This window comes from Rousettus aegyptiacus, unplaced genomic scaffold, assembly GCF_014176215.1.
Source record: "Rousettus aegyptiacus isolate mRouAeg1 unplaced genomic scaffold, mRouAeg1.p scaffold_m13_p_8, whole genome shotgun sequence".
Taxonomy (NCBI): Eukaryota; Metazoa; Chordata; class Mammalia; order Chiroptera; family Pteropodidae; genus Rousettus; species Rousettus aegyptiacus.
The window spans coordinates 18,497,370-18,728,305 of NW_023416311.1; the positions used below are offsets into that span (position 1 = coordinate 18,497,370).

Here is a 230,936-nt window from a genome sequence, read left to right on the forward strand (position 1 = left end):
GCTGTGTATGAATGTCAAGACTGTGTGGAACTGTTTGTTGTGTTACAGTTAGAGCTCAGCCTTTGGATAAGGAACCTGCGGAGCGGTGCGACATCAGTGAGTGCTGCTTTCTGTAAGCTAGGAGTCCCAGTCCTGTCTCTCTGTTCAAGAACCCGTTAAGAGCTGATAGCACCAAGGTTTCTATAAGACTACGAGACAAACGACCTGTAAGACCAGGGGTCTAGAAATGCCTCCCCTGCAGCTGCTCCACCCAAAGCTCCCCCTCCCCATTTTGAGTAAGGAGAGACATGTAAAACCTCAAGGAATTACATGCCCCTTGCATAGACACTTCAAGTTTATAAGCTGTAATAAATCCAACTAGAGTGAGCTTGTGTGTGGAGTTATTAACCCCACATGCTCCGCCGGCCTAATAAATTCTCCTTCCTCTAAACAAAGTTGTCTGAGCGGCCCAATTCCTCCATCGGGTGTCGTTTCCTACAACAGGGCCAGCCTAGAGAAATGAAATTATCTGCCCAGTGCTGGGCAGGGGAGAGAAGGGAGAAAGAAAACAATGAAAACAAAGGCAGATGTGGAACTGGAGGGACTGGCTCCAGCTGGGCTATGGGAGACCTTCTCCGTCAGCTTCAAACTTGTGAACTTTATCTTGAGGGCAATGTAGAGCCATTACAAGTTTTCAGTAAACAGCAAGGAACATCACCTCTATGGTCTTCTTCCCCAAAACCCATCACCCAAATCTAGTCATGAGAAAAATACCAGACAAGTCAAATGTTAGGAATATATTACAAAATACCTAATCGGTACTCCTCAAAACTATCAAGGTCAGCAAAAACAAGTCTGAGAAACTGTCAGACCAGAGGAAACTAAAGAGGCATGACAACTAAATGTAATGGAGTATCCTAGAAGGGATTCTGAAACAGAAAAAGGACATAAAGGAAAAACTAGTAAAATCCAAATAAAGTGTGAGGTTTAGCTAATAGTAATATGCCATACATCCATACGACAATAAAAAAGAATGTTACAAGGAAGAATCTCAAATACATGCTAAGTGGAAGCTGACACATAAGACACAAAAGACCACATAATGTATGATTTGTATGAAATGTTCAGAATAGGCATATCTAGAGACAGGAAGTAAATAAGTGGTTGCAGAGATCGGAAGATGAAGGCATAATAAGGAGTGATGGGGAAGGAGTGGTAATGGGTGGGGCTGCTTTTAGGGTAGGCAAAAATATTCTAAAATTAGATTGTAGTGATAATTGCGCAACCCTGTGAAGATACTAAAAACCATTGAATTGTATATTTTAAATGGGTGGATGTCTCAATAAATTTGTTATAAATATATAAGTAACACTGTTGGTTCAATAGTTGTGACAAATGTGCCACTGAAAAATGTTAATAGGAGAAAATGAATGAACTTTCGGTGCTACTTTTGTCAATTTCTTATAAATCTACTACTGTAAAATAGAAAAGGCTTAAATAAAAATTTAAACATGCATATACAAAGTCTCATTTTTTTTTAAGCAAGGGAGTTAAGTGCTGATAGGTGCTTAAAAGAGGGACATGACCTCAGAGAGAACTTAGATATCCATGAGAAGAGGCATTCAGCTGGACAGGGTATTAGTTTCCTACTGGGGCTCTAACAAATGACCAAACTTCTAACATCAGAAATCCAAAACGGTTTTCACTGGGCTAAAATCCTGTCAGTGAGGCTGTATTTTTTTGTGGAGACTCTGGGAAGAATCCATTTTCTTGCCTCTTCCAGACCACTACGTTCTTTGGCACACAACTCATCCACCTTCAAAGCCAGAAATAGTATATCATTTTCACCTCCCTTTCTCACTTTGATCCTCCTGACTTCTTTCACTTCTTAGGACCCTTATGATTACATTGGGCCCACCTCAATTATCTAGATTAATTTCCCCATCTTGAAATTATTAATCACATCTGCAAAGTCTCTTTTGCCATATAAGGTCACATATTCACAGGTTCTGAGGTTGAGGATGTGGATTTCTTTGTGGGGGGCATCATTCTGCCCACACAGGGTATCATTGGGGAGCTTAACACAGGAAGAGGTTGTGAGGGTAAGAGGTCAGTTTGCAATGGGGAGAGCCTGAGGGACCTGTGGGACGACATCCAGGGGAGCCACCCCCTTCACTTCCACTTATTCACCAAACACTAAACACCTCCCGTGAGTTAGTCACTAAGGATACGAAGGTGAACACTATATTTCATCGGTCTTAAGACACCTGCTTTTCATTTCTAAAATCAGGACGCATCTTTTAATCAATGACATCTTACAAACATAATTGCCAGGGATTCCCTTCTTACTGACATAAAGCCATCTTACAACCAAAGGTATTTTGGAGTCAGTGAAAACCAGGCATGGCTTGGCACTTGAGTGGATCTAATTATTACAGAAGTTGGAGGCCTCACTAGAACATCAGGTAACCCCACCCCACTCCCACCCAAGTCTTTCCTAGTTCCAGGCCTGGTTCCTTCCACCCTGGAGCTCCCACGCATCCACAACTCTGGTGCTCAGCTCTCCTGTAACTAACAGAATCATCCAGAGCTCTGACCAGACACATGCTCAGCTCTACCACGGCAAAGTCCAGGAACCGGCCTCTCTCCCCAGGTATAACCTATCATGGGAGTCAGACCCAGTGGTTCTCCACCTGGCCACACACTGGAAAGACCTCAGAGCTTTTAAAAGACCAAACTGCCAGCCCACTACCTACACCAACTCATTCTGAATCTCTGAAGGATGATTTTACAGCTCCCTATGAGATTCCAATGGATAGCCAAGATGAAAAAGTGGAGGGAAAAATCTAAACTGGTCAAATGAGGAGAGGCTTTAAGCCATACTGATGGGCTGGTAGGGTGGTACTGCTAGGTCCAGACTGTACAATTATACTTGTCTGTCTCCCTTCTCACCTACACCCCTGACTGTGAACTCTTGAAAGGGGACCAGCCCAGTTATCTCAGTTTCCTCAAGGCACTAGTTCAGTGCCAGGCACACTGTGGGAGCCCAGGAAATGTAAAGCTCAGGGCTTCAAAGGCCAAGTAGGAAAGACCTAATACCAAGAAAGGTCGGGGAAGGGAGCCCATTGGGTCTGGGCAAGTCCTCTGATTCACTGTGTAACCTTTCAGTGAGGTGCTATCCCTCTCTGTGCCTATTCTATGGATGGTTTGCCCAGGTGGCCATGGAGTCCTTCAAGAGCCAACACCTAAGGAGTACTTCACCTAAGGAGCCTGAGACAATGAGAAACCAGTGAGTACCAGGCTCCCTGCTCAAAACCAACAGATGCCCCAGCCCATCAGGCCTAAAATCTCCTCTGCTAGGGCTCTACCCTGCACTGGTTGCAAGGAGAGCCTCTGAGGTCCTAAAGACCAAAGAAAGCAAAATGGAAACCCCAGAGGATACCAAAGAATGCCATATGAGTGAAAGGATTTTTAGATGGTGATCTGCATCCAAAAAGGGAGGCTAACAGCCACCTGACAGCCCTGGCTCTGCCCTTATGAACAGTAAACAGAAGATGGTTTGAGGGACCAGAAATTCTCAAACAGGAACTTCATGAGGAAACTCTATAGGACCAAGGCAAGTCCAAAGGGGCTGTGGTTTCTGGCTTCTGGCCATTAGCAAAGCCAAGGCCCTAACACACAACTAAAGGATTTATTGGGAAAGGAAAATTGACTGAAAAGTTGCCCCCAATATCCTCACTGCCTGAGGCAGCTGGAGCCTCCTTCACAGAGTCCAGGAAAGAAGGGGCCACCAAAGTGAGCCCTCAGTAGGCTCAGGTGTAGAGGTCAAAGTCAATACGTTTGGAGTTGTAGAACTGTCCACCAGGGGGATCCAGCTTCCGACAATAAACACCATCTGGGAAGTAGCCTTCATTCACCCAGGTCTGTAGGAAGAGAGAGCAGAACTGGAGGACTAATGGCATGGGGGGTAAGATGGGAGAGAAGCAGCAGAAAGGGGTTTACCTGCATCTGGGTGCTGGTGAAGGGCCCATACAGCTCAGCATCCCCAGTGTTCTCCCACTTATACTCCCACATCACATCCAGCAAACCATCTCCTGGTGAATCTGCATCTAAAGTAACAGGCAAAGCCACTGGACCTCAAGTGCCCTGCCCCTGCCCCTGCCTGCAACACCCCTCCTCTGCCCTTCAATCTCACCTCTCTGGGCAGGGGTTGGGGTCTCCAGCTCCCCCTCTGCCACTTCCTCAGCAAACATGTCCAGAGAAGGTGGGGGCTTGGGATCAGGGGGTCCCTGGGTCCGGCACCCCAACCCCTTCAGCCGCATGGCCAACCGTTCCCTTGTCTCCTGATATACACCAAGGTTGCCCCGGGCCACCATTTGGTCAGCCAATCCAGAGAGCCGGTCCAAGCGCTGGGGGGAACTAGGCCGCCCAGGGCCCTTGCTGCCATCTTTGCCTCCTCCTCTGGCCCCTAGGCGCCTCAGCGCCCCAGCCACCGTCTCTCTCGGCAACAGCAGCTCCAGGAGGCCCTCCAGGAGGGCTTGGGCACTCATTGGTGTCTGGCCCAGGCTGTCCTCCTCCTCTGAGTCTGATGGTGGGTGCTGATCAGGTGGCCGCTCCCTGATCTTAACCTATAATGTGAAAATAGGAAGGTTTATTTTCTACAAACTGCCAGAAGAGTCCAAGCACTTGCTGCCTCCAGGGCCCAACCATGCCAGCCCCTGAACCACACCCAGTCAATGTTGTCTAGCCAGCTGTCTCGTATCTGAGCCTCCCGGTTCAAGAAGTAGTTGCCATCAGCATCAAAGTGGCCTTCCTCCATCTCTTCCTGTAGGTTGAAGGGTGTGATCCGTACACCTCCCTCACTGGGGAGTGTGGCTGCTTCCTGACCTGCACCAAAAACACAGGCAAACCCTGCTAGGCATGCGAAAAAGAGACAGGGGCCTCCCTTGCCCACATTCCCAAAAGCTCCTGTTTATTCCCCCCAGAGAAGAGTCAATTCTTGGGTACAGCTTACCTTCTACATCCTCTGAGGCCAAGATGTCATATTTGCTAGACCCCTCGTCATCATCATCCTCCTCATCGCTGTCCAAAGAGTGCTTGCCTTTGAAGCGGCTCCCAGGACCTCCTGCCCCAGCCACAGGGTCCACCAGCTGTGAAGAGAAGCCAGCCAGTTGAGAGATGCAGGTTACTGGCTAGTCCTCAAAATGCTCTAGGATCTGGACTCAAACTGAAAATCCAAAAGCTAGCCCTTTGTATCCTTTCTTTGTCCCCCCAACCTTTTCCCTCTGCTGGCTCCTAGCTCCTTTTTTCTCTCTCTTCTTCCCAGAATGCAGGAATCTGGCCCCCTCACCTTCTTCTTGGGGACACTGATTTCATCTTCATCATCTTCATTTCCCAAGCCTTGGAAGGTCACTTTCCTCTTTGACATAACTGGACAGAGGGGCCTTCACCAAGCTGAGCTGAGGGAAAGGGTGCAGATTAAAAAAACTGGGCGAGGAGGATACTCACCGCGAGCGCGCCCCCAGTACAACAAATATTTCCCCTGGGACGTACTAGATCTAGTATGGGAGGAGAGGTAGGGCAGATTCAGGGGTTGAAAAAGGAGTTGGTAGCCAACAGGCCCCTGTGACCTGGTCTGGCATCCGAAAGACCTTGCTGGAGCAAGGTCTTAGAGGTGGACGCGGGGAGGAGCCCCCACGGACACCCACCCCCCTTGATAAAAGGAGATCGGTTCCCCCACGTGACCAGCCCCATTCCAGGTCCCAAAAGTCCTGGGCGCCAAGCAGGTCTTTGGGCTGATACCCACTCCTCCACCGCCAGTTCCCTCAGAGCCCGTGAGGCTCGGGCGGACACAGGACCTCGTGTCCTGGCCACCCTGCGCCGAAATCCCGATACCGCGAGGTAACCCCAGCTGTCACGGGCTATGAATACAAATAAGAGAGGCGGCAAAGCCACAAGTAGTCGAGCAGTCCCACCGGCAGGCGCTCACCTACAGGTCCAAGGCAGGCGGAAGAAAAAGCGATGCTTCCGCCAGGTCTACATCCGGGGCACCGGGCTGCCATCACCCGGAAGAGAACTGAGGAAGGCGCCATGAAGGCCGGAAGTTGCTTCACTCTAGTTAGCGGTCTAACTGGAAGGGCGGGCGGAAGTACGCGGTGAGCCGGGGAGACACCGCCCAGCCCCAGAAATGACGTAAGCTGTGTGCGGCGATAGGGACCAGAAGAGGGGACGTGTGAACGCCTAGACCGTCTTCGGACGAGAGGGATGGCGGGAAGTGGTTTTGATTCCCTCCCACTGCAGTAGAGGCTCTGGAGAGTGGAGCGCACTCTACTTAAAGGGCACCAAGGATCATGATGGAAGGCAAAATCCGAACAGGGCCAGTAGATTCTTACCCGATTCCTTTTCCAGGCTAGCGTACCTTTCCCCAGGGCTGGTCAAGGGCTCTGCAACCCTCCCACTCTGAGGATCCAGTCATCTGCCCTCAGTTAGTCCGAGGTGCAGCCTTTTTCTTTTTCCTGATGGCCAGCCCGGAGGCTCCTGACTATGCCAAGGGCACTTTCCAAACCCAGCTTCCTTTACGACCCAGAGGAAGTCGATTACATCCCCCACCCCATCCCCAGGTGAGTTCCCGGTTTCTGAGGCTGAAAGAGCCATCACAGAAGTGGCAGTGACACCTATGCCCAGCATCCAGTCCAGTAGCTCCTTGTGTTTTGACCTCTGGACTGGAAAAAGGCAGCAGAGCTGCTCACAAAGCTCATCAAACAGGGCCCCAGCCAAGTGTCCCCTGCCCAGGTTCTGTAATCTGGCCCAAGAGGTAGAGCTAGAGTGGAGAGGTGGGCAGAGTGGGTCCCAGTGGTGTGGGGACAAGACCTCTATCCCTTGAGGACACTCGGAGGCTGAATCCCATTAGGCAAAGGCTGTGGCCAGAGCCTAATGGAACTATAGGGCAGCATGGAGGTCCCCAGGGTCACAAGATAGACCACCCCTCCTCTCTCCTTGCTGGCAGTTTTCTCCCAGATTGGAGTACCATGAAACTGCACCAAAAGTCTGTGCTGTTTCTTCTGTGGGCACAGAACACAGGCTCCAGACCCAGAGGACATCTTGCTAAAGAAGGGGTCCAGAAATAACAGCTACCAGTACCACTGGTTCATCTTCTGGGGAAATGGGAAAACTTCTACCAAGAGCACCAGGTGGATGACACACCCCTGGGCCTCACCCTGTTGAACTGCCAGATGGAGCCATGCCTCAGAGCCACAGAACCCTCCTTTACCCTCTTGACCACTGGTGGAGGGAACAGAGAATGGGCAGGCTTACAAGCTGGCAGCAGAAAACCAGGAGGAGCTAGGAACCTGGATGTGGGTGCTACTTGTGCTGCTACTCTCCCTGGAGGTCCAGAACTGGGGCTGTGCCAGGAAGCTGGCCAAGAGCCCAGCTTCCCTACCTCCTCCCCACCCCACCCCCAGGACTTTTAGCCACCCTCAGTCTCCCGCCTCTGGCTTCCAGGAGTTGCATGGATGCTTTGGGAAGGAGACATGTAGAGGACTTCAGGAGGCTACTGACAATGGAAGCAGCAGATCCCAGGCAAACGTGAAGCAGGAGCTTAACAACTGTTTGTTAAGTGACTGCGAGATGTGCCAAAGGCCAAGAAGTACCTACCTGCCAAGACCTACAGGCTGCTTCAATAAATCTTGGCTCACTAGTTGTTCCCTCCCTCCCCAGTCCTTCTAACCCCTTTCATCAAATAACAAGGCAGGAGACAGGCCCAGCTACAACAGCGGGTTCTTTTCTGGTTCCTCAAAGGCCATGTTGGGTGGGGGCAGAGACAGGAGAGAATGTAAACATTGGGTTCCACCCCCTGGGGCTTAAGGGAAGACCCCCTCCCAGAGAGGGGCCAGAGGGTTGGAAGGGAATAAGATGAAAGGTGGGGACCCTGGTGAGACAAAGCAGAGGAAGGTAGATGAAGTGGGAGAAAGCAAGGAGGGTAGTGGTAGTGAGGAAGTGGGGGACATTTCCTGTTCCAGTGCATGTCCCATTAAATAAACTAGAGTGCAAGAACATTGTGGAAGAACCAAAGGACAGAAGATAGAGCAAACTCCTCTATCCTGGGCCAACCAGGTCCTCTGTACATACAATACAGAGATGTCCAGAAGTTGAACAAGGAGAGCCTTCACCCTCAGCCAGGAAGTGGAGGGGAAAGGCAGGAGTGAAAAAGGGAAAAAGGAACCCAGCTCCATTTCATGGATAAGGGGAGTAACTGGAGTGTAAGAATCTGAAAACTGCTGACTCTCATTGCCAAAAGACACCCCTGTGGTGACAAAAGGACAATCAGGACAGCACCTGGGAAGGGACCCCAGAGGGAACTGGACAGAAGTGACAGAGACCCCAGCAGGGCCTAACTGGAGGTGAGGGATTCCAGACTTGTTCAATGGCTATCCCAGGGAAATGCAGCCACCCCATGCACTCTGACTGTCCTGACTGTGTAGGAATCAGCAGCTGGCAAGCAGATGGGAAACCAAGCTACTTTCCTCAGAAAGAGGGATAGCCAGCTGAGGGGTCTGCTCTTGACTGAGGGAAAAAGAGGGGGCCATGCCATTCAGTCCCAGGGCAGAGGTCAGAAGTAAGCGTCCTGCCGGGCCTCAGATGCCGAGGACCTGTTCCCACCATCCTGGGGAGCTGAGGGCCCATCTGCCTTTCGACGCAGTGAAAGTTTCCTGCCTTGGGCCTTCTTCTCCTGCTTCTGTTGCTCCTTCTCCTGCTTCTGCCGCTCCTTCTCCTGCTTCTGCCGCTCCTTCTCCTGCTTCTGCTGTTCCTTCTCCTGCTCTTTTTCCCACTTCTGCCGCTCCTTCTCCTGCTTCTCCCTCTCTTTCTCCTGTTTCTGTCGCTCCTTTTCACGTCCCTTTTCCTGTTTCTGCCGTTCCTTCTCCTGCCTCCGGGTCTCCTTGCTGGGACCCAGTGGGGTGCTATTTCCAGTAGGTGAAGGAAGGGATGGATGCAGTCCCTCAGCGGTGACCACAGGCCCTGGGGCAGGCCCAACACTGGCCCTGCGAACAAGAGGGGGTGGAGAGGGAGCCCCTCCAGCTGCCCGGGAGCCTCGGGTCTTGAGGCCGGGGAGGCTGAGGAGGCTGGAGGAGGGACCCAGGGGTGGCTGCTGCCGCCGGCGCTCCTCATGGATGGCCCGGGAGCCATGCAGTCGTCGTGAGGGCCGATACTGTAGCTCCCCCCGGGTTTCCCGCCATTTCTTGAGCTGGGCTGTGTTCTCTCGCTCTATCAGTGCTTCTGTTACTGGGAGGTTAGTTACCTAGATAGAGAAATGAGTACCAGAATGCAGATGAAGGTGGGGATGGCCCAAAGCAGGTATGGAGTGTGCCAAGGCCAGGGCCTACCTCATGAACCAGGAAGTCCTCCTGCATGCACTGCTGGGGCAGGTTGCGCAGCTGCTCCATGGTTTCATACATGCCTTGGCAGGAGCGCAGCTTCTCCACTGAGCCCAGCGTGTGCCGCAGCAGCACCAGGGCCACCCGGAAGATGATCTTGACGCCTGCAGGGCCAGAGAGAAGACATCACAGGTGACCAGGCCTGCAATCTCAGCCTGTCCCCGTTAGGAGTGACTCACAGCCCTTATCCTTGTCTATTGCCAGTCATACAGATGAAGATACTGAGGCCCCGAAAGGGAGACAAGCTGCCATGCATTTCAGGTTCCTGGGAGGGAGAACAGACTCTGGGTTGGTGGCAGAGCCAAGACCAGGTCTCAGTTTCTCCAGCCCCCAAACCCAAGGAGCACCTTCTGTCAGAATGCTGCCCACTGGCAAGCACATGGAAACCCCAGCCCTTCATGGCCTGAAAGGCTATAGAAGTACCTTCACAGAAGAACATATCCCAGACGCGCAGCACTGAAGCCCAGGGCAGGGTACGGGCAAAGATGCACATGAACCACTCTGTCATGTAGAGCACAGGGTCAATGCGTTGCCGTCGCAGGTGCCGGTGTGCCAGTGGGGAGGCTCGGCGCAACAGTGCAAAAAAGATTTCTCCGTCCAGCTGAATGGCCTCCTAGAGGTGGAAAGAGCTATGAGAAAAGATCTACTGTGGCCCCCTTGGGGTAGAACTGGATCTAGCAGGAGATTCTCACCTCAGTGGGAGAGGTCTGGAGGAGAGGGGACAGAAGGGGAGAGGGTAGGACAAAGACCTCCCTGTAGCCTTGGGGAAAAGTCACAGCCCCAGACACTCACCAGCCCTGCACTGTAGTAACCAGGGAGGTACTTGTCGCAGATCTGCACCAGGCACCAAAAGGCTTGCTGAGAAGGACAAGAACAAGGAAGGAGGGATGGGACCTGAGAAACAGCGGAGAGCTCCCCCACCACCACTGTATGTATGCCAAGGCTCTCCCAGTCCCTCCCCAACCAGGACCAGAGCATGCTGACCTCAGCAGGCATGTGCATAAGCAGCACTGCGGCCACGGGGGCCTGGGCCTGGCAGTAGCCCTCATCGGGCCGGTAGATAGTGTAGGCCTTCAGGATTCGATACAGATCTTGTTGCCTGTGGGTATTGGGAAAGATGATGAGGGCAATCACAGGGGTTGGGAGCACACTGCTCCAAACTAAAATCTGTTCCCTGCCCACTAGCCCCAGCCCAGATACATATTAACCTCAGAGCTTTACCACCACACACCATTCCTAGTCCTGCCTATCAAACTTAAGCCAAAGACTAATACTGCAATCAAAGCATTCCAGGCTCCAGCCTTCTACCCTTGCCTGCAGAACCCACATGCCCCCTACCATTCCCCAGCACAGTCTGTGCTCGCTCTCCCTCCCTCGTCTGCCAGCATCCCATAAACCTTCAAGGTCATCTCTTAGGAAGCTTTCAATATCCAAAGCTTCATTCCTCCTCTAGCACTGTCTAAATGCTTCTGCCACCCCAGAGAAGCTCTCCCAGGGCAGGGCCTGCCTAATCTGTCTCGCTGGATTTCATCAGTCCCCCCCAGCACATCCAGTGGGCCCTGGTTCTTACTGAAGGCTTGGGAAGCCAGCTGTGACTCAGACCTTTTCTCTTATCTCTGCATCCAAAAGAATAAAATTTTGGCCCCAGACCTGCTCCTTTTCCTTGAAGGTGCCACATCCATTGCTGTGTCTGGGAATTCCTCCACTCAGCCCCACGTCAGAAAACAGAGAGCCTTCTTTTACTCCCCATGACTAATCTCCAAGTCTTATCAACACTACAACCTGAATTTCATTCATGTGTGTTCCTTCCTTCCACCTCCACAACCACTTCACAGCTCAGATCTTCATTTCTTACCCAGAAAAAAAATAACAATCTCCCAAATTCTCTCCCTGCATTAAGTCTTACACATACCCCTGACCACTGCTTATAATAATAGTGTTTTCCAAAATTCAGTCACTGAAGTGTGATCTTCACTTGTACTTTATCTGCATACCACTCCTACTAGTATTTACTTAATGTTTTTCTCCACTCTGCAATAGCATTCATGAAACGACAGGTTTGATGAAGTTATTTAAGCTAATATCTGCCTGCTTCTGTGCCCTGACTTCTCCCCTGCTGCTATGGGTAAACTGCCTGTGATCCTAGCCAAGCAGTTTTTCCACTGGGCACTGGATCCCATCCCCTCTTGCCTACACAGGCTATCACTCCAGCAACCTTCTCATCCCTCCTGCATCATCAATTTTTCTCTACTAGATCTATTCCTGTTGGCATACTGACATCTGTTACTTTCTTTAGATTAAAAAGTCTTTTGACTCCACTTTTCCCTCCAAATACCAGTTTCTTTCCTTACCTATTCAGCTATCTTCAATTTCTTTTCTCCCATTCTCACTGCTCCCTACAAAACCGCTCTTATCAAGGTCAGCAATGAACTCTACAGTGCCAAGTCCAAAGATCAATTTGCAGCTTGACTTTACTTGACCAATCAACAGCATTTTATACTGCTGATCCTGAAATCCTTTTATCACTTTGCTTCCAGGAAATACACCTTCCTGGTTTTCCTTCCACCTCTCCAGCCAGTCCTCTTTACTGGTTCTTCCTCATCTTCCTATTCTTGAAATGCTGGTGCTGCAGGGCTCGATCTGTGAGCTTCCTTTCATATCTATGCTTGCTGTCTTGATGACATCGAGTTCCATGGCTAAGATTTAGTCCCATCTAGAGGCTGACAGCTCTTAAATTTCCAATTTATTTCTAGTTTAAATCTCTCCCAAAATCCAGAATTGTACTTAGTATACATCAAACCCACCTAACATCCCCATCTGGATATCCAATAAGCATTTCAAACTACATATTCCAAAACTGAGTTCCTAATATATCTTCAAAACCTACTTTCCCCCAGTTTCCGCCACCCACATCAGTATATAGAACTCCATTAAGACCAAATTCTCAGGCCAAAAACCTTAAGAGTCATCCATAACTTCTCCCTCCCTCCCTCTCTCTTACACTCTTTCCACTTCTAATCCATTGGCAAATCCTTCTGGCTATACCTTCAAAATATATCCAGAATCTAACCACTTCTCCCCATAGTTCCAGATACCATCCTGGTCTATCTATCATCATCTCTCTCTTGGATTATGAAAATAGTTTTCTAACTGGTCTCTGCCTCTGCCCTTGTCTTCTTATATGCTGTTCTCAGCACAGCAGCCAGATTAATTCTTTTAAAACACAAGTCAGATCAGGTCACTTGTAACCCCCAAATCCATTCAGATTCTCTGTTCCTCTTTCTTGCTTTAAACTCCTCTTTAACACTGAGCACCATTTCACATACAACATAGTTTCCTTCTTTATCTTATCTACCCCCATGAAAATATAATAAGCCCCATGAGGGCAGGAGTTTTTGTCTCTTGTTCATTGCTGTCATCTGTGACTAGAACAGTGCCTGGCAGATAGCAGGTGCTCAATAAACATTTGCTAAAAGGATGAACTTATTGACAAAAAAAGTCCTTCAGAGAACCACCTAACATCATACATATTATTGGAGAGTGGTATATATACATCTTGAGGAAGCCTGGCACACAGAATAAAATCTAAGTGCCCTGGCACAGCATTTAAAGGCCCCTCAGTGATCTGGCCCTAAACTGTTTTTCCAGCCTCAGTTATACCCAATCCCATTGCCCGGATACAATTTACATAATCCCCAAGGCAGGAAACACCTGACCCCTGCTTTGTTCTCAACTATTCTTCAAAACCCAGCTCTTATGCAACCTCTTCAATGAGCCTTTGATGTGTGTCTCCTCTCTTCCCCCAACAGCAGTCCCCCAGCTACCTGAGTCAAGAGTCTCCATCCTAGGACACTTCCTTCAATATATCTTGACACTCAATCCATTAAGGACTAGTCTTCTAGAAGTCCTAGAGTGTATGAACTGCTTTCAATCCAGCCCTATATCTACCTGGAGTCTTCAACAAATGTTTGCTGACTGACCCACATGGTTAGGCCACCTTACCCATGTCCCCCTCGAGCAGCAAACATCTCATGGAAAGGGAACTGGCGGTGCAGGTCCTTCTCAATCACATCCAGCCATTTGGGGTCCCCAGGAGCCCGTTCTAGCTCCTGCAAAGGGACAACAACGATTACCTCAAGATCTGGGAGAGACTGATGACACCCTTCACACAGTGTCACAACCCCACACTCTGGACGTACCTCGAACTTGCCCGGGTTCTGATCCAGGAGTTCCCTGCTATTGGACAGGTACTGCCAGGCCTTGGCTCTGAGGGAGGAGGGGATCCCCTTCCGGCAGCGCAGCTTTACCTAAGGCAGAGTGGCAGGCAGGAAGCCAGATTCAGGAGCTGATCCCACAGTTCTCAAGCTCCCTGGGACACCCTTCTTACTTCCCATAGACTTGACTCCACTGACCTGGCCTAGCCTTCTACTTTTAAAGCTACCCCTTCCCTCAAGTACCACCTGCCCCCAATGTAGTCCAGAGACTATCATGCTCTTGGGCTTCCCCAGAGCACAGGGGCCCACCCCACCCCCATGCTCTGCCCTGCCCGCAACTCAGCCTTTTCAAACCTTCTGGAAACGCCGTGACAGCCACTTATCCCAGTTACTGAACATCTCCAGCCATTTGAGCTCCCGCTGCCGAGCCACATCCACAGGAATGGAGCTCTCTCTATAGGATGGGGGAGTGGAGCATGAAAGAGGTCAGTAGCAGTAGTATAAAACCTGGATTGCTGGGGGAACTGAAGCAAGCCACTTCCCCAGGCTTAAATGAGACTGGACATAAAAGCTTCTTGTGAGCTGCCAAACACCAAGACGTCTGGCCACTTGGCCATCCAAGGCCCTAGTTCACCAAACTGAAAAAACTTCTTCCCTTTGGAAGGAAATCTCTGTACCAAGATTGTGTTCTCATGTTGGGGAAGTGTGTTTAAATCCCACTCTAACGTATATAAGTTTAGGGAGAGAATACAGGATATTTAAAACTGCACTTTGCATTAGACCTGGATCCAAGTTCTAGCTTTACCACTTATTCACTGTGACCGTGGGCAAGTCATTTAATTCTTCTAAGCCTTGATTTCCTCACTTGTAAGATGGAGAAATAAACAATATCCACCTGAGAGATTACATGAGAACATAATGCAGGGGTTCAGGAAGTAATAGCAATTATTATCCACAAAATAAAATACAGAACAAATATATATTTCTCTGTCTCCTTATAAGCAATTGAGTCTCCTATGAGACTCTCGAGATCACTCGGACCATCTGCAATTCCTTCTACCTGCTCCTTCCTGAAACCGCTCCAGATTCCCAGGCAAATCAAGCTTTCCTTGCACTGCCTGCCTACTGTACTGTGAGAGCTTCACATTCAAGATCTCCCATCAGTCTTGAAACAATTACTTATAGAGGCCAGTACTAGAAGGTGAGTGTAATGGAAGAGTGAGCTTGGGTTCTCAGACAGACCTGCCCTTGTGTTTTCATTTATGTACCTTAGAACATAAGGGACATAAGGGTGCCTTAGCAAGGGATAACCTGAGTCTGCTCCTCATCTGTTTAAAAAGGGATGTCACTACCTACATCACAAAGTTATAAGAGGATTATTGAGAAACTGTATATAAAAGACTGTTAAATAGAAGGGTTCATTAAATATTAGTTTCTTCTGTCCTAGAAGTGCCTTAAACGGAGAAAGACTCTTTCATTAATGTCTATCATAAGTCAGTTCCAAGCTCTACTAAAGTCCAGAAAGAGTAAAATATCTTTCCTGCCCTCAATAAGGTCATGAGCTTAGTAGGGGAGATGATTACAGTACAGTGTGAAAAACGCAATAACAGAACTGCACAGAAGAGGCACCTAATTGGTGCAGGGGCAGTGGGTATCAGGGAAAGCTTCCTGGAAGAGTGAACATCTGAAGCAGGCCATGAAAGACAGAAGAATTTAACAGAAGGGGGAGAAAGGCATTCTTGGCCTGAGTATGAATCAGTTCAACAGGATCATGGTGGCACTAAGTGCATGGTGAGGAGTGGTGGGAGAGAAGACCAAAGAGGCTGCGAAGCCAGATAATAAAGAACCTATGTGCAGGCTAAAGCACTTGGACTTTGTCCTGTGGCCAGTGGGGAGCCGCTAAAAGTTTTTAAGATACATTTGGCCTAGTCAACTTCACCTCAGTAGATTCCTCCAGCATGGAAGATGGATTTTAAAGGGACAAAACTACAAAGCAGAGAAACAGCACCCAGCATGGTGCCTGGCACACAAGTGGGGCTCACTAAAATCCAATTCAATCTAAGTTCCTTAGGACAGCATGGTATTGACAAAAGAACCATTGGTCACACAGATCCAGATTATATGAATGGGCAATTCACTCAACTGCTCTAATCCTGTTTATTCATCTGTAAATTGGGTACAACACATTCCTCATGTGTAGGAAAGCACCAGGGTCAAACTTCAGTTGGCCTCCCCTCATAAGACCCTGAATGTTGATGCTCAGAGGTCCTCTGTTGGATTATAAAGGTTTTCTGTTGGATTTTTTGTTGGATTATAAACCCTGCCTAGAATATTCTCCCAAAGGGCTTCCCCCAAAACCAGGCAGGTCCCCCCAACCCCAACAGGCCCAGCCATGACTAAATCCTTCTCATTCTTCACCATTCGGATCAGCTTCAGCTAGATTACCACATTGGGCAAAAGACCCCTTCCCTAGGTGCTCACTAAGTCCTGTGATGATCCCTAGGCTAAACCTAACATATATCAAAACCAACTGTTTTTTTCTCCCTTTAGATGATAAGTATCTTGAAACTCTTTTATCCTTAATACCCGGCACAGAGCCTGCCACCTGGGTGCTAGGGTGACACTGAACTGATCAGTAGGTTAAAGGGGTACAGGAACAATGGGCAAGATCCAAAGAGAGAGAAGGAAGAAGTCAGAGGAGTTCACATCCCCCCCCACCTCAGGAGTGACTAAGGCCCCTGGAAGGAACTAGGAAAGAGTAAGCTGGGCTGGGGAGATGAAGAAATGGGGAAGAGGCCTCCTCCAACCCCTTTCCCTCAGTGAAAACACAAGACTGTCCTTTTCTGTTTTGAGGAGGGGCCCTGCCTTCATGGTCTCCCCTCCATCAATCACACTGCCCCCACCTCGCCCCATCAGACCTAGGGCTATGAGGTAGATAAGATGCCTGCATCACTCCCAGACTCCCTCCCCCTAAGGAACCAAAATCTCTAACAGAACCCTGTCCAGCCAACTCTCCAGAATATCTGGCCTATTGCAGGATTTTTTACATAAGGAGCTCAGACGACCTTAAATATCATCTCCTTCAACCTTTCACTTCACAGGAGAAGAAACTGAGGCATGGAAACAGGGAAGACATTAGCTCAATGGCACACAACACAACAAGAACAAAGCTTAAGCTCAAAACCAGAACTCCTGACACATAGTCTAAAGCTCTAACAAGCATGTGAGTGCCCAGAAACTTCAGGATGCTCTAGGCTTGGTAGGGGTTGCCAAGTATCCCACTCCCGCTAGTCACCCTTGAATCCTCAGAGAGGGCTGGGCTGCCAGAGTCTGGGCAAAGTCCATCTTTTACCCCTCCTCCAACCTCTGCTTCCCTGAAGCAGTCCCCTGGGTTGCCCACTGGATACTCACAGGCTGCCCGAATACTGGCTGCCCCCAAGGAAGCCATACTTGTCCGTCTTGCGCAGGGCCAGCCCATTTATCTCCGAGTCTGAGCCCATAGAGCTCACATCATCCGCCAAGGATTCCAAGGTCCCAGACATGAGGCTCACGGAGTCCAAGTAGCTCAGAGTGTCTGGGGCCTGCCCTCGAGGCCCAGAGATGCCAGGTCCCAGGCTTGATGTGGAGCCTAGGTCCTGAGAGTTTTCGGCAAGCTCTGGGGCCGGGGTCACTGTCACAACAGCTACCAGAGCCTCACATGTCCCTGGAGGGCCTGTGCCAGGCTCTGGGGGGTTCTCTGGAGCCTGCCCTGTTGATGCTGATGTTGCAGCTGCAGCTCCATGTCCACTTGTCACTTGTCCTGCTGTCACTGCTGCAACCCGTGCAGTCACTCCTGAGGTTCCCGGCTTGGGGGCAAGCGGGGGTTTGGCGGTCAGGGCCCCAGAAGCCGTTCTGGAAGGGGTCCTGGTGGGGGTCCCGCTGGGGGTACCTGGTCCAGGGGCGGGTGAGGTTCTAGCCTCCTCTGTCTTCCGAGAGTCTGTTCCTGGTGCCTGAGCCATAGACGTATCGTCTCCTACCACTGCCGCGGGTACCAAGGGCTCTGGGCCGGTGAAGACCTGAGCCCTCGGTGCTTCGGGTGAGGCCTCCAGAGTTAGCACCACTACCGTGCCGCCGGTGACTGTCGGAGCAAGGGCCGAAGACGGGGACGGGGCCGGAGCCGAAGCCTGGGTCGGCCCCTGTGCCCAAGCGGGCCGCGCCTCCCCAGGAGCCACCAGGGTGACCGGGGCCGAAGTGGCCGTGGTCACTGGCGGCCCCGGAGCCACCACCACGACGGGCCCGGCCCGGGAGCCGCGGGGCGGCGGCGAAGGGGCCGCGGGGCCGCCATGACGGCGCGGCGGGGCCACCACGGGCGCCGGGCCCGTCTCCATGGCCGCAGGACACCCCTCACATCCCCCCGCCGGGACGGCCGCAGAAGGCGCCGCCCCTCAGGCGGCTCCCCGCAGCCTGCTGAGGAAGGGGAGGTGAAGGGCGCGGCCCAGCGCGCGCCAGTGGTAGGAGCGGCGCGTGGGCAGCCGCCCGGCGCGCGGAAGCGGGCCTGGGAACCCGGGGCACTGGCCTCCGGGGTCTCAGCCGTGCCCTCTCGCCCCTGGCGCTTTCTCGCCACCCCCTCCCTCCCGCCTCAGGCGAGCGGCCGACCTCACGCCTGCGCACACGCACTGGTGCCGGCAAAGCAGCCAGCTTCTCGGCGTTTCACGCCTGCGCGCGGCGGTCCCATCGGATAGAAGAAACGGAGAAGGCGAACCAATGAGAGGGCAAGAGCAGGCGGGAGGAGGCGGGGTGAAGGAAGTAGCTAATAGAAAAGCAGGAAGCTGAACCTCCTGGCCAATAAACATAGCTAAAGAATGTTCGCCCGCGGAAGGAGGCGGGAGCTGTTCGAGGAAAGGTGGGCCTGGATAATAGGAACGGTAAAATGGGAGCCAATAACAACGGGAGTAGGCGGAGGTCAAATTGACAGACAATGACGTCTATTTGGGCAGTGACAGACAGAATCCGCAGTCAATAGGAAGAGCTGAGGAATTCTTTAGGTCTCCCAAGAAGGTCAGCAAGGAATGACAGCTGGGGAAGGGTGGGGCGGGAAGACTGGGCCAAATTTGCAATTAATTTGCCTAGTCAGCCAATGAGGGCATTCTTTCACTTTAGCAACAAGGAGAATATAGAAAGCTGTCTCAGCCAATAGCAGCATTCAAAGTGCAGGGGCGCTGCCAGGAGGCGGTGCCCGCCCAGGGACATCTGTGACAACCGGAGACAAGAGCAGGAGGGGGGTGACAGTTGGGGATAGCGCGGAGAACGGCCGGGGGCCGGGGGCATTGGTGCAGCCCTTAGCCAATAAGAGCGCCGCGTTGCCCTTCCTGAGTGTTTTCTGGGCCCTCATTCTCCATCCAGCTCCTGAATCCCCCCTCATCCCCCCGCCACACACAGACACGCACCCAGACACACAAACACACACAGAGACACACACACACACACACACACACACAGACACACACACACAAACACACACACACAGTGTTTCTAATTCTCAACCCGGCCCGCAACTAATCCCAACACTTCAAGCCCCGGTGACTATAACCAGAGACCCAAAAATCCTCTAAGTGACCCATCTCTCTAGAGTCACCATTTCCTGCAGGAATTCCAAGCTCCAAGTTCCTCTTTTCAGCCCCCACCATCTGAGCTCTTCCGCAGAATCCAGTCTTCAGTTCCTCAGACCTCATTCTCTGAGCGTGTCCCATTCAAGTGGGGACCTGAGGAATTCCCAATACCATGAACTCCCATATTTGTGTCCTTATTCTTTTAGGGATCCAAGACCTGTTCCACTGACTCCTGTTCCCTCATTGCCACACTTCTGTGCTCATTTTTTGCTAAGAAACCATATCCCAAACTTATGAGTATACCCAGCTATCCTAGACCACAAACACAAAGTCCTAACTTTACGTGCCCCTTCTCGTTCTAATCCCTATTTCCCCGAGCCCCAGGAGATTTCTATACAGAGTTCACCATCCTGAAGTTTCAGTCAGGCCTAATTCCAAACTTCTCAGTTCCTTCTTGGTTGCTGAGTTCTCTGAGGCTCCTCGGACCCAGATCCCATGAACTCCCTGTGTCTGAGATATATGCTTCCTGCCTCCTCCTTCTCCACTTTCCAGGTGACCCAAGCTTCCTGAGCACTTTCCCCATTCCTGTCTCCAGAGTTCTCCTCCCCTCCCAGAACCCAATAATAAGTGGGCTCCTCCCTAGGCCTGGACCCCCATGATAACCTTATAAAGTGAGGCAGCTGTCAAACCAGGCAAGGAGGGGCCAGGGCAGAAAGTCAAGAGCAGCTGCTAAGTTTAGGGTGGCTCCTTAACTCTTAGAGACAACAGGTGGCTGGGCCCCAGTGCCCAGAAAAGAAAATGTCTTAGAGGCATTGGCATGAGGTGGGAGGAAGGCAAGAGGAGGAGGCACTTTGCTCAGGACATTGGATCATAGAGGGAGCAGGAGGAGGAGATGGGTGTCATTGCCAACCTTGGGCCTCCTGGGATTTCCTCAGCCACTGTTGTCCCAGACCTCCACTTATAGAGGGGACTGGGGCACTCAGGCCTAGAGAGGCAGAAGAGGGTACCTCAGAGTCACACAGTCAGCCAAGCTGGTTCTTGCCCAGAAAGGATTAAGAAGCCATTGACCGTCCCAGTCAACCAAGAGGAGGTGACTAACTAGTCTCCCTCTTGGCGTCTCTGACGCTCTTCATCTGATTTCTAACTTTCACAGCAGTATCCAAAGAAATGGTATAGACTCACATTAGACCATGTCCTCCTGTTTCAAACCTTTCCAAGACTCCCAAGGGCTCAGTCCTCAGGCTGACTCCCTCTAGTTTCTTGTTTTCAGCCCCTTGCATCTTCTGCTCAAGCCCTTCACAATTCTGGCAACCTGAACATTTCTAATCTTTCATTTCTGCAGGCCTTTGCCCATCCATGCCCTCTGTTTAGCACACCTGCTCCTCCACTTTCACCTGACTCACTTCTGCTGAAGTCATTCTCATGCTCCTAGATAGGGCTACTGTGCCCTCTAATTCTATGTCATTTTCTGTATTTATCCTGTCTCCATGCTTAGACTGTAAGTTCTACCAAGGCGGGGCCTACATATTAATTACGATTATATTTCACTAAACTATTCCAAATAGTATTCGCATCCACAAGTTCTGTGGGATGGGAATTACATCCCCATTTTATAGAGAGGGAAATCTAGGCCCAGGATTTGAAGCACAAAGCCCGAAATCACAGAGCAGGCTCTCAGCCCCAGGCTATCAAATCTATTCATACCTAGGAATTCCATGCTCTGCGTCTTTCCTCATAAAACCCTCCCTCTCCTTGAGGAGGTGTAGAAGAGCTTCTTGAATCTTCAGGTTCCCCAGATAGCTCACTCCCACCTTTAAACTCTGTGACTACACCCACACATACACACACTTGATTGTGAACTCCAAATGGGAGGGGAGTTGTGTTTGCCAAAGTGTACCCATAAAGAATAGCACAATGCCTGACACACTATAGGTGCTTAATAAATTTACTGGGTTTAAATCTGAGCCCACCCCACTTAGGGATACAGGGGCACTGTGCCCTAGCTTGGGCCCTCTCTGACCTCTGGTACATTCCAGCCCCCTTTTGAGAAAAAGAATATCCCTTCCTGCCCAGGTCCTAGTGAGGCGTGCATCCCAAGACTCTCTCCCTTCTCCCTCCCTCCCTGGAATCCAGCTGCTGCTGGCCCTCTAAGAAAGGAGAGGCCCTGAGCCTGGCTATTTTGGTATCTGGGGTGGGTACCCACAGGGCTAAGGTTACCCTGGTATGTTAAGGGCTCCCCGGGGCAGGACTATATAACCCCAGAGGGATTGCTGCAGGCTGATTCTCTGCTCCTTTCCAGCCAGAGCCACTGCCTTGCCCCAGGAGACTGAAGACATGGTGAGTGAGAATCTCCCAGGCCCTGATCAGATCCCTCAAACCTCAGGGCAGCCTCACCATTTGAAAGGAGCTGGTTTCCGTTCATCAGAGGGAGAAAAATGAATCCTCTTTTTCTTGGTTTCACTCATGGGGAATATACAGAACCCAATCAAGGGTAATCTGCTCAGACACTCCACTCACAGGAGCCCAGTCTCTCTCAAAGGATGCTCCATACCTTCCTGCACCTCACCTTCCTAAAACTCTTTAGGACCTGCCAGGCAATAGGACCTTCCAGGCAAAAATTCCCACTCCCACTTTATAAATGAGAAAGCAGAGGTTCATACAGGATGAACGAGTGGATCAGAGTGATACAAGTCTAGGACTCAGCTCAGGGTTCTAAAAAGGGGAACTTGTCTTGCAGGATGGAAGGATGGGACTCAAGGGCTACAGATAGGATTTGGGGATGCAACTGAAGCAAGCCCTCTCAGCAAAGGGGACATAAGGAGGGGGGAGCCTAGAGCCAGAAGAGTTGCTTTAGAAGAATGGACTCAAAGAACTGTGAATCTAATCAATTGCCTCCAGGGAGTAGTAGGATTGGGTCCATGGACCTCTTTGCGCAACTCTCACCCCCTAGGCACCCAAGAAGGCCAAGAGAAGGGCAGCAGCAGAGGGCGGAAGCTCCAATGTCTTCTCAATGTTTGACCAGACTCAGATCCAGGAGTTCAAGGAGGTGAGTGAGGGAAGAAAGGACAGTGAAGGCTGGCCAAAGATATCCCTGCTTCCCCCCCCCCACCCCGCCCTTGAATGTGCACCTGTTTTAGGGCAAGGGGAGGGTTTAGAATTCCTTGACACCACCCCCCTCCCCTTCCCTTGGGGTATAAGAGGACAGCTGGCTGGGGACCAGAATCTGATCTGCCTGGAGTAAGGATGTGAAAGCCTGGCCATGGAGAACCTAACCCCTCCCTGCCCGTGCCCTCCTCAGGCCTTCACAGTAATCGACCAGAACCGCGATGGCATTATTGACAAGGAAGATCTGCGGGACACCTTCGCAGCCATGGGTGAGCCTCCCTCTTGAATTGAAAATATCCAAGGCTACAGAGTCCTAGGAATTCAGCAGCTTTGGGTTCCAGCCCTAATGGCTCTACCCTGGGCCTCAGTCTACCCAGATAAAAATGGGTGGGATGATCTGAATTTATTAGAAGCATCACCCCTGGTCCCAGGACCTCACTCCAGCCCATGCTTTCCCTACCTTGCTCCAGGACGCCTCAATGTGAAGAATGAGGAGTTAGATGCCATGATGAAGGAAGCCAGCGGTCCCATCAACTTCACTGTCTTCCTGACCATGTTTGGGGAGAAGCTCAAAGGTTAATGAAGTGTTCTGGGTCCAACCTCCCAGCTGCCCCTTCCCACACTATTCAGGACAGACCCTTCAGGGACCCTTCAGTTTTACGTGTCCTCTGACCCCCAGGTGCCGACCCTGAGGATGTAATCACTGGAGCCTTCAAAGTCTTAGACCCCGAAGGGAAGGGCACCATCAAGAAGCAATTGTAAGTGACCCCTTCCAACTGCTCACCCACAGAAAGTCTCCTTAAATTCCTACCAAGAGTTAGGCACTGCCAGGGATAAGAGAGAAATTAAGACTGTGGAAATGGGTGATAGGATCACATTTTCACAACACGCATGGGGGAAAGGGCAAAAGTGATGGGGAGGCCAGCGTGTTTGTGAGGTCAATGGAGGAATCTAGAGTGACTGAGAATGGTAACAAGAACGAGGTGGGAGGGAGTGAAAGGACTCAAGAAACCCAATCTCAATTCCCCGCATGTCACCTCTCTGCAGCTTGGAGGAGCTGCTTACCACACAGTGTGACCGCTTCTCCCAGGAAGAAGTGAGTGGGGGAGGGGCCTGGGAGAAATGGAGGGGTGGGGAGGTGATTGTAAAGAACCGGTAGGAGACGCAATCTTGCAATCTTGCAATCTTTCCCCAGATCAAGAACATGTGGGCGGCTTTCCCTCCCGATGTGGGCGGCAATGTAGACTACAAGAATATTTGCTACGTCATCACGCATGGTGACGCCAAGGACCAGGAGTAGGAGACCCTTTTTAGGCCTCCGCGGATCAACGCCTTCCTGTCAGTCCGACCTCCACCCGACTCCTAATAAAATTGAACTGGTCTTTGTTTCTTAGGGGCGGCGCCTTCAGTGTGTTTGAGGGATTCAGGTGGGAGGCTGAGCTGAAACACTGCCTGGCACAAAGCGAGTGCCCAACAAATTAAAGAATAGTGGCCTGAAGGCCTGGGTGGGGCCGCTCCACCCGCTACTCTTGCCGCTTCTTCCCGATCTTTACAAAGACTTAAAAAGGTGCCGTTATTTTACTGTTAAAATGAAGTACAACATACTAACTAGTGCAGAGGGAAAAACTTAACTTTTATTGAAGATATAGCTCGTGGAAAGAGGGGCCGCGATGGGATGGTCAGGAACTGGGCTGCAAGCTTGGGCTGGAAGATTGGGCTCAGGAAGTGGTGGAGGGTGGGGTGGAGTGGAACTAAAGGCGGGGCTACAATTCTGGGATTAGAAGAATCTATTCTCCCGAGAACCCAGGGCAAAGGGCCGGCTTTCTGGGCTGGGGCTCCGGGATTGGACAAGAGACAGACCGAAGGCGGAGCCGAGGTAAAGCAGAGCCCCGGCTGGGGCCTCAGAGAGCGTCCGACTGCTCTCCCTGAACCTGGCTCTGTTGCATCTGGGCCTGCATCTTCTCCAGCATCTCTTGCATGCGGCGCAGCTGTGCGGGGCAAGATTGCAGGTGGTGGGACCGGGCGACGCCAGAGAGGAACTGAAAAGAGGACTGCGGGCCTTGGGTGGGGGGAGAGAGAGGTGCTTGCTCACCTCTTCGTCTTTTTCGCGGATCAACTTCTCCGTGTCAGCCAGAGGCAGCATGGGCAGCGGGATCTCTGTGGCACTCTGGCGGGAAAGCTTGCTAGGGGGGGTTGGGGAAAAGGGACCGGAATCAAGGGCGGGACCCGTGGTGGTGTAGGTCACGACTGCGAGGCTGGGCCTGGGACGCAGTTGGGCTCTAGGGAGGCGGAGCCATATCCTTGAGGTTAGCGCGTTAAGCAGTAGGTGGGGAAAGATTAGGAGAGAGGTCTGGATGATGACGGCGGTTGGTGATGACCCGGCCTTGGAAGCATCTAGAAGTTAGCTCCAACTCTCACCTACGGCTGGCTCGATCACGCGCCCCAGGCCGAGCCAGGCTCTGTAGGCAGCGGGCCCGGTAGCCCTCGTAGAGCAGATCGTGTGTCACCTCCTTCAGGTCCTGCAGGTGTGTCTGCACTAGCATCCGTCGCAGGTTCAGGAAATCGCAGTGATGTGGATTCTCCACTGCAGAGTGTGGGGGGACAGGGGCCGCGGACCGGCATGCGTCAGGGAGCTTTCAGTCCAGCCCCATCTGCTAAGTTGGGTCGGCCTGCAATCCTGCAGCCGCTCTAGGGAAGGGTCCACGGTCCGCAGCTCAAGGACCCCTCTTTGGCTCCTAGGACCTCCGAGACCAGAGCTCGCCCCAACTTCACATTGTTGGATGCGATTGATTTGGAGGTGGGCTCCCTGCTGGCCTCAGAATACTTGCCCGGCCTTACTCACCCTCCACGGTACCCCAGGAGTAGCGGCGTCCCCTCACGGGTCGAGTCCCGCCGTCCCTCACTACTTCGCATGAACCGACAACTGCGAAAGGAATGCTTTCCTAGAGGGCAGGAGTTAGGGATCATCGCTGGCCCCTCGTGGGCAGAAACTTCTTTCTCGGCTCCATCTCCACATCCGCTTCCCCTGCTTCTCTGCCCCTTCCTCCTTTGCCTCTGCACCTTCATTTCTGCATCCTGCCTCTTGAAGTCTTCGTCCTCATCAGAGTCACAATCTGGGAACTGGTAGATATTGATCTCCTCCTCCTTCAGTTGGTCCCGGATCTTGGAGGAGACAGATGCAGAGATAGAGAGAATCTCAGAGGCTGTCAGCAACAGATATTTCATGGTCAGAAACAGTCAGATACAGATACTGGGTGGTCAGAGACAGAGAGAAAGACTTGAAAAACAGAAATGGTGAGAAATGGACCTACAGGATGACCAAAAACAAAATCCCAGAGGCAAGAGAGACATACATAGTTGAAAAACTGAAACAAAGACACCCTAACAGGGAAGTCAGAGGCCTGGAAAGATTGTAAGATGAGGCAGATACCAAAATACCAGGAGAAATACAAGCAGAACCAGCAGGAGAAGGCCCTGAAGACACTGGAGGGTGAGGGTCATCATGTCTCTGCCCCTGCCAACTGACAGTTCCCAGCCAGGCATCCAGCCCAGGGATTCCATTCTGAACCTCCAGAGACATGGCTCCTTCAGGCAACTTACTACTCACCTTCCTTAGAAAATTTCTCCCATAGTCTAGCCTTAAACATGTTCCAAAAAGTCCACCCCAAGATCAAAGAAGTTAAAGCTGAGTTCAGGTTTGCTCAACGCTTTTAGCTTCATGTGTGGCCAAAAATCATAAGTCGCCACACATACCTTCTGCTTGAGGGCCTGGGTTTCCTTAGGCATCAAGGCATCTGCTTTGCCAATGACTGGGATGATGTTGACCTTCTCGTGCACTGCCCGGAGGAAGGCCACATCTAGGGGCCGGAGCCTGCACCCAGGGATTGATCAGGGCTTGGTCTCAGGGCACAGAGACACCCCCCCCCCAATCCTTCCCCAAATGCCCCAACCCCGAAGGTGGCTCCACCAGACCCCCGGCCAAAGGGTGAGATGAAGTAGAGGCAGCAGTGGACACGGGAATCCTGGATGTTCTTCCGGTTCAGACCACTCTCATCCCTAAGATACTGTTCAAATTGCTCCTCAATGTAGCGCACCACAGGCAGCCAGCTGGGGTGTGGGGAGAAGGGAGAGAGCATGTGGTCAAAGATGTTAGAGATCAGGGGCTATGTGGCAGGGAAGCGGGGAAGGCTAGCCAGAACTGTGGGAGTGGCAAATAGTTTCTTTGGCTTCAAGCAAAGAAATTGGAGGATACTGGCAGAGGCAGAGATGAGATGTTGGGAAGCACAGGCACTTTGGGCCACATGGCCATAAGAAACAGGCCCCACATTTGGCTCAGCGTGTGTGGGAGGCCAGGGCAGACCAGCCCTGTAACTGACCCTTCAGTCTTCACAGGGTAGCTATATTAGGAGGAGCCTTAGCTCTTGTCCCCTCCCCCACTCACCAGTCTGAGCAATCCACTGAGTCCCCAAAGCCAGGTGTGTCCACCAGGGTCAGCTTCACCTTAATACCCCCCTCCTCGATCTCCACACCCCGGCGTTCGATGGTCAACGTTTGTGTCAAGCGAGCTATAGGGTCGGGGAGACATCAGAGAGCTACGTAGGGCTCTGAGGTAAGATTAATTTCCTTTCTCAGTATCACAGTTGCCCCCACCTATTTTTTAGGGGAGGAAACTGAATCTCAGAGAAGAGCAGTGAGTTGCCTGAGTCCCTCCAGAAAGTCATGGGAGACCCAGGTGGAAAGGAAGAGGGTAGCCTGGGGATATAGCAGGTGAGCAGAGCGCCTGGAGAGGATGGGGAGGATCTTACCACTGGCCTCTGGCAGTTGTCGATCTTCATAGAGGTTAGTGAGAAACAGGCTGTTGATGAGGGTGGATTTCCCCAGGCCTGATTCCCCTGCGGACAAAATAGGCCCAACTGGTCAGGTGAGAAGACAGCCAGGGTCTCTTGAGGACCCACCACCAGTCCCCTCTCCAAAAACCCCCAAGACCTGCCACCATGAGTGTGAAGTCAAACCCCTTCTTGACGGATTTGCGGTGTAGCTGGTTGGGGAGGGCTGCGAAACCCACATACTCCTTGTCCTGTTGGTGGGGGGTGGACAATATGAGGCTGCTGGAAGCGGCAGGCAGGGCCTTCAGTATAACTTGATCCAAGGGCTAGGAGAAGTCAGTCAAACTGGGTGGGCCTGGCTACCCTGGGGCTTAGGGACTGGGGACAGAGATGCCTGGATTCCTGGGCATAAGGACTCACCATGGCCCCGCTAGCTGTTGCTGCACCTGTTCTCTCTCCCCACTTCCTCTGGTAAGGCAGGAAGTTGAGTGCAGCAAACAAAGGGGCGGGCTGTGTAGGAAGCTGAGCTGTTCTAACTGGCCCAGGGAGGTGGGGGAAGCCAAGACCAGAAATACCTGGGGTCCTCACCTGGGTCCCTTTGCTTATCACTCCTACAGGAAGCTTCGTCCCTCTGTTTTTGGCACACCTTTCTCCCAAGCCCCACTGTAGCCCCATCACTGGTGGGAGGTGGGGTGTAGGCAGAGAGGAAGGAAACAGGTTGGTCTCTCCAGCAAGTGAGATGAAGGCTTTGACAGGGATTTTTATTTTTTTTTTAAATGATCCTAGGGCCCGAGTGAACTTAAAGCCCTAAGGGGCTTGGGGGTGGGAGAGGCCATCAATTTTCTTTGCCAGCTCATGCGATGGATTTTTTTTTTTTTTTTTAATGCAATGAATTCTTACGAAGATTCCAGTTCTCTGGACAACACCACCAAAGAAACCTTCCTTCGGAATTTTGGCCAAGACATTCCCCTTCTTCCCAGTGACCTCAGAATCAAATCAGAGTTGACCTGGCAGCCAAAGCCTTCCCTATCTGGCCTCATCACCCCATTACTCATTTTCCCTTAGTGAGTGCCACATCCTTGGCTCCACCCATATTGAGGTTTTCCTTCTTTACCAGGCGAACTCCACACCTTATCCTTCATGGATTTAATGCAAAGGGCTTTCCCCCCTCTATTAAAATCTTCCCCAACTACCTCAAGCAGAGTCATTTTCCCTCTTCTGGATTCCCTAGCACCTTTCACAGCCCCCCTCCAATGCCCACATTTGCTTACCTGGCTGTCTCATCTACTCCCAGCTGAGGTTTCTGAGGGCAGGGACCACATCTTCCTAATTTCTATATCCTCAGTATCTTTCACAAGGCCTTACACAAAGAAGGTGCCAATAAATAACATACATGAAAGAAAGTAAATGAAGTTAGTCAGGGCCGAAGGCTGGAAAACTGTAGAACATGTAAAAGTAAACTTGCTTGAAGTCAGAAAAAGCTTCCACCTACTATATGACCTTGGGCAAGTCATTTGGCCTCTCTGAACTCCATTTTCCGATTGAAAAAATGAAATCTATTTCCACTTTGTTATCAGTATCAGGACTCAGAGTAGTTTCAGATGACATGGCTTTGGAGTCAATCACTTATATATACAAACTGCCTTCAGCATTTACAAACTAAGTGGCCCCTCTGAGCCTTTAAAGCTCATCTCCTTACTATGACTTAAAGGGACTGCTTGATCTTGATCCTGCCTACTGCTCCAGCCCCATTTTCTTTCCCCACTTTTTGTGGTTTTGTTATTTCCCTTTTAGCTCATGTTATGGACTGAATTGTGGTCCCCCAAAATCCATGTGTTGAAGCCCTAACCCCCAATGTGACTATTTAGAATTTAAGGAGGTAATTAAGGTGCAATGGGGACATAAGGGTGGTGCACTGATCTGATAGTTCTGGGGTCATAAGAGACACCACCCATCTCTCTCTGCTCAGACAGAGAGGAAAGGCACATGAGGTCACAGAAGACAGCTGTCTGCAACCCAAGGAGAGAGGCCTCACCAAAAATCAATTCTGCTGGCACCTCAATCTTAGACTTTGTCTTCAGAATGATGAGAAAACAAATATTTGTTTTTTAAAACTCCTAGTCTGTGGTGTTCTGTTATGGCAGCCTGAGCAAACTAATACAGCCTTGTAGCTCACTCCTTTCCCTTCCTTGCTCTAATGTGCCTAATGTGTAATTTTTTGGTTTGTATACATTTTTTAAAATGTGTAGTGTACAGTACATGTTTATACAAATGGTTATACGTATGTGAATATATACATATGAATAAACGTTTCTGTTAACTTTTTCATTCAGCACTTTTTTACAGTGAAAAATTTTTGTATTTAGAATTAGCCAGCTGGACTCAGTTTAGGTGGTCCTGATTTTGTTAGCAACATCCAAAGCATCATAGTCAGGAGCCAGTTGAGCTGAACATATGCCTTCTCTACATCAGGCCTGATCAGGGTGTTGACTTTGGCCACATCAATGTCGTAGAGCTTCTCCACAGCCTGTGTGATCTGATGCTTGTTGGCCTTGACATCCATAATGAACACAAGTGTATGGTTGTCTTCTAGTTTCTTCATGGCTGACTCAGTAGTTAGGGGGAACTTGATGATGGCATAGTGGTCAAGCTTGGTGCTCCTGGGGGCGCTCTTCCAAGAATGTTTGGGTTGCCTTGGGAGCACAGTGTCTTGGGCCCTCAGACGATGGGTGATATGCGTGTCTTCTCTTTTTGTGGCTATGGATGCCTTTCAGCTCTGCCTTCTTTGCTTTGGCTTCGGCTTTGGGAGAGACAGGGGTTTTATTCTTCACTTTGAGTGCCATCTTAGAGAAAAGCCATTCAGCACTACTTTTTAAGGTCCATGTTGCCATGTGTATATCTTACCCTTACTTCAACCTAATTTATATGACTGTTTCCTTCATGTAACCTTGGGAAAAATCACCTCTGGTCCTTTCCTCATCTGTCAAATGGGATTGGAAACTCCTGCCACATTGAACTCACAGAAGTTGCGCAAGGTTCATATAATTATAGAGACATAGTGATTAAGAGCTGTGTCATCTTACTAGCTGTGTGACCTTAGGCATCTTACTTTACCCCTGTGACTTAGTTTCTTTATCTGTTAAATAGCACCATTAATAATTCTACCTCATAGAGTCATGATGAGGATGATATGGTCTAATACATGTAAAGCTCTTAGTACAGTGCCTCATAGATGAGCTTATACAGAATGCTAATTATTGCTATTACATGAGCTGAGGGGTATGACAGTGCCACCAGCTCAAATCTAGTGACCGTTCTTGTAAATTAGTTGTTGAGGACCCAAACATAGTGAATCAGTCAGGGTTGTGACCCTCTGGGGAGACAGAGACAGCCACAAGTGTGACAGCATTGGTGCTAAAAATGTAGTGTAAGAGGGGATAAACAGAGTCCTTTGAGAAGCCAAGGAAAGGAAAAATATCCCTCCCCACTCCACCACAATCCTTCCTCCTACACATCAGGCTGAGTAGCTGCACTATCTTAGTTAAAACTCTGAACTCCTCCCTCCCTCACTCTCCACAAAACATATTTCCAGGTCCTTCCTATCAATCAGAAAAATTTGTCCCCTTCTCTCTATATCCTCCACCCCCTTGCCCCTGCCCTGAGTTCAGACTCTGATCAGCTCTTCCCTGAGTTATTCAAAGCCTTTAAGAAAATATCATGTATAGTCATTTATTTATTGCACAATCAATATATATTCTCATAGAAAAATTAGAAAATGCAAATGGATTAAAATTTACATCTAATATCACTACCATGCTATAACCCCATTTTGATTTTTATCTTTCTAGATTTTCTATTCCCACACATATTAATAAATATGTATTTACAAAACTAGGATATTATAACTTTGGAGGCCTATTTTTGTCATATTATATGTTCTTTACTACATCTATGATAATACACATCTACATTAGTTTTATAGATGCTTAGTGTTTAGGTTAATTCCCATTCTTCATGGTGATGAACAGGGCTGAGATGTAATGAACAAACATGTTCGTGGTGCTATTGTGCACTTGTCCAACCATTTCCTTGGGCCTAATTTATACAAAGGAAATTACTGAGTCAAAAAAGTTACATATGTAAGGCGTTTGTGCATATTAACAAATTACTCTGCAGAAAAGGCTCTGGACTAGTCTTTGTGTTAAGTGTAGAGATGACATAAATTAATAACGACACAATATTCCATTTGCCATTTAATAATCATCTAGATTAGTTCCTTTTCATCTTGCCATGTCTTCATAGCCTCACCAGGGATTCCTGGAGGAGTTTCTGTATCTTTAGATCTGAGTTCAGGTTCAGACTTAATAACTCCAGGTTTTATCTTCTCAAAGTCAAAGCTAGTTCTGCAAGTTGAGTATGGTGTGTGGGCTGGCCAGCTTTTGGGAGAAGGTTCCTCCAAGATGGGCTGGCTCTTTGTAATTTGATATCCTCTTACCTGTTTCCTAGCACAGGTGTCTGGCACTTGTTGGACCTTCAGGAAATGGTTGTGGCAAATGAATAAACTTACCATTACTATCTTGAGCTGTCACTGCTTTCTTATCATGTAAATTCATGATATATTAAAACAGGACTATTTCTCTGTTTTCCGCTTTGAGGATAGGTCTTAATCATCTTTGAATCTGAAGTTTGTAGTACATAGTAGGCTTTCATTTAATGTATGGGCCACTGTTCATTTTGTTCTCTCTGTTTGGAGTTCTTCATTCAGCCCCTGTAGCCAGGCTCCAGAATTTGAAATCTGAAGTATCAGCTCAAAAATGCCACATCTTCCTTGGTGACTCCAGCCTAAAGAGTAATAGCTGATATTTTTGTGAAGTGTTTTACACATATTAATCCTCAACCATTCAAATTAGGTATTATCATTCCCATTTTATACTTCAGGAGACGAAATAACTTCCCCAAGGTCAAACGGTAGTAATTGACGAGGCCAGGAATCAAACTGCATGAATGACCTTAAAGATGTGTCCACAGCCACTAAACTCTACCGAAGGTATCTCTCTCTGCACTACATGCCTATCATATCTTGTTCATCAGGTCAGTATAGGATATGTCACATCATCTGCATATTTTTGTATTCTTCTGGGCTGAGAGCTCCCTGAGGAGTTTCTTTGTATTTCCAACCTAATGGTGTCTAGGTTGGCGATCCATAAGCATGTATTGATTTGTGGTCCTCCCTCTTTCTGTGTCTAACATCATGCATACTAGGCACACAGAATCAAGCAGACTTATTCCCACAGATTAGAACTGTTCCTATGAGTGCATATAACTCTCTCAATGCCCTTACAGTTCTGTATTTTTTATTATTTGTGTGCTTGCCCCTCCAAGTCCTTGGCAGTATTCCAAGGATTAATCTTACGTGAGTTTCATCTCTTTATCCCAAATTCTTGGATTAGCACTAGAACGCTAATAAATGTGACTATACAAACCTCGATTACCCCTCCCCATCATCAGATGGGCTGAAGACCCAGGCACTCCTCCTCCCTAAAGGCAAGCTTGCCCAAAGTACAGACACTGGGGATTATAGGGACCATGCCCTTGGCTGGAACACAGCTCCAGCCAGAGCCCCACCAAACTGGGAAACAGGATTTAACGTTTCAGCCTCTCCCTGGCCTTTGTAGGACTGTCTACCTGTCCCTAGTCTCTCTATGGCCTGTTTGTCTCTTTGTCTCTGTCTGTTTCATAGTCTTTGTTCCTCTGCCTCTGGACCTGTTTCTTTCCAGACTCCTGGCCTTTTCTTACAGCTCCTCTGACTATTCAATGCTTTATCTCTTACCTGTCTCTACAACTTTGTCTCTGGCGGCCAATCTTTTGCTCTTGTATTTTTGGTCTGCCGCTGTCTCTGAGTTTGCGTCTTCTCCAACTCAAGGCTTAGCTTACAACTTGGTGAGTCTCTGCCTCTGGGTCTCGGTTCCTCGCCCCAGATTTGATTCCATCTCCCCATCTTCCCCCAGACGTCCCTACAGACATCCACCTCTAGCCACTGTTCCTGCCTCTGTCTTTCCCCCGGAGCACCCGCCCAAGACCAGCCCCCACCCCCTCGGCCTCTCGGACCGGCCCCGCTTTGTTTCCTGCGTCTCGGCGCCCCGCCCCGCCGCGTCTGGGGTCTCTGCCGCTCTCTGCCGCCCTTTGTCTGGCTGGGTCTTTCCCCCCACCCCCTTCCCTGGGTCTGTCTTCGGATCTCTTTGTCTCTCCTGGCCCGGGTGTTTGGCGCTATCCGCCAACCCCACCGATCGGCGCCGGTGGCTGGACACAGCGACAATTAGAAGGGGTCTTCGACCCTCATCACCCAGCTCCGACCCAGGAGGCATACGGTTAATACCACCGAGTTCGGGCCACCGTCCTCGGCTTAGAGTAGCCCTCTCCGCGGCACGCGGCCGCTTGCTGGCCACCGAGCTCGGATCCACCCGGCGGCCCCAACAGGCGTGTAGCTCCTCCAAGGTCCTAGAGCGGCTCCGTGCGGCCCCGCTCTTCCGCTTCCCGTCCCCGCCCACGGCGGCGGCCCCCGGGACGCCTGGGGCCGAGCCCCCTCCCCGTTGAACGCGAAACCTGCACCCCAGAGCCTTCCGTGCCTCGGTCACCCGAGCCCTGCCTAGGAGCTCCGGAGAGCATCGGGGTGGCGGAGCTGGAGAAGGGGGAAGGTGAGGGGCGGCTGCGTGCCTGAAGGAACAGCAGGTGCAAGGGTGGCCTGTGGCGCCGGTGGGGTTCACCGCGAGCCGCGCCCCGCACCTCGGACCCAGACGCTGCACGGTGCCCGCGTCGGCCGGCTGTGTGACCGTGTGATTGTGTGTCTGTCCCCTTGCTCAGGGCGGCTTGCTGGCGATGGAGCGCGCGGTGGAGCCCTGGGGCCCTGACCTCCGTGGCCAGGAAGAAAGGGAGCACCTGAGAGGCGCCCGCACAGGTGAGGTCTGCGGCGATGCGCCGCCGTGGGCAGGTAATGGCTGGGTGGGGATCCCGATGCTGGGCTCTGCCTAGCCAAGACTCAGAGAAATTGGACTTGAACTGTGCTTCCAGGGAGAGAGGGGAAGAGGAGCAAAAACCAAGAGAGGGAGTCAGTGTTTCAGTGCACCTACTCTGTGCCAGGCCGGGAGGGTTATCATCTCTAGGACTCTCCTCCCCAACAGACATCACCAGCCTCACTGCCTGTGCCCTACTTTAGGCTTCATTCTGCCTCATTCGGCAATTGCAACAGCCTCCCCTCTGCCCTTTTCTCTCCAATAATGTACTCTGCAACCACATTGATCTAAGTTTAGATCTAATCAGGTCTCCCTTCTCTAAAACCTTCCCTACTGTCTACTAATTAAGAGCTTTAGCCTAGTGTTCAATCCAGGCCCCAGATAAAAACATCCCTTTCTGTTTTTATCCTCCATTGCTCTCCATGGTTTATTCTTCTCGCTATGAAAGCCTGTCCTTATCTCTCTCTCCCTCTCTCCCCAGCATTATTATTCTAAGCCCAGAAGTATAATTATTTGTACTTTACCTTATCTCTCCTACCGACCCCAAGTATCTTCAGATACAGGTGTGTATCTGAGGGCTCTCAAGTGACTGAACAAATTACAGAACGGGTTGATATAAAAAGATATAATAGAAGTAGCAAATGCTTGATTTCTCAAATAGAGACAATATAATGTAATGGTTATATTGGGGATCAGATCTGAGTTAGAAACTTGGCTTTGCTACTTTCTAACCTTTATAACCTGAGCAAGTGACTTAAATTATCTGAGTCTCCAAAAGGGGTTAGTAAGAGTATTACCTCAGGATTGTTTGCGAGGGTTCAGAAATGCTTAGTTCAGTGATTGGCACATATGAAGGGTATGGTGAAAGGAAGTAATTATTATTAATGAGAGGTACAGACAGTAATAAGTGCTTCAGAAGTTCAGAGGAGAGAGATCCTTGTGACTACAGATTGTCAAAGAAGCCTTTCTGGGGAGGTTGCAATGGAAGATGGGGGCTGAGTCGAAGAGCAGGTCTACAACTCCCTTTTCTATCCCCAGGTCTAGGGAGTGAGAATGTGGAGATGTCTCAGATGCATGAATTTGAACATATCCCACAGGACGATGACTTGGGGTTCAAGGAAGAGGAAGATTTGGTCCAAGGTCATGAAGTAGGAAACACCACTCTCAAACCTGAAGGCATCCATACCTGGGATGACTTGTGGGTCCAGAGAGAGGGACCAGGGAAATCTCAGGCTCAGGACAGAGGCCCCCGGCTCCTGGGAGAACCACGCTGGGGCCAAGCTAGTGATCGGGCCGCCGTGTGTGGTGAGTGTGGCAAGAGCTTTCGGCAGATGTCGGATCTGGTGAAACACCAGCGGACCCACACAGGGGAGAAACCCTACAAGTGTGGGGTCTGTGGCAAGGGTTTTGGGGATAGTTCTGCTCGTATCAAACACCAGCGAACTCATAGTGGTGAAAAGCCCTATAGAGCCCGACCACCAGCCCAGGGTCCCCCAAAGATTCCTCGGTCCAGGATCCCTGCTGGCGAGCGCCCTACTATCTGTGGTGAATGTGGCAAGAGCTTCCGGCAGAGTTCTGACCTGGTGAAACACCAGCGGACACACACGGGTGAGAAGCCCTACAAGTGTGGCATCTGTGGCAAGGGCTTTGGTGACAGTTCTGCCCGTATAAAGCACCAGCGGACACATCGTGGGGAGCAGGTCCCCCGGCCCGTGGTGCCCCGAAGGCAGCCATCTCGAGCAGCCACTGCAGCCACACAGGGACCCAAGGCCCAGGACAAGCCATATATCTGCACTGATTGTGGCAAAAGATTTGTGCTTAGCTGCAGCCTTTTGAGCCACCAGCGAAGTCACTTGGGGCCCAAACCTTTTGGCTGCGATGTGTGCGGAAAGGAATTTGCCCGGGGCTCAGACCTGGTAAAGCACCTACGAGTACACACAGGAGAGAAGCCCTACCTCTGCCCTGAGTGTGGCAAGGGTTTCGCTGACAGCTCTGCCAGGGTCAAGCATCTCCGCACCCACAGTGGCGAGAGACCTCACGCCTGCCCAGAATGTGACCGCACCTTCAGCCTCAGCTCCACCCTTCTCCGTCACCGCCTCACTCACATGGAGCCCCAGGACTTCAGCTTCCCAGGCTACCCCTTGGCTCCCTTGATCCCCAGCCCACCCCCCAGCTCAAGCCCACCCCCACCTCCTCTTGGCACCAGCCCCCCGCTGACGCCTCGAAGCCCTTCACACTCAGTTGATGGGCCTTTTGGCCTGCCTGGCTTGGAGCCAGAGCCAGGGGGCCCACAGGCTGGGGAGCCACCCCCCCCACTAGCTGGTGACAAGCCCCACAAGTGCCCTGAGTGTGGCAAGGGTTTCCGCCGAAGCTCGGACCTGGTCAAACACCATCGTGTGCACACGGGGGAGAAACCTTACCTCTGCCCTGAATGTGGCAAGGGTTTTGCTGATAGCTCAGCCCGAGTCAAGCACCTCCGCACCCACCGTGGTGAACGGGCACGGCCACAACCACCATCCACTCTCCTAAGGCCACATAACCCCCCCGGCCCAGCACCCATGGCTCCTCGACCCCGAGTCCGGGCCCAGCCTTCTGGGCCCGGCCAGCTCCACGTATGTGGCTTCTGTGGGAAGGAGTTCCCCCGGAGCTCAGATCTGATTAAACATAGGCGCACACACACTGGGGAGAAGCCATACAAGTGTGCAGAATGTGGCAAGGGTTTTGGCGACAGTTCTGCCCGTATCAAGCACCAGCGTGGGCACCTGGTCCTGAGGCCCTTCGGGACAGGTGATGGTATGGCAAGGCCGCTCAAGGAGGAACCACAAATAGGACTGGAATGATGGGGTCCAGGGAGGGTGGAGGGCTGGGAGACCAAAGGATGTTATCTGTTGCTTAAGCAGAGAAGAAGGGGCCTGGGAGTTGGTGGGAGGGAAAAGAGGGGAGGAAATGAGAGAAAGCAGTGAATAGAGATCGGAGACAATGACCTTGAAGCTCAGGAAACTGTCCCAACTGGGCTTAGTCAGGACCTTGCCAGTGTGGTCTCTACCCCCATCTTTTAGAATACTGCCTAGTACACAGAAGGCACTGAATAAATACTTGTTGAATTAATAAACTGGCCTTAGCCTGAGGACTCTTAAAGAACCCTAAATCCCTGCTGCCTCTTAACCTGTAAAGAACTGATCCTTCCCAACCTTGTCCCTGGGAGACCAGCACCCTGACCCAGGTTTTGACCTTATGAGCTGCAACAGACTTTTGGAGTTTAGGGTGACAGGGGCATCTTGATCATCTTTCTGATGAGAGTATTGCTCTATGGCAGGCAGTACTCAGCCTCAGGCCACTGGACACAGTCTTAGCCAGGAAGGACACTCTTGGATAGAGCTCAGACCTATGTTCCCTGGAGAACCCCAACCCACTCTGACACCTGGATGGACCAGAGAGCAGGGGCATTCCTCTGCTCTAGATGCCAAACCCAGGTCTTTCTGGTGGACATCAGAGAAAAAGTGGCTGGGAGAAGGGCAGGACTGTTGTGAGGAGAGGCCAGGGAGTGCCATGGCCAGATGGCCACATCACCATATGTCTCCTTGCCAATAAACTGCTACTTGTCTGAGGCTTGGACTCTGTGTGTGAGTGAGTGAGTGAGTGAGTGTGTGTGTGTGTGTGTGGTGAGGGGTGTAAAAGTTGTCAAAGGGTCACAACAAGCAAAAACCGCAAGTAGTGTGTAAACGTGTGTGGGTCCCTTGCCCTCTGAACCTGTCAGAGAAGTTGGCATAGTCGGCCCCTTTCTCGCCTGACATCTGGTTAAACAGCCAGGTCTGTCAACTGATGGCCCAGACCTGAGTTCTTGATGCACACAGGTGCCATCTACAGCACACCATCCAGTGTGACTTAAAAGGGGAAACTGTGCGATGCCACAGGATGGGGGAGTTCGGTGAGTGCTGTGGCTATGGTGACAGGGAGAAGTGTGGCTCTGGTACAGGTGCAGAAGGCCCAACACTGATGCTCTGCCTCCTGAGAAACCCCCTTCCCTAAGACCCTTTTTTATTTGTTGAGAAACAGGTCATTTGCACAGTGCAAGAGAGGGCAAAGGGTATACCTCTTTATAACCCCACCCCCAAAGGCTAGTGGAATCCCAATTTCTAGCTTTTTCCGAGGAGGATGCCGATAGGAAGGGGTAAGAGGAGCTAACCTGACTGGCCAGGGACAAGAAAATTAGGGTAGTTCACCCACTGAAGAAATTAAGTATAAAACCGATTTGCAACTTTGAGGGGTTGGGTGTCTCAGCTAACGTGTTCAGGGAAATGGTCTCTGAATAGATGCTATGGCAAGATGGAGGTAGTAACCATCTGCCGGGCCTGCCTAGAAATCAATGAAAGCTTGTTACAGTTCCTCCTGGTCCTCCCACCTCCTGCCAAGTTGTTAAATCCACTTGAAACAGTTTTGCTTTCAAGCCTGAGATTCTTTGGAGACTTTAGGCCTCAAGTGTACATGCACCCATCCGCTTTTGGAAGATCCTCTCTGCTGGTTTCCCTTGTCTCCCTCCTTACCAGATAGGCCTTGTGGTCTCTCTGTAGTGAACTTTGTAAGACTACATCTGACCATGTCAGTTCCCAATCAAAAACTCTGCAGTATCTCTGCATGTCTTTTCTGTAAAACAGAACTCCTTAGTTGGCATTCAAGGCCTTCCACTCGTGTGGTTTCAGTCCTGTGCTTTAAATGTTGTTTCCTTTACTCAAAATGCCCCCCTGCCACACACACACTCTTTAACCTCTTCAATCAAAAGCCTTCCTTGGTACTCCAGCCCGGGTTAGAATCCCCTTGATCTGAGCACTTAACATCAAGAGCTTCTCAAAGAAGATAATTAGTCACTGACCAGCATTACCTACTGTGTGCTGGTTACTGGGGATAGAAGGATGAATAAGAAAAAGTTTCTGCCTTCAGTTTCTATACAGAATATAGACATTGAACAAATAATTTCAACTGTGGTAAGGACAGGAAGCATACATGCAGGAGAATATCCTATATGATCCAAAGGCCTCTCCAAAGAAGTGGCAAAGGGTGACTCTAAATAAGCTAGGATAGGAAGAGATGCGGGCTCATATGGGAGGTCTAGGCAGAATGAAGAGTATGTACCAAGTCCTTGGGGATTCCAGATCCGAAGTTCTGGTGGGGCCAAAGGCAAATAGTGAAATGCAATGCAAAGAGTAAGATAAAGATTTCTCTAAATTCAACTTTCTACCTCCCATTCCTAAAAGAAGCTTGGCACACAATAGGTCCCACTAAATACTTTGTGAACAGTATCCTTGGACCATGATGTGCTCTTCACAAGAGTTTACAATCCTACAAACTTTGTTAATCTGGCACACTCCCACTCACGTTTATCTCCTCAGTGAGGCCTGTGCCCAACATCCACTCTTTTTAAGGGAGTTGTTCACTTACCCCACTATTCTGCTAGAACACCTTTCCCTATACATGTATTTTTAAATCACAATCTTTACTAGATATGAGATTCTAAAGAACAGGAACGAGCTCCAATTCTATGTAGGTACTTGTATATGTTTGTAGAGCAAATGGGTGGAGTCCTTGTCTACTTTTTGCAAGTATCTCTTCCAAAGTCCTCCTACAGGAGACGCCCCTCCCAGTATGACTTTTCTTTACTCCCAGCTGTCTCTTCACTGACTCTCTGAATCAGGGCAGATGGGCCTTGCCTTTTGAATTGGGGTTCCAGGCATAATCTAATCCCTTCTTACCTCTCCTCCATCTCCCATACTACATTTCCCCTCGCTAACTCACTTGGCTTCATTCACACAGCCTTCTTTCTGTTTCTTGAACATGATAAGCTTATTCCCACCTTGAGGCCTCTAGATCTGTATAGAATACTCTTCCTCTAGAGTTTCTAATGGCTAACATTTTCCCATCATTCAAGGCATTTCAAATATTATTTCCTCAGAAATGTCTTGCCTGCCCGCCCACATTAAAGCCCCCAAACCATACGACTCCCTATTGCATCATCTTGCCCCATTTCCTTCTTGCACCTATCATTATCTGAAATTCTCTTCTATATTTACTTGTTTAGATTTTTTACACCCTTAGAAGATGCGTAGTAGTCAAGATTTTTGTCTCTTTTTTTAACTACTACATCTCCAATACCTAAAATGAGACATTTAATAGGGCTCAAAAAATACTTGATAAGAGAATGAACGCAATCAAAGTGGCTTTGGGGATCTCAACTGTGAGCATCCAGGCATTTGCTCCCTTATCTCAGCTCTGGGGAACAGCAAAAATTTGACTAGATACAAACCCAACATCCAAATTATGTCCTGGGCTCTAAAGGCTGAGGCTCAGGTTTGAGTCCTGGCTCTATTAACAATTTCCTCATGGAACCTTATTTCTGAGAAATAATTTGGTGCAACAGAAAGAACATGAGCTTTGGAATCTACTTACCAGCTATGTGACTGAGCAAATTACTTAAGCTTGATAAGCTTTAGTTCTGTCGTTTGTCAAAGGGAGATAATTCTACTGATCCCCACAGAGCTGTTGTAAAGAGACAATGTAGGGGTTGTAAGCACTTACTGTTATTTCTCTTTTCTTTCATCATTTCTGATTCTTAGTTGCCTCATTAATAAACTAGGAACATTAGATATCTTTTTAGGTGGGAACATCCCAATTTTTAAGTGCTTAAAATTAAAATTTGTAAAGGATCTTTTTTTTTTTCCCTTTTCTGAAGCTATTTTTTAAATGTAAAAACACTGAGGGCCAAACAAGGTACTTCTGTGGATTTGGCCTGTAGGCTACCAATTTTCCACCTAGGCTACTGGTTGCCAGGGATGCTATGACAATGACCCTTACTGTAAAATTTACACAAATCACTTTACCTCCCTGAACTTCAATTAACTCATCCGTAAAATGGATCAACCTTTATGTAGCTCAAAAGAGATCAACTAACTTATAGACAACAGATGGTGGCTGATTACCATGGGGAAGACCAGGGTAGGGGAAAAGGGGGAAAGGGAGTCAAACACACCATGACCCTAGGAGACTAGACTTTGGGTGGTGAGCACACAATAAAGTACATAGATGTTATACTATAAAGTTGTACACCTGAAATTTATGTAATATTAACCAGTGTTACCCTAATAAATTTAATTTTAAAAGAGATCAGATGTGTAAAACGCTTAGCATAACGCTGGCACATAGTAGGCACACTACACAAGGCAGCGGTAGCTTGGAGGGCTGTTGATTTGGGAAATGTGTATTCAAGGAGCAAAATATCTCAGAGACCAAGAGACCTGAGAGGCGACGCCATGAAAGAAGTAAAAAAGACAGGAAAGAAGGAAAAAGAGGGAAGGGAAGAGGTGAGAAGGCAACAGGGTCCGCCTTCCAGGCGGGGCGCCAGCGAGAGGCCCAGGCCTGGGCGGGAGCGCACGCTTGGCCCTAGCAGAGACCTCCAAGCCCGCCACAGGAGACGAGCCTTGAAGGTAGGTCACAACCAGACCATGAAGACCTTAAAAGTCGAGGTAGGGCAGCCTGAGGTCCTGAGAGTTGGGGGACAGCAGAAGACGACCGCTTGGCGTTCTTCACCCTCCCGGGGTAGTTTGGGCCGGACGCCTGGGTCCTCTAGACACCTCCCCTTGGGGGCGGGGTTATCACATGTGTCCTGACCAATGAACGGGCGTTCCAGAGGCCCCGCCCCCCGGAGCCGCGGCCTCGCAGAGTGCCCGACCGCCCCGCTCCCCTGGCCTGGGGTTGCGCCAGCGCGGAATTTTGCGGCTGGTGAGTTCGCATCCCCAAGGGTCTCCGCCCGCATCCCACCTCCAGTCCGTGCCCTGGAACTCCGGGCCGCCGACCCAGGCGCCAGGGAGTGACTCAGCGCGGGGAGGGTAGCGACTCGCTGGAACTGGCGATTCGAACAGATCAGGGCCTTGAATGCCGGGATGAGTGGGGTGAACGAGTGTCTTCAGAGCTGGTCCTGGAGCAGTGTTGGGGCCTAGGGCCGAGCTGGCGTGGAGGGGAGCGGGTTAGACTCAGAGACCAGGGCAGGGCGAGAGAAGTCACGGCTGCGTTGCCTTGCCTGGGTCAGGGCCACGGTGGGGGGCGGGTCCTGAGCTTCTGACCCAGCTGCCCGCCCCAGGACACCAAGATGCCTGGCGAACAGCAGACAGAGGAGGAGGAGGAGGAGGAGATGCAAGAGGAGATGGTGCTGCTGGTGAAGAGTGAGGAGGATGAGGGTGAGAAGAAGTATGAGGTGGTGAAACTCAAGATCCCCATGGACAACAAGGAGGTACGTGTCTCACACCCTCGGGCCTGTTGCCCCTAACCTGGTGCAGGTCCAGGCTACCTCAGACAGAAGCCAAGGATCCTGCCCCTACTTTTTCCTGAATCTCAGACCTAGAATCACGAATTAGCCACCCATCTTTCTGCCCCACTGCCCAGGCTGCCATCAGATAAATGTCATGCCTACTGTGCCAGGCTTTGTGCTGGGAGCTAAAGAATAAATGGTATTCTTGGTTCCCCATGAAGCTTGATGTCTAGCAGGGTTACACTGCCAAGTAAGCATACAGCAACAGTCCTATGTGATGGGGGGCAGGGTGGAAGCCCAGAGCTAGGAACTTAATGCAGACTTAGGGGTGGGGGAGGGGTCAGATTGGGCAATCTCAACAGTAACAGCTGACTCTTGGTAGCATTTACTATTCTCCAGACACTGTTTTAAGCACCCAGTTTTATAAGGTAAGTAGTATTTTTTTTTTTCCATTGTATGGGTGAGGAAACAGGTCCAGGAAACTGGAGAGTTTGGTGACTGGCTCAAGGTCTCAAAGTTAGTAAAGGGATGGCTGTTCTGAGACCAGTGAGAGTGAGGGGTCATGTGGGTGACTACTCCATGCAGAAGGAATGGCTCAGAGGGAGTGAATGGGCACTGGGAGAAGTGAGGGCAGGTGGGTCAGTCATGCTGTAGCGTGGATAGAGTAGGGTGGTTGGCAGGCCAGGTCGGGCACTTGGGCTTTATCCTGAGGGTGATGAAGATTTAAAGAGAGGAGTTTTAAGAAGATCAAAATGAGTTAGATTTCCCCATTTGAGACCCTAACTGCCACCAAGCATAGTTCCACTTTCCAGAACCCTGGAGGTTCCCACCTCCAGCCAGTGCAGCCCTTAGTCCAGCTGACTCTACCAGGTTTCTGGGCCCAGGCTCTGATTTTTTCCTGCACAGGAGCCAGTTCTCAGGGAAAGAAAGTTCTGCTGCCCCCTAGTGGGTGTGGTGGGCCCTAGGGGGAGGGGGCTGGCTGCTTCGGCCTGTTCTTCCAGTTGAAATAACTAGTTCTGACTTTTTTAGGCCTCCTTGGTCCATCCTCCTAGCTTAGTCTGCCCTGTAGATCTGGCCTTGATCTCCCCCTTTGGCCTATAAGTTAAGAACTCAGACTCCAGAACTTAGGGTAGACTTCCACCTCCAACACATACCAGCTCTGTGACCTTGGGCAAGTTTCTGAACCTTTTTGTGCTTCAGTTTTCACATTTGTAAAAGGGAAAGCCTAACAGCACTTATTTCTTGGGGTTGTGAGGATTAAATGAGTTGATACATGTAAAGAGTTAGAACTTTATGGCATATAATAAACACTGTGTAAATATTTGCTGCTATTATTCATTCTTCTCCCTAAAGTTCAGGACATTGGTCTAGGTCATCCTTCTGGAGATTTTTAACTCTTTTTAATCAAAGGCCTTTCTGGGCTGAACCCTGGGGCTGAGAGTGAATGAGGAAACCAACATGGGAGCCTAAACAGGATTGAGGGCAAACAGCTCAAGGCAGTGGGGAAGGCTTCATGGAGAAGGCTTAGTGGGGATTTGGCAAATGGAGGAGGAAAAGAAACAGCAAAAGCGAAGGCTCAGAGGAGATGAGGCCAGAGAGTAGGTAGGGCCAGAGAGTTAAAGGTGCTGAAAGCCAGCATGGGAATTTGGACATACTGTGTGAGGTTATGTGGTGCCATCAGAAGCCTCAAATCAGAGGAGGGACATTGGATTTTCTGTTTAGAAGAGTCATTGGCTGTTGTGGAACAACCAGGTCATGTAAGGGTGCTAGCCTCCTCTAAGGTAGTGGCAGCAGTGGAGAAAAGACGGAAAGAAGGAGGATTTGAGAACCTTGATTGGATTGGCTGGAGCTAAGGATGGGAAGGGGAAGGAAGGGCATAGCTGGTCATAAAAGGTATGTAGGGCTAGATTCTAAATGGCATGTAGCTGCAAAAAGTATTGGATCAAATCTTAACTCTACCATTTACTCTGTTTGCCTTGGCTTTCTCATCTGTAAAATGAGATAATGAAAGTAAGATTCTTGAAAGACAGTCCGAGTATCATCTGGGTGACTAGATTTGAAGGAGGAGGGTAGAAATGAGGATTACACATATATGTCCCATAAACAGTACTGTGCTCACAAAATAGCTCATTAACTTGCTGTGTGGCCTGAGTCTCAGCTTCTATGAAATGGTGATCTCAACACCTTCCAGTGCTGATATTCTGCAGCTCATAGCTATCACCAGTCCAAAGGCCAGTCATTGTCTAGAACAAGCCTTAATTATACCACACTCAGAGACTGAAGCATTCTCTCACCATCTATCAAAATACAATCTCTTTAATGAATAGAAAGATTTTCTCAGAGGGCTCTATGCACATCCAATCCTATCTCTGTTGAAACCTTTGAGTGATTTTCATTTTTCCTCCGGATAAAATCTCAGGTCCTAAGCCTGGCATTCAAAGGTCTTCACCATCTGACCTCATGTCCTGGCTTCATCTCTAACTACCCAACACCCATCTCATGCCCCAGCTTCAAACACACCTGACCCTTACTCACCTCTAGGACTTTGCCCATGTGATCTTTCAGCCTCTAAAACCCCTTTCACCTTTCCCACCTGCTTTCTCCAGGTGTCGCTCTTCTCTCTTCTGGATCAAGTTTCTTAATTTTTAACATGCATACAGATCACCTGGGGATCTTGTTAAAGTGAACATTTTGTTTCAGTAGGTCTGGAGTGGGACTTGAGATGCTAACAAGTTTCCACTGATGCTGATGTGGCTGATTTGTGGACCACACTTCCTGTAGCAAGGAGCTAGAGGATAGGGATTATATTTTACCCTTTGTACCCAAAAGAGGATTCTGAGAAGAGTTCAGAGGAGGGAGACAAGCTGTGTAGGTGACCTCAAATTTGTGAGATGGAATTGCATCATGGCTAAGAGAACAGGTGTTTCAGACAATGACAGACTTTCAATTTAGATCTTGGTTCTACCATTGATAAGTTGTAAGGCCTTGAGTAGTCACTTTCTTTCTGAGTCTTATTTCCTTATTTATAAAATGGAGCTAATGATACTTAACCTACAGGATTGTGAGAATTTAAAATGAGGATGAAAAGCACTTAGCACAGTCCCTGGTACATAGCGAGTGCTCAATAAATATTAACTATTATTATAAATTAGAAAACTAATGGCTGAGGAGGAAACTGGGAAGTTTGCCCTGGTTAAAGAAAAAAGAAAAACACTTAAGCAGGAAGACAAAATCATTAACTTCAAATACTTGGATTATCACATTACTATTCTACATAGTACTTCTATAGTACCCTCTTGTTATAGTTCAAATACCATTCTAATTTTTAAATCTAATAGTCGTAGAATTTAAGACATGTAAGGGCCTTGGATGACTACCTAGTCTGGTATTTATCAAGCTTCAGGTACATTTATATCACTCACCTGCTGTGCATTTATTTAATGCTCTTCAGATAGATTCACATTGTTTTGTTAAATAAATCTACCTTCATCCAAATAATAATATTGATGAAATTGTGGGTTTCATGTGATCCATTGTTTTTCTAATATTTGTGAAAATAAATACATAATGATTGGGAGATAAAAGTGTGCCTATGTAACACTTGGAATCCTCTTGCATCTGTGATGTACATACCTTGAGTTCGGAAATTTTTTTATCTTACCTAGCCTACCTCACCTTCCTTGGTTCACTCAGGCCAGGGAAGGTAGTGACTTGCCTAGGGTCTTAATAAGCTAGACCTAGCCCCTCTTACCAAGATTTTTCCTGGGGCACCCAAAGCCCCTCCTGGAGCTGGAGTACCAAGAGTACTTATGTGAAGAATTTCTTTTTCATAAGTCAGTGAACCCAGCATAAGGAAATCTTCAAGTTGGTCAAAGTCATCTTAAAAAATAGCACCAAAGAAAAAAGGGCTAGAAAAATGTAGATATAATAAGAAAAGTTCTCTGCACAATGGCCAATATGTTGAAATAAACACAATAGATATCAAAAGCAAGGCAAGACAGGAAATTGTGAACTTGAATTCAGACTGTGCCAAACTGGCTATGAAGAGTTTCTTGATTTAAAGTATCAAGTTGTATTTTAACCTTAATCCCTCTTGGAGAGTGCCAGGGACTTGGAATCCAGCCTCTGTCACATCTTGGCTGTGCAAGTGCAGAAAAGCAGTGTAGCCTGTTGGTGAAGGATCCTGATTCTCACTGGCTATGTGAATTTAATCTCCCTGAGTCTTGATTTTCAGGGGGGTGACGGGAAGATTTAATACAATAATGTACAGAAAATAGCATTGTCAGAGCTTTACACTATAATATTGGCATCACTATTATCATTATATACACTGTTTAAACCAGTGTTCCCTTGGCTGGTCACTAATTTCCCAAACTGCCTTGTGTTCCAGTTTCTGAGTTGGTTACCAAAAAGTTACTGTCTTTTTACAAACCATCTCCAAGGCCTTGAAGTTGCCTTCCTTGCAATTTAAGAAAATAAAGGCCTTTCTGCTTACTAGCTGTCACTTACCCTTTCTTAACCTGTTTCCTTATCTATAAAATAAGAATGTGATAACTACTTTGTGGAGATGAATATGGGGAGAAGCTACCACTGTCTTGCTCTTAATATGTGCCAGGTATTTCATTTGATTATGAATTAATATACCTAATTGCTTGGCCCACAGTAGATACTCAACATCACTTTTGTTGGGATGAGCCTTCTCTTTTCTAAGAAGGGAGCAATGTGCCCTTAATATGCCTCTTCATTCTACCTTTAGTACAAAATGCTTATACAATGTTATTACTGTTAATACAAACTTTTCCCTTCACTCATTTCTTACAAAGCGTTTCTTTTATTTTTCTGATTTTATTTCTGGAAGCCTAGACCTCATGAAAACAGCTTATTTTCAGTTCAGGCCTCAGAATAGTATTTGGGTTTTACCCTTGTCATCTTCTTTAGTTTAGTAAATGATAGGTGCTTGATCTTAAAAGTTTATTAAAAAGCCTGGACTTGGTCCTGGTCTAGCTTCTAAGACACATTCCTCTTTTATCTGTTGATTCTCATTATGCTGTCCCAGGCTCTCTCTGCCCATTCCCTGGGTAATCTTACCCAGACTCAAGGCTTTAAAAACCATCTGTAGGCTGACAGCTTACCCATTAACATCTCTAGATTAGGCCTCTCTCCTGAGCCCTGAAAGTGTCAAGGAGGATTGGAGATGTGATCTGAAACAGATCTCACTCAACTTGCTCCTGCCACCATCTTCATCTTTGTAGATGGTAACACCTTTGCAGTTGCTAAACTCAGAATACTTGGAATAATTTTGACTCATTTCTTTACACGTTAAGTCTAACATTTATCAAATCTGTTATCTCAAATGGCAAAGTATATCCAGAAGCAGACCACTTTTCACCACCTTTACTTTCCACCTGTCACTTGGGTCTGATCTAATCTTCTCTTGCCAGAGGACTGCAGTACAGTAGCCTCCTCTTGGGGCTCCTGGTTTTGCCCTTTCCCTTCCAACTTAGCAACCTGATGGAGCCTTTTAAAATGAGTCTGATTTGGTCACTTATCTGCTCAAAACCATCTAACATCTCCTCTAATGGTTCCCATGCTTTTTATATTACAAAGCCCTAAGCTAAAAGATGTCCTTCAAGATCACCCCTTCATTTACTCTCCCCTCATGCATCCTGCCCTTGGCCCTTTTTCTTGCCATTCCTGGAATTCAACGGGTCTTGCTGTTTGTAGCCGGCTTTCTCATCTTTAGGTTTTTGCTCATGTAACATCAGTTAGGTTTCTTAACCTTATTTGTATTTGCAGCATCCCCTTGATCCCAGCACTCCTTATCCATTCTTCCTGAAAACTGAAATTTAAAAAATTTAATGCTAAATACCCAGTGCCTAGAGCAGAGTCTGGCACACTGTACGCCCTTAATAAATATTTATTGAATTAATAAAGAATAGAATGACACTGGGCATTGTGATATGTGCGTTAATGCAGTATCTCATTTAATGCGCACGGCCGGCCTATGAGGCAGGTATCCTTTTCCTGTTTTACACATGGGGAACTGAGAGGTTACAGCTTGAGGAGACCCAGGTCTCCGGCTCCCGGGCCTATGGGTCAGGGCTGACCTGTTCCCCCCTTTCCCCGCAGGTACCGAGCGAGCCGCCAGCGCCGCCTGCAGACCCGGCGCGCCCACACACGTGCCCGGACTGCGGACGCGCCTTTGCGCGCCGCTCCACGCTGGCCAAGCACGCGCGCACGCACACGGGTGAGAGGCCCTTTGCGTGCACCGAGTGCGGCCGGCGCTTCTCGCAGAAGTCGGCGCTGACCAAACACGGCCGCACGCACACCGGCGAGCGGCCCTACGAGTGCCCCGAGTGTGACAAGCGCTTCTCGGCTGCCTCAAACCTGCGGCAGCACCGGCGGCGCCACACTGGCGAGAAGCCGTACGCATGCGCGCACTGCGGCCGCCGATTCGCGCAGAGCTCCAACTACGCACAGCACCTGCGCGTGCACACGGGCGAGAAGCCGTACGCGTGCCCGGACTGCGGACGGGCCTTCGGCGGCAGTTCGTGCCTGGCGCGCCACCGACGCACGCACACGGGCGAGCGGCCGTACGCATGCGCCGACTGTGGCACGCGCTTCGCGCAGAGCTCGGCGCTGGCCAAGCACCGGCGCGTGCACACGGGCGAGAAACCGCACCGCTGCGCGGTATGCGGTCGGCGCTTCGGTCACCGCTCCAACCTGGCGGAGCATGCGCGCACGCACACGGGTGAGCGGCCCTACCCGTGCACCGAGTGTGGCCGGCGTTTCCGCCTAAGTTCACACTTCATCCGCCATCGTCGCGCGCACATGCGGCGCCGTCTCTATATTTGCGCTGGCTGTGGCCGGGACTTCAAGCTACCCTCTGGCGCCACGGCCACCACTGCCACCGAACGCTGCCCAGAGTGCGAGGGTAGCTGAGCTGCCGTTCTTGCTGTGGAGAGCTAGCATCCGCCTGGGGCGGGGCTCGCTATGGTACTGCATTAACCCGGACGACTCCTCCCCATCCCCGCCTCCCTTGTCTGGGATGGCAAGCCTGCTGCCCTGGACCCGGGAGACATGACAAAGCCCCTACCAGGGTCCCTGGATACCGTGCCCACTTTCCCCTCACTACAAACCCTCTGCTCGTGTTAGTGAATAAAATATTATATCCTCACCCCACCCATACCTGTGAATGAGGTGAGTGGGGAGAGGAGGAAAGTTGGGGTTTTCCACAGGCTTAGGTGACTTAAGTGAATTGTCGTGGAGACAGGTGGGGCTATAGGCTCAAAAGCGTTACTAGAACTGGGTTTGTGTGTGAGGTCATCCCACCTTCAGCCTTTGATTATGTCCTCATAACCACAGATCTGGAAGAGTCCATAAATATAGCACGTTTGTGATCAAACAGGCACTGCATTCTGCAGAGCTTTCTTGAGCAGCCACAAACGTCATGGAGCTGTGTAGTGAAGAGACAAGCAACCGTACAAACTATAGCACTATGTTGAAGGCTTTAAGTGGTTTATTACTGCTATTCATTTTCATCCTCGACAGCCCAAACTTAGGTGAATCTTATTCCCATTTCTGCAGATGAGTAAGTAGGCACTGACAACCACCAGTGAATTGGCAAAGCAAGGACAAGTAAGCAGTCCATTGTCATTGGAGCTATGACGGGGGGAGTTATTAGATCTTTCATGCAATCTTGGAGTTTTAGAGAGGTTCTTCTTGAGGTGATTAAGTTTAATCTGGTCTTCAAAGCTAAGAGAGATGGGGTTAGAGGAAGTACAGAGAGACCCTGAAATTGCATGTGACTTGATAGAGCTTGCAGACATCCCCTGGTGTGGAAAGTAGGGACAAAAATCAAGGAGGGTGGCAGGAGGTAAGATCACTAGGGACCTTAGAAGCCAGGAGAAAGGATATAAGGCAGTAAAGAAGCCTTGAGGGATAAGAAGGGAAGAATGGATCAGACATATTAAGGGGTTAGAATGGACCTGACGATGAGGGAAAGGAGAGATGGGGCTGACTTCATTTCTTCGATAACTAACTGCAGATAGTGTCACTGAGGTGGCACAGGTTGAGTAGTAAGTAGTACAGCTGAAGTTGCATGCAGTTTTTACACCCCAATCTGGACATGCTGAGTGTGAGATAAATGTGGAAGGGTCAGGGAGGTGATTGGAAGTAACAGCTTGGGATATCAGGTCTGGAGAGCATGACACCATGTCCAGAAGAAGGTACTCAAGAAGAACCTATGAAAGAACAGCCAGAGCTCAAGAAAACCAGAGGTGTCTTGTCTGGGAAATCTGAAGGAAAGTGTTTCAGAGGGATTGGTCAGCTCAATCAGATACTGCTCTGGTGTCCATTGTATTTGTAAGAGTTTGGGGAAAGTGGTGAGAACAGTTTCAGTGGAGCGGTTGGGGTGAAGCCAGCATTGAGTGGGTTAGGGTCTAAATGGGAGAATAAGGAAGCAGAGTAGATGGGTGTAGACAACATTTTTTGAGAGGGTTGGCTGTGAAAAGCATGAGGGAAGTAGCCAGAGCACATTTGTTGGTTTTGTCTATAGGGAGACTTGATTATGTTTTATGTGCTAGTGGGAGGGCTAATGGAAAGGAAGAGAGGTTGATTATATAGAAGGGAGAGGAGATAATTGATCAAGAGAGGGAATGAAATCAGACCAGTAAGATAAGGCTCCAGCTATCAGTGGTAGGGAGCAGTGTGGGTTTGGGAACAAAGCTGAAGCAGTTCCAATCTGGATTATTTTGCCTGAGAAGTAAGATCACTGGTTAAGAGGGAGTAAGGTCACTAAGAGGAATGAGGCCAGTAAAGGGCAATGCCTTATTTTATTGATGTGGAAACATGCTCAGAGAGGCAGCAAAAGTGATTTAAAGGTCTTTTTTACTGCGTTACCCCACCCTATGAGGGAGGCAGGCCACAGGTACCTCAGAAAAGGAAGTTATGTGCCTGAGGTCACACAATGGGGTAAGTCATATGCACCCAACAGTCTTTAGAGGGGTAATGAGAAACTGGCCTTGGGAGGGCAGCGGAGAAAACAAGGGGCCCAAGCCCAGTGAGTGGAAGCCCTGTTCTGCTCCACATTAGAGACCTGACTCCAGTTTGTGCTGGGGTCCTAAGGCTCAGTCCTGTCTTAACTGTTGACATTTCCTGCTTTGGGCATCTGAAAGTTTTGAGTTGAAGAGACAGGTTATAACTGCAAACTTACAAAGTACCTACTATGTGCCAGGCACTGTCCTAAGCACTGTACTTTGAAAATCTCACACTTTACAACCCTATCAGGTAGATACCATTATTTTCATTCTAGATGAGGAATCCAAAGTGAAGTCATTTGATGAACATCAGCTAGCTCTTAAGTATCAAAGACGGTGTTTAAATGCAGATAGCCTGGCTCCAAAATCTGGACTTAACACTATGTACAGCCTCTAATCTGTTAGAGGCCCTGAAGGGGAAAGAAACTTCCATGAGATCCAAAGGGAACCAAGTAGAAATGAGATCTCTACCCTGCAGGTGGGACGTACAATAGAGAAACAAGGGAGTTGGGCCCAGAGGTAACTCTGATGCTCTTCTCCAGCACCTGCTGAGACAGAGCCTCCCTGGCCACCCCAGGAAGAATCCAGAAGTTGCTAAATGAAACTTTTATTGAGAGAAAAATACCAAAAGGTTGTCTCCAAGGGTTCTTGAAACTCATACCTCAGGAAATGGGGTCCCCAGGCCAACGATCTGTTAGGAAAGGACTAAAATACGGTTCTGTGGCTAGGCCATCCTTTGATCCTCAGATGCCATGCTGAGTTAGAGGACCAAGCACCATATTTCTATGTTGAGGCTGGGCCTGTGGACTCACAGGCAAGGTCTGCAGTCCTTACAGCCTGGTCTTCAGAGGTGGCCTCATGGAGCAGGTCTGTATACTTGCGGGTAGAGCCACGAGACAGATGTGCTGGGTAGCGTCGCTGGTTGGTGTCCATCTTAGCGAGCACTGCTTGGGGCAGATCCACATGGCAGCGGGCTGCTAATGCAACCAGGTAGATGAGGACATCACTAAGCTCCTCCTGAAGAGCCGCCCGTTCCTTGGGGGGCCAGGCCTGGGGGCCAGGCTCCTCATCGGGCTTCCACTGACTGGGGGGGGGGCGGGGGGGGGGAAGAACACACAGATAGGCACACAAACACAGATGTTAGGATAAGCCCTTCACAGCACCCCAGATCTTGGAGCAATGAACTCCAACCACCTAGGAACATCCTCCAAGGACAACACAACCTATTTGGACCCTGAGGAGGATCAGGGTGGGGAAGAGACCCCTTCCTGAGCCAAACGGTGGCCAAGAGATCATTTCATTTGTCAAGAGCCAATTCTACTTCTCTCCAGCCTTAGCCACTGCCATCCCAGGCTAAATCTCAGACCTGGACCACTATGGAAGCCTGCTAACTCTTGCCCAGTACCATCTTTCAAAAGCTCAATTACGTTTTATCCCTCCCCTGCTAAAACTCCTCGGCTGTGTTTGGAATAAAATCTTAACTTTCAGCCATGCCCTCCAGGTCCTGCATGAGCTGACTCCTACCTCCTCCTAATGTCATTATCCACTGTTCTCCCTAATTCCCCATCTAAAAGTCACTCTGGCCTTTTCTGTCTTGCAAACAAGCCAAACTATCATGGGGCCTTTGCACTTACTGCTCCCTCTGCCTTGAATGTCTTCCCCCCCATTTCCCCCAGACCTTTTCCTCAGCTGCCTCCTTCCTATTCAGGTCTCAGCTCAGATTTCTCCTACTCAGAAAAGCCTTCTCCCTTTGTTATCTTCTTTCTCATCACCTTGTGTTATTTTCCTCATAGACTTTATCACAATTCCTGATCTTTTAAAATTAGTTTGCTTATTTATTATCAGTTTCCTTGCACTGTGAAGGTAGGAACCATGTCTATCTTATTGAAGGCCATACCTCTTGAGTCTAGAAGACCGAGCACACAGCTGATGCTCATAAATCTGTAATGAATAAATGGCTTGCCCCCACACACATCTCTTTGGCTCTCATTTCTCCATCCCCACAGTGACTTCCCTGGCTTAGGCTTCACTACCTTTTGCCTGATCTATACCACCCTCCTCACGGTCTCCCTGCTTTAATTCTTTTGGTGATTCCATCCACCCTGCACTATGCGATTTCTACCCCTCAGATCTGGTCGGGTCTTCTGTCCAAACTCTATCGCTTCCTAACTCCAATTTTATCTTTCTGGGTTAATATCCCACCCCTCTCCTCCACAACCATATCACTCATTCAGTAGATATCTACTGAATGTCTATTTGTGTGCCAGGCACTTGGAAATTACCAGAGAATAAAACAGATATAAACTCCTTGCTCTTCTTGGAGAAGCTTACACTGAAGGAATCTCAGGTTCTCCCTGAATTTAACCTGCTCTTTCCCATCTCACTACCTCTGCAGATGTAGTTCCTGCCTGGAATGCCATAGGCAGGTCTTCTATAAAATACCTTCTTTTCCACCCCGGAGGCAGAGGCAGAAGGAGGTTACTATTGCTTCTACTAAGACCTGGATCTGCCTTGCCGTTTTCACACCTTTCTCTACCATGAGACTGGGTGCCCCTAGAGGGCAGGGAAGGTGAGTCATCTCTGTATCCCCAGAACCAAGAACAGAGCATGGCTGTGAGGAAGGAAAATTGAATCCATGGCTATTTGATCAAATAAATCCTCCCTCCACTCCCCCACAGACCCTTCTAGGAAGCCTCTCATCTACTTACAAGAGCTCTGCCAGCTCCCCCACTTCCCCCACCAAGGCCAGGAGGAGGTTCCGAGGCTGGTGGAACTGGTCCCAGTCTCTTTCAGCAGCAAACTCAGCATGGAGGCAGCGGCTGAATAGGAGAAAGGGGTGGAAGCCCAGGGTTAGGGGATAGGGGAAGAAGCACAGGCAGATATCTCAGTGATATGTAAAGGGGGCATGGGTATCAGAGGGATTCTGCAACTAACTCCTTGGATGGCCTTAAACAAGTCTTGTCTTCTCTATGGGACTATAAAATAGGCATACCCCTACACAGACCCTAAACTCTTTGGAAATCTAACAATACCCTCTTTTCCATTACTCCATCTCCTGCTGCTGCTTCTGCAGTTTCCTCCACCTGGTAAAAATCCCTATCTCTGCATATCTAAATTCCATGATCTTACAGAGATCTTGCAGGTCCATGGGCACTTCCCCTAAGAAGCCTTCTTTCGTTTCCTGCAAGAAATAATGCCTCCCACCTCTCACTGCCTTTGCCTACGTCCTACCTCCCACTCCGGGAGGGCGGAGGTAGTAGCAGCATCTGACCTGGTACTTTCCCAGGGCTGGTTCTAATATTACTCATCGGGCATCTCCAATTTTCCCTGCCTCAGGTGTGTACTGCTAATCTCATTTTGCAGATGAAGTTGGAAGGCTCACCTGGGGTCAGCCAGAGGCTGGGACCCGAGCATAGCTGCTAGCCTTCTTTCTGACCACGTGAAGGTACCCTCTCCAACAAAGTGAGAAAAGGCGCGATTTCCCCAGTCCAGGTTGAGCAAGGATTGCTTACATGTCCTCAAGCGTGGGCTCCGGGCTGAAGCTGAAAGGGCCAACAGCATTAGTGCTCTCTCTCCCCGTGTTCTCAAGCTTCTCCCCTCCCTCCTCAGACATGTCGCCCACCACGCTGCAGTTCAGACTGCCCTGGAGAACCCTGCGCTCAGCTCGGAGCCCGCCTACAAAGCCCCTGGCCAATCACAGGTGAATTCGTTGCCTCACGGGGCGGAGCCTCAGGAAAACCAATGATTTATGCGGAGTTTGCTGGACTTAATTCATCTGAGCGAGCTTCAAGCGCGAGCTCTAAGGACTCTGCCCTCGAATTCTTCAGTCTTGGCTAAGCACCTTAAAGGTGTAGGAACCAGATTCGACCAGAGGAAGAGACAAAGGGCAGAGAGCGGGGATAGCGCAGGCGCGTCACTTCCCTTATGGGCGCCAGGTGGCGGCAAAGCGAAATGACCGGGCAGGGAAAGGAAGGGCGCTCCGTAGAGAACCCCAGTAAAAGAGGGTTTAAGCAAGAAAGGGGACTTTATTATGAGGATACAAGAATGTCTCCAGGATACAGGAATGAACTGGAACCAGGGTAGCTGTTTTAAGCATTTTCATATTTAATCCTTACAACAACTCATTTAATCCTCACAACAATCTTATGAGATGGGTAATATCATCATCATCATCATCACCATCATCTCCATTTCAGAGATGAGGAAACTGAGACATTGAGTAATGTCTCAGCTAGTGAAGTGGTAGCCAGGTTTCAAATCCGGGCAGTTTGGCCTCAGAATCTGTATTACTGTCCCCTACATTATATTACCTCAAATGGTGATAAGTACTATGAAAATAAATTTTAAATGTTACAGTATTTAAACATGAAAAATGGGGGCAACTTTAGAATGCATGGTCCAGGGAAGAGGTGGTAAGAATTGTTGGCTACCTAGACAACTGTCCTTTGCTTTCCTCTGTTTATGCAGAACAGTGACTTAATTATTCTGGGGCCACCTTCTCTAGCTGATTTTCATGTGGCCTCATTGCCCTTCCATTAAGGTTTATGGGTGAGTATGTGGCCTAGTTCTTGACAATGAGGAGTTAAAAGAAGTCTGTTGGAGACTTGGGAAAGGTTCTTAGTTGTTTGTTTTGTTTTGTTTTTAAGACACAGTATATATATAAAAAAAGACAGTGTGTCTTTGATGTTGGCATATGAGAATTGGATTGTGAAGAGAGCTAGCCCACAAACTGGAATTGGTAATAGCAAGATAGAAAGGACCTGGATTCTTGATGACATTATTGGGCCACGTATTTTTACAAGTTCCAAAAATGCCCTAATTTAGGATTCTGTTTATGTAAATTAATATATGTTGGTCAAGCCACTTTTATTGGGTTTCTGCTACTTATCTTTGAGAAAGTAACATTTAAGCTGAGCAAAAATCAAAGGGAACAGAGTTCTGGGTAGAGGAAATACCAATGCTTAAAACAAGAAAGGCTTACCATGTTCTAAAGACAAAAGAATTCTAGTGTGGCAGGAATGTAGTGACCAAGGGAGAGAGTGGTTAGATATGGTGTTGGAGAAGTAAACAGAGGCCAGTTCAGATCAATTAACCATGAATTTTATTTTATTTTTTATTTTATTTTGGATTTTAAGAACAATGGAAGCTCTTTAGAGAGTTTTAGGCAGGGGAGTCATATAATCATATTATGTATTTATGAGCCCTTTGGCTGCTGTGTTAAGAATGAATTGGAGGAAGGCCAAAGTAAGAAGCAAGGAGATAAGTTACTGCAGTTGTCCAGATAAGAGATAATTGTGGCTTGGGCCAAGCCGATGGTGGGTGAAGATGGAGAAAAGCAAACACATTGGGAACATTTTTTGGAGGTAGATCTATAGGTTTTGTTGGTTTTGAACTAGGGAGATGAGCGAAAGGGTAGAATCAAGTGTGGCTTACAGATATAAGTGTTGAGCAATTTGGTAGATTGATAATGAACCATGCTAGGACGAAGAAGATAAGGTGCAGGATTGAACACATGTGACTTCAGGAGTTTGGTTTAGGACAAAGCAAGTTGAAGATGCATGTCAAGTTGGCACATGGATTTATGAGCCTAAGCTTTAGAGGAGTTGGAGATTCAGATTTAGTAGTCTTAAAGTCATGGAATTGGAGAAGAATAACATACAAGAATATAAGTAGACATGACCATGATTTGGGGTACTCCAACATTTAGCAGTTCAGCAAAGGAGAAGAAGCAGGAAGAAAATTGGCAGGGTGTGCTGTCATGGAGGCTAAGAGATCAGAGTGGTCCAGAATGAGTCAACATCTGATTTTAATGCTGCAGAGCTACTGGGTAAGATAAGAGCACAGAATATGCTATTGGGTTAGGCAACATGGAAGTTGGATATGGGGAATGGGGAAAAAAAGGGTGGGTCCTGGGTAACTCTTGGGTTCAGAAACCCAAGTGAATGGATGGATAGTTTTGCCTTTTGCAGAAAAGAAGACACAGAAGACCGAAGAGTTGGGGTGAGAGGGAAGATAATGAATTTAGTTTGGGACACATGGAGTCTAATAGGGCCCTAGGACATCTAGATGATGTCCAGCAAGCAGGTGGACATACAGGCCTGAAATTCAGAGCATTCATTGAGCTGTCTTATGGATCTGGGAAGTGGAAGTTTCAGGAGTCAAGTACCTCCCCAGCACCTTCCTTGGTGTTTGCTAAGCTTTTCCAGACAAGAACCCAAACTTTTTTACTGACATATAAAACACATTTGGAGAGCAGTTTTTTCTGGAGGCCTCTGCATCTCAGATTTTTGAAGAGTTAGGGACCAGGACTTCTATAGCTCACAGGTCAGATGGTTGTTGGAGATTAACAGGAAGGAGGAGGCAGTCTCTCTGGGACTGCTTCTGTCCTCCTCCCAGGAGTTACCTGGATGGGCTCTAAGGCTCTTGTGAAGCATCCTACAGGGCCATCCAAGTTCTTTGCTCCACAGCATTATCTTCTGAAGACCAACCAAACCTAGCTCCAGCACAACACAGAGTTGGCGGGGGCAAGAGAGGCCCTCATGAGGGAAAGAAAACAGACCCGAGCATAAGACTGGCCCTATCATCTGGACTCCATAAACCAGGCTCTTTCTGAACCCTCACCCCCACATCCAGTCTGTTTTCTTCATTCTTCTCAGACACGTCTAGGCAACCTGACCTCCCTTTGGTCAGGGCCTCAGTGTGCTTGGTCTTACCTTTTGGTCCATATTGTGATTGGCTCTTTATAAGGCTATCCTCCTGCAGAGATTGGGTACCCTAATATTTTCAAATTAAAGGTGTTTCCCCAGTGCTGGCTAATAAATGTTTAATAGCAGGATGGACAGGCTGGGACAAGCAAACATGCTCATGCACATACATGCCATTTTACTACTCAAAAGAATTTGGCCACCTTCTCCACTGGACCCAAGCCATGCAGCTGCTCCCAGCAAGACTCTTTGGGAAACCCTAGAGTGGAAAAGCTGGCAGCAGCTGGAAAACAAAATAGCAGAGGCCCATAAGCTGTGTGTGTGTGGTGTTGGGGTGGGGGAACTGGGCCAGTCAGAGATCCCAGAGGTAACAGAATGTGATGGGAAACTAGGAGTCAAGTGATTAGGACCCCACCACCAATGCCCTTGGGAAGATTGTTTCTCTTCTTTGAACCTCAGTTTCCTATCTGTATAATGGTGGCCTTCAAGGACTCTACAGGTGTGTTCTGAGAGGACCAGGACAATATGTATTTTGTTCATAGTTGTATCTTCAATTTATTCACAGCGCTGTTCTTATTAGAGGTAGAGCATAGGTCTTGTTGGTTTTGAACTGGGGCATGGGATGAGGGTGTTGCTGTAAATAAAAATATTTGTTCTTATTAAATGTTTCAGGGGGAGTCATGACAGGCTTTTGGGAATCCCATTCAGGACGAAGAGTCCCCAACATTCTTAGAAGTCATTTCCCAACTTACTTATTCAGCCCTATTTCCCTACACACATGCTGAAATCCAGAGAGATATTTCCCATGCCCTTCCTTCCTTTGCTCTCACAGTTCCCTCCATCTGGAATGCCCATCCACATCCTCTGCATATCCAAATCCAAATTCCACCCATCCCGTAGAGCCCTGCTTCAAAGACATCTACTCTGGGAAGCTTTCCTAAACTTTCTCCAAAAGGAAATAACTTGGTTTTCTATAGCACTTCATTCACTCTAGCTCTCAGGGTACTTACCACTTTTCATCTTAATTTGGGGGTGACTGGTGTCCCTGTTCTAGATCTTTCCCTGGACTGTGTCTCTTGGAGAATAGAGGCAGTGTCAAGCTTTTGTTTCCCTGGGGCCTAGTACTTGAGTAATCAAATAAATACTAATTTATAGGATTGTGTCTTATGGGATCCCCTCCATGACTTCCCTACCATAGGTGGGTATGTATGGCTGCACCTATTTTACAGATGAGGAAACAAGGCCCAGAGACTTGTCTGAGATCTCCCAGGACAACATAGGCTGAAGCTCATCAGCACTCCTCAGTGCTCCTCAACAAGTGACAGAAGTCTTCCCACCCACTGAAGGGAGGCTGCTCATGTGTGATTGGCATGTGCTGAGGTCACCTTGTCACTGCCTTTCCTTCTGCCCTTCTGTCCTTTTGCTCCATCTTCTTCTTTCTTTTCCTCAAACTTCAACTTCTTCCCTTTTTTCTTTTCTTCCTTGGCTTCCATCACCTTCCTTACCTCTGTACCAGTGATTCTCTTCTAATTTCTACCCAAAGCCCTGTCACCTCCACTACTTGTTACCTCTATTTTGCTGCCCAGCCTGTCCCCAAATAAAAGTTGGATGCCTGGCTTGCTCTCAACCCCTAAACCTTTCTAGGTTAAGTAAGAGGGCCGAGGACAGGGAAGTATCCAATCATTTTCCTCCCCACCCCAAGCTAGAAAATGAGCCAAGTAGGAGGTTGTATAAATGGACAACCAGGACCAAAGCCCAAATTTCTTTAAAGCCTTGTCTAAAGAAGTTGGTGGTACCAGGTTTCACCCTAGGAGACAGCAAGAGCAAGGAAAGTGTGAAAATAGAGGGTGCTAGGGTCCCCAATGTATACTTCACTCACTCACTCACTCACCACTCAATATATTCTGCTATCTTGGAGCTTACATGCTAGCAGAGAGAGACAATTATAAAGTAAACCAATAAGTTGTTAAGACAATTACAGATTAGGATAAGAGCTATGAAGCCAGTAAATACAGAGAGTAGCTAGGTGTTGGCTGAGGTCAGAGAGCGCTTTTATTAGGAGGTTTAATTTGAGCTGAGCCAAGACTGAGAGTGAGTAAGCTAGGTAGAGAGCCTGAAGTAAGGTTCCAGATGGAGGGAACTTCAAGCACAAAGGATCTTGATTTGTTTGAAGCACCATGAAAAGACTAATGGGCTAGAGTTGAGTGAGAGGTGTAGGGAGTGCCATGAGATAAAGTTGGAGCTACGTAGAAGGAATTTTATGGAAAGCTATTTAAGAGCTTTGAGCAGAAGAACTGATTAACTTTTTTTGTTAGTGTTTTCATGATTAACTATGTAAAAATTTACTGCTGAATACTATATATGATTATATTTCACTTGTTATATAAGGTTTTATTTTTGGCTAGAGTTGGTAACCAACTGCCTCATTTTTTTTTTATTTGCCAGTTTTCTACATTGTTGTTATGTGCCATTGAGTCGGCTCCAACTCCTGGCAAGAATGAGCAATGCTCACAATGTCCTGTCCTCAATAGACCTGCTAAGCTCCTGTAGACCCATGCCTATGTCTTCTTTTATAGAGTCAATCCATCTCATATTTTGTCTTCCTCTTTTCCTGCTGTCTTCCATTTTTCCCAGCATTATTGTCTTTTCCAAAGAACCCTGCCTTCCTTCTCATGATCTGCCCAAAATAGACAGCTTTAGTTTTGTCATTTTTGCCTCCAGTGATGTTTCAGGCCTAATTTGCTCTAGGACTCACGTGTTTTTATATAATTAATTCTTTTTACATCTTCCATTAACCTTCCAGTATAATTTTTCACAAAATTAAATGCATCAATACCCTGTCAGTTCTATTTTCCTTTTCCTGGAAACGTACCAGTCTCCTGTTCCAGCATGGACTATTTCTCTCCAGGCATACTGTACTTTGATACCTCCTTTCACCTCTTTCCTGGGCTGGATTCTCCTGAATCCCATGTTTTTTTCTTTCTTGGTTTACTCCCTTGTTTTGCTGGAGCACATTTTTCAGTAGTTTCTTGAGAAAGTGTGCATGGGATGAAACCACTCCAATACCTCACATATCTAAAAGTATCTCTATTCTACATGTTTGAAAAACGTGGCTAGGTATAAAATTATACAGAATATATCATTAACCCTCAGAATTTTGAAGGTATTCTTTTATTGGCCTTTAGCTTCCAATTCTCTTTTGAGATGTCTGATACTATTCTTATCCCCAAACCTTTGTATGTGATCTTTCTTTCTCCCTGGATTTTAGGAGAGCATAGTGATTAGAAGCATAGACTTTGGAATCAGACTGCATAGAAGACTGCCTGTGTAACCTTGGACAAATTTCTTAATCTTTCTGCACCTCAGCTTCCTCATTTACAAAATAGGGTTGTTGGAAGTTTAAATGAGTTAATACATATAAAACACTTAGAACAGTGCCTGGCAAAGAGTATGCACTACATAAACATTTGCTATTATTATTAGGCTCTCTTTATCCCTGGCATGTTAAAATTTAATATAATTGGTGCCTTTTTTTTTTTTTCACTCATTATGCTGGAAATTCAAAAGGTATGTGACACACTTTAAGTTTTAGAAAACTTTCTATTATTGATAATTTTCTTTCTTCTATCTATTTTACCTCTTTCTGGAACCCTTAGATATTGAATGTCCTGGCTCACCTCTGATTTTCATACATTTTTTCTATCACCGTGCATTTTATTTTAGTTCTACTTTCTGATAAATTTCCTCAATTTTATCTTCTAAGTCTTCTACTGAATTTTTAAATTTTAGCTATATTTTTATATTGTAAGTACTTTGTTCTTATTATCTTTTTATAGATACTTTATCTTCTTTTATCTCCGCCTTTTTTTTTTTTCTTGTATTTTCCCTTTCCTGAGTTTTTCTGTTTGCTTTGACTTCCTTCAAACTGGAGGCTTGCCACAAGTATCTGGCAATCCTTGACTGCTCATATTCAAGAATGAAGCATTAAAAAGAATGTGCTTGAGTAAAGCTTTTCAACTGGGAGGCTTCCTGGTACAGGGATTTTTGACTGGAGGATCTTTAAATGTTTGTATTTATAGGTCTTTTTTCTGCGCTTGTTCATTTTCTCCAGGAGTAGTGGTGTAAGCTTCCTGGACAGTATTTTCAAAAGCTGAGGAAGTGGACTGGGGCTTCATTTTTCAGTCTATTCTTCTGTTTTGGGTCATGCCCCGTGTCCTCTGCTGTCTGGTGTCCCTGATTTTGCAATATCTATTTCACATTTTTCAGAAAATAAACCTCCCTCTACTTCAAGGCGAGGCGCAGTCCTCTGGCTGTTAATGGGGGAGTTCAAGAACTTCGAAGATCTAATTACCTTGTAAATAAAATTTCAACCAGTGTCTGTTTTTATCCTTGACCCCACCTTCTTTAGTACCTCTGGAGTATATCTCCTTGCTTCCTGTCATTATTCCCCAACTCTGAAGGCATTTACATTTTGGCTTCCTCTATTCTGCTCAGTCAGTTACCCCTCTTCCACCTACTTTTCATTTTCTAAGAATTACTGAAACCTCTTTTGCTATTTCTTCTCCCACCCTCTAGTCCTTGGTATTTCTGTTTTGAGTCCTTTGCTGTCAACTCGGGGGAAGCGCAAACCTAAATCTGGGTGTTAAATCCCCTAATCCAGGACCAGGGAAAACACTAGAAAACTCTCTACTTTGCCAGACTCTAAATGTATCAATTGATTCATTTTATAAGACTATAAAAGATTCAGAATTCCAAGGATCCAAACATCAGCCAGAATAATTTTCAACAAAGTCCTTTTTATTTATTTCGCTAGAAATTACTTTATTAAATCACCAGGAATTTTCAGCACAAAATTTAACATCTTAATGACCATCAAGGCCTGGACTCTGAGATTTGCTCTGCCTCTCCCAGTCCTTAAAGGGGTTTAGAGGGAGAGACATCATTAACAGAGACCAAGTCAGATGGTTGCCGTCCTCCTTTCCCAGTCATTGGACAAGCTGCTCAATTCTTGTCCAGAGCAGGAAAGAGACAGTATTTCAGAAAAATCTAGTAAAGAATTTGGCATTATATCATAAGATTTTTTTAAAACAATTTATATTTATCAACAGTATTGGTCCAAATTTATTTGCTTCTGATCTAAATTGTTTTGCAATTTACTTTTTTTGGTATGTATGTAATTTTAATACACAATCTCACTCCCTGTGCAAATTAATCAACCCAGTGCCAAGAAAAATCCCTCAAACCAGAATAGCTTCATTTGCCATTGGAAAAAGGAAAGAGATTTTTCTGCTCCTTTTTTATGCAAGAGTTGAACAACCACCCCCACGCACAAACACATTCCGGTCTTGGAATGTGCAGCTTATGATAGGCTGAATCGAATTACCTAGAAAGGGCAACTGTGGAACTACTATGCAGGCAGCTTTCTTTGGAAATTCCTTCTTAAAATCAACTCTTGAGAATCATTCATGATTGTGTACAAAGACTCTAAGGTCCAGACAACTTCTGCTATTCCATCTCACAAGCTAGATTCAGAGGAGGCACTAGAATTGTCTGGAGCAAGAGCAGTAGCAGTGGCCCCACGAGGTAGGACCTCAATAACTCGAGGCTTGTCAATGATCCGGGCAGTCCGGTTTCCCTTTTCCACAATGCCGACGATCCATGCTTGGTGACCTTCTCCATACTTGGAAGATTTGATTTCAGAACAAAAACGAGCTGCCTGTTCCCTTGGCAAACAAATCAGTAATCCCCCAGAAGTTTCTGCTGAGGTTCCTTGAAGGAGCCCAAACCGCCCACTGGCCTTGCTGATTGCAACCATCTTGGCAATGATTGGCAGATTATGAATGACGAAGGACACCTCATTTCTTTGTTGTTTTGCAAGGTTCTGTGAGTGTCCTAGAATGCCGAAGCCTGTGATATCTGTGGCTGCATGGGCATTAAATGTGTGCATTAACCCAGCAGCAGTTCTGTTTAGGGTAGCCATATTGAACATGGCTTCCTGATAGGCCAGCTCTACCTCTTCTCTGGAGACCACCATCTTTATTTTATTCCATCTTTCAGGATTATCTAGCCACTGGTGGGCATTAACAGCAACTTGGGTTCCTAAGGGTTTGGTTAACACGAGCACATCCCCAACAACTGCACTGTCAGGCATTATGAATTCATTTGGCTGACACACCACAGTAGCAACCCCACCCACGATAATCCAAGGGTTTACCACGGTTTGTCCACCAGTCACTGCAGTTCCTCCCTCCTCAGCAGCATCCCGGAAGCCTCTGATCATCATTGGGGTTATCTTTTCTCGTTCCTCTTCAGTCATATTCTGGCTGATGCCGAGTAACATCAACATGTTGTCACATTCAGTAATGCCCATGGCATAGAGGTCACTCAGCACGTTGGCACAAGCTATGCGCCCCATCATGTAGGGATCTTCCACCAAGGGGTAAAAGAAGTCCGTGGTCTGCACCAGCGACAGGCCTCCGTGTCTCAGGGGTATGACGCAGGAGTCCATCCCAATGCCCAGGGCTGGAAAGGTTGGGCTGGGTTCCGCCCTGACCGGCAGGCTGGCTTCCTGGGCCGCCTCTTCGTGGCCTCCGACCAGGCCCCGGCCCAGCGGGGGCCGCTCCTCCGGCCGCGTCAGTCCCTCCAGGAGTTTGAGCAGAGTCTCCTGGGGGACCTTGCAGCCTCAGCCCTTCATGCCGGAGAAGCCCGTCAGCCGCCAGCTCGGGCTGAAGCCCAACGCCTGGGGCTCGAAGGGCCGATAGCTCGAGAAGCCCCGACCCAGAGATAAGCTCGCCGGACTCGCGGAGCCTTCTGTCGCCGCCATCGCCTCCCCGCCGGCGCCCGTCGCCGCGGTTCCTGCCATCACGCCTGCCTGAAAGGAACGGGAAAAAAAGGCGAGGCTCCTTTTATTCTCTACTCCAGTTAATAACGAGTAACTGTCAGATATTACCGCAGAGATTCTCTCCGACCCAACCAGCGCCTCGGGACTCAAGGAACACCGCGCGTTCCTGGCCTTCCTGAGGGAGGAACCGACAGCCTCCTATATTTATACCCCAGATGATTGACAGTCATTTTATCCAATGACGGCTTTGCTACAGAGAGGCGGGCTTCCTTTGGTAAAAAAAACCTTACGTATTACGTACGAATCAACCACCAACTTGCAAAATTTGTCTCGGAAAGATTACAGAACTAGCGTTTGGTTCGCTCCCCTTACTGTAATTTAAGTTCTCTTGAGTGTGGCTGGCGGAACTCTGCTCTTCTAGAAGCAGTTTACCTAGTACAGCATTTTTAAACACGAGGGAACATCCGTCACCTGGCAAACCTCAAGCCGGCTAGAATTTGGCTCAAAGGTCACTTGACAGCGCGTATGATCAATCCAGGATAGGAAAATAGCCAATGGGGGGAAAAATCGGAAAGAATAATGAGAAATTAGATATTAAGTTCCTACCATTATGTAAGCAAACTGCAGCGTCAAAATAATAAAATGTCAAAATGCGCTTGAAAGAGTTTTAGCACTCAAGACACCTGCATGGCTCCCGATGTTGTTTCCACCAGTGTCTGTAAGAGTCACGTTCCCTTTCCCCGCATTACTTGACTCATCTGAACAACAAAGTAGTTTACCTAGATATGTTCTTTTCTGAAGTTTTTATTTAAGTAAATATATATGAAGTTTCTATTTAAGTAAATATATATGAGAATCTGTGATGTATCCATGAAGGGCAATTTGCCAATGTCCATTAAAATTACACCTACACATAATACCTTTGATCCAGCATTTCCAATTCTAGGACTTTATCCTACCAGAATGAGTGAGAAATGATGTTTTTTTATTGCTGTGCTGTTTGGAATATCAACATACTGAAATCAACGTAAATGTTTATCTGTTATGATTTAAATAAATTGTTATACATTTATATAACAAGCTACCAAGCAACCATTAAAAATAAGGAGAAAACACTGGTGTAATTATATTAATAATAGTTAAAGTTCTGATAGGCACAGTTCTAAATGCTTTACATATATTAACTAATTTAATTTCATAAAACCTTTTGAGTTAGGATTCTTTCCACACCTTACAAATAAGGAATATAAGGCACAAAGAGATTAAAAGACTTATTCAAGGTTAAAGCCAGCTTAGAGTGTAGCTGAATATACATCCAAACAATCTGCTCTAGAGAACATCAGGTTATATTGCCTATGATCTTTGTTAAGAGAAATAGCAAGCTTCGGAACAGTGTGTATGGAATGCTACTATTTGTTGTAAAAGGGGGAAGTATATGTGATAGCATATTTCTGGAAGGATGATCACCAGAAACTGATAATATTGATTGCCCTAGGGAGGGAATGATATGCTTAAGGGATGGAATATTTTTCCTTTTATTGTCCTTTTGTTCCTTTAACATTTGGAACTTTAAAAAGAACATTTTTAAATATAAGAATGTATTATTACATACTTTTAAAAACGTAACTTCCCATGGGACTATAAATTGGTGCAACCATTTTGGAAAAATGTTTGACCTTAACTGATAAAGTTGAACTTATGGAATCCCATGCATTTTATCCACAGATGGAACACTTCAGCAGTTCTACCAATAGGACATGCCCTAGAAGAAATCCTGAGCATGTACCCCAGGAGATACGTACAGAATGTAAGAGTTCTGGAGATGAATCACACAACAATAGGAATGTACTCAACATTAATGGTTAAGATGGTCAATTTTATGCTGTGTATTTTGCCACAAAAATATTTTAAAAATAGGAGATACCTATAGATCTTATAGTACCTCATTACATTTGGTTTTTATTAATGCACAACACAATATTAAGGCATGGAGTGAATGGAAAGGAACTAGAACATTAGAATTAGACTGAGTTGCAATCTTGGCCCACCTAATGACCTTGGGAGAATTGTTTCACTTCTACTAACCTCAGTTTCATTGCCTATAAAATAAGCCTTTCACCTGAAGATAATACATACCAGAGAGGAATATTATGAGAACTAAATTTTAAAATGTAAAGTACTTAACACAGTTCCTGGCTGATGGTAAATTTAAAATAAATGATAGAATCAAACAGTACTGTTAATGTGGATATAGGGACTAGAATTTAAATTAACAAAACATAACATCTTGGAAAGTTTTTTATAAAAACAAAGTTATTTATCTTCCCTTAAAAAAATAACTATAGGAGCAAAAAATTGAAAATAACCCAGTGTCTGTTTATAGGGGAATGCATAAATAAATGTGGTAAAATAAATGTACAAAATAGAATATTATTTTTCTGTGAAAATGAATTATAAGTATAGGCATCAATCTCAAAAACAAAATGTTGAGAGTAAGAAGTTACAGAATAACACATAAACTAAGATGCCATTTATATAAAGGTCAACACCAGGAAAAACAATAATATATTGTTAAGAGATACATAAATGATTTAAAAAAAAAACCTTTAAAAAGGTAAGCATAGGGATTACTTCTGGGGTAGGGCACATAGGGGATCTCTGGGCTGTGTCAAAATCTGTTCCTTGGGTGGGCGGTAGCTAATAGGTGTTCTTTAAACCATACATATGTATTTCCCCACACTCTTTTTGTAAGTAAGCTGTATTTCAACATTTTGAATGCTATATTTCAGAATCAAAGGCATTATAAAGCATCCCTTTATTTCAGAATCAAAAATACAAAAAGAAAAAGAGTGAAAAAGCAATAGCTATGGAAGCAAAAGACCTCTGGGTTTTGTCTGACCTCTGGATTTGCTATCAGTGAGTTATTTGGCCTTGAGGAAGTTACATAACCTCTCTACACCTTAGTTTCCACTTCTGCAAAATGAGGGTCATAATCTCTGTTTAGGATCTGGTGAAAGGATCATATGAAAACCTCAACTATGAAAGTTCTTCGCAAAATGTTCAGCATAATGTACACATGAAGGATCCTCATGTCACTAAAAGAAAAACAGAAACATTTTATTCCACCCGCAGTCACCTCGACTGGGTTAAAAAGGGACTAGATCAGATGCCCCTGGTCATATGTTCTCTTAGTTCTGTGGATTTTTCCTTCTTGGCATGTAGCACTATTTGTAATTCTTTATTCATGTGATTACACCATGACTATCTGCCTCCCCCACTAGTCTGTAAGCACCATAGGGCAGTGGCTGCTCTATTTGACCACCTTGCTTTCTCTAGCACTTTATATGGCAATAAAATTTGTCGAATGAACACATCATTTTATACAATACACTTTGCTGGTACATATGATGAGCCAGGCATGGTACTGAGCATTTCACATTTATTTAGCTCCTCATTTAATCCTCATAGCAGCCACAGGAGACTAGCATTATTATCTTCATTTTACAGATGAGGAAACTGAAGTCGTAGATAAGTCTTGCACAGGGTCACCATCTGGGAATCAACCCCCTCACCCTGGGGGCCCCTTTGATTATTCTAACAATCCCCACCATGCCCCTTAAGGAAGTAGGACTCTTTTGGGGGAAAGTTTTCACCCATATAGTTCCCTGTTCCTTCTATATAAAGGCAATGTTCACCTGTGCCAGTGCAAAGAAAGTCATAAATTTGCCTTGGCCAGTGACAAACTCACTGGATTTGGAAGTTCATTTGCTTTTCTACAGGAGATCCACATGGGTGTCTTGTGGGTGATTTTTGTGATTGTGTCATGAGCATTTGAAAGCAACCTTTTTATCTTTTTCTAAACTACACTTACCATTTGGGTTAAAGCATGTGGGTCAGAGATTGCCAAGGTAAAAACATGGAGCGGGTATTGGGAGAGCAGGCAAGGAAGACAGTTCTAAAGAATAAAAGGATCTGAGTGCCAACCCCTCATTCATTTTTCACATATAAAACAAAAGCATTGGGGCTAGGGCTAGTTATAGTTTTTTTCCCATTATGATGATAATTTAGAGTTATAACACTATAAGGTTCAGTACACATTCTTCAAATTAAAAAATTTATTCTTAATTATAGTTTAAATCCAATATTATATTCGTTTCAGGTGCACAACATAATGATTCAACATTTATATACCTTACAAAGTGATCACCACGGTAAGTCTAGTAACCATTGGTCATTGTACATAGTTATTATATTATTGACTCTATTCTCTATGCTATACATTACATCCCTGTAACTTACTTTATAATTGAAAATTTGTACTTCTTAATCTTCTTCCCCTTTTTTGCCCAATCTCTACCTGCCCCCTCTGGCAATCATCAATTTTTTCTCTGTATCTATGAGTTTGCTTCTGTTTCATTTTGTTTGATTTTGTTTTTTAGATTTCATATGTAAGTGAAATCATATGGTATTTGTCTTTATCAGACTTATTTCACTTAACATAATATTCTCTAGGTCCATCTATATTGTTGCAAATGGCAAGATTTCATTCTTTTTTTATGGCAGAGTAATAAAACAATTATGGATTATGGGTAGGTATGTACTTATTGCTATTTTAAAAATAATTTTCTGGGTTTTTTTTGTTTTTGTTTTTGTTTTTTTGTAGTTCTTCTCTGTTCCTCCTTGCTTTCTTTTCTTGTATGTTGATAACTTTCTTTAGTGATTTGTTTGGATTCCTTTTTTCTTTATTTTTTTGTGTATCTATTATAGGTTTTTGGTTTGGGGTTACCATAAGATTTGTATATAACAAGCTATTTAAGTTCATGGTCACAAGTTCAAATGCATTCCAAAATCACTACTTTTTTCACTCACCCCAATGTTGTTTTATACATATTTTACTTGATGTGTGTGTATCCCTTAATGTATTACTGCAGTTATACATGCTTTTATTACTTTTGTTTTTTAACCTTCATACTAGTTTTATTATTGGTTGATCCATTACATTTACTAAATGTTTGCCTTTATCAGTGAGATTGTTTTCTTTCCAATATTTTCTTATTTTTAGTTTTGGCCTTTTCTTTTCCAATTTAAAAAGTTCCTTTAACATTTATTTTATTGCCTGTTTAGTGGTGATGATCTCTTTTGGCTTTTGCTTGTCTGGGATACTGTTTTGTTTTTCAAGGAATATTTAATAAGGTAGGTGTATATGCTTTCCTAACATAAATTTTTATATCAACAAAGCTAAAGCAAAACGTCCTATTCATTGGTTGAAAACACCCTGCTTTATGTGTGTACATTGAGTACAATTTTTAAAATACTGTAATTATAACTTTAGACTTCAGAATTTGAATAAGTGCCAGTGTTCTCTCCTGTTTTCATATAGCAAAAGAAAATTCCTTTGAAAATAATTTGAAGCCTGGACAAAAGCTTAGGATAACTACATAGCATTTTCATGATTCAGATGATACAAGGGAAGCTTCACTTCAACCTTTTAGAGAAGACATTCCAGCTCACATGATCTCATTGACCAGGTGAATGTTGGTGGCAATCACAGTATAGGAGTGAAGTCTCTTCTTTACACAACAGTTATCCCATATGCCTATTTCTGCTGCTACCATTGGCTCACCTGTGTTCGAATCCACATCCACAAGGTGACCTGATTCTAAATGTTCTGCTTGAACTTTAACTAGTATTTCCTGAAGATCAAAACCAAAATTCTGAGCAAGAACCTTGGAAATAATGAGCAATGCACCAGCAAATATTTGAACTCCAGGTTGGGCCCTGCCCTTCACACTGAGCTTATATTTAATCAGGGTTTCTGTCATTGTCACTTCCACTGCATCAGCACCTGGCACTACACAGCCATCATCAATATCATTTTTAATAGCCCTCAAGCTATCTCTTTTTGCACCTTTGATTTGAGTTCTTTGACCAAAAAAGTGACAGAGTGAGGATTGTTACATTTCCCAAGAAAGGTAAACTTTTCTCCCAGTGTATACTCATAAACAAGTCCTGCATGTCCCAAACAGTCAAGATTTAGGTCACCAAAAGAATTTAGAGCTACCCTACCACAAGCAAAAGTCAGTCTTTCCATATTTCTCCTTTCATATTTCTGCACAGAGCTACTATGCCTTTTTTTTGGCAAGAGCATCTAAGGAAAACAGGTCAATTCCCTTTCGAGTAATAACAAAATTTTTCTTACCTGAGTCACTATACTTTCTTTTTCAGTTCTATTATTTTTTAACTCTATCTTCAATGAATTTTCTTTCAGCTTTTACTACTTTCTCACTTTTCTGCACTCTTATAAAAAAAATCCAGAATTCACTTTAGTTTTGTCATATTCTGATGACACATTGCACAAGAGGATGTGTGCATCTTCTGCTCTATTTTTCATATCAGGATGCTGTGCCATATGATCCAAAACAAGACCTCTAATTAAGCTTGTATCAGTTTCAGATTTCTGTTTCATCTCCATGATCTCAACCATGAAGAGGTCAATAGGTTCACCTGGTTTTTTAATGGAAAAAAATGGAGTTAACTACAGCTTCTGTTAAGACATCAGCAAGTTCAGCATGAACTTTAGTATGTAGAGATGTTCTGGCCACACCTATGAGTGTTTTCTCTATCCATCTTTTTGCTCACTTTGATTTGTCCCCAAAACTGATGTGCCTTTTTCCTTGCAGCTTCAAATCCTTCTGTTATTAATCTGGAATGAAGACTTTCAGAAATGTAGAGATCTGCCTATTTCAATAGCTCTCTAATGGTCCAGACTATCACCAGTTACATGATCCTGGCCTGTTGATACTTTGGCTGTTAAGGAGGCTGTTGAGTATTGAATTTACGTTTCATGAAGTAGCACATTGCCATCTTTAGTAAGCTTGATGTCTCCGGCACCAGAAACAAGCATTTTCATGGTACCCTTAGGCCCCAAGTGGGTCCTCAGTATGTCATGCAACCTGCAGGCCACTCTGATGTTGACCGCCAAGGCTGCCTGAGCTCAGGCCACCTCAGCCTTGGAGTTCGGAGTCTTCATAGCCATGATAGCTGACCTAGCAGAAGAGGAGGAAGCATGTCTGGGAAACTGTCTCTTCTTCACCTCAGAGTAATTCTTGGTTGTAGGTTTTCTTCTTTTATCATTTTGAATATATCATGCCATTACCTTCTGCAAAGTTTCTGCTGAAAAACCAGCTGATAGTCTTATATGTGACTAGCTGTTCTTCTCATGTTTCTTTTAAAATTCTCTCTTTAACTTTCAGAATTTTAATTATGATATGTCTTGGTGTAGGCCTCTTTGGATTCATCTTGTTTGGGACTCTGTGATTTTTAGACTTGGATGACTGTTGCCTTCACCAGGTCGGAGAAGTTTTCAGCCATTATTTCTTTAAATAGGTTTTCTGTCCCTTTTTCTCTCTCTTAGTTTGGGACCCCTGTGATTTGAATGTTGTCCCAGAGGTCCCTTAAACTATCCTCATTTTTTTCTGGATCCTTTTTTCTTTTTGCTATTCTGATTGGGCGATTTCCACAACCTTGCCTTCCAACTTGTTGATTCATTCTTCTGCATCAATTATCTTCTGTTGTTTTCCTCTAGTGTAATTTTTTTAATTTCAGTTATTGTATTCTTTAGTTATGATTGATTTTTTTTTATATTTTATATCTCTTTGTTGAAGTTTTCACTGAGTTAATGTATTCTTCTAATGAGTTCATTGAGCATCCTTATAACTTGTGTTTTAAATAGGTAGACTGGTTGTCATTTTATTTAGGTCTTTTTCTGGGGTTTTATCCTGGTCTTCATCTGGAACATATTTACATGTATCTTATTTTAGCTGTCTCTCTGTTTCAACCTCTCCAGGTCTTGAAAGAGTGGCCTTGTATAGGAGCTTCCCCTTTGTAGACTGCACATGCTGTGTGCTGGGTGTTTCTGGCAGGCCAGCTGAAGCCAGGTGTCTTTAACAGGTCTGCATGAGCGACAGGGAGACCTGAGGGCAAGGCACACTGGGGCCACATTGGCAGGTAGGTTGGAGCTGAGCAGGCAAGGACTGTGGGGAGTCCCTGGAGCAAGCTCTGTCAGGGTTGCCTTGGTGGGCTAGCCAAGACTATAGTTGGAGCCAACTCAGGATGCAGGTAGTCCCTGGGGTAAACCACACTGGGGCCTGGAGCTATAGTTGGAGCAGGTGCCACCATGGGCAGTCCCAGGAATGAGAGGAGCTGGTGTGGGCCTGAGGGCTCGTGTGTACTCTGATGGCCTTGGCTGGCTGATTAGAGTGCCTGGATTGTGCTCCTGCCTGTGTGATCAAGGGGGATAGGGAGGGCCACAAATGGCACTCTCTGGGGCCTTCAACATAGGAGAGAGTTTCTGCATTCTCCCTCCCATTTGGCAGATGCTCTAGGGTTAGTAAATGAATTTCCTCCCCATACATTCTAGGTACCCTTTAAACCATTGTGTTTTCTTTTGTTTTTTTGTTTGTTTGTTTGTTTTTCGTTTTTTGGTTTTTTGCTGTGCCCCAGGGCTGGTGAGTCTGTGAGCAGGCCCTTCAATGATTCCTCTCAACTGAACCAACTAAAGTATTTTCAGTGTATTGAAAACATACTGAGTGTTTATTTTACCACAATAAATAACATTTTTTAAATCTCATACCTGTTAGAATAGCTATAATCAACAGGACAAGTAATAACAAATGTTGGAGAGGATACAGAGAAAGAGGAATCCTCATACACTACTGGTGGGACTGTGAATTGGTGCAGCCTCTATGGAAAACAGTATGGAGTTTCCTCAAAAAACCAAGAATAGCTCTACCATATGATCCAGCAATCCCTCTACTGCGTATTTACTCCAAAGACTTGAAAACCCATATCCAAAAAGGTATTTGCAGCATTATTCATGGTGGCCAGGACATGGAAGCAACTGAAGTGTCCTATGATAGATGACTGGCTAAAGCAGCTTGTGGTACATATATACAATGGCATATTACTCAGCTATAAGAAGAGATGAAATACTGCCATTTGTGACAACATGGATGGACCTTGAGATAATCATGCTAAGCGAAATAAGCCAGACAGAAAAAGTTGAAAATCACATGATATCTCTTATATAGGGATATAAACCTAAAGGCAACAAATGAACAGGGCAAACAAACAGAGACTCATGGACATGGACTATGGACTAGTGGTTACCAGAGCAGGGGGAGGGGAGGTAAGCAGGGCAAAAGGGGTCAAATATGTGGTGACAGAAAGAAATCTAACTATGGGAGGTGAACACACAGTGTAAACATATATATGCTTTACTGTTAAAGTGTACAGCTGAAACTTACTGGATTTCATTAACCAACATCACCATAAAAAATAAATAAAATAAAATAGAATAAAATGTCGGTTCCAGGGGTATAGGAAGACCCTGAACTCACCTCTTGCCACGAACACATAAGAAACGGAGACGGAGACAGTACTGTGGTCTTGCTCTTATTTGCTGTGTAAAAGCTATTCAGTCGGCCTTCAGTTTTTCTTCAGTAGGTATTGCTCTGTATGTAGGTATAAATTTGGAGAAGGTGAGTTCAGGGTCTTCCTATACCTCCATTTTGGACAATATTTTAAAAAATGTTTTTTATTGTGGTAAAATACACACTCAGTATATTTCCAATATACTGAAAGTACTTCAGTAGGTTGACTTCTAATTAATTTTTTATTATTATAAAGTCATTCTGTTGTCATTGTAGAAAAATCACAAAATGCAGCTTAGTAAGAAGGAAGAAAGTTCCTTTTTACTAGAAGGAAGAAAGTTAAAATAACTTGAAATCCCTCCTCCCTGAGAGAAGTGTACCTTAGCTGAGTGTACTTCAGTTTTCTTCCTGCATGTGGAGGGCCACCACCTCACACAGAACTCCAGAGGGCGCCCTGTCACTCCCTCCCCACTGTATGGAGCAGCGTGCTGTGTATTACATACGCTTTTTTCAAAAATCAAAAATGAGATCACCACATGTATTTCTAGTAAGAAGTAAAATAATGGCTGAGAAACATCTGGTATGTAATAGGTGGCACAACAACCCTCATCTCAGGTTAATTCACAAATATTTATTGAAGACCTTCTTTGTGCCAGCCACTGCACTAGATACTGGAGCCATGGCAGTGATCAGAACAGACAAAAATCCCTGTCCTCATGGAGGTGACATACTAATGGAGAGATATAGCAATAGATAAGATCAATCATTGGGTTAGTTAGGGGCAGATACTAAGGAGAAAAAGTGAAGTCTGGAAAAGGAGGGTGTGAGGAGTGCGTGTGTGATTGTGGTCAGGTAAAGGCTGACTGAGAAGGTGATTTTGAAGTAAAAGCCTAAGTGAAGAGAGGAACGAGCATGCAGATATCTGGGAAACTGTGTTTCAGGCAGAGAGAATGGCAGTGCAAAAACCCTGAGGCAGGAGCGTGCCTGGGGTGTTCTAGGAACAAGAAGGCCAGGGTGATTGGTGCACAGTGAGAGGGCAGAGTTGTAGGAAATGAGGTCGGACAGATGTAGCACAGGATTAGAAGGTGGCATAAGACATAGGGCCTCACAGGTCATGGTAGGACTGGCATAATCTGACCTTGCTATAGCTTTTAATCTGCAACCCCCCACAGTCCAAAACCTTTCCTATCAGTCTGAGTCCCCATCACTGTGGCCCAACATCTAGGTCAGTGCCCCATCGCTGGTCCCTGACCTGGGCCTGATCCGGGCCAGACACAGCTCCAGATCCCAACCCCCACGTCCCCTGGGCTTGCCCCATGAGGCTTCAGAAATAGGCTCTGCCTCATTATACTTGAGAAATGACACCCATGGCCACAGCCTTCACACACTAAACCACCTTCCAACATCTCAAGTGGCGAGAAGCTTTAGCTTTGAATTTGGAGCAAATGTGAGAAGCTCTGTTGAATCACCTTTTGTCATAAGAATAAGAGAGAGAGAGGAGAGGAAGAGACTCAGAGTGATGGCAGAACTCAGGGAGGGGAGGATTTGGAGGTAAAGAGAGAATGAGAGGATGGCTTTGAATGTAGTGAGGGAGAAAGTATTGTGATGATCTGGAGGAAGAACATTCTAGGCAGAGAAAGATCCATGGCAAAGGCCCTGAGATGGAGCAAGATTGATGTGTTGGAGGAACTGAAAGAAGGCCAGTGCAGCTGGTGACAAGTGGATGAGGGGGAGAAGAGGAGGAGATGATGTGGGTGGCAATGAAGGGCCAGATATGTAGGGTCTGTGTGCACCTGTAAGGTCTTTGGATTTGGCTCTGGGTAAGATGAGTGCCATTAAAGGGTTTAGATCAGAGGAGTGACATGATCACTCTGGCTGTTAGATGAGGTTGAATGGGGTTGGGGCCTGGTTGCAGAGAGACAGTGAGGGGGCTCCTGCAAAAACCCAGAAGATGGTAGCTTGCACCAGGTGGTTTATTGGAGATGGTAAGAGGTAGTCAGATTCTGAAGTTTTTTAGTATGTGTACTGCCGAAGCGAGCACTCTGGATTTTTTTCAAGGTAAAGCCAACTGATTTCTTGATTGATTGGATGCAAGATCTGATGGGTCATATGAAAGATTTTTGGACTTTTTGTCCCAAAAGAAAGGGGAAGCCACAGGATCGGTTTTAAGCATGGGGATGACATGGTTGTATTTATGTTTTTTTTTTTTTTAATTTTTCGTTTTTGATGGCTCGGTATGGACCCAATGCTCCAGCACCATGCATTTTAAGGGCTAGTCAATTCAGCAAGGAAATTGTTACACACTCCTTGGTGATGTGTTTTTGTGTTTTTGAAAGACCATTCTGATTGCTAGGTGAGTAGACTGGAGGGGCAGGATGCAGCAGAGGACCAGTGAGGAATGATGGCAGCTGAGACTAGGGTGGAGTAGGGTGGAGGGGTGGACAGAAAACAGCACAGGTCTCCCTGCCACTGGGCCTTTGCATCAAATGCTCTCAATCACTTAAAAGCCCTTTATTCCCAACAAATACTATTATCTTCAAGACTCCAGGAAGTATCTCCTTTGTGAACCCATAACCCTGGAATTTACTCTGTTCTTGGATTTATCATGCTAGGTTTTCTCTGACATCTGTGACTGCCTCACATCTGGGACCATGCCTCATTGGGCTCCATAGCCCAAGGCCAGTATGCAATCTGGTGCAGAGAAAGTCTCAGAGAGCATTCGTTGAGTGAATAAATGGAAAGAATGTGAATGAGAGACAGATCAGTACTCTGATATTCAGAGTTCACCAAAGCACTGCAAATCCTTTATTATTATTGTTTTCTAATTATAAAATCAATGTGTGCTCTTTATGTAAAAAAAAAAAAACAAAACAAAAAACCTACAGATATATATCATAGCATGAAAGTTTCCCAAACCTCATTCTCTATATACTCTATCAATAATTCAAGACATCGTTAGACTCTAGAGGCAACTATGCAGAGTTCAATAAATATCCTCCAATTTGTTTTAATGTGTACACTAAAAAATGAAATGTTTAAGAGACAGAGATGTGGAGAGAAAGAGGCTGAGAAAGACAGACTTCCTGCCTAGCAGACAAATCAGATATAACACACATTGTTTTGTAATTTTTTTTCTACTTGCATTATGATGACAATCTCTCTATGTTAGTACTTGTAAATCTGCAGAATTTTGTTAAAGATTGAACAGCATTCTATAAAATGGATTTGTTTGATTAATATAACCAAGTTCCTATTATTGCTGGATATTTATTTTCTTCCCTTTTTAAATTCAAAGATTTCCTTGAACATTCTTGTTGCATTTATTTTGAGACATCAGATTTTAGGAGGGTAGTTGAAACAGGTGTTTCTCCTGAGGTGGTCAGAGGACTCGAGACTGTGTATTATGGGGACTATTAGCTATAACTAAGCGTGTTCAGCCTGGAAGGGAGAAGAGTAAGGAGTGACATGAGCCCTGTCTAAATTTCTGAAAGGGCTTCCAGGTGGGGAAGAAAACAGACTTATCCTGGGCATTTCCATAGGGCAGAACAAAGTCTATAGCATGAAAGTCACAAGAAGGCAAATTGACACGTAGCACAAGAAAGCATTTTCCTACAGACAGAGCTGCTGGAGACACAATGAATCTCTTTGAGAAGTCATGAGCACCCCATCTCTGGAAGTGTGTAAGCAGGACCTGGTTGAAGATTTAGTACAAGGTAATATATGAACTTGTGTGAGGTGGTAGAGGTCGAATTAGGTGATATTTAGGAGTCCCTTTCAAATCTAAAATTTGTTACTACACTTCTAGTTGAAGATATCATAAAGGATGACGTGGAGAAGTGGCATGATGCCTTAGAGGACTGGAAAGATTTTAACAAGTGGTGATGGGGAATGCACATTCTAGGCAAAGGAGATGGGTCAGCGAGAGATTGAGGAAGAAAAGTAGGAATGAAGCTACGGAAAGTTTGGGCCAAGTTATGGAGTAAGATTGAGCTCTACTCCATGTAACAAAGAACTTTTGGTGTTTCTGCCTAGCCCTACGATCTCTATTTGAGAACTACTTCCCCACCCAGGGGTTGAGGGTAAGGTGGCCAGATGCTGGTTTGTATTTATGATGTGACCTTTTTCTCTTGGCTGTAGCTGATTTGACTCCAGCTGGCCTAATCAGATTCTCCCTTCTAAAAGTGTAGAAATTCAGAGATCTTAGCCTCTGTGGTATTTTTAATAAGTATATGTAAAGTTGGGATGGATTTTCCACCAAAGGGCGACCACTTCACCCTTTGTTGAAGAAATGGGGAACGGTGACTTGCAGAGAGAGAAACAGCAGGGAGGTGTGGTGCCCTCTCTAGCCACCTGGAAGATCGGATTGTATTGTGTTCCTCTACGGACTTAGTGATATCCTTTAAATGAATTTATTCTTTTGGTTTAGCCAGCTCAGATGGGTTCCTATTGCCACAATATGAGATTTAGCCAAGGCCCTCTAAATTAATAGGGAGTCACACACAAGGGGTTGAAGGGTAACACCCACGGCAACTGAAGGAGTTCAGGAATAGTCAGCTATAGGAGTTGTGGCAGAAGGGGTTGAGAAGAGTCTGATAGGGGTGAGACCAGTGAGAAGGATTTCCTAATCATTAAGATGTTAGAGATAACTGCTGTTTCGTAAACACTTCACCTCATTATACAGTGTAAACACAGCATACAACAACAAGTCCTCCAGGTTCTGTTTGATTTGTTTTCTAGATGAACTCAAGCTACCTTGTCAGAAGATGGGAAATGTTTTCCTTTTACCCAGTGAGGTAGAGTGATGGCAGAGGATTCACTTTCTTTGGTATAAGAAGTGAAACAGAAAAGAAAAAGAAGAAGAAGGAAGAAGAAGAAGGAAGGAGAAGGAGAAGGAGAGGGAGAAGGAGAACAGACTGGGGTTACCGATTTCTCCATTGTATATGTTGCAGGCTAAACTTGGGTTCGGCCACTTCAGAAGTTCAAGAATAACTGGGTATGTCTGGAGAATTAAGGTGATACTAGAGAAGACCTTTACAAAATAGAGCAGAGGAACTTCCTGAAGGTGGAGAATGACTCGTAATAGAATAAACCTGACCCAGAAACAAAGTCTTAGTTGTCAAGGGGAGTAGTGATCCTTCATGGACATAGTGGCTGTTATTCAAGTTACATGTGTGGGTCAGCCACCTGAGAGAGATTGAGAAAAGGAGCATAAGTAAAAGCTGAAAGAGCTGCTTCACTAGTCCGTACACACTAGAGCCCAAGAAGTAGAGCCTGGGGACACCTCTACCACGATGTGACTCAGAGAAGAAAGAGAGATTCTTCTCAACTCTATCACAACCTACCTTCAGCTTTGATATTTCAAGGGCTTGAGGCTAATAGGCAAGAATTGCTATATCTAAGGTCTTGGCTATAAAACAATAGCCATGCTGTTAAGTCTGGAGCAGCTCACATAACAGGGAGTGAAGGACAGTGAAATAACACTGGGGGAAAAAAAAGAATGAAAGAAATACCTCTGCAGATTTTCTGAAATAGAGCAAGAATTTGAAAGAAGATGGAGATCTTGTACTAGCTAGTACAACATGGGAGTATTAAGATTAATATGATCCTATTTGAATTTACAGATTGGTGAGGCCTATGGAAGTCTGAACTATGCCCAGAAAAGGAACCAAGGCCCAGAGAGGTGAAGAGCTTCATTAACACAACATAGTAAGACAATACTGCTGGTTACTGAACTAAGAGCTCATTTGGCCATAAAAATCAACTGCGTGGTGAGAGGCTGGAAATGGAGCCACTGGAGTGAGATCATGCCATAAAACCAGTGCCCTGTGGACCACCTGCGAACCTCCAAGGGGTGCCATCCTTAGTAAATCCCTACCTGTGGTGTGTTCGGCTCAGCTCTCTCTCAGAAAATCCAGGCAGCGTTTCTAGAGCTTGAGAATACCCTGGCCCATCTAGCCATGAGCTCATAAGGGCCTTGGAACAGGGCTGTGGCTGTAAGCCCCACCCACTATGGGCCCTCTGGGCCTTAGTGGCCTCTTCTCCTCTGAGGCCCAGCCTCCTACTCTGGAGAGTTTTACCTTCTAACCTCCTGGCAGGTGTGAAGAAGGGGAAGGAGTGCTGTGGTGACCCAGATATGTGTCAGAATCATCCTGACCAAAGAGGCTGGTGCCACTGCAGGAGGAAGTGGTGGGTGGTAAGCCTGGGCCAAGAGATAGCAGCTGGTGGCAACCAGCAGCATCTGCATCAGCAAATCTTTGTGAATCTGAAGAGAGAACTTTTTCCCATGGATACAAAAGGGGTTTTAGGGAAAGTCAGCTCACAAGGTGATCTGATCATAAATCCCTAACTGGCAGGTCATGGTGGGTAGTCACACCTCAGGCCTATAACTTCTTTAGTGAAAGGTTTATTTTTGTCTTAAGCCAGCCCTGTCCATTGTTTCTGTGCATCTAGGTTAACACAGCTTTGAATTGCCCCCTTTCAGACCCCTCCTTCTAAAGTGAACCACCCTCAAGGGAGCAGATAATCTTAACTATCATGTAATGCAATCTGGGCCTTGCTTTCTCCCACCCTCAAGTAATCTCCTTACATTCTGTCCTTAATTTCAAATGCATAAAAGAAAGTGCAAAACTGTCATTCTCTGGGAAGTTTGAGATCTTGCTCCTTGGCATATGTCATCAGTTTGGCTCAAGTAAAGTCTTATACAAAAATCTCTACAGTTTTGGACATTTCTTACGTCAACACCTTGGTTTATCATGGGTTTGTAGGCAGTCAGGCCCGGTGAATTACTGTGGGGGCGAGGAAGCCCTAGCCAGCTTTTTTTTGTAGCCCTCTACAGCAGCCAGGGGCCCATTGGCCCCCAAGCACGCCCAGAAGCACCCTGCTGCCACACCCTTGCTTATTCGACGTTTTATTCATATAAGAGCCACCAGAGAGAGAGTTCAGTTTGGGAGTAAGTGTGGACTGGGACTAGAGAGGCCATTGGGAATGGAGGTAGCCCTCTAAGTTATCACTGTTCCTTATTTGTAGACCTCATGATTTCTTTTTCATGACATCTATTTCTCTACATGTCTGTACTATTCTCCTCTCCTCTCATTTGTAACTGGCCAGTCCTCTCTATATTCTCCAGTTTAATTTCCAGAAGAAACCAACTGGTTGTTTACCTGCTACTAGTTTATTATTTAATTTTATATATTAAGTAAATTCCGGCTCTGAGAATTCAGTCATCTTCTTTTAACTTCTTCAGCCTTTCCCTTTCAGAGATACAGTTTTTTGCTCCCAACAGCCTAGGCCTTAGAATACAAAAACACATCTTAACTACCCTCAGAGGCAAGGGCAGCCCCAAGCATTCATTCATTCCGTAAATATTTACTGACTAAATATTTACCTACTATGCTACAGACACTGTTTTAGGTACTAGGGATAAGGGAGTAAATAACAACAACAAATAATAATACTGCTCATTGGAGTTTACATTCTAGTGAAGATGGACGATAAACTGGATGAATAAATAAATTAGAAAGTAGATGCAGAAGTCTGTAAGTGCTAAAGAGCAAAGATCTAAGGTTGATGAGAGAATGAGTCATGAGGCTTTCTTGGGAAAGCCAAGCAAGAGAGCAGCAAGTGCAAGGGCCCTGAGGCAGAGGTGTGCTAGAATGATCAAAGAGTGTGGGTGGAAAGGAGTGAGCTAGATAGAGGAGGATGAGGTCAGAGAGATAATGAAATATCTGAAAGGTTAAGGCTTTATGGGGCACAGTGAGAACTTTGGTTTGTATTTTGGGTGAAATTGGGAGCCAGTGGAGGGTTTTGAGTAAGAAAGTAACACGATCTGACATTTTTAAAGGATCCCTCGGGCTGCTGTACGAAGAATAGACTGTAGTGGGGTAAAATTGGAAGCAGGTAGACTAGTTACGGAACTGCCACAAAATCCTGGCACAAGATATTGGTGTCTTGACCATGGAATGAACGGTGATAAAGATGAAAATTGGCTGGACACAAATTCCTATTTACAATCAGAGAAAATGATCTCTGACTGTTTTCAGATGAATCTATAGAAAAAGATGACATAATTAAAATAATTTTACCTTACAAAGGATGCTGAAGACTTGAGGCATCCAAGCCACTGGCATCTGGCTGAAGATGCACAGATTCTGTGTACCCCAGAACTTCACAGTCGAGGATTTCATTTGTCATTTGTCTGTGAGATGATATGTTTGAGTCCATTTTTATGATCTCGTATGGAATAATCCATAACAAGTAGAGGGAACAAGCCATCCTGAAGAGAGCTGGCATCTGTTGTGTTCAGTCTATCCATGGCTAACTTTGTCCCGGGCATTGATTTCATGTCCAGTTAGCCATCATGTCAGCAACAGGATCGGTTTCCTACTGTTAATTTGATGCAGCCAAAATGACATCATACAGAAAGCATCTGCCGAAGCTGTGTTCCTCAGAAGGGACTACCAGTATGACCAACACTTCAAGTTTCATACACTCCTCTGTAGATACTTGGTCTATATGAACACTGATGAAACATTTGGTCAATTAGAACATGAAGTATGGAGAGGCAGTGAGGCTCTTGAAAGCCATGCCAATGAGCTTGGCCTTGCTTTTGTATATACAGAAATGTATAAACCTTATTCTGTTTGGAGTTTGGTTGTGTGTCATTTTGGATTTTTTTACACTCGCACACATACATACACACATAACTTCAACTTCTATTTTTAACTTTTATATTTTGAGATGTAATTCACATACCATAAAATCACAAATTTTAAGTGTACAACTCAGTGGTTTTAAATATATTCACGAAGTTGCGCAACCACCACCACTATCTAACTCCAGAGTATTTCTTCACCTCCCAAAAAACCCCTACATGCATTAGCAGTCAATCCTCATTCCTACACCCGCCAATCCTAACAACCCCCAATCTACTTTCCGTTTCTATAGATTTGCCTTTTCTGGACATTTCACTTAAATGGAGTCATAAAATACATGACATTTGATGCCTGATCTCTTTAACTTAGCATAATGTTTTCAAGGTTTATCCATGTTTTAACATATACCAGTATTTCATTCCTTTTTTTTTTTTTTAGGATTACAAATGCTTTATTTAATAGACCAGCAGAAACCTATCAAAATTTAATGTTTATGATACATTAAGAACTTTGTCTTGTGGTTCAAGAAGAAAAAAATCAAAACCAACCAATTAATCTATGAATAAAGGGACTTTGTGAAATCAATTTAATGGAATATGTCAAGTTCCAAAGTCAAAAACCTTCTTTTACTCTAGTCACGCTTCATTCCTTTTTATCGCTAAATCATATTCCATTGAATGGATTTATCACATTTTGTTGATCCATTCACATAGATATTTCTGTTGTTTCCAGTTTTTGGCTAATATGAATAATGCTGCCCTGAGCATTTATGTATAAACTTTTCTATAATTATGTTTTCAATTCTTTTGGGTCTATACCTAGAAATTGGTGGGTCATATGGTAACTAACTTTTTTGAGAAACTGCCAAACTGTTTTCTACAGCAGCTGCATCATTTTACATCTCTATGGCAAAGGGGTTCGACTTCGCCACATTCTCACCTGCACTTGTTATTTTCTTTCTTTTTTCCTTTTTTATTCTAGCCGTCTTCATGAGCATGAAGTGGTATCTTATTTGGGCTTTGATTTCCATTTCTCTAATTACTAATGATGTTGAGAATCTTTCCATGTGCTTGGTGGCCATTAATATATCATCTTTGGAGAAATATCTACATAGTTAAAAAATTGGGTTGTCTTTTTATTGTTGAGTTACAAGAATTCTTTATATACTCTGGATACAAGTTCCATATGAGATATGTTACAGATATTTTCTCTCATTCAATGGGTATTATATTTTCTTTTTTAGAATCGAAATGAGTTTATAAATTCATTGTTCTATAACTTGCTCTTTTTCTTTAATGGCATATCATAGGCATCTTTCAATGTTAAGAGAAAGCTATCCTATCATGGTCGTGCTACAACTTTTTTTATCAGTTCTCTACTGAGCTTAAAAGAGTCTGAAGTTCATGTGCTGGTGAAGGACTAACACACAGCAGCTCTTGGGCGAGAGAGGAAGTCATCCAGTTACTCTGCTGTCTGCTCCAGGATGATGTGAAAATGCAAGCAGGCACAGGAAATCTCTAAACTGCTTATACTTCCTCTCAACCCTGCGGTTTTACAAACCCTACAGGCAAAACCTTCCTTCACCCCCACCCAGTGTCATCAGCCTGGTGCCTCTGTGAGAAAAGTCACAGTGCAAGAGCCCCAGGGGCATAATCATTTCCGTCTTTCACCCTGTCTAGGTTGCCAGCAAATCCCAAGGGTCTTCTGAGACTAAGCCTGGGTCAGGTCCTGCCAGCTGCTTGAAAGATGAACTCCTGCATCATCTTAATGAGGCTGCTGCTGTCTGGGCCTTTTCTCTTTGGTAGGCAAAGGAGGCGGGGAGGACAGGGGACACATGTCTGTGACCGGGGAAACAGCAAGGCTTAATGGAACAAGAGTAAAGGAGGAGCTGCTCTAAGGGTGGGACTGGTCTTAGGTAATGTGGGGCTCAGAAACCCCAGAGGGAGAAGGGAGCCAAGAAAAAAAGAGTCCAAAGTATAGGCAAGGTATGGAGGAAAAGACAGAAGGAAGGCAAAGATGGCAACAGTGAGATATGGAGGAGTAGGATCCTAAAAAAGGCAGATGGTTAATGGATACCTAGAGCTGGGCTGGGTCTGGTCCTACCCATGGTACTACTACTCTGTGCCATCTTAGGCAAGTCCTTTCCCCTTTTCTGGGCCTCGGTCTCTTCATCTGAACAAGTGGTGGGGCCTCATCTCGGACATCCTAGGATGCTGTGTAGGAAGTCTGATGCCTGGAAGGAGAGCAAGGCCAGAAAGGACAGTTTGGGGCTTGTAGATGATGCCTAGGCTGTCTGAGGTGGGGGAGTCTGAGATCTAATGGTTAGGAAAAAGACTGGTCCATGTGGGGTGGGGAGTGCGGGACCATTAGATGAGTAAGGAGGCAGCTTCGCAGGGATCAGGAGATCTTGAAACTCAGCCCATGGATAAAGCCTGAGGCTAATTATTTGAGTTCTCAGGGTGCCTGGGCCCCAGGCCCAGGGGAGAAGTGAGTATGTGGGAGATACACCCAGCCTTGGGGCAGCCCCATCTTTTCAAGGAGTCCCTCCCAGCTGCTCCTCTACCAAGGGCGTCCGCCTTCTCATCCTTCCTTCTTTGCTGAGAGGACAAACAGGAAGTTGTGTCCTTCCCAGGCCCTGGGGCTGCCAGAGCTCTGGGTAGTAGGGAGTCACTCTTCCATATTTCCCTGAGTCAAGGCCCTCAAGGGGATGTCCAGGGAGGCAGATTACAGCTTTGCCTCTGGTGTGGGCAGCTGGTCAGGAAGGAGCAGGGTCTTTGGGGGTCGGCTCACCCTGTGAGTGGTTGCCAATCAGCGCTCACAGCTCTGGGGGCGCGTGGGGCGTGCCTAGTGGGAAGCGGCTGACTTTTGCCTTTTGTCTCCCTCAGCCGCGGCCTCCGGCTACAACCTGGACGTGCGTCATGTGCAGAACTTGTCCATCCCACACGCGGGGAGGCATTTTGGGTACCGCGTCCTGCAGGTTGGAAATGGGTGAGCTGATGCCCCAGGTCCTCCCTGCCCCGCAGAGCCATGGACAAGGTGTCAGCACGCCAGCCCTGAGGCTGGCCAGTCAGTGAAACCCGTAGGTTGCGAGGAGTCCATGGTGGGGTTTCTCCGAAAAAGGAGCAAGGCCATCAGATAGTAGGATGAGAACTATCCACCCGTTAAAGTGCCACATAAGTGCCTAATAGAAAGGGAAACAATATCACAGCCCGGAAAACACTTGGCAGCACTTCCTAAGCTCCTGAGTCTTTCCCTGACTGGACAGTGAGCTCCTCCTTTAAGGCAGGAATTTTGTCTCTTTTCCCCTCCTCCCTCCTACATACTCCAGCCTAGCACATAATAACATAATAACCTTTTGAACTAATGACTGATTGAATGAACTTGTAACATTTTGGCATGTTATCTGGGCCTCAGTTTCTAGAATTCTGGCTTATTGGATTATTTATCTGGGACTCAATAGGGAAGAAACAGGTGGGGACCTGAAGGATAATGGCTGCATTGCTCTGAGATACCTGATGGGGATTGAAACACCCTTAATAGGTAGGAGTGGCTGGGTAAAGACCTGGGCAATTCCGACTCACAGGTGAGATTTCTCATCAGGGTTGTCGTGGGAGCTCCGGGTGAGGGGAGCAGCATGGGAAATCTCTACCAGTGCCAGCGAGGCACTGGACCCTGCCTGCCAGTGAGCCTGAGTGGTGAGTAACTGGTGAGGGAGCTGGGAAGAATACTGTCTCTGGGAAATCAAGGATAGCCCCCCACACCTAGATTGCCTAAAGTCCTTTAGACAAATCTTATGGTACCTACAGGTTCAAACTACACTTCTAAGTACTTGGGAATGACCTTGGCGACAGACCCTGCAAATGGAAGACTTTTGGTAAGAATTTTGCATAGCGTGAAGCTCAAAGCTAGGAAAGAGAATGAAAAGAAGAAAACAAATGGATTAAAGATCCTATAGAAGATTAAAGGCATCAGAGAGATTCAGATCCAATCATTGTTTATTATTGAGAACAAATGAGCCAGCTATTTTCAAGACCTTACTTACCTCAGTTGTTTCCCCAGATACTAAATATCTGTAACAACTGACATACAAGATTTTTGATGGTACACAAACTTAATGTTTTGATAGTTACTTATTTATTTAGTGGATTATTAGAAAAAATATACAAGAAGCACATCAAATGAATAATTTCATGTATCTCATTGTTTAGGATGAGGCTAAAGTTTTTTAAAAAGTAAATTTAAAGTAAATAAAATATTAAGTAAAAAATAGTGTGGACGATATAGCCACATGGCAGATATTGTGAGGTTGTACACAAATGCCTAAAGTTTAGGAGACACTGCTTTGTCTCTTTTAACCCTCAAGACACTCAGGTGAATTAAGGATCAGAATATACATTTTACACATGAGGAAACAGGACCAAAGGGGTTAAGAGACTTGGCCAAAGTCACATGGTTTTAAAGAGGTAGAGCCAGGATTTAAATCAAATTCTTATTTGATTCCAAGTCCATTGCTCTTTATAATTTATCCCAGTAGCAACCTTCTGATACGATTAGGTGAGAGATAGAAGACTGAGTGAAATATGATCCAGTATTTAATTATAGCTTGTTTCCTTAGCTAGTAATACATGCCAGGCATTGTGCTAGATTCTGATCAGAGAAAGGGTAGTGAGATACAAAAATGACTATGACATGAGCCCTAGCTTTCATGAAATTGCAGTCTAGCAGGAAAGATAGTCCTAAATGAAAGAAACACCATTGTGTATTCTGGGAATAGTGAGTAATTTGATTTGGCTTAAACACAGAATGTTTGATTGGGAATGGAAAGTGGTGGGCTTGGAAATGTAGGATAGTGCCCAACTATAAACAACATGAATGCCAAACTAAGGAGTTTAGATTTTATCCTCTAGGCAGTAAACATCCATTTGGATAGAGCATTGGCAGTAGGGATGGAGAGATTGGTATAAGAGACCTGGAGACAGAATTACCAGGGCTTGCTTGGTAACCAATTGGATGTAGGGAGTGAGGTCAGGAGATAACTCTGAAGGTTTTTTTTCTTGGCTGATGATGCCCAAAAGACACCCAGGAAGAGGAAGCTGCAACCCTTTTACACTTGTTTTATTCAGGTCTGTGACCCTGGGCTGTCTCGGACATGTGATCAGAATATCTATCTAAGTGGTCTGTGCTACCTCTTCCACCAGGATCTGAGGGGTCCTGTGCTGCAAAGGCGCCCTGGCTATCAGGGTAAGGAACTGGGGATTCAGTGGGCAAAAATACCTTCAAGTGGCTGCTCATACATGGGAACCAGCATGGGCAGGCCAACCATCAGAGACTTTACCAAGTCCCTTTGTGTCTGGCCTCTGCAGAATGTCTAAAGGGCAATGTAGACCTGGTGTTTTTGTTCGATGGTTCATTGAGCTTGCAGCAAAATGAATTTCAGAAAATTCTGGACTTCATGAAGGATGTGATGAAGAAACTCAGCAATTCTTCCTACCAGGTAAATATATTAGTTAAGATTCCTGGTTGTAGGCAATAGATGCCTGCCCAGAGTAGCTTGAGGCATAAAAGGACAAGTTAATCTAAGGTGTCTCTAGAACCTAAGGGTATGGCTGTAGCTGGAACTCTGGAAGGGGCAAGAACAAGGGAATAGAAAACTTTCGAGATTTTCTCTGGTTCTTATTTGTTTCTTTTTGGCTTTTGCTTCCCCTCTCTAGAATGGCTCCCTCACCTTCTTTGGATCATGTAGACCTGTGCAAACCTCCTAAGTTTATATGTCAAAGCTTCAGGAGGGTCTTTGTTTGTTTGTTTTTAATCTCCCTCTCAACCAATCCCTCCCACTATAAATTCCAGATTCTCAGAGAAGAAATTCTGACTGGTCTAGCCTCAGTCAAGTGACTGTCTTTGGTTCAGCCAACTGTGTCCTATTTATAAAGCAGGGTCATGCAGCAGAAGTATGGCTACTGGGAGCCAACCCTTTTGGGGATATAGGCAGACCCAGAGAGCAGGAGCTTAGCAGACAACACTACACAAGGGATCAGAGGCTTATTTAAATTTATTTCTGTGTTTGTTTATTTTCAAAAGAATGTTTTGATTATGGCCATGCCACCCTAAACAAGCCCGATCCCATCTGATCTCAGAAGCTAAGTAGGGTCGGGCCTGGTTAGTACTTGGATGGGAGACCACCTAGGAAAACCAGGTGCCTGTAGGTGAAAAAAAAAAAAAAATGAATGTTTCGAGGCCAGGATATGGAAGTGGGTTCCCAGGCCCTAGATAAAAAGTAGAGATTGGAGGAGACAAGTGAGAAAAGATATATAACATTTCATTTCTTCCTTCTTTTTCTAGTTTGCTGCTGTTCAGTTTTCCTCGACCTTCAAAACAGAATTTAATTTCTTGGATTATGTTAAACTGAAGAACCCCGATCTCCTGCTGGCCAAAGTAAAACACATGCGCGAGTTGACCAACACCTTTGGTGCCATCAACTATGTGGCGTGAGTTCCCTTTTGCAGGAGAAAGCCCATTCGTCAGTTGTTCTGTACGCATTGGCTTTTTCAAGTTGGTGTGTAGAACTCAACAGGTGGGTTCAGCAGGACAGGCTATTGTAAGAACTCAAGCAGAGCAATTTTAGTCCAGGTTCTGGATTGTGAGTAACAGAAATCCACTTTACACTAACTAAATCCCAAAGGAGAATTCTAGGGGGGCTGCAGGGATAATTCATGAGCCTCTGAGACAGGGAGCATTGCCAGGCCTCATGAGAAGCTAGAAGCAGGACTTGGAAAGTGGTGGTGAACTACGGCAGCCACAGTAAAGTCACTTCTTAAATTGAAATCAGCTTTGAAGTAAGTGTTCGAACGAAAATCTCAAATAGTCAAAATCATCCATGAAGAATTCCCTGAATTGTTCATAATATTCAATAAAATATATTCAAGTCCCACACTGAAAACAGCATATCTTGATTTCCTAAATTTACTATAGATATTTTTCCCCCAGACTCAGATCAGATTGCTGTGTTTAAATTGAGGCCTAAGTGAACATAGATTATTTTGAAGGACCATATTTCATATTTTTAAAAATATATGTCTTTGAACGTTAATTGGCCACAGAAACTGAAAACAGTTTGCAGAATAAAAAAATTAAATCTACCTCATGTTCCCCCTTGGGTATACACACTCAAGATAGGATCTCTACTGCACTTATTTTTCTCATTTTCATTTCTTTACCAAGCATGTATAGTTGAATTTGCATAAGTTAAACATGCATATGATTCATGCTCTCAAGGTTCTGCGTTTGTTTCCAGCTTTTTTCTTCTGGGCTCACTTGACTTGTCACGTCTACTTCATTCTTCTCTCTCTGAAGGGTGGGCACGTGGTCAAGCCATGTCCACTGGATAAAACAGGCAGCCTCAGTTCCTCAACCTGAATTCTAGCCTCTGGGAGAGAAAATGATTGGCCAAGCCTCAGTTAGCTGTCCATGGGTCCACCCAGTTATAGCCTTGACGGCATAGGGGCACATGGCACAAAAATGAATTCCGGAGTTCCATCTCCAAAAGAAGGGGGCAGTTCTTAGAGAAAAGGGTTACCACAGGATGGGAAGACATCCTAAAAAGTGTCAACTGTGGGAGCAAAAAGGAGCAGTCATGGGAATGTATTTCATAAATACTTCTTGACCATTTGGCTATGTGCCAGACAGTGTTCCAGGTCAAGAGTTGACAAATCTTTTCTGTAAAGAGCCAAATGGTAAATATTTTAGGTTTTTCTGGCCACACACAGTATCTGTTACATATTCTTCTTTATTTGTTTTTGTAACCCTTTAAAAACAAAAATCTAAACCATTTTTAGCTCATGGATCATACAGAAAAGATGTGGGCTAGGTGCCGAGATTATAGCAGTAAATAGAACAAAGGAAAATCTCTGCCTTCTTGGAGCTTAACATTCTAGTAGGGGAGAAACATGCAATAAACAGGATAAATAAGTAAATTCAACAATACAGTAGGAGATATAAGTTTGATAGAGAAAAATAAAGCTATATTCTACAGGAAGATCAGGGAAGGTTACATCTGAGCAAAGACTTATCGGAAGTGAGGAAGTGAGCCATGTGGAAACATGGGGCAGACCATTCCAGGCAGTGGAAATAGCAAAGGCCCTGAGATATGAATGTGCTTGGAATGTTCCAAGAATAGCCAGGGCACCAGTGAGGATGGAGAGAAGTGAGTGAGGGGAAAAGTAGTGGGAGATGAAGTCAATGGGATCAGGGAAGACTGGATGACTCGGAGGGCATAGTGAGGACTTTAGCTTTTCTTCTGAGTAAGATGAGAAGTCATTGGAGGTTTTGAGCAGAAGAGTGCTAATCTGATTTATGTTTTGAGCAGAGGAGTGCTAATCCAATTTATGTAAAAGGATCCCTCTGGCTACAGGGTTGAATTAGACTGTGGAGGGGCAGGGATGGAAACAGGTCAGTTAGGAGGCTATTGAAAAATCCAAATGAGAGATGACCGTGGTTCAAACCAGGTGGAAATTCACGAACAGGACTTATGATAGGCCATGTCCATGTGGATGGAGGTTGGGGAAATATTTTATCTCCAAGATAGAACAAGAGGTCTCGACAACATATGTTTTTGGCCCTGCCCAAAACCTCCAGTCTTTGGCAGCTTCCAGGTAGCTTTCCTACCCTCTTTCCTATCTCTCCTCCACCTCCCAGTGTAGCCTCTCCATGTGACTTTCAGCTTCTGCTCAAGTCCAGTCATGTCATAGTCAGGGGTTATAGATTGGCTGCTCTTGGATTAATTGTCCAGTCTGGTTAGCTGAGGAGTAAGGAGGGAAGGATCAAATAGTCAAATAGAGCTGTTGTCCCAGCAAAAGCCGTGGGCAACTTGTCTTTATTCCAAAGGAGACTGTGGACAGGATAGGAATTTGGAGTCTTAGCCTGTCTAGTATTCAGTCTTGTCTTCCTTTTTTTTTCTTTTTTTTTTTTTTTTAATTTCACATACGCTGAGCACCTACTCTGTCAGGAGCCAGAGCTACAGCAGCAAATCAAATGTGGTCCTTTCCTGGAAGAACTCATGGTTTGGGGAAAAATTGACACAGAAATAAGTTACTTCAAGTCCATAGGAGACTAGCTGTGGCAGAGTTCTCTAGGCAGCCTGGGGGTGGTAGGGGAGACATGCGTGACTTTCCCATTTTCTTTGGCCGTAGAACCCATTTTTTCCATTGAAATCTCACCTAGAGCATCAGCATATCTGATTAAAGGGTAATTGCCATGTGGTCGAAATGAAGGGTGGGAAGCCCAGAGTTTCCCCTCACATAATCTCCCCCTTCCCACCTATGGACTCTAGGACAACCTCCCAACTGCCCAGAATTCAGTTGAAGACCACTGGCCTAGGAGAGGTGTGGTAGCAAGGCAAAGTAGGAGGTTCAGAAGAGAACTTGGAGGGCTGGGAATAGCTGCCTGGTGAATAATCAGGAGAGCACTGACTTAATGAGAGGGGTGAGGAGTAGGGAAGACCTCATATGATTTTGGAGGAGTCTGTCACATTTCCCTTTCCTGGACACAGGAACAATGTATTCCAGCAAGACCTGGGGGCCCGGCCAGATGCCACCAAAGTGCTCATCATCATCACTGATGGGGAAGCCACCGACAAAGAAAACATTGACGCGGCCAAAGACATCGTCCGTTACATTATTGGGGTATGGGCCCCAGGCCCTAGGCCCCTGGCTTCTTTCTACATCTCATCTTCTCTCTCCTGTTCCTGAACCCACTCTCTATCCCCACTCCCCTTTGTCCTTGTAAAAATGGTAGGAAATTAGACAGTGATTCTGGGGATGTCAGAACTTCATTTTTTTCTCCCTCACAGATTGGAAAGCATTTCACAACCAATAAAAGTCAGGAGACGCTGCATGAATTTGCTTCAAAACCCGCAGAAGAGTTTGTAAAGATTCTGGATACATTTGAGAAACTTAAAGATCTATTCACTGAGCTGCAAAAGAAGATCTATGTTATTGAGGGTGAGCAGCAGACCCTGGAGGGAGGAGTGTTGGGATGTCGTATACAGAAACTCATCTGGGACATTAGTTAGGTTAGAGACATACTGCGTAATAGTAACAAGCAATTACTAAATATCTGACGCTGTGCTAAGATCTCTCCTGAAAAAAGACCTTGGGTAGAAATTTAGGAGAGAGTGATTTAGGAGCAACTTCTATTCCTTCTGAAATTCCATCTTCCTCTTGAAGCTTAGCTTGGTCCAGTGTGGGGCCCAGAACTCTATCTTGCTGGTGTCAGTGGTCCCTGTAGAATGACTGTAATTCTCTCCTCTCCTCACTCAGCTTCCTCATTTTTACTTGTCCTTGGCCTCAAATTACTTAAGATGGGTAAGCAGGCAGGGGCCAGTTATAAGAATCCACTGGTCCTCTTCCTTAGCCCAGAATAAGAGGTTTTGATTATGATTACCAGATGGAGGAGTAGCTATGGGAGGGTATTTCCACAGGAAGCCTTGTCTGCTGGGGAATACATGATTCTCACAGGGAAAGCCCCTTTGCTAGGACACAGCATTGGTGTTCAGTTCAGCACGTTGGTGGCATTTGGCCAGGCCCCCAGGTCTTGCCAGAATACCTCAGTCCTGTGTCCAGGAAGAGGGAATGTGGGAGTTCAAAAAACAGGGAGGTGTATATTGTGGAACCAGGTAGACCTGCTCAAGAATCCATGCTGCCTGTATTGTGTGACATCAGCCAGGTCATTTTCCCTCTCTGAGACTCATTGTTCTCTGTTAAAAGGGGATAATAATACTAATCTCACAGGGCTGTAAGGTTTAACTGCTTTGTTAGTTACCTAGGACTGATATAATCAAGTGCCAAAAACTGGGTGGCTTAAAGCCATAGAAATTTATTCTATCTTAGTTCTGGAGGCTAGAAGTGAGAAATCAAGAGGTCAACAAGGCCATGCTCTTTCTGATGGTTCTAGAAGAGAACCCTTCTTTGCCCCTTCTAGCTTATGGTGTTTGCTAGCAATCCTCGGTGTTTCTGGGCTTGTAGTACATCACTCCAGTCACGTGGCCGACTTTTCTCTGTGTGTCTTCACATCTCTCTACACATCTATCTCTGTGTCCAAATTTCCCATTTTATGAGGACATTAGCTATATTGGATTGGGGCCCACCCTAATGACCTCATTTGAACTTGATTACCTCTTAAAGACCCTATTTCCAAATAAGATCACATTCTGAAGTACTAGGGGTTAGGACTTCAACACATCTTTTTTAGGGAACACAGTTCAACCCTCAACAACTGCTTAGCAAAGTGTGTCATACCTTGTAGGCTCTCTCTAAGTCATAGCTTTTATTATTTAAACCCTTATCCTCTCTCCCAACCTGTCCTTAATCATCCTTCAGATCTTAGCTTAGATGTCACTTCCTCTGATATGTTCTCACTGATTCCCAAGTCTAGGTTAGGTGTTTCTTCCCATGTGCTGCTATAACTTCTGTATGTTCCCTGTCATAGCCACTGTGACATGCACTGTATTCTAGTTGTCTATTCAGTGTCTGTTTCCCACACCGAACTCTGAGGTCTATCATGTCAAGCATTGTTCTTGCTTTATCACCATTGTATTCCTGGCACAATGGTGAAAAAGCAGTGACTGAACCAATATTCATAATTACTGTTTCTTGAAAGCTTATATGTAACAAGTACTTTATCTGTATTGTTTAATTCATTCCTTTCAGCATCCTTGCAAGGCTGGTGGTATTATTTTCATTTTCATTCATTCTTGCAACAATTGTGTAGCAGGCTCTGAGAATTAGACTTTTAGGTATATTGCCAAAGTAGAGGTCATATTCAAGTTTGATAAAGACTATAAATAAATGAACAAACAGGATAATTAAAATTGTAATAATTGCTATAAAGAAAATGAATAAAGTGAAGAGACAGAATTAACTGAAGGAAGCTACTCTAGATAAACTTTTTCAAGGAAGATGTCTTTTTTCAGTTGAGGTAAAATTCACTGAGATGACTTTTGAGCTTAGATGTGAAAGATGAGGATCAAACAGCCATGTGAGGAATGTGAGCAAAAAGCATTCTGGTCAGAGAGACGACCAAGTGCAAAGGCCCAGAGATGGGGAAGGGCTTGGCACATTGGAAGAACAGAAAGAAAGATTAGTGATAGGAGCATGGTGAGTAAGGGAGAGGGAAGGTTGGAGAGATAGGCAGGGGCATTCAGGGTCCTCACAGGACTTTGAAATTTGGTCTAAACCGCAATGGGAAGTAATGAAGATTTCTTAAAAAATGGAAAGATGTGGTCTGATATATATTTTTAAAAAAAAGATTGCTCTGACCTGCTCCATGGATAATAAGGCACGGGAAGAGGAAGAGTAGAGTCAGAGACTAAATTAGTAAGTTACTATAGTAGCCAGGGAAGAGATGAAGCTGGCTTGCACCAGTGTGGTGGCTATACAGGCTGTTCAGATACATTTTGGAGGTAGAAGCATCATGATTTGGTGATGTGTTGGAGATGGAACTGGGGGAAAGGGAGGAATCAAGCTCTTTTCCTGGGTTTTTAGCATGATTCACTCAGTGAGTGGAGGTGCCATCCATTGAAGTGGGGAAGTCTGAGTAGGAACAGAAATCAAGAGCTGCATCTTAGATGTGCTAATTGGAGTTACCGGAGACCCAGTAACTGGGTTTGTGGAGTGTCGCTGAGACTCAGAGCATAAGCCACCTCCCAGTCTGTCTGACTCTAAAGTTCATGTTCTTTCTACCTTACACATGCTGTGCTTCTCTCTTAGTCCTTTCATGAATATCACTGTTTTTATTGCTCCTTGGGTCTTAGCCTGTTCTCCTCTACCTTGTCCTCCAGGCACAGACAAACAGGACCTGACATCCTTCAACATGGAGCTGTCCTCTAGTGGCATCAGCGCCGACCTCAGCAGAGTGAGTGGTGCGCCTGAGGCAGTGGGCCAAGGGATGGTGTAGGAATGCAGCTGACCCTGCTCATCTCCTTCCCTTGGCAGGACCATGGCATTGTGGGGGCAGTTGGAGCCAAGGACTGGGCTGGGGGCTTTCTAGATCTGAAGGCGGACCTGCAGGATGATATATTTGTTGGGAATGAACCACTGACAACAGAAGTGAGAGCAGGATATTTGGGTGAGTACTTATATTTTATGCTAGGTTTTTTTGGTTTTAGGGGCCAGAGCATCGTCACTCAAACCAACTTTCAAAAATATAAATGAAAGCAATTAAGCAACTAGCATAAACAAACTCAGAGCTTAAATATGATTGTAACATTCTTAACTTTTCTTTTAATAACCTGTATATTAATAGCCCATGTATTAATTATGTATGTATTTTCTGCATTTCATGAAGCCTTGATATCTTGAGGCCTTGCTAATCCTGGAGAGACTGCCCATCCTAGGGCCAACTCATTCCAACCGAAAGTAAATAACTTGCCTGTGAGTGGGCCTTGCATAGGCCAACCAGCCAATCCAGAGCCTGTATCCCCAATGGCCTTCTTAATCTAACTTTCACACACCAAGTCAATATTTCCCCTGACCTAAGCCACCCCAGGGCCAGATAATAGACAACTAAAGATCATCCCAGAGCCTGCCAACATTTTTTAAACTGTTCAATCCTAAGCTTGCTGAAGCTTGCCTACCCTGCCTTACTCAGTCCTTCTCTCAGAAATCACAATAAAGTCTCTGGGCCACTCTCCCCTCGCTCCTGCCTCCTTGCAGACCCTGATGCTTCCCCCTTGTGGCCCTGCATGGCTTGCCTGCCTCCTGCTTTAGGGAGTAATAAACTTCTTCCAATGGCAGTGACCTCTCTGCTGTCACTTAGTCATACCTCTAAATTAAATTCTGGGTACATTTTAAAACAACCCGCCTCATTAGTAGGAGGACTAGCTGCTTTTCATTGAGGCATCCTACTTTTGAATTGTCCAAGAACTCTGGGGTTGATTTAGTTTCCAGAGTTCTTCAGATTCCAAGCGCAGAGAAAGTGAGTGGTCAGTCCACAGTTGCTGCTGCAGTTCTGTAGGCTGCCTGTCCGCCTGAGTCGATGGCAGTCTCAGGCTGCGGAGGGGCCTTACTCTTATGCTCAGAGGTTATAGCTCTTTTAATTCATGTAGTCAGCCTGTTCCAAGGCAAAAACTAGCTCCGAGATCCCTGGAGTAGGACTGCTTCCAGGCTCTACCTTCTCATAGATTGAGAACCACCACCCTCCCCTTGCTTCATCCGGGACCTCTGTCTAGGGGCAGGCCACCCCTTTATTAAACTCTCAGAATACTCAGACCTTATGAAGTTCTTTCCTTGAGAAAATCGGTGCTATTTATCTTGGACCTACCCTTCTAAGGGAGGCTGACCTCAGCAATTTGTTTGTTTTTTTCTTTTTCAACATTTTTTACTGAGCAAGTATTATGTGCCAGGTACTGTTCTAAGTGTATGACATGTATTAACAAACCTTATTTCATTTTGTCCTCACAACAACACTGTAAATATTTTCATTCTCTATTTTTACAAATGAAGAAACTGAGCCCAGAGAAGTTCAAATAACTTGCCTAGTAGGTGGAGCCCAGGTAGTCTAGCCCCAAAGTCTATGCCAATAACCCCTATGTGCATGCTGCAGGACCTACACCACTGCCTTCAAGGTAGTTTTTTGTCCTTCAGCATCCTACAAAATACCTGGCAAGTTTGCTCACTAAAGGGGAAAAATAACTCCAAAGTTTTATCTCTAGTTAGGTACTCGCCACACACACACACACACACACACACACACACACACACACACACACGTAATCTTAAGTGCCTACTATGCTTCTATCCTTCAGATACTAGTTTAGATATCACTAGCATAGTGCTAAGTATTTTATATCCATAATCTTATTTACTGCTCAAAACCACCCTGTAAGGTTGACACTATCCCCATTTTTTCAGTCGAGAAAACTGAGGTTCAGAGGATTAAAGCAATTTACTCAAGATTACACAGCTAGGGAGCAGTAACACTAGGAGTAAAGCTTTATCTCTGATTTCAAAGGGCAAGTTCTTAATCCTTGTGCTTCAGTAATATACATGAATGAATAGGAGAGTGGTTCAGACTCTTCCTCCCATGTGCTATAGAGTCTCAGACATCTCTGCCTTTCTCACTCACTTTTGTTTGCTCTAAGCAGAGAATTGTCAGTCACCTTCTGAGTCACAGCCTTCCCATTGGGTGGCTCTTGGCTCTAGCCCAACCCCTGGTTGTCTCCTTTAGCATTTCCTCACCCATTTCATCAAAGCTGTAATAGAGAGGAGAGAACCTTGCCACAGGAGGTGTGAAGTGTGAAGATAGCCTGAAGCTATATCTTTAAGTGGGAAAATTTTTTTCAAGTCTCCTGCTTTATCTTTAGTATTTGTGCAGACTTTGCATTCTTCTTACTAATATATCCATTTTATTTTGTTATCTTTTAAAAAGTGTAGTCTCTTACCAACCCTCAGGAAGATGTACCATGTTTGCCCTGTGGAGCCTGGCTGCTTTTCCTTGGTGTGTGTTGTCCATGGTTTGAGAAATGCAGCCTTGGACCAGGATAGTAGGATTTGCACTGCTCGGAGCACATGACTGCTTTTCTCAGGAGACTTTCTGGCTGTTTCAATGCATCTTTGCTACCAACCCAGTTTCCCAGGGTCTCTGTCCCCAGTCTCCCCTGGGTTTGACCTTCTTCCAACAGTCATTGTGTTTCTAACTCTAAGCTCCCCACTCTTCCTCAGGTTACACAGTGACCTGGCTACCCTCCCTATGGTCCACATCAATGCTGGCAGTTGGAGCCCCCAGATACCAGCATGTGGGTCGGGTACTGTTGTTCCAAGAGTCAAAAGGCAAAGGACAGTGGAGCCAGATCCAGAAAATAGATGGGATCCAGGTAAGCATGGCCCAGGGGCGTCTGCAGGCTTGTATGACACTAGTTATACTCTCTGTTGCCTTCCAAACCCTCATCCACTTGCTGTGTGGCAGGCCCTGTGCCAAGCACTGTCACGTTTGCTCCTCAAAAAACCCTCCGAGGTAAGCTTTGTTATCTCCACTTGCCAGTTAAAGAAACTGAACCTCAAAAAGCCCAACTTGTCTTAGTTTGTACAGGCTCTAAGTGGGATCTAGGACTTGAACTTTCATTTGAGGAATTAGGTACGGTTGAGGGGCCCATGGTCTCTTCTCCAAACATCTTCCTCTCCCTGCAGATTGGCTCTTATTTTGGTGGTGAGCTATGTGGCATTGACATGGACCAAGATGGGGAGACAGAGCTGCTGCTGATTGGAGCCCCCCTATTCTATGGAGAGCAGAGAGGAGGCCGGGTGTTCATCTATCGGAAAAAAAAGGTGGGGACCAGGGCATAGAGCCAAGGGGGTGGGAGAAACTGCTCAAGTACGAGTTATTCTGCAAGCTTTCCCTGTCTGATCATGTGCTAGTCAGACCTTTGGAACCACAGAAAAACAACAGCTAATACTCACTGGCACAGTAGACTGTGTGAAAGGCCTTTTATGTATCTGAAACCTCATTTGATCCTCACAATCACTTCACAAGGTACTATGAGCTTTATCTTACAAATGGGAACACTGTGGCTCAGCAAGGCTAGGGAACTTTCCAAAGCTACAAGTTCACAGATAGCAAGAGGTGGAGCTGGGACTTGAATGCAGGTTAGTCTGATGGCAGCATTCTAATTCTGTGAAGGACCACGTCTGATATTTCATTAGTGTCCTTCACATATACGAATGCCTCACCCTGTGAAAACTTGCTGAGTGATTGAGGTGTGACTTTTCACCTTGCTCCTTACCAGCTGGGGTTTGAAGCAGAACTCCCAGAACTACAGGGAGATCCTGGCTACCCCCTTGGGCGATTTGGATCCGCCATCGCTGCCCTGGCAGACATCAATGGGGATAAGCTGATGGATGTGGCTGTGGGAGCCCCTCTAGAGGAACAGGGGGCTGTATACATCTTCAATGGGTGCCGTGACAGGCTGAGCCGCCGGCCAAGTCAGGTGAGGTACCCTACGTGCCAGTTAAAACCCATTCCCAGGTGCCTGGAAGCCTCTAAGCCCAGACCCCACTCCCCAGCCTGATCTTTCCCACCCTCCAGCCAGTTCTTTTCCTAGCTTAGCATGAATTTCTTTCCTGGTCTCAGCGGATAGAAGGAACCCAAGTGTTCCCAGGAATTCGATGGTTTGGACGCTCCATCCATGGGGTGAAGGACCTTGGAGGGGACAACCTAACAGATGTGGCTGTGGGGGCTGAGGGTCAGGTGATCGTGCTGAGGTAAGACAGGACTCTTAAGTCCCACCTGGTAATTTCAGCTCTCATCCTGTGAATCGTCACTGTGTACAGGCATTGAACAAAATTCTTACAAGCATTAGATCATTTGGTCTTTCCTCCAACTCAGAGAGATAGGTTCTCTTTTTATACAGCCTTCATGTCTTACCCCAGGTTAAACAGCTGCTATTCAGTGACAGACTGGGATATGAACTCAGGCCTATCTGACATTAAAAATTCCTAGAGAAGCAACCTAGTGACCTGGATTCAAGCTGAAGCTCTGCCATTTACTTCTCAGGTGGTCTTACCCCAGTCACTTAGCTTCTCAGGACTTCATTCTCCTTATCTTTGAAATGGTGATGGCGTCTCCTGTCTTACCATATCTTAGAGCTATTGACTCCTCCAGGTGAACAGGTATTTACTAAGTACCTACTATGTCTTAAATGCTGAACGAGGCATTGGGTACAGAGTATATGTGTGGGGAAACATATAACAAAAAATTAAACAAATAAAGATGTAATTACAAATTGTGATAAGTGCTACGAGGGAAATGAACAGGGTATTGTGCGAGAGAATACCAGAGAAGACCTACTATACATTGAGTGATCAAGACAGCCTTCTCTGAGGAGATGATATTTGAGCTAGGACTTGAAAGGTGAGAAAGAGCCAGGCTTGCAGAAATCTAGGGTAAGAGTTTTCTGTGTAGAAAACCCAAGATGCACTAAGGCCATAAGGCAGGCAAAAGTTTGATGTGGCTGGACCATGGTCAGTCAAAGGAGAGTGTGGTAGGAGATGACACTGGAAAGGCAGGCAGTATGACATGGATAGTACAAAGTTAAGATTTTATTGTGAATATCATATGGCATCAGAGAAGAGTTAAAGCATGGAAGTAGCTCAAGATGATCTCTCTTTTTAAAGCTCACTCTCTGTATAGAAAATGGGCCAGAAGCCTGCTAGAATGAACTAGGGAGGCTTAATGAATTATCATTAGTACTACTGTTGTGAGAAAACAGTGATGTTGACGTTTGCTTCAAAGAAGGAGAATCCTTCTGGACTCTGATAGATGGCACTCCAGGTCTGACTGGGAATTGCAGTTGAGACCAAGGGAGAGCGTGGGTTGTCTTCTGCCCTGCAGCTCCCGGCCTGTGGTGGATATCGTCACTCTGATGTCCTTCTCCCCAGCCGAGATCCCTGTGCATGAAGTAGAGTGCTCCTATTCAACCAGCAACAAGAAGAAGGAAGGAGTTAATGTCACAGTTTGTTTTCAGGTCAAGTCTGTCACCTCCCAGTTCCAAGGTTAGTGCTGTCTTCCTGCTCCCCGGTGCAGCTGCCTGTTCCAGTCCAGGCTTATGGCCCCTGGTTCCTCCACCATTCACCTCCTGCCTGTTCACCCTGCCTAGGGCTCCTGATTGCCAACCTCACTTACACTCTGCAGCTGGATGGCCATCGGACCAGAAGCCGGGGGTTATTTCCAGGAGAGAGACATGAACTCAGTGGGAACACACTTGTCACCTCAGACAAGTCCTGCACTAAGTTCTGGTTCCACTTTCCGGTAAGGAGCCCAGTGAGGCTGCTTCAGAAATTGAAAGGACGGATGAGCTGATCCAGTGAGAGCAAGCACTGGGTGCAAGGCTTAACTCTGGGTCACAGCTAAGTCACAAATCACTTTGTTCTCTCTATACTACTAGTCCTTAATCTATGTACATAGGCATTTTTCACATGATTATGATTTGAAGTACTTACCATTTTTTCCTACTCTTTTCGTACATCATATATTAATGCTGCTACCCAGCTTTCATAATTACTTGTAAGGGCTACAGAATATTCAGTCATAGAGGTGTGTCCTTTGCCAGGTGCACATGGTCTTTATTATTCACATCCATCCCAGAAAAAGATTTTTTTTTAAATATTGGTTTAAACAACTGCTAAAACACCCAAACTCAGTTTGCTATTACAGTCCTGAGGACACATTAAATTTCTGTGGTTTATTAAATATTTTGTAAGAGACTCAGTATATGATTAGTATATAAGATCTTGAAGTTGGTTTTATATTTTTTATTATGGGAAATTTCAGACATACAGAAGTAGAAAAATAGTTGAATGAACTTCCAAATAATTATCCCAATTTCAACAGTTATCAACTCAATTTATTTCATTTATACTTCAACTCAGTGCCCCTTTGACTCTTTGCACCATGCCTCATTACAGGGCTTGGAAATTTTAAACATAAATTTACCAGGGGGGTGTGGGGGGGATATTTACCAGGGAATAGGCACTGTGTTGTGATGAAAAGACTTTAGACTTGGGAGTTGGACAGATTTGCGTTCACTTCCTAGTTCTAGTCCTTAGAAAAACTGTCACCTTTTTAGACCTTATTTTCCTCCTCTTTAGTGTGGAGATAATAGTGCCTACCTCTTTGGGTCAGTAGAAACTTCAGGTGAGTGCAATTTGAGTTCTTACAAAATACCAGAGTCAGGCACTAGTAATAACATAAAGACTAAGACCCATCCCTGTTCTTAAGGGACTAGGATGTTCTAGAATAGTCTTGTCTTTTGCATACTTTGGTAATAGTTGCTTAGAGCAGTTTGACAAAGATTCAAGGGTTTCTGTCAGGACTCGGTGGGAAAATGTGCTGTGGTAGATTCGCACCATCTGCTATGGTATTGAGGCTGAGAAATGACACCTGTGCTGGGAAGCAACCCTGCTATGCAGTAAATATTTTTATGCTACTGGTAAGACAACTAACTACTAGAATCCCATCCTTTGTAAAACGTGGACAAGGTATGCATGTAACTGGAATGTGGTAAAGGTTAAACTCATGACATAGGGTGTGTTCTTGTCACCCTCAGGTATGCGTCCAGGACCTCATCTCTCCCATCAATGTCTCCTTAAATTTCTCTCTCTGGGAGGAAGAAGGGACACTGAGGAGCCAAAGTGCGGTAAGGAGAGATCAACTGGAGGAATTGGTGGGAAATAAGGGAGAGTAGAAATTCAATTTAGTAAGACTATATTATATAGGAGTCTTGTTTAAAGCAATAGAAACCAAATATGGCTTACTTAAGGAGGAAAAGAATTTATGGATAAATTTTGTAAGAGACTCAGTATATGATTAGTATATATTTAAGATAAATATATACTATAGTTTATATTTAAGATAAATTTGGGAAAAACAAGATTGGGAAGAGAGAGAACAGAGTGGAGGCTCTGTAGCTTCTCCGGGGAAAGGAGTGTGGGTGGACTCTTCAGGGCGCGTGGCCCCTTCAATGAGTCTGCTCCAAGTCCCTCCTGTGCATTAGCTTCAGTCCTCACCAGACTCCTACACTGCTCAATATGTAGATTCCAGGGAGAGAACTTCAGCAGACCTAGGACCATCTGTTATTTGTGGAAGGAAAGGGCACCATGATTAGCCTTCTCACCCAAGATTATTCAGTTGAGTGCAAAGCCAAATTGGGGTGCTTTGCATAAAAGGTGGAAAACAATATCTCCTCTGGTTTCTCAGATCACATACTGCCCACTCACTGCTGAAATCCTGATTTCCTCTTCTGAAATCCTTGACACTCAGTTGGTAGTTTGGCTTTTGGCTGAGGGCAGCAGGTCTGGTGGAAAGAACCTAGGCCTGGCACAAGCATGACCAAGTCCTGTTCCTCTTGGGGGCTGTTTCCCCATCTATAAGAGGCCTCTTCCAGAGCTGGAGCATGGCGACTGCTAAATGCACACTTTCTCATGGCTTTTGGCAGTATGCAGCAAGCGCACGCCCCAACGCATGCTCAGTCTCCTGAGGTTGGGAAAGACAATGGTGTGCTTACCCAAATGTAAAGCCCTGCCCACCAGATGCTCATCAGGTACTGAAGGAGAGTTGATTGAGCTCCTGCCTGTGCTAAGGCCTATTCTGGGCACTGGCTCTACTGGAGTAAATTAAACATGATCCCTACCCGTGAGGGGTTCACAGTCTGCTCTGGACATCAGACAAGTCAACAGACAGTTGCTGTCACAGGATACTGTGACACAGCTATGGGAAAGTCAGCAACATCTTTTGCCACGTAAATGGGAAGCAAGGAAAGCTTTCCCACAAGTGGTGACCCTGAAAGTCCCCAGGTGGGGAAGGGGAGGAGGGCATTTAGAAAGAAAATGCAGTGTGAGCACAGGCATAAAGATGCCCGAGGTGGTGGGGGGATGGGAGCATAAAGCAGAAGAGAGGGTGGAAGAAAAGCAGCCTCTTCCCTTTAAGAAAATTTCCAGAACATCCACATGATACTTTCACTTACATCTCATTGGTCATAACTTAGTCACGTGGTCACACCTAATTATAAGTGAGCCTGAGAAACATAGTCTTCTGCCCATGTGGCCATATGACCAGATTTAAAAATGGAGGCAATATTTTAAAGCCAGAAGATGAGGAAGGTGAGGAAGGATATATGGGGACAACCAGCAGTCTGCTATTAGAACTAAATTTTAAAAAGCCAAACTGTGTGATATAGGAACTCAAATAAAAAAGAGACCTGAAATCACAGTTGTCAAAAAAGGCTTCCTGAGGGAAGTGTCATTGGCTCTGGATGAGTAGACTGGATAGGTGGAGAGAGGAGAGGCGAAAGATACCGTGTGAGGAAAGGTATGGTGGTGAGTTCAAGGGAGATGGGAGGTGGGCTTGGCTTCTGGCATGACAGCTGTGCAAGGCAGAGGTCCAGTATGCCCATCTGGGGGCCGGCTGTGGTCCAGTGGGCGGTGGAAATCTGTTTGAATGCTGAGGATGGGTACGAGCGAGCAGTCAGCAGAGGCTGCCAGGAACCCTGCCCCTCAAGGAAAGGTCTAGAGGCTGCTTGGCAGTTGACCTGGAAGCAGAGGAGGCTAGAATCTCTCTAGAACATAATAGCTGATAACCCATAAAATACTTCCATGACCCATAAAATACTTCCATGATATTATGCACAGGATAAAGGCCCAACTCCCTAACATAGCTTACAAGGCCCAGGGGAATCTGGACCCTGCTTCTCTCTCCTGCCCTTTCTGACACACAGCACTCTAGCAAGTCGGAGTGTCCTCCTCCTTGCACAGACACAATCTCTCTTGCCTTGAGCCTTTGTGTAGACTGTTCTTTCTTCCTTCTTCTCCATTCTCTTTACCTTGCTCCCTCCTGCTCATCCTTTAGATTTCAGTTTAGATGCCATTCCTGATCCTAAAGTGTGAGATAAGATTTCCTTCTACATGCTCTAAAGATACCCTGTACTTGTCCCATCATAACCTTTCAAGATGCCACCAGATTGGGAGGGCAAGCACTGTGCCTATTTTGTTCTTGGTGCATACCCAGGGCCCAGCATGGGGCCTGGCCCAGAGCAGAAGCTCTGGAAATATTGAAAAAACTAGCCTTCATCTGATAAGAGATGGAGAGCTGTTCTAGTGGGAGATAGAGTTCACAGAGAAGCATAATAAGAGCTAGTCATGAGCGGGTGAGCCCAGAGGCTGTGTAGCAGGCATTCCTGCCAGGGGAGGAAATGGGCTAGGAGGAACTATGGGAGCTGCTTTGTCAAGGTCCAGATCTCCTGTCCAGGAAAGGGAATAGACATCCTGATCCTCAGCCTCCCTCAGAGAACTGCCACCAGAGGATTGCATAGATGGCCCTGGGCTGAGTCTGGAGGGCAGGGCCTGCCTTGGGAGGGCCTTGGCTCCTGGGAGGGGCAGACCACAGCTAGCCAAGCTGAGCCCTAAACCCTGAGCTCCTCCAGCCCTCCTCGGTGAGTTCTGCTGCCTCAACTAACCTCTCCTGTTTCCTGGCCCTTCCATTCCTCTGTGCTTAGCAAGGCAAGAACATTCAGCCCATCCTGACACCTTTACCACACTCCGAGACCAAGGAGGTAAGAGGGGAAGAGGGGCAGATGGGGAGGCCAGAGTCAGGCCTTCCTGGGTCTGGGGGCCTAAGCCTCCTAGTTCTTTCTTCTTGGCCTTTCAGATCCCTTTTGAGAAGAACTGTGGAGAGGACAAGAATTGTGAGGCAAACCTGGGGCTGTCCTTCTCCCCTGCAAGGTCTGTAAGACTCCCCACCCCCCGCCTCCTGTTCCATTCAGAAGACCCCCATCTACACTCACTAAATGTGTCATCTGGGCCTTAGTTTTCTTCTCTGAGAAATGAAAGTCTCTTGTGACACCCCTGTCAGGATTAAATAAGATTTAAAACTTAAAGCCTGTGTATTTTTTTTCCTGGCCTACCAGATCCCTCAGTTTTGAAAGTCTACACCTCTGATCCTGCTTCATTCACCTTGGCCCTCATCACTTTTCCCTGATCTTCCCCCTAGGTCCACAGTTCTGCATCTGACACCCTCTGCCAGCCTCTCCATGGAGCTGACACTGAATAACTTGGGAGAAGATGCTTACTGGGTTCAGCTCAGCCTGAGCTTACCCAGAGGACTCTCCTTCCGCAAAGTGGAGACACTAAAGGTGAGTGAGAAGGCAGGGCTGGCCCACATGCCGGGGCACTTGTCTCCCCTCTTAGAGCCTCAGGAAGCCAGGACCGCCTAAAGACGTGGGCAGCAGCTGGCATGCAGAGGTCTTAGGGCCACATCTGGGTTCGCTGCCTGATGGCCACCTTCAAGTCATATGACCTGAGATACAAGGTTCCCCCTTCGTGAGCCTCATAGTCCCCAACCAAAAAGTGAATCTGGGGATACCCATAGGGCTAGCAAGAGGGTCTCATGAGATGGAGAATATGACAGAGGCTCTTGGACCTGGTGACCAAGAAGACGTGCACAGGTTTAGTGAGATCGTGCTACCTCCCTCCTAAAAGTGACCAACATGTTTTTGAGAGATGGCATGGGTCGTTTTAAATACAACATTTATTTTTTAAATTATTATTACAATGGTAATACATGATCCCCATAGAAACTTAGAAATTACAGAGAAGTTTAAAGAAGATAATCAGCCATACTTCTACAACTCAGCAATTACTTTTAATATTTTGGTGTTTATCGTTCTGTTTATGTGTACAAATTACATGGCATATTTATTCTATATTTATTTTAACTAACTGGCATTTTGTTCTCGATATGTCTTTTTCCTCCGTGTTTTTAAAAATGTTTTCATTCTGGTAAAATATATGTAATATAAAATATACCATCTTAACCATACAGTTCAGTCACATTAAGTACATTCATGGTGTTGTGCAACCATCACCACTACCTATTTACAGAACTTTTTCATCATCTCAAACAGAAACTCTGTGCCCACTAAGCAATAGCTTCCTGTTCCCCACCCTCTGCTCATGATAACCTCTAATCTACTTTACATCTCTCTGCATTTGCCTATTCTAGATATTTCATGAGTGGAATCATATAATATATGTCCTTTTGTGTCAGTCTAACTTCACTTACCATAATTTTTTGAGGTTCATCCATGTGAGACCATGTATGAATTTCATTCCTTTTAAGGCTAAGTAATATTCCATTGTATAGATATACCACATTTTGTTTATCCATTCATCTGTCCATGGACACTGGAATTATTCTTAAATAACAACATTGAATGCTTCCTTAAGGGGCATCTAATAGAGTGGTTAAGAACCCGTGTCCAAGTTCCTGCTGGACCCCTGCCAGATTACCCAGTTGTGAGGGCTTAGGGAAGGCACTTGACTTCCCTGAGCCTCTATTTCCTTATCTAATCACCTTCCCAACCTGAGGCTAAAATCTGTCCCACACGTTATGGTAAAGATGAATGGTTTTACTCTACTGCCATGCTACCCTGAACAAGCCCGATCCTGTCTGATCTTGGAAGCTAAGCAGATGGGAGACCACCTAGGAAGACCAAGTGTTGTAGGTGTGTGTAAAAAATAAAAAATAAAGGATTGTAAGCTGACAAGTTTCTTGCCTTCTGTGAGGTCAACCAAGGGTTGCCTTGCTTAAAAAAATAAATAAAAATGAAGATGAATGGTTTTAAACTGCTTAGTCTAGGATCAAGCTCTTTTAAAAAATGGTTGCCGAATGTGTAGATGTAGCCACATTTTAATGATCTCACAATATCCTCTCCTGTGATTGTATCATAATGTACGGAACTATTGCTCTTTCTTTCAGTTTTTCACTATTGTAAGTATTGTCGTAGTGAATATCTTGGTCCTCAACCTCTGTTTGTGCCCCTGATTCTTTGACCCCACCTCTCTGAGAATGTGCCTGGAAAGGGACAGAACTGGAGGACGTGGGCCGTGAGGGTTGGTGGCCTCTGGGGATCCCTTAGCCATGCCCACTGAAAAACTCATTCTCTTCTCACCCTCAGCCCCACAGTCAGATACCTGTGAGCTGCGAGGAGCTTCCTGAAGAGGCCACGCTTCCAGCCAGGAACCTCTCTTGCAACGTGAGCTCTCCCATCTTTAAAGCAGGCAGCTCGGTGAGTATCTCAAGTCCCTAGGTACCAAGTAGCTAGGAGCTTTGAAGTCAGAAGGCAAGGGAGCTGGTGGCTCTAGCCAAGAGTGCGGATAATTGGCAGCAAAGGGCTTACCTACCCCGACCTCAGTGTGGACACAATTTATGTCATGTGTGAAGACTTGGGAATCAGACAAACCTGGAGATGGGTTATTCGTTTTATGACCTCACACATGACTTAATTCTTTGGAACCGCAAAATTCTCATCTGTATCATGGGGATAAAATGTCTATCCCAGTGCTTGAGATATAGTGAGCACTCAATAAGTGGTCACTGTTATTATGGCAGTTGAATATAGGGGCTGCGAGATGCTAAGGCTGCCCCCTGAGGCTCAGACCCCTTCCTTCTTCATTCCCCTCTTCTCCCCGCCCAGATTGTTATCCAGGTGATGTTTTATACGGTGATGAACAGCTCCTGGGGAGACTTTGTCAAGCTACACGCCAATGTGCGCTGGTGAGCAGGCCCCAGGGAGTCCCCCACCAACATTTTTGCCCTGCTCTCAGACTGCTCTGCAGTCCTGGCCAAGCCTTCTCTTAAAACTGCCCTCTTTCTTGCCCCAATGCAGTGACAATGAGAACGCAAGCCTCTTGGAGGACAACTCAGCTGCCACCAGCATTCCAGTCCTGTACCCCATCAACATCCTCACCGAGGGGTGAGTCCTGAGCAGTCATCCAACCCTCTCTTTTCACCTCAGCCACACAGGGACCGACCTTGCCTCCCAGGGCTCTCCTTGAAAGGCCCCTCCCTATCCTAGAGCCCACACCCCCACTATGGGGGTAATTAGAACTGACTCCAGCTACAACTCCAACAGCTTTCAACACTCAAAAGAGCAAAGGCCTTTGAGAATTGAGTTTAATTAACATTTAATCTGACTCAGATGGAAGAAAAAGCACATCGAATGCTGTCCTTATGTCAGACTCTGTGCCAGCTCACTGCACAGCTGATACTTTCCCTGGAGCTTTGAATGCCTCGTGAGGCAGCTGTGCCCCTCTCCATTTTACTAGTGACAAAACTGAGGCTCAGAGAAGGAAAGAACTGGCCTAGAAGTCATACAGCTGGGAATTACTGATGCCATGAACTGAACTCAGGTCTGTCTGGCTCAAAGACCTGACCAAACTCTTTACCATTTTCAGCTATGCTAGGTTTCCTCCCTCCTCAGGGCCAGCACTCTTAGTAGAGGTGAGAGAAAAGTTTTCACTATGGCCCTTGCCCACAGACAGTGTGTATTCAGGTAGGAGAGACCAAACTCATGCACACACAGAATGAGTGAGTCTCAGGATGCTGTGGCAAGAAGGACCTATAGGGACCACTGGTTGGATTTTCTCATTATACAATGATATTTTTTGAAAGTGATAAGAAATTAGAGCCAAGAAAGATGATGTTTGTTGGATGAGAGATGGAAGGGGTCATGGAAAAGCAGGGGCTTGAACTGGGCTCTGGAGGATGAGGATAGGGACCAGGAAGGAGGAAGGACATTGTCACCAGAGAAAACATCGGCGAAGGCATGGAGGCAGCAAACAGTCTGGCATATCTGGGACCAGAGAGTGGAAGGTTCAGGAGCTGTCAGGTCTGTTTGGTGATATGGGCAAGCAGACTGGGACCTGACCCTGTGGGCAGCTGGGAGCCTTTGATGGATTCTGCATAGGCAGGATCAAAATGTGATGTTAGGAAGGTCAAGGAAGAGATGGGGTGGGAGAAGGAGCCAGAGGCTGGTGCAGTCATCTAGGAGATGAGCAGTGGGACCCAGTGCAGTAGAGACCCTGGTGCAGTGGTGTGTAGCGGGCAGAACGTGGCTCCAAAGGCACAGCCATCTGCACTCCAGTCCTGGCCCTCTACTGCAGGACTTTGCCCAAGAGGCTGACCCCTTCTACAAGCCTTAGTTTCCAAAGGGAAACAGCAGGGCATTATGGGGATTACATGCGGCCATGGGAGTGCCGTCCATAGCACAGTGCTGGCCACTCAGGCTTCCCCTGACCCAACCCCCCTGTCCTCCTGGAGACTGGGTTGTGGTCTTCTACACCTTCCACCTCTGCTCTTCTCTCCCTCCACAGCCAGGAAAACTCCACCGCCTACATCAGTTTCACCTCCAAGGGTCCCAAGATCCACCATGTCAAGCACATCTACCAGGTATGAACCTCAGTGTGAAAAGGTCTTGATAGGTCACACGTTCATTCAGCCCCATCCTGGGGACCAAGGAAGCAGAGAACAATTAGATGCAGTCCTGTCTTCAGTGAGTCCAGCCGTCCACCTGTTAACTGATCCTTTTTGTCTAGTTTCACAGCCTCAGCTGGAATGTTTCCAGTGGCAGCATACTCACTAACTCCTTTCCAGCTGTGGATAAATTATCACAGACCTTGAGAACCAGAGCTGAGAGAGAACCTTGCTTTTATTCAAACATTTAATGAGCTGATGTTCTAGTTTAGGTACTTTGCTAGGTGCTGGGGCTGCACTATAAAACAGGGCCCCTGACCACTCATCAAACCCAAGTTCTGTGCCTGGTGCTCTATGTATGCAAAACCCTCTAATTCTCACAGCAACTCGTGAGAGCCATATCAGCTAGGCATCGTCATTCCTTTTTACAGATGAGAAATCTGTGGCACAGCAGGTCGAGTAACTTGCCCAGGTTTTACACAGCTAATAAGGGGACAGGTTCAAGCACTTATTTGAATACCAAAATCCATGTGTTTAACCTCAAACTTAGAGTCTGTCATTGCTCATGCAATATGCTCAGTGCTGTAATGGCAGTTTCCATTACCAGCAGTCAGAAGAGGGAGTCTAAGAAGAAGCCCACTGGGTCAAAGGCTTGAGGAGTCTAAGGCTTTCTTAGACCTAACCTCTGGGAGAGGAGTGGGCACTGGCCAAGTCAAGAGCATTTTCATATTACTGCGGGGGAAACTGAGGCCTCGAAAAGGAACCATCTCACCGAAGGCCACACTGGAGCCAGGACAGACTGGGAAAGAAACCCAGCAGTAAAGGGGCCTGAAGCAGTTCAGAACAGAGGCTGGAGCCAATTCTCTGTGAGACTGCCATGAAGGAGAGTGTGGCCTTTGGGAAGGTCAGATGCTTGTTTGAAATAGAATGTTTTGAATAGCCAATTAAGTTGGCTTCTAGTGCTATTCACTGGGATGGCTCTGGGTTCCCGGGGAGGTTGGCCAGGCCAGTCTTTTTACCTGGCAAGCATGGATCTAAACCCCAGCTCTGCCATTTGCATGCTTTGTGGCCTTGGGCCAAAGACTTACCTGTCCATGCCTCAGTTCCCCATAACAAAAGGAGTTTGGAATAAGAACTTCACAGGTGGCCGTGAAGTTCAGTGGGTTACCTCCTCCCTGTGGAGTGCTTGGGCAGTGCCTGGGGAAGTAGAGGTTGTGAGGTGGGTGAGGTGGGTGTCGTGCCGTGCCCTAGAAACCCCAGCTGCGTAGAAGGCCTCCTTTCATTCTTGCTTCACTCAGCCCAGAACCCTATTCAAACCCCTGAGCTTCCTCTCTCCCTCAGAAGAGTCATCAGGGCTAGATGCCTCCATCCTTCTCACACCCTCCAGCATCTTAAGCCAAGTGTTTGGTTCCCTACCACCTGGCCCTCCAAGCAGCTGCTTTTGCTAAAGCCCCTTATGTCTTCTCTGTTTTAACTAAACCCAACACAGTATAGGACATTGGTGATCCATTCCCTCTTTCTTGAAACTGTCCCATGAGTCAGGCCCTTTTTGCCACAAGGAGGTCAGCTCTAATAATTGAGGTTTATTGTAACCTAGACAGGCATAGAATCCAATGAGAGCTGGACAGCTGGGCCACAGGATCTCCTTTCTCATGGTCCCCTGATCCTCTGGCTGGTTAGGAACATAAGCTTCAGCCAGACCTGAATCTTTTTAAACATTGCCACTTAAAGCTGTATGGCCTTAAGCAGTTTACTTAACCTCTCTGAGCCTCAGTTTTTCAATCTATAAAATGTGGATAGTAAAACTTACTTTATAGGGTTGTTTTGAGGAGCAAATGAGAAAATATGTGTTAAGTGCTTAGCATAGTGCTTGACACCTCAGGTACTTTGTCAACATTGACTGTTTTAGCATTATTATTATTATTACTGTCATCCAAGGAAAGTGATGAAGCGTAGTGGTTCCAGTCTCTGGTTTCAGCCTAGGTTAAAATGCCAGCTCTGCTACTTGATAGCTTCAGACAAAGTAACTTCAGTGAGCCCCAGTTCTCTCATCTGTAAAATGGGGATGATAATGTCCACTAAGTAAGAATCCTGACAGAACTAAATGAGATGATGCGCTTAGTGAGAATTAGAAGAGGCCTAGCCCTCCACATGCTCAGTAAATGATGATTGTTATTACGCATGTGTTCTAACCCTCCATTTCCTGCTTCGTCATCGTTACCGTTCCCTTAGCAGTACGCAGCTCTGGGCTGGCACTACTGCTTGCTCTGTGTCAGTTTCCACAGTGTCAGTGACCCCTTTCCAGCTGACAACTCCAGATTGTGTTCCTCCTTCTCCAATGCAGCTTGTCACTCTTCTCCACTGAAATGTCTTCCTAGCATCTTTTATTTTGGTCTTTTAACACCTTTATTGAGAACTAATTCACATACCATACAATTTACCCACTTAAAGTATATGACTCAGTGAGTTTTTTAGTTTATTCACAAATTTGTACAACCATCATTATAACGTCATTGTAGAACATTTTCTTTGTTCCAAGAAAGAAACCCTGTACCCATTTACTATCACTCCTTCATCTTCCCTCCCCCAGGTCCTGTATAGACTTTCATCTCTCTTTATTGATTTACCTTTTCTGAACATTACACATGAATGAAATCATACAATATGTGGTGTTTTGTGATTGGCTTCTTTTAGCATAGTATTTTCAAGATTCATCCATGTTGTAGCATGTGTCAGTTTTTCATTCATTTTTACTGGCAAATAATATTCCGCTGTAAGGTAGGTCACATTTAATTTATGCATCAAGTCATGGACCTTTGGGTTGTTTCTACTTTGGGGCTATTATGGGTAATGCCGCTTAAACATTCCTGTACAAGTTTTCATGTGAACATATATTTTATTTCTCTTGGGTCTATAACTAGGACTATAACTACTCCTCTTGAAGCTTTGGCCTCGACATGTTCTAAACCAAATTTATTATCATTTCCTAAACTAGCATCTTCTCTGGCTTGCTTAGAATCCTTTAAAAGACCACTTTTTCCTCAAGCAAAACTTTCAAGTCTGGGCGAATTTCTCCTTCCAATATAGCTAGACCCACTGCCTCATGTTTTGTTGTTTGTATCCTCTTTTCTCTTTTGTCTCTGCTACTACTTGGACTCAGTTCCTCATCTTCGTGCAACTGGACCACTGGCATAGGCTCCAAGCTTGGGCTTCAACCCACCTTTCTCAGCTTCTTTCTATTCCATACCTGCTGTGGATGAGTCTCACTGGAGCCGCCCCATCCTCAGCTGCCTTCCGTGACTCTCCATTGCCTAGCTAATGGTTCCCTGACTTCTTGCCCTCAGGCCTTCTAGGTCCCACAGTCTGATACAGAGTCTCCGTTCCAGACTTATCTCCTCTCTCTCCTTCCGAGCACCCTACCATTTAGCCACAACACACTCACCTGGTGCTGTCCTAACTCCTGCCTTTTTTCTTTCTAGATGCCTTCCCCATCTTCATCTGTTAATTTCCTGTTTATCTTTCATAGTTAAATTCGTATTCTGCTTCTGACATTAGACCTTTTTAGTTTAACTGATATTTTTAAAGTGTCCACAAATGTTTACTGAATGAATAAATGATAGAACCTCTCGAACTGGATATATATTTCCATGCTTGACATCCATGAGACCTTCATTGGTGCTGCCCTTGTGTCACTTTTTTATATATGTCCGGGTCTTCCAACCCTAGCACAGGGTCTTTTGTATAAAAGTTACTCGGGAAATACTTATTAAATTAATTTAATGCACTTGCCACAATGAGTCTTTCCCAACCTGCATTTTGCAAATACTATTGTATCTATCTTTGTTAAATGTCATTCATTCTTTATTTATTCAAAAAACTTTCTTAAGGCCTGTTATTTGCTAGCTACTGTATCCAACAGGAGGGAATTGTAGGTGAAATAAATCCCAGCTCCTGGTCTCGTGAAGCCCATATTCTAGTGGAAATACAAACACATCAGCAGACACTTTGTCATCCTGCTGGAGGTGTAGACTGCTGTGGAAACACAGTACTGGGAAGCTGCCCTATCCTCGGGGAGTCAGCCGGACTTTAAGAATGATATATTTGAGTAGTACCTTGCAGGATGTATGAGGGCCTACCGCATGGAGAAAGCCAAGAAGTACATGTAACCCACACTGAATTGAGGACAGGGATGGGATGTGATCGATTACTACCCACTGCTTGACAATGAAGTGGGTCCTTGTGCCTCAGCCAGTGAGAATTGGACCTGGGGTAGCAGTTAGGGTGTCTGGCATCCAGGGCTCAGCAGCTCTTTTGTTCTCTATACCAGGTAAGGATTCAGCCGTCCGTCCATGACCACAATGTGCCCACCCTAGAGGCCTTGATTGGTGTACCACAGCCTCACAGTGAGGGGCTTATCACACAGAAGTGGAGTGTGCAGATGGTGAGTACTGCTCAGGGGAGGGAAGGAAGCTCAGGTCTGTGGAGTTGAGCTCATAAAGAGGTACAGAGGCATGGGAAGGGAGTGAGGATGGATGAATCCTATCACACTCAGTTATGTCTGAATCTTCCAAGGGCTAACTGAGATTTCAAGGTCATATCTGGAGGGTCGGGGTGAATGCCAGGTTCTGGCTTTAAAGGGCCAATGTCCTCTCTCAACTCTGGACTAACCAAAGATCCCACCTTATCATTCCTAGGAGCCTCCTGTTATCTGCCACAAAGAGAATCTGGAGAGGTCACCCAGTGTGACTGAGGTATGGACATGTGAGCTAAGAAACTTGGGCGGGGGCTGGGCAGAATGCAGGTAGGAAGACAACCTCTCTGACCCCCTGCTGTTCTTTATTCCTAGCAGCCTTGTTTGCCTGGAGCCCTATTCCACTGCCCAGTTGTCTTCAAGCAGGAGATCCTCATCCAAGTGACTGGAACTGTGGAGCTGGTGGGGGAGATCAAGGTAGCACCTGCTGGCATCAGACATAGAAGTGGTTGTGGGGCCCTTGAGGGGTGGGGGTGGGCTTCCCCACCATGTGGTCTTCCTGCATTTCCTGTTTTATCTTGATAAAAAATTTCCAATGTTTTACATTGGGGATTTTTACAATTGCAGATGAAAGAGAGCCACGATCTATTTGAAATTTGCAGAGCTGTTTTCATTGACCAGTGGATGGTTCTTATACATTCCTTATAGAACTTTTCTTCCATCAGTGGAGTGTAGCACATTAGAATGCTGCAGTATAGAACTGAGAAGATGTGGTAGACCTCACTAGAACCCATTCTCTTCTGTTTCTGCCCCTTGAGTTGAGGTAGGGCAGAGTCAGTGGATTCTTGGGCCTCGTGCTCCGTGGCTCTGACACCTTCCCCTCCCCTCCCACAGGCCTCCTCCATGTTCAGCCTCTGCAGCTCCCTCTCTGTCTCCTTCAACAGCAGCAAGCATTTCCACCTCTACGGCAGCAATTCCTCCTTGGCCCAGGTATCTCTCTACCTCCTCAGAAGACCCAGGAATAGAGGTCAGCAGAGAGATCTGAGGAACCACAGGGCAGAGCTGGAAAAGCCAGAGCTAGAAGCGGGCAGCCATGCGGGAGGAGGTGTGGGCTTAGCATAGTAAGAACTTCCCCAGAGGCAGAGCTTATGGAAGCTGTGAGCTTCTACTACCACCAACGGGCAAACAGACCACAAGGTCACCTGTCTGTGATGTGTCAGGTAAAGATCAAATTGATGGCAGCTCAGCAAAGGGGTACCCACCCCCTCAGGTAGACTGTGAAGGGAAGGCACTCTTAGTAGAAAGAGAGCAAGTGCAAGGCTCAGAGCTGAGAGAGTGGGCAAGGTAGTTTTAAGATCAGGAGACTCAGAGCAGGAGAAGGGAAGTTGCAGCTAAAAAGGTAAGCAGAAGCCAGATTCTAGAAGGCTTTCATGCTGAGCTGAGATTCCAGCATGTTCTCCTGGGACTAAGGGAAGCCATTTAAGGGCTTAAGGTGGGCCATGGTGCATGTTTGCCAGTTCACTCTGCCGGCTGCAGTGAGAGGTATACTGGAAAGGGCTTTAGGGCCAGAGCCTGGTGTTGTGACACAGTCTAGACTGGAAATGCAAAGACCTAGAGATCGAGGCCAGATTCACAAAAAATATTAGTGGAGGCCGGGGCTGGCAGTGGGGGGGCTTCTTCTCTGTATTTCTCTCCCCTCGTTCTCCCCAGGTCATCATGAAGGTCGACATTGTATATGAGAAGGAAATGCTCTATCTCTACGTGCTGAGCAGCATTGCGGGGCTGTTGTTGCTGCTGCTGATTTTCCTAGTGCTCTACAAGGTGGGGGCTTCTGGGAAGAATGGGCATGGCTCAAAGCTAGAAGGGGCTTCAGCCTACTCCTTCCTTCTACAGATAAGGCTGGCTACTGAGCCCCAAAGAGCAAACGAGATTTTTCCCCATCACTCCATCAGGCACTGGGAGGGCCAGGACTGGGTACCCAAGGGGAGGAAGGAGAAGGGCTCACCTACATATCGGGGGTCAGGCACTGGGATACAGAGGCACATACCACAAACATGGCCCCCGCATTTGTGGAGCTCACAGTCTAATGGGACAGACAGGAACACACATGATGAGGGCTCCACTAGGGGGGCCTGTGTCTTCTGGAGCCTGTAATGCAGGAGCCTGACTTAGGCTTGGGGAGTCTGGGAAGACCTCCCAAGCGAGGTGGCATTTGAGCTGAGATTTGAAGAATGAGTAGGAGTTAGCCAGATGAAGAGCACTGAAGGGAGAGTTTCTTCCCATTACCCCTCCAGAGGGTTGTCATTAACAACTTTTTGTTTCTGTTTCTCTGGAATATAGTTTTGTTGTTAACATATGTACATGTGTGAGCATGAGAGAGAGAAAGAGAAAAGTCAATGTATGTGTGTATATGTAGAAAATGTAAATGGGATTATACTGAATATGCTGCATGGGAACTTGTATTTTCCCCTGGATATTATATCTTGATGTCTTTCCATTTAACCACAATCAGGTCTACCACTTGCTTTGTAACGCAGGTGGTTTTCTGCTGTCTGGGCGCCCCGCCCCACCGTTTAACAATTTCTCCATTGATGAACATTTAGATTGTTTATAATTTACATCTGTTCCAAACAGTATGACAAAAGAAGTTCTTGTTACACACCTCTTTGTACCCTTGTCCAAATATTTTTTAGAATTAATTCCTAGACCTGGACATGGAATTGGTAAGCCAAAGAATATATATGTTTTGAACTTTCAACAGAGAGTGCATGACACATACTAAGCACTATATAAGTGTGGGCTCTTAGTATTACTAGATATTGTCAAATCACACACCTAAAATATTGGTACGTGACATTTTGATGAGCCTGAAGAATGAACTAGTAAGTGCACAGCTTTTTAACATTGCCAACAACCAACTGTGGCAGACACCCTCACCCCATCCCTAGAGTAAACACCACGTATCAGTGGCACTTGTGATTTATTAACATACAGAGTGCTTTCATGTTTTGATGGGGCCACCTGTGTTCCATGACTTTTTGCTCACTCAATTTTTGTCTTCCTACAGGTTGGCTTCTTCAAACGGGGTCTGAAGGAGAAGATGGAGGCTACTGTCGATGCCTCCAATGGAAGCCCTGGAGAAGACTCTGGGAAGCCAGCATCTGAGGAAGAGGCTGTGGATCCAGGCTGCCTGGATCCCCTCCACAAGGAGGATGCCCAGGATGGAGGTGGCACAATCTGAGGCCCAGACCTGAGGCAGAGGCCCAGGGACTGGACTCAGGATGTCTAGTGCATGTCTGCCTGTAGCTGCATGTCATTCTGTGCCCTCTGGCAAAGTTATTACCAATCCTTAGGCCTCCATTTTTCTGTCTTGAACATGGAGAGCACTCCTGTCTGCCTCCTTTGCAGGCTTATGGTGAGGATTCACCAAAGGATGGGCCACGAAGGCCACCGAGGTGAGGCCTTATAATCATCAGGTAGCCCTGGTTCCCCTCAGCCCCTCTTAGTTTACCCTCGTGGAAGAGAAAATCTGATCTAAATTTGGAGAAACTGTAGTCCTAGGACCTAGTGACACCCCTGGTCCTCAAACCTACCTGCCCTTAGAGGTCCACAAAGCCCTCAGACTCTCAGAACCTTGCCTCACACTCTCTCCTCCCTGGAGTCCAGCCAATTTTTCATTCTGCTTCCAGAGAGCAGATGTGATCTGTGTCACTACATTGTTGCTGCAAACCTCTTGCTCTTTGGATGAAGACCAAATTCCTTAATCTGCCTTTCAAAATCTGCAAAGTATCCTTAATATGCCAATGCAGAATTGGGCCCTTGTTGCCTTCCCGGCCTCCTACAGAGATGACATCCCACAACCTTTCCTAAGCCCCAGTTACACCAGCATTTCTCACTTACCAAGCTCCTTACTGTCTCAGACTGCTCTCTCTGCCTGCAGCATTCCTCCTTCCTCCTTTTCCTAGCTAACTCTCATCAGTCCTCAGATCTCCACTTATACATTACTTCCTCACAGCAGCCCCCTGAACCCGACTCATCTGGGTTTTCATATTATGCGTGCTCACACTAGCCTGCAATTGCCCATCATGGCACAGATCTTACTTGTTAACTGTTAAATGATTTACTTAATTTTCATCTCTCAAATAAACAGTGAACTCCAAGGGTAGAGACTGTACTTCAGGATCCCTGATGATATCACAGAGCCAGACACATAGTTGGTGCCTGACATAATTTCATTCGATTAGTGAGGGAGCTTGTGGGAAGATAGAGAAAAAAGTTTGGATGGGTCCATGGTATCCCCATTCTTAAAGGCTCAACCTTCCCTAAGTGCCTGCCCTCTCCCTCCAAAGCCCCAACCAGAACGTCATCATCCCCAACTGTGGCCCCCACTGTGAGACTCTGAGCTCAAGGGCAGGGACCATATCCATTCACCTGGCTCCTAGTGCCAAGCACACTGCCTAATATATTTACCCAATAAATGTGAAATTCTGTCCAATTTTGTGAAGTTTCTATGCTGGTGCAACATTGTAGCCTGACTCAATTAAATGAACATTTTCTTAACCATTTTACTAAGTGGGACCCAAATAGTAGTTCTTATTTATCTTTCTTTCTTTCTTTATTATTATTATTTATTTCCATCATGACCCTCAGAAACTGACTGGCACTTGATATTGTGGATTAGTTCAAAAGAGAAACAGGGAGGGAGACACAGAAAATGAGAAAAGGTTAGGGAAGCATTGACAATTCATTTAGATGTGAGAATTGACCTTCCCTTGCTCCCCCCGCCCCACCCTTTTTAAACCCTGTCACCTCCTCCTTTGGAAGGGATAAAGGGAAAATATTAACTCATTCTAAGGCCAGCTCCAGGTCCAGCATTGGGAAGTAAGAAGCAACATTTGGTCCCCAAGCAGTGACCTTTGATGGCTCCCTTCTACCTATAGAGGAGTAAGTGAGCATTCCCAAGCCTGGTGCACAACCCAGGAAAATCTCTTAAAGCCTGCTGGCCTTTCCAGCATTACTGACACCCTTCTGGTCCAGTCCCCAAAGAATATTGAGGCTGACTCCTAAGCAAGACCTCAGGAAGGAAGAAGCGAGGCCCATTTTTCCATAGGGGGAAAATGTTTTAACTGTCAGTAATATCACAGAACTACTAAAAGTATATGAAATTATCTGTAGGTCTCATGAAGCATAAGTCAGGCTGTACTCATTTATGAAGTGTTTCTTGAGTGCTTTGTCTCATGCTCTGTTCTATGCTCTGAGGACATGGTGAGGAACATGACAGACAAGTTCCTACATTACAGTGGGAAAACAGTAAAAAAAAAAAGTAGAAATGTGATTCTAAATAGCAATAGGGCTATAAAGAAAATGAAGCAGGATAAGGGGTTAGAGGGTAATGGAGAGAGGGTCCTTTTAGATAGGTGGTCAGAAAAGTCTCTCTAAGGAGGTGATATTCTGTGACGTGGCGAGGGGGAGTGGATATTTTCATCCAGGTTGAAAACTAAAAGCAAAGAAGATCTGGGAGGCTCATTTAAAAAACAGACCTGCCATCATCGTCCCCAAGAATCTGTATCCCAACTCGCTCAACGGCTCTTGTTCTTGAATAGCTATGTGTCCTTTCCCACCTCTGCGCCTTTGCACATGTTCCCCTTGCCGGCATGTGCAGTTCCACCTCTTTTCTATCCATGAAAACCTTACTGCTTCAGAGCACTTCGAAGCTTCTCCCAGTCCCACAATTTCTGGACAAAGCGACCTGTTCTGTCACTCCTTTGTTTATACCACATACACTGACTGTGTGGACTCCTGTCTCAGGACTAGGAGGTTCTGGAAGGCAGGACTGAGGTCTTACATATGTTATCAACACTGACCCCTCACTAGGGCTGGCACAAAGAATACATTCAAATGAGACCCTCAAATGTTTTGGCCTCAATGTTTTGGGGCCTCTTTATACTCTTAAAAATCATTGAGGATCCCCAAAGAGCCTTCGTTTATATGGGTTATATCTACTGGTGTTTATCCAATTGGAAATTAAAATAGAGAAAAATGTAAAACATAAGAACACCTAAGTCTATATTACATGCAAGCCATCAGAGCGATGACATCTGCCATGACATGTCATGCAGCCTCTAGGAAACACAGCACTTATGTGAGAAGGACAGTAAAAAAGTGAATAACATCTTAGTATTGTTAGGAAAATCGTCAAAATCCAGTCAACCCTAGCTTTGAATCCAGGCTCAGTTGTTAATTACTTATTCTCTCTGGGACTCATTTCTTCATTTGTAAAATGGAACTAACTGTGTATACCTCAGAGCTGTTGTGAGCATTAAATGAGATAATACTTGCAAACTGTTGAGCACTTGCTATAGCACATCAGTGCTTGGTAACAGCAGTGGATAGAAGTGGTTTTTCAGATGTGCAGAATGGTGTGGTAAAGGCAGAGTGCTGGACCATAAGTCAAGACACCAAGTATTGGAGTCCTAGCTCTTCCACTAGCTCTACCGCCCAGATCTTGGGGGAATACTCGTGCCCTTTCTGGGTTTGGTCTGCCCCACCTGGTATCTGGAAGTACTTTAGGGGTTATTGTGGAAGGGAATGGTGGGAGCTGAGCAGCTGAGTCCCCACCCTCATTTGATCAGCTTGTACATATAAGGTTCTGTGTGTACAGGCTACTTTATCAATTGAGTGCCACAGGCACTGTGCCCAGTGCCTCCCAGCTCTCAGAGGCCTATGAACTTGTTTGGGAACTGAAAAAAATCAACTCAAAAATATGAAAATTAAATTGTGTAATTGAAATATTGAAATAACGTCTACAAATGCAATATGTAAGGTAGTCAAATGCAGTTCTATTCAATGTATGTAGTTAAATATATGAACTATATTAAATGTGGGAATTGGAGTATTTTAATATTTGAAATTTTGTGTGGTAGAATATGACAATATAAAAAAATGCATAACGTTTACAAAGGTCTTTAAAAGGCCAAGATTTTACTTGAAAAATAATGTTCTACTTCCAAAAATAATTAAAACCTAGGCTACCACTAAACAGAACCAAACTGTATTGAACTGTATGCTCTCCAAGGCCTCTTCTAGTGCTTGCAGATTATGAGAAGCTAGATTGAAACGTGCTTAGAAAAGTAATTTACTCTTGACAAGATATAAGGTTCTCATGATGGGCGTGGGGCTTAGGGTGATGTCAGGATCCTGAGACCCAAGAAACTTCGTAAATCAATGACTCCCCACCTGCCTTGTGGCCAAGCTTCTGGGGGCAGGTGGAGTCAGGAAGACATAATCTGAATGTCTTTCTTGCCTCTTAGCTACGAGTGACTATGAGCAGGTTACTTAGCTCTATGAGCTCCATTTTCCTTTTCTGTGAAATAGAATAAACCTTCACAGAGCACTGTCAGGCCCTTAGCAGGAGTTTATCTCAAGACATGCCCAGCAGGGTGATTCCCTAAGGTGTGGTCTGTCCTCAGCTAAGCTCACGACACCCCAGAATCCCTGAGACTCACTAATACCACCAACCCCCCACCCTTTCCTGAGCCAAGTGTTGCAAGAGCTGAGGCTCAGATAGGAAAGGAAAATAGGGTAAAGTTAAAGCTAGGGTGGTCCCACCAATAGGTACAGGGGTCTTAAAAAGGGGCAGAACTGTGGCTAATCAGACCTACCCTGATGAAAGTGTCCTAAGGCTAAATTGAATCCTCATATTGGGCCCAGTACATGATCCCCTATGGGTGGGGTTGGAACTTATGGAGTCAGGGTCTGCACAGAATGGTAGCTAGAGGTTCCAGCTTGTGGGGCAGGGGAAATGGCACAGCTGTGTGCTGGAAGCCAAGGAGAGATGGAACACATGCTCCATGCCTGGATATGAGAATCAGGGTGTTTTCTGGGGCAAGGGCACACCCTCTGTTTGGGAAGAGGGATATCCACAAAGTCGAGGGCTTTCTCAAACCCACAATGGGTCCCCTCTGACTCTGTGCAACATGCAAAGAGCATAGGATATAAACTCCAGCAGATATGGGAAAGTCATGACTCCTGAGCTTCAGATTATAAGATTTCAGTCAAATACTGAATATTAAAGCACTTCCCAGACACAGCCCTATGGCTTCACTGACTGTTTGTAGTTATGACCTAGTGTCTTGCACTGCCCAGGGTATTACTGTCCATGCACACATTTTAAGGACAAATCTCTTTTACCACATAAAGGTTTTTATTGAACTCAAATTCAGGGGCTCCAAAGCCTGAGAAGACAAGGGAGACTAGGGTTTGCACTCCAAGGCCTAGGCCCCACTCTGGGTTTTACTCCCCACCCCACCTGCCCTCACCCCTTCCTGACTGAACAAGGGTCTCAGTAGCTACCAATCTAGGCTACCCTACTCTAATTTAGGAACCCAACCCTTCCCTCCCCCCACCCCCACCTAGCACCCACCAAGGGGCATGCTTCTGCTGAGGCCAGCTTTCTGTTGACCTCTTTCTGGATTCTCCCAGAGCCTCCTGCTGCCTGTTTGGCCTCCCTCCAATCCCTCTTCATTACCCATTTCCCATAAGTCTCCAGGGCATGTAACTTCCTCCACCCTGGCCCCCTCTTTTCCTATAACCCTCCAACTCTTCCTTTCTCCTCCAGCTTTTCCACTATTCTAAAGATTTCTCTAGCTCCCTATCCCCTCCTCTTCTGCCCACCCCTGCCCTGCCCCCAACAACACCCCAGGTCAGCGCCTGCCGGCAGCGTGGGTCCGCTGGTGGCGGATGAGGTCAGAACTCTGTGAGAAGGCCTTGCCACAGTCATCGCACTTGTAGGGTCTCTCCCCGCTGTGAACCCGATGATGCTGCAGCAGCGTTGAAGAGCGGCAGAAGCCCTTGCCACACACAGCACACCTGTAGGGCCGCTCGCCCGTGTGCGAGCGCTGGTGCTGAATCAGAGTGGAGGATCGGTTGAAGGTCTTGCCGCAGTCAGGGCAGCTGTAGGTGCGACCTGGCAGGTGGGTGCGGGCATGGATGGCCAGCACAGAGCTCTGGCCAAAGCGCTTGCCACACTCAGGGCACTTAAAGGGCTTCTCACGAGCATGACTGCGAGCATGGGGGATAAGTGCTGAGCGCTGGGAGAAGCTCTTGCCACAGATGCCACAGCTGAAGGGCCTTTGCCCAGTGTGCACCCTCTGGTGACTACGCAGGGATGAGTTCTGGCTGTAGCATTTGCCACACTCGGGGCAACTGTAGGGCCGCTCATGGCTGTGGGTACGCTGGTGCCGCAGGAGGTAGGAGCTGTCGCCAAAGGCCTTGCCGCAGTGCGGGCACTTGTAGGGCTTCTGACCAGAGTGGGTGCGCTGGTGGCGAAGCAGGTAAGAGCTGTCAGCGAAGGCCTTGCCACAACGGGGACACTTGTAGGGCCGCTCACCCGTGTGGGTGCGCTGGTGTTTGATGAGGTCAGAGCTCTGGGAGAAGGCCTTGCTACAGACCTCACATTTATAGGGCTTTTCACCTGTATGGATACGCTGGTGCTGAATCAGGGTGGAGCCCCGCCCAAAGCTCTTTCCACAGATGCCGCAGATATTAGGCCGAGGGCCCTGCCCACCCCTGGCCCGGCCACCCCTTCGGCCCGGACCCCGCAGGGTACCCGTCAGGCCCAGAGGATTTTGGAGCATCTCAAACTGGGGTGTAGCCAGCAAGGCCTCCGTGGGTACCTCAAAAGGTGGCCCTAGGGGCAGGCCCCCTGTGGGTTGCTCCCCAAACTCCTGGGTGAAGGAGTCCAAGGGATGGGTTCCCAAGGGTACGCTCAAAGGATTCTTTCCCTCAGGACTGAGAAGCATCTCTGCACCTTCCTGGAATTTGGAACTCTGAGCTTCAAATTCAGAGCTTTGGGTTTTGACCTCAGGGTTCTGGGGTTCATAGCTGGAGCTTTGAGATTCACATCCAGGGCTCCGGGGTTCACACCCAGGGCTCTTAGGTTCATACCCAGGGCTCCGGGATTCGTACCCAGGGCTTTGGGGCTCATATCTAGGACTTTGTGGTTCAAACTCAGGGCTCTGAGAATCTGATTCAGGGCTTCTGGGTGCGAATTCAGGGCTTGGGGGCACAAACCCAGGGCTTCGAGACTCAAAACCTGGGCTTTCAGGCTCAAACCTGGGGCTTTGGGGTACAAACTCTGGGCTTTGTGGCTCAAACCCAGGGCTCTGAGGTTCAAGCCCAAAAGGTATTTCTTCAACCTCATAGTCCCCAGTGCCTTCTTGCTGAGAAATGTCCTCTTCCTCATTCTCACTGGTGTTGCCTGTAGGATCAGAGAATTACAGAAAACCTGGATTTTGTGGGGCATAGGTCACTAGTTCCTACCATTATTTGCCACAAACCTCTCCCTCCTCACACGGTAGCTGGCCCTTCCGCAGGTGCTGAAATTCCCACCTTCCCCTCAACAAACCCAGGACGCCCAGTCCCAGCCGCCCCCCCCCCCCGCCTCCACCGCCCCCCCCCCCCGCCTACTCTAAGTCCCTGTTGTCCAAGCCCCCCCCCCCTCCGCGCTCTCTACCCCTTCCATGGTCAGAGCTCTCTCTCCCGCTTCCAGACACATTCCTCGGAGGGGCGTTCCCTCCCTCACCTTTGAGGGACCCTTCGGGGCTCCCTATTTCGTCAGGACTTTGCACATCCCGGGGCTCAAGGCCCCACGGCGACGCCTCCCGTTCCATCCCCGCTGGCTCCCAGTGCGGTGGCAGCAGTGGCGATAGTAGATGATCCTGAAACCCAGCCTGAGCGCCCTGAGACCAGAGCCCTCGCCGCCCGCCCACCCAGCGCCGCCCCGGACACCCGGCTGCCCAGCCCTGGCCCCCAAGGCCGGACGTCTTGACCCTGGGCCTCTAGGGAGGGCCGAGCCCCTCCCCTCCCCGCGGCCCCGCCCCCACCCACAAGGTCTTGGCTTGCCCTGGGGCTCTCACAGGCCCCCACGCGTCGTGGCCTCGGAGACAAGGAGCTTCACGACGCGTCCTACCGCCTTCAGAGACCTCTTCCCACCCGAGACCCCGCAGTCTGGCCTCCCAGCCCCGGGCTGGGCTGCGGTTGTCCGACACCCTCCCCCAGCACAGGAAGTGTCCGTCCGCGGCCAGTTTCCCCCGTTGGCTAGCGCTGCGGCCTCTCTAGGAGCGGCTGGAGGTGGAAACTCGTTGGCATTAACCCTGGGCTGGAAGGCCCCAGCATTGAGGTGGAGGAGGACGGAGCGTCCTGTAGCCGGCAGGAGACGCTGGGGCTGTTTGTGTGCCTATGTCCCAGGTTTCCTTCCGTCCGGAGGGCCTGTCTGTCCTTCTCCCGGGCTCTGCGTCCGTCAGTGACTGTGGCCAAGGGCGAGACGACAGGAGAGACCAAGGTCAGGGAAAAGGAGCGACGCTTCCCGGCGCCAGCGGGGGCGGTGTCTAGCTCCCCTCCGCTCCGGGGCCTCGGGGTCAGCTCCGGCCGCGCCTCCGGAACTTGGACGGACACCCTTCTTCCTGGGGTCATCCAGACTCCTGAGTCTGAGACCCCCTCCCCTTCCTCTAATTCCACTGCCCCTGAACGGCGTGCCCGCCACCACCCCCTCCTTCTGGCTCCCTCCTCTCTGCGCCTCCTAATTTTCACCCTCCCCTCACCCGTCCTCTGCAGGGATAGGATCGTTGCCAAGGAAACAGCTCCGCCTCGGATCTGCAGAGGCACCGCCCCTACCTCCTAGAGAGCTCGCTCAGCAATTGGCGGGTGAAGCTCCTGCACTCACCGTCCCGCCACCTCCCACTACTCTAACTGCTAGGCGTTAATGGTCGCCAGGAAACGCGAGCATCTTTCTGATTGGTTGGAGAGTGCGCAACCGGATCCACCTTGCCAGAAGTGCCGGCGGAAGGAGTGGGAGGGACCTAACCGGCGTCTGCCCTCGAGCCGGGTCTTTGCCTTTAGAACTTTTTCCGCCCCAGTACCCATCATTATGTTTTATCTTTCTGAAGAATGAAAGCCAAGGGATCTAGGGACAGACACCCTTCCTCCCCTGGTTTTCGCCCGCAACTCCTTTTACCAGCACTTTTCCTTCTTCCTACAGGTCCAAAGTTCTGAAGGGGCCAGTCTGGGGATCCTCCGTAAGAGAGGAGGCTGCTTTCTTTTCGATTATCCTGCCTCTCCCCTCCACCTACCCCAAAGTCTAAATTTAACTCTTTCCCTAGGAACCTTAGTCTTCTGGATTTTCTCACAGGGAGGCAAGGATCCTGTGGGAATTTCTTCCAGGTGAGGATGACAGAGTTCAGGAGTGGAAATGGACAGAGAGAATCACCTGGCTGTTAAGGCAGCTAAGAAAGCTCTAGTCCTGTATGACTTGGATAGAGGCTTTTAATGTGCTGGCTGGGAAAATTAGTTTGACTGTCGCCACAGGAACATAGGCTATTACCTATGGGAACATAACATTCTAACAATAAGCTTTCTGCTTCTGTACCCCCGCTTGCACACCCGACCTGTGGGACGACAAGTAGTGAGTACAAGAAAAATAGTTCTTTGTGTTTAGATAGAATGAAGAATGAGATTTGGGGCTTAAAAACCCTGTACCTCTACATTTTGGGGCTGCTTAATTTGGGGTCTTCGTACCCCTGGCATACCCAGCTCGCTGAATAAAGAATGTTTTTCCTATAACTCACTGAGTTCTGGTGGTCCGTGTGTCTTTCGGGGGCTGGCGGCTACAACAGTAAAGGAAGGGAACCTGAGAAACACTGCCCTAGGTGCTGTTTTGAATCACGGAAGAAGTGACAACTATATTAATTGGATCCAATTTTTGTCCCTTTTCCGCCCTTGCTGCTGAAACTAGTTTGGTAGTGTTCTAGATAGCTAAAGAGCCAAATTCTCCTGTGTGAGTGATTTAGGAGCCATGGTTTGTGTTTTCTTGCCTTCTCAGACAAATGAAGGCAAGAAACTGGTTAGGAGAAAAAATGGCTTTTTTCATTCTCCTGAAAAGAGATGAGAACAAAAATTTGGAGAATTCCAAGTGGTAAAAGCCTAGAGAGAATGATCTCAATAGAAGTTTATAAATAGAATCACAGATATCTTCCTACAAATAAAGTTGGGAGTATTTTTCTGCCACCTAGAGCAATGGCTTCCAGCTTCATGCCTCTCCCCACCCCAATATCTCTCTGTCCTAAAATCTTTGCTGAGAATGGCTCACATGGTCCACATGAGGCAGCCCACACAGACAGAACACCCTACATATGCATTGATCATGGGAAGAGTTGGACCTTGGGTACCCCTCAGTTATCCTCTAAGCAGTCACACAAATGAGAGACAAAATCTCATGAGACACTTTTCTATTACTTTCCTATCTGCTTACCCCCACACAGGAGAAAATTTACACAGGAGAGCAGCCATCGTTTCAAAGTAAGTGACAAAGCTTGCTACAAGTCTGACATGGTTCACTGCCTGTACTCTTCATTGCATGGGCTCCAAAACCCCATGTGTACCAGAAGTTAGGCCAGGGCTTTAAGTTGCTCTGGCACCATCATTTCGACATGGAAATTCAGTCTCACTAGTGCCTAGAGTAAAAAAAAAAGTGGCTGACTTCCAGGCAGCCTCCTCTAGCACCAGATACATCTATGCAATGGGACTTCAAGAGGCAACCAGCCCCCCACTGCCATTTGCCCATAGCAGTGAGAGGCTCTAAACACATGGAAACTTCCGATGAGGGTTCCAACTTGATCTAGCACCAACTAATCCAAGGTAGTGGTCCACTGACCTTGTTCTACCAATGTGTGCTGGTGAGGAGGAGCCTTGTGTGTATCCCAAGATGAGCAGCCACTTTAGCCACATCATCATTCCCTTGTGTGCAGCAGTACTGCAGCAGAACTGTTCAGTGTGCAGCCAAGGCTTATGGTCCAACCAACTTGGCCCACAGTGTAGAGTCCAAATTTGAGCAAGCCCTCGCAAAGGTTCTCAACGTGAGAGGGGCTCCTGTGTGAACTGCTCCCTTACCTGCATGCAAAATAAAAGCCCACTTTAGAGGCCTTCTGTCACACTACAAGAGATGCTCCAGTGTATCAAGATTTGAAGTCCCAGGAAGAGACCAGTTACAGCACAGGCCCTTTGGGGAAGAACAAATGAAATGGGAGTCTTTGTGTACAGTTGGGTCATCTTCTGGCCTGACATTTGGAACAGGCCCTGAGACCAACCTCTACTCTTGCAAATTAAGAGCACCTAGAAAATAATATTTTCTTCAGAGCAGTGGTTCTCTCAAAGTTTATCAGGCATGATTCCGACCCTGGAGGTTCTGATTCAATAGCTAGGGACAAGGCCCAGGGAGCTGGCTACATTTTAAAGAGCTAGCATGTGATTCTTTGGCAGAAGGTCTTACTTTGAAAAACATTGGCCTAGAGCAGGTTTTAGCTTTGGGTCACAAACATCTTTGCACATCCAGTTCCTAGAAAGATGCATATAACATTCTCCAAACTTTTAGGGGTCTTTAGAATTCAATTCAGTACTTACCCTTATTTAAAATGTTGAACAAGCTAGAGACATGTGATCATGTCCTGACCTCTCACTCTGGCCATATGGATGTGCTCATTATATTTGGTGCAGACCAGCATTTATCCTGATACACCAGTAGAGACCCGGGAAAACTCTCTTACTGGCTTAAATTGCTTCCGGTTCCAAACCTCAGAGACCTGCAGTAGCAGAGAGAAATAGGAGGCCTACCTCTGGTGGAAGTATCCATGCCATGAAAGGAGCAGCTAAGAACAGAGTGAGGCTGAGGCTTAAGCATTTTGTAACACTCGATAATTAATTTAATGGTGGAAAGTTAGGTCACAAACACAGGAAGAGTTAGATCTCATGTTTGGGCCCTGAGCAAGCCTTGCAAACTTCAGAGCACTCAGAGAAAGCAGTAATTATGACACCTGTAATTGGCAAGCTGTGGCCAAGATCCAGATCTGGTTTTGAGTATGAGCTGAGAACTGGTATTGCAAGCTGGGCTTTCCCTAGGCAGTGCTGAAGGTTAGTGGAGATGGGTTGTACGCTGACTTCTCTAGGGAATCAAAACCTGGTAGAGTTAGCTCCTATTGCCAAGGTATCTCTTCTCACAAGATGTCCCACTTATGACAAGGTGGTACACAAGCCAATCCTCCCAGAAAAGCTTAGAGTAAGGGAAATCTTGGTGAGCTCAGATTTGAAGATAAGGTTAGAATCAAGTCATTTCATTCTTCACATGAATAGTATGTTTTCCCCAAATCTTCTACCTTTCTTTACAAGTTTCTCCAGGTTGACAAATCTGGTTTCTTCCTGCCTAAGGTAGGCCAGACATGTGGTTGACTTGAGTAAAGAAGGCAAGTACACACAAGCCAGTAGAGGACATAACTCTTGTTATTTTTTGAAGTAAAGGGTCATCTTGACCAGCACAGGGTCTGCCTGTGGCTGGCTGCTTCCATCACCTGGATAAGGCTGGACTCTGACCACAAAGGAATTAGTAATAGGTGGATAATGGAGTCACAGGTGGTAGGGGAGAGATTCTGGCAGAGCTCAGGAATATAGATACAGTTCCCTCTGGCTGCTAACCCCAAGTGTTCCTGGCCTACTTCCCCTTGGTTCATAATGGTAGGTACCAAAAGTGAGTGAAGATCAAGCTTTGCTTTTGTTTGCCCTAAACTCTCATCTTAGGCTGGTTTCTCCCTTGCCTTGATCTGCTATGCAGCCGTTTTGTCACTTGCCTTGCACTGGTCTGTCCCAAGCCCAGGTCAGTACCTGGGTGCCCTCAAAGGTAGTGAGCAAATACCTCCAAACCCTGGCTGAGACACTGGCAAGAAATTCAGGAATGTTGCGATAAAGACAGTGGTAAACCAAGAACCCGGTCATCTTGGTGTGTGAGCTGAAACAGGTTGCTTAGCCTTACCCAGTCTCAGTGTTCCCAACTGCAGAAGGATGGAGCTCAGATCTCTTCCAGGCTGGGTCTAGTGTTGCTAAGGCCTGAGCTGCAGTTCTCTCCCAGGGAGGTCCAAGGACTGGAGGTGCTCTCAGGGCCTTCCCCTTCCAAACTAGAACTGTCGAGCAGCTGAAAGTAGTGTTGTGGTGTGGCAGAAATGCCATTGGTTCGGGGCGAAAGATCAGTCCTGACTGGGCTGTTTTTGCCAAGCAAGATGCTCCCTTCCTCAGGCAGTTAAGAGGGTAAAATAAGTTGATAGACAAGACAGTACTTTGAAAACCATAAAATTCAATATAAGCAAGGTGAAACAAAGCCTGCTTTTACTTCTTTCCTGTCACCTTTTCACATATATGCTCTCTACCTGAATCCCTGATTCAGGAAAACTTGAATGCCGTAGACCATGGTTTGCAAACTCTAATGACCACAGAAGCCCAACAGATCACAAAAAATGAGTAGAAAATACCAGATGGAGAAGGCCTGCTTTGCCAGAGACATGGGCAAGCCATGAGTGCCAGCTGATGCTGGTCAGGAGTTAATGAGGAGTGGAGGGCATACTGAACTAGAGGGCACAAACCCTAGCTCCATTCAAAGGGGAAGGTTGTCCCCAGCTTCCACCAACTGTGGTTTTGTCAGAGCTTAGGTCGAGTTGCCAAATATTTGGATTTTTCAAGAGAAGCCAGAAACCTGGACTTTTGTGTGAAATCTTAACCAATAATTTGTAACATTTTAAAATGCTTGCTAGGCTAATAAATACACATGGCCATCAGTTATTAACTTATGCAGTAAAAAGACAATGAGCAAACAGCCTTTTCTTCCCCACAGCTGAGGTCTCCTTGGGGTTATTACCTCAGCCCTAACTCAGCAAAGGGGACTTCTAGGGTCTGGGACAGTACAGAGAGCAGTGTCAGCAGATCAAGCTGGTGAGGGCCTAACATAAGATTGTTCTCACCTCCAAGGTCCAGCTCTTGCACAAGGAATTCTGTGAGCCCCCTGGAACCACCACTGAGGTTCAGGACTTGGGCCTCAGGCAATGTCTAGATCTTCGCCCTTTGTCTTTTCACTTTTGAGGCCATCACCCACACTCTTGGAATATCTCTGGGTAGTGCTGGAAGCCCACAGGTGGGTCCAGGTCCCCTTGGCCAGAGGCCTGGGGCACAGGCAACACACTGGCACCCCAGCCCTTATGACCTCTGGCATTAGGCCTATGGACCCACTGGTGCTTGGCCATGGCCGACTTCTGGCTGAAACACCTGCCACACTGAGGACAGGAGTAGGGGCGCTCTCCACTGTGGGTACGCCGGTGGGCTGCCATTTCGGAGCTCTGTCGGAAGCAGCGCCCACAATCTGGGCATGGGTAGGGCTTCTCGCCTGTGTGGGTACGCACATGGCGCCGAAGGTCTGAGGCATGAGCAAAGGCACGGCCACAGTCCGGGCAGGGGAATGGGGTCTCGCCGCTGTGGACCCGCTGGTGCTGGTAGAGGGCAGAACTTTGGCTGAAGCAACGACCACAGTCAGCACAGCGATAGGGCTTCTCACCCGTGTGGACCCGTAAGTGGGTGGTGAGGGCGGAGCGCTGGGTGAAGGCCCGGCCACAATTCAGGCAGCGGTGCGGCCGCTCCCCACGGTGGATGGCCCGGTGCTTGCTCAGGGAAGAGGCCTGGCTGAAGCCCTTGCCACAGTCAGGGCAGCAGAAGGGCTTCTCGCCCGTGTGCGTGTACAGATGCTCCACCAGGGTGGAGCGCCAGGCAAAACTCTTCCCACACACGTAGCAACCGTGACGCTGGTCTGCCCTGGGGACAGGGGGATGGGCACAGAGTGGGGGGCGACCCCGGCGAGGCACTTTGTATGGCTGCTCCAATCTGTAAGGGAGCCGAGCAGAAGGGGGTTTGAAAGCCTTCAGCTCAGGAGGCCACATGTCCATAGAAAGGATCTTCTCCAGTGCCTTGGCCCCTTCTCCTTGTCCTTTGTCCTCCTTGTTTCCAGAATCTGCTGGGAGATAAGGGGAGAGCTCAGACCCTGACTTTTCCTGGTCGTTGAATCCCACACCCCATATGGTGACAGAGAAGCCTCTTAGGTACAGCCACCTTCTAGACCCATAGCTTCCTCTGGGACTCAGCTCAGTATAGGCAAGGAAGCTAGGAGTGCCTCGTTTTCCTCAGCTGCAGAGGACAGAAAGAAAAGCAGCAGAGACAGAGTAGGAAGGAACAGTACATTCTGTCTCAGGGCTGGGGAAATGGCTGGGGAAGAGACAGATGACATTTTAGCTAGATCATGGAGGATAAGTGGATGCTTAAGGATGCTTCAGGCAGGAGGAACAGCACAGAGACATTAACCTGTCTGGCATGCACAAGCTCAGAGGAGCTGGGCATTGTGCAACAGGTTGACAGGATGAACTGGAAGAAAACAGTGGAAGCCAAGAGAAAGGAGACTGCTAAAAATATATATAACAAAAGAGAAGTAAACTAAAACACAGAAGGTAGCAGAGGAGTTAGATGTAGGAAAACAGGAGAGATGACATGGAGTTCAACAGAACTTAAGAGACCAACTAGATTGAGCGGCTCAGATCCACAGCAGTTGGGAGTGGAGACGCAGGTATGCCAGAATCCCACACAGCATCAGGGCCTGGTCATGCTCACAGGCCCTTTCTAGGCTGGATCTAGAAGTTAGGCAGGGACCAAGCATAATCACCTTAAGCTGGGGAAGCAATTCTGGGATGAAAGTAGGAGTTGGTAGAGGGTAGTGGGGGGATGAAGTCCCCATGACACATGGTCCCCAATACTTCACCTGTGTCTGCCTCTGTCATACGCTCTTCTATCTCCGGATCTCGGGCATCTGGAGCCCACAGTTCAGCCTCTTCTTCCACCCAGGACATGAGGGCGGGCTTGGTGCCTCTGAATCCTGGGGGAGAAGGACGTATACCCCACACTGCCAAGAGGCCGCTCCACCCCTCACCCCCGCAGTCCTGGCGTCCCGGACCTAGGGCCTCCCACTCCTCTTGCAGGGCCCTGAGGCTGGACAGGGTGGACAGGGCTGGGAGCCTAGGCGAGCAATAGGGCTCTCACCAAGCGCGCCCAGGTGGCCGTAGGTCTCCCGCATCACATCCCGGTACAGAGCCTTCTGCGCCGGCCGTAGACAGCCCCACTCCTCCGGGGAGAAGTACACGGCCACCTCCGCGAAGCTCACGGGCTCGGGTCTGCTCCCCACGAGCGCGGCCCCCTCTGGTCCCCGCGCAGGCAGTGGAGACGGAGGCGGCGCCATGGGAGGCGCCAGCCCCGGCGACAGGCCAGAGCCGCGCCTGGCTTCGCAGGGCCTCGCGTGGTCGAGAGCGCCTGCCCCGCCAGCCGGAGGGGCGGAGCGCGGTCAAGGAGACCCGGGGCGCCGGAGGCAACCTCTTCAGGGACCACGCGGATGGCTAAAAGCGAAGAGTTTGGTGGCTGTGGGAACACACAGAATCAGGACTGGAGAGCGCCTTCCTAAGAAATGGCAGCAACGCGGCCTCACGAACTTGGCTCCTACGCAGTTGTGCCCAGATGACGCCACCTCGGGGTCTCCGGGTTGCTCGGCTGCCCAAATGGCCGCGATGGCTACCAGTGCGGCAGCAGGGACCCCACCATGCCGGGCCGCAGCGGGCCACGGAGCCCAGTTCGGTCCCCGCCCCCGCCCCCGCCCCGCGCTGGGAGGCGCGGCCTCAGCCCCGCCCGGGGGCGGAGGACCCACCCAGCGTGGCGCGAGGTCAGCGCTCGGTTCCAGCCTTGACCTGCCGGCTCCGCTTTGGGGAATAAGGACGTTATTGTTTGTGGCCACGCCATTTATAATTGGGCTTTGGCCCATCACTGGGTGACAACGTCTAGCCTAAGTACCTCCCACAGTGGGGTCAGGAGTAGAACCTCTTGCCTATGTGAGTCAGCAGGTAGCATGAGGTTATCTGCTGTAGTGGAAGCAGGCGCCGCAACAGCTGCAGGCAAAGGGTCCTCTTCTAGCGAGTGCATTGGGGCAGGGTAGAGATGATGGCAAAGCACGACTGCACTTGGGGCAGGAACGAGGGTGCCGCATGAGTGCCAGATGTTGAGGTTGGGTGCAGATGGGGCGGTGAGTGGGTGGGAAAGTCCTGGTTACAGGGAGCTCTGGCTACAGGCACATAGACTAGATCAGTGTTTCTGACCCCAGGGGTTCATAACAATTCCCAAATAGACTTTTTCTCCTCGTCCTTTCCAAATGTATTGTTTTTCTGAGTGGATTCAAAACTTGCCCTGTTAATTCTCCAAGGTCTACTCATGTTCAGGTGACAGAATCAACTTTCACAGTGGCAGAAGCATTTAGGTAGGTACCTAGCTCCTGGAAGCAGCCCCTAGACTATGTTCACCAATTGAGGGGCTGACGAATCAGAGATATTTTCCACCAATCTCAGGACCAACCAGAGGAGATACCCTCAACCAGAGGAGCAGCTGTTAGGGTCCAGGACCTGGAGACAGAAAGGTGAGTTGCCCCTATCCTGAATTTGAATTCACACACTACTATTGATCTAGAGTTTGGATGTCTCATACAGTGTGACCTGATCATGGGACCACTGGGTATCTTAATGTCAATTAAGTGAGAAAGAGAAGGCCAAGATTTCAGTCTCCACTGTGTGTTATAAATTCAGGTCAGCAAAAAAAATTAGGAACTAGAGAATGTTTCTTGCTCAGCAAAACATTTTCCCTTCAAGCTGGAACTGAGACATTGCCCTCACTTCTTATCTTTCTGTCTTTCTCAGTCTTCCTCCCTACTGGTGATCCTGATCATCTGTACTCCGCAACTGGGTTTCCTATTCCACCTGGGAAATGAGGGCTGGTTTGGGGTCTGGGAATCTTGGGGAAGAACCCTAACCACTCAAGAAACCTTTCTTAAGACTACATATGCATTCATTTAAAGAAAACCTATCAGGCACCTCTTGGTGCCAGGCACTATTCTAAATGTTCTATTGTTGGAGACATTGGTGAACCAAGATAAAGTTGCTGCTTTAAGTTTACACCAAGCTCTAAATTTACACTAAGGGAGAGAGATACCAGGTATGAGCTCTGCTGGCACAGGTGTGGACACCTTTAGGCAGACTGTACTCAGGGCTACAGAGATAGACACAGAGCCTAGATTCTGAAGAGACTCCAGCATAAGGCAAAAGAGCTCCAGGATTGTCTTGGAGACAGAACTTGAGAAGAGCATTGAAGGATGTTATATTTGGAGGTTTAATGTATACAGAGCAGAATAGCAAGAGCAAAGGCTCAAAGCCCCTTAAACGAGAGGTGTGTACAAAAACCCAAGATTCTATTTGGCTGGAACTACATGAGATTGCTTGCCTAGAGCAAAAGACAGTTTGAATTAGAGGTTAGCATGCCATGGGCCTTCGTGTTGTGGCACAGGTTCTGAAGTTTTTGCAGCAAGTCCTGGAGAGCCACAGGAGGAGCCTGCAATAAGACTCTCAGTTACGAATTTCAGTTAGGTTGACCTGGTGAGGAATCATAGAAAAGAGGCACATGAGGCAGGAGTGGAATGAGTCAGGCGTACTGCGTGGTCCATCTCACCCACCCCTTCCCTTTTACAGAGATCAGGGATAACCAGACCTTGAGGAGCATGCCCAAGTGGCTGTAGATCTCCCCCATCGTGTCCCTGTCCAGCGCCCTCTGCTTGGGCCACAGACACCCCCTGCTCTTTGAGGAAGAAATACAATAGCAATGTAAGAAACATCCAAACTTTTATAGGAGTTTGAGCCAAACTGACATATGCCAGGAGCAAGATTTCAAATGCTCCAGAGAATAACACACGTTTGCAATTTCTTTCATGCATTTGACATTAAGGAGACAAGGAAGACGGGGCGGGGGGGGGGGGACGGGGACAAGGTGGGGACTGGATTACAAAATAGTTAATAAGATTATGTGCTCTCTTGAGGGTTAACACCCCCTCATTAATAGGCTGCCTGACCTTGGGTAAACAACTAGGCCTTAGTTTCCTCTTCTGTGAAATAACTGAACTCTAAGGCACTGAGAGGCATTTGACCCAATGTCCTCAGTTAAAGAACTAGTAAATGTGTGGAAATATACCACAGATGGAGATAGACACATACATAGTACGTAGATAAACCACCTCTGAAGGGTGGGAGGAGGCTGCACAGAATATTGTTCTGAACAGAGGGGAATTACTTCTGGTATTTCAAAAGTGTATTAACCTAGATGCACAAAAACAATAGCCAGGGCTGGCTTAAAACCTTTCGTTAAAGAAGTTATAGGCCTAGGGCATGACCACCTGTATGACCTGCGCAATTAAGAATTTATGATCGACTTACCTTGTGAGATTACTTTCCATAGAACCCCTTTTTCGGTCTACAAAGCTCAGGGCGCATGCCTCCCCTCCGCTCCCGCCTCCCCCTTCCCCCTTCCCCTCGCCCCCAGCCCTGGCTTTCGTCAGCACCTTCCAGGAGAAGCTGGGAGCGGGTCCCCAGACCAAACCTACCCGATAACCGCACCCCACTCCTGCCAAGGAAAGATTGGAAATTCGGCCTCAAGGGGCTGGGACTGACGGGTTTAACCTACCGGAAGTAGTTTTGAGCGGGGCCACTCTAGGACTCCAGAACCCGCAGGTTCCGTGAACTCAGTGGTACCAGGATCAAGAAAATGATGGCTTTATCAAAAAAGATGGTGGTACTCTGGCATCTTTCAGTTTTAGGGAAAGATATTTAACAGCTTCAGTGTCAGTCTGGTGTTGATGACCTCGTTTATTAACCCTCTCATATTTCGACTTTTGCCGTTCTGAAAGCTGCTTTGAAAGCGCCCCTTGCCCATAGTTAAGATGGCCACAGCCACTTCAGCGTCAGATGTTGGGCTGGTGAAAGGTGAGGTTGGGTGCGTGGGCGACTGAGGTGGGAAGGGGTTCAGCAAAAGGGGAAATAAGGTCAGGAGGCCTCTGGCCTGATGTCCCCTTCTCCTCAATCCATGCAAGAAAGCCCACTCAGTGACCATTCTTTAAGGAAAAAAATTTTGGGGGGAAACTAATTTATATCTCAATTTCTTTTTTCATTTACAAGTTACAGAATAATATTCTGTGAAGCCTCCTCCCGCCCTATTGCTAACAGTTTCTGAAATATCCCTTCAGAGGTGGTTTATCTATGCACTATGTATGTGTCTATCTCCATCTGTGGCATTTCCACACATTTACTAGCTCTTTAACCTAGGACATTGGGCCAAGTGCTTCTCGGTGCCTTAGAGTTCAGTTATTTCACAGAAGAGGAAACTAAGGCCTAGTTGTTTACCCAAGGTCAGACAACCTATTAATGACACTCAGTCTTCAGACTCCTAAATTTGAGACATTTCCACTTCTTCCTGCTGCCTACTCCAGGCCAGTTCCTACTTTGGCCACTAACTCAACTGTGTGATCTTAAGTAAGGCCCTTCCCCTTTCAGGCCTTAGCCTTTCTCAGAGCCTATTCTGTAGAGCAATATTCCCATATGATGCTTTGTGGAAAAAGGATTCTTCCCCATATCCCTTGGAGAGACCCCTCAACAACAAAACCTATTCCACCCTTTGCTTCCCAAACCCTGCTTAAAACATTGAACCGGACAGCTCTAAGAGCTCCCTTCCAGCTCCAAAATGCTGTAGTCCACCCTGTCATCGCCCTCAGGGCCACCCCAGGAACTGGGCTTTTCTGTCCTCCTCACTCAGCCAAAAACTTTATTATTGTCTGGGCTTCTGTGATGCTCTCAGCCACGTGCAGCCCACAGACAGGCTCTGTCCATTCATCTTCCTGTGTTTACCTCCAGTCCTTCAACTCTATATCTCCTCTCTACTTGCCCCACTGCAGTCCATTCTCAGAGTAGTCAGAGTGGGTTTTTAAAATGCAAAGCAGATCACTTTGATACTCTGCTTAACCCTCCCCCCCCCCCGCAGTGGTTCATATGAGGTACCTAGAATATTCAAATTCATAGACACACAAATAGAATGGTGGTAGCCAGGGGCTGAGGAAAAGGGGCATAGGGCTTTATTGTCTAATAGAAACAAAGTTTCAGTTTGGGAAGATGAAAGAGTTCTGGAGATGGGTGGTGGCAATGGTTGCACAACAATGTGGATGCACTTAATGCCACTAAACTGTACATTTAAAAACATTTACAATGGTAAATTTTGTTATGTATATCATACCACAAAACAAAAACAACCCAGTGACTTCCCAATATATTTAGAATCAAATCCAAACTTTGCATCATGACAAGCCAGAGCTCTATGACCTTTATGTACCCTTCCTCCATCTCCAAGCTCATCTGTAAATCTTTTCCTCCGTACCTCAATCCAGCCACTCGTGTACTTTCTGCACCTCACCCAAACTCATCCTACCTCAGAGCATAGCACTTGCTGTTCCCTATTTGGAAACTGTTCTACCCACCTCTCAACCCACTCCCAGCCTCTGATACTCTGCCCTGCCCCACTTGCACATCCTGTGAGGCCAACCCATTTTCCCTTGGCTAGTCTCACCATTTGGAACTCATCTCAAGTGTCTCCTCCTCACCAAGCCCCGCATAGTTATCCATCTGCTATAGGCACTTGCTGCACATCTTCTGTTTTGGTTCCTTTGTAGTGCTTATTATTTGCAATAGGGTACCTTGTCTTATTTATATATTGGCTTATCACTTGTCTCTCCACCCTACTCAAATGTAAGTTTCAAGAGGATTCCTATGTCTATTTTCTCAGTTATATTCTGGCACACAGAATAGTATGTAGTACATGGTAAATGCTTACTAGATATGTTAAATTGATAGCAAGAACGAGCAGACGGCACTCACCCTGTGCCTCATGCTGACCTGGGCGGCACTGTGTTTAACACACTGTGCCTGATTCTGTTCCCCTCTCCTTGGTGGCACCTCTTCTCTCCAGCTCCACCTTCTCTTTGACTCACCCTTCTTCAGTATGGTGACCCCTTGGCCTGCACACCCTCCCAATCCCAATTGCCCCTTGCCCAGGTGTTGTGCTCCCTTGCTTCAGCTCTCCATGCTTAAAATCTCTGGGACTTCCTTGTTCATAGCTCATATGGTCAGTCACTGAGCCATGCAGATTCTATTGCAAAAGCCTCTCTTTCCCAATTCCAAGGTCAGGAAACAAAAACAACTGCAAGAAATGTCTTGCTCTTTAGCCTGGTTCTAGCTTTTGATCACCTCTATCCAGGATCAGATGTCCATCAGGTCTCTAATATCCACAAGTCACACAAAGACATATTCTGACATGTCAAATATGTTCCTGTCAAACAGCTCTGCTTCTACTTAAGAACTTTCTATGGTTCCCCAGTGCCTACACGGTAAACCTTAAGCTCCTCCACGGGAATCTGTGGCCTTTCTGGATTGGCAACCACCTCTCTGCTGCATCTGTCTTCCATTATTCATTACTTGTTTTTTATGTTTCAGTCAATTAGAACTGCTGGCCCTTCCTCATACATGCCTATCCTGGTTAAAATCTTTCTTATCCTTCAAGGCCAATTAGAAGCACTTCCTCCAGGAAAACTTCCTTGATTCAGAAGACCTGCCCAGGTCTCCTCTTGGTCCTCTTCACATACCGTTTTATATTATATTAGAATAATAACAACCAATGCTTATTAAATACTAATGTGCAAGATACTCTTCTGTATTATCTCATTTAATCCTTACATCAATCTTTTGAGGTAGTTGCTGTTATCATACAGGTTTTATAGATTAAGAAACAAAGGCACAGAGAGGTAGCTTGGGGTAAGTGACTTGCCCAAGATTACACAGCTAAAAAGCAAGTGAATCAGGATCTGAACCCGGACAGTCTGACTCCAGAGCCCATGCTCTTAACCTCTACTCTATACTGTCCAATTTTTATCTTTTCTATAAAACAAGGCTCCCTTGCTGCTCCCTTTGCCTGAAAATCTCCCCACATATCAATTCCTACCCAATGCTATGGAAGGTACAACTACCTCATTCACCAAGCTGCATTTTCTGGTATATCACCAACCAGGATGGGTTAGGTGGTGCTTCTGGACTTCCTTCATCACAGCTCCAATCACTCCCTATTGAGTCAGCATGCCACTGGAGCCCAGCAGAGGCCTCAGATGGTGTTTGCTGAATAAAATAATGGGGTCAGCCTTCTTCAGTTGAGTATTCCCTTATCACCTACCAGTCTTTCCAACAGGTCATTGAAATGTTGATTGTACTTCCTAAGTGAAAGGTCACGGGCTTTGGTGAGGCTCTCAGTTTCCTGCTGAGACTCCCCCAGACAGGGTTGGGCCCTGCATCCTGAGGAGCCACCCTTAGCACCAAGGGGAGACCACTCTCTAGCTAGAAACTAAGGACCACAAAACCTTTTCTGCAGTTGCTGTTGTTTGCTCTCTGGCTGGCTCCCTGTCCAAATCTCAGTTCTTACCTCACCTTCACCTGAGCCCCTGACCAGATCTGAGTGCTCAGAGGAAGTGGTAGAAATACCTGGGCTCTGTCAGTTTCCAGCTTTGTCGCCTTAAAGCAATGAAACGTTGGGAAAAATTACTTCCTCTCTCTGAGCCTCAGTTTAATCATCTGTAAAATATGGCTAGTGGGGCTATTGATATCGAGCCCCTGCACCCTTACCAGGCTTCTTTAAACTTTCTGAGGTGTAAAATGTCAATAATTCACTTTTAACAAATGTTTATTGCACATTTACTATCATACATACTATTGTGTTAAAATTTCAGTCTCACAGTAACCCTCTCCTTTGAGGTAGATATTAGTAATCCACATTTTTCCAGATAAAATAGTGAGGCTTGGGGAGGGCCTGTGATACCAGCTATGCCTTGGGACAAGTTGCCGAGACCAGTTCTTGCGCTGGGGTTTCTGTAGTCTTTCCACCCACTTCTGATGGGGCTGCCTTCTGCTGTCAGTTAGCCAGGGCTTGACCATGCCCTCCAACAGGGCCTGCTCCCCAGCGGTAGTCCACCTCAGCATTTACCTCTCAGGTAGATAAGCAGCAAGGGGGTGTTTTCTGAGATAGTTTAAAGAACCTGGTTGCCCCTGCTACTGAGATAGCATTTTTGATAAAAGTCCAGTGTCTCACTCTCTTCATTTTTTTTTTTTCCCCCAAAAAGACTGGAGAGAGAGCTGTCAAGTTTAATCTACTCGAATCTTTACAGGCACTTTCCTTTTTACAAGTTTGGAAACTTGATGGATATCTGAGGGAAGCACAAGTGATGAATTTCCATTCTCAGGTCCCTGACTTAGGAGCCCTCCTCAGGGCCTAGGCAGTCCTTAGGTAAGGTCAGGCTCAATTCCACTTATAGGAGTTGCTCACCCGCACTCCTCAAATATGTCCGGGTAGTGCCGGAACAACACAGGTGGGTCCCGGTCCCCCCTGACTGGAGCCCGAGGTACAGCCCGGATCCCAGGCCTCCGACCCCGTCGCCCCCCAGAGCAGGAGCGGTGGATCCACTGGTGCGCTTCCACTGCAAACTTCCTCTTGAAGCGCATGCCACACTCAGGGCAGGGGAAGGGTCGCTCCCCCGAGTGCATGCGCCGGTGGCTAATCAGCAGCGACGGATAGGTGAAGCGGCGGCCACAGTCTGCACACACGTGGCGCCGCTGGCTGGCCTGAGCGTCCACGCTGGGCACCGGGACCTGGGGCCGCGCACTCGTGTTCTGGTCCCAGGCAGCTTTTGTGAGTGGCTGTGCTCTTGCCGAGGTCTTGATGGCTGAGTCAGGGTTGCGTTTAACCAGCCCTTCAGGCTTCTCCATCCCAGGAGTCTTTCTGGGTCCCCTGGCTCCTGGTCCTTCTTCCGGTTCCTCTTCCTTTTTGTTTGGGTCATCTCCTGGGAACAGGAATTAAATTACATTTTAAAACACATTTGCTTAGACTGTCTCATGTTATAGGGTGCTTTTACTTAAAGAAGTGCCAAAAAACTATTGCCTAATGATTAACACACAGTCTTTAAAGGACAGTAAACAGAGTTCGAATCTCTTAAGAGTGACTTATCTGGGCCTCTGTTCCTCAAGTATCAAATGGGAATCAATGGTTTCTTTTCGGAGTTATGGGAGGATTAAATGAGTAGAAGCATGTTAAGCACTTAGGGAATGCTCAAAAAGCAGTAGCTATTATTATCATGTTTTCTTGATTTTTTGTAAGGTAAGACTTTTACAGATGAGGAATCCTATTTGTGCTGGAGATCACTCTGCTGGGCGGGGGGTGCTGAGGGGAGAAGAGCCAAGTTGACAATTACTGGGCATGTTGTCATGTACTAATTTGCTTTGTTTTAGGAATGACAAAGGTGGATCTGATCTTAGGGAGTTTTAGTTGTTTCTGAAAAGGGAAAATGCATGGTGCTTTGTACCACAGGGGCCTGGAAACTTGGGTCTTGGACTTGGGCTCCTGATTCTCCTACTCTGATCTCAACATGATGACTGTCCCAAGTTCTGAAAACTACCAGATATGCCTCTTTTCCTCCTCTTTTATTCAACATCGGGTGGCTCTTTCATTCCTCTAGGGATGCTGGGAGTGAAATCTGAAAGAAAGCATTGCTAGACAAGAAGCCCTGGAGCCAGGAAGCCAGGACGGGGAGGCTTGGGACAATCCCTCACCTCTCACAGCTCCTCCCACGCTTTCCCCCTCCTCAGGATCCTGGGCGGCGGGGCTCCAAGCCTCACTCTCCTGTTCCATCCAAGAGATGAGGGCTGGTTTGGGGCCTGGGAATCCTGGGAGAGAACAGGGATCACAGTGCTAGCCTGAGAGGCTGCCCTGGGAAGATGGCATCCCCCTGCCAGGGCGAGGGCACTTCTCAGAACTTATGCTCGAACTGAACAGTCTCAGTGCTCCAGCCTGAAGGAAGCGGATGCAGGACGGAAGGATTCCCCAGGGGGTACCTAAAGCCCTGGGAATAGGAGATAGCTAGTGCTGTTGGTAGAATAAAGATTAGGGCTCACAATACTCTGAGTCCCTCTATATCTCCTCTGTGAACCCCAGTGAAAAAAGAAGGATGTTCTGACCCGGGCCTCACCGAGCTCGTCAAAGTGGCCGTAGGTCTCCCGCATCACGTCCCGGTACAGAGCCCTCTGCGCCGGCCACAGGTATCCCCACTCGTCCGAGGAGAAGTACACGGCCACCTCCGCGAAGCTCACGTCCCCGGGTTTCTTGCAAGCAGGCAGGGTCTCCCCGGCTGTCAGTGCCAGAAGCGGGGCTGGGGGCGGCGCCATGGGGCCTCCCAACCCCGAGCAAAGGCTGCCTGTCCCCGGGGCCACCGCCTCCCCGCCCCGGGCTCAGCTTTCGTCGTCCGCAGGAAGGGCTCCCCGGCCGCAGCCCCTCCCAGCCTTGGCATCCGAAAGCAGCCGAGGGGACCGAGGTAGCAGGGACTGGTTGCTAGAGGTTCAGGGTTTCTGATGAGGACAAACCACTGCCTCGGCGTTTATTCGCTTCTTGGCTGCTTGGCCATAGACACCTGGGTTGAGGGACCCGGAAGGTGCCTTCAGAAAATATGGCGACATCCTGGCTTCGGGTGTCACTGACTGCTCTTAAGGGCGCCGTCCCTTGGTTATATCAAACATGGCGTCCGTGTGGCTTCTTTGGTCTCATTGTCCTCTTGCCCTCAAATGAAATGGCTGCTGCAGGTGGGTTTTTGGGTGGGGAGAGGGAACAGAGAGGGGATTGAGGGAGACTTCTTGCCTTCAAAAAAATGGACGGGCTGGCGGCTTCCAGCGCCGCCTTTGCCCTCGCAGCGCAGTGGCGGGTGATTCGCTCCGAACGCGCGGAGCGGCTGCGCAGCGAGGCCGGGAACTGGCAGGCCGTTGGAAAATGCGCCCAGGAACCCAAGTCTCTGCCGCTGGCTCTGGAAGCGATCGAAGACCTTGTCATTTGTGGAGCCTCCGATTTTGTCCCCGACAGTCTTCCCTCTTGGCCTCCCGACAGTGGAATCTGGAACCCGGTCCCCAGCCCCCGCGGGAAGGGGCACACGCCGTGGCTAAACTCTGGGGACTGCCCACGTAGGCGTTCCCAGCCGGGACCACAGCTGCGGAGCCCGCCCGACTCCTTGTTCCACTAACTCAGTCTCCGGACTGGAGCCGCGGGCGAAGTTATGTATTTAGTTAGGTTCGAATGGGGAAATTTTTAATGACATTTTAGTTTTTTTCCAGCTGAATTAATGTATATGGCTTTTTAAAAGTGGTACAAAAAGTTTCTAATGAAAAAATAAAAGCAGTCCCCTGTAACCTTTCCCCATTCCCTAGAGGCACCTACTTTTAACTATTTTTATTAATTTGAATATAGTACATACAGTAAAATGCACAGATCTTATGTGTAATTCACTGTTTTGACAAATGTACACAACTGTATTAACTATCACCCCAAACAAGATATAGGACATTGATGTCACCCCTGAATGTTTCCTTGTGCACATTTTCCAGTCAAGACACAATTTTTTTTTTCTATGCCTACAGCACCTGGTATTCCTAGGTGGTATCTCATCCAAGTACTAACCAGGCCCCACCTTGCTTAGTTTCCAAGATCAGACGGGATCCGGCGTGTTCAGGGTGGCGTGGCTATAGAGCACAATTTTTTATCGTGGTAAAATATACATCACATAAACCGTTACACATCGGGCACTTTAAACTGCACAATTCAGTGGCATTTAGTACATTTACATCGTGCAACCCTCATCACTACTTTCATCACCCCTAAAGGAAACCCCCTATCCATCCATCCATCACTTTCCTGCAGCCCATGGCAATTACTAATCTGCTTTCTGTCTCTACCAATTTATTTTTCTGGGGATTTGCTTTTTCTGGATGTTTCATATAAATGGAATCATACACTATGTGTCTGGCTTCTGTCATTAGTGTAATGTTTTCAAGATTTATCCATGTTATAGCATGTGTCCCTACTTCATTCCTTTTTATGGCTGAACAACATTCCATTGTATAGATGTACCATATTTTGTTTATCCGTCAGTTGATGGAGATAGACATTGGATTGTTTCCATCTTTTGTCTAGTGCTGCTTTGAATGTTCATTTTTTTCTTGATGGACATTAGTGTTTACCATAAAATTCTTTTAACTCTTGAATCTTTTAAAAATTTTATAATAAAATGTTGGGGGCAGCTCTATTTGTTCTTTAAACTAAAAACATGCTAGGTGACTTCACATTTTATCTCAGACAGTCCTACAAAGGTGATATTAGCTCCATTTTACAAGTGAGGCAACTAAGGCTTAGAAATGTTGAATAATATGCTTAAAGGCACCCAGCTAGTGGGGACTGAGTTGAACCTGGAATCCAGGTCTACCAATTTAGGAGAGGCTATGTGATGAAGTAGAAATAACACCCTCTTCCCATTAATAATCCTCTTTGGAACTCAAGGGTTCGGAAGAGCAGTCTTTTGTTCAAGAATATTTGAGCACCCAGCACTATTCCTGGCATGCAGACATACTTAGTCCTACCCACCTCCTTGCTTATTTCTTCAACAGATTCTTGTTCTAAAGTAGGGCTAGCAGATCTAAATGGGCCAGAAAGACCTCTCAACTGTTGACACATATAAGCACTACAGAAAAAAATTAGACTAAAAATATTATGCCTTGATTTTTCAACTCTAATTACAAGTATTTTACTCTTTCTTTAAAAAAAAACACACACACACAAAAACTAACATTATATTTCCAGCTGCTGTAGTCCATGAATACATCTTTACTCAAAAGATGTCAAACCCAGGGTACATGCAGATATCTGTAGAAGAAAAAAACATTGTATTCATAAAAGTTAAAAGTTTTTTTGGGAAAAAAAACCTTTAAATTTATTAAGTTTGATATTTCTGTGTGCAGAGTGAGCATGGGGCAGGAGACGGCCCCACCTGAAGGCTTTGTCCTCTCTGTGACCACCTCTAGTTCTTCAAGACCAAAGAGTACAAAAAATGGCTTGATAACACATGTGTCTTCTTGCCAGATGTTTCAGCTGCACTGACTGAAAGACAATCCTTGGATCAGTTTCCCCCAGTGGAGATAGGCCCAAAGTGTGCCCTCTATTCCAGAGTTGTTACTAGCACCTTTAAGAGGTTGTTACATCTAAGGGTCCCCATCTCTGAGAAACAGGAAAGATACCAACCAAAATGCTCTAAGGCAGTAGTCCCCAATCTTTTTGGCACCAGAGATCAGTGTTCCTATGAGAATCTAATGCCCGATGATCTGAGGTGGAGCTGAGGCGGTGATGCTAGCAGCTCTGCCTAAATACAGGTGAAGCTTCACTCGCTCACACACTGCTCACTTCCTACAGTGTAGCCAGGTTCCTAACAGGCCAGGGATAGTACTGGTCCATGGCCTGAGATTGGGGACCCCTGCTCTAAGGGAGAGAACAATTCTAAGGGAGAGAACTATACAGAAAGAAAAGTCAGTTAGGTGAACGGTTTGCAGTGAAGTAAATTCAAGTAGGACTAGGAGTGGGAGCAGGAACCTCAGAAAGTAGGTTCAAACCTCAGGTGGTCATTCAGATTCCAGCCTCCTTTTTTCAAAGGAACTTCTGTGTCCCCTCACCTCTGCTCACTTCCTAACATAGAGGTTTGTTTTCCTTAAATGCTCATTTCCTTTCCTTATCCCCCAAATGCAAAAACTTTGTCTCTTCCTTTCTAGAGAAAACTAATCACCTCATGTGAGCTCTATCACCTACACTCTTGAAGTGTATCTGGAAAGTACTAGAAACAAACTGGGGGATCCTGGCCTCCTAAAGCACAGATTGGTTCTGAAAGCCCTACTGCAGGCTACTGCTACCTTGGCCTCTCGCTAAAGCTATGGATTGTTGTAGAGACGGTTAGGAAGAAGAGTCGGAGTCTGGAAATGCATTAACTCACATGGATAAGGGAGAGGGGATGAATGGCAATGCTAGCTTCCCCAGCCCTCTCTCCATGGTTTTTTATTCTCTTTCACAAACCTGGCTTCGTTATTATTATTAGTTGCTCTCAGGTTCATAATTACAAACTACAGCCAACTCCCAGATTCAGCCTCAAGGCCACCACCGTGTTATCAGCTATTTCTTCTCCTTTTCTTATCCTTGTCCCTAGAGCAAGAAGTCCCAGAATAGGTCAGGCATGTGTGCCTCCCTGAGATGTGTCCTTGTGTGCAAGTCCACACCCACTTCCGATGACCTTGTTGTTCCAAGCACCAGGCATCTTGCCAGGACTGCAGGCGTCCCTCACAACATGGATCCACTGATGGGCTTCCAGGGCATGTTTGTGCTTGAAACCTTTCTCACATTCAGGGCAGAGGAAGGGCCAGCTGTTAGAGTGAATGTGCCAGTGACTGAGGAAGAGAGAAGAGTGGGTAAAGTGGAGGCTACAGTCAGGGAAGGGTAAGGCTTCTCGCCAATGTGTGTGGCTATGGGTAACCAGCAGACAGGTGTACGCAAAACACAGGCTGCACTTAGGACAGCTGTAGGGCTTCTTCCTTATGTGCTTGCTTGCTGGATGGCTGGCAGGTAGGAGTAAGTGAAGCAACTCTTGCAGTGTAGGCAAGGGTAGGGCTTCTCCCAATTGTGAGCCTGCCTGTGGATGGCCACATAACCCCTCTGGCAGAAGTGTCACCCACAATCAGGGCAGGAATAGGGTTTCCCACCTGTGTAGATGAACTGATATTGGAGCAGGTACTTGTACTGGGAGAAATGGGCCTCACACTGGTCACAGGGGAAGCACTGTTCCCCAGAGTGGACCTGCTTGTGGTTGGCCAGGAGGGTGGGATAGCTGAAGTTGTGGCCAGTCTGGGCAAGCGTAAGGTGGTGTGTGGGTTGGAGTGTCCTTGAGCCAAAGCTTAATGGAGCTCTGCCTAAAGTTCCAGTAGAGCTCTAGGAAGGCAGCTTTGTGACTGGGGCCAGGTGGCACCCTAGATGGAAACCAGTCCTTGAGAGATGCTCCCTCAAGTTCCACCTCTTGTTTTAGACTCTCCTTCAGCCCTTATGTCTCTTCACTTCCATCCCTGGATCCTGAGATGGGGAAAAAGATAAAATTTGAAATTTAGCAGCATGTTCCAGACCATGACCTTCCCTTGGAGGCAGCACAAATAGCTGAGTAGATGGCCCTATGGGAGTAAGGCTCAAAGACTGGGGCCTCATGAAGCCCTGAAAGCTAGCCAGGAGTAAAAGCAAAATCCACCGTCCAGAGGTTAACACAGAAAATCCCTGAAAACTGGAGGTAAATGAAAGAGTCAAAATTATCAAGCTCCTATTCTGTCAGGCATTAAGGGCAACGGTGATCCTAGCCTTCTTGGAGCTTACAATCCTGAACCTGTTTATGATCTTTTTGCAAAATGGCCGTTAAACGACCTCCCAGCGTGCCATTCAAAGCCATCATCAAAAAGTCTACACTTGTACTGCACTCTGGCTTCCCCAAGAACACCTCTGGGAACAAGCATTTGTCATGACATCATGGCTACAAGGAAGACAAGTTTTCTTTAAGACCTCTGATTAATGGCATGGTCCATTACACTGTGATCCACATAATTAGGTACCTTTCTGGAGATGAGGTGCAGGGAAGCACAATGGGGCTTTGGAGGGGACAGTGTGTGCTGAGGATGCTAGTGGGGGAGTGGGAGAGGGTTCTCGAAGTGAAGTACCTACGACCGTATGAATCCTGGACCTCCTGACTCCACACCTACACCTCTCTCCTACCCGAGAGGCAAAAGTGGGTTTGTGGCCTGGAAATCTGTGAAGGGGAAACATTGGGTTCAGCTGAGAACCCGAAAGGAGAACTGCTTCTTCAGTACCCCACACTTTCATGCCACTCCTCTCTGGGGCCATCAATCCCCCTTCCCACGGGGCCCAGGCCTGATCGCTGGGCCTCACCGACACAGATGGCCGTGGTTCTTCCGCATCACTTCCGGTACAGAGGACTCTGCGCGGGCCGCAGACATCCTCACTTCTCTGGGGAGAAGTACACGGCCCCGGTTTTCCCTCCTCTGCCGGGATCCGGGTCCCGGGTCCTGGGTCCCGGGTGGTGCTATGGGAGAGCTCTTCAGTGCTTCCTAAAAAGAGACTTCCGCTATGCATGAATCGCTATAGCTCTCCTGTCTCTCCTCTGAAAACCTTTTTAAGGGTCCATAGTCCTGCCCTTAACCAAGATGGCGCTGTTCGGGCCTCAACATCCCTTGCTTTTCTTCTCTGCCCTTAGGTACCAAGGGAACCCAGAAGGGAGGTGGAACCCTACTGCATAAGATGCCCGGAGATGATGTGCGCTGATTGAACAGCGCCGGCGACGGACAGGGAGAGAAGGAAGGCTGTGACGGGTCAGTCTTAGGGGCTCGTTTGAACGTTTAGGGTGAAGGAACCGGTGCTGAAGGACGGCGGGCTCTCTCAATCTGGCTTTCTCGGAACAGTAAATAAGAGAGGGGTTTTGACCGGATGAAGCTACTCCCTTCTACTGCATGAGACCTCTTATAGGCAGGTTTGGTGTCTGGCAGTTGAGGTGAATAAAAGCCGAAAGGTGAAGATTGAGGCGGAATCTGGAGGTGAGGGAATTGGTGGGTGGCTTGTCCCAATACCGTGCTCTGATATTACAGCAGGGCTAGACCTAGCAGGCTGCGGGAACAGGTTCCCAGCAGATATTTGATTTGGTGCATCCCCAGAGGTCTCATGCCTTCCCTTTCACAGATGCAGAAGCTGAGGGACAGCAAGGCCAAGTGACTGCTCACTGGCAGCAGAGTCAGATTCAAAGTGTTAGAAAACAAAACTCAGACAGTAAATTTAAAGATCTAATTGCCTTTTTTCATGAATCAGGCAGCATCCCATCTAGCAACTAGAAGGGCGCTCCAAGGGCTTGTACAAAATGGAAGGATTTTATAGGAAGAAGGTTGGGGCAAGGGTGCTATCAGCGAAAGAAAAGAAAGGATTATTTTGGGGCCAGAACGTCTTTTCTTTGTGGGAAGTGAAGGGAAAGGGTTTTTATTATGAAGATTGCCTTTTCTGTGTGCATATTGGGGAGTGGAAATGGAGATGTGCCCAACTGACATTATTGATGATTGACCAGAAAATTCCATACTGGTTGATCAAAATTATGTTTCTGGGAAAGGATGAAACTGCAATTAGATCAGGTATTAAGTCTAGGTTTGGAATCATGGGCTTTTAGCATGAATGACGCCATTTTAGGTCTGTAGTTTTTCTTTAACAAAAGTCATCTTCTGGCTCCCAGGTTCAGCTAAGTGTTTAGTGTAGAGCCCTGTACAAAGTAAGTACTCAATAAATATGAGTTTATAGTTGTGTTTGTAATTATATTACCATCTGTACCCTGTCTCAATCAGAAAACCTTAGTTCAATTTACAGCTCATAAATGAGTAATAAAACGGAAATGAATTATATCATCTTTTAAGACTGTTTTTCAAACATTTCCAATCTACTACTCATAAGAGGTGTAACAAGTTCTAGATGTGTAACAAAAAGCTGTCTACCCCCACAATGAAACCATTTCAAGACATAGTACTGCTTTAAAATTCATGTAAATTTGTATTTTATTTCATATTGTAACCAATTAAATAGAATATTATTAGAAGTAAGTTTTGCAAATGTTCAACCCTCTACTGGTAGAGTGTAAGTTGGTACAATCACTTAGCAAAACTGGCAGTATCTACTAAAGCTGAATATATGTGTATACTATGACCCAGCAATTCCACCCCTAGGTATATACCCAACAGAAATGCATACGTATGTTTACTGAAGACATGTGCTCTAATGTTCACTGTAACGGTAGTTGCAATAGCCAAAAACTAGTAACTATTTGCAACAGTAGAATGAATAAATAAATTATGTGATATTCATTAAATGGAATACTATTCAGAAATGAGAATGGTCTATAACCACATGCATTATATCGATGAATCTTGTAGACAAATGAGCAAAAGAAGCCAGACACAAAATAGTATATTGTATATGATTCTATTCATATAAAGTACTAAAACAGGGAAAACTAACCCAAGCTCTTAAGAATCAAGGTAGTGTGTTACCCTTTTTGCTTCTAGGGTGCTTGCTGATGATATTCTGTTTCTTTATCAATGTATTGGTTATTCAGATATTTTACTGTTTTGTGAAACTGAGCTGTATACTTATGATATGTGAATATATATATTACACTTTAATTTATAAAAAGAAAAAGTCTCTCTCCTCTAGCTCCCTTCCTCTCCCTAGAGGCAACTTCTGTTACCAGTTTTCTTTGTCCTTCATGAGATAGTTTAGGTACATAAAAGCACATGACATTTGTTTTTTCTTTTCATTAGTATAACTAAACACACTGTTCACTTTGTGTTTTCTTCACAGTTATATTTTGCAGAATGTTCAACTTTAGCACAAATAGACTGCTTCATTTTTTAATGTCTGCACAGTGTTCCATTGCGTGGATGAAACAATTTAGCCTGGTCTGTGGTTAGGCTACCCTGAACAAACTCAATCCTGTCTGATCTTGGAAGCTAAGCAGGGTCGGACCTGGTTAGTACTTGGATGGGGAAACACCCAAGAAGACCAGGTGATGTAGGCATAAAAATTTAAAAGTAAAGGATTGTAAGCTGACAAGGTCCTTGCAATCTGTGAGGCCAATCTGCATCGCCTAAAACAAAAACAAACAAACAAACAAACAACAATTTAACTGGTGAAAATGAATAAAGGAGACCTAATCCAAAATGGAGCTGGAAGCGGTGAAGGGAGGTGAAGGGAGGTTCCTCCCTTGCTTTACATAACCCAGCAAGACGATGGAAGATTTTCTCTTTGCCCAGCAACAACCTAGCCAATGAGAAGTTGCCACAATTCTGAACTCTCACTCTCCTCCAATGAACTGTCATTCAAAACTGTTTCTCCCAACTTTCTCCTTTCTTATATAGAAGAAACTTCCCTCCTCTGTTCTCCAGACTTACCTATAGTTTGCATTTCCTGAATTGCAATTCCTCTGCTATTCCCGAATAAATTTGATTTTGCTGGTTAAACTGCTTACCTTTTTTTATTTTTTTATTTATTTTTATTTATTTTTATTTTTATTTTTGGTCGCCATCTTTTGGGGATCTCTCTTTAAGTTTCTTGGAGTAACATTCGTTAATACAATTATATAATTTTCAGGTGTACATTATAATTTGACATCTATATATTCTATCAAGTGATTACCACCCAGAGTCCAGTTTCTTTCAGCTACCATATATTTGATCCCCTTTACCCACTTCGCCTTCCCATTCTCCACTATATTTGACCCCCTTTACCCTGTATACTTCTTTCCTTCCCCATCCCCTACTCTCTACTACCACTAGTCCATTGTCCATATCCCTGAGTCTCTGTTTGTTCTGTTCTTTTGTTGCTTTTAGGTTTATATCCCACATATAAGTGATATCATATGATTTTCAACTTTTTCAGTCTGGCTTATTTTGCTTAGCATGAGTATCTCGAGGTCCATCCAGGTTGTCACAAATGGCAGTATTTCATCTCTTCTTATGGCTAAGCAATATTCCATTGTATATATGAACCATAGCTTCTTTAGCCACTCATCTATCATAGGACACTTTGGTTGCTTCCATGTTCTGATCACTGTGAATAGTGCTGCTATGAACATCGGTGTGCAAATATCTTTTCGGATATGGGTTTTCAAGTCTTTAGGGTAAATACGCAGTAGAGGGATTGCTGGATCATATGGTAGATCAATTCTTTGTTTTTTGAGGAATCTCCATACTGTTTTCCATAGTGGCTGTACCAATTTGCAGTACCATCAGCAGTGTATGAGGGTTCCTTTTTCTCTGCATCCTCTCTAATATTTGTTATTACTTGTCTTATTGATTATAGCTAGTCTAAAAGGTGTGAGATGGTATCTCATTGTGGTTTTGAATTGCATTTCCCTAATACTAGTGATGTTGAGCATCTTTTTATATATTTGTTGGCCATTTGTATGTCCTCTAGGGAGAAGTGTCTGTTCAGGTCCTCTGCCATTTTTTGATTGGATTGTTTGGGTTTTTTTGTTGTTGTTATTGAGTCATATGAGTTCTTTGCATATTTCAGATATGAGGCCCTTATTGGAGGTGTTGCTTACAAATATATTTTCCCATTCGGATGGTTCTCTCTTTACCTTATTAACGATTTCTTTTGCTGAGCAGAAGCTTTTTAGTTTGATGTAATCCTATTCATTATTTGTGCTTTTACTCCCCTTGCCTTTGAGGTCAAATTCATAAAATCCTCTTTAAGTCCAAGGTCCTTGAGTTTAGTTCTTATGTTTTCTTCTATGCATTTTAGTGATTCTGGTCTTATACTGAGGTCCTTACTCCATTTTGAGTTAATTTTGGTGTGTGGTGATAGACAACAGTCTTGTTTCATTCTTTTGCAGGTGGCTTTCCAATTTTCCCAGCACCATTTATTGAAGAGGCTTTCCTTTCTCCACTGTATGTTTTTGGCTTTTTTGTTGAAAATTATTTGCCCATATAAATACGGGTTTACTTCTGGACTCTCGATTCTGTTCCACTGGTCCGTGTGTCTGTTTTGCTGCCAATACCATGCCATTTTGATTGCTGTTGCTTTGTAGTATAATTTGAAGTCGGGCAGAGTGATGCCTCCAGCCTCATTTTTTTTTTCCTTGGGATGGCTTTGGCAATTCAGGGTCTTTTGTACTTCCATACAAATCTGATGATGTTCTATTTTCTTAAAAAATGCTGATGGGATTTTGATGGGGATTGCATGAAATCTGTATAATGCTTTAGGTAATATGGTCACTTTAACTGTTGATTCTTTCAATCCAAGAACACGGAATATCTTTTCATTTCTTTGTATCTTCTTTGATTTATTTTAATAGAGTCTTGTAGTTTTCATTATATAGGTCCTTCACATGCTTCATTAAATTTATTCCTAGGTATTTTATTCTTTTTGTTGCAATTGCAAAAGGAATTATTTTTTCTATTTCTTTTTCTGATGCTTTATATTAGAGTATAAGAACGCTATGGATTTTTGAACGTTAAATTTGGATCCAGAGACTTTACTGTATTCGCTTATTGTTTCTAGTAGTGTTCTTGTGGAGTCTTTAGAGTTTTCTGTATAAAGAATCATGTCATCCACAAATAGTGAGAGTCGACTTCTTTGTTTTCTATTTGGATGCCTTTTATATCTTTCTCTTGCCTGATTGCACTTGTGAGGACCTTGTTTCTAATCTTAGACGGAAGGTTTTTAATTTTTCACCATTAAGTATAATGTTGGCTGAGGGTTTGTCATATATGACCTTTATTATGTTAAGGTACTTTCCTTTTATATCAATTTTGTTAAATGTTTTGATCATAAATGGATGCTATATCTTGTTGAAGGCTTTTTCTGCATTTATTGATATGATCATATGATTCTTGTATTTTACTTTGTTTATGTGATGTATTATATTAATTGATTTGTATATGTTAAACCATCCCTGTGCCCCTCGGATGTATAATCTTTTTAATATATTGCCCAGTTGGTCGTGGTATATAATCTTTTTAATATATTGCTGTATTTGGTTCACTAGTATCTTATTTAGGATTTTTGCATGTGTTCATGAGAGATATTGGTCTGTAGTTTTCTTTTTTTGTGTTATCTTTACCAGGTTTTTGGTATCAGAGTAATATTAGCCTCATAAAATGAGTTGGGAAGTATTGCCTCCTCTTCAATTTTTTGGAAGAGTTTGAGGAGAATAGGTATTAAATCTTCTTTGAATGTTTAGTAGAATTCACTGGTGAAACCATCTGGTCCTGGACTTTGACTTTTTGGTAGGTTTTTGATGATTGTTTCAATTTCCATACCACTGATTAGAATATTTAGATTTTCCAGATCTTCTCGATTCAATCTAGAAAGATTGTATTTTTCTAAGTACTGGTCTATTTCTTCTAGGTTATTAAATGTGTTATTATATACTTTTTCATGGTATTTTTTCATGATCCTTTGTATTTCTGTGATGTCAATTGTAACTTCCTCTCTTTGATTCCTGATATTGCTTATTTGTGTCCTTTCTCTTTTTTCTTCAGTGAGTCTAGTCAGGGGTTTATCAATTTTATTAACCTTCTCAAAGAATCATCTCCTTGTTGTATTTATTTTTTCTATTGGTTTTTTCTATTCAATTTCATTTATTTCTGCTCTAATTTTGACTATTTCTCTCCTGCTATCTTTCGGCCTCATTTATTCTTCCTTTTCTAGTTGTTTATTTGGGCTCATTCTTGTTTGAAGAGAGGCCTGTAGTAATATGAACTTTCCTCTTATGACCGCTTTTGCTGTGTCCCAAGAGTTTTGATATGTTATACTATCATTATCGTTTGTTTCTATGTAGCTCTTGATCTCTTTTTTTATTTCTTCCCTGACCCAGTTATTCTTCAGCAGTATGTTGTTTAATCTCCATGTATTTGTGGTTCTTCCTGATTTCTTTTTGCATTTTATCTCTAGTTTCAGAGCATTACGATCAGAGAATATGGTTGGTATGATTTCAACCCTCTTATATTTGTTGAGGCGATCTCTTTGTCCCAGTATGTGGTTGATTCTTGACAATGTTCCATGTGCACTAGAGAAGAATGTATAAGCAGCTGTTTTGGGATAGAAAGCTCTATATATGTCAATTATATCCAGTTGGTCTAATGTGTCATTTAAGGATATTATTTCCTTACTGATTTTCTGTTTGGATGATCTGTCCATATCCGACCAAGGAGTATTTAGGTCCCCTACTACAATAATGTTTTGGTCTGTTTCTCCCTTTAGTTCTATTAGTAATTGCTTTACATATTTAAGGGGTCCCTCACTGGGAGCATAGATATTAATAAGTGTTATGTTTTCTTGGTGCATGATTCCCTTTATCATTATGAAGTGTCCCTCAGTATCTTTCTTTACCTTTTTTATTTTGAAGTCTATTTCATCTGATATCAGTACCACTACTGCTTTACTCTGAATGCCATTTGCTTAAAATAACATTTTCCACCCTTTCACTTTGAGTCTATATTTGTCTTTGGAGCTGAGGTATGTCTCCTGGAGGCAGCATATGGTTGGGTTTTGTTTTTTGATCCATTCTGCAACTCTCTGCCTTTTTATTGGTGAGTTCAGTCCATTTACCATTAGGGTAATTATTGAAATATGAGGTCTTCTTATAGCCATTTTATCTTTTGCTTTCTGGTAGCTCTATTTCCATTGCTTCCTTGTCCTTGTGTTTTTGTTTTCTTCTTTTGGTTGGCTTTGTGGGTTTTGCCTCTGGTTCTTCTTGTTTTATGTTATATACTTCAGTTGTAAATCTTTGGCATGGGGTTACCATTACGAATATGAAAAGGATAGTTATATTTATACAGTCGTCCATTTTCTTCTGCGTGTGCCTTATCTCCACTCCCCTTTGCGAATTTGGGTCTTTGAATCCTCTTCTTTTCAGTCATTGTTAACTCAGTTTGTCCCTATGTATGCTGAACGTTCATTACTATCTTGCTATCGCAATTCTCTTCTTATTATTTAAGCATGTAATGCCCTGTTCTTAGTAAGGGTTGCACTCGTCTGCTTCTATTTGCCTGATAGTCGCTTTACTCCTAATTATGTATTTTTGTTTTGTTTTGTTACTTTGTTTTATATGAGCTGACGTCTTTCAGTATTTCCTGTAGTGCAGACCTCAAAGTGGAGAATTCCCTCAATTTTTGTATGTCTGGAAAGGTCTTAATTTCTCCTTCATATCTACAGGAGAGCTTAGCTGGATACATTATTCTAGGCTAATAGTTCCTTTCATTTAATAGTTTAAATATTTGATTCCATTCCTTTCTGGCTTGTAAGGTTTGTGCTAAGTCCAATCATAATCTAATGGATTTTCTTTTATAAGTTACCATCTTCTTTTCCCTGGCTGCCCTGAGAATTCTGTCTTTGTCATTGATTTTTGATAACTTAATTACAGTGTGTCTTGGTGAAGGCCTTTTTGGGTTGAGATAATTGGATGTTTTGTTGATTTCTTGAATTCCAAGCTGCAGCTCATTCCATAGATTTGGGAAATTCACATCCACTATTTGTCTAAAAATGTTTTCTAGTCCCTGCTCCTTTTCCTTGCCTTCGGTAATGCCCATTATTCTTAGGTTTCCTCTCCCGATGGTAGCTAGTTCTTGTATTTCTCTTTCATTAGTTTTTATTATTTGATTTCCCTCTTCTTCCTTCTGATTTGTTTCTAGATTTCTATTTTTGATATCACTGATCCTTTCCTCCATTTGGTCAACTCTATTTCCCAAGCTTGCTATTTCATTTTTCAACTCCTATCGTGTGTTTTTTATTTCCAGAAGTTCTATTTTGTTCTTTTTGAGGGTTTCAATATCCTTGCTCTGATCATCTAGTTGTTTTTTTCAATTCCTGAAATTGCCGATTTGAGTTGTTTTGGATTGCATTGAGTTTTTTCAGAAGTACTATCCTGAGTTCTCTGTCATTTAAGTCACACATTTCTATGTAAGCTTATTTTCTGGAGATTTTTCACTTTCTGAGATGCCTTGTCACCTTGGTTGTTCATGGCGTTTAATGGACTATTTCTCTGCCTAGGCATTAATGGGAGTGTATTCTGTTGTTTTTCCAGAAAGATTTATTATATAAAGGTCTCTCCTTAGCCTGTAGCAAAGAAGGCTCTTTTCTTTTGGTTTCCAGTAGATGGTGTCTAAGCCTCTTGGATCCCTGCTTTATATAAAGCCTAAATGTCTTTAATTTTCTTGTAGATATTTAATCACACTTGCTACTCTCAGTTTCAGTCTCTGTCAGTGTTAGCAACAATTTCAGTAGCATTTGCTAAGATTCCCCTGGGACTCTGCTATGATCAGTCTCAGAAGATATGGGGGGAAGGGCCATCTGGGTTGGGGGTTGGGGACTGCAGCTCCGCCTCCGTTTTGGAACTGGGGCCAGTAAAAATCAACCATTGTTTCTCTGTAGTCCCGTCCTGCTTCTCTGCTTTCTGCCCTGATATCTGGCCCCTGCTGCCAGCTGCTAGATGTTCCGGCACTTCCAGGCAGGCTGATCAGGGAAGTTGCTGCACCTTCTTCCTCTCACTACTCCTGCAAGGAACTCTGGTGGCTATAAGATGCAGCTTCTTTATTTCTCCTAGTCCACTGCCTGACACCCAGGGTTCTGACCTGTGGTAGTTCTTATGTGCAGATCCCATGCTCCGAAGTGCTGGTGTGCAGTTTGGGTGTTTTTTGTTGATTTTTAGATGTTCAGCTTATTGTTGTTTCAAGGGGAGAGATCTGAGGATGTTTCTCACTTTGCCATGTTTCCTAGAATGCGCCTTTTGTTTTAAAGATTGACATTACTTGGGGTCAGAAGTGAGATTCAACATAGCCAAATCCATGAGGAACTAATGATCCCAAAACTGTGTGCAGTACCCTCTTGAGCCCCTTATGCTCTCCATTTCCATGAATCATCTTTAAGTCTCTTGGATTCAAGCTTCCTTCTTTTTGGTTGAGCTGCCTGACTTTATTTGGGATCCATTTTTCTTTCTGTGAAGATACCACTCTTTTGGTTAGTATTGATTTATTTTCTGAACCTCTGGTTTTGAAGTATAGAATCCCAATCCTCTAAATTCTGGGACCCTGGCTGGTTTCATGTGAAAAAGACTATGGTCCCTTCCCATGCACATTTTTTTTTTTATGACTACAGCACCCAGTCTTCCTAGGTGGTCTCCCATCCAAGTACTAACCAAGCCTGGCCCTGCTTAGATTCCAAGATCAGATGAGATCAGGCATGTTCAGGGTGGCATGGCTGTAGTTCCCATGTGCATTTTTAACTAAAGGGACAAACTTTACCAAAATTAATTTAGAACTCAGTGGCTATTATGGAGAACTTTTGACATCCCTGAACTTGTTTTGCTCAGAACTGAATTAGAAGACCGCTACTCTAAAATTAAACAGACTGAATGAGATTCCTTTTTTAATTGGTACCTGAAGACTTCCAAACTCATTCAAGACTCTAAAGTTGCCTCTTAACAAAATATCATTTCTAAATTAACTGAAGTGAAGAAATAATTAAAAGAAAATACAGCTTCTGAGGCCTCTTTTTCCCATCCTCCTTCCTCTTTGTCTCCAGGTGTGCGGCAGCTGTCTCGCACCCAAGATCTCCATTCTGTGCTGTCCCCACTCCTGTGCTCTCATTCTGTTCCTCTCACTGGACTTCCTTTTCACTCCTCTCCTCTCCTCCACTCCTTCCTTTCATGAGCCTATTGGAGCCTGCCCCTTTTGAGTCAGACCCTCTGAAACTTCAACTGATAAGCCCCTAATTTCTTATGTTTCCTGGTCTAAAGCAGAGTTGGGAGCCATAGTCAGAGATTTCCCCAAAGTAACTGAGGATCCCCATGGATTTGCTGAGGAATTTAATGTAGTCATTCAAATTTAGCAACCTGGTTTCTCTGATTTACATCAGTTAGTTCACATGCTTGTTGGTGAAGGCCAGGCCCAACACTGGATGAAAACTGCTAATTGGGATGATCCGGAGAAGTCTCCAGAGTTTCAACCAGGGAACAAAGAAACCCCTCCTGCCTTGTGATATGATCAGTTTCAGGAAATCACCAGGTGACTTTATTTGGCAATTCCTAGGACTTTCCTAAAGCCAGTTAGTTGGAATAAGATTCAGACTTGTACCCAGAAGCCCAATGAGCCCATGCATGATTTCTATAGCTGACTCCAAATTGTCTGGAAAATTTTAGTCTTCCTTTGATTATTGAATCCAACATTCTTTAAATTCAAAGAATCCAAAGCCTTTCACTCTATTTTTATTAATGGGCTGAACTGTAATCTTTCTCTTCTGGTTAGAAGGACCATAGTTAACTATGTGCACTCTGGATTTAGTTAATTTAGCAAACCAGCTCGCCTGCACCCCAGGTGATTCAACTAAATATAAAGAAAACTAAAATTTTTGATTTTTCAACTCCAACAAAGAGAAGCCCCTAAACAAAAACAAAGCCCAATAGGCCATTATTGCAAAAAGTCCCGACACTGGAAGGAAAACTGTTACAAATTTAAGCACTCCAGGCATCTTCAGCCTTCTAACTAACCTTTCCGATGTCCTCCTCACCACCAATGACAGGACTCCAAGGAACTACAAGGTTTTGCCTCAACTCTTTCATTTAATTGACTTAAACCACTCTCCAGACTGGGAATGACTCTCTCTCTCTCTGTTCCTACTGACACAAGAGCACACTTTGGGTGCTCAACTCCACTGCCTTGGGGCTAAAACAGTTCAAAGAGTGGGGGTCTCAAATAAACCTCGACAGGTGTCTGTCTCTTAATATAACCCTTTTTGTTTAGGTCCTCTAAGTGTTATCCACCCTTTTCTCCTCAGTTCCTCCATCCTTATTTATTCATTCATTCATTCATTCATTCATTTATTTATTTATGTGGCAGAGATTTCTTAGAAAAATATTATCCTGGAATTTCTCTCAAAAGAGGGAAATAATTCTAGAAATTTGTAGTGGTGGCCAAAACATGCAGCTGGGTAGACCAGACAACCTTTCATCTTTTGTTTGTTCCTTCCTTGATAGCACTGGAACTAATTTGAAGGCACTGATCATTTGTCCCTATTCAACCAGTTACCACCCTCCTTATGGGCAAGATTCTCAACTAATGTTGGCAGAACTCACAGTGCACCTTTTGTAGAATTCAGATTGATCCCTCAAAACCTTTTCCCAGGTTCAATCAATACCTAATAAAGAAAGAGGCGCTCCAGGGCATTAAGCCAATAATAGAGTAATATAGGGGCCAGCGCCTCATTATCCCCCACACGAGTCCCTGCAACACCCTTATTTTACCTGTGAGGAAACTGAATGGGCATGATGGAGGTTTTTACAAGACTTCTGAGCCATAAATAATATCATTATCCCTCATAACTCTGTTGTTCTCAATATCCATACTTTATTAATCTTCACACTCACTGAGAGCAAATTTTTCACAGTGATTGATTTATGTAGCATCTTCTGTAGAATCCTTGTGGATGGAGCTAGCCAATATCTATTTGCCTTCACTTGGGAAGAACAGTGGTACACCTGGACAGTGGTGTCTCAGGGTTTTACTGAAGGCCCTTCTTATTTCTCACAAACTTTAAAAGCTGATTTAGATGAGATAAAGTTTCCTAAAGGTTTTGCCTTATTATAACATGTAGGTGACTTGCTTCTCTGCTCCCTTTCCCAAGCCTCTTCACATGAAGACAACATCTACCTGTTAAAGCTTTTAACCTCGAAAGGGCATAGGCTTCTAAGGAAAACCTGCAGTTTGTTTAAACTCAAGTTTAATATTTAGGGCACCTAATCTCAAAACAAAGGCTGCCCCTAGATCCAAATAGGCTTTGTGGCATCCTGAACTTCTCAAAACTTAAAACTAAGCATCAATTGTAAGGTTTTTTTCAGGCTAGCTAGCTACTGCCAGAACTGGATTCCAAATCTCTCTTATGGCCCAACCTCTATATGTGTTACTAAAAAACAACAAACCTGACCTTATTATTTAGAAAGATAAAAATGACCTAGATTTTAATACCTTAAAGGAAAGCATGACAAATTCCCCTGCCTTTGGGCACTTTAATTATCAACTTCTCTTTTTCCTCTTCATGTGTGTGAAGGAGGGAAATGCTTTTGGAGTCCTTACCCTAAAACATGAAGATCACCACCAACCCATCTGCAGCTGGACCCTGTGGCATGAAGATACTCCCCTTGCCTTGGAGGCATTTCTGCCACTGTCCTTTCAGTTAAGGCCACTGAGGAAATGGTCATGGGATCCCCCCTAACCATCTTTGTATCCCATGCAGTAGAAGCCCTCCTGGATTCTCATCACATTTTATACCTTTTGGCTGATTGTCTTCTTATGAAATCCTTTGCTAACCACTTATATAACTCTTTTTTGCTCTGGTAGCCTTGACCCTGCCACCCTTCTTCCCTCCTCTATGGACAGTATTCCTCATGACTGTTGTTTCTGACAGATCATCTTTTGATCCCTTATAATGATTTATAAGAAACTCTTCTAATCAATGTTGAGTTTTCATGGTATAATGATGGTTCTTGTCTGGAGGGTGAAAATGATAAATATTGTACTAGGTATGATACTGCAACTCTTTTTGAGGTAGTGCCTTTGCCCTCAGCTATCTGTGTCCAACAGGCTGAATTATGCACTCTTGCTAGGGCCTGCATTTTAGTGAAGGGCAGAACTACAAATATGTATGCTGACAGGGTATACTTTTGGAGTAGCTCATGACTTTGGGAAGCTGTGGAAACAGTGAGACTTCCTTACTTCCAGAAGGGAAAAAATTAAAAAATGGTTCTAATGTTCAAAAATGATTAGATGCCATAATTCTGCCAGCCAATTTGGCTATTATTAAGGACATTCTAAACTTGATTCTCTAAGAGCTAAGGGCAATCGATCCACTGACATTTCTGCCAAAAATGCTGCTCTCAAAGGGGCTAAAATCCAAACCTCTGTCACACCTCCAGGTACTGATTTAGAGAAATTGACTAGAGATACCCAATAATTAGCACCAGAAAAGGAAAAACAATATTGGCAATGTAATGGCTATTGATCTGATAAAAAAACAAAACTTCTGTTTTGGCCCAAATAAAAACCTAGTTTTAGCTGAGGCCCTGTACATCCATTAAATCATGGGTCTACTGATAAAATAACAACATTCAAAAATCAATATTGGTGGGGGAGATATTAACTTGGCCCCTACTTTGCTTGCCTCACCTGCCCAAAATACGATCCAGGAAAACCTGTCCACTCTCCCCCCTGGACACTTTAAATTGCTCGATGGACCATTCAAGTTTTGGCAGATAGATTTTGTATAGCTACCCCCAACTCATGGATATAAATATGTCTTGGTAATACTTCACTTGTTTCCTCACTGGACTGAAGCTTTCCCTGTAGACCGTCTACTGCCTCTTCTGTGGGTAAAATTCCATTAGAAAACATCCCTACCTGGGGAACCCACCTGGAAATTCACAGTGACTGGAGAACTCACTTCAGCTATGCTATTTGGCCAGTTCTACAACTCTTTCACTGTACTACCACCCTCAAACCTCAGAGCTAGTCAAAAACACGAATAGCTTCATCAAGACTCAATTGGGAATATTTGTGGAAATCCTCCAACTACTTTGGCTGGAAAGCATTGCCATTGCTCCTTCTAAATCTCAGATGTATTCCCTTTGGAACTCATAAACTCTCACTCTTTGAAATAATCACTTGATGCCCAATGCATCTAGCCCTTGCCTTTTTTTTCCCACAGCTGGCAAAAGAAGAGTCTAATTATGTCCACTGAAAATAACCATGTTTTAGTACTGCAATCTTTCCACAGCTCACTCCCAGGAGACAAAGCATCATACCTCAAGCATCATACCTTGCAACCAAGAAATTTTTAGTTTTTATTAATTATTTTTTTATTTTTTATTTTTTTTAGGCAAGGTCAACCTTGGCTGACCTCACAGATTGCAAGGACTTTGTCAGCTTACAATCCCTTATTTTTTATGCCTACAGCAACCTGGTCTTCCTAGGTGGTCTCCCATCCAAGTACTAACCAGGCCCGACCCTGCTTAGCTTTTGAGATCAGATGGGATCAGGCCATACACACAACCAAGAGATTTTTGTGTATTGGGAAAGACATCTCCAGAAAAACTATATTCAACCCTGTTGGAAAGGCCTCTATCAGGTACTTTAACCAAGCCTCATATTACCTACCAATTTCCAAAGAATGGACTCTTAGATTCATGTGTCACGTCTAAAGACAGTACCAAACCCTGCCTGGACCTGCACACAACTGGTGACCTGAAAATAAGAATTTCCAGGAAATGAAGCCGATGACAACTGAAGGAGATAGCTTACCAAGATGACCAGACCAGGCCTGTATACCTTTTTCTCACTGCTGTTTTCTTGCCTTCTTATTATTATTTTTTCTCTTTCTTGAAAAGAGAGTGCTCTTATCTGCACTTCCCAATCAATTGCAAACTGGGGAAAGCTTTCTGACTCTTGGATCTGTAACTAAAAACTCCAATATGTTTACAGTGTTGGAGACCCCCTCCAATTTCTCTTTAATCCCTAATGCCACTGCCAATTATGCCTACAAGCCTATGAATGTTACCTGTTGGGTTTGGCTGTTACAACTAGGTGTTCCCACACCTTGTTTCAATCTTTTTCCAACCACAACTATGCTAGCTCAATTAAACACCTTTAATTTTGCCATTGTGTGACCTTTGCTCTCTCACTTCTTTTTCTTGTCTGAATACAATCTGTCCTTTTGCACCCAAGAGAAATACAAATGGGTCAACTCCTTTTTGCAAGGCTTTTGGAAAAGACCCTTTTAGGATAAGATGGCATCTCAGAGAATGTCATTCCAAATCCTGTGATTTTTGGCTTAAACAGGTCAATCAGGAAATTCCAGCTAATTAATATATCAATAACCAGAACTTAGCTGGAGTCCTCTGTGCTCCGCCTGATTTCCTTTTTGTCTACAATTGATAGCATTTCCCGTGGGCGTATGAATGTTTAGAAAGCTGGCGAATTGGAAGTTAGTGCTCATTGAGACATTTAACAGTCCCTGTTAAGGTCCATAACAAATGAGAAGCCTTTCATTGGCCAACCCCATTAAGCCTCCCTGGCTGACTTAAATAGAAACTTCCAGGAGGCACACATGACTTTGGGTTTGCCTCTGCAGAGCAGGAGTGAGTGCCAGTGAATGCATAATCGACTATCTCTCCCTGAGATCAGGAGAGTTAGTCAATTCCACAGCCAAAGCAGCAGCAGCCCAGCAATGATCACTTGACTTATTGACTTGAGTCATTTTGGCCAGTCTCATGGCCCTTGATTACCTACTATCACCTATTGCACTTGCCTCTGGAGGGATAGAAATTCAATTACACAAGATCAGAAAACAAGTGCACTGGTTGCAACAAACTTAGCTGACTCCCCATGTCCTTTGATTTTTTTTCAGCTGGCTACCTTCAGGTCTAGGGTCATGGTTTAGAACCATCACACAATTTGGATTTTTCATGTTATTTTTAATTCTGCTTCGCAAAATTATTTTTAAGCTTTGTAGCCACTGCCTGTCAAACTGTTGTGGAAATGATGTACCCCCAAAAATGATGCTAGCTCAATGCTTTAAGATAATCTCCAACACTTACGATCTTGATAAAATACAGATTTTAGATGAGAAGTACCTAAGAGCTCTCCCTCCAACCCTTCCTTGTTATTCGAATGTGGCCTCAATGGTTTCCAATCTGTGCATTTTTCCTCCAACATGGGACATGACAACCAAGAGAAGTCCTTTTTGTCATCAAGGGACAAACCTACTAAATATAGAAAATGACTTGATCAGCAATGCTTTTGAGGAAAGAGCTTGGTCAAAAGGGAGAAATGTGAAAATGAATAAAGAAAACCTGATCCAAAATGGAGCTGGGAAACAGTGAAGGGAGAGTTCTCGTGCACTTCACAGCTTACTTTATATACTCCAGCAGGAAGAGGGAAGGTTTTTCTCCTTGTCCAGCAACAACCCAGCCAAAGAGAAGCCACACTCCAAACTCCTCTAATGAACTATCATTCAAACCAGTCTCTCCCAAATTCCTCCTTTACTCTCCAGACTTGTCTATGGTTTGCCATAGTTTGCATGTCCCAAAATGCAATTCATCTACTATTCTTGAATAAACTTGATTTTGTTGGGTAAAGTGCTTACCTTTCTGTATTAAAGGTTGACGAGCCCATTTTCTATTGATGGGCAATTAGTTTCCAGTCTTACTACAATAAACAGCTGTAATCATGTCCTTAGAAATACTTCTTTGTGTACATATATGAGCATATCTGTAGAATAAAATCCTAGAAGTGCAATTGCTGATTCAAAGGGAAGACTAGTGTTTTAAGACATTTATCAATTTAAATTATTAAACTCACAAGAAAAATTGATATATTCAGAAGATATACCATAATTATTTTATATCTTTAAGTAACCTAGTTTTGAGAAGCATGGTCTTAAGGGCTTTTATTTATTCAGATGACATGGTAAACAGAATAATGGACCCCAAAGATGTCCATATCCTGTGCTAAGATCTCCCTGGAACCTGTAAATATATTACACTGGTAAAAAGGACATTGCAGATATGATTAAGGTGAAGATTTTTAAAATAGAAGACTATCCGGGTTATCCCAGCAGGTCTAATGTAATCACTATGGTCCTTATAAATGGGAAGCAGAAGGATCAAAGTAAAAAGATGTGACAACAAAATCAGAGGTGGCAGTGATGCATTCATTGCTGGAAAGGGACCACAAACCAAAGAATGCAGACAGTCTCTAGAAGCTGGAAAAGGCAAAGAATAAATTCTAGAGCCTACAGAGAATGCAACCCCGCCAAGACCTTGATTTCTGTCCTATAACACCTATTTTCAGACTTCTAACCTGCAGAACTATAAGATAATAAATTTATATTGTTTTAAACCACCGAATTTCTGGAAATTTCTTAGAGTAGCAATAGGAAACTAATACAGGTAACGTTACTGAGTAACTACTTCTGAGCTTTGTCAAGTACTGTGCTGGATCTGGGAACATTCTCCCAGCTCTGAATTCAAGAAATGAAGATCTAAAAGAGAAGCAGTTCTTAAAGACATTATGCTGAATGACAGAAGCCTTAGGCAAAAGAATACACAAAATAGAATTCCAATTACATGAAATTTTAAAACAGAAAACATCTATGGCAGGAACAAAATTAGAACAGTAGCTGTCTCTTGTGTGATGGGATGGGATTAATTAGGAATAGATGTGTTGGTACTTTCTAGGCTAATAGTAAATGTTTTATATCTTGATGGAGTTTTGGATACACAGGTTATGCATTTGTCAACATTCAGAAAATATAACACTTAAAACTTGTACATTTTATTTTATGTAAATTTAAAAATAAAAAATATATAAAACAAATATTGAGTCCTAGTTAATGGTATGCATGGTGAAATGTTTAGAAGTGAAATATACTGATATTGACAGTTTTTCTGAAATGCATCGAAAAATAATATGGATTGGTAGAAACATGGATATTTATGTGATAAAGAAAGTATAGTAAAATGTTAATGGTGGAATCTAGGTGGTGAGTGTATTGGTGTCCACTGTAAAATTCTTTCAACTTTACTGTATGTTTTAAAACTTTCAAAATAAAATGTTAGGAGGAAAAGAGGAAGCTAGTATTGCCTAGATGAAACATGATTAATCATGTAAAAGTGTGCAATTAAGTGGCATTTAGTGCATTTACAACATTGTGTGATCACCATCTCTCTCTCTAGTTTCAAAAATTCATCACTATTAGGATTTTATTAGGGATTACATTAAATTTGTAGATTTCTTTGTCATCTTAACAATATTAGTTTTTCAATTCATGAATGCAAGCTGTCTTTCCATTTATTTAGGTCTTTAATTTCTTTCATCATTATTTTATGGTTTTCGGTGTATAATTCTTTCACCTCCTTAGTTAAATTTATTCCCAAGGTTTTTATTCTTTTTAATGTTCTTGTAAATGCAATTGTTTTCTTAATTATCTTTCTAGATTATTCATTACTATTATATAAAAATGCAACTAATTTTTGTGTGTTGATTTTACATCTTGGAACTTTGCTAAATTCATTTATTAGCTCTAACTGTGTGTGTGTGTGTGTGTGTGTGTGTGTGTGTGTGTAATTTTTAGAGTTTTCTGGATATAAGATTATGTTATCTGTGAACAGAGATAATTTTACTTCTATCTTTCTAATTTGGATACTTTTTATTTCTTTTTCTTACTTAATTGCTCTGGCTAGAACTTCCAATATAACATTGAATAGAAGAGGCAAAAGTAGGCATCCTTGTTTTGTTTCCCATTCTAGGGAGAAAGGTTTCAGTCTTTCACCACTGAATGTATTGTTAGCTGTGGAATTTTCATATATGGCCTTTATAGTGTTGAGGAAAGTTCCTTCTATTTCTAGTTTATTGAGTGTTTTTATCATGAAAGGATATTGAATTTTTTCTAATTTTTGTCTGTGTCAACTAAAATGATTATGCTTTTTCCTTCAGTCTATTAATGAGGAATATTACATTAATTGATTTTCATCTGTTGAACCATTCTCAAATTCCAGGAATAAATCCCACTTGGTCATAGTGTATAACCCTTTTAATGTGATGCTTTGGTTTGCTAGTATTTTGTTGAGGATTTTTATATCAACAATCATAAGGGAAATTGGTCTGTAATTTTCTTGTGTCTTTGTCTGGATTTGATATCAATGCAGTTGTTTTTTAAATATATTCTAAACACAAATCCCTTTTCAGGCATATGATTTACAAATATTTTCACTTATCCTGAGGTGTGCCTTTTCACTCTTTTCAATATATCCTTTGAAGCACAACGGTTTTAATTTTGATGAAATCAATTAATTTTTTTCTTTTGTCATTTGTGCTCTTTTTGTCAAATCTTAGACTATTGCCTACTCCAAGATCACAAAGATTTATGCCTATGTTTTCTTCTGAGAGTTATAGGTTTAGCTCCATTTTGGGCTATGGTCCATTTGAGTTAATTTTTGTATATGGTTGAAGGTAGAGTTTCAACTTTATTCTTTTGTATGTTGTCCTAGCACCATTTGTTGAAAAGACTATTTCTCTCTGAATTGTCTTGGCACTGTTATTGAAAATCAACTGATCATAAATGTAAGGGTTTATTTCTGGGACATTTTATTTTCTCTTAGTTAATAAATTTCTGTCATTTAATTAGTCCTATCCTTCAGTCACAGAGAAATGTCTCTGCTGTGACCTAAAAGTATATAAAATGACTTAAGTGAAAATGTTGTAAGGCCTATATTGTTCTGGAGTGTGGATATTTTAGTCAACATTATATTTTCCCCTCAAAAGATGAAAACCTATTTAATTAATCCTTTACAAATCCCTGTAAAAACACTACAATAAAAGTGAAAGGGGAGTACCTAGTATCACCCCCAAGAGGCTTGCTGTACCACTCAACATTATTGCCTGATCTCCTGTTTGCATAGCCACCAAATGACAAAATGTCCCCTTTCCAATAATTCAGAGATTCCTTTGAAGCACTTCTCCCAGCTTAAGTCATTACTGCTTCCAAAGACCAGGAAGAGTATAATCTCAAAGATGGCTGTGTTTCCCATAAGAACAAGTGTACAAGTTCCCCACTCAATCAGCTGCACTCAGACAAACATTGAGTCCAAAATGCCTGTTTTAAGAAATATGATAAGTTCATTAGAAGCACAAGTCATAGCTTCTGTATCACTAATCTTTTTGCTAATGCAGAATGGAATAGATAGTGGGGAACAGAACAGGGGATGAAGTATTGGTTAGAAAAAATAAGTTAATATAGTTTTGCTAGTCACATAATTCTTTTACATAATATGTTTCTTTAAGGACCAAAGGAATATTGCAAAGCACAAAACATGATAGAATATGCAACCTGAATACTGAAATGGGAAATTATATTTTGAATCACAGTACCCCCAACAGTACCCCACAGCACAACCAACAAATGTTTTGTTTACATTAAAATGAAATGCTTTATAAATTATAATGGTTGGAATCAAGGCTCAAAATTCAAAGTATTTTTCATTTTATATTAAAAACAGGCAGGCATACAGATAACAGGAAACTACTTAGACATAAGTCAAATATATGTGTTGAAAATTTAAAGGTAAATTCTAAAAGAATGTATAACCTTCAAAGAACAAGGGATGAAAACCTGAATAAAGAAAGAATATGAGGCAAAAACACCATTAAGAAGTCAGTATGTGTATACACACACACACACACACACGCACATACACACACACAGAAGTCAATATACAATAACAAATTGAGAAAAAATTTGCAAGTTATATCCCAAAGGGCTAATTTCTTTACTAAAGAATGACAAATTCAGAAAACAAAGACTAAAGGAAAAAGAAAAGAAAACAAAGACTAACACCCAACAAAAAAATTGACAAGTAATATAAATAACAATTCACATAAAAGAAAATATAGATCTCTCAAAAACATTAGAAAAAGTATTTATTATTATTCCATATACTAGAAGAAAGCAAATTAAAAATACATGCTAGCATTTTTCACCTGTCAGATGATATTCCTGTCCAGAATAATTCCCCTCGTCACTTTTGTCTCCTCGTCCTGCACGGACAACTTTCTGATATCATCCGCCCTTTTCTTCAGCTTCTAATATCCACGAGGCCAATGACTTCATCTGTATTGTTCACTGCATCTCCATCTTCTAGAACGTTACAGGGCATGTGGTAATTACCCGAGATGTTTGTTGAATGAAGAAATGAATGATATACTGTGTTATTAAGGTATAAGTAAAGGCACTCCCAGGTATTGCTGATGGGAGTGCAAATTCATACAACCTCCTTGAAAGCAATTTGGCAATAACTATCAAAATTACAAATATGATATTAATGTATTTGTTTATTGTTTAATGGATATAGAATTTCTGTTTGGCATGACAAAAAAGTTCTGGAAATAGTGGCGATGGTTACTAAATATTGTGAATGTACTTACTGTCACTGAATTGTATACTAAAACGGTTAAAATGGTCAATTTTATGATATGTATATTTTACCACAAAAAAATCACAATCTCGCAACCTCTGTAATATATATATATATGTAATTTTTTTTTTTCCCAACAGTGCCGGCACCTGGTATAGTTAAACAACAGAGTTGGCATGAACAAGGGCCAGAATGCCAACCAGCTACTAGCTGCAGTGTCATACTTGCTTGCCTAGGTACAAGGCAACCTAGGCAGCTGCCTACAGCTGGGGTGTAATACTTTTAAAAAGCAACTTCAAAAGGTATTTCTTGAACACCACTCAGGATTTGTACAAAGTATCCTGTGAGTATAATATTTATTTTATTTGCAAGAATGACACATTGTTAGCAGCAGACAGGACCAGGATCACAGACCTATAACAGGGCAACAGCTCCAAGCAAGACTACCTGATCATGTTGTGACATCTTTTCTTCTAGGTGTTTCTGCCCCTTTCCCAGATATGTAGACTTTAAATTTCAAATCCGCATGTCAGCATTTCCTGCTCTTGGTTTCAATGATATCCTCCAAACCAATAACTTCTCTATGTTGATTGTCAAGTTTTAATTCAATGGAGAATTATAATACTTTTTTGTATTTTCCCAATTTCGTGATTGTTCTTGGAATGTGGGAAAACATACATTTCTTAAGAAATGCTGGGAAGGAATTCCCTTATGTGCACACAAGGAACACCAAATGGCACTGGGAAGGTTAAAAAAACATGAGGCATGAAAGCTAAGATACAAAAAGAAAGTTTAAGGAAAACTAAGGTAATTAAGATAAAAACTAAAGTATTGATTTGTTAACTAAGTCATCAGTCATAGTAGAGGACAATTTCAGTGGAGTAGTTCATTGCATGGCAGCTGGCTTTGGAGTCAGACCTGGCTTGGGATCCTAGCCCTTAGATTTACTAGATATGTGATCCTGGGCTAGTTATTTAATACTATTTCACCGAGCCTCAGTTTCCTCCTCTATTAAAGAGAAATAACATCTACCATCAGGGGTGCAATTTGAGGTTTCTCTACTTACAAATTAACAAGTCAGTCTATTACTGTTTCATGGATGCTGGCAGAAGACAAGAGACTCTTATGTCAGAGACAAAGATCTTATTCATGGCACAACAAGTAGCCTAAGCGTCATGTATGCATTGGTTCCCTTTGTATCCTAAGTCCCACAGAGGCAACATGGAGAGGCGTAGATGGATGCTAGGCACACAGTGAGTTGCATTATAGGGGAGAAACAATGAGATTGGGAACCACTGTTTTATAATAAATGGTAAGCAAGCTGCTCTTTGCTCCAGATAGACACATTACCTTTCCAAGGTTGCTTGCTACAAACACAATCCTGAGAAATGGCCTGGGTAAAGAGTGGCCAGGGCCTTGCCTTGTTTTTTTTTTTTTTTTTTTTTTTTCGCTATACTCAAGGTTATGGTTTATTAAAGCAAAAGGATACAGATTAAAATCAACAAAGGGAAAAGGTGCATGTAGCGAAGTCCTGGAGAAACCAGGTGCAAACATCTAGGTGTTCACTCCCAGTGGAGCTGCACAGGGACACATTTAGTTCTCTCAGTAATGATTTGTGACCATAGATACCAATTGTTCCCAACCAGGGAAGCTCACCTGAGCCTTGACATCCATGGTTTCTTTGAGGGGTTAGTTATATAGACACTGGATGCCCACATGACTGACTTCAGATATCAGATCCCAATCCCCATAGTAAAACAGGCTTCACCATAAATCACATTCTTAGGATAAATTTATCTTGTCAGACTGATACAGCATGGCTCAAGGCCTCCAACATTCAAAAACACTCTAATCAGACAAAATATTCCAAGAGCTCAGAATTTATCTCCTAGAGTGAGCCAAATGCCAGTCCTGAAGATGAGCTTTGGAATCTGCAGGGTTCGAGCAACCTAGGTCTGCTGAGTTAAACGCTTTTCTGCACATACCAAGAATTAGAATCGGTTTACACCTAACATCCAGTTCTCTGGTGCCCAGCCACCCTGGCAAATGGCTGCAGGTACATTTGGAAAAGGCTGGGAAGATCTACCATGTTTTTGCCAGCATAACATGGTCTTTCATCAAGAGGATCCAGCCTTCCCTCATGTGGTGGGGCTCTAGGTCTGGAATTGGCTTGAGACTGAGAATTTGTTGAGGACAGGGCCTTGCATTATTGGCATACTTAGCAAGATATGTCACAACATGAGACTCATGAAGAGCATCCCCTAACACCTACTCTATGGGGTTCTTGTAAAAGTTAAATTGGAATGTATATAAAGGATGTAACATAGTACATGGTACACCACAAATGCTCAACAAAGTGGCCATAATATTATTGCAGTAGGCCAAAGAATAAACAGAGTAGTTAATGTAGGCTACTTCTTCAAGAAATTTAGCTGAAAATAGGAGATGGGAACACAGGTCAGAAGGAAAGTTCTTTATCGTTTTTAAAGACAGATTTTAGCACGTTTGTAGGCTGAGGTGTGTGTATCCAAAGAAGAGGGGAACTCTAAAACCATAAAACTAAGAGGAGAGAGAAAAAAATAATAGATTGGATCAAAGTCTCTGAGGGGGCAGTTGTTGAAATCCAGGCACAGATATGTTAATGAGCACTGCACATGAGGGAGTTCCCTGAGGTGGGATGAAAGCAAGTAAACAAGAGTGATCACATTGCTAAGCTAGGAGTCAGAGTGGGAAGTGGAATGTTGAAAGAGTTCCTACTGGATACCTTGTGTTTTCTTAGTGAAGGAAAAGGTATTCACTGGATCAATACATATGGAAGACGTTAAGTAATATTGAAGGTTCAACTAAGATTGGAAATCAGAAAAGATATTGTGGCTGGCCCCTCCCAGGAGCATTGCGATTGTTTTTCTTCATAGCTCATGTATAGGCGTGAAGACAAATGGGAGATTAATCCATACTGGGGCTGTGTATTAGTTTTTTTAATTTCAAGTAACAGAAAATCAACTTAAAACTACCTGAAGCAGAAAGGGGAATTTACTGGAAGGATACTGGCATTGCCCACTGACTACAGGGCTAGGATCACAGCTCATCATCAAATGGCCCCTGGGAATGAAGTACTTTAGGAAACCTAGGAGGTTGTCTTTCACTTCTGCCCTCCATAGACCACATACTAGAACTTGGCCACAACAGCTCTCAAGTTTTAATGAGTTAAAATCAGGCCCAAAGAAAGTTATAAAATTTATAGGAAAAGAAACAGTTGGGTTAGCTTGGAGATAAAATGAGGGAAAAGAGCCAGGTCTAAAACATGGGGCTAGGCAGGTATCTAATAGGTCTCTGTTAGGGTTGGACAGGTCTCCCTCAAAACCATAAAAAATTCTTTTCAGTCTAGGGACTACATTTACATTTTATAAACAGTAATTCCACAAGGAACATAATTCATTCATCAAACATTTTAATGAGGCCCAATCTGGTCTGACCCCTGCCTTGGGGTAGCTCATCATCAGAGGAGAAACAGTTACAATGTAAGTTGTTAAAACACCAGAACAGAGGTAATTACAAAAGCTGTGTTCTCCAGCTGTTCCCAAGTCTGGGGCTGAGATCCCAAGAGCTGAAGGAAGAAGCAACAGGGGTAGGATGACCCCCTCCAGCTGCTGGAACGAGATAAGCCGTGTTCAGAAATTCCAATTTGGTGCAGCTAACCAAGGCAAAGTAGTAGCTTTACTGAGCACCTACTCAGGAGTGGGCACCACGGAGGTGAATCAAGGATTAAGATACACTGCTGCCTTCTGGAGCTTACAAGAGAGGGCAGGCATACACGTTAACTTGATGACTATATATTCTTCCAGCTTTTGTATTCAGTGACCTTTCTACTCTCCTTGAATGGTCTTGCCTCATTTTATGAAAAGAAAATGTTGACTGAGGACTCATGGAAGGTTCTGTGCCAATGTTTCCTTTCTCTGATGAGAGTCAGGGAGGAATGAGACCTAGTTCTCAAGGATTTTCCAACCACTGGTTGCCTGGAAATAACCCAAATTGACCAGAAAAAGTACAAGCCAGTCCCATTTTCACTTTTTGCTGCTAGGCCATAACTACCCTCCTTCTCCTTAAGATCTATCTTGTCCCAAAGCTCACTGCAAAAACCCAACTGGAACCAATTTTCCAAATATGAGGGTGCAGAAGACAGCTTCACAACATGTGGGTTAAAAAAAAAAAAATTAGGTATTTAAGTGTCTGGAAACCTATAAACCTCTGGTACAGTGCTGCCACTCCCAAATCCAATGCAATCTAGAGCTGTGAAACAAGTACACACCAAGGAGGTATCTGGTGTACAATGTGGTGCTGGCTTATTTTCGCATGACCCTTTAAAAGGAACACTGAAACACCAGCATGTTTAGAAAGAGATCACGTGTGTAACTGAAACCCTGTTTTTAAGGAATAATTGACCAAATTAATGCTGTTTAACCTGAAAATATAGCAGCAAAGTAGTTGTCATTAAGTCATCTTAAAGGCTGCCATGTAGAGGAAGTATTAAACAAGGCTTACAGAAGAATGTGGCGCATAACCACCTCCTAAAGATCAAAGCTATCCCACAATGAAATGACCTGCCTTGTGAGGTAGTGGGCTCCCCATTAAGGGAGGTTTTAAAGGGTAGAAAACCACTTGGCAGGAGTGTTGTAAAAAGGGGGCTAAACCAGGTTTATTTAAACCTGGTATGGAGGAAGAGGCAGAGAAGGGAGAGATCCTGCCCCCTATAAATCAGGTTCTCCTGACTACATGCGAGGGGACAGGTAATCCCTGTGTGCAGAGTAGAAAGGCAGACAGTCTCTAAAACAGATGGGGAGAGCTTTTAGCCCTGATGACCACACACGGATATTCTTTTAGAACCAAATGATGTCACCTCTCCTAATACGACTGTCTGTTCTAGATACACATAGTAAGGCAGCCAGTGTGATAGAATATACTCAATTCAGGTCTGTGTCACAGACCTGGGTTTTAGTTCGAAATCTGCTCTTACAACCTAGGGCTTCTCCTTCCCTTCTCCAGGCCCTCCAAGAAATGAAATGAACTTAGACAGTCCTTCCCATTCTAACTAGTCTTCTGACTGAGCCCCTCCATAGCAGATCTAGGGCTATAGTTTTGGACCCTCGGGCTACACTTGTGGACCGCCAGGGACCACCTCTGGCGGAAACAACGGCCACACTCAAGGCAGGGGAAAGGCTTCTCCCCAGTGTGCAGGAGCTGGTGCTGGGCCAGGTGGCTCCACTGGGCAAAGCGCTTGGAGCACAGGTCGCAGGCATAGGGCCGCTCGCCTGAGTGAACACGTCGGTGACTGGCCAGGAGCGAGGGGTAGGCAAAGCGGCGGCCACAGTCCTCACAGGCGTGCAGCTTCTCCTCAGTGTGTGTACTGCGATGTATGGCGAGGGAGCCGCTCCGCCGGAAGGCACGTCCGCAGTCTGGGCAGGGGTAGGGCTTCTCTCCCGTGTGCAAGAGCTGGTGCTGGAGCAGTGTGCTGCGCTGGGAGAAGCGGGCCTCGCAGTGCTCGCAGGCATACGGACGCTCCCCAGAGTGTACTCGCCGGTGGCTTACCAGGCGAGAGGATGAGGAGAAACGCCGCTCACAGTCCGGGCACGGGTAGGGCTTCTCACCGGTGTGGATGCGCTGGTGAATGACTAGAGCGGTGCGCTGGCGGAACCGGCGGCTGCATTCCAGGCAGGTGTAGGGCTTCTCTCCTGTGTGAGTGCGCTGGTGGATGGCTAGCAGGGAGGGGTAAGCAAAGCGACGCCCACAGGTAGAGCATTGGTGGGGCTTTTCACCTGTATGCGTGGTCCGGTGATTGGCCAAGGACCGGCTCCTACGGAAGCAGCGGCCACAGTCAGGGCAATGGTAGGGCTTCTCGCCTGTGTGGATAACCTGGTGCTGGGAGAGGTTCTTACGCTGGGAGAAACGTTTGCCACACTGGTCACAAACATAGGGACATTCACCAGAGTGTGCCCGCCGGTGACTGACCAGCAGAGATGGGTAGGAAAAGCGGCGCCCACAGTCTGGGCAAGGGTAAGGCTTTTTCAGATTCTGGGCACACTTGTGGCTTTCCAGGGCCAGGTGGTCAGGAAAGGTACAACCACAGTCAGGGCAGATGGGACCCCCAGATGTCTGTCTGGGGATTAGTCGGGGCTTGCTGGGCCTCCGCCCTCTCTTCCCCTTTCGGGGTGTCTCCTTAGGTGAGAATACTTCCTTCTCTCCATTCTTCTTTCTGGTTCTGGTTTCTACAGGAGGACAGGGAGAGATGAACAAATACTGGGCTCCTGCTGCTGCCTGTTAGTGTTACAACTTACAGGTCAATAGACAGAATCAGCCTCTGTCTTCAAGCAGTGTTAGTGACATAGAGAACTCAGTGACATACTGCTATGGAAATATGGACAGAATTACAGGTAACCCTAACTCATCTTGGAGAAGTTGGGGAAGATTTCTTAGGAAATTAAGATGACTTTAAAAATTAAAAGTTTTTGAAGAGGTATGTAAAAAGGCAGGAAGTAGAAACAAATGAGGTATCAGCTGGCAGTGACTAGGTCATAAGGCCCTCTAAGGCAATGGTTCTCAAATTTTATTGTGACCAGAATCATTTGGAGGGCTTACTGAAACACAGTGCTGGACCTACTTCCAGTTTTGGATTCAACGGGTCTGGGGTAGGGCCCATAAATTTACATTTCTAAAATTATTGCTGGTCTAAGGACCATACTTTGAGAAACACTGCTGTAGGACCTTGGACTGTATTTTACCCAATGGTTCTCAAACCTAAACATATATCCAAATCAGTTAAAACACATACGTTCCTAGACATCTGTAAGAGTAAACGAACAGTTCTGGGACGGGGTCCAGGAATCTGTATTTTTACCAAGTTCCCCAAGTAACTTAGATATAACTGACAGGCATTTGACAATCAGCAAAACTGAAAGTTTTTAAGCAAGAAAATATCATGGTAAGACCTGAATGTTAGAAAGATAGCCCTGGTCTTACAGAATCTGGCACGGAAACTCCAGCCTGTCAGAAACTCCAGCCTATCTGTCCCTGTGGGTGGATCTGGGGCCCTTCTACCTGAGTGGCATTAATCAAACCCTTGCTTGAATCTGAGGAGTGTGGTATGTCCTACACTGATCAGAGTCAGAAGGGCAGAGAGAGGCCCCTGCACCCCAAGCAGCTGTTCTCCATGAGATCCCTTCAACCAAAACACAGAAAACTAACGAAGGTATAAGGTCTTTCAGTCTGAACCCAATTCAAAGGAGGGATCCTGGGAAGGAGGCAGGGGTAGCTTCTTTAAAAAGCTGAGTGATGCATTCACACAATAGAGAACTACAGATGGTTAGTTTGCAAGCTGGTGTGTGAATCTTTGTGTGGTGGACCAACGCAACACCATCATAAACAGTACCTGAAATTGTGAAAATGAACATAGGAAATGGAACACAACGTGGGTCATGGGTACCCCTAGCCACCAAAACTCTGGACTGAATCCTTAGAAGCTGCAGGCCCTCAATGGACATTTTTCACTCACTTCTTTGGACTGTTACCCCCTTTGGGCACTCCTGCGGATCCAGGGCAGCCAGTTCCCAATCATCCGTATTTCGTTCCAACCAGGAGATGAGGGCTGGTTTGGGACCTGCGCACCCTGGGGAAGGAGAACCAGTTAGAGGTCCAGTTCATACATAACGCTGGGTAAATATCTACCCGGTGGCACCTCCTGCCAAGGCCCCGTCCTCCTCTGAGACACAACCTGCTCGCAGGTGAGGACCCTAGCCACTGCGAACTCCCTGCCGCACCCCCAACCCCACAAGCTCCTCCATCCCTTCGGCCCCGCGGAAGCGGACTGGGCCGGGCCTCACCGAGCGCGCCCAGGTGGCCGTAGGTCTCCCGCATCACGTCCCGGTACAGAGCCCTCTGCGCGGGCCGCAGACAGCCCCACTCCTCCGGGGAGAAGTACACGGCCACGTCTGCGAACTTCACCGCCCTCGGCTTCCTTCCCCCTCTCCGGCCCGGTCCAGCCTCTCCTGGTCCCCGTGCGGAGAGCGGGGCCGAAGGCGGCGCCATTGGACCCGAGAAGCCGGGGCCACAGCCTTCCCTGTCCCAGCTCGGACCCTGGCAGACCCCGGGGTTTGGGAGCCCCCGCTGGACCGGGACCGAGGGTGCCTAGGGGAGATCCGGAGGGAATCGGTATCGGTCGCCTCCGGGGCCAACGGAAAACCTCTCGCTGTTATTCAGGAAACTCCTGCCTGAACCTGGGGGAAAGGTACCGGAAGATGCCTTCGGGAAAAATGGCGGCGCTGCGACTGTACTGCCTTGGCCTGGAACACAAACAGCTTCCAGCTATCGATTTTATTGACCGGAGCGCCATGCCGGCTTCCTACTCTCTTTGCCCGCAAGTGTGATGGCTCTGCGCTTGGGCTTCACGCCCTTTTTCCCCCTATTACATGCGCTCATTGGGCGGTGGCCGAAGATCGATCGTTCTGATTGGATGCTAGGGAATGCCTGTTTGAACGAAGCCAACGGAAGCGTAAGGGCAGGAAACTGGTTCCCTGGTGTTGGGTGACTGGGTTCTAGTGCGTGAAGCAGCGACGTGGCTTGGGATCAGCAACTGGCCCATGTTCTCCAGCAAGTGCTGCCTAGCTAAGGGAGAGGAAGATTTCAACAAGGGAGCCACTCAGGCTAACCTAGGGCTGAGATGCCTCTGGGTTCCTTTTCGTGGCTCTCTTAAGAAGAGCCTTTGCTTTGGATAATAAGGAATTTCCTTGTTGCCCTTTTGATAAGTGAATTAACATTGGTGTTTTCTGTGAGCAGGCACCGTACTCAACATATTACACATTTTATCTTATTTATTCTTTGCCCCTGTTGTGCGAGCTGCTGGTTATCCCAGTTCCACTGATGAGGAAAGAACTCAAAGGGATACTGCTAGTAAGGAGAGGGACAGATTTAAACGTGGGGCTGACAGGGCCTTTTTCAGGCAACTGAACTTAGCACTCTTCCCTCCCACTATCCTAATTTGTTTGCTAACTCAAGAATCCACCTGAGCTGGTCTCTTCTCAGATTCAGTCACCTACATATCTCTCTACACTTTGTTTTTACATGACATTTGTTCAATGTACAAAGCCTAGTGCTAGGTAGTTAGGAGAGGCCATGTCACAGAAATAGGTCATGGTTCATGCTCTGAATGGAGTTTACAGTCTAGTGAGCATATAAATTCACAGTTAATAATAACAATGATGTAAGCATGTCTGGGAAAGGCATATTAAAAAGGATAATTGTTGATGGAACCAGCCAGCACCCACCCCACTGGTCCATCTCCACTTCTGTGTAAGTGTTGTGGTGTGGAGTCACCAGCTCCATGTCACAGCCCAGGGGAACTTGGGGCAGGAGGATATGCCATTTGCTACATCTCTTAATTCAGCTTATGACATACACGTCTATCTCTCCAACCCATTAATCAGTATTTTAAAGCACCTACTATGGGCAAAATACTACCCCAAAACCTACAGGGAATAAAGACAAATAATGTGACAGGAAATCACAAGATAACATAGGCAGTAAGGCATTTTGAGGAAGATGATTTTATCTGAGGAAAAAAAACAACTGCAGTAAAACTTCATTGAGTTCTACTCTGTCTTAAGGATACTGACTTTATTGAACAAACTACTGGGGTAGCAGGTGGAATCTCAAGATTGCCAAAATGAGTAAAACAGAGTACCTCCTCCTAATGACTTTCCAGATTGATGCAGCATGTGGGAAATGAGTTTGGTCTCTGAAGAGGGAGAATTTAAGGAGAGCAGTGGTGCTCATTATACATTTGTTTAATAAACAGCTGAATTTCACGGCCATAAAGGCCTCTGGCACAAAGCCCAGAATTCAGGAAAGTTCTGAGTATGAAGAGAAAGATATAGCACAAGATACATATATGGTAAAACTGAAGGACTGAAAAGGGGTACATTGGTACCAGATATTGGAGGGCTTCATCCTGTACTTAGGGGAGGTCTAAATAAGGCTAGAGAAGTGAATGACCTTCCGACCATGTTTTAGGAAGATTACTCTGGTAGTTTGCAGGATGAACCAATAGCTTTGTGCCTACTCATTCTGCCTACATAGTTCAATCTGGAAATACAAGACATGCGCTGCTAAAGGAATAAAAAACAAATGGATAGCAAACCATTTCATTTTGGAAGGAAGAAAGTGACTAAACAAAAGAAGCTGGAAAGAATCAGACTTCCTCTGTAGACATCTTGCCTGAAAGGTGACAATGTGCTGTCATCTGAACAAGGAAAAGATGCTGACATTAAACAGGTAAGAAGGTGATTAAATACTAAGATGAGAAAGTGCTGGGCCCTCTTCCCACATTCAGAAAGTAGAAAGGCCGACTGGACTAAAGTCTCTAAAAGCCCCATTTGGCCAATGTGAAAATTAATAAAGGAAACCTCAACTAAAATTGGAGTTAGGGAAGGTATGTACAGGGAGCTCTCATGCCTTATATCACTCATAGTCAATTACTCCAAATAGGAAGACATGTACCTTGAATCTCCAACAGGAAGATGTATCTACTTTAGTACCCTACATGGAAGAACTTTGGAGAGAAAAGTATCCAGGACTTGATGAGAGCAGAGCCCTTTTGTTTCTTTCTGTATAAATTACTGGATTCACACTGGGCACAGAGACAAGCAGGGCTCTTCCTGAAGCAGGACTGCCCACTGCAAAAAAGGGTGGAGAAGATCAAGGGAGTCTACACACTCAGAGACTACAGAAAGACGAAAGGCACCCTGTTCTGGGTAAAGGGAAATGGTGTTGAGGAACAACTAAGCACTAGGTGCCGCCTTGTGGACACAATGATATAGATGATCTCCATTGAAATTCACCTTTCAGAGTTCTTATGAAGATGATTATCCTTATATCACAGTTATCAGAAGGTTGAGCAGCTTTCCCAAAACCTGTTAATAAAGGCAGGGATGAGATCTGAACTTGGAATGTCCTCTGCATTGCACTAGCAGCTCTGAACTGGGGGAAAGGCCTAGAGATTAATTTCTCGTTTCATGCTCAGTAAGGGGAGGTGCCTGAAAGTACAACCTTCAGTTATAGCACACATAGACTTCACATTATAGACTGACTGGAATCTAATCTTTGTCTAAGATGTTCCAAACCCAGACTTGGACAAGCAGTGTTAGTCCTATGGGAGGGTAATGAGTAACAGAGTCTCACATTTTCTTAACAGATCTACAAAGTCAAGTTCCAACCCGTTCCCTTTTGTAGTGAGGTAACTCACTGATACATTTCTGATCACCTCTATATCCTGCTCTCTGAAGGGGGACTTCAAAGCACCTACAGACCTTGTCACTTTGTACATCTCCTTTTTTCCTCCCCTGCCCCTGCTTACTGTGTATGGCCAACACATGACGAGGAGGGGTATCATCCATCATAACCTCCTTGACGGCACTGACTGAGGTCACCCACACAGCTGGAATTTATAGTGGATGTGAACTAGGGGATCCTGATCCCGAAAATCAGGAGCCTGGCACAGGGAGTGCCCTAATGGTCTCTCACACTCTGCCTCACCCTCTTTACCTAATAGATCCACCGAGGGACTTTCAGGGCATACTTTCCCCTGAAGCGCTTCTCACACTCAGCGCAGGGAAAGGGCCTCTCATCACTGGATGCACCTGTGGCTGAGCGGGAGGAAGGAGCAGGAGGAGCAGGAGGAGCAGATGCCATACTCTGGGCAAGGGGTAAGGTTTCTTGCCTGCACGTGTGTGTCTGCCAAAGGAGCCTCTGGTGGAAGCACTGCCTACAGTCATGAGCTGGTGCTGGAGCAAGTTTTCCTGGTGAACAAAGTGAGTGCTACATTGTAGAGAATGGTGGTGGTGCTTATCCAAGTGCCTAAGCCAGTGTTTGGCCAGCAGAGAGGAGTATGCAAAGTGGTACCCATAGTCTGTGCACATATGTCTGCACCTGTGGATATACATGCTCCTGCTCAGGTGGAAGTGGCAGTTGCAGCCAGGGCACAAGTAGGGCTTGTCCCTTTTGTAGAGTGGCTGGTTGTAAACCAGGTAAACCCACTGGTAAAAGTGGACACCCCATGACCCACAAACATGGGGACTATCACAAAAATGGATCTGCCTGTGTCTGATCAATAGTGAGAAGACAAAGAACTGCCCATAGTCAAGACATGTATAGGGCTTCTCCCTTGTGTGGGTGGCCAGTGCCCTATTTTTACAAAAGCAGGAGCCACACTAGGGGCAGAGAAAGGGTACTCACCTGTGCAGGTGAGTTGATGCTGGAGCAGTTTCTTGCACTGAGAGAGCAGTCCCCATACTGCTACAGGGAAGGGCTGCTCAGCAGATAGGCCTGTTGGCGGCTGGCCAGGAAGAAGAGGTCAGCTTAGACATGGGTGGGGCCTCTTTGTAGCTTGAGAGCCCTGTCGACCAGTGGCTGAAGAGCCGTGAAGCAACATCTGGCAACACCATCTGCAATTAGGTCCTCAGTTACTTCCAGGGGCCCTTGCCATAATTTGCATGGTGGCCTCTCACCTACACAGGCTGAGTTAAGTTCCTTGACCCATTTCTTTCTTCTCTTTTTTTTTTTTTTTTAAACGCCTACAGCACCTGGTCTTCCTAGGTGGTCTGTCATCCAAGAACAAACCAGGCCCGACCCTGCTTAGCTTACGAGATTAGACAGGATCGAGCTTGTTCAGGATGACATGGCCATAGACTCTTCTTTTCTTCTTACTCTTACTTTCTACAGAGACAAGAGAAGTGGAACCTAAGATTTAGAGTGTTTTGAATCACCATAGCTATCTTTCTCCTGGAACCAGGCAGTTGTGTATGGAGATGGAGCAGCACCGGAGACCGAATGCCTGTTCATCCAAGACATAAGCGTCTGAGTATGAAATCCTCAATGCCACACTTAGCTCAGGCAGAAGTTTTCCATTTTTTAAATTATTTTTTTAACATTTTATTTTTTTATTTTCTCCCTCCCCTCTGGTAACCACTAGCCCATTGTCCATGTCCATGAGTCTCTGTTTGTTTGTCCTTTTAATTTGTTGCTTTTAAGAAGTTTCCCATTTTTGAAAAAATTCTATTTCTTCTTCTTCACCCAAGGTTTCTAAAGCGGTATAGTGCTCTCATAAGGAAGGACCGAATTCTTTTCAGAAGTAAGCTGGCACCTCTTCCTGATTAAAGGCCTTAAACGTGGGCATTTCAGGGCAAACATGTCTCAAAAAATTGAGACCTCAGTGCCTTTCGAGCACCCCAAAATACCTGTTTCCATCCTAATTGGAAGTGAGCAAGTTATCAAACTTTTTATATTGAGTGCTCTAAGCAGCTTCAAATAACAGGTTATGCTACCCTGAGAGACAAGGGCAGGCTAACAAAGGTGACTAAGTCAACTCTGGACCCTCTCCATGGCCAGTAGAAATATAGTATTCAGATCCTCTAGGCTTAAATTAATGAAAATTTAAAATTCACTTCCTCAGCTAGATGTCACATTTCAAGTGCTAAAAAGCCATCTGTGGCAGCTAGTGGCTTCTCTTTTTGACAGCACAGATATAAAACATTCCCATAATTGAAAAAACCTATTTTGGATGGCAACGCTCAAGGTACTCAGCAGAAAGAAGGCAGAAGACCTCCATCCCCACCCAATAAGGCCACCACACCCCACACCCCCAATCGGGACCAGTGGACCAGCTAGCTACCTTTGAACTTCAGGAAGTCTCCAGGTCCGGAAAAGAGAACTTTTTAAGAGAAGATTCAGAGGATTCTTAATCAACTGAGGTCTTTAAAGAGAAGGGCAGGGTGTGGGTGTGTAAGTGGGACTGCCAAAAAAAAGGGACAACCCCGTCTAGTTCCCAAGAGGCTGATTTCCAGCTCAGCTCAGCTCTCCTTTCTTATCCTATCTCAGATCTTGGGCGCCTCACCCCCTCCTCGGGATCCTCAGCCTCCGGGCTCCCTGCCTTCTTCTTTCTCTCTATTCAGGAGCTGAGGACGGGTTTGGGGCCTGCAAATCCTGGGGAAAAAGGAACAACAACGCACAAATCCAGGGGTAGAGGATGGAGCCTAGAGAAGGTGCTTCCTCTAAAAGGGTGAGGTACAGCCTCCTGAACCCTCGGAAAGGAGACCCTGTCCAACAAGAAACACGCTCTCAGGCGGATGCCGAATGGTCTCCATGTCACAAAAAGGGAAACAAAGGGCAGGCTGAGTTTCTTTCGTCGCGCCTAGGAATCCAAAGGTCAGCCACACCCTGTTCCTGTACAAAGCGCTCTGCTCAGCCTCAGATAAGTATATACTTTGCCCTTAAGTATCATGGCGCCATTGTGTTTCTCACCTTTCTCCCTCCCGTGCATGGTCATTGGGGAGCGCGTGGCATAATCAAAGAGCCAGTGTTCTGATTGGGTCTCAGGAGAATCGTTCCGATTTGAAGGAAGCCGGCCAGAGCGTGCGGGCAGGCCCTTTTCCTGCCAGCACAGCCGGCCTACAGGGCGCACTTGTTGACCTGGCTCGGTGCCAGGGCTGGGCCGGACTGCACGTGCCAAGGGACAGCGTCGCAGCCTGCCGCCTAAAACCTCTCAGCATCAATCTCCTCCCCGGCCCAGCACGGGGCCCCGTTGTCCCCAGAGCCCTGTCTGCTTCACTCTGGGGCTCCCTGTCTCTTTGTACTCAGACATGACCCATGTTTTAACATTTATTGAGCGCCTACTGGGTTGAGCACAGTTCTAAGAGCCCCGGTGTAGACCAGGAAGCTAAACAGAAGTCTCCTTAGCCGTGGAGGTTACAATCCTCTCCACAGCCTTCCTGATTCTCAGGTCTCCATAGGGCTTGACCCAAGGTTTAATCCTCACTGTCTGATGACATTTAATATATTATCTCAAAATGTAATACTAGGGATTGGACAGAGGTGGCTTTAAGGGTGCCTGCTGTCAATGGTGCTTACAACCTGGTGAGAGAGAGACACAATATACAAGGGTCTGGGTGTCTAAGGTGCTGGAAAAACCCCAGGTGGAGCCAGCAGCCCTCAGGTAGTAGAATCATCATAATAATAGTGCAATATATAGTGTCTTCTATAAGCATCTGAGGGCAGGACAGTAGACCTCTTGCATATTTCACTTCAGGCAACAGCTTTATGTCCAATATATTTATCTGTGAAGATTTATATGGGGTCTACTATGAGAAAGCCACAGGGGTATGACACACCAGGGAATTATAAAACAGTCTCTCACCTCTGAGGTGAGCTTAAGAAAAGGTAAGTATTGTGAGTCACAAAGAAGGAGAAAGAGAAATTGAAAAAGGAGAAGGGGAAGAAAAATAAGAAAAGCAAATAGCTCCCATCTGGCTAACACATGGAGAAAAAGCTGAGAAAATACCTTAAAAGTAGTTGTTTAAAACAGAGATTATTAGAAAAGACTGTCTTCAATATTCAAAAAACTCTACTGTCCTCAGTAGAGAATGGCTACTATAAAAAAAAAGAAAGAGAGAGAGAAAGAAAAGAAAAGAACAAGTGCTGGCAAGGATGCAGAGTAATTGGAATTTCTGCACCCTCTTGATCAGAATCTAAAACAGTACAGTTGCTGTGGGAAGTAGTATGGTGGTTCCTCAAAAATTAAAAATAGAATTATTGTATAATCCAGCGATTTGTTTTGGGTATATACCCAGAAGAATTCAAAACAGGGCCTTGGAGAGATATTTGTATACCAATGTTTTTAGCAGCATTATTCACAACGACCAAGAGGTAGAAGCAGCCCAAGTGTCCAACAAGAGATAAATGAACAAAATGTGGTACACACGTACAATGGAATATTATCTGGCCTTAAAAAGGAAATTCGGACACATGCTACATGGGTGAAACCTGACGACATTATACTAAGTTAAATAAGCCAGTCACAAAAAAGACAGATACTGTATGAAACAAAGTAGAATGGTGGATGGGTGATTGCCATAGACTGAGGAGCGGGGAAAATGGGGAGTTAAATGAGTATAGTGTTTCAGTTTCGCAAGATGAAAAAGTTCTGGAGATTAGTGCACAATAATGTGAATATACTTAAAACTACTGAACAATACATTTAATTTTATTAATTGGTAAGATTTAAGTTATGTGTATTTTACCACAAATAAAAATAAAAATACTTAAAAAAATACACTAGCAGACCAAATCTGGAGAAATATAAAAAGGCTTATCATATACCATGATTGGACAGGATTTATTTCAGTATTGCGAGGTTAATTTAGCATCTGAAAATCAACTAATGAAACACATCATAGAGCAATAAAATAAAAACAAAAATCTCATGATCTTCTTAACAGATGTAGAAAAAGCACTTGATAATCCAACATGTCTTTATGATAAAACTCACAACAACCAGGACTAGAAGAGAACATCCTCAACCTGAAGAAAGACTGAATGCTTTCCCTATGAGATCAGGAACAAAACAAGGAGGTCCACCATTACCTCGTCTGTTCTGTTCCATTCCATTCCCTTCCCATTCCATTCCATTCCGTTCCATGCCATGCCATGCCATTCACCACTATTACTCTCAGCACTTCTATTCTACTCTAACTGTTCTAGCCAGGACAGTTAGGCAATAAAATGAAATAAAAGGGATCCATATTAGAAAGGAAGGTGTAAAACTATTGTTTTTTTTTGTAGATGACATGATATACAAACTCATAAGGAATTTGTTTAAAAACAAAACAAAACATTATTATAGCCACTTATTCTTACCATACAACCCAGTAATGACACTCCTTGGTATTTACCCAAACAAGCTGATAAGTTCTCCGACACACAGATGTTTATAGCAGCTTTATTCATAATTGCTAAAATTTGGAAGACACCAAGATGTCTTTCAGTAGGTGAACAGATAAATAACTTGTGTATTTTCCTACACTGAAATATTAGCACTAAAATTAAATGCGTTATTAAGCCATGAAAAGACATGAAGGAAACTTAAATGCATCTTACTAAGTAAGAGAAGCCAACCTGAAAAGGCTACATACTGCATCATTCCAACTATATAACATTCTGGAAAAGGCAAAACTATGTAGACAGTGAAAAGATCAGTGGTTCCCAGGGGTTGGGGATAGGGAAGGATAAATAGGTGGAGCACAGAGGATTTTTAGGGTAGTGAAGCAATTGTGTATGATGATGGATCCTATAATGGTGGTACATGTCCTTAGACATTTGTCAAAACTCATAGAGTGTACAACACCAAAAGTCAACCCTAATGTACAGTACATATTTGTGGTAATAATATTGTTCAATGTGGATTAATAAATTGTAACAACGTAGGTTAATAAATTGTTACACTCTGGTATGGGATGTTGGTAGTGGAAGAGGCTGTTCCTGTGTGAAGGAAGAGAGTTATAAAAATTCTCTGTATTTTCAGCTCAATTTTACTGCGAACCCAACACTACCAGAAAAAAAAAATCTATTAATTTTTAAAAATACTGATTCCTCATACAAAAGAGATGAATCTTAAAAACATAATATTAAGTGAAAGGAGCCAGATTCAAAAGACCGCATATATTTTATTCAATTTATATGAAATGTCCAGAATAGGCGAAAAATATAGTAGATTAGTGGTTGCCAGGGGATGGAGGAGGGGAGAATAGGGGAATGACAGCTAAGGAGTTTCTTTCTAGAGTGATGAAAATGTGCTAAAATTGATTGTGATGAATATACTGAATATACTAAGAATATTGAATTGTACCACTTTAAATGAGTGAGTTATATGGTTCGTGCATAACATCTCAAAAAAGCTATGAAAAACAACAGTTATGCTATAATCATAGACATGGAAAGATAGCCACAGAAAATTATTTTAAAACAAACAAACAAAAACCTCAGGGCTTCCGGGAGGCATTATGGGACAGTTCCTCCCCAAGCCTCGGCCATTTTGCACCTCTAGGCATTTTGCACCCTTTGCTGCATAGTCTCCACGACTGCAGCTCTGGCCCAAGAACTGGTTTGAGTACACTGTGAATAAATGAATAAATGAGTGAGTAAAAAGAGATAGAGCCTCTCCGAGCACACCCAGGTAGCAAGTAGGTCTCTGGCATCGCGTCCTGGTCAGGGCCTTCTACGCCTTAGGCTTCACCGCTGCCTCAGGAAGAAACACACTGCCACTGCCGCGAAGCTTCATGGCCCCTAGCCTCCTTCACTCAGGTCCAAGCCCTGGGCTCTGGATGGCAAGAGGAACTGGCTGGCTCTTTGGACTCTTCCAGCCTCCAGGTCCTAGATATTACAACCCAGAGCCACTGTTTTTTTCCGGGCTGAGGAGACATTGCCCCGCTGAATCCGGCTCTGAGCCGGCCCAGATCTAGTTCCGCGTGGGGCCCGGCTGCGACCAGAAGATACAATCACCCGGTCACTCTGATACTTAAGGGAAAATGCCCTAAGGGCTTACGGCAGCTACAGATGCCTTCACGACCATCATTCAAATGCAATCGGAAAGTTGTCATTACTTCCGTCCAGTTGATCGTATCAAATAAAAATCAGCTCCAAATAATCAGCGCCTGCTCTTGAAATTCCTATCCTCTCATTTGGCACTTGCAGCGATTGGCGATTGGCTCGAGGACGTACGTGGCTTCTAACAGCGCCGAGTGATTGGACCCATCACTGAGCCAGACTCTGGGACTCTGTTGCTAGGTAACGCTAGACAAGAGGAGGTCTTACAAACAGGGTGAGGCATTCCGAGGAGTTTACAGTGTAATGAACTACCTTTGGATGGCATCGTCTGCACTATTATACCTCAGCTTCTTCTGTTCCGCTGACCCACAAGGCCTCGGAGAGCTTGTTCTGGTCGCAAAATGAACTGGGCACATTTATGGAGTTTCTATATTATGACATCATCTAACCCTGAGCAACACCCTATGTAAGGGTAAAGAATGTGGTCCCTGTTTAAGAATAAGAAAATTGAATCTATGGCCATACCACCCTGAACAAGCCCTGTCCTGTCTGATCTTGGAAGCTAAGCAAGTTAGTACTTAGATGGGAGACCACCTAGGAAGACCATGTGCTGCAGGCATAAAAAATAAAAAATTAAAAAAATAAGGGATTGTAAACTGACAAAGTGCTTGCAATCTGTGAGGTCGACCAAGGGTTGCCTCCTCTGAAAAAAAAAAAAAAAAAAATAAGGAAATTGAGACTGGCTGACAGGTGTCCAGGCCTATTTGGCGCCGAGACCAGTGCTCTTTCTGCTGACCTAGGGGTTTCTGTTCTGAGGCAGCACAGCCTTCCAGGAGAGTTCCTGGAATAGAGAAGTCCCTGGCTACCAGATTTACAGACACACCCTCTTCCCTGTTCTCCACCTCTCTCAGGGCTGAGCGGGCAAAGTCAGAATCGTATTCTTTGTTGCTCCTAAGCATCTTGTAACTAATGATAATAAGAAAAACGACAACCCACATATATACCAGGAATTGTGCAAGACACTCTGAATACAGGATCTCATTCTCTTGTTAATTTAATTTAATCCTTAAACAATCTCATGAGGCTTATCATCTCACTTTCCGAGTGGGATCACTCAGATGCTATACAGCTTCACCTCGGCACAGCAATTGTTCAAAAATATCAAAATAATGAAAATCTTTCTTTGCTTTCCCTTTACCCCTGTGCCCCACCCATAACTCCCAAGAAAGAAATGGCCTTTCTGTTTCCAGAGGTTCACAATGGACCCTTATTCCATAATGAACTCCCTTTACAGATATGAGGCACAGGACCTGTGATGGGAAAGAGCTCAGGCCTTGGAGTCAGGGGAAACTCTCGAACCCTACCTTCACCACCTCTTGGCAGCCATGTAATATGAGCATGTTACTTTTCCTTGACAGTGTAGAATTCTTTGTAAAATTGGGGTCATACTATCTACCTTACAGACATGTTATTGAAATTTAAAGGAGTTAACTGTAAAGTGTGGAGCTTACGGAAGGCAGTTAATTCAAGGGAGTTATTATCTGAGGGAGATAGAACTTGGCAAACAAGAGGGATGCTGTTGGTTTGCAATCTGGGGAATTTCTCAGGTGAAATCTAAAACTGTTCCCATATGTGGAGGGCATGGAGAGACTTAAGAAAGAGGCAGACCACTCCAGACTGGTAGCTGGCAGGTTTGATAAGCCAGGGAACTTACTTACAAGGTTTGCCTTAGACAACCTCAAGATGAGTACATCTCTGCCCCCACCTGCCAGAATCTTAAAAGTTTACACAGAGACCTTAATGGAGTTCAGTCATGTATACCATCTAGATGGTCTCAACACATTAGTCTCTCAATGCCATGTCCTTGAAAACACCTCCCACTGTGGGACTGGTGGACAGTATGTTCCAAGGACAAGGGGAGGAGGTTAGAAGCCTCCGGAGTGCCCAGGTTCGGCTTGCAGATCAACCAATAGTCATATCCTCTTGATGCCCTCCTCCAACAGATGCTTCCTAGCATGTTCTACTATCTCGAAGTGGTGAGAAAATTATAAGTATATAATTTTTATTCTTAGAGAAGTCTTGAAGGTTGGGGGTATGGTCTTCACCCCCCACCTTCCTTATGTCCCATTCCTTGGCTACTCAAGTATCTCCCACTCATATCCTTGATGCTCCCCCCACACACACACCTGGGTTGACTAACCTAGACTTACGGGAGATTTCTAGATAGTGCTTAACTTTTGGAAGATATCTCTGGATCTGGCTCTAAAACTGAGACTCGAGCTCTTTTGGTTCTTTCTTAACATACGTCTCAATTTTTTTTCTACCATTGAGAGTGGTTCTGCTGATGCTTAATCAGAGCTTATAGCCAGAAAATTACTTAAGACCTTTGAGAAAGTGTAAGGCTACTTCCCACTTGCTCATTAAGGTGATGTCTCATGAGAGCTGAAGAGGTTCCTGCCCTTCATGCACAAGTAGTGAGACATTTCTGGTTACCGCTTCTGTAGCTAATTAGCTCCTAGGCTCCTAGGGAAGCCATAGCCACACCTGGGGGAGAAGCAAGGCCATGCACCTTTGGTGCAAATCCAGCATAGAGTTTGCAGAAAGCCCAGCTACAGTCAAGGCAACATATTTGATTCTGCGGTTTGCAGTGGAGGTTGACGCAGGCTTGGATAGAGATTCCTGGTTCAAATGTGTCAGGGCATCATGAGTGCCAGGCCATGGTTCTATGTCTCAGGGTGAGGCATCTGCTCTGGCATTGGTATCTCTATCTTCCAAGGTTTCTTAACTTTTGGTCCTTTTCTTGTTCATCTCCTTCCCCTTCTCTGTTGTAAAAGAGGGAGAATCTCAGGACTTGGGCTGTAACCAGTTTTAGTCCATGAGGCTTTTCACTGTTTTTGGGCATGAGGGCAATGAGAAAATTCATAGACTTGAGTCAAAGTCCTCTGGATAGTTGATTAAGAAAAGTCCCCAAGTCCCCACAGCTGGCTCATAATTCTAAGAAACCTGGGAGCACTGACTACTCACCAAGAGCCCATGTTGTCCAAGGGGATTGATAGAATAACTCAGTCAGTGGCATTGTTCCCCACCTGTGAAAGACCTTCTCCTCTACTCCTTGCCAACAAAAGGAACCCTGTAGACACCCCCTAGGACCAGCTAATGGAGGTGGGGGGAAGGATTCTGAGATCCTTAACCTGTAGAGAAACGACTTTACCATCCTTTGCTTTTCAAGTTTATAAAGGCCCAAGATTAGTAACACATGAGTATTTAGAAGAGTGTAGCTGGAAAGCATTAAAAAAAAAAAAAGAAGAAAGAAAGAAAAGAAAAGCCTGCTAGAGTCTAACCTCTTTTTAAAGAGTGGTACACTAAAGCCCTGATCTTCACCTTGAAGTGATTGTGAATGTCAACTCACCTTGAACTCCCCCATTCCAACCAAAGGAAATGTACCCCTAGCTTCAATACTTAAGTCATCTTTGGGCCCCTTTCCAAAGATTTCATGTTTCTTTGAGAATTCCTTTTGCAAAGCACTCAGATCTTCTGCCTCTCATTAGCAAAGGAGTCAACCTCTCTGCTTTAATTTCCTTACCTGTTAAACAGGGATAATCATTTCTTCCTCTTAGGGATCTCGTGAAGATTAAATAAAATAATATGATGAAAGGTCTTCTTTAGAACAATGAGGTTCAGTATGTGCTGAACAAAATTTATTTCCCTTCCCTAACCCCACATATGGCTCTGTCTCTCTATATCATTCACTGGAGAACGGAAGATCAAGGGTTATTTTTAGAAACGTATAGTTCTATTCCCCAAATCAGGAAGCAACCTGGTGCAACTTGGAAGCTGAGAGAATGGAACTGACCTAGAAAAGATACTGAAATTACACCGGATAGTTCCTTCAGAAATCTTTGTAAGCGATGGGCCCTTGAGGCCTTCCAAGAAGTGACCTTAGGCATACACAGGTCCACTTATCTCAACCAGCTCCTCTGGCACCTGCCTTCTCTTTGGGATCCCCAGCTCCAGAGGACCATGGACTTCAACTTTTTGTTCTGTCAAAGAGACAAAGGTGCTCTTATATCTTGGAAAAGAATCAGAAGTTGTATAGGAGTCCTGGGGAGGGGGGAGGGGGCACAACCTCTGTGGTCCTAAACTGGTGTTATTATAAACCATTTTAAGTTGAGGTTCAGAGAAATTAAGTGGTTTGCTCAAGTCCACAATACATGTAAGGGATGGAGTCAGGGTGAGAATTCAAGTCTGCCTAACATCAATCCCCAAGCTCTTAACCACTGTGAGGTGCTGAATATGCTGCTTCTGTGAACATCAGCTTTAGGGCTATAGCCTGCGGGTAGGGAGGCAGATGGTCTTTGGTCCCAGCCTTCACTTTCAGGAAACTCTCACATTTAAACTTTTGATTTTATCCTCAAACAAGTAGTCTAGACCCAGACACCATTACTGGACCTTACCTTGGCTTGTTGTGTTATTTTTCTTTTATAATTATTTTGTGAATAATACAATTATATTGCAATGCATTTTGTGTTAAAGGCATCAGTTTGCTAAATGCATGTAAAATACACCACTGTTTTAGGTTTTTGTTTGTTTTCATTTTTAAAATATGATGACAGCTTAAACAAACAAACAACACAAAAGGTAATGCCTAGGACCTCTCCTGAGTTTTTACTAGATCCTCATGGGCCTTGGGCAGCAGTCCCAAGACGTCTCCATCCTGCCCAGGGATCCTCCCCATTCCAAGCTCTCGGAGGACCTTTCATTTTGGATCCAGGTCCTGAGAAAGTCCCTTAGGAAGTCCGGTGACGCCAGCTTCACTGCTAGTTTCAAAGCAGTGTGACGTCCTCTCTTCTCTAGGTCAAAGCAACCTTACTAAATCAAGCACTGGTCGGGCTCGCTGCGGATGGGTACTAGGGTACCTGGAACTGGGATCCACGTGAGCTCGGTGCGGGTCCCTATCGTCGCGCTGGTTGACAGGGCATTTCCAGTCAAACGCCTAACCAGATGCACGGTGATTGGGCCTCGGAGGGCGGGGAGGTTTGACTGATACTTGTGTGGGTGTAACCTGCAGCCGATCCGCTAGTGATTCTCGTGGAGCGAGTGACCTGGGTGCCAAGAGGAAAAGCCAAAGCGGGAAGACGCGTTCAGAGGCCCGCAGGGCTCCGCGACCGCGCCTGTAGCCGCCTTCACTTGCAATGCCGCAGCCAGAGTACGCAAAGGAACTCTGAGGGGCGGGAGGCTGGCGGCTCTCCCCGGAACTCGGCGTCCAGGGTGAGCCCCCTCCCAGCCCTGGCGACCCCCTCTGCGCTGCAGGAGGAGGTCGAATTTCCCCACTAAGGAGCTCTGACTGTGCAGCGATGGTATCCGAAATCCATTTAAGTTTGGCGCTTAAAAATCCTCACTACTGGTCAGTTTTCTCCTGTAAAGTAGGGGTATCGATCTCCCGGGATCGTTATGAAAAATTCCTACAAACACTAGTGCTTGTGGAAGTCAAATAAAAATGTGTGGAAGTTTATATGAAATGTTTAGAGTAAACAAATCTGTAGAAGAAGGGTCAGGGAGAGGGCAGAGTGAGAAGTGGCAGCTAATGGATATGGAGTTTCTTGGGGAGGAGGAATGATAAAAATGTTTTAAAATTAGATTGTAATGATGCTAATATACAAAAAGCCTTTGAATTGTATTCTTCAAACTGGTGAGGTATGTGAGCTCTATTTCAATAAAGCTGTTTTAAAAAGTGTGAAAGTTTTTTGTAACTTCACTAAAAATTTGGAACACTCTACATATTACAGAATTTCCCCATCTATTATTTAATTTGTCCTCCATCCAGTCCTTTGAGGTCATCAGCATTTTATTTTATTAAAACAATTTTTTTTGTATTGGCTGTTAAAATTTATTCCAGGCACATGTTAAGCATTTTACATATATTATATATATTTACTGCTCACAAACCCCTCTGAGTTTAGATAATAAGCTCTTAGTAGTTCTTTTTAAAGTCGCAGAGAGATTAGATAATTTGTTCAAGGTTACAATGCTAGTGAATGATGAGGTCAAGTTTTGGACCTACGCAGGTCCACCTGAACACGTAACCACTTTTCTAAACTGCCTCTCTGCCAAGATTTGCTGCAGTTGTCTGAAAGTGACTGTATTGCTTTTTTACAGTTGATCAAATTGTCATAGTAATAACAATTAACATTTGTATTGGCCTTTATTGTTCATGCACACTATGTCCTTTGATCTTATCAATACTCCTGTGAGGTTGCAGGATGAAGAACTTCAATTCCAATATCTCTATATGCTTAGTCTTGGAAGTCTTTGAAGTTTTATAATTACAGGATTGTGACCAGGCTGAAGAGCTGTAATCTTTTTCTCTCTCTTAAATATGCTAGACTCCTTTTACTAAATGGAGGCTTGGTGAGACTGAGGAAATGTGTGATAGACATCAAACGTGTGGTCTTGATCCTCTAGCCCGTCTATAGAATTTTCAGAGCTTGCTTCTAAGAAAAATAAATGCCTCTAAGAATCAAAAATATCTTCCTGAAAACTATACCATTCAGGTCCTAAAAACCAATGCCATAGTAAATGAAGTCATTTGCTAGAGAATTAGCCATTCCTTTGCATCAAATTCATCTGATTTCCAATTTCTTGTGGATTTTCTTCAAGTGGTCTTAGTTGATCATTTTTTCCTCCCATGAAACTTTCATAGAAGAGCTTTTATTAAAAAAAAAATTCTGGGAATAAAGAAATCTTTTAAATCTGCATTTAGGATTTTCTTCTATATGTCCTTGAAGTTGTAAGGCCCCCCAGATGGGTTAAGTATGGCAGAATGCGATTTCTGCCATAAGTTGAGGCTGAGAGCAGACCTTTATTTTTCAGACACATCATCTCAGCATGTTTGGTTCATTCTTGGCATTGAGGAAGATGAAGAGCATGTGCCTCATGAGCTGTTCACAGAGCTGGGATTGGTAACAGAAACCTTTAAGGGGTCATTACTTCGTGAGCTTTCTTTATGTTACAGTGCCAGTTTAGAAAATGTCCGACTGGGTCACCTTGGTTTGGACCTAGCCCACAAGCCAGAACTTTTCTTTCAGGTGAACCATAGGGTCATTTGGATTTTACTTCACTGGAAGTCTCAGAATTTTTGAGACTTTAACTCCCTATGGGACAGTCCAACCTTACAGAGACCCCTGAGTTTACAGTCCACTTGACGGTAGGCTTCCTGAGATAGTTGTAAGAGTGACCATGCTTGTTTGAGGCTCAAACCCCAGATTAACCAGGGCCATGTCTAGGACTCCTCTAGAAACTGACTGGTGAGCCTTATGAATGGTCCAAAGCCAGCATGCTGAAGCCTTGGGGAAGGAAGTAATGTGGGTAACTAGCGAAGCGTGGCTCCAGCTGGCAACAGAACAGCTTTTCCTGGATGCCTACATATCTGTGGATGTTTTCTATGTGTAGAGAGGATTAAACAAGATAATCAACCTGATATTAAGTGAAAGGTAATTAATTTTGTCATTCTTTCTTTGCAACTTGCTAAAGGTCACACAATGGGCTCTTTAAATCATTTTATTAATATGACTTGTCAGTGTATTCAAATGATATAGATTAGATTTATCTTTAATTGCATAAGTAATGCATGCTTATTATAAAAAGTTAGAAAATAAAGATCAGCTAAAAAGAAAATGAAAATTGTGTGTGGAACCTCAGGGATAATTAGGAATATAATAATTGGTGTCTTACACATATGTGTTTGTATTCTTTAAATTTTCTTTAAATAAAAATGGAATCAAATTATACTCAATCTTGCACTCTTTAAAATTTTTATTCTTTCAGTTGAGTTGACATTCACCATTATTTTATATTAGTTTCAGGTATACAACATAGGAGTTAGATATTTATATAATCTACAAAGTGATTCCCCTGACTAATCTAGTACCCACTGGGCAGTATATATAGTTATTACAATATTATTGACCATGTTCCCTATGCTATACTTCATATTCCCACGAATATTTCATAACTACCAATTTATACTTCTTACTCCCTTCACCTTTTTCATGCAACCCCATCTGGCAATCATCAGTTTGTTCTCTGTATCTATGAGTCTGTTTGATTCCTTAGATTCCACATGTAAGTGAGATCATAAGGTGTATGTCTTTCTCTGTGTGACTTATTTTACTTAGTATAATACCCCCTGGGTCCATCCATGTTGTCACAAATGGTAAAATTTTATTCTTTTTATGACTGAGCAATATTCCATTGTGAGGGGTGATCAGTATTTTAAAAGGCACAAACAATTTCAGGGCAGAAGGGACAGTGAGCAATGCCCTAGAAGATCAAAAGAAGAGACTGAAGAAAGCTTCAGGGAGGAGGTTCCATTTGATCTGGGCCCTCAAGGATGATAGAATCTGGGCAAATGATTTCTTACAAGATAGGAAAGCATAGGACATTTACCAAGGTAATTAGATCCCTTTGGTTCTAGTGTAGAGTATTTGAGGAAGAATTTATGCAAATGTCTGCTTAAGTAGGATCATGTTACATAAAATGAACATAATATTTGCAGCTTGATAGATGGGGTAGGGATATCCCGACCCTGATGTTAATTAATTTTGTGACATTTAGTCCATCATCTTACATCTCTGAGCTTCATTTTAACCATAGTCTCTACCTTACAAAGTTGTTGTGAAACTTAAATAGGGATTGAATTGTGTACTCTAAAAAGATGTTCAAGTCCTAATCCCAAATGCTTCAGAATATGATTTTACTTGTAAAGAGTCTTTGTTGATGTAATAGAGTTAAAATGAAATAACACTCAATTAGGGCAGGCTCTAACCTAATATGACTGGTGTCCTTGGTGAGAATGGGAAACAGACACAAAGACAAACACAAGGAGACCATGGCTACAAGGCAGAGATTAGAATGATGCAGCCAAGAAATACCAAGGACTGTTGGCTACCACCGAAAGCTAGGAAATGGCAAAGAAGACGTCTACTCAGGGTCTCAGAGGGCACATGGTCCTGCTGACACCTTGATTTTGGACTTCCATCTTCCAGAACTGTGAAATAATAAATTTATGTTGTTTTAAGTCACCCAGTTTGTGATGCTTTTTAAAGACTGCCCTAGGACACTAACACACTTAGCATGTGGTAGGTGTTGATACATATTTCTCTGAGAATTAAACTAGCATTTTGGTCTTCACACGGTAGGCAGCAGGGAGGTACTAGGTGTTCTTGAGCAAGGAACTTATATGATTTTATGATTTGGAAGAGAAAAACCTAGAGATAAGAAGAGGGTTTTGCTGTAGTTCATCCACTTGGGAGCAAATGGGGTTCTTAACTAAGGGTAAGTAGTAGAAATGCACAGAAGGGTCCTTTCCAGAACCTTCTATGGTCCTCTGTGTTCTAAAGATTTGAGAAAATTCTTATAGATCTCAATCCAGTAAGCCACTCTCTTGAAATTAATCCAAGGGAAATGAAGGGTAGGTCCCAGATCCCATTTCATAGTTTTATCCAGCTTCATTTGTTAAAACTCTGCTTCCTTCATTCCTTCAACCAACTTCCTTCCCAAGAGGGAAGGAGGGTGATTTTTTGTCCTTTCCAAAACTCTCTAGGGCTAGAGAATGCAGCGGAGTGTACACTTGCTCCCTCATTTGACTCTTTGACTCCTCATCCTCTCCTTTATTCTTTCTCTGTGCCCTGCCCTTATTGTTCCATGTGTCCTTCATTGCTTTTCTGTCACTGCCTACTACAATGCATTTACTTTTTCATAACCTGTCCCACCTAGGACATATATGTATGCACGTGCTCACACAAACACACCCCAACCAGACTTTTGTCCCTCTATTTTCCTAAAACAGTTCTCTCCAGGTATTGCCAACCTCCTCATTAAAACACTCTGCCACTTTCTTCCAATGGCTTCTGAATCTTTTTGTTTGTTTGTTTTACTGATTTTGTATTTTTGGTTTTTATTTCTGTCTTCTTTATTACACTCTTCAATTTAAAGTGCATTTCACCAATGTTCAGGTATCCAACCTCTTTCCCCTTAGTTTCAATTGTCATTATATCCTCTAGACCAGTGATTCCCAACTGGAAATATGTTGCAATGTTTAGAGATATTTTTTGGTTGTCACAAGGAGTGGGAGCAAGGAAGGAAATGTGTGTGTGCTCTTGACATGTAGTAGGTAGAAGCCAGGGATACTTCTACTAAACACCCTACAATGTACAAGATGGATCCTCGCAACAAAGAATTGTCTAGTTTGAAATATTAACAGTTCTTCTCCTGTCCTACCCATCTAACTGACTGCTAAACATTTTCACATGGTTATTGAGCCACAAGCTTGTTATTTCTTCTAGATATTTCAATTGACTATTCAACTATACTTCGCTCTTATTACAGGCATAGCATACCTAATGTCCCATTATCTGAGTCCTCCTTTTTCTTGGCTTTTCCCTTCCAATCCCAATGTACTGGTAGCTTAGAATAAATCAGTGGGAAAAAATAGGCAAAGATCTTCTCCTCAAGGAGTTTATAATGTAAAGGAGGAGAAAGCAATTTCTAATAAACGTGGATAAGTGATTCTTCCAGATGACTCTTAACCCTTCCTTTCTTTTCCATTCCCATCATCTCTCCTGTGTGTAATAGATTACCCCCAAACTTCGATCATCTCACGGTTTCTGTGGATCAGGAATTTGAGAAAGGCTTATTTGGGTGGTTGTAGCTCAGGGTTTCTCATGAGGTTGCTGTCAAGATGTTGGCCAGGGCTGCAGTTACGTAAAGGCTTTACAGGGCCTGGAGGATCTGCTTCTAAGCTCACTCACATGGCTATTGGCAAGAGGCCTCAGTTTCTCCAAACAGCTACTTATGACATATCACGTGGCTTCCTCCAGAACAAGTAATCTTGAACAGTGAGAAGGCAAAAGAGAGTTTCTTTTTATTATTTGGTCCCCGAAGACACCCTGTCACTTCTGCTTTCTTCCATTCATTAGATTTGAGGCACTAAGTCCAGCTCATACTCAAGAGGAGGCAATTAAGCTCTAAGTGTGAGGGAAGAAGATTCAAGAACTCCACAGATATATTTGCAAAACTACTATATCTCTCTCCTTATTATATCTAGCCTACGTTAATAACTTGCCTCTCAAATATACCTACTCCCAAATCTATCTTGCACAGGAGTTGCTAAATCTCCCTAAAGCATCATTGTAACTTCATCTTGCCCTTCCTCAAAAACCATCACCATAAAATCCTAAGCGACATATATGTTAAGGTTATCACTGAGGCATTGTTTATAATACTGGAAGATAGAAAACAACTTAAATCCCATCAGTAGGAGAGTAATTAAAAAAAACTATGGTGTAGCCACACAATGGAAAACTAGGCAGCTGTTGGGAACAACAAAAGCACTCTATGTACCACTAGGAAAGAGCTCCTGGACACAGAAAGTGAAGAGCAGAACGTGCATGTAATCTGTTCCTTCCTGCAGAGTGTAAATATAGTATGTCCCTCCTACAGAGCAGGCATGTAGTAGTGTGTTCCTTCCGGTAGATTGTGCATGTAGTGAGTCCCTCCTGAGTATAAGCAAGCCACAGAGGTGAATAACAAATATAGATATTTGCTTTACATGTACAGTAAACACTGGAGGACAGATGAGAATCTGAAAAGAATGATTCCCTATATGGGACCAGGACCGAATAGAAAATTATTTCTAAAATGTAAACCACGTAACTGTATTACCTAATAAAAAGTAAATTTTAAGTCAATAGTTGCTTATTACCTACAGCCTCTATTTACTCAGTTGCTCATTCATTTATTTAACAAATATTTATGGAGTCAAGCATACCAATTCCTGGAAGTCCCCACTTGTTCCCACTATAGTACTCTTTTCCTCCAACTAAACTGACTTTCACTGAGCCCTGAATAATCTTTTCATCTTCCATTTCTTTGAGGATTCCTTCTCAGTTGTTGAACTTCATGCCCTAAATCTATGGCCATAAACAACTAGCTCTCAACAGGGGCAGTGCTACTCCCTAGAGAGTGTTTTGTGAATTTGTGGAAGTGTTTTTTGTTTGGTTGGTTGGTTTTGGTTAGGTTTTGGTCACAGTGATGGAGGACCTATTAATATTTAATGTACTGGATTGAGAGATATCAGTTGTCTTACACAGTACCAGTCTTGCTTAATGAAAACTGTCTCTTGTCCTCCACCATTTTCAGAATGCCTCATGGATATTCATGCAGGTGAAAACAGGTTATCTGACTGCAGAACCTATATTTGTTTTATATATGAACACAAACTTATAAGTACAGTTTCAATCTTGACTTTTCCAAAAAGGCAGACACCTGTTTAAATTGAGGGAAGATTGGAACTTTACCAAGATTGTTTGGAAATTTACCAAGAATTATTTGCCATTTGGGGAAATCATGATACAGATGGCCACACTTGAATTTGAATCAGCAACACAATCCATCTATGCCAGTCTGTGTTTGTAGCTGCTGTATTTGCAGAAGTCCTATATGTAGATAAAAGCATATTACAACATCAGTATAACCACTTCACTAAATCTTTTGGCAAAGCTCTACTCAAGCATTTATATATTGAGAAATACATTAAAATTTTTTTAAAATAAATGTAATACAGAAAAGTGTACAAATCCTAAGTTTAAGTTCAATGAAATTTCACAAAGTAAACACACCGACATGACCAGTACCCAGATCAAGAAATCAAAATATTTTTAGCATCCTAGGCTTCTCTCATGTGCCTTTCAGTCACTACCCTTCCCAAGGGTAACCACTAGTCCAATTTCTAGCATTATAGATTAGTTTGCCTCTTTTTGAACATAATACAAATGGAATTATACAGTACATGTGCTATACTACACACACACACACACACACACACACACACACACAAAAGTGTCTGGCTTCTTCTGCTTAAAATTAATTCATGTTGTTATCTGCAGTTATAATTTTTATTCTAAGTTATGTATAGTATGCTATTGGATACACATTTTTAAATAAATGACTTTATTTGTCCTTTAAATTATGGTAAGGGTTATATTGATTTTTAAAAGTAGGATTGTAGATAGGTTATTTCTCCACTCAAATATTGCCTCTGATACCACATGGCATTCTTCCTATATGTCTCTGTGTTTGTCTTCACATGGCATTCTTCTTTCCATATGTCTGTATATAAATTTCCTTCTTCTTATAAGGACTCTAGGATTAGGGCTCACCTTAAACCAGTATGATCTCATAGATTATATCTGAAAAGGCCCTATTTCCAAATAAAGTCACAGGAACTGGGAGTTAGGACTTGAACCTATCTTTTGGGGGAATATAATTCAGACCACTACAGATAGTAAAAAGAGAATTCTAAAGAATACAGCAATAGCAGATATAGGGAGCAGCCATTACCCCTCAGGCTGAAATGCAGCACCCAGGAAAAAGTCTCTGTCTCTACTTGGGCATCCCTGGGACTGAGACCCAGAACTTTTTGGAGAGGACAGGAGTTCTAGGGTGCCACTCTGGTAGAACTTGCTGGAAATCTTCCCTCTAGGATGCCAGGGAAAACTATTCATGGGCTGGTATGTCACCAGAGGCACTCCACTACAAAACTGTCCAAGGGGGCATACCAGGGGAATCTGCTAGCCATTGGGTACTGTTGGCCTGGCGCTGGAGAAGCCACCTGCACTGCCAAAACTGGGAGCTGGGGAATTCACTTGCACTGCAGGTGTCTGCCAATAGGGCTCACTGGACCACAACACAAAACCCTTTCTTCCTGAAATGTCTCCCAGCTGACAGGACTTAATATGATCCCAGCTGGCAAAGAAAAACTATTTAAAGGGCCAAGATCCATTTTCACAGAGCAGCCAAAAAGAATGAACTGAGAGCTGAGAGATAATAAGTTGCTAACTGGAACAGTGACAGATCATTGTTTCAGATAGGCAGCTCCCTTTGCCCTTCTTGACTTTCTTGCCAGTCCTCCAAACCTCCTCCCCTTCCCAGACATCCTCACCATAAGCCAAGTCCTCTGCTTTACCATTCAGTTCCTCCAAACTTGACCCCTGCCTATCACCCTCTAATCCTCTCAAAAAAGAAGGCAAAGATGAAACTGGTGGCCGGTGGCTCTCTAAACTGGGGAAGAGAAGGAGTTAAGACTGTTGGTAGGACTAGCTTTCTTTCTTTCTTTCTTTTTTTTTTTTAAGAGTCAAAAGGCAAGTTTTATAGAAAACGAGTAACACTCCACAGTGTTGTCTCCTCTCAGAGGCAGAGAGTGAGAGGGACCAGGACTAGCTTTCTTGAATAAATATTTTAGCAACTCAAAGTAGCTTATCAAAGTGGAAGAGCGAGCAGAGGTGGGTCTTGAAAGCTCACCAGCAGAATTAAAGTGGCCAGGAATGTGCTGACACCTGACTGGACTGAGTACTTCAGGGTAGAGAAGACTGAAGCTGAAAGAATCAGCAAAGCCAGTGGCAATCTTGTATACAGGGATATAAACTCCAAATTCTTGGGGACAGTTACCTGTCTATCCCCAGGACACAGCATATAGGAGATGTTAGAACTTCGTTGAACGGTTGATACAAACCAGAGCAGCAGCCCAAACTCATCTCAATACCCTACAACCACAACCTAACCTAACCTTCCCTGGCTGATCTAGAGCTTACGCTACAGGCTTCTGCAGAGAAAGGCACTGAGCAGAGCAACTGTCTTACAGACCAGAAGGCATAGGACACTCTGAGAGGGAAAGGAGGAAATTTTTATCATCCTCTTTTTACTTGTAGCGTAAGATAACTTATTTATCAGGCATATTCAGATGTGTCTCCTCGATTGATCTTGATCTTCCAAGTCTATTTTGAGATAGGCATGGCAAAGTTTATTGTTCTCATTTTACAAATGAAACCACTGAGGTCAAGGAACAGGTAAACAGATGGGAGATCCAGAGTCCAAATGCACCCAGAGTTCCTGAAGAATGATACACCCATGTATGTGCCCTGAAGAGCCAATCTCCACCACATTATCTGGCCCACTGGAAGCTGTGTGTGGCCTCTGGCCACTGGATGAGCACACATTGGCTATGTCCTAGAGTGTGTACATAGGTGATGGGTAAAGTAGTTGTTGAAATGGTGACTTTCAAAGAGGGCAGAGGAAGACCGTGAAGCTATAAAGGCTCACAGTTGCTGGCCTGGGCTGAGGGCTAAGACCAGAGTCTATGTTCAATTTGATGAACTCTGGCACTCCAGTTAGGATCATAGGGCTGGGCCCTCCCTACCAGAGTCTCAGGCCGGGCCCTTTCTTTAGACTACTTCCTTTGCCCATGGTGTTGACTTCTTTGCTCTGCCCTTGAAAGTTTTCTCACCTTGGGGTCCGGGAAGCACTTGTGTATTTAAGCAATTGAGATTCTATATAGGGCCTTTCAACTCACCAAAGTTGAGAAGGCTCTCTAAGCACTCACAGTTGGAAGCATCACCATACCCTACAAGGAACATCCTCAGGCACTATGCAGCCAGCCTTGATGGGGGCAGGGGAGGGTTAGAATACTTCTAACTGAAAGAGCTACTGCCTACTTCCATCATAAGTCTCATGGAATTCCAAAAGACCCAGCAGTTCTCGCATTACAGAGTCCCTGTAGTCCTGCTCTTACTGAGTCTGTTCTTTCCATAGCATCCTTTCTGTTACTACTTTTATCACACAATCCCATAAGAAACAATTATGCTGGGCAGATTAGGTCCTCTACATCTTCATCTCAGATCAAGAATTGTAGGTTTCAGGCTTTCTTGCACCAAAAAAAAAAAAAAAAAAAAAAAAGTACTGGTTTGGACCAGGGACTGATGGAGAAGAACTAGTGGAGGAAGAACTTTGGTTAGGCGGTGAGGGCGCCTTCACAATGTAAAACAGGACATACTCACTTCCTCTCCAACAGCCTGATAAAGGTTCCATGATGCAGCCTCTCCAAGAAGCGGAATTCTATCCCTGATCCCTTACTACAAAGGGCTGTTTACAAGCCCCATTAGCCAGAGGGTTCGTGGGAGCCTAGAACAGAAAAGAACGCGGCGGACGCCACCAAGCACGCCAAGTTGGTTACTGATCTGCAATGAAGCCCCTCTACTGAGCCCTCTGCAAAGGCCGCAGCAACCTCCACCTCTCCAGGAAGAGGTGCACAACACTAGGAAGCCCCCAGCCTCCTGCCGACTTTGGCTCAGCTCAGTCTCGCCAAGATACGGTGCAAACGACGGTGCCGGAAGGGGCACTCGCCCTAGTCTCCCGACCTCTGCACTCCCAAACTCTTCCCTGCAACGTGGGAACCAAGTTAAGGAACCCAGGATATTGCCAGAACCGACCTCAATGAGGCCTCTCTAGGAAATTGGGAATTTCACAAATCGTTAGCATTCAGTTCACGTTGATTGGCCTAAAAAAAAACAAAACAAAACGGAAAATGCCCTTAAAAAACGTGGCGGCACGCTAGCTTCACTACAGTTTTCTCAATATCTCAAGTAACTTGGCATAGTCTTCGACCACTGCCTGGCCTGTAGAAGGTGACGCCACCCGGTCTACTTCTGTTCCTCGAGGATAGCGCTATCTGCCCTCAACTATAATGGTGGCGCTGCCCAATTTGGCTGCTTGCCCCTAGGGATGATGGCTGCCAGGAGGCTTCACTTAGTTTCTCACCACCCAGGAAGACACGGACTGGCGATTGGACGCTGTCCGGAGGCTCCGAGAAGAAGGCCCTAGGCGATTGGGCGGTACTGGGTCAGGCTGGTTTTAAAGGAGCCGCAGGTGGGAGCCGTGGAAGACCGGGGATCTGCGGGAGGCGGCGGTGAGCGGCGCGGGGGAGGGGGGAGGGCACCGAGCGGCTGGAGAGAGGGCGGGAGGAGGGAGGGAAGGAAACGTTTGAACCATCTGGTCCAGGGCTGGGGAGAGCGCTGGGCGGGGATCCGAGGAGGGAGGGGGTCTGTGGGCGGGACCTCCCGGGATTGGAGTGGAGGGGGTATCTGCTTGACAGTGGATCCCCGGGGATCCTGACTGAATTCGTGATGCTGAAGCTAGGTCCGCGCATGTCTCAGAAGAGCTTTGCGGAGCCAAAGCTCACAGGGAGAGCAGGATCCTCGCGTGGCGTCTGATTGGAGGAACCGAGCTGTAGGATTCTTTCCGCATGGATCTAGTGTAGGGGAGCTAGTGGGGTAGAGGGGCCTGTCGGTGTGTGGAAGTATTGCTTCGAAGTCCTTGGCCACTCGCTGGGAGTGGATGAAGATCAAGGTGATCCAGTGGAAACTGAGCCTCCGAGGACCGGGATCCCAACTCATCCTGGGGTATCTCAGGGCGGAATCTACAGGGACAAAGGCCCCAGGAGGCTCAGGCTGTGGGAGAAGTGGGGCCACTGCAATTCAGGTTCTCTAGGCTATTGCCAAGCAGGGCGCGAGCGATCGCTTATCTCGGCGGCGGCGGCGGCAGTGGGGAGACACTGCTCTGGAGGGCCGACCGGGGGCGCCCTTTCGCGCCCCAGGTCTCCGGCCTGTGAACTACCGGGAGCTGCGGGCGGACCATGAAGGGCGGAGCCCCAAGGGAAGGGCTGGCCCTCACTCCCCAATCCCCTGCTCCCCCCACCTCCCCAGGCTGCAGCCTGGGATCCCCCAGGGACTCCCCCGAGCCGCCACTTCCCCCATGGACTTGCCCGGGAACTCCAGGTGAGAGCACACCCCACCAGCCTGTCTTGAACCCGGAAAACGGGGAGCCTTGCGGCCGTACAGGGGAAACCACAGAGCTAACGATAGGCTTAGGCGACCGTCCTCTGCTTCTCTCATCCTCCAGCCCTCCTGGTCGGCCACATCTGTGCCGCCAGCCCCTGGCTCGAGCATTATGGGGAGCCAGAAGCCCGAAACGGGCAAGGCTGCAGCCCCTGGTAGCCCCTTCACCCTTGGAAAAGGCCTCTCGGCGGGTCTTGGCCGTGGTGCTGGAAGATGTCATGGCTGCCCATATGGTGAGCCCCCTGAACTGAGAGAACTCCTTCTCGCCCTGCCCCTGTCCCTTCTCAGTACCCATTAGGCCGGATCACTAGTGAAGTCAATTGAGGTCCAAACACCTCATTCTCACACCCATCGCTCAGGCAGCCTCCCTAATGCTAGAGGTCTGCTTGGCTCACTCTTACTCCAGCCTCAAATTGGGCCAGGTCCCCAGTATCCATTCCTTATCACTAACCCTGTCAGGCTGGAACCACATCCCTACAACTGTTTAAGTATGAGAAACTCTTCTGCTTTCTTCCACCCCAACTTCTAGGCAATCCTTGGAAAGCCGACTGAGGTCATTGGCTCCATTACATAGATAAGAAAAACTGAAGCCCCAAACAGTGCAGTGACTCACCCAAGGTCACCCTTTTATTTTCATTTTTCCAAACAGCCTGGGTAAGATCACCCAGGTCCCACACCTGCAGTTCAGGACACTGTAATATCTGGCCCCCAATTCAGTTTGAGTCACCTCTTTCTTGGGAATCTTGAGTGAATTTTAGCCATGATCTCTGACACCTTTGTGGCATAGGCACAGGAAGGCCCTGTCCATCACAACTTCATTTCATCACCTTGCTCTTGACACCTCCTCTCCTAGGTCCCCCTAGTGCCCCGAGAGGATACCTCCACCCCACAGCATGCCAGCAGCCATCGGGATTCTATCCATAACCAGCCACCTGCCTTGCCACCCCGACAGGCCATGTGGTCGTCCCAGGCCAGGTGAGCATGGCAGTATGGGAAGGTCAGCTGGGAACACAGCTGAGCCCCTCTGATCTTCGTGTTCCCTTTCTAGACCTCCCGACCCACTGAATTTATGCCGAGAGCCCTTGAGTCGCGTCCACCGGCCTCCTTCCATCCTGAGGCGTCGATCAAGGACAACCCCTGGCCCAGAGGAGGTCCCTTCACGAGAGGTGGACCGGGCCCCCCAGCCCACCTTGGTGGTGATGCTAGAAGACATTGCCAGCCCCCGACCCCCCGCTGAGGTATGAGAACTTCGGGTAAGGATGTCAGGGGTACAGCTGTGGGTAGGAACTCCAGTGGAGGTAGATGACAGGGGTAGGAGGGTTGCATCTTGGGTTGATTTTGCTCAGAGAAAGGACAGCATTTTAGATAGAAGTTACTGCTTGAGCAAAGACCTACATGAAAAAGGGTTTGGTGTGAATGCAGGCAAACATCTGAAGACTGAGAGAGTCAGGATGTGGGAAGCTAAGAAGGCCAAAGGGGGCTTCCCTACCTCCCCACAAACATCCCCTGTTTATATCCAGGGTTTCGCTGACGAGGCTCCCAGCTTCATCATCCCAGCAAGAAGGTGAGATGGCTGGGGAAGGATTTATTAAAGTGTCCAGGCAACAACCATTATCCAGGCAGCCAGAGCTAAGGGTATCAGAATTCACTTGTCCAATTGTTCCTTGTAGCACCTTCGGAAGCCTTAAGGGACAGGGGAGGTGCTCGCTCAGGTGGGATCTGGACCTGGAAGCTCCCCCAGACTTTTCCTTGCCTCTTCATCCCAGAGCTGAGTCCACGATGATGGTTAACCAGCCAGTGCCTCCACCCAGGGACCTGGAACCCCCATTCCAGCCATCTGCCCTGCCTGCAGACCCTTTGGAGAACCCATCACCAGGTAAGAACTCAGATATAGGGATGAGACTTGGGGCTCTGGAAAATCCTAGCTGAGCTGAGACATGTCAGGTGCAGAGGTGAGGGTGAGTTTTAGCCCCCTCCCAGGGCAAAGCTTGGTATATGAAAATTGGGTTTAGACTTCTGAGGCCTGATGTTCAACTCCTAAATTTAGGGCATAGTTTGTTAGGAGTGGGCTTATTACTCAGTGGGCAGTTTAGTGTTTGGGAGATGGGCTGAGGTACTGAAGCGGGGCTTAGACACCTGCAGCTGAGGAATGCCCACCTGTGACCCTCTCCTTTCCTCAGCCCCAGATCCTGTTCTGGAGCCCCCATCGACCCCACCGCCGTCCAGCCTTTTACGCCCCCGCCTCAGTCCCTGGGGCTTGGCCCCCCTCTTCCGTTCCGTCCGCTCCAAGCTGGAGAGCTTTGCTGACATCTTCCTCACACCCAACAAAGCCCCACAGCCCCCACCCCCGTCAGCCCCCATGAAGTTGGAGTTGAAGATTGCCATCTCAGAGGCCGAGCAGTCCAGGGCTGCTGAGGGTACTGCATCTGTCAGTCCCCGCCCCCCTATCCGCCAGTGGCGGACCCAAGACCACAATACCCCAGCACCTCTCCCTAAGCCCTCTCTGGGCCGAAGCCACTCCTGTCCTGATCTGGGGCCCCCTGGCTCAGATACCTGCAGCTGGCCCCCTGCTCTACACCACCCAAGCCGGCCACGGCCCCGGCGACACACTGTAGGTGGTGGAGAGATGGCCCGAGCCCCGCCACCCCCTCGACCCTGTCTCCGGAAAGAGGTCTTCCCTCTTGGAGGAGTGGGAGGCTCTCCTCCCCTCGTCACATCTTGCTCGTCCACCGCATCCACTTCCTCCTTCTCTGAACCTGCAGAACCCAGGTAGTGCTCTCTATAAACCCTCCTTAAATCCCTGGCCACAGTCGGGCCCAGCCTCCTTCCCTAGTATCCAGTGGGCAAGAGATGGGGATACTGCCTTGAATGTTGTTTGTCTCAGCCTTAATCTTCTCTGCAGATCGGGGTCAACCAAGGGGAAGGAGCCAAGGGCCTCAGAGGACCAGGTGCTTTCAGACCCGGAGACCAAGGTAGGAGTACAGATGAGGCGGGGGAGACAGTGAGAACCTGTGCACATGCCGCACTCTTACCTCTGCTCCATTTTTGCAGACCATGGGAAAGGTTTCTCGATTCAGAATACGCAGGACCCCAGCCCGTCCTCAACCAAACCTTACACCAATGGGGCTGCCTCGACCAATCAGGTGAGATGCTTATTTGTGCACAGAGCTGTCTTGGCCAAACAGATGTAGGTTCACATCCCCTGAAGTGTGGCTGTGTCTCCTCTCAGGGAGCACAGTCCGCCTTGGAGGAGTCAGTTTGGTCTGGACATGATTTGTGTTTAGAACTATCCATCTGCCTCAGGCAGCGCTCCTGGCCCCTGGCACATCCCAGAAATTGAAATACACACCAGGCCTTGCTGATTCCTTCTCCAGGCCCCACTGGCCCCAGGTTTTTCAGTGCCCTCTGCCCTTTGCTCTCAGGTTGAACAAGAAAGAGTTCAGCTTGGAAGAAATTTACACCAATAAGAATTACCAGTCGCCCACAACCAGGAGGTGAGAAACTTTGATGGTTTGGGGGTGATAAGAGGGAAGGCTGGAACCAGGCGGCATACTGTTAACCAGCACCCCTCCTGCCTGGTCTAGGACCTTTGAGACCATCTTTGAGGAACCCCGGGAGCGCAACGGGACTCTGATTTTCACCAGCTCAAGGAAGCTGCGGCGGGCTGTAGAATTTCGGGACAGTAGCCTTCCTCGATCCCGGCGACCATCTCGTGGGGTGCGGGCTGCAGCTGGCAGGACTCTTACTTCCAACCTGGCCCCCAGCCCAGATGTAGGAACCCTACTACAGCAGCGGCTGGAGGAGCTAGATGCCTTATTCCTGAAAGAGGAGGAAGTGGATTAGGGAGCAGCCCCATTGGACCTAGGAGCTCCATCTGTTTATCTGTACATCCATCCTAGAGGGAAGGGAAGCCTCTGAGACCATTTTATTTTTTTCTCTATATTTCTAGTAAAGTTTTTGATATGTTTCTGATTCTTTTGTATGTTCCTATAAGGGAAGTGCCAAGGAAGACAATGAGGGTTTAATACAGGGAGGGTGTAGGGAAATGACCGTTGAAGATACTTCATTGATTTCAGAATTTCCCTGGGTGATACTTCTGAATCTGCCCCAAAAGATACTGTGATCTGGGATCCTGGTCAGGCTTCAACCAACTCACATCAAAGAGGAGACTGAAAGTCCCAGGGTGGACCAAAGCCTTGACCAAGATGTCTCTGAATGCCTCTTAACATGCAGGCCAGGACCTGTCGCTGGATTCAAGAGCTAAGAGTAAATCAGTGCTAACTGAGCACCTACAACAAACTCACAGGTACTTGACCTGTACATACCGGTTGAGAGGGAATTATATCCATTTTATACATAGGAAAGCAACTTGAGTGAGTGCAACGTCTTCATTAAAAGGATAACCCAGGCACAAGGAGACCAGAAGTGGCACTCTACAGCTTTTATAACTTGAGGCAAAACAGAGCAGTGGCTGACAGCACAAACTCTGGAGCTAGGCTTCTTGAGTCCAAATCTTGTAAATGTGTCAATTCCCCCCCGCCCCCACCTCTGTAAAATGAGGCTAGTAGTACCTTCCTAAAAGAACTATCCAATGAGTTAACATGTGAGAAAGTGCCGGTACTCAAGAGAGAGGTTTTTTGTTTTTGTTTTTTTTTCCTTGTTAGCAGGCAGAGACCACTTTTCCCACTGCACTGAGCGATAACCGAACACGGTTTCCTTCCCACGCGTCTGGCGCCCGCAAGGCATGCCGTGTGTTCGGGCCACCAGGAGCCACGGTGCTATCATGCTGAGCTGCCCGTCAGACGATACTGCCACGAGCGTGCGCGAGAAGCCAGGCGGCCAGTGGGTTAAGCCAAGGGGCATAAAGGCAGAGACCACGTAACAGGCGGGCGACGCGAACCTTCAGCGGCCGCGCGCCGCCCCGCGGCCAACCGCCCGCTAGGGCTCGCGCACCACATCCCGATTCCTTGCTTTGACGCAGTCAGAAGGCAGACCAATGAACGAAGAGCAGGAAAAGGCGGGGTCATCTGGGACATCGCCCCAAGCACCTATTTCTAACCAATCGAGTCACGAGACTTGATGAAGGACAGAGCTACTCTGACGTGTACCCAATCCAGGGTTTGAGGGCGGTTACAAATTATCCACTCTCCGAGCTTGACTCCGCCCTCTGACTTGACGTACACTTTTCAACCTATCAACGACTAAGCCTGTGGAGGGGTGAGGGGAAGGGGGCGGAGAGTGGGAGGAGGCAGACAGAGGAAGGAGGTGTAGGCTGAGGAGGAAAAAGGAGGAGGGGCAGGGAAGTTCTGGCGGAGGAGGCCTAAGACTCCAAAGGAGACAACAGGAGGATGCATTGGAACTCTCCCGCTGCCCAACGGCCGTTCCTGATCCCTTGAGACGCAAAGTCGGACAGACGAGGAAAGGAGGAAGAGACTTTTATGTCGGCCGACAGAGACGGTCTACCCGTCACCGTTGCCTCACATCCGGGGCTTTGGGGGGGCTGGCCCCTGCGACCCCGCCCCCCCATCCTTTCATGGCGACCGGAGGCGGAGGCTGGAAGACCGGGGCTTGGGAGAGGCCCCTTTAAATCTCCTTAAAGGGGTGGCCACTGAACTCGGCAGACTACAACGCCAGCCTTAAAGGGAAAGCCATCGAACAGAAGCTGACAAATTCAGAACTGTCCTGTTGGAAGAAGTGGAGCGAGTAAGGAGTCTCAGCTCCTCTCCACCCCCACCCCCCTCACACACACGCAAGAAGTCCTTTAAATTCAGCTTATAGGGGAAGTGGCCTCTTGTGGAGGACTAGAAACTTAAGTCCCGAGCTCTTAAAGGGGCTGCCTGCTGTTTTGAGGACCCTGGACTCCTTAAAGGGGTGGCCTCTTTTAGCCGGAGGACTTGAGACATTTTTAAAGGGGAGGTCGGCGTTTCGGGGCGAGCTTTCGGTCCCCTTTAAAGGGGTGGCCCTTCTTCTTCCTCGGGGAGACTGGTCTCGACCCCTGGCAGGGGGCGGCTACCGCACTAGGCTAGCCGGACACTGTTGGGTCGTCTTAAAGGGACCAGGGGCTGGACAGCTTGAGGCCTCGCCTTAAAGGGACGGCCGCCCCGTTTTCGCCGTCTCGGCCCCACAGGGGGGGGGCCTTCGGGCTTGTCGCCCCGGGGGCGGCGCCGGCTCCCCAGGCCTTGGCCTTGGGCAAGCTCAGGGCCAGTGGATCCTGCTTTAAAGGGGAAGCCGTGGCCCTCACGTCCCTGTGCAGCCGTCAGCGCCGCGCCTGCGACCCCGGGCCTGCGGACAGGCCGCTTCGGGCCCAGCCGCCTCCGGATGCGGCACTGAGGGCCGTCACCATGGAGACGGCCGCGGCTCCGGGCCCGGGCTGGGCCGCCGAGGGAGAGCGGCGGCGGCGGCGCTGTTCGCGCCGAGACCGGGAACAGCGGCGCCGCCGAGGTCCTGGCGGCGACGCGCCCCGGGCCCTGTTGGCCGCCCCGCGCGGCTCCTCGTCCTCGTCGTCGCCGCCGCCGCCCGCCAGGCCCTGGTCGTCAGCTTCATCTGGAGAGCGGCCCGGAGGCCCGAGACGGCGGCGGCTCCGTCCCAGGCCTCGGCCCCCGCGACCCCGAGCTCGGAAGCGGCCTGCCGGCTCGGGCAGCCGCGGGGAGGAGGAGGAGGAGGAAGAAGAAGGGGGCGCAGACGACGGCGAGGCCGAGGAGGAGCCTGAGGAGGAGGAAGAAGAGGAGGAGGACTTGATCGATGGCTTCGCCATAGCCAGTTTCGCCAGCCTCGAGGCCTTGCAGGTGGGGCCTGATAGGGCTGGGGACCTTTGGGGGCTTCGGAGGGGCAGAGAGGAGGATACGTTGTCCGGAATGGGTGGAGTTGAGGGGGGAATGCTGGCACCCCGAACCAGAGCGACCGGCTCCTCTGGCCAGGCCTCTGCCCCACCCTGGGGTGGGAAGAGGTAGAGCTAGTCTCCAGGGACCAACCAGGTTACCTGAGGGCCACTTCGGTAGCCTGGTCATCCCTAGAGAGGTCGGGAGCTTTTCTTTCTCCATCCACTTTAGTCCTACCACCTCCTCCTCTACAGAAGGATGCCTCTCTTCAGCCCCCAGAGCGACTGGAACACCGGCTAAAGCATTCTGGGAAGCAAAAGAGGGGGGGCTCCAGTGGGGCCGCTGGGGAGCCAGGGGACAGCTCTGATCGAGAGCCTGGCCGGCCCTCTGGGAATCGGGCCCGAAAATGGCCCAATAAGCGGAGAAGGAAAGAGGTGAGTTTGTTCCAAATCCCTGTCCTTTAACACTCTGGGCAGAACATCTTTCAGGTAGACCTGTTTTCTATAAGCAATAGCACTGTTTTAAACAGTGACCTCAGTCTCCAAAGGCCAAAAGGAACGCACAGCCAGTTTGAGCTCCCACTCCCCCACCCAAGTCTGAGGAAGATGTGTCCACAGTCAGACTCGCCTCCTTCTGGATGGCACTAAGTCTGTCTCAAGCATGTTCACAATTCAGAGATGAATCAAAGGGACTTAGTTGAATCGTAAATGAATTAGATATAGTTTCTGCCCTCCTCTTTGAGGTGGTGGCTGTCTAGCAGGAAAGAAACAATTTATAAGCAACTACCTAGCCTAAAACCTGAGAAACTACAGAAGGTAGGGATCTAGGAGAGATGCTGCAGAAACCCACATGAGGAAACCACTCATTCTGCCTGGGGGATGGGAGGAGGTTTGTGGTTAGGGAAAGCCCCCTAAGATGTCTTAGTCAGGCCTTGAAGGGTAGTCATAAGTTTGCTAAGAGGAGAAATGGGGCAAAGTTGTTTTGGGCTAAAGCACAGAAATGTGAGAGTCTTGTATATTTGGAAAATGGGCCAGAGTATTGGGAACAGGGGAAATAGGTAGAAAGAAATTAAGAGTAGGTCGTGAGGGACCTTGAGTGCCTTGCCAGGGAGTTTAGGCATTATTCAAAGGCCTCGCCAGTCAGCCTTTCTTACCTCTGGACTCTGGTCTTTCTCAGGCCTCCTCCCGTCACTCTCTGGAAGCTGGATACATAGTAAGTGTTCTCTCTACCTGTACTGGCCCCTCCCACTGCACTCTCTCTCCAAAAGTTCCCTCTTGACCTTGGGCCTCTTCCCTTTTGTGATACCTCTGTCTTTCCTTCTCCCCAGTGTGATGCAGAAAGCGATCTGGATGAGAGGGTGAGTAGGGCTAGAACTTATTGGGTGGGCAGTGTTACAGCTTATAAAATAAACTGCAGCTTGAAGGTCTTCTCTGCAGCAGAGCCTCCCTTTGCGTAGAGAACGTGGCTTAGGTTGTCAGGATTAGAATTTTTGGAGGAGGAAGGGGGATTGAGAGTATAAATGACTTTTTTTCTTTGGTGATTAGCGCCAGTTGACCAAAGAATAGGCTTCTGCCTTGGTTGGTGTGCCATCCTTCCCAACGCCCTTCCAGATACTTATGGTTCCCTATAGAAATCCAAAGAGGCTATGAAACCAAAGTCATCCTTCCTGCTGTCCATTAGTGTTATAGATTAGAGTGTGATTAGAGACACTAGTCATGGCAGTGAAAACACTAAATCGTTGTAATTATAAGAACATATCTTATAAAAGAATATTTCAGTTTAACAGGGCTGATTTGCTTGTTTTGAAATAGTGGGTCCTATTTCAAATAGAGCAGTTGATGCTTTACCTCTATAACTAAATTCGCACTCCCTTGTGTGTGTCTTGTTTTTAGTTTTAAAAATTGACTGGACAGAGAATGTGGTGAACTAGAGTTCTTGTTTATTTAAAGGAGGCAGCCACTATCTAGTTTTAGCTTATCGTTGAGTATAGGGGTCCATTCTCAAGAGGACCTGCAAGTCTGAGTTTTTATGAGGCATCTTTGGATTTCTGAATATCAGCAGTTAGTTTAAAATTTTTTGCTAACACTTGTGGATCAGACAAATAATCCAGGTAGGCCTATTGGCCAGCAGTTAGTGATATCTGACATTTTGCTTTGATTCCCTTGCTGCTTTGCTCTCTCAGTGCTGCCTTAAGTTAGTTCTAGTTTATGAGATTCTTAGGCTCAACTGCTCCAACCTTTTCCCCCAGCATAGGCACCTTAGAGCACAGTCTTTGATGGACTTCAATTAGGGCGATGGAATAGGCTTGCCACCACTACCAGTTCCTCCTTCAGAGGCTGTCGGCCTCTCTTGGTATGGCTTGGCCTGACCAGGACCTGACCCTGTCCTTACCCTTCTTCCCCAGGTCTCCGATGATGACCTTGACCCATCCTTTACTGTCTCAACCAGCAAAGGTTGGTATCATGGACTGAGGCTGGAGATGAGGGAACTGGGGTGAGCATGGGCTTCAACTAAATATGTTGGCTATCCTGTCCTCACAGCCTCAGGCCCCCACGGCGCCTTCAATGGGAACTGTGAAGCAAAACTCTCCGTAGTCCCTAAAGTGTCGGGCCTGGAGCGGAGCCAAGAACAGCCCCCAGGGCCCGATCCGCTGCTAGTGCCTTTCCCCCCGAAGGAACCACCACCTCTACCAGCCCCTCGGCCTCCTGTCTCACCCCCGGCACCCCTGCCGGCCACCCTCAGTCTGCCACCCCCACCCCAGCTGCAGCTTCGGGTCTCACCCTTTGGCCTCCGCACTTCTCCCTATGGCAGCAGCCTGGACCTCAGCACTGGCAGGTGAGTGGTCTGGTCTGGAAGGGCCTGGTCATTTTGGCACCAACTCCTGCATTCTGTGGCTGGGACATCGGATAGTACTTTTGGGATATGATTTGAAAAAGGATTCTGAGACTTGAAAAGTTTGAAAGACACTAGGGGAAACAAATGTGAAGAAATTATTACAGAATTCATTAGAACCTTATATGTATTACTATGCAGGAGGTGTCCAGTTTGTGCTATTTCCCAGTAGTATTTGCTGGTGAGACCTTTTTGCAAGGCACATCTGCTAGGAATAGTGTTCTTCAGAACATGCTTTGGGAAATGCTGACATGATGATTAAGAGTGCTGGCTTTGGTTTCGATCAGACCTGGATTCAAATTCTTGCTCTGCCACTTAACTGGCTGTGTGATTTTTGAGAAGTCACTTAATCTCTCTGAGCCTCAATTTCCTTTTTCTGTAAAATGAAATAATAACAGAACCTTTGTTCTAAGCTGTCATGAGTATTAATTGCGAGTTAATGCGGTGTTTCCCAAAGTGTGTGTGTTTTTCTTCGTTAGTAATGTGGAAGATAATTTCAGATGTTACGTGAGTACATTTTTATCAGCTTTTATGTGCTTTAGAAAAATGTAACTAGCACCCCAACCCCTTGATTTAAAATGCTATGGCTTGGGTGAGGCTAAGTCAAAAAGAAAACTGAGTTACATTAAAGAAAGAAGTGAATGGTGCAGGTGGATACATGGGTGTGGCAGCAACTGGGAAAGTGGTGTGAAGTGTTGAAGACTTGGTTTAGCATATAAAGCAAGTTACAGCATTCGGTCTACAGTAAGTGTCCATTAAAGGGTAAGAATTATTGTCATTGTTATCACTGATACTATCTTTGTCATTATTGTAATCATCATTATTTTTTTCTTATTACGGAGAAAACTAAGGCTCAGAGAGAGGTAGTGACTTGCTCAAGGTCACCCAGGATGTTAATGGCAAGATGGGCCTAGAACTGCTAGGCCGGGCCAGCAAAGTGCTGCTTCCACTGTCTTAGGGTAGGAACCCAGGTGGCCTGTTGTAATTAAGAGTCAAAGTGAATGATAAGTTTTGTGCTGTGGTTGAGTCAGAAAAGGGAAAGTCACGTGGCTAGAGACATTAGAGGCAGCTATGTGGAAGAGGAGATCTAGAGAGGGAGAGAGTGGGGGTTGTTGGTTGTGGGAGGTCTGAGGATGGGTTCCTTGGGCGGGGGCGGGGGTCCTGGGGGCCGGGTTCTACCACCTTCCATGTTGGAGAACCAGGGTCAAGGTATCGCCCAGGCTTCTGACCTACTCCCGTCAGAGCTGGCACCTCCCAACCCCTCACTCATCTCCCCACTTCTCTCCCCAGCTCTTCACGGCCGCCCCCCAAGGCCCCGGCCCCTCCCGTGGCTCAGCCTCCCCCCTCATCATCCTCTTCGTCCTCTTCCTCCTCATCTGCCTCCTCCTCGTCCGCGCAGCTCACCCACCGGCCCCCGACGCCCTCACTGCCCCTTCCTTTGTCCACCCACAGCTTTCCCCCTCCTGGGCTGCGGCCTCCCCCACCACCCCACCACCCCTCCTTGTTCTCCCCTGGTCCCACCCTGCCCCCACCCCCACCCCTGCTGCAGGTGCCAGGGCACCCTGGGGCCTCAGCTGCTAACGCCCTTTCTGGTGAGTTTGGGGTCCTGGCCGGGAGGTGGGGGGCCATGGCCCTGGGCTTGGGCCTAGTCAGCTTTGGGGCATTTGAACCTTAGCATCCAGCAGGGCTTGAGGAGGGAATGGCTCAAGGCCAGAAGGGAAGGCCAGTCACCCGGGCCCAAGGAGGCTGACATGGTGGCGACAGATATTAAAGCCTTCTCCCCCTCCCCTCCCACAGAGCAGGACCTGATCGGCCAGGACCTGAACTCTCGCTACCTGAATGCCCAGGGTGGCCCTGAGGTGGTGGGGGCAGGGGGCTCAGCCCGGCCCCTGGCCTTCCAGTTCCACCAGCACAACCACCAGCACCAGCACACCCACCAGCACACCCACCAGCACTTCACCCCTTATCCCCCGGGCCTGCTGCCACCCCACGGCCCCCACATGGTGAGCTCCTTATTGGGCTGGTGATGAGGCTCAGAACTTGGGAGGAGGGTTTGGCTTCCAGGGGAAGGCCTTTGGGTCCCTGGCTGGCAGTTTATTCTTCCCTTCTCTTCCCTAGTTTGAGAAATACCCAGGAAAGATGGAAGGCCTTTTCCGGCATAATGTGAGTGTGTGTGTGTGGTGTGTGGGCATAGATGTATCAGTGCGTGTGGCCCTGACTGTTGGGGTCTAGTCTTCAGCTTCCAAAGCAAAAGCCTTGAGCCTGGGAGAGCTCCTTGGGGGCTTTAGGGTGGAGGCCAGAGGACTGATGAGCAGACCAGACGTGGGCTGCACCTCCACTCCCAGATTGGACTAGTCCCCTTCTCTCCACAGCCGTACACGGCCTTCCCTCCCGCAGTGCCCGGCCTACCTCCGGGCCTCCCGCCAGCTGTCTCCTTTGGCTCCCTGCAGGGGGCCTTCCAGCCCAAGGTGAGCTTCCAAACCAGACACTACCACCACCTCCCACCCCTTAAAATCCAGATACCCCTGGATCCACATACCTTCTTCTCATTCCCCAAACCTCCTGCCCTCCCCTTGTGAACCCAGGTTTTCCCAAAGCCATGTTTCCCCCATCTCAGCCCCAGCTTGGTTCTAGACCCTGTCTATGCCTAGTGCTAGCTCTCCTGACTGATCACTCCCGTTTCCCAGAGCACGAACCCCGAGCTGCCACCACGACTGGGGCCAGTGCCAAGCGGGCTTCCCCAAAAGGGAACACAGGTGAGGGGGGCCAAGTCAGGTCCTGGGGTTGCTGGAAGATCTGTTAAGGGAGAGTAACTTGAGAATGAACCACTGACTCTCCCTTTACTATACGATCAGGGGTATTCCTGAGAATCTGATGTGAGGGAATTTATGTAAATGATAGGATGTCCTACGCATGAGGAATGGGAATTTCATGAAGTTGCTCCAGAAATAATATTACTGGGACAGTGGTTTAAGGAATTTAAAATTTTTTAAGTCACAGAACCTTTTTTTTTTTTTTTTTTTTTTTTTAATGATATCATACCAGGAAGTCCTGTCCATAAAACAGCGAAGAGATAAGCTCCCTTTGCGAAGTGGCACTGGGAGTCCAAGTCTTTCCTCCCACTTAGCACATGTAGCAGCCTTAGAGCCTGTGGCTCTGATAACAGCACGAAATGCACAAGATGTGTTTCCTAAAGGATGAACAAGATCAGAGGTTTTCCAAGCTTTTAGCAGCAGTAAAGGCTTTTCTCTGAAGAATCTTAAACAGACCTTCAGTACATAAAGCCATTTATAGGATAGCTTCTCTGGTAGAAAAATGTGTCCTGCCCAGCCACTAACCCATGACTCAGCCTTCCAAGCAAAGCATCTCCTTGGGGCCTGGTTCAGAAACTCAGTGCTGTAGGGGAGAGGCACAGAGTCGGAGAAGTGGGGAAAAGAGTCTTGACACAAGTGGAAAAAGCTTGAGGAAGCCACACATGGTCTCAGGAAGTGTTCGGCGGGAATTGAGGGACTATGGAGATGAGGTGCCAAAGTCATTAAATAGTTCTGAATTGCCACCAATCTCTGCTTTGCCATCCCCAGATCCCTGACCATTTCCGGCCACCTCTGAGGGTGAGTGTGGTGAGGGCCTCAGGCTGCATGAAGCTGGGGGCTGGTGTCAGGGTGTTTGGCTAGGTGGGTGGTGGTCTTGTTTGGGAATTAGTCAGAAGCCCAAGACATGGAGGCAGCCAGATGTGGAATGGCAGAAAGCGGAAGGACTGTAGCCCTGACCTGGGTTCAGATATAACTGGTCATGGGACCTTGGGCAAGACAGTTTCTCTCTCTGAGCCTCAGTTTCCAAGGTTGTGAAATGGACCTAGTCATCCCTCAGTGTAGGGATGATAAAAGGAAATGTTGTATAGCAAGTCTGGGTGCAGGGCCAGGCCTGGAGTGGGTGACAAGTGAACATTCTTTCCTTCCCTTTCCCTTTGGTTATTCTTCTGGGGCGGCAGAAACCAGGGAAGTGGTGTGCCATGCACGTGCGTGTGGCTTACATGATCCTGAGACACCAGGAAAAGATGAAGGTACTGGGGATGGAGGACTGGGGAGAGTGGGCCTGCCTGAACTTTGGGCATCTAACTTCTGTAGAGTTTGGTAGAATCTTGGCCAGAAACATCCCATTCTGTCCCTGGTCACTGCCTGAGCAATTCAACAATTAGCACGGGGTGGAAGAGCAGAGCAGGACCAAACTTGACTCCTCATTCACTGCCCCTCTCCCTGTTCCATGCAGGGCGACTCCCACAAGCTTGACTTTCGGAACGACCTCCTGCCCTGCCTTCCAGGGCCCTATGGGGCCCTGCCCACTGGCCAGGAGCTCTCCCACCCGGCCACCTCCCTCTTCACTGCGACTGGTGAGTCTGGCCAGCTCTTTTGGGGCCTGAGGTTTCCCCATCTATAGCCGAGGCTCACTTTGCGCCCACTCAGCCTTATCCGAGTCTCCCACCTCTCTGCCCCAGGTGCCGTCCACGCTACAGCCAACCCTTTCACGGCAGCTCCCGGGGCCCACGGACCCTTTCTGAGCCCCAGCACCCACATTGGTAAGAGCCAAGGGCATATTGGGCAATGTAGGCCTTGTCTCTGACTTGCAAGAATTCTTAAGCTGGGATAAAATTTAGACCTGAGGGGCAGCAGGAATAGGGGTGGACCTGGCTCCACTTGATTTATGACCTTGGGCAAGTTACTCTACTCATTCTGAGCCTTGATTTCATCATCTGTAAAATATGGTAGGGAAGAAGAGAGTGATTGCTGATCTTTGACAGTTCAGATATTCTCCGAAATAGCCAGTGATGAAGGGTAGTGTGCCACCTGGGAGAGGAAGGTGGAGGAAGGCTACACAGACCCACGGGAGAGCATGGTCACCTTGCTGCTAGTGATCTCAGGCAGTCTTCGGGGAGATTTAACCCAGGTTTGGGTGGACCAGGAGGATTTAAGCCTGGAGGCATAGGGAAAGTTGTTCTTGGAAGAGGAAATTGTGAGGTTCCCGTAGTGGGATAGTTAAGTTCTGACTGGCTATGTGACACATGCATAAAGTTACAGTCAGGCTGGGAGGGGCCCTGCATGTCAGGTGGGAGGAAGCCAGCAGAGTTCTTCAGGAGAGTGACTTGCTATAGAGCTGGTCCAGGTTGCTGGTGTCAGGGGGAGTAGGGGAAGAACTTGACCTCTGGAGTCAGGTCCTGGGTTTGGGGAATCACTCATTGGTTAGATGACTGTTGGCAAGTCACTTCATCTCTCTGAGCCTCTTTTATCATCTTAAAGTGGGAATAATCCTGTCTGCCTGATGGGGCTTGTTGAGAGGTTAAACAGCACAAACACATATCAGAGCTCAGTGCCTTGCCTGGCCCAAGAAGTGCTCAGCATCTGGCTGTTAGAACTGAGTGGCCGAAGGCTCCAGGGCCTGCTCACTGGTCTGCCTCTTCCCGTCAGTTCTTGGTATCTGCTTGGAGCTGGCTGCTCAAGGCTCTGACCATCCCCTTTTCTCCCACAGATCCCTTTGGGCGTCCCACAAGCTTCGCCTCCTTGGCTGCCCTCTCGAACGGGGCCTTTGGAGGCCTGGGCAGCCCCACATTCAGTGAGTGCTGGGTGGGGTGGGGCGGGGTGGGGTGAGTATAGAGCTATGACAGCGGGTTAAGGTGCCCAGGCAGGAGGCTGGGCGGTTGCTTGCGTGGGGCCTTCCACTCCTGGCTCCCGTCACTCTCCTTCACTCTCTGTCTAGACTCCGGCGCCGTCTTTGCCCAGAAAGAAAGCCCAGGGGCCCCGCCAGCCTTCTCCTCCCCCCCAGACCCGTGGGGCCGCCTGCACCGCAGTCCTCTGGCCTTTCCTGCCTGGGTCCGGCCCCCTGAGGCCGCCCGCACACCAGGCTCAGACAAGGAGCGGCCTGTGGAGCGGAGGGAGTCCTCTATCACCAAGGAGGAAAAAGACAGGTATTGCTTCCCCACCACTCCCCACCCTCTGTACTGTCTGCCTCCCCTGTCAGCCTCCATTTGACCTTTGGTTTGCCTTCATTCTCTTCCCCCGCACCTGCCCCCAGGGACCTCCCCTTCTCACGGCCCCAGCTTCGAGTATCTCCTGCTACTCCCAAGGCCCGGGCTGGCGAGGAAGGGGCCCGGCCAGCCAAGGAATCTGTGCGGGTAAAGGAAGAACGGAAAGAGGAGGCTGCTGCTGCCGCCGCCGCTGCTGCCGCTGCCGCCGCCGCCGCTGCCGCAGCCGCCGCCGCCGCCGCCACTACAGGGCCTCAGGGCCTTCACCTGCTGTTTGAGAGGCCCCGGCCACCCCCCTTTCTGGGCCCTAGTCCGCCAGAGCGCTGTGCTGGCTTCCTGGAGCCAACCTGGTTGGCAGGGCCCCCTCGTCTTGCAAGGCCACCTCGCTTCTATGAGGCAGGTGAGGAGCTGACTGGACCAGGAGCTGTGGCTGCTGCCCGCCTCTATGGTCTGGAACCTGCCCATCCCCTGCTATACAGCCGCTTGGCTCCTCCGCCACCACCTGCTGCAGCCCCGGGAACCCCTCACCTTCTCAGCAAGACCCCACCAGGAGCCCTTTTGGGGGCACCACCTCCACTTGTGCCCGCCCCCCGGCCTAGTTCCCCACCTAGAGCCCCTGGCCCAGCCCGGGCTGACAGGTGAGGGAAGGGGAGGGGCAGGGGCAAAGCTCCATCCCTCTTTCCTTTTGACAAGGTTCTAGAGCCAAGGGGGCTGGAGGGCAAATGTTATGACCTCTGAGGTCATAGAACCTGAGAGCAGAGCCCCAGCCCCTGTGATACTAAGCATCAGATGAACCTTGGGGTCATTGGGAAGGCAGAGGTCACACACCTCTAGAGAGGTGTGTGCGTGTCTGTGTGTGTGAGTGTGTGAGTGTGTGAGAGAGGAGTCATTTCAGAGGTCATTAGCTCATGATTTCCTGAGGTGCACCATTGTCCCCTCTGAGGGCCCCTAGGCCCTTGGCCTGCCTCCCCAAGGGCTCACTAAGCCAGAGGCCAAAGTGCTCCCCCTCCCCTTCACCTACCACCCAAGTCCTCATGCCCACTCAGGGCTGGGGGAGGAGGGGCTAAAGGAAGGGGGGTTCCATGTACATATTTATCTCCCCTTCCACATAGCCCCCCCCCAGACCTTTTGTACATTTTTACAGGGGTGCCGCTCCCAATAAGCCCCCTTTCTGGTTAATTAAATCCTCAGACTGGTGCTGTGTTCCTAGCCTCTGGCCTCTCTGTGGGGGGAGGGGAAATTGCAGGGGGAAGAGCTGGAAGGGGACCGGCAGGCCCAGGGTTTATTCCTGGGAATATGGGGTCCAGCAGGAGGTGGACCAACCGGGGAACAGAAAGAAGGGCACGTGCTTCTTGCTTGGCTGACATGATAGTCCAGGTTCCCCCCACATGTTCCTGTTACCTCTGTGTGTCCCATCCTCTAAGCTTCAGAGTCTACTTTGTGGCTCAGTCTCCCCATTCCGTTTCCAAGTGCCCCCAGAACTCCTGGGCCCTGCTCTCCAGAACCCTGCTCCCAGAGCCCCCTGCTCCAGGCTAAGGAGGGCCAGAGAAGGTCACCTATGTACCACACACCAAAGAAGGGGGTCTGGGGGTGGGGCGGGGCACACAAGCGGCAGCTTCAGCAGCCTCTCCACAGTAGCCCCAGCCTTCCCAAAGCAGCAGGTGCCCCCAGGCTGGGGCCCAACCTAGAAGGCAGGGGGCAGTTTTAACAAAAACAATGTTGACTTTTTTCCCAGGTGGGGCTTTATTCTGTAACATGACTTCCGGATATTTATATAAAAATGAGTGTTACAATGAGGTCCCTGGCTCCTCTTTCAGTGTGTGTGGGTTACCTGGGTGGGGAGGTGGGGGGAGGGTTGTTGAGCTGGGTCCTGGGGTCAGGGAGGGATGACAACAGTAGTGTCCATGTCTTGACAAAGTTTTCCCCTCCCTCCCACATGGGAGAGTTCTACTTCTGCATGGATGGATTGGAGTGTTGGGCACTGGAGTTTTCAAATTTTTCTCTACTCCAGGAGTACATCATTATATAAGATTCAAACACCGCAGAAAGACAGCAAAACTAAATTTCCCATTCACCTGCCAACCCATGCAAACCCTACTCCCTTCTCCAGAGGTAACCACTGTCAATTGTTTGGTAAATATTCTTCAAGCACCTTGCTGTATGTTTACCTGCACATACATTTATGCATGGTTATGTTAGGAAAGGTGTATAATGTTATTTAACTTATTGGCTTTTCTTTAACACATGGTCAATATAAAAATTCAAATACATGGAAATACATAATACAAAGGGAAAGTGCCTCATAATCGCATCCCACAGAGGAAAACCACTTAATTGTCATGAGTGCATCACTCCAGTTCTTAGTTTGTAACTAGGTACTTAAAATATTGTGGTAAAATGGGATCCTGTGAAATGTACTATTTCACAACTATATTAACAACCTTTGATGTAATTATTTTTTTTTAAAGTGAATACTAATCAGGCTGGCTCCCAGATGAGCCACCCAAAATTGACTTGCTCCAAGTGTACGCATCACCTTATGGGTGATGGATCCGACGTTCTCTGCTACCACCACACATATCCAAGTCTTCTAGGGAAGACTCAAGCCTAGATTGTTCCAACAGAAGTCAGAAGCAGGTGATCAGGAGAAATTTGGTTTGCAGACAAGATTTAACATCGCTCTCTTTTTTTGGCTTATCTTGAAAAATCCAAAAATCTGTTGACATTATACTTGCTTTCCCTATGACTGTGCATTGAGATGGGTTATGATCTCTCCAGGTTGCCACCATCCCCTCCACTCTATTGTTTAGGAATGGGCCGTTGCCACTATTCAGGGTATTCCCTGGTGTCTGTAAGCACTCTCAGTGAAATAGTTTCTAGATATGTGTATCCACCCTCTCCTCGATCTCTCCCACGTACCTCTGATATCCCAAGCAATTATCATCTAGACCTGACACCGCACTCCCCCTACTCTATTTCCATCCCTGTGAGTACTCCCCAGCAACCAAGTCAAAACCTCCCTATTCATTTGATTCATTGAACAGCCCTTTAATTCTTTTCAACTACCATTCACTTCATCACACCAGGAAATGAGCTAGTATCTGAGAATACAGAAGTAAACAAAATCCTAGCTTTCCTGGAGCTTACAAGCTATTGTGAGAGGAACAAACATACTGTGAGAAGAAAAGGAAAGAATTGCGAGGGCTGCCTTCTCAGGGCCTGTCCTCATAGCCACTATGCTTTACTGGTCCATCTCTGCATGTTCTGATCCTACACAGGCAGCTCCTCAGGCAGAGGTCAAAGAAGAGTAAAAACAACTGTCAGCATTGGAGAAGAGCAAAATCAAACCCAAATCATTCACTAGTGAGAGGCTGCTGTTTGGAAATGTCTTTCTTTGCTTTGAATGAGCTAGGCAGAGTAGCTACGTAATCTTAAGCAATGTGCTCATTTCTGTGGCTGGATTCATGCCAGCAATATATGAAGATGGAGTTTTAATGGATTTTCCTATCATTACTATATAAGTTAAGAAGCAGAAAGTTATTAGAACAGTGCCTGGCACAGCACAAATGCTCACAGAATGATTTTTGTCATTACTGGTGACACCTTCCTAATCAGAAATTCTAAGAAGCAGACTGTAAGAGCTCTATTAACGAGAATGCTTACTTACCTGCAGTTTGTTGGGGAGGACTATCTTTTAAAATAGGTTTGAGGTGGGCAGCATCTATATATGGGCATAGAAGAAGGAAGGAGGAGCCAGAGCCAGTGGAGAATACATGTTTGGAGCCTTTGACATCAGACAAACCAGAGTTCACCTTTGGCCTTCACTGACCAGCTCTGTGACTTTGGTCTAGTTGCAGCCTGTTTCCATGGTGGGCAAACAGAGAAAATGACAATCCCAGCCCACGGGTTCATTGTGATGGTTACATGGGATAATGCATGTGAGGAGTGCTTAGCACAGAACTTAGTACACAGAAACATTCACTAAATGAGAGTGTTATTGATTACAGTTGGAAAGATTAGAAATAATTCCCCTATTTCAAAATAGGCAAATTGAAGTTCAGAGAAGTTATATGACTTAAGGAGTCAGAAGAAGAAAGGGAACATACTTTTTGGGGAGGAGGTTAAAAGAATTAACTTTATTATGTAGAACAGATTTAGATTTACAAAAAAAATTGCAAGGATAGTCCAGAGTTCCCATATGCCCCACAGTCAGTTTCCTCTATTAATATCTAACATTTGTTATAATTACTGAATCACTATTGATGTACTATTATTAATGTAAGTTCCTACTGTAGTCCGATTTCCTTAGTTTTTACCTAATGTTCTTTGTCCCAGAATTCTGCAAAGAGCACTTTACATTTTTTTCTTTAGGCTCCTCTTAACTGTGAGTTTTCCAGACTTTTCTTGTTTTTGATAATCTTGACAGTTTTGAGGTGTACTGGTTAGGTATTTTATAAAATCCCTTAATTGAAATGTGTATGTTGTTTTTCTTAGATTAGAATTAAGAGTTTGGGGAGGAAGCAGAGGTAAAGTGCCACTTCATCATATCATAACAGGATACGTGCCTTCAAGATGATTTATCAGTGTTGATGCTGAACTCAATCAGCTGGCTGAGGTAGTGCTTCTCAGATTCCACTGCAAAATTACTCTTGTTCCCCTTCTTACTATATTTTACTCATTAGAAGGAAGTCACCATGCACAGCCCATACTACAGGAGCCAGGAAGTTAGGCTTCACCTCCTTGAAGGCAGAGTATCTACATAAATGTTTTGGAATTCTTCTGCATGGGAAATCTGATTCTTCTCCATTTATTTTCTTATTCATTTATTTATATTATGAAGGATTAATGGATATTTATTTGATACTTTTAAGTCATACCCCAGTACTATTTTATTACTCTCCAGCTTTCAGTTAGCTCCTGTGTCCTTTTGACATACCCCATCATTGTAGAGGTGGTTTTTTTTTTTTTAGCAGAGACTTAATTTTTGCTGTTTATCCTTTCGTATCTTTGGGTTTTGTCTCACGTACATGTGTTATCTGTTCTTAAAAGTTAAATACAGCAGCTAATGTAATTAACATAAAAAGTTTGTAGCTCGTTTAGAAAGGTACAGTAAAAAGTCTCCTTTTTTCCCCATCACTCCTCCCCTGCTCTATTTTCTCTTTCCAGAGACATCATGTTAATTTCTTGTTTGTTTCTTCAGAGCAGTTCCTTTTTTCTCTTCTCTTAAACAAATGTTTACATATAGTAAACACTCTTTGGTGTACTATTTTTTCATGTAACTATTTCTTTTGAGTTATACCATTTTAATAATAGCGATCTACTTCCTTCTTAGCTTCTGCATAATATTCTATTGGAAAGCTACACCATAATATATTTAACCAGTCTCCTCCATCAGTGGATATTTACATTCTTTCCAGTCTTTTACTTAAATTGGTTTCCACAAACCTTTGACCATTTTCACTCTCACCAACAATCCACGAGAGGACCTATTTCCCCACATCTTTGCTAATATGAAGTAATAAGCTTTTTTAAAAATTAAAGTTGATATTTGGTATTATTTTATATTAGTTTTTGCTGCACAGCATAGTGGTTAGACATTTATATAACTTACAAAGTGATCGTCCCCATAAGTCTAGTACCCACCTGACACTATACATAGTTATTACAATATTATTGACTATATTCTCTATGCTGTACTTTACATCCCCATGATTATTTCGTAACTACCAATTTGTACTTCTTCATCTCTTAACCCAGCCCTGCCAAATCCTCTCCTATCTAGCAACCATTAGTATGTTCTCTATATTTATGAATCTGTTTCTATTTTATTTGTTTGTTTATTTATTCTTTAGATTCCACATGCAAGTGAGATCATATGGTATATGTCTTTCTCTGTGTGACTTATTTCACTTAACATAATACCCTCTAGGTTTATCCATGTTGTCACAAATGGTAAGATTTCATTCTTTTTATGGCTGAGTAATATTTCATTGTATCTTCATTGTATGATCTTTATTCAATTTTCTATTGATGGGCACTTAGATTGCTTCCATATCTTGGCTATCATAAATAACGCTGCAGTGAACACAGGAGTGTGTATATCTTTTTGAATTCGTGTTTGGGATTTCTTTAGATAAATATCTAGAAGTGGAATTGCTGGGTCATAAGGTAGTTCTATTTTTAATTTGTTGAGAAACCTCTATAGTGTCTTGCATAGTGGCTGCAAAAATTTACAATTCCACCAGCAGTGCGCAAGAGTTCCCTTGTCTCCATATCCTCAGCAACACTTGTTGTTTGGGAATTTATTGACATTCTGACAGGTGTGAGGTGATATCTCATTGTGGTTTTAATAGGCATTTCTCTAATGATTAGTGACATTGAGCAGGTAACAAGTTTCTTGATCTTTGCCAATCTAATAGGTGAAAGACAGTTACTCAAAGTTTTAATTTACACTTATTTTATTATGAATGAAGCTGAACATCTTGCCTGACATTTACAAATCATTTGTATTTTCATTTCTGTGAATTATCTTTTCAGGTCCTCTGTCCATTCCCCTCCCCTCACCCTCTGGACTTTTTAAAATCTTTGTTTTGTGTTTTTTTGAAAGCTATTTATTAATTTATTACATCAACAGTTGTTGATCACCTACAGTATATCAGGCTTTATTTTAACAACATGGCAGTGAATGGAAAGAACAAAGGTATTTTCCTTTAAGAGATTAAGATTCTAGAGGAAGAAGACAGAGAGTAAAGAAATAAATATATGTCGATTGGAGAAAAAAGTTCCAGGGTGCTGTTTTATATAGAGGGCTTAAAGATTTCTCTGAGGGATGCCAAGGGAGCAGATAGGAATGAAGTGAGGAAAAAAACCATGCTATTATCTGGAAGAGGAATGCTTTAGGCAGAGGGAGCAGCAGTGTGAAGTCCCTGCGGTGGGATTATGTTGGGTGAGCTGAAGAATCAGACCAGGCCGATGTGGCTGGAGCAGAGTGAGAGAGAGGGAATGAGAGTGGGAGATGAAATCCAAGAGGAGAGCAGGGACCAGACCAGGTAGGGCCTTGCAGGTCTTTGTAAAGACTTTGACTTCTACTACGCATGAGATGCTGGCCATTGCAGAGTTTGTTTAATTTGGCTGTAGTGGGGTTTTTTTTTGTTGCTGTTGTTTGTTTGTTTGTTTGTTTGTTTTTAGTTTTGTAGCATAGGAATCGAAATACCTGATTTAGTTTTGTAAAGGACCACACGACAGCACATTCTGTTCTAAATAGAATATTTAGGGGCCTGGCCTGCTTTAAGTAAGTCCAATGTGTGAAAATCCAGATGGACCTAATTTTCTCTATGAGACTGGACAGTCATTGCCGCAGGCATTGCTCAACATTGCAAGAGTAATGT

The 230,936-nt window shown here is 45.9% G+C and overlaps 15 protein-coding genes, 2 long non-coding RNA genes and 5 pseudogenes across 45 annotated transcripts; 8 read left to right on the top strand and 14 right to left on the bottom strand.

The window, feature by feature from the left end:
- Positions 1-761: 761 nt before the first annotated feature.
- Positions 762-6,031, bottom strand: CD2BP2 (CD2 cytoplasmic tail binding protein 2). Of its 4 annotated transcripts, none has more exons than XM_036225302.1 (7): positions 5,969-6,031; positions 5,330-5,438; positions 4,994-5,129; positions 4,709-4,866; positions 4,175-4,607; positions 3,982-4,088; positions 762-3,923 (listed from the first exon to the last, which is right to left on the bottom strand). In XM_036225302.1, the coding sequence occupies exons 2-7, from the start codon at positions 5,405-5,407 to the stop codon at positions 3,792-3,794; spliced, it is 1,044 nt and encodes a 347-aa protein (XP_036081195.1). In that variant the 5' UTR covers positions 5,408-5,438; positions 5,969-6,031; the 3' UTR covers positions 762-3,791. The 4 variants fall into 4 exon arrangements, with proteins under 4 accessions (XP_036081195.1, XP_036081196.1, XP_036081194.1 ...); XM_036225303.1 differs by lacking the exon at positions 5,969-6,031 and adding an exon at positions 5,786-5,953 and having other exon boundaries at positions 5,330-5,433; XM_036225301.1 differs by lacking the exon at positions 5,969-6,031 and adding an exon at positions 5,786-5,952.
- A 125-nt stretch (positions 6,032-6,156) lies between these two features.
- On the top strand, positions 6,157-8,210 carry LOC118606412. Its single transcript, XR_004952370.1, has 2 exons — positions 6,157-6,599; positions 7,483-8,210. It is a non-coding gene; the product is annotated as an uncharacterized LOC118606412 (long non-coding RNA).
- TBC1D10B (TBC1 domain family member 10B) lies at positions 7,742-18,296 on the bottom strand. Its single transcript, XM_016155085.2, has 9 exons — positions 17,039-18,296; positions 13,982-14,081; positions 13,613-13,720; positions 13,416-13,522; positions 10,398-10,512; positions 10,206-10,271; positions 9,837-10,026; positions 9,363-9,517; positions 7,742-9,277 (listed from the first exon to the last, which is right to left on the bottom strand). Exons 1-9 carry the CDS (start codon positions 17,992-17,994, stop codon positions 8,591-8,593), a joined length of 2,484 nt encoding a protein of 827 aa, XP_016010571.1. The 5' UTR covers positions 17,995-18,296; the 3' UTR covers positions 7,742-8,590.
- A 143-nt stretch (positions 18,297-18,439) lies between these two features.
- On the top strand, positions 18,440-23,716 carry MYLPF (myosin light chain, phosphorylatable, fast skeletal muscle). Of its 2 annotated transcripts, none has more exons than XM_016155097.2 (8): positions 18,440-18,509; positions 21,515-21,552; positions 22,166-22,261; positions 22,514-22,589; positions 22,791-22,895; positions 23,000-23,078; positions 23,368-23,416; positions 23,516-23,716. In XM_016155097.2, the coding sequence occupies exons 2-8, from the start codon at positions 21,550-21,552 to the stop codon at positions 23,618-23,620; spliced, it is 513 nt and encodes a 170-aa protein (XP_016010583.1). In that variant the 5' UTR covers positions 18,440-18,509; positions 21,515-21,549; the 3' UTR covers positions 23,621-23,716. The 2 variants fall into 2 exon arrangements, with proteins under 2 accessions (XP_016010583.1, XP_016010584.1); XM_016155098.2 differs by lacking the exon at positions 18,440-18,509 and adding an exon at positions 18,514-18,664.
- Positions 23,717-23,932: 216 nt separating this feature from the next.
- Positions 23,933-33,113, bottom strand: SEPTIN1 (septin 1). 7 transcript variants are annotated; one of them, XM_036225297.1, is made up of 14 exons: positions 31,714-31,835; positions 28,418-28,506; positions 27,735-27,823; positions 27,567-27,656; positions 27,307-27,397; positions 27,126-27,212; positions 26,762-26,885; positions 26,293-26,427; positions 26,074-26,191; positions 25,381-25,482; positions 25,163-25,262; positions 24,739-24,904; positions 24,413-24,503; positions 23,933-24,308 (listed from the first exon to the last, which is right to left on the bottom strand). In XM_036225297.1, exons 2-14 carry the CDS (start codon positions 28,428-28,430, stop codon positions 24,222-24,224), a joined length of 1,293 nt encoding a protein of 430 aa, XP_036081190.1. In that variant the 5' UTR covers positions 28,431-28,506; positions 31,714-31,835; the 3' UTR covers positions 23,933-24,221. The 7 variants fall into 7 exon arrangements, with proteins under 7 accessions (XP_036081190.1, XP_016010577.2, XP_036081189.1 ...); XM_016155091.2 differs by having other exon boundaries at positions 27,307-27,472; XM_036225296.1 differs by lacking the exon at positions 31,714-31,835 and adding an exon at positions 32,977-33,113 and having other exon boundaries at positions 27,307-27,472; positions 27,567-27,823.
- Positions 26,848-37,764, top strand: ZNF48 (zinc finger protein 48). Of its 3 annotated transcripts, none has more exons than XM_016155087.2 (3): positions 26,848-27,087; positions 34,008-34,101; positions 35,195-37,764. In XM_016155087.2, exons 2-3 carry the CDS (start codon positions 34,023-34,025, stop codon positions 36,994-36,996), a joined length of 1,881 nt encoding a protein of 626 aa, XP_016010573.2. In that variant the 5' UTR covers positions 26,848-27,087; positions 34,008-34,022; the 3' UTR covers positions 36,997-37,764. The 3 variants fall into 3 exon arrangements, with proteins under 3 accessions (XP_016010573.2, XP_016010572.2, XP_016010574.1); XM_016155086.2 differs by lacking the exon at positions 26,848-27,087 and adding an exon at positions 33,642-33,841; XM_016155088.2 differs by lacking the exon at positions 26,848-27,087 and adding an exon at positions 33,642-33,841 and having other exon boundaries at positions 35,254-37,764.
- Positions 28,537-31,715, bottom strand: LOC118606411 (annotated as a pseudogene).
- A 3,789-nt stretch (positions 37,765-41,553) lies between the features above and the next one.
- Positions 41,554-49,634, top strand: ZNF771 (zinc finger protein 771). Of its 2 annotated transcripts, none has more exons than XM_036225304.1 (3): positions 41,554-41,631; positions 42,285-42,434; positions 48,582-49,634. In XM_036225304.1, the coding sequence occupies exons 2-3, from the start codon at positions 42,294-42,296 to the stop codon at positions 49,392-49,394; spliced, it is 954 nt and encodes a 317-aa protein (XP_036081197.1). In that variant the 5' UTR covers positions 41,554-41,631; positions 42,285-42,293; the 3' UTR covers positions 49,395-49,634. The 2 variants fall into 2 exon arrangements, with proteins under 2 accessions (XP_036081197.1, XP_016010581.1); XM_016155095.2 differs by lacking the exon at positions 41,554-41,631 and adding an exon at positions 41,824-41,926.
- Positions 49,635-52,081: 2,447 nt separating this feature from the next.
- DCTPP1 (dCTP pyrophosphatase 1) lies at positions 52,082-55,158 on the bottom strand. The gene is made up of 3 exons (XM_016155096.2): positions 55,003-55,158; positions 54,199-54,309; positions 52,082-52,574 (listed from the first exon to the last, which is right to left on the bottom strand). Exons 1-3 carry the CDS (start codon positions 55,101-55,103, stop codon positions 52,274-52,276), a joined length of 513 nt encoding a protein of 170 aa, XP_016010582.2. The 5' UTR covers positions 55,104-55,158; the 3' UTR covers positions 52,082-52,273.
- Positions 55,159-63,241: 8,083 nt separating this feature from the next.
- SEPHS2 (selenophosphate synthetase 2) lies at positions 63,242-65,221 on the bottom strand. Its single transcript, XM_016155120.2, has one exon. The coding sequence runs from the start codon at positions 65,054-65,056 to the stop codon at positions 63,710-63,712; it is 1,347 nt and encodes a 448-aa protein (XP_016010606.1). The 5' UTR covers positions 65,057-65,221; the 3' UTR covers positions 63,242-63,709.
- A 2,631-nt stretch (positions 65,222-67,852) lies between these two features.
- LOC107515893 lies at positions 67,853-80,545 on the bottom strand. Its single transcript, XR_001598142.2, has 3 exons — positions 80,342-80,545; positions 74,434-74,547; positions 67,853-68,130 (listed from the first exon to the last, which is right to left on the bottom strand). It is a non-coding gene; the product is annotated as an uncharacterized LOC107515893 (long non-coding RNA).
- On the bottom strand, positions 70,516-72,086 carry LOC107515892 (annotated as a pseudogene).
- Positions 80,546-84,737: 4,192 nt separating the features above from the next.
- On the top strand, positions 84,738-120,703 carry ITGAL (integrin subunit alpha L). 2 transcript variants are annotated; one of them, XM_016155099.2, is made up of 31 exons: positions 84,738-84,918; positions 86,003-86,105; positions 86,718-86,812; positions 86,924-86,991; positions 88,241-88,358; positions 88,481-88,611; positions 89,457-89,602; positions 92,662-92,794; positions 92,962-93,112; positions 95,950-96,023; positions 96,104-96,236; positions 98,831-98,982; positions 99,296-99,433; positions 99,892-100,092; positions 100,236-100,366; positions 101,496-101,656; positions 101,761-101,912; positions 103,210-103,299; positions 106,153-106,209; positions 106,305-106,378; positions 106,647-106,788; positions 108,613-108,723; positions 109,132-109,211; positions 109,324-109,410; positions 110,810-110,885; positions 115,237-115,350; positions 115,604-115,660; positions 115,756-115,857; positions 116,275-116,370; positions 117,091-117,201; positions 118,448-120,703. In XM_016155099.2, exons 1-31 carry the CDS (start codon positions 84,864-84,866, stop codon positions 118,619-118,621), a joined length of 3,513 nt encoding a protein of 1,170 aa, XP_016010585.2. In that variant the 5' UTR covers positions 84,738-84,863; the 3' UTR covers positions 118,622-120,703. The 2 variants fall into 2 exon arrangements, with proteins under 2 accessions (XP_016010585.2, XP_016010586.2); XM_016155100.2 differs by having other exon boundaries at positions 115,759-115,857.
- On the top strand, positions 89,204-89,323 carry LOC118607247 (annotated as a pseudogene).
- A 2,630-nt stretch (positions 120,704-123,333) lies between the features above and the next one.
- Positions 123,334-127,149, bottom strand: ZNF768 (zinc finger protein 768). The gene is made up of 3 exons (XM_016155125.2): positions 127,054-127,149; positions 125,963-126,686; positions 123,334-125,638 (listed from the first exon to the last, which is right to left on the bottom strand). The coding sequence occupies exons 2-3, from the start codon at positions 126,048-126,050 to the stop codon at positions 124,083-124,085; spliced, it is 1,644 nt and encodes a 547-aa protein (XP_016010611.2). The 5' UTR covers positions 126,051-126,686; positions 127,054-127,149; the 3' UTR covers positions 123,334-124,082.
- A 2,959-nt stretch (positions 127,150-130,108) lies between these two features.
- Positions 130,109-137,816, bottom strand: LOC107503996 (zinc finger protein 764). 8 transcript variants are annotated; one of them, XM_016132888.2, is made up of 5 exons: positions 137,747-137,816; positions 136,861-136,947; positions 134,326-136,704; positions 134,048-134,161; positions 130,109-133,252 (listed from the first exon to the last, which is right to left on the bottom strand). In XM_016132888.2, exons 3-5 carry the CDS (start codon positions 134,519-134,521, stop codon positions 132,336-132,338), a joined length of 1,227 nt encoding a protein of 408 aa, XP_015988374.2. In that variant the 5' UTR covers positions 134,522-136,704; positions 136,861-136,947; positions 137,747-137,816; the 3' UTR covers positions 130,109-132,335. The 8 variants fall into 8 exon arrangements, with proteins under 8 accessions (XP_015988374.2, XP_015988372.2, XP_015988373.2 ...); XM_016132886.2 differs by having other exon boundaries at positions 134,326-136,745; XM_016132887.2 differs by lacking the exon at positions 137,747-137,816 and adding an exon at positions 137,580-137,671 and having other exon boundaries at positions 134,326-136,745.
- A 4,078-nt stretch (positions 137,817-141,894) lies between these two features.
- On the bottom strand, positions 141,895-145,225 carry ZNF688 (zinc finger protein 688). 2 transcript variants are annotated; one of them, XM_016132892.2, is made up of 3 exons: positions 144,248-145,225; positions 143,832-143,945; positions 141,895-143,065 (listed from the first exon to the last, which is right to left on the bottom strand). In XM_016132892.2, the coding sequence occupies exons 1-3, from the start codon at positions 144,441-144,443 to the stop codon at positions 142,548-142,550; spliced, it is 828 nt and encodes a 275-aa protein (XP_015988378.1). In that variant the 5' UTR covers positions 144,444-145,225; the 3' UTR covers positions 141,895-142,547. The 2 variants fall into 2 exon arrangements, with proteins under 2 accessions (XP_015988378.1, XP_015988379.1); XM_016132893.2 differs by lacking the exon at positions 143,832-143,945.
- Positions 145,226-145,670: 445 nt separating this feature from the next.
- Positions 145,671-145,789, bottom strand: LOC118607603 (annotated as a pseudogene).
- Positions 145,790-159,804: 14,015 nt separating this feature from the next.
- On the bottom strand, positions 159,805-159,923 carry LOC118607301 (annotated as a pseudogene).
- Positions 159,924-173,125: 13,202 nt separating this feature from the next.
- Positions 173,126-180,124, bottom strand: ZNF689 (zinc finger protein 689). The gene is made up of 3 exons (XM_016132884.2): positions 179,551-180,124; positions 179,223-179,336; positions 173,126-177,939 (listed from the first exon to the last, which is right to left on the bottom strand). Exons 1-3 carry the CDS (start codon positions 179,753-179,755, stop codon positions 176,762-176,764), a joined length of 1,497 nt encoding a protein of 498 aa, XP_015988370.1. The 5' UTR covers positions 179,756-180,124; the 3' UTR covers positions 173,126-176,761.
- A 26,725-nt stretch (positions 180,125-206,849) lies between these two features.
- PRR14 (proline rich 14) lies at positions 206,850-211,794 on the top strand. Of its 5 annotated transcripts, none has more exons than XM_016132898.2 (12): positions 206,850-206,894; positions 207,691-207,762; positions 207,887-208,055; positions 208,676-208,797; positions 208,871-209,060; positions 209,343-209,386; positions 209,493-209,698; positions 210,003-210,591; positions 210,725-210,794; positions 210,874-210,965; positions 211,245-211,316; positions 211,407-211,794. In XM_016132898.2, exons 2-12 carry the CDS (start codon positions 207,740-207,742, stop codon positions 211,663-211,665), a joined length of 1,836 nt encoding a protein of 611 aa, XP_015988384.2. In that variant the 5' UTR covers positions 206,850-206,894; positions 207,691-207,739; the 3' UTR covers positions 211,666-211,794. The 5 variants fall into 5 exon arrangements, with proteins under 5 accessions (XP_015988384.2, XP_015988385.2, XP_015988381.2 ...); XM_016132899.2 differs by having other exon boundaries at positions 206,851-206,894; positions 209,589-209,698; XM_036225744.1 differs by lacking the exon at positions 206,850-206,894 and adding an exon at positions 207,021-207,387.
- A 1,264-nt stretch (positions 211,795-213,058) lies between these two features.
- Positions 213,059-225,345, top strand: FBRS (fibrosin). 3 transcript variants are annotated; one of them, XM_016132894.2, is made up of 18 exons: positions 213,060-214,607; positions 214,895-215,074; positions 215,817-215,852; positions 215,968-215,997; positions 217,045-217,093; positions 217,181-217,475; positions 218,823-219,124; positions 219,330-219,535; positions 219,651-219,695; positions 219,905-220,000; positions 220,220-220,288; positions 221,114-221,143; positions 221,524-221,595; positions 221,802-221,922; positions 222,028-222,108; positions 223,056-223,139; positions 223,284-223,491; positions 223,599-225,345. In XM_016132894.2, exons 1-18 carry the CDS (start codon positions 214,164-214,166, stop codon positions 224,188-224,190), a joined length of 2,940 nt encoding a protein of 979 aa, XP_015988380.2. In that variant the 5' UTR covers positions 213,060-214,163; the 3' UTR covers positions 224,191-225,345. The 3 variants fall into 3 exon arrangements, with proteins under 3 accessions (XP_036081636.1, XP_036081635.1, XP_015988380.2); XM_036225743.1 differs by lacking the exon at positions 220,220-220,288 and having other exon boundaries at positions 213,059-214,607; XM_036225742.1 differs by lacking the exon at positions 215,968-215,997 and having other exon boundaries at positions 213,059-214,607.
- The last annotated feature ends 5,591 nt before the right edge of the window (positions 225,346-230,936 follow it).

Bases quoted from the DNA above. Each gene is read 5' to 3' on its own strand.
- CD2BP2 (XM_036225302.1), bottom strand. From the start codon at position 5,407: ATGTCAAAGAGGAAAGTGACCTTCCAAGGCTTGGGAAATGAAGATGAT. The intron at 5,130-5,329 runs GTGAGGGGGCCA...TTCTCTTCACAG, and splicing joins TCAGTGTCCCCAAGAAGAAG to CTGGTGGACCCTGTGGCTGG. The intron at 4,608-4,708 runs GTGTGGTTCAGG...TTCACATTATAG, and splicing joins GGCTAGACAACATTGACTGG to GTTAAGATCAGGGAGCGGCC.
- TBC1D10B (XM_016155085.2), bottom strand. From the start codon at position 17,994: ATGGAGACGGGCCCGGCGCCCGTGGTGGCCCCGCCGCGCCGTCATGGC. The intron at 13,523-13,612 runs GTACGTCCAGAG...GTCCCTTTGCAG, and splicing joins AGAACCCGGGCAAGTTCGAG to GAGCTAGAACGGGCTCCTGG. The intron at 10,272-10,397 runs GTCAGCATGCTC...TGTCCTTCTCAG, and splicing joins TTATGCACATGCCTGCTGAG to CAAGCCTTTTGGTGCCTGGT.
- MYLPF (XM_016155097.2), top strand. The intron at 22,590-22,790 runs GTGAGCCTCCCT...ACCTTGCTCCAG, and splicing joins GGACACCTTCGCAGCCATGG to GACGCCTCAATGTGAAGAAT. The intron at 22,896-22,999 runs GTTAATGAAGTG...TCTGACCCCCAG, and splicing joins GTTTGGGGAGAAGCTCAAAG to GTGCCGACCCTGAGGATGTA.
- SEPTIN1 (XM_036225296.1), bottom strand. The intron at 26,886-27,125 runs GTAAGATCCTCC...CCGACCCTATAG, and splicing joins ACAACTGCCAGAGGCCAGTG to CTCGCTTGACACAAACGTTG. The intron at 24,905-25,162 runs GTGAGTAAGGCC...CACACTCTGCAG, and splicing joins CTCCTGGGGTACCGTGGAGG to TGGAGAATCCACATCACTGC.
- ZNF48 (XM_016155087.2), top strand. From the start codon at position 34,023: ATGGAGCGCGCGGTGGAGCCCTGGGGCCCTGACCTCCGTGGCCAGGAA. The intron at 34,102-35,194 runs GTGAGGTCTGCG...TTCTATCCCCAG, and splicing joins CCTGAGAGGCGCCCGCACAG to GTCTAGGGAGTGAGAATGTG.
- ZNF771 (XM_036225304.1), top strand. From the start codon at position 42,294: ATGCCTGGCGAACAGCAGACAGAGGAGGAGGAGGAGGAGGAGATGCAA. The intron at 42,435-48,581 runs GTACGTGTCTCA...CTTTCCCCGCAG, and splicing joins TCCCCATGGACAACAAGGAG to GTACCGAGCGAGCCGCCAGC.
- DCTPP1 (XM_016155096.2), bottom strand. From the start codon at position 55,103: ATGTCTGAGGAGGGAGGGGAGAAGCTTGAGAACACGGGGAGAGAGAGC. The intron at 54,310-55,002 runs GTAAGCAATCCT...TCTCCTATTCAG, and splicing joins GAGCCCACGCTTGAGGACAT to CCGCTGCCTCCATGCTGAGT. The intron at 52,575-54,198 runs GTAAGTAGATGA...CCCCCCCCCCAG, and splicing joins GGGGAGCTGGCAGAGCTCTT to TCAGTGGAAGCCCGATGAGG.
- ITGAL (XM_016155099.2), top strand. From the start codon at position 84,864: ATGAACTCCTGCATCATCTTAATGAGGCTGCTGCTGTCTGGGCCTTTT. The intron at 88,612-89,456 runs GTAAATATATTA...TTCTTTTTCTAG, and splicing joins TCAGCAATTCTTCCTACCAG to TTTGCTGCTGTTCAGTTTTC. The intron at 109,212-109,323 runs GTGAGCAGGCCC...GCCCCAATGCAG, and splicing joins CTACACGCCAATGTGCGCTG to TGACAATGAGAACGCAAGCC.
- ZNF768 (XM_016155125.2), bottom strand. From the start codon at position 126,050: ATGGAACGGGAGGCGTCGCCGTGGGGCCTTGAGCCCCGGGATGTGCAA. The intron at 125,639-125,962 runs GTGAGGGAGGGA...CTGATCCTACAG, and splicing joins CCCCGAAGGGTCCCTCAAAG to GCAACACCAGTGAGAATGAG.
- LOC107503996 (XM_016132888.2), bottom strand. From the start codon at position 134,521: ATGGCGCCGCCTCCGTCTCCACTGCCTGCGCGGGGACCAGAGGGGGCC. The intron at 134,162-134,325 runs GTGAGAGCCCTA...CTTCTCCCCCAG, and splicing joins CGGCCACCTGGGCGCGCTTG to GATTCAGAGGCACCAAGCCC. The intron at 133,253-134,047 runs GTGAAGTATTGG...CTTATCTCCCAG, and splicing joins TATGACAGAGGCAGACACAG to CAGATTCTGGAAACAAGGAG.
- ZNF688 (XM_016132892.2), bottom strand. From the start codon at position 144,443: ATGGCGCCGCCCCCAGCCCCGCTTCTGGCACTGACAGCCGGGGAGACC. The intron at 143,946-144,247 runs GTGAGGCCCGGG...GTTCTCTCCCAG, and splicing joins CGGCCACTTTGACGAGCTCG to GATTCCCAGGCCCCAAACCA. The intron at 143,066-143,831 runs GTGAGGGATTGT...TCCTGTTCCCAG, and splicing joins CGTGGGAGGAGCTGTGAGAG to GAGATGACCCAAACAAAAAG.
- ZNF689 (XM_016132884.2), bottom strand. From the start codon at position 179,755: ATGGCGCCGCCTTCGGCCCCGCTCTCCGCACGGGGACCAGGAGAGGCT. The intron at 179,337-179,550 runs GTGAGGCCCGGC...CTCCTTCCCCAG, and splicing joins CGGCCACCTGGGCGCGCTCG to GGTGCGCAGGTCCCAAACCA. The intron at 177,940-179,222 runs GTGAGTGAAAAA...GTCCTCCTGTAG, and splicing joins GGGGGTAACAGTCCAAAGAA to AAACCAGAACCAGAAAGAAG.
- PRR14 (XM_016132895.2), top strand. From the start codon at position 207,621: ATGAAGGGCGGAGCCCCAAGGGAAGGGCTGGCCCTCACTCCCCAATCC. The intron at 209,699-210,002 runs GTAAGAACTCAG...TCCTTTCCTCAG, and splicing joins TTTGGAGAACCCATCACCAG to CCCCAGATCCTGTTCTGGAG. The intron at 210,795-210,873 runs GTAGGAGTACAG...CCATTTTTGCAG, and splicing joins TTTCAGACCCGGAGACCAAG to ACCATGGGAAAGGTTTCTCG.
- FBRS (XM_016132894.2), top strand. From the start codon at position 214,164: ATGGAGACGGCCGCGGCTCCGGGCCCGGGCTGGGCCGCCGAGGGAGAG. The intron at 217,094-217,180 runs GTTGGTATCATG...CTGTCCTCACAG, and splicing joins TACTGTCTCAACCAGCAAAG to CCTCAGGCCCCCACGGCGCC. The intron at 223,492-223,598 runs GTATTGCTTCCC...ACCTGCCCCCAG, and splicing joins ACCAAGGAGGAAAAAGACAG to GGACCTCCCCTTCTCACGGC.